At 53.3% G+C, this 214083-nt stretch overlaps 7 protein-coding genes and 2 long non-coding RNA genes across 16 annotated transcripts; 6 read left to right on the plus strand and 3 right to left on the minus strand.

Moving 5' to 3' along the window:
* The first annotated feature begins 1813 nt into the window (after window positions 1-1813).
* LGI3 (leucine rich repeat LGI family member 3) lies at window positions 1814-11441 on the plus strand. 2 transcript variants are annotated; one of them, XM_030552104.1, is made up of 8 exons: window positions 1814-2346; window positions 5035-5106; window positions 5688-5786; window positions 6030-6101; window positions 6558-6629; window positions 7153-7322; window positions 7541-7705; window positions 8888-11441. In XM_030552104.1, exons 1-8 carry the CDS (start codon window positions 2135-2137, stop codon window positions 9703-9705), a joined length of 1680 nt encoding a protein of 559 aa, XP_030407964.1. In that variant the 5' UTR covers window positions 1814-2134; the 3' UTR covers window positions 9706-11441. The 2 variants fall into 2 exon arrangements, with proteins under 2 accessions (XP_030407964.1, XP_030407966.1); XM_030552106.1 differs by having other exon boundaries at window positions 1816-2346; window positions 5688-5759.
* A 14401-nt stretch (window positions 11442-25842) lies between these two features.
* On the plus strand, window positions 25843-45548 carry REEP4 (receptor accessory protein 4). The gene is made up of 8 exons (XM_030552108.1): window positions 25843-26419; window positions 32420-32492; window positions 33162-33238; window positions 33946-34066; window positions 40927-41040; window positions 42036-42168; window positions 43544-43728; window positions 44030-45548. Exons 1-8 carry the CDS (start codon window positions 26388-26390, stop codon window positions 44093-44095), a joined length of 801 nt encoding a protein of 266 aa, XP_030407968.1. The 5' UTR covers window positions 25843-26387; the 3' UTR covers window positions 44096-45548.
* Window positions 45549-58058: 12510 nt separating this feature from the next.
* HR (HR lysine demethylase and nuclear receptor corepressor) lies at window positions 58059-111439 on the plus strand. The gene is given in 21 exon segments (XM_030552107.1): window positions 58059-58509; window positions 59985-60170; window positions 79267-80298; window positions 83110-84193; window positions 86674-86869; window positions 89364-89593; window positions 91314-91463; window positions 92199-92294; window positions 92745-92866; window positions 93388-93469; window positions 94002-94162; window positions 94553-94768; window positions 95134-95172; window positions 95174-95357; window positions 96104-96179; window positions 97490-97620; window positions 98169-98288; window positions 98368-98507; window positions 98823-98999; window positions 99513-99641; window positions 106225-111439. Coding segments are annotated over 20 exon segments (4503 nt in total). The 5' UTR covers window positions 58059-58509; window positions 59985-60095; the 3' UTR covers window positions 106288-111439.
* Window positions 111440-112307: 868 nt separating this feature from the next.
* On the plus strand, window positions 112308-120848 carry NUDT18 (nudix hydrolase 18). Its single transcript, XM_030552118.1, has 5 exons — window positions 112308-112386; window positions 113100-113260; window positions 116245-116458; window positions 117248-117860; window positions 118402-120848. The coding sequence occupies exons 2-4, from the start codon at window positions 113102-113104 to the stop codon at window positions 117853-117855; spliced, it is 981 nt and encodes a 326-aa protein (XP_030407978.1). The 5' UTR covers window positions 112308-112386; window positions 113100-113101; the 3' UTR covers window positions 117856-117860; window positions 118402-120848.
* A 454-nt stretch (window positions 120849-121302) lies between these two features.
* FAM160B2 (family with sequence similarity 160 member B2) lies at window positions 121303-146660 on the minus strand. 3 transcript variants are annotated; one of them, XM_030552111.1, is made up of 17 exons: window positions 146549-146660; window positions 145552-145630; window positions 142525-142694; window positions 139509-139613; window positions 137936-138058; window positions 136741-136974; window positions 136359-136555; window positions 135572-135680; window positions 134332-134408; window positions 132721-132916; window positions 131736-131905; window positions 131516-131653; window positions 126303-126393; window positions 125748-125891; window positions 124796-124936; window positions 124441-124541; window positions 121303-124088 (listed from the first exon to the last, which is right to left on the minus strand). In XM_030552111.1, the coding sequence occupies exons 1-17, from the start codon at window positions 146591-146593 to the stop codon at window positions 123983-123985; spliced, it is 2226 nt and encodes a 741-aa protein (XP_030407971.1). In that variant the 5' UTR covers window positions 146594-146660; the 3' UTR covers window positions 121303-123982. The 3 variants fall into 3 exon arrangements, with proteins under 3 accessions (XP_030407971.1, XP_030407972.1, XP_030407970.1); XM_030552112.1 differs by having other exon boundaries at window positions 145552-145627; window positions 146549-146650; XM_030552110.1 differs by having other exon boundaries at window positions 146510-146644.
* Window positions 146661-147517: 857 nt separating this feature from the next.
* LOC115646368 (actin filament-associated protein 1-like 2) lies at window positions 147518-174869 on the minus strand. The gene is made up of 18 exons (XM_030552109.1): window positions 174800-174869; window positions 166736-166947; window positions 164179-164307; window positions 163250-163342; window positions 162305-162384; window positions 159894-159993; window positions 159197-159414; window positions 157344-157523; window positions 156270-156365; window positions 155542-155629; window positions 154864-155219; window positions 154352-154473; window positions 153631-153751; window positions 153377-153482; window positions 152813-152962; window positions 150869-151029; window positions 150211-150321; window positions 147518-150082 (listed from the first exon to the last, which is right to left on the minus strand). Exons 2-18 carry the CDS (start codon window positions 166911-166913, stop codon window positions 150056-150058), a joined length of 2316 nt encoding a protein of 771 aa, XP_030407969.1. The 5' UTR covers window positions 166914-166947; window positions 174800-174869; the 3' UTR covers window positions 147518-150055.
* Window positions 174870-176187: 1318 nt separating this feature from the next.
* DMTN (dematin actin binding protein) lies at window positions 176188-213190 on the minus strand. 5 transcript variants are annotated; one of them, XM_030552113.1, is made up of 17 exons: window positions 212674-213189; window positions 191047-191110; window positions 190190-190246; window positions 187693-187767; window positions 187047-187202; window positions 186767-186811; window positions 185630-185738; window positions 185158-185214; window positions 184887-185039; window positions 184400-184509; window positions 184035-184140; window positions 183587-183651; window positions 182809-182857; window positions 181611-181618; window positions 180937-180996; window positions 180574-180654; window positions 176188-179137 (listed from the first exon to the last, which is right to left on the minus strand). In XM_030552113.1, exons 3-17 carry the CDS (start codon window positions 190205-190207, stop codon window positions 179024-179026), a joined length of 1206 nt encoding a protein of 401 aa, XP_030407973.1. In that variant the 5' UTR covers window positions 190208-190246; window positions 191047-191110; window positions 212674-213189; the 3' UTR covers window positions 176188-179023. The 5 variants fall into 5 exon arrangements, with proteins under 5 accessions (XP_030407973.1, XP_030407974.1, XP_030407976.1 ...); XM_030552114.1 differs by lacking the exon at window positions 212674-213189 and adding an exon at window positions 198052-198205; XM_030552116.1 differs by lacking the exon at window positions 212674-213189 and adding an exon at window positions 192943-193265.
* Window positions 176830-190279, plus strand: LOC115646373. The gene is made up of 3 exons (XR_003999003.1): window positions 176830-176908; window positions 184002-184012; window positions 190269-190279. It is a non-coding gene; the product is annotated as an uncharacterized LOC115646373 (long non-coding RNA).
* LOC115646374 lies at window positions 208482-212665 on the plus strand. The gene is made up of 2 exons (XR_003999004.1): window positions 208482-211729; window positions 212526-212665. It is a non-coding gene; the product is annotated as an uncharacterized LOC115646374 (long non-coding RNA).
* Window positions 213191-214083: the final 893 nt, after the last annotated feature.

Genomic DNA, 214083 nt, shown 5'->3' on the forward strand with positions numbered 1-214083 from the left:
GCCGGCTCCAGGCACCAGCCGACCAAGCATATGCTTGGGGCGGCACCTTGGGGAGGGGGCGCTCGGGTTTTTTTTTTTTTGGTTCGGTGGGGAGGCGCTGGAGGGTGTTTTTTGTTTGTTTGTTTTTGTTTCAGCGGCGCGGTGCATGGGGGGCGGGGGCTTTGGAGGCATGGCGCTCGGGGGCGGGGGCTTCAGCGGCGGTCGGGGGCGGCGGCTTCGGCAGCACGGCACTTGAGGGGGCGGGGGGTTACGCAGCCCGGCACTTGGGGGGGGGGATTGCGCGGCCCGGCGCTTAGGGGGCCGGGGGTTTCGGCAGCGCGGCACTCAGGGAGGCGGGGACTTTGGCGGTGCGGCGCTCAGGGGGGCGGGGGTTTCGGTGGTGCGGCACTCAAGATGGGCGGGGGTTTTGGCAGTGTGGCGCTCAGGGGGGTTGGGAGCTTTGGCGGCATGGCACTAGGGGGGCGGGGGCTTCGGCGGCGCTCACGGGGGGGTGTTAAGGTGGGGCAGAGCTTTTTTTTTGTGCTTGGGGCTGCAAAAAAGTTAGAGCTGGCCCTGCCCCCAGCTTCCTGCCCTGCTCCCCGGAGAAAGTCCAGATGAAACAATGATGTACCCTGTGCGCTGAGGCCCCTTCCAGTGAAGGGGAGCTGGGCTACCATAATGTGTCCTGCCCCACCACCCATCCCCTCACTCCATAGCTTCTGGCCATGTCCCTCCCTTTGCTGTCTCCCCTCTCCTGACCCCTGGGAACTCAGTGACAACCCAATGACTTGCCAATCACTTCTCCCCCTGCCCTGCCTCCGCTGGGCCCTGGGACCCTTGTTTGTTTGTTGTCAGTGTCCTGGTCTCAGGCCCAGCTGTGGAGAGTAAGAATGCCCTCCATAGAGCCATCCCCTCTCATTGTTAGCCAGGAGAAGGCTGTGCCTGGGACGGGAGCCACTGTTCAGCTTGTGCCTCCTGAGTCACTCAGCTCATCATAAATTATCCAAGAGCAGCTCAGTAAGGATGGGTCAGATGGGAGGGGGTTGGGGAGGGTACAAGGTGGTGGTGGTGGTGGTGGCAGAGATTGATGGGGAAGGGAATCGGGGGCATAGGTAGAATGCTGCAAACCCAGGGGCACAGGGCAGAGAGATTGGAAGGAAATGAGCTGGCAGGGAGGGCAAAGTCCTGAGAGGATCCTGCTGCAGATGAAGGCCTCTGTACGACTGGTGAATGGGAATGAGTGTGATGGGGAGGGTGAGTCAGCAAGGGCCAGAAGCCAGTGGAAGAGTCTGTGCTTTAATTGCCCTAACAGTGCTCTCGGGATACACACAAGAGCACTCAGGTGCACACACTTCCATGTGCACACCTGTTCATCCACCCAAGTGCACCGACCCACTTGTACATAGTCACACACTCATGCATGCATGTGCACCCATGTTCACACACACATAAACACACAAGCGCACATAGAACATACACAACCCAGGCGCACACAGGCTCATACTGTCACACAAGCACACACAGACTCTCAGGCACATAAGAGCCCAGTCAGAGCCGTTCACAACCCATACATGCTCCATCGGTCACAGCCCTGCACATACAAAGTACACACACAGTTATATATTTGTATACACATTGCATTTGCATGCACACTACAAACATTCACAGTTACATTCTTGCACATGTATTTTCACATTCACGTGCACACACAGAGACACACACATGTATTCAAACACACATGCAGAATTCATACCTGGAGAGAGAGACACACATACACAGTTACATGCAGTACATACACACACTCGCATCTGCAAACATACTAGTGCATGCAGTGTGCACAGGCACACATGCTATTGCATGCGGCACGCTCACACACTTCCCATGCACCAGAGATCCTCAGCCATGATATCACTTAGACAAATCAATCAGCAGCAAAGCACTCCTGCTTCCCCCACCCTAGCAGTTGAGTGTGGTGCTCTGCAGAGAAGCATGATGGACTGTGGCATCCTCACTCCCAGGTTTGCTTCAGCTCTTCACTGCAGCTCTTGGGCTTGACAGCAAAGCCAGGAGAGGAGGGAGGATTACAGAGCAGAGCTGAAGCAACCGTCCACAGGGGGATTCTTCTCCTGCAGGGGACGGAGGCCAGGCCAGGGTGATGGCTGAGCTGCAGCCAGGGAAAGTGATACGGATGGGGCAAGTCCTTGCCTTCCTCTTGATCAGCCTGGCCTACCTCTGGCTGCCTGCAAGCTCCAAGCGAGCCCCCAAGCTGCCCCCGTGTCCCCAGAGCTGCTCCTGCACCAGAGACACTGCCTTCTGCATCGACTCCAAAGCGGTCCCCAGGAACCTGCCCCCAGAGGTCATTTCCCTGTGAGTATCATCAGAGCAGGAGGGAGTGGGTGGAGGGGGGATCACTGGGATGAAGAATGGGGTATGGTGGGGGAGGTAAGTGGGCAACGGAAAACTCTGCGGTTGGGGTTGAGGGAGATGGAGGTGGGGAATCCATGGGGTTGACTGAGCTTTAGACTAAAAGGCTGAGGGCCCTTGATGCTATCGGAGGGTTCCCAGAAGTCAGCATATTCCTTGGGGTTACATCAGAACAGGGTTGTAGTGGGTTTGAGATGGTGTATGTGTGAATCAGTGGGGTATATGTGTGCACAAATGTATGATTTGTGTTCAATAATAGCCCTCTGTGTGCATGCAGGTTCTTGTGTATGTATACTGTAGCTGCTTATTGGTATGAGACAATTGTGTGTGTGCATGTAAACACGTCGTCATGACCATGCTGGGTGTCTATACCTCTTGGGTGTATTTTTCTTTCTGCTCATGTTATGTGTCTGGATGTGCATCAGTGAAAGCATGTGCATGGCTGGGTGAGCATGTTGTTCCTCAGGTGTGGGGAGGTGCGCATACGTGCAGTGCATGTGTGTGTTGTGCAAATGCATTATGTTTATAAATGAGCAGGTTTGTGTCTGGAAGTGTGTGTCTCTGTGTGTGTGAATGAAAGCGAGGTGTATGAAAAGTAGTGTGTGTTGGTGCAAGTGCAGGAAGTGTGTGTGTGTGGGGGAGAGGGCTACACGAACACTCTCATCTGTGTGTTGCCACCTCCTTGGTAGCTCCTCAGCACAGAAATAGGCAGGCCTTTCCTTTCACTGTTTTAGTCACAGCTGATCCAGACCTAGCAATAGGTCCTGATTGCCCCCTTCGGCATGGCACCATCACCTCTCACTGACCTCAAAGAGCTCCTAACTGCCTGCGGGTCCCTCCTGGCCTGGCTGGGGTGAGAACAGGGAAGGAAAAGGAATGGTTTAATAGAATCTCATGCTCCTGTCACTGCTGTATCTCTGCAGTGACATACTGAAATTGACCCTTTGTAGATTGCCGGGGTGGTGTGGGGGAAGTGTGTGCATGTGCTTGGTAGGTGTGTGCGTCTAGTGCCCCTGTATTTTTTGTCTGGGGTTTGCATCTACTGTGTGGCATTTGTGTGTGTGTGTATGTGTCTGATGCTGGAGTGCGTGCATGTGAGAGAGAGTCCCTTTTTGTTTGCTGTGTGGTGCACCGCATGCTCCCCCTGGCTACGTCCCTGGTGGGGCCTGAGAAATTCCATAGGAACACAGGAGCTGCCAGACTGGATCAGACCCGAGGGCCATCTAGCCCAGTGTCCTGTCTCTGAGAGCGGCCAGCACCAGCACAATAGCAGATGGGAGATAATCTGCCTCCCACCCCCTGCATAACTCCAATCCTGATCTCTAATACAGATTGTCTGAAGCCCTGAAGCATACCCAACTTCTGCCCATCCTAGGCCCCTTGTCCTTGGCCTGTCCCCCTCAAACCCTAGAGCCCAGGCTGGGATGCCTGCTGACCTCATTCTTTCATTGTCTGCAGGAGCACTCTTCCTTCCTGCACACGCTGGCTCTGCTGCAGTCCATCCCCCTCGCCAGGGTGCTGGGGAGTGGGAGAATCAGATGATGCAAATGAGGAGCACCTGCTCCATGCTGTGGGTCCTGCATTGCATTAGCAATTCTGCCCCCTCTCCTGCCCCCCACACACACTGAGCATCACTGCCTCCATTGGTTTATTTCCAATCAGACTGCACTGGCTGGACCTGTCCCAGGCAGACCAGCTCTCTGCAGCGGGAGGCAGACAGGCTCCCTTTGAACACGCATGGCCCTGTCGACTGGACCTGCTGGACCTCCCTGGACCTACAGGCTGTAATTACAGCAAAAAAGAGAGAGAGGGCTCTTTAAATATACCTCCTCTACCTGAGGAGCAGAGGGCAGGTATAAACCTCCCCCTGGAAAGGCCGTACCTGGATCCAAGAGCAATAACTGGAACACGCCAAGCTAGGACTAGGATAACAGGAGACTGCAGATCAGGATTGAGGGGTGTCGGCAGAGCTGTGGCAGGCCCTGGGGCTGGGAGAGTAGGGGGGCTGTGGGCCAGCATTGAGGGGTGTTGGCAGAGCAACACGCGAGGCAGAGATGCTTACAGAGCACATGCCAGTTGAACCGGGCAGGAAATGCTTGTCCTCACCTGCAAGGATTTTCAAGATTTCTACATTTTCCCCATCCTGAATCAGGACCAAAAGTTGAAATCTTGAAAACGTTTGTAAACCAAAGATCGGTAGAAAATTTCAAATTGATTCCGGGGAAATGCATCATTTCAATTTCAACCTTTTAAAAAAAAACTTTTCCTTTACCATGCACTAAAATTTGGAAACTAAAAAACATTTTGACCTGAAAAACAAACCTTTTTTTCCTTCATTTGGAAAATGTCCAAAAAGGGGAGCCCTCGGCAATTTAAAATGTGTTTTCAAGTTTGTTCGGAAACGGGAAACCTGTAGAAACCAACCATCCTTCCCTGAGGGCAGCTTTGGTTTCTGTGAACGGGCATTTCCCCACAGAATCAAACTTTGCTGAAAAGTCCCTGACGGGCTCTGCACACTGCTGTCTGCCTAACTCCAGCCCACACTATCCTGCTGTCACTTCTCTGAGTGCTGAACACCCCATCCTCCTGGAATGGTCCTGAGCTTTTCTCTCCCCCTTTCCTTCTCCGCAGGACCATGGTGAATGCAGCCTTTACTGAAATCAAAGCAGCAGCCTTCGCTCACATCCCCCTCCTGCAGTTCCTGTACGTCTCTGGGTCTCTCCTTGGGATGGGGGCTTGTTATTGCCATGGCAGTCCCCAGGGATGGGGACACAGGCCTTCCCATACCCTGTGAGGCAGCAGGGGTAAAGGCAGCTGGTAAAGGCTCGGCAGAGTCTCCTTCAGGAGGCCTTGGAGCTGTAAGGTTTGATCTCCCTGAAAGCTGGGCCTGCCTGATCTAGGTGGCTGAATGGTGAGGTCATGGGAAATACAGATGGGCAGAGAAAACCTCCCCTCTATCTCCTCTCACCAGGACAAACCACAGGCATGAGGGACTACTCTGCTCCCCCACTATCCTACACGGAGGCACTCAGCCCTGTGCAATGGGAAGGCCTCCTCCACTCCATGGAACCCTCCCCTGCCTGGGCGTCGGGGGTTAACCCCTGGCCACGGCTGAGCTGCAGCAGGTAGCATTTGCACTCACACCCTGCATCCAGATTTCTGTCTCCTCAGTGCACCCCCAGCAGTGGGAAGGGATTCCCATCTCTGTTATTCTCAGCCTAGTACCCCTAATGCAGCCCAGCTGGAGAGCCCCCGGAGCTGATGTCTTACCCTTCTCTTTGCAGCTTACTGAACTCCAACAAGTTTACACTGATTGGGGACAATGCCTTCACTGGCCTCTCCCACCTGCAGTACCTGTACGTTCGCCTCTCCTTCGCACCAGGGTCAGCTGGAGGGAGGGGATGGTGGGAATTGGGAAGAGAAGGTCTTTCGGGGGGCAGGGGTTCCAGGGAGGGTGCCACCTCTGGTTAGGGTTGGGGGGTCATGGTATCCCACCTCATGGATGCTCTCCTCCCATCTGAAGGGGCCACCCCAGGAGAGAGGGGAGCTCAGTCCCTGGGGCTGCTTGGCAGCACCACCTCTCAGGGAGCAGAGGGCCTGACCTGTGTCCTCATTTTTCCCTGCAGGTTCATTGAGAACAATGACATCCGCTCTCTGTCAAAATTTACCTTCCGAGGACTGAAGTCCCTGACACACTTGTGAGTATGGCCCATGCCGATGGGCATGGCACGCTTGGCGTGGGCCTGTGTGTGCACCTAGCACGTCCTGTGGATATGGCATTCCCATGGTCATGCCACACCTCACAGCACTTGTGAGTTTAGCGCACCTCACCATGTCTGTGGGTATAATGTGCACCACAGAGCTTGTGGGTATAATATGCCTGGCATGCTGGGCACGTGCCTGTGGGGATGGCATGCCTGACGCAGTACAATGGGTCCATCTATTTGTGAGTTTCGCAGCAAGCAGACAACCTTGCCTCTCTGACTTTTAGGGTGGTACCTCCGCCTATCAAAGAAAGCTGGAGCTGTGGGTTGGGGGTTGCCACTGTGGACACAGTACTGGCTTCTGGGACAGGCCTTCTGCCCAGGGTCCGTTCGAAAGGAGGTGCCACTTTTCCTGGTAATATGTCTCTCTCTCTCTCTCCTCTCTTTTAGATCCTTGGCCAACAACAACCTGCAGACACTACCCAGAGATATCTTCATACCCCTGGACATCCTCAGTGACCTGTAAGGCCCCGCCCAGGTCTCCCACCACCACTAAGAGCCTGTTATTGAGGGAGCTGCTGTCCCATGCTCTGTAGAGCCAATGAGCAGGATATCAGAGCCCAGGAACCTTGGTCCTCTGAGCAGCCCAACCTGCTTCTCCATTCTCCTGCCTACCCCAGTGCCTTCACCCCACCCCTCCTGGCCTGCAGATCCAGCACCCAGCTCCCTAGCCATCTCTTCGGGAAAGGAAGATGTCAATATCCACATGCACCTTAGGGCTCTGTGGGCTCAGAGCACAGGAGGGAGAACAGAGGGGTGGGTCTCTTTAACGCGGCACGAGGGACTAAATGTGCTCCCCACCCACACACCAGGGTTGAGACTAGCTTCCCCCAGACCTGAATCCATTTCCTTCTCCAGGCCCAGACCATAAGCACATGCTTTGGGGTTCCCGGCCTTGTCTGTAGCTGCGGGGTGAGGGACGGGCGGTAGTGGGGTTTCATTGCTCATGTGACCAATGCTCCATTGTAAACCCTCCCCTCCGCAGGGACCTCCGGGGCAACGCTTTCATCTGCGACTGCAAAATCAAGTGGCTGGTGGAATGGATGGAGAGGACCAATGCCACAGTGCCTGCCATCTTCTGCAGCAGCCCCATCCGCTACCAGGGGCAGAAGATCTGGGACCTGGCCCTGAAGGACTTCAGCTGCATCACGACAGGTAGGAGTGGCTGCTGCTCTCACTGCTTCACAAGGCATGACTTGTGCTTGTTTAGCAGGCTGGGGCTGGAGGCAGGGGAGAGTGGATATGGGGCCACTTTCCATGGGCATGGTTGAAAAGTAAAGCCGTTGGTGATGCTGCCATGGCCAGGGAGCAGAGGGCTGGGTGCTATGACGGGGGTCCCCACTGCTGCCTCATCTTCATCCCTTCCCTCCCAGACTTTGTGGTGCACCAGGTCCTGCCATTCCAGTCGGTGTCAGCTGAGCCCTTTGTCTACAGCAGCGACCTCTATATAGCACTGGCACAGCCCAGTGCCAGCATCTGCACCATCCTCAAGTGGGACTATGTGGAGCGCAAGCTACGGGATTTTGACCACATCACTGGTAAGGACCAGCCATGCAGACAGACATCCTGCCATGGCCCTGTACTTCCCTGTAGGAGTGGGGCCTGAGATGGGAGACAGCAAGTCTCATAATAGTGAGCACTAGGAGAAACAGCAAGATCCTATCATCACCAAACAGCAAGATCCTATCACTTGTAATCAGTCTCTTATTGCATGAGCCATGAAGATGTACATGGCAGGGGGTAGGAAGAGGGGACATTAGCCTCCCTGGCGTGGTTCAGGGCATGGTTCCTGGGAAGCTGTGAGCTACCCTTGGGGTTTACAATGCAGAGCTTAGGGGCAGAAACACCTGGCAGTGCCGGGTGGTTCTTCCCACTCCCTTTGGGCAGAGGCAGGGAGTGCAGATTGCAGGAGCTGCATCCTCGCTGTCACAGCAAAGCAACCTGGAGCCCCCTTCAGATTCAAGGCCAACAGCAGAGTGCGTGCATGCGTATATGGGAAAGTCTCCAAGTGTTTGTGTGCATATGTGAAAGTGCTGCTGTGTATGTATATGTGAGTGGTTATAGAATCATAGAAATGTAGGATTGAAAGGGACCTCCATAGGTCATCTAGTTCATGTCCTTGCACTGAGACAGGACCAAGTAAACCTAGATCATCCCTGACAGGAGTTTGTCCAACCTGTTCTTAAAATCCTCCAGTGACGGGGATTCCACCTCCTTCCTGGGAAGCCTAGCCTAAGAGAGGGTTTGGATTTTCCATCACTATGCAGGTGTGTGCACAAGTGTGTGGTATGTGTCTCTGCAAGCAGGTATGCTAACGCTGCTCACCTGGGACACTCTCCTCCACTAGCTACTGGAAACTGCTCCAGAGCTATTCCACATGGACATCATCCTTCCAGATGGGCACCAAAATCCAGTCCAGGTTCTTCTCCTCTCCCCGCACACCAGGAAGTGCATGTGTCTGTGACAGACACAGGTGAAAAAGATCTTCAGTCCTGATAGGGAGAGGGAACCCTCAGCCTAATTCATTTTGAGTATGAAGAGCCGGAACTGGATTTCTCTGCCCACCTGGCATGGGCTCTGGGTGCATCACCGAGAGGACAAGAATCTGGGCTGAATCTCTGTGGCTCTGGGTGCAGACTATGTCTGATGCGTGCACACTGTGCACTGGAGCAGGGGGCCAGGGGCCTGCCCTGCTGACTCTGCCTCTTGCCCCCTTGCAGCTCATTCGGCCGTGTACTGCAAGCCCATCGTGGCCCAGTCACAGCTCTACGTGGTGGTGGCACAGCTCTTTGGCGGTTCCTACATCTACCGCTGGGATACCAACGTGGACAAGTTCATCAAGATCCAGGACATGGACAGCAGGAAGATCCGCAAGCCCAATGACATCGAGGCCTTCCAGATTGACGGTGACTGGTACTTTGTCATCGCCGACAGCTCCAAGGCCGGCTCCACCAGCCTCTACCGCTGGAACCAGAATGGCTTCTACTCCCACCAGGCCCTGCACCCCTGGCACCGCGACATCGACGTGGAATACGTGGAGAACGAAGGCAAGCCCCGGCTCATCATCTCCAGCAGCTCCCAGGCCCCCGTCATCTACCAGTGGAGCCGCACCCAGAAGCAGTTTCTGCAGCAGGGGGAGGTGGCCGAGGTGATGGATGTGCAGATGGTCAAGCACTTCAAGTTCAAGAAAGACAATTACCTGTGCCTCAGCCGCTACATCGGGGACTCCAAGGTGGTCAAGTGGGAGGGGCAGCGCTTCACCGAGCTGCAGACCCTGCCCTCGCGGGGCTCCATGGTCATGCAGCCCTTCCTGGTGTCCCAGCGCCAGTACATGGCACTGGGCAGCGACTTCTCCTTCACCCACGTTTACCTCTGGGATGAGGAGAAGCAGAAGTTTGTCAAGTTCCAGGAACTCTCTGTCCAAGCCCCCCGGGCCTTCCACTACGTCCCCTTGGAGGACATGGACCTTCTGCTGTCCCCCAGCTTCAAGAGCAGCACGCTGGTCTACAGGCATGTTGTGGTGGACCTCAGCTTGTAGGGGAGTTCCTGCCACCTGTCCAGCTCCCTGCCTCACGCCTAGACACTGTGCAGAGAAAATGTTCTTCCACTTGCAACATCCTGGAGCCGGGGACTCCAGCACACTGCCTCGCCTCAGGCTAAGGCTTCCTGTCTGTGCCCAGGCGCTGCCCCATTGCCATATCCATGGACAGGTCCAGAACATACACATACTCACATAGGCCCATGAGTCCCTGCATACCCAGCACACATTCCATCCATGCACTCGTATTCAGGAGTGTATACTCACCACAGCCATCCCTCCATAGATAAACTCATACGCATACGCATACGCTCTCCAGCATCTCATACACATTACATTCCTGCCCATAGCCTCCAGTGAGCGTACACTCCAACACCCCCATGGACATCCCTTCACAGTCTCCTAGCCATACCATATGCATCTACACTCACACTTTACATGTCCATGCAATCCCTGTGCACCCCATTAACAAACACACATTCTTGCACCCCTTAGCCTCGCGTCCATCTCCCCACTTATATTCATGCCCATATACTGCTGTGCATGGACAGCCACGTCCATGTACACCCTCAGATCCATGCCTGTTCACATCCACTGTGACTACTGCACCTTCTGCGCACACCCAGCTACTCCCGTGTGCACATTCTTATCAGCAAACCCAGATATGGTGCACTGGCGGTGCACCACGCCTTGCTGCGTCTCCCATCCACCGAGTCACATGCATACATCCCTGTATCTGTAACCCCAAACCCTCCCTGCAGCTCCCTCTGCACACATGCTCCTGTCCCCATACACAGCGCAGGGGAGCAGGCCTGGAAGAAGAAAGTCCCTTGTTGTCACTTTTCCCGGACTCTTCCTGAAGCTTCTGCCGCACTTCCTGTAGCCATCACCCATGTTCACACTGTAGAGACACTACTCTGTGTGGCTCTACCACTCCTGAGACCACTTGACCCCCTTTGGCTCCCGCAGCCACCTGGCAAGAGGGCTCTCTGGAAGTGTGCCCAGTGGCAACCTCAGCCGAGATCATCCCAGTGACCTCTGTGAGCTGCCTTCCACAGCCTTCTGGGAGCTAATGGAAGTATAAAGGCGCCCTTTGTACCTCCCGCACTTTACTGCAGTGAATTGTTTTGCTTCCCTCCAAGCATCTTCTCTCTGTCAAGCTGCAGGGGGCAACATTGTCTGGTGGTTAGTGTAAGGGACTGGGGCTCAGGAGTCCAAGCTTGGCTTTTCCACTGACCTGCTGTGTGACCTTGGATAAATTGCTGTGCCTTAGTTTCCCCTTCTATAAAAGGGAGATATTGTTTCTCACCCTCCTTTGTGATCTGCAAACAGGAAGAGCTATCAGCATGTTAGCTACCAAGTCTAGCGCGTGAGCCCGGTGTCTTGGGCGCATATATCCCCATGCACAAATCCAGGGTCAGTGGAGAGGGTCAGAGAGCACACACTAGTGCACAAATTTAGTGCACGTGCCCAATACACCATCCTCATGCATATGCACCGGTGCACAGTCCCAGAGCAGAAATCTAGTGCATCTGCTCCAGTGCACTATCCCACTGCACAAGCACCAGTGAGTCTTTCAGGCCAGACCGAATGGCAGCTAAAGGGAAATGTGCCTGTGCTACTTTGTCTAGTGTTTGGATTTCTATCCTGCCTTTCGCTTTCCATGTGCTTACATGCAGGGGCGGCTCTAGACATTTTGCCGCCCCAAGCACGGAGGGTCCGCTGGTCCCGCGGCTTCGGCACGCCTGTGGGAGGTCCACCGAAGCCACAGGAGCAGTGGACCCTCCGCAGGCAAGCCACTGAAGGCACCGTGCCTGCCACCCTAGCGGCGACCGGCAGAGCACCCCCCGCAGCTTGGTGTCCCAGGCACACACTTGGAGCGCTGGTGCCTGGAGCCGCCCCTGCTTACATGGCTCAAGTTAAACAGAAATGCTGACAGCCACAGCAACAGGGAGTGAAAAGAGAGACTCCTCCACAGAGTCACATGTCTCATACAAGAGGGACTGGAGAGAAGGAAGCCAGGGGTTTCTTGAACTACCAAGGTTCAGCCCCCTCAGCTCCTAGCGTGATCCCAGCACTGGCTCTGCCTGGCCTTTGATGTTTACGGATGACATCAACCAATGGCCAGAGGGCCCAAATCGTCTCTCGGTCTCACTATTATGTTCCCCACTAGGGTGACCAGACAGCAACTGTGAAAAATCGGGACAGGGGTCGGGGGGTAATAGGAGTCTATATAAGAAAAAGACTCAAAAATCGGGACTGTCCCTATAAAATTGGGACATCTGGTCACCCTATTCCCCACCGACAGGGTGGAGTCGCGTCAGTGTCAGTGATAAGAGCAATTGTCCCCTGAGCTCCTGTATTCTACTCAGGGAGACAGAACTCCATCTTCCAGGCTGATTCTCATTCACCCCGAGCCCCTTTACCACCACATGCCTTAAAGAGCATGTAACTAATCGACCCACATGTGGAGGCCAGGTTGGTGCAAAGAGGCTGTAGTGTCCACAAGAATCAGACCCGTAGTGTTTTGATGTCCCCTTTGTCTCTAGTGCATCACCAGGGATTGGAGCAAAGGTCCCAGCTTGCTCTGTGATTCTGTGCATTCCAGGCACTGGTGGGAGGCACAAAGCAGGTCAGTGGGTGATCGTTTCCCAGCTGTGGGAAAAGCCTGCACATCTATAAGACATGCAGCAAGGATCTCTCCCTTCATATTGTGCTTATTTCGTTTGATCATTAGAGAGGGAGTGGGGACTGGTTCCCTGTATCCAGTTTGCTGATATCCTACTTGTGTTGGGGAAATGAGACCCTGCCCCTCCTCACTTCCTCGCAGGGTGCCTACAGATGGGGAACATCAGAAAACTCTGCTTCAAACCCCCTCTATTCTGGGGTCTCCGGACCTCTTGCAGCTGCAGATCTCAAAGGCAGGGGGCTTTCTGGTGGGTTGGAAACACCAGGGCAAAGGAACGTTGGTAGCTAGTTTTGGTGCTTTATCTCCTGGCAGGCTAACCAGGCAAAGGCACCTGTTTCCCATTACGTCTCTCTGTTTATATGTCCATATTCCGATCCACAGACTAGCCTCATCTCTATCCATTTGTCTCTATGGCTCATGTCCTTAAAAGTCTTTAGGTGCCTAATTCCCACTGAAATCAATAGGAAGTAGGCACCTAAATACCCTTGAGGATCTGGACCTCTGTTCCTGCTTATCCCTCCTTTCCCCCAGCAGCATAGAAGAGCTGGGGATGGGCTATGTGTCGCCTCCTCCTGCCTGTGGGTGTGGTTTCATACAGGAGATAAAAACTTACTATTGCTGCTCACTGCAGGAATTATCCCTTTAGCTCATGTGCTTTTAGCATTGATGGTTCCGGATTCGAACTCTGCTGGTTGTTACTGGTGGAGGACAGGTTGTTATATTGCAGTAGGGGTACCTGGAAAGAAGGGAAAGGCTGATCAGCAGGTGAGGGCTTCAGGAGGGTTCCCCTGTCCCTAACAGAGAATGAGCCTGAGCTCTTCAGACATAAGGGCATCTCGCCTGTCCTCACCATCTTACTCCTGAGCTGCAGTGCCCCAGTCTCTAACCTACATTCCCCTGCAGCTCCCACAGGCCCTGACCCTCCTCCCATTGAAGCGAGTGGCACAGCTCCCACAGACTCCAGTGGGAACAGGATCAGGGTCGGGGGAGCCTGCTGTCAATGTGCAGTGACCCCATCAGGAGCCTTCTGTTCCCCTCGCTTCCCAGCTGGAGAGAGAAGCAGCCCTGAGGTTCTTTCGCCATCTGCTGGGGAGTGGTGACAGGGACGACCTGGCCCTGCTGTGCAGAGGCCAGGGAGGAGGGGAAGGTCCACATGCTGTTCTCTCATCAGCTGCCTCCTCTTGCCTGTAACTCCCTTCTTGGCCACACTGCCCCTCTCCCCAGCCCCAAAGCAGGACGCTTTCTGCATACAATTTATAACCAAGGTGTACGAGTGCTACAGAAATGCTTAAAAAAATAAATGCACTGTGACAGTCATGCCATTCTTTGTTCTGAACCATGAGCTCTGTGCTATGGAACGTGCCAGCCCCAGGGAGGGAGGGTATGTGTGTGTGTGTGTAGTATGTGTGTGTGAATGCATAACCTAATGAGGGTGTTACAAACCTGATAAAACTCTCACCTCCCTGAGCATCCTCTCCCTTTCATCCCAAAATAGCCTCTTCCTAATCCCACAGTTACTCTCCCAATCCCAGCACACACACACCCTCCCCTAATCTCATAATATTTCCTCTTCTTAATCCCAGAATTTCCTTCCCACTAATCCCTGACCCTCCATCCTGGCAACACACAGCCCCTCCAGTTCCAGGACACCACACTTTCCCTTGAACCCCCTTTCCATTTTATCCCCAATTGAGGGAGAAGGTTCAGGGATTGGCAGTTGCCTGTGGCCATTGCTTTCTTTCCCATTGCCCCCAGAGGACCTCTTGACAGCATCTCTTGGCCACCCCCCAGCCTGAAATGTCCCCACTGGTCACCCAGGAGCAGTTATAAAAGAATGGCCAGGCAATTGTGGCTGGACTCCTGCCACCCCCTCTTGCCCCCCCGAAGCCCCCATTAATATCTGGCACATTACAAGTGAGAACTCAGCTGCGTATAGACAGCTTTTGAGCCCTGTGTCAGCCTCATTTCCAACCCGATGGGGCAGAAATCCTCCTGATATACTTTATGACTCATACTGTGTCCATTCATCCATCCATCTAATATTATACATGCCCATCTATCTAGCCATCTTTCTGTTTCTGTGACTATATGTGCTGACTCTCTCTCACCAGAGAGATTCATTCACTCTATCTGTTTTACACAGTGCTAGTCCCAATAGTAGCCAGGGTGCCATCAATAATATTATCAGGAGGCAATATTTAAGCAATAATGACTAAGGCCTGGTCTACACTATGCGTTTATATTGTCTACACTATGGTCTACACTATGCGTTAAACCGATTTAACCCTGCACCTGTCCACACAACGAGGCCCTTTATATCTATATAAAGGGCTCTTTAAATAGGTTTCTGTACTCCTCCCCAACGAGAGGAGTGGCGCTGAAATCGGTATTACCATATCGGATTAGGGTTAGTATGGCCGCAAATCAACGGTATTGGCTTCCGGGTGGTATCCCACAGTGCACCACTGTGACCACTCTGGAAAGCAATCTGAACTCGGATGCACTGGCCAGGTAGACAGGAAAAGCCCCGCGAACTTTTGAATTGCATTTCCTGTTTGCCCAGCGTGGAGCTCTGATCAGCACAGGTGGCGATGCAGCCCCAAATCCAAAAAGAGCTCCAGCATGGATCATACAGGAGATACTGGATCTGATCACTGTATGGGGAGACAAATCTGTTCTATGAGAGCTCCGTTACAGAAGACATAATGCCAAAGCATTTGAAAAAAATCTCCAGGCTACGATACAGAGTCCACAGCACAGTGCTGTGTGACAAGCGTAATGGAAAGCCAAAGAATCAAATGGACGCTCATGGAGGAAGGGAGGGGGGACTGAGGACTCCAGCTATCCCACAGTCTCCGCAGTCTCTGAAAAGCATTTGCATTCTTGGCTGAGCTCCCAATGCCTGTAGGGTCAAACACGTTGTCTGGGGTGGTTCAGGGTATATCTCGTCAATTTACTCCCCCTCCCCCTCCTTGAAAGAAAAGGGAAAAAAATCATTTCTTGACTTTTTTCAATGTCACCATATGTCTACTGCTTGCTGCTGGTAGACGCGGTGCTGCGGCACTGAATAGCAGCATCCTCTCCCCTCCCTTCCCTGGTGGCAGATGGTACAGTGCAGTAGGACTGATAATTGTCCTCATCATCAGCCCGTGAGTGCTCCTGGCTGGCCTCAGGTGAGGTCGGCCGGGGGCACCTGGGTAAAAATAGGAATGACTCCCGGTTATTCCCGGCAGATGGTACAGAACGGCTGGTAACCATCCTCATCACAGCAACTGGGGGCTGAACTCCATCAACAGCCCCCTTTCATGTCTAAAGAAAAAATTCTGTACTGCCTGGACTATCATAGCAGCGGGATGCTGGGGTCCTCTCCCCCCCCCACCATTTAATGTCCTGCCTGGACTATCATAGCAGCTGAAGGCTGCTCCCCCTCATTTTATCTCACAAAAAAGTCAGTGTTGCTTATTCCTGCATTCTTTATTACTTCATCACACAAATGGGGGGACCCTGCAATGGTAGCCCAGAAGGGTTGGGGGAGGAGGGAAGCAACAGGTGGAGTTGTTGCACGGACACCCCCTAGAATGGCATGCAGCTCATCATTTCTGTGGGATCTGACATGGAGCGGCTGTGCTCTCTGGTTCTCTGATACACTGGTTCTCTAGTACACTTGCACCATGTTCTAGGCAGGACTGACTCTATTTTTAGATACAACATAAAGGAGGAAATGACCCGGGAGATCATTCTCATTTTTGTCTTTTTGCCCCTGGCCAACCTCAGCGAAGGTCAGCTAGGAGCACCCATGACAGCAGTAGATGGTACAGAATGACTGATAACCGTCATCTCATCACCAATTTACAATGGCACAGCAGACAATACAGAAGAACTGGTAACCGTCTCTGCTACCTTGCAAAGGCAAATGAATGCTGCTGTGTAGCACTGCAGTACTGCCTCTGTCAGCGGCATCCAGTACACATACGGTGAGAGTGACAAAAGGCAAAACGGGCTCCACGGTTGCCATGCTATGGCATCTGCCAGGGCAATCCAGGGAAAAAGGGCGCGAAATGATTGTCTGCCGTTGCTTTCACAGAGGAAGGAATGAGTGATGACATTTACTCAGAATCACCCGCGACACTGTTTTTGCACCATCATGCACTGGGATCTCAACCCAGAATTCCAATGGGCAGGGGCGACTGCGGGAACTATGGGATAGCTACGGGATAGCTACCCACGGTGAAACGCTCCAGAAATCGACACTAGCCTTAGTACATGGACGCACACCACCGAATTATTGTGCTTTGTGTGGCCGCGTGCATTCAACTTTATACAATCTGTTTTACAAAACCGGTTTATGTAAAATCAGAATAATTCTGTAGTGTAGACGTACCCTAAGAGAGCATGGCCTGACCTCTTAGTAAACAGATGAAGGAGCTGTAGGCCCAAGAGACAACCTGGTCATTAGTTGATAGGGAATGGCCCACCCATTGGTCATTTTTATTTTTATAAGGCCTGACCCAAAGCCCACTGAAATCAATGGGACGTTTTCTGTTGAATTCAGTGAGTTTTGGATCAGGTCCATACAACATGACACAGTGATTGCCTTTCTGTGCTTTAAGGATTAGCAGTTGAATGCCTTGTACAATGGCCAGGGTTCTCACTGACTGTGACTCTCACTGCTGGTCCATTCATTCCCAATTGGCTGTGCTCAGCAGGGACAGTCCCTGTTTATTTTTCCCAGCTGACTCTCACTTTCTCCTCTGTGATTCAACCCCAACAGCCCGCAGCGTTTCTCAGTACTGGCCACCGTGGCTGCAAGCAGCCATCGGGGGGTTTTCTGAGGCCACCACAGCCTCCTGGACAGAGATGAGGAGAGCAAGGGGGCAAAGCAGCAGCCCCTCCCTGCAATGCCTAGGGGTTCAGGAGACAGGCTTGGCCCCCCCCCCTCGTCCCCCCATCTGGCTCCAGCCATGGGGCTCTGGCTCTGGGCTTGAGCAGGGCCAGCCTTATGAGGCGTCATAGTCAAGAGGCAAGAAGTGAGATGAACCTGATATGCAAGGCCACGAAAGGGAGCTCAGGGCAATGGGGGCAGGGGAGGAGCAGGGCCCCAGGGGACAATGGAAAACCTGGGGGGCAGTGGAGATGCATCAGGGGCTAGAGGTGATGAGTGGAGAGCCAGGGGAGTCAGTGGGGACCTGGGGCACCAAAACATAACTGCATATTATTTTTATTATTGAGTCTGCAAAACACAAAAACAAACAAAAGCCCTACATAAATTAATTACACTGATTTGGACATGTATATGTGCATATTTATTTGTTTTTCCTAAAGTTAATTAAGTGTTTTAGGAAAATTTATCAGAGTGCCCACTAGGAAGAGTTGATGGCCACTCTCTGAGGCCACCAAAAATTTTGTTATGAGAACCTCTGCATTTGTCGAATAGGGATCAATAGAAATCAAAGGAGCCCCCAAATGCCTCTGTTTATAGATTCTAGAGGCTGGCAAAGGTCCTTCCCTAGTGGTGAAAGCTCAGCAGTCTGGTCAATGGGAAAGCAGGGCTTGCTCCCAGCCTTCCATTAACTTTATAACCTTCAGCAGCCTTCACAACATTTTATTCAATACTGAATTAAACTAAGTGGTGTGTGGCATCTCTGGCATCCCAGCCTCCAGGGACAGGAACCGCTCTGGTTTCTTATATAATCAAACTCTACCTTGAAATAACATCTGCTGCATGATCCCAGTGATGAACTAGGAATGTTCTTAATGTTTTCTCTGAATACTGTGTTGGTGCCTCAGTGTCCCCATGGCACTTCTTAAGTATCTGGCAGAGCAAAGGGCCAGTGCACCTAAATGCCCGACACTCTGTCTCCTAGCAACTGATGGCCTGAGCCCCTCCTCTGCAAAGGTGCCAGCTGAAGGTGTTGGAGACAAAGAGGTCAGGTGACCTCCTGGCCTGGGAAAGGGGCTGAGCAGAGAGGAGGGGCTGGGAGGGGTTGTTAGTCTGGAGCTGGCTGGGGACGAGGAGTGAAGTGCAGATGTGGGGGGTCTGGCTCACTGCCCCCCAGAATGGACCTGGCCGAGGGGTCTGGTTCGCTGTATCTACAAGCCCTGTTTTAAACCCTGTTCCTGTCATCAAATAAACCTCTGTTTCACTGGCTGGCTGAGAGTCACATCTGACTGTGAAGTGGGGGTGCAGGACCCTGTGGCTTCCCCAGGACCCCGCTGGGGTGGGCTCGCTGTGGGAAGCGCACGGAGGGGAAGAGGATGCTGAATGCTCCAAGGAGAGACCCAGGAGGTGAAGACGTGTGAGCTTCTTGCCCTGAACAAGTCTGCTCCAAGGGAGAGGAGGCTCCCCGAATTCCTGACTGGCTTTGTGGGGAGCAGTTCCAGAGCATCGTCCGGTGACTCCGTGACACCTCTGTTTATAGATTCTAGAGGCTGGCAAAGGTCCTTCCCTAGTGGTGAAAGCTCAGCAGACTGGTCAATGGGAAAGCAGGGCTTGCTCCCAGCCTTCCATTAACTTTATAACCCTCAGCAGAATTCACAACATTTTATTCAATACTGAATTAAACTAAGTGGTGTGTGGCATCTCTGGCATCCCAGCCACCAGGGACAGGAACAGCTCTGGTTTCTTATATAATCAAACTCTACCTTGAAATAACATCTGCTGTGTGATCCCCAGATAAAGAATCCTATTTAAATATCCTTGGTGGAAGGCTCAGCACACCAGAACCTAGTATACAACAGCTGCTGACACTGTGACAACAAAGAATTACACCAGGAGCTGGATGGTCCCACCTAATTTGACCAAGGGCTGATTTTTCATAAGGGCTGAGTCTATTTTGCACAGTAGTGAATTTGCACAGATGGGCTACATCTAGGCTGGTATTTCCACATGGGGCTAAGGGAGCCGCTGTCCAACTTTCAGTGGGAGTCACTTGGGAAATCCCAGCCTTCATTTGCACAACGAGTGGGTTTGCAAATGAGGGCTGTCTCCAATTTGCACCAGGGATTAACTTTCACCAGGGTTGCATCTCTTCCTATCCCCACCCCCAAGGTGCACATCTACCATCAATTGCCTGTGAAATGATGTAGGTTTACAACTCAAAACCGCACACAAGAATAGCACCATTCAGCTGTGCTCACAGCTTCCCTGAAAGCAGAAAGGGAATTGCTTGCTCTGGAAGCTTCTGACATAAAGCTCACAGGTCAAATTCACTCCTGGTATAACTCCATTATCTTTATTGTTACATCCGGGAGGAATCTCAGTCCCTCTGCAATTAAGGAAGTTGCCACCTGCATAGCACACAGATAACCACAGTCAGTGTTTGGCTGGGCCTTGAATTTAAGAAAAAGACTTGTGGCCTCGCTTATTGAAAAATAATGTACTGCAGGATCCTTCAGGCATGAGCCAATGCAACATTATTTGCAGTGTTGACACTGCAGGGAACGGGGCTGTTAATGCAGGATGCTGTCCTATTATTTTGATAAGGCAGGTTTCCAAACATAGCAGGGTGCAGGGAAATTGGCTACCAATTCATCTCAGAGACTGAATGACAGGCACTTCATTCTCACAATCAGTCTTTCCTATCATTGAGGTGTCTAGGCACCAAAGTTTCATCGGAGCCTCGGATCATGTGAGAGATTCATCAGAGCATGTAATCGTCCTTTGTTCTTTTTTTGGAGGATCTCAGTGCATTTTATATGTGTCATTATTTTTCACAATGTCCCTGTGTTGTAGGGATTATCATCTGATTTTACATAGGGGGAAACTGAGGCACAGATTGCTTTCCCCATTTCAGCAAAGCATTTAACCATGTGCTTAACTTTAATCCTGTACTTAAATCCCAAGCACTTAAAAGTTAAGCACATGCTTTGCTGAACTGGGGGCATTGATTTTAATAGACTTTGAAAGACTGTCTGGCCTTAAGGTCAGACAGCAAAATCAGTGGTAGATCTAGGAGCACAACTCAGATCTACAGAATCTCCATCTCCAAGCCTTCAAAAATCATGAGATTTCAAAAAATAACAATACACTTTAGGCTCTTTTTCTTTGTGTAATGGTTTCTAAGCATTCAGGGTTCACTTAGGTCATGTTTTCAGGCTTTTTTCTGCAAGCAATAGAGCTAGAAACTTGCTTTTATTTATAATGGAAAATGTGATTCTCACCTAATCATATGACTCCAGGAGCTGGGGCTTTAAGGAAAACATCAAATATAGTGAGACTTGACAACAGTGGATCTACTGAGTCCCAGGTCTGGGTTTTAACCAGAAGACCATCCTTCCTCCTGCTTGTGTAGCTCACAAGTACCTGTGCTTCTCTCAACGGACAAAAAGCATTGTACGAACACTACAAAAAGCGTATATGTTGGGTGCCCTTTTGACTTTTTCACAGCCCAATGGCAGCATCTCCCACTGCCCATTGCAAAAGCAGCCCTGATAAACCTCAGGCACCTTCTTTTCTCTTCTGTGCCCTCTGTGTCTTGTGTCATTTTCACATTGCACTGGGGAAAGCCGTTGCCAAAATGCAATTTTCATTTACCCGTCAGAGCCCGCATGGTTTGTTTCTTTCTTTTGGGCGCTGGACTATGCACACTGATTATTTGTGTGCATGCGTCAAGCACCTTCCTTTCGGGATACACACAGCCTCATGATGCTGTTGTTTCCGGCCCTTTGTGGTTCACAGGAGCAGTTAGCAAAGAACTCATATGTCTACATCTACAATTTTGCAGCGCTGGTTGTTACAGCTGTATTAGTACAGCTGTATAGGGCCAGCGCTGCAGAGTGGTCACACTTACAGCAACCAGCGCTGCAAGTGGTGTTAGATGTGGCCACACTGCAGCGCTGTTGGGCGGCTTCAAGGGGGGTTAGGGGAACACGAGACCAAACCGCGGGGAAGCAGGTCTCCTTCCCCACGGTTTGCTCCAGTGTTCCCCGAACACCCCCCCCCCCAAGCAGGTCTCCTTCCCCGCGGTTTGTTCTCGTGTTCCCCGAACCCCCGTGCAAGCAGGTCTCCTTCCCAGCGGTTTTCTCCGGTGTTCCCCGTACCCCCCTGCAAGCAGGTCTCCTTCCCAGCGGTGTGCTGTCGCGTTCCCCGAACCTCCGTGCAAGCAGGTCTCCTTCCCAGTGGTTTGCTCCAGTGTTCCCCGAACCCCCCTGCAAGCAGGTCTCCTTCCCAGCGGTTTGCTCCGGTGTTTTTTGAACCCCTGTGCAAGCAGATCTCCTTCCCCGCGGTGTGCTGTCGTGTTCCCCGAACCCCCCTGCAAACCGCAGGGAAGGAGATCTGCTTGCACAGGGGTTAGGGGAACGCGAGAGCAAACCGCGGGGAAGGAGACCTGCTTCCCCGCGATTTGCTCTTGCGTTCCCCGAACCCCCCTGCAAACCGCGGGGAAGGAGATTTGCTTGCACGGGGGTTAGGGGAACGCAAGAGCAAACCGCAGGGAAGGAGACCTGCTTCCCCGCGGTTTGCTCTCGCGTTCCCCGAACCCCCCTGCAAACCGCGGGGAAGGAGACCTGCTTGATTACCAGAGAGGCTTCCTCTGGTATGCTGTGATACCTGTTTATTCCACGGAGGTCAAGAAAAACGCTGGTGAGTGTTTACACCTGATGACCAGCGCTGGATTACCAGCGCTGGATCCTCTACACCCGAGTTTCAACGGGTGTACGGCTAGCGCTGCAAACAGGGAGTTGCAGCGCTGGTGATGCCCTGCAGATGTGTACACCTCCTAAGTTGCAGCTCTATAACGCCCTCACCAGCGCTGCAACTTTGTGGTGTAGACAAGGCCTAGAGTGAAATAGGCAAACAAACATTACAGAGGCACCATGGCAACAAAACTGTCCAGTGACCGTGCCCTCGTCCTCAAAGGGCTCCCAGTCTTAGAGGGAAAAGTTCTAGCCGAGGGGGCTGCGTAACTTGGAGCTTTTTACAATGATCAGTACTGATTTTCTGTTCTGAGAAGTGGTGAACAGGCCAATTTCCCTTCCTTGTTTTTTTGTGTCAAAGACTTGTGACCTCTGAGACTTGTTTGGGTCCTGACTACCACAGCAAATAACAATGGGGAAAGCACTGTGCAGTCCAGCTCTAGCCCACTGGACTTAGCTGAGGGCCAATTGCTGAGTCTTCAGTGAGTTTTTTTCACTTTGATTTCATGAGGGCTCCAATCTACAACGGGAGGCTGAAATCATTTGTTAGGAAAGCACCTATGCAAATTTCTGTTGGAGCTATATTAACCCCTCCCTGACAATTTGCAAACCCAAATCTCCCCTTTGTGTGCACTCATGCCCCAATCCCAACACTGAGGAAGGAAGGCCTGGGAAATCACATTGGCTTAGCAGCCCGTCTGGAAGCATAATTTGCTATGAAGACTACTATGGACAATTCTTTGGGGGTCCCTTTTTCAGATCTTGGATACCATGGTCATAGGCACTGGAGACACAGAGAGAGAAGTTCAATAGATCAGCAAATTCAGGCTCTTGTTTGAGCAGGAGGGAGGGAATTCCATAGCTGAGGGCTAACAATACTCTAGCTCTAGTTCTTTTCTGTTGAAACCAAGGGGGCATTGGCACTTCATAGGGTTGTAACTGTCCTGTTATTACATACAGAGATAGCCAGAGCCAGACCCGCAGCTGGTGGAAACCAGAGTAGCTCTGTTGACTGTAGTAGAGCCATGGTCGTTTATGCCAGCTGAGCATCTGACTTACTAGGTCTATAGAGGAAATTAAAGGGGACTCTTCTGAAATAAAGGTCAAAGGTCAAATTCACCCCTTGTGTAACTCCATTGACTTTACCATTACACCAGGGATGAATCTGAGTCCCTAATATTATGTATTGTTTTTAGAGCCCAGGGCTTGCATGTGCTTTGCAGGTGTGTCCTCATTCCTAACTTTCTAGCACTAATATGACATCATGAGTGCACTTCTGATAGAACAGAGACATTGCAGGACAGATCCTCAGCTGGTATGACCTCAGGTTGCTCCATTCAAGCCAGCTGAGGATCTTGGCTTCACAAAAGGAATGGGTTGGAAGAAGGGATTTGAAGGAGCAGAGGGAGGGTTGCTTAGTTCTATGCACATGAAGTGGGAGGCTAATAACATAGGATCATAGCAACACGATTAGAGCATTAAACCCAAAGCATTGTACATGTCACGGCTCAGGTACATACACTACAGCTGTCAGTTTCATTTTTCTATCTCATCAGTTTCACCTATGTATGTAGTACCACAGGAGCTTGAATAGGACCTAAAATCCAGTTAAGACTCCTTCACAAAGACATCTTTGTTGCAGGGATACTATTCGCAGAGCAGCAGGAGGTTGGCGCATGCAGTACCTGCCAACTTTGGGAAACTATGAATAGAGACCTTTGGAGAAAGATACAATGGAGCTGGAACACTATTTGGAGGGACAGAGTGGAAAAATTGTAGATGTTTTGCTCAAAAGATAGAAACTGTGCTCCAAAATGGGGACATTTGGGAAGTCTGGACAGGGCTGCAACTGTATCCTTTTGTCCTAGCCTGTGGGGAAAGTAGAATCCTATGTGTTTTGCCATCTCTGGTGGTTTCCATGGAAATGATATTTACATCATGAATGTATCATAAATTTCTGGCACAATAAATAAATTAAAGCACTGTGTCAAAGCCAACTATTGCTCTTCAGGCAAGCAGCAGTTTGATCCTCAGAGCTCACAGCAGAAAGCTGAGATTTGGGACACCTGGGTTCTGTTCCCAGCATTTCCATTGACTCACTGTGTAATGTTGGACAAGTCAGTTCTCTGCTCCATGTCCCTTTTTCCCTCTCTAAAATGGACAGAGTAGATTTTGAGGTCAGAAGGGACCATTACGATCATGTAGTCTGAGGGTCGGCGTAGCAGAAGCTGGAAAATTTCACCCAGTAATTCCTGCATATAGCCCAAAAACTTGTTGCTGAACAAGAGTGTGTCTTTTAGAGTGATTTACTAGTTGTTTTGACAAAGAAGAATATGTGGCGAAGAGAATTGCAAATAAAGGGCAAATGCACGGTGTTTCACTGATCCATTTTCATCATGTACACAGTAGTGATTAGAACAGGAGTACTTGTGGCACCTTAGAGACCAACAAATTTATTTGAGCATAAGCTTTTGTAGGCTACAGCCCACTTCTTCAGATGCATAGAATGGAACATATAGGGAGGATATATATATACACACAGTAGTGATTAGTGATTCATGAATAACTCTTTGTTCCTTTATTTGGCACTGTTCATGTGAGGACTTCCCGAGAGCTCCCAGATCTGAATGCATTAAGCCACACAACAGAGGAAGATAGGTAAATAGCTACAGCATTTTATCAGTGAGGAAACTGAGGCACAGAGGGGTGAAATGAGGTATCCTAGGGAGTAGGTGCCAGAACTTGGATTTCAACCCAGATTATCTGATTCTCACTGCCCTGCTCTGGCTACTTGACAAAGCTGCCTCTGCTTTTTAAAAATTGGCAGTTGTTGCCTAGCAACAACCCACACTATTCTTAAAGCCACAAGGCATTGAAATCTCAGCAAAACCTTTAAGCCAATGCTTAACTTTAAGCACATGCTTAAGTCCCAATGAAGTCCACTTAAGCTACTTGACCTCACTGGGACTTAAGCATGTGGTTGCAGTTGTTAAGCATTTGCTTAAGTGCTTTAGTGAATCAGGGCCTCAGTGAGTTGGGGTCCTGGTTACATCTGTTGTTATCTGGAGTAAATTCTCTGTCACTGGGAGGTGATTTTAATTCTAGTCTTGTGATATTTGCTGTTTTCTTAAAGCCTCAGCTCCAGGATTCATGTGGTTACCTGAAAATTTTAGCTTTCTTTTTTTAAAGGGAAGTTTTTAGCCCTTATGGTTTCTGAGAAATACTTGCATATGTGACCCAAGTGCACCCTTAATGCTCACAAGCCAGAAGATAACAAAAGAGAACCCCCAATGTATTCTTGTTTTAAAATCTCATGATTTGGGGGGTGAAGGCTAACCCTGGGTTTTTGAAGGCTCAGTGTTAGCACTGCTAGGTCGCAAAGGGTCCTAGTGCTGCTTCCTTTCACCCCATGAGATTGGATTGGCAAAAAGGCCAAAGTTTTCAAAAGCAGCTGGAGGCAAATCAGTTTTCAGACCCCTGGGTCTGAAGTGCAGAGCCACGGAGCACCCGCAGCTCCTAGGGACAGCTGGGGGTCTGGTGGTTTATATGTTTTGTGTTCCTATTTTTTATTTATTTATTTTTATTTAAAAAGCATTGGACCCCGCTCGCCGCCACATGAACAATTAATTCAGCGTGAGGTGCACCGAGTTCTCTATCTATTGCTGACTTTGATCAGAAGGGGGAGCAGCAGCTGCGGCAAGCAAAGGGCCCCAGCAGTCAGAGGGAGCCGTCCCTGGCCCTTTTAAGAGCAAGGCCCCTTTAAGGAGCGCTTTCTGCTCCGTCACAGCCTATGCACCGCCCGGCTCGGTTCTGGGGTTGGGCGGCCGGCTGCAGCCTGCGACATTCAACTGGCTGCAAACTCCGCCTCGGCGCACCAGGAAGGAGCCTGCAGCCCCTAGCTTGGGCCAGCGCAGGGAGCAGCAGCCGGGGCGTGCAGAACCTCCCCCTGCACCACCAGGGCTTGGCAGCCGCAGCCAGGGGCAGGCAGAGCATCCTCTTCCCCGCCCAGGGTGAGCAGCGGGCAGAGCCCGGGGCAAGGGGCAGCCCGTCAGGGGATGCCAGGGCCAGTTCAGAGCTAGCCAGGGCCATAGGGGCCAGTGGGAACCAGTCAGCGGCAGGCCCTGCCTTGCACCCCCCGCAGGGAAACTGGCAGCAGCCTCCAGAAACCAGCCGAGCAGGGCCCCGCTCTGCCCGAGAGACACCCAGCGCAAGGCATTCCTGCGGCATTAGCTAATCCGGAGCCCCGCCGAGCAGCATCTACCAGGCTCCGCCGCCGAGATCTCTCCCCTCTCCAGCGCCCCGTGGCCACCCAGCCTGCTGCTCTCCGCCCGCAAGCCCGGGGCCCCTTTGCTGATGCGCCATGGTCTCCTGGATAATCTGCCGCGTGGTCGTGTGAGTATGGTGCAGAGCTGGTTGGCTTGTGGGGAGGGGAGGGTAGATTCGCCCTTTGACCAAACCTGGCATCTCTTGTGCCACCTGACTGCTTTTGGGGGGATCGCTGTCGGGGGCATGTAAAGTCACACTGTGCTTCGGTGGCCTTGACAAAGCCATACCCCACCAGCGCTGCTGGAGTGCGGCCACCTCTGCGGTGGGAAGGGGTACTGTGGGAAGGGGGTGCTGCCTAGGGTGGAGGTGGAATTCTAGCAGATACAGGAGCAACCTCCCAATGTATTGGTCACAGAAGTGGGGGGGGGGGGTGTCTTAACCTCCCTAGGCGGGGCTCATGTCATTCAGCGTCTCCTCTAGAACAAGTATCAGACGGGTAGCCCTGTTAGTCTGTATCCACAAAAACAACGAGGAGTCTGGTGGCACCTTAAAAACTTTAAGGTGCCACTGGACTCCTCATTGTTTTCCTCCCGATCAGCGTACCTCGAATATTTTGATACCTGGGACCAGCTTGCTGCCTTCCTAAACTGTGTCAGGGAGATCTCAGAGACCGGTCCTGGTCTGTGGACCGGTCATTGAAAAACACTGCTCTAGGAGACCCACCTGGAGTAGATCGTATGTACGGGTGCCTTGGAAGGAATATATGCTGTGTTGAAACTGCTGGGACTTAAATCTGTGACCTCAGGCTAACTCAGTGTTTCAGACCTGAGGGTCAGACCAGCACGAGAGAATCCTAGAAATGTAGCGCTAGAAGGCATCTCCAAAGGTCCCCTAGTCTAGTCCATCCCCCTGTGCTGAGGCTGGGCCAAGAAAATGTAGACGGTCCCTGACAGGTGTGATCCTATCCTGCTTGTCATCTTTGACTTTTGTCTGACCCAATTTGAGATGTCTCACTTACCTTTCCTCTACCTCTGGGGTTGGCTTGAAATAAACTGTATCACATGGAAAGCATTTTGGTTTGAGGGCTACCCACAGAGTATCCTGTGCGCTTTAGCCAATATGTAGGAAAGCCAAACATCAGCTTTCTGGCATTCCCAATAGCCTCCATCTCTCTCTGTCACTCTGCTGGTGGACATCTATGCCCATTGGGTTCCCGAGACCCCCCCCCCGAAATGGCTTCTGAGTTGTCAGTTCTTGGGACTCAGATCTGGGTTCTGTTCATGCCTCTGCTATTGAGCTGCTGGGTGACCGTGTGCAAGTCACTTTGCTTATCTGTGCCTCAGTTTCCCCTCCCACCCTGTGTCCTGTCTATGTAGATGGTACACTGTCACTGTATGTGTGCACACCCCCTTGTCCAGTGGGGTTCCAGTCTCTGCTGGGGCCTGTGCAGGCTATGAGCATACAAATAACCACTGCAAAGTGGAACCTGGAAGCACAGACTCTGCTGTTGGAAGTTCATTTCAAGGCTGGTGCAAAGGGAGTTCTAGAATTGTTTGTTGAAAAGAATACTTGTTTAACAGCTGGTGTAACAGTCAAAACACCTGTTCAACACCATGTCTGTTTGGGTGGCAGAGGCGGAACCTAACTTGTCTCAAATTCTAATAGCAAATCCAATTCTTTCATATGTAGCACCCCAAGGAAAGGGTCAGATGATGAAACAGGGACAAAGTATTTCCAAAAACTGACCTTTTTTATTTGTGGTGTCTGTTCTGACTTACTAAATATTTAGCCAGTTGATGCAGTCTGCCTTCAGTTTGGCACCTTTCACCTCTACCCAGTCCTTGGAATATGTGCTCTCCCTCCCCTACCCCAGTCAGACAGCAGCCACACAAAAGCAATGGCTATTTCAGATAGGCCCTGCTTTCTAAAATAAGGGAAAGTATCCTTCTTTGCTGTGGCATTCCACATAGCGCCCATCAGAAGCTCCTGGCATATGGGCAGATGTGCCAGCTAATCTGGTGGGAATCTCGTTAGTAAGAGAGTGTTCTTTAGCAGACACTCATTATGTAGCATTACTAGTGAAAGCCCTACATGCTTATGTCTGTGTGTGGCAGGATGTCCCAGACAAGTCAGTTAACTTCCCATCTGGTAAGTGATCTCGTGTCACAGACTGCATAAGCTGGATCACGTGCCAGCTTCCTGTCAGGGCTCCAAAGGCCACAGGTTAGGGCTTCGGTGTGCTAGGGATGCACCCACGTGCCAGAGGTGAGACCGGGGGAGCTTGGGGAGCTGCTAAAACACAAATTGTTGAGTCGCTCACTATGGTAGGAGTTGAAAAGTGCAGCTGGGCCCTTGTCTGTCCTGGGGATTTTAACCTCCAGTGTAGCTCCACACCAGTGGAGACATGCCATGCAGGGGCCCGGGGGGCACTGGTGCAGCTGCATCTGTGGCTGTGAACTCCTGTGTAGGAGACAGCAGGGTGGATTTGATTTAAATCATGACTTAAATCACTGGTCAGGAAGACTCGATTTAATCATGGATTGCTACATAAGAGTGCGTTCTTGTTGGCTGTTCAGACATGTTCCTTTCATCATTTTCAACGCAGCTTCCTCCTGAGAAGGAGCGCTTCTCATGATGTTGTTTCCTTGGAGCAGGCAGGCCTTGCATTACTTTGTTGCACTGTTTGTATTTTGTGCGCATACCTGCCTTACCCGCAGGTGGAAGACCTTCATTAAAATATTTTCAAACTGGGTCTCTTTTACAGCCTGCTGCCATTATAGGTTTTCCCTTCTAGTGAGAGGATGGATGGTATGGTAGATCTCAAATCAATGAAGTCTACACTCAGAAAGACCTCAAGACTTCTGGAATATGCTGTTCAAACAGTTTCACTTTTGTTTCTACTGCCTGTCCCTCCCTTCTCCTGTTTATCTCCAGACTTCTCCTTGTCCAGATCTGTTCCGCCCCCAACAATCTTCTCTTCATTGAACTTTTTGAAACTTTGCACTTTTAGAGAGAGGTAAGGGATTGACTCTGTGCACAAATTTGCAGAGGGACAATAGGTTTGAGGTCTGTTATTTCTCGCCTCTATATATTTATTTAAAAACATTTTTGCTGTAAACAAGCATGTTATCTCTGGAGACACAAATCTACAGTTGGAGAACTGCAAAACTAAGCATCTCTGGTATCTTCTAGACTGAGCACTGAGTCCAATTGGGTCAGTAGAAAGATTAATCTAAATCTATACAGAAGCTGTTGGAACTTGTTTAAGAAAAGTTTTGTAAATATTATCTGAATATATTGTCCCATACTATACTGCGGTTTCCTGAGCGTGGGGGAAGCTGCTTGAGTACTGCCACTTGGCCTGGTTTTGCTCTCTGGCTCACAGCCTTGTGACAGTTGCATGTTAATGTGTAACCCGGACACTGTGGGCTGGGGACCCTGCAAGGACAGACAGCACAGGGCTGGTAGCTCTGAGTTTGCCTTTAAGGTGAGGGAGGCTGTAGAGTTTGCAGAATAAGGGGATAGAGGAGAGAGTCACCTCCCTGAAGAGCCATTGCTGGTGGGGCCCTCTCTGTTAATGACCTGCCTCATGGTGCATCACAGCTGGGGTTGACTCTGGGTGGGGAGTGCTGGGCCCGGCTGTATACGCATGGCTTGCCCCCAGTGGGAGGTAGCCTGTGCAGTGACTTCCCAAAGCGGGGCTGGGGGATGGTTTTACTGTGGTCTTTCCTATCTCTCTGCCATAGGTGATGTGGTGGCAGTCAGCTCCAGAGCGCAGGCATGCATAGACTGGCTGGTCTGCAGCTCTAGATAGGCTGCAGGAGTAAACATGTTTAAATAGGGCTGTGGCCAACCTGTGTAGCAATGTGTGTTTTTTTTTGTTTGTTTGTTTTCTTGCCAGTGTGGGTTACCTCCTGGCCTCCACCTCTAGCCGAGCTAAAGCCAGGTTCTCAAACGTGGTTATGTGGGGCCAGCGTAGGAAAGGAAAGCTGGGATACAGCCTGTATTTATATTTGGTTACCTGGGTGTAGGCAAGGGGCCCTCTCTGGCTGGGAGCTAGAAGAGGCTGGTAGCTGAGCTTTCAGAGCTAAGCATATCTGACCTGGTGGGCTGGCATGGAGAAGCCTGTGCATTCTGGCTGGGCTAGCAAAATGGAGTGCGTGCTATGGGCTGAGTCTAGCAAAGTGCTTTGGGCTGGGGCTCTTATGCCTTTACACTAGCGGACAGAGCTCTGGACTATGACTCAGGAGACTTGGGCTCTGTTCTCAGCTCTGCCACTGGCCTGCTGGATGACCCAGGGCAAATTGCTTCACCTCCCTGTGCCTCACTTTCCCCATTTATAAAACTAGGGGGTCGGGCTCAATGTTACTGACCTGTTTTTTTAAAGTACTGGGAGATCTGCAGATGAATGGCTGGTACCTGCCCAATAAGGCAGCATTGGCAAGGTACTGCAGACCAGACTCCCCATCGCTCATTACACCTGGAATCCCAGTCATCCTGACAATCCTAACAATCTGCGTTTATGGCCCTTTAAATCTTCGGAGCCCCATGGTAACCCAGCACGCTTCCAGCCCTTCAGTTGCTATCTCTGGCTCTGGTGCCATCTGGGTAAAGCAGCAGAGGCCAGACATGCATGTGCCTGGACTCGGAGAGGTACCTGCTGATCGTATGGGGGAATCTCAGGCTTTGGTGTAGGCTCAGAAGGGTGCAGGGGATTCAGCTGGTGGTGGCAGGAATGCAATGCAGCGGGGGCTGGGTTCGGGATGAGATCTATGTGTTTGGATTTTTTTAAAATAAATTTCATCTGAACGAGACACATGGGAATAACTGGGAGAAGTGCAGCTACTGCTGTGGGGGCACTGGCTGGTGCTGTTCTCTCAGGCTGATTCATGCTGCCCACGTGGTCTGCAGCCTCGCGCAGACTTTACTGTTGCTCACTGCTGCCACATTACAGGAGCTCTCCATCTCCTTGCTCCCTATCTCTCCCTGTGCCCTGCTCCCATCTGTCTCTCTCCACTTGAGAACTTCTGGCAGCAGGGCCAAGTTCCCGGAGGCCAGGTCCTGCCCCACGGGCCGGCTCTAGCAGTGTCCCTCCCCTCCCCCACAGTGTGTTGGAACCTGTTGGTAACCAGTTCCGGTGAGGCAGTGCAGCCTGATGCTATCCTGTGATTTAGCAACAGCCCGTTGGACTGGCTTGGCTTGTGTAACCAGGAGCCGGTGTGGCAGCCCAGGCACGTTAACTAGCCATGCTTCAGGTGTGTGCTCACAGGTGCCGTCACACTGATAACAGGGAGGGGAATGCAGTCCAGAGGGACGATGCTATGGATGAGACTGATACACTTCCTGCTCCAGCCTCCAAACTCTTGGGTGTGTCAGGGAAATAGGACCTGAAATCAGACTCCTCATTAAAGGGTGCTTAGAGGGGGGCAGGACATGACCCAGGTTGAAGGGTGGCAGAGGTAGAACCATGCTACAGAACAACCTGCCACCAGCTCAGAAAAAGGGCTTAAATCCTGAACACACCGCAGCCCCGGTCAGGGCAGTTGCCTGACATGCTGGATTTACCTGAGTCTCCTGTCGGCTTGGTGCTTTGTCTCCACTGCTGTGATGTCTGTGAAATGGGGTGACCTGGGGAGGGCTGGTGCACGTGGGCCAGGTGAGCGTGGGCAGGATGTGGAGTATCCTGACCTGTCAGTGCTAATAGCTGTTCCCTGCTGGGAAGTGGGTGTAGCCGTCAGGATCGCCTGCAGGCTCTGAGGAAGTTGTGCTGCTCTGGCTAATTACTGGCTTGGCTGGTATCTGTCACAGGGTTCAGGCGATCTGACTGCCTGGGGTGCTTGGGAGGTGGCCCTGTGTCACAGGGAGCTGGCCTGGATACAGGCTCTACTTTCCCTCCTGGTACCACCCCTGAGTCCATCCCCCTGCATCTTTCTTGCTGCCATCTCATCTCACTGCCGCTCCAGAGGGAGAGGAGTGAATGTTCCCTGGGCAGAGGCACTGGGGCAGCATGGTGCTGGAGGCCGTGAAGGCAAAGCTGCGGAGCAGAGCCAGGCAATGCTGCTTCTCTCTGCTGGCCCTGCTCTACTTATGGTGGCCAGCCTTCCTCACCCCCTCTCTCTGTTACAGGCTGGTGTTCGGAATGCTCTATCCGGCCTATGCCTCCTACAAGGCAGTGAAAACCAAGAACATCCGGGAATACGTGAGTATGAGGAGCATGAAGTGTGCTGGGGAGGCTTCTGTGAGTTATTTTGTGTTCAGGCACAGGGACCTGGTGGGGAGCTGACCCTAGGGAAGAGACCAGGGAGGCAGATTACCTGGGGGGCTGTTGCACCAAACATGGAAGCAGCAGGGCTGATTTCCCTGCCTCCCTGTGGTAGGGGTGCATGACTGGTTTGCTGGAACCTGGGTTGAGTGTGGAGAGGCTGAGTGCCTGGGCTCTGATCCCCATGCTGTGTGCCTGTCTCCCACTCTGCTGTGGGGATGGTGACCCAGGCTGACCCTGTGGGGTGGTGAGGATGAACTCGTGTGTGAGGCACCAGGCATGTTTTTTCCAAAGGGATTAAATTCCCATGGTCCTAAACTCGAGGGCTGGTATATGATTCTGTTATAAAAGCCGTGCCCCCCCAGCAGCAGACTGGCACTCTGACCACTGCAGGGGTGAAGAAATGTGTCTGGGGGCTTGGACCTGAGGGCTAATAGCAGGTGAAGGGCCCTACTCCCTTTGTGGGTAGGGCTACCCGAGGGCTTGCATGGCAGCCTGTCCCTCACCTCCTCTGCTGGCTCTGAGCTCTGCAGGCTGGCATGGGTATATGCAAGGGGAAGGCTCTCACGGTCCGTGCTGGATAACCTGCTCCCCCTGTTCCTGCAGGTCCGCTGGATGATGTACTGGATTGTGTTTGCGCTCTTCATGGCTACAGAGACCCTCACAGATACATTCGTTTCCTGGTGAGGCACCAGCCTTGAGGGCCCTCTCCTGGTGGGCATGGGTGACTTTCCTGCAGGAGGCCCTCTGGACCGTACAGAGCCCACTGCAGGGCCATACTCTATACAAGGGACTGATACTTCAGAGTGATGTCACTTGGAGCATGCCTGAGCCTAGCCATCTGCTGTAGGGAGGTGGGATAGGTTTATGGCTTCTCTTACCCACAGCTGCTTGTCTGTCCACTCATATCCTAATTTCTGTCCTGGGACTTGGCCTCGGAGGGTAGGCAAGTGCCCTTTGATCCACTGCCCCATGCCAAGGGGAGGGGAAAGGAAGGAACAACCCCCTCCACACCATCCCAGTTGTCTGTCTATCCATCTGAATCTTCTGCACGTTTGCCACCACCCTGTGGGCTTCCAAGCTCCTGTCTGCCCTGCTTTAGCAAGGGTGGAATTGATTGACCCTCTCCCTTCATGCCCATTCCATGTGATGCCCGCTGGGGACTCGCTGGGCCTGATTGGAGGCTGAGGCTGGGGAGCAGCTGTCCTTTCAGTCCAGAACCAGAATGCTCCTGTCCACCAAGAGGGGGAGTGGGGAATTTCAGGGAGCTATCGGGGTTGCAGCTGCCAAGTTGCTCGGCATTGAGCTATCTCGCCATTAGGGTAAATGGTAGAGGTATGAGGTGTTCGGCTCTGGGTACCTTCTCACTGCTGCATTCTCAATCTGGCAGGTTTCCCTTCTACTATGAGATCAAGATGGCATTTGTCGTGTGGCTGCTTTCCCCCTACACCAAGGGAGCCAGCCTGCTCTACCGGAAGTTTGTGCACCCCACGCTGTCCCACAGAGAGAAGGTAATGGGTCACTTGTCCCCACGCTCTTGCCTTGTTTCTGGGGTTCAGCAAAGCTGCCATCCCTCTCTCAGGTAGCTGCATTGTTAGCACTTAAAGTGAGGGGCTGGCTGGCCGTGCTGCTCAGAATGGAGGCAGGTGCTGTGCAGCCTTTCTGCACCCTGTTCTCTCAAAATCCCTCAATCCTGACGCACGTCCCCCTCTCTATTACAGTTCAGAGCCCCAGCCATAGTTTTGTTTTTAAAAGCCAGCAGAGGTCATTCTGACCATCTACTCTGACTTCCTTCATAGTACAGGATAGTACAGGCTAGTGAACCTCCCACAGGACTTCCTGCATCCAGCACATACCTTGTGGTTGAGCTAGAACTTTTTCTTTATTTAAAAAAAAAAACACACAAAAAAAAACAGTCGTCTGGTCTTGATCTTAAAACCTCTGCTGTTGTCCCTGTCATGGAGTATGGGGGAGTCCGGCCCTGCACCCCTCTTCCTGGGACTCTCAGTGACTCTCAGCCAGTAAAACAGAAGGTTTATTGGACAACAGGAATGCAGGTTACAGCAGAGCTTGGAGGCACAGCCAGGACCCCTCAATCAAGTCCTTCTGGAGGTTCAGGAAGTGTAGTTCCCAGTTTGAGATTCCCTGAATTCCAACCACCCAGCCCAAAACCGAAACTGAACTAACTCCCTCCAGCTGGCCCCTTCCTTTGGTCCAGCTTCCCGGGCAAAGGTGTTGACCCCCTCCCCCCCCCTACCTGGCTCAGGTTACAGGTTTAAGTTCTGTCCCTCACCTAAAGTCCTCCCCGGCTCTCCCATCCCCCACACAGACAGTCCCTACTCCATCACGTCTCACTCTGCTTTGAGACTGAGACTGAACTGAGCGGGGTCACTCTGCCCAGTGACCTGGGGAAGTTCAGGGCCCCCTCTCCGGGACAACGTGTCCGCTATCAGGTTGGCACTTCCCTTCACATGGACCACGTGCATGTCATAGACCTGCAGGAGCAGGCTCCACTTCAGGAGCTTTGCGTTGGCTCCTTTCATCTGGTGCAGCCAGGTCAGGGGAGAGTGGTCCGTGTACACGGTGAAGTGTCGCCCAAAGAGAGATGGCTTCAGTTTCTTAAGGGCCCACACCATGGCCAGGCATTCCTTCTCGATAGCCGTGTAGTTCTGCTCCCGGGGTAGCAACTTCTTGCTCAGGTACACAGTGGGGTGTCTCTCCCCCTTTTCATCTTCCTGCATTAACAACGCCCCCAGTCCCATGTCTGAGGCGTCGGTTAACACCATAAAGGGCTTGTCGAAGTCTGGGTTTGCCAGAACTGAGCCACTAACCAGAGCCTCCTTCAGCACCCGGAGAGCATCCTGGCACTGCTCAGTCCAGACCACCTTGTTTGGCTTCCCCTTCTTGCTCAGCTCAGTGACGGGGGCAGCTATGGCGCTAAAGTGGGGCACGAACCTTCGATAGTACCCTGCCATCCCAATAAAGGCTTGGACCTGCTTTTTGGTTTGAGGGGCAGGCCAGTCTCTGATCACCTCCACCTTGGCTGGTTCCAGCTTTAGGCAGCCGCTCCCCACCCAATGGCCCAGGTAAGATATTTCAGCCATCCCCACCTTGCACTTCTCAGCCTTTACAGTTAACCCAGCCTCCTGGAGTCGGTCCAGCACTTGTTTAACCTGGGACACGTGGTCCTCCCAGGTCCGGCTAAAGACACAGATGTCGCTAATATACACCATGGTAAAACTCTCCATCCCCCTCAGCAGCTGATCCACCAGGCGCTGGAAGGTGGCCGGCGCTCCTTTGAGGCCAAAGGGCAGGGTTAGAAATTCGTACAGCCCCGGATGGGTGATAAAGGCCGATTTCAGCCTGGCATCTGCGACCAGCAGCACTTGCCAGTAGCCCTTTGTAAGATCCATGGTGGTGAGGTACCGAGCGCCTCCCAGCTTGTCTAGGAGCTCGTCAGGCCTGGGCATAGGGTAGGCATCAGATACGGTGATGGCACTGAGCTTTTGATAGTCCACACAGAACCGGATTGACCCATCCCTTTTGGGAACCAGCACCCCAGGTGAGGCCCAAGGGCTGGAAGACGGCTGGATCACCCCCAAAGCCAGCATGTCCCTGAACTCTTTCTAGATCCTGGGCAGTTTTCCCGGTGATCTGAAAAGGGGAGCATCTTATAGGGGGATGTGACCTGGTCTCCACCCGGTGGACAGTCAAATTAGTGCATCCAGGCTGGTTGGAAAACAGCTGTCGGTATAGATGCAGCACCCCTCTGATCTCAGTGTGCTGGGCCAGGGTCAGCTGATCAGAGAGGGGAATTGCCTCCAGGGGGGAACCAGCTTTTGTCCCAGGGAATAGATCCACTAAAGGGTCATCTCTCTGCTCCTCCCAATGTCCACACATGGCCAACACCACATTCCTCCGTCATAGTATGGCTTCATCATATTCACACGGTACACCTGGCGGTGATGTGCCCGGTTCGACAGCTCCACCACATTATTTACCTCATTTAGTTGCTTGATAACCTTGAAAGGCCCTTCCCATGCAGCCTGGAGTTTGTTTTTCCTCATGGGGATGAGAACCATCACCTGATCCCCGGTGGCGAAGGCGCAAGCCCGCGCCGTGCGGTCATACCAGACCTTCTGCTTCCTCTGGGCTTGGGCTAGATTCTCCCTGGCCAGGCCCATGAGCTCGGCAAGTCTTTCCCGGAAGGTCAGGACATACTCCACCACCGATTCTCCATTGGGAGTGGCCTTCCCCTCCCATTCGTCTCTCAGCAGGTCTAGGGGCCCTCTTACCCACCTTCCATACAACAGTTCGAAAGGTGAAAACCCAGTAGATTCCTGGGGTACTTCCCTGTACGCAAACAGCAGGTGAGGTAAGTACTTGTCCCAGTCCTGCAGGTGCTGGTTCATAAATGTTTTTAGCATCATCTTTAGCGTCCCGTTGAACCTTTCCACCAGCTCGTTGGACTGGGGGTGATACACTGAGGCCCAGTTGTGCTGGACCCCACATTTCTGCCACAAGGACCGGAGCAGAGTCGATATGAAGTTGGACCCCTGGTCCGTTAAGACTTCCTTGGGGAACCCCACCCGGCTGAAAATGGTCAGCAGTGCATCTGCCACGGTGTCTGCTTCAATAGAGTACAAGGCCACCACCTCGGGGTAGCGAGTGGCGAAATCAACCACCACTAGAATGTATTTCTTCCCCGACCGGGTTGTCTTGCTGAGAGGTCTCTCTATGTCCATGGCCACCTTCTGGAAAGGTTCTTCTATGATGGGTAAAGGCCTCAAAGCCGCTTTCCCCTTGTCCTGGGCCTTCCCCACCCTCTGGCAGGGGTCACAGGATTGGCAGTACTGTTGGACATGGGTAAAGACCCCAGGCCAGTAAAAGTTCTGTAGCAGCCTCTGCCTGGTGCGCCGGATCCCTTGGTGCCCTGCGAGAGGGATGTCATGGGCCAGGTACAGTAGCTTGTGGCAAAACTTTTGGGGAACCACCAGCTGCCTCCTGATCCCCCATGCCTCTACTTCCCCTGGGGGAGCCCATTCATGGTACAGGAACCCCTTCTCCCACAGGAACCTCTCCTCATGGTCTGTACCGCACTGAGGTCAGCCCGTTCCCTGGGCTTCCGCAAGGAGAGATCTTTCTGCAACTCGGCCTGGAAATCAGCAGCTGGGACAGGGAAGGGGACCTGCTTTCTCTCGCTGGCCGGGTCTGAGGCCACAGCCTCTCTGAGCTGTGTCCCTGGGCGTTCCCTCCCCACCAGGTTAGGGTCCTGCGCCTCGGCAGAGTACCTTCCTTGTTGTTGGGGCGCAGTGCCCCTCGCTGACTCTGACTACAGGTCATGACCAGGGCACCCCGGGCATCACTTGGCCAGTCCTCAAGGTCCCCCCCATTAACACCTCTGTGGGCAAATGTGGGTATACCCCCACGTCCTTGGGGGCCCTCCTTGGCCCTCCACTTCAAGTGTACCCTCGCCACGGGCACCTTGAATGGGGTCCCACCCACGCCCATCAGGGTCAGGTAGGTGTCGGGCACCATCCAATCTGAGGCCACCACATCAGGCTGTGCCAGTGTCACGTCTGCGCCCGTGTCCCAGTACCCAGTGACCTCCCTCCCATCTACCTCCAGGGGAACAAGGCACTCTCTCCGGAGGGGCAGCCCCGCGCCCACCCTGTAAAGCAAAAACCCGGAGTCTGGAGCATCCAGCCCCCCAGAGGAGCTGACCTGGGAACCTCCTCCTTCCTTTGCAGGTGGTACGCTGCCAGCCCCCCTTTCCTGGGAATGTTGCCCCTCATCCGACTGGGTCTTTACCCAGTCAACCCTCTGCGGGTTGGGTCTGCTTGGTCTGTCCCTGAGCTTGGGGCACTGGGCCCATATGTGGCCTCGCTGGCCACAGTGATAGCAGCCCATGTCTTGTGGGTCCCCTCGAGTGGGTCTGATGGACCTGACGCTGGATGTTCCCCTTTGGTGGGGGTTCTCCATAGGCCCCCCGCTGGGAGGTCCCATGGTGACTTTCTCTCTGTGTTGAGGCAGGCCTGGCTCCTTCGAGACTCCTCCCTGTTATCCCCTGCCCGACTGTCCACAGATTGGTCAGCCTGCGTGCGGCGGGTTCTCCGGCTTCTGGTTCATCATTCACAGCCTCAGGTTGGACGGGCACTGCTCGTACAGGTGCTCTAGTATGAATAGGTCAAGCAGGTCCTCTTTAGTTTGGGCCCCACCTATCCACTTGCAAGCATGCCCCTGCGCCCGGTTGACCTGTTGTAGGTATGTGATCTCACGGGTTTTATGCTGACTCCAGAACCTTTTCCGGTACATCTCAGGAGTCAGCCCAAACTCATGGAGCAGGGCCTTTTTGAACTGTTCGTAGTCCCCTGCCTCCGCCCCTTTGATTCGGCTGTACACCTCCACAGCTGTGGAGTCCAGTAAGGGGGTGAGAATCGGGTTCCTGTCTGCAGGGTCAACCCTGTGCAGCTCACAGGCATTCTCAGAGGCCATCAGGAAGGTATCTATGTCCTCCCCCTCCTTACGCCAGGCCAGGAAGTACTTATCAAAGCTCTTTGTAGGCTTGGGTCCACCCCCACTCACCGCAGCCAGGGCCCCACTGCTTCTCAGCCAGGCCAGTTCAAGCTCATGCTGGCGCTGGTTCTCCTCGTGTTTACGCTGGTTCTCCCGCTCCTTCAGTTCTTGTCCCCTTAACTCAAGCTCTTCCCGTCTCAGCTCCCTGTCATGTTCCATCCGCATCCGTTCCAGGGACAGGGAGCTCCGCCGGGATGATCCCCTGCTGGCCACCGGGTCAGGGTGCCCTCGGTATTCACTGGGCTTCCCCCAACCCCTCCCCTAGGTATAGGTACGCAGGGTCTCGGGGTGTCCTCGGCAGCAGTCTGGCCCCTCCCAGCTATATCAGGCCCCGGGGCCCACACTGCGTCCACTGGGTGGCTTCCCTCAGGAACCGAGCTCGGTTCACCCAAGCGGTCCTTCTCCTCCAGCTGGGCAATTAGTTGTTCTTCGGTGGACCTCCCAATGCGCAGCCCCCTCTGCCTGCACAGCTCCACCAGGTCTTTCTTAAGGCACTTAGCATACATCTTCCTGCTGGCCACTTGCCGGCCTGTGCTCTCAGCTTCCTACCAGTTCCAGGGAGACCCCCGTGCATCTGCCCTTTTTCAGGTCACCCCCTCTCTGCCAGGGTTGACCTGCAGACTCCTCCGCCCCTGGGACTGCTCCTGCAATCCCCCTGGGGGACCCTGTTACTGCAAAGTCCTTTGCTCTGGTCACACACTCCCAGGGGTTAACTGCCTTCTGAAACAGTCGCTCTCTGTCTCTTCAGCCCACCTGGTCCCCATCAATCCCCCTTCGTTTTGCTGCTCCTCTGTCACTTACTGCAGGAAGCACTGTTCACAGGGTGCAGTAGGTCCCGCTACTGCCACCAGTTGTTACGGCTTATGGGGGACTCCGGCCCTGCACCTGTCTTCCTGTGACTCTCAGCCAGCCAGTAAAACAGAAAGTTTATTGGACAACGGGAATGCAGGTTACAGCAGAGCTTGGAGGCACAACCAGGACCTCTCAATCAAGTCCTTCTAGGGGTTCAGGAAGCATCGTTCCCAGTTTGAGATTCCCTGAATTCCAACCACCCAGCCCAAAATCGAAACGGAACTAACTCCCCCCACCTGGCTCAGGTTACAGGCTTAGGTCCTGTCCCTCACTTAAAGTCCTCCCCAGCTCAGCCATCCCCCAAGCAGACAGTCCCTACTGCATCACAGTCCCTCAGTCCTGCCCTGTAGCACTGCGTGTTGTTACACTCCTGGGCTTCCCCCACACAGCTCTGCCAGTGCTCCTCTGCCTGACCTGCTAAACTCCCTTTAAATCTATTTAAAGGTCCAGTTCCTTGTTGGGGGGGGGGCTTTTATTCAACTTCCTAGGACCCTGAACTTCCCAGCCCTAGCGAGGTGGGGCATGTGTTAGGGGGAAGCAATAACAGGGCTGTGTGCAGGATTCCTGCATGGTTCTTGGTGTACGGGTATAGTTGCATGGACTCTGTATCTCTGTCACCTGCATCGGAAGGAGCCAGTTTCGCATAAGCGGAAGACATGGCCCCGTGGGGCTCATAGCTCAATAACTCCTCCCAAACAAAGCAGTGTGCAGGGTAGGATGGCAGGGCGAGACCCTGGCTGGAACAAGGTAGCGCTGCAGTTGAATTTAAGGGGTACAGAGCTCCCAAGGCCAGGCAGGCATTGGCTCAGGCCTCTCCGCTGGCACAGCTGTGTAGGGTTCCTGGTGCCCTTGTGTCTTGGAGCAGGTGGATTCCTTTTCTTCCTTCCCAAAGTGAGATTTGGGCCTGGCCTTTGGGAATGCTCACTGTTCTGTGTCTCTGCAGGAAATCGACCTGTACATTGCCCAGGCCAAGGAGCGTGGGTACGAGACTATGGTGAACTTTGGCAAGAAGAGCCTCAACATCGCAGCCACAGCTGCCGTCCAAGCTGCGGCCAAGGTACCTGATCTCACTGGGTGATTTGGGAGGCTGTTATGGCCATGGAACATCCCAGTAAAAAATCAGCAGAGCTGGCAGATGCCAGTGAGATTGTGCCAGGGTGTGGACTGGGTGCTTGGGGCTGCTGTGTGGCACCTACACATCATGGCAGCTCGCAGCCCTAGTGTCCCAGATGTATGCCCAAGTTATTGTTAGTTTACTGTGGCTTTGAGGTTAGGTTTAACCCCACAGTCTAGCCAGAAACTCACTGCTCCTGGCCCTCCAGAGGTAATGCTGCCGCTCTCCTTGGACCAGCATGCCCCCGCCTCTCTGCACCTCTCTCACAGATGCAGCTTTGCCTGTTTTTCCTGTTTACCAGGTGCTTATTAAGCTGGATTCCACTGAGCTCTCCCATAACCTTCCCCACCCCCAGTGTCAGAGGCAAGTAACATCCTGCTAAGAGGCCTCCTACCAAGTGGAAAAATCAGAGGAAATAATCAGGCTTGGCTGCCCAGGAGCCGGGTGTTTCAAGGCAAGCCCATGCTGCCAAGGGGCTAGCACCCAGGACTGGGTTCTGTTCCTGACTTGCTGCAAATTCCCTCTCTTCTGTGCCTGGGTCCCTGTCTACCCAGCGGGCACCCGTCTGGTAAAGCATTTTGAGATCTCTAGGTGAGATGTCACTTAAGTGCCTGTGTTTATGTGGTAAATGCCAACCTGACCTCTGTTCAGCGGGGTGAACCACCCCCACCCAACAACCCAGTGGAGTTATGGGCTGTCCAGCTGTGTTAGCCCCCATGGGGCAGTACTTTGCATGAAGCTTCCCCCGAGGCTCCGTTCTCTGCAGGAGTCACCTAGCCGTGGTGTGACCAACCCTTTGCCCCTCCTCACCTGGGTGTTTGAGTTGCGGCAGCAGATCTAGGTGGTCTGAGCTGCCACTGCAGCTCAGTGTGTGACTTTGACTCAGGGTGTCCCTGACCTGGTCTCTCTCCATCTCCCCCATCCCGTTTGCTTGGCAGAGCCAGGGAGCCCTGGCTGGGCGTCTGCGCAGCTTCAGCATGCAGGACCTGCGTGCCATCCCTGACGACGCCCCCGTGCACTACGAAGACCCCTTGTACCTGGAGGAGCAGGAGATGAGGAGGCGGCCAATAGGTGAGAGGCGAGAGCGGGGAGGGGAGAGGACTAAGTTCTGGGGATCTAGGGTTTGTAAAATCTCTAACTTTCCTGGCCACTGAGATGGAGATATGTGGGAGAGAGGGGCTGGGGCCAGGACTCTGCTGAGGAACTGAGCCCAAGGAGTGTCTGAGGCTTCACCTCCAAAGGGGCAGTGGGATCAGGCTGGCAAGGGGAGGGCTGCATGTTTGGGCAGGAGGGGAGCTGCTCCACACTTGGAGGAGGAGGCAGGGTGGATTTGTGGCCAAACTCCCCTCCGGCAGCAATGCTGCTAATGTCGGGGGTCAGGCTGGCCTCCAGCATCTCCTAAACTGGAAAGAGGGAAGGTGCGATTTAGAAAGCCTTGTGGGAGATGGACGCTGTGTACAGGATTTGGGGTGAGTGAGATTCCAGAGCTGGTCCGAATGGTGCGGCACTGGCGCTGGCTGGAAGGAGGCAGACCAGCTCCTGTGTAGAACGTGCTTGCTGCACATACTGGATGTGGGAGCACCTCTGCAGGGCTGGCGGGTAGATGAAGGGTGGATGGCTCAGGGCGAGGCCTGGGACTGAGTTGGGAAAACTGGGTTTTATTCCTGGCATCGTGGTACTGGGTGAGTCGCTCCTGGTGTCTGCCGGTTTCCCCACCTGGAGGATGGCTCCCTATGTTAATTGGTGTCATAAAGCACTCTGCAGTGCTCTGACAGAAGGTCTAGAGAAGAGCAAAAACTGAAGCCCATAAGGGAGACAGCATTGCCTCATTGCTGGAAGGCAGTATGGCTTAGTGGATAAAGCACCACACTGGGACTCCAGAGACCTGGGTTCTGCTGGCCTGCTGTGTGACCTGGGGCAATTCACTGCATCTCTGTACCTCAGTTTCCCATCTGTAAAATGGGGGATAATGGTAATGTCCTCCTTTTGTAAAGTGCTTTGAGATTTAGGGATGAGAAGTGCTAATAAGAGCTGAGAGTTAAAAATATCACATTGGCACAAACTGAAGTGTTAAGGGAGAAAAGGAGGAATCTCTCTGAAAGGCTCCTCCTGCCCAGTGCTCAGCATAGCAACCAGAGGGCTCTGCTTGTCTCCCTGACTTTGGTTTTCCAAAGCCCCAATTACACATCTGTGCTCATGGCAGGCAGAGGGACTTGGAGCTATCCTGGTTCAGAAACAGCCTCTGCTAATTAGCAGCTGTGGCAAGAGAACATTGCAAAAGGCAGTGGAGGGTTCAAAGCCTGCCCTCTTGCCAGCGTGGCACTTGGCTTCTAAAGAGATGGGCATGTACCAAGGGCCACAGCAGGGATCTAGTCCCACCCCTGTGCCATACACTGATCCAGCATTGGGCTTTCTTTCCACCCACCCACCCCCCCGCACCCAAAAGGTTACAGAATCGCCTCGGCTGGCCGGCAGCCTGGGCACAAGAGTGACACGGAGGAAGAGGAGTGCTGGTCGGACTCCCAGATCTCTCCCAAGGCTCTTCCCCGCAGCCGGGACTTCGCGCTGTCCAAAACAATCTCCAGGAGCCAGAGCCTGCGCATCGTGAAGAAGAGACCCCAAGTCAAAGAGGTGACTATTCAGGCAGGCTCTGTCCTGCCTTGATGCACCAGCCCTGCTGTCCTGGGAGACCCATGGGCTGGGAGCTGTGCCAGTGTCTGCCCCTGGGCTTCGGTGCTGGGGAGGGCTGTGCCCTTGGGTGGAGGGGAAGGTGGAAGCCTCTGTTTCTACCATCATTGCTTCTAAAGAGCACCCTGGCTCCTTGGGGGGCAGCTCAGCACATGGAGCCGCCTTGGGAGAAGGGAGTTAATGGAGCGACGTTGGTGGGGCAGGTGCATCGAAGGAGGCCTGACTTGCTTCTCCTCCCTTGCAGGGCTCTTCCAGGCTGGTGCGGGGCCGGGCGAGGAAGAAGACGGTGCAGCCGGATCAGGACAGTTAGTCAGCCTGCAAGAGCTGGGCTTCACCGGGAATCTTAACCTGACGTGATTTGGTTGCCACGCCAGGGGTGGCACCTGTCTCCATGGGGCCATGTGCCACTTCCTACTACATGCCTGGCAGAGGAGATAGCTATTTCTAATGGGGCAGGAGGTCCCCATACACCCCACTGTAAATATCTTGTCCCTCTCCTGTCCTGATAGGTCCCTGTACCTTCCTGTCAACTTCCTGCTGCTCTCTGCCCTAGGAGCTGCCTCTACGCACAATGGTTCCCTGGGTGTAAATAGCCCAGCGCCAGGTCTGCTGCACTCTGCACATGGGGTTCAATCTCGACTCCCCTGCTGTTCTGCTGGGCCCCAGCATGACTCCTCCATAGCTGGGTTAGCGGCACTTTAGACCATGGAGCTATTCTCCTGAGCTACTTCACATGCCCTGTTGCTGTCCCAAGGTGAAAGGCCCCCCTGTGCCTCCTTCGATCTGCTGCAGGTCAGCTCTAGTGCCTCTGACCCCTCCTGCTGCCATCCTCCCTCTGACCCAGGCAGTTCTGCCCGCCCAGAGGGGTGTCTTACATCCCTGCAACTAGTTCCATAGGGCGACGACTCTTGTTTCACTCAGGTTTCTCTGCTGTCTGTCACTGCCCAGCTTGGGAGTGCTCTGCACCACCCAGTGTGCCTGAGCACCCTGGGTGGGTGCAATGAACTGCTTTCCCTCCTGCTTGTGGGTCAGGAGTTGTGGTGAGTAGCAGCTTGGACCAGGCCCAGGAAGGTCACAGGCATGCTGTGTCCTGGATATTACATCCTCCTGCTCTGCAGTCTTTAATGCACAGGTTTGCGGGGATATTTATTTGTAGAGTAACTAGCAGTTGCTGTATGGAATCTGAGTGAACCTCTCCAGTCCCTCTGTTGGCGGGGGTCCACCATGGAACGTTTGTGGCTGAAATGACTGATGCTTTAAGCCAAGCAGAGCGCTTCTGTGAGCCGTCAACTCTCCAGAGATCTGTGTCTTCGATCAAATGATCCATGTCTGAATGGAATGTACACATCAGCCCAGAGGCTCCCTTAGTTACTGTCCTGGTGAACTCTTCTAAACATCCCAGCCTTATCGAAAGGCAGAGGTGTGATGCGGTGAGAACTTCCCCTTCTGTCTCAGTTACACGAAACCAAAGACCTCAAGTGCCAAAAATCTATGCGCTCCTTTGTCTTTAGACGCAGAACACAGCCCTGGGAGCTGGTCACCTCTCTGCCCCATGTGGATTTCTGTAGCCACCCCCATCTCCCTGACTGCAGCTCAAAGATCAGACCCTCCACCGTCTTGCCTCAAATTCTTGTTACTTGAAAACAGACTGACTGACTTGCTCTCTAGCCCCACTTCTGTGTCCTTCACCCTCAGTTGGTTTTTATGTTAGACCCTCATGTATAGAGCTTTTGTATATTTAAATACATGAACTTGTGAAATGAGCTGGTCTGGGAGTTTCTTTTGAGTCAAAAATTGTCCCCCCTCAAGAACAAAGCATGGAAGTGTGGCCTGCAGGCTTAGGGTCCTGGAGTTCAGGTCCTTTAGCAACCCCAGTTGCCATGTCTGTGCAGGGCACAGGGACTCCAGAGTGAAGTACTGTTACTGCAGCTGTACTCTTCCCACACACCTTCTAGTAGAGGGTCTGAAATGCTTCAAAGACACCTGCTTTCTCCCCTACTCTGACTCTCTAAGGTGGGTATTCCCCTTTTGTAGATGGGGAAACTGAGGCACAGAAAACCAATGATAAAGTCGTACAAGGAGTGCCACTTTCTCATCACAAATGAGCACTCTTTGCATGGGATTGAGATGCTGCTGGCTGTTTAGACATGGTGTTGTGCTGGGAATGAAACGTTAGTCTAAAAAATCATCAACGCAAATCCACTGTCGTGGGTAGAGGTGGGATGGGTGGAGTTTGTAGGTAGGGCAGCAAATGCTCCTGTGTCGGCTGAGATGAATCTCATACCACTGCCTTGTCCTTGGGGTAGAACCAGCTACACCCCAAGGACAACTGTTGTTGCTCTCTTTAAAGAGTTGAGGCCAATGCTGGGAATTGCACTGGTGAGCCTTACTGCAGCTGGGATGAGATGACTATAAAGCTCCTCAATGGAAGTGACTTCTACAAAACAGCACAACTAGATAGGAAAATGTGCTACAGGTACTCTATAGTATGTCCACAAAATAGTGGATAAAGGAGTACCAGATGAAATTGCTTCTTTGGACTTCCAAAGGGCCTTTGGCAAAGTCCTTTGAAAGAGCTGACTAAGGAAGTGAAGTAGACCTGGAGTTGAGACAAAGTACTGTCTGCGCTAGAAAGAGGCTAATAATAGAAAAGAGTACACGTAAGTGCTTAATTGTTGGTATAGTACAGGGGTCTGCAACCTTTCAGAAGCAGTGGGCTGAGTCTTCATTTATTTACTCTAATTTAAGGTTTTGCGTGCCAGTCATACATTTTAACATTTTTAGAAGGTCTCTTTCTATAAGTCTACAATATATAAGTAAACTGTTGTATGTAAAGTAAATAGGGGTTTTTAAAATGTTTAAGAAGCTTCATTTAAAATAAAATGCAGAGCCTCACTGGACCAGTGGCCAAGACTCGGGCAGTGAGAGTGCTACTGAAAATCAGCTTGCGTGCTGCAGGTTGCCTACCTTGGTATAGTAGAAGGCAATGGTGGAGGAGTCACAGCGTTCCTCTCTAGCACTGGTGTCGAAAGCATTCGTAAGATCTTTTGGATGAGAACTATTGCTTTGTTCTGTTTGTACAGCGCCTGGCACATGGGGCTCTGGTTCGTAACTGAGGCTCTTAGGTGCTACTACACAACAAGTACTAATGATGATCTGGAAAAGAGGATGAACCAGGAGATGGCAAAATGTGCAAATGACAAATTTAGGTAAGTCGAGAGTGAGCAACTTCAGAGCCTCCTCCGAGTTAGGTGAATGGTAACAGAAATAAACAAAAACTTCCCTGCTTGAGGGCACAAACGGACCACTGACTTTCTTCCTGACCAGAGTCATTTTCTGGGCAATTGATTTTATAATGGTCCCATAGAGGGTTTCTTACACCTTCCCTTGAAGGCTGGAAGCGAGAGACTTGATTGAGGGAGCACAGGGTTGATCAGGTCTGGAGAATCTCCTTCCTGAGCCATGCAAGTGCCTGGCTTTGTGAGCTTTATAGTTCCTAAACCTGTGGCAGACCATGGATAGGGGCAAGGGAGGGAGCAACCACGGCCCCTGGGCTGAGGCCTAATCTTGGTGGCTACTGGGGCCTGCGCAGGGAGGAGAGGAAAGAGCGTTCAGCTGTTGTGTGTGTGATTTTCAGTTCAAGTGCGGCAAATCAGATGCTCTGGGTGCAGCCTCAGAATGGCAGCTCTGCCGTGAGGAGGGTGGGGAATGGCAGGCTGTTCACCATTTGCCTCTGCCAGGAGCCATGCCAGGGGGACGGAGGAGTATTGCTGGGGAGATACAGTTGGGCTCCTCAGCGCTGATGGCATTTGGTGATGATGAGTCTGTGCCTGGCTGCCAGGCACAGGAGGGTTTCAGATCTGGAGTATATCAAGGTAGCAACTGGGCTGCTCCGTGTGATGCCAGTCCTGGCTGGGCAGAAGTTGCTTTGCCCGGAAGTGGCAGGAGGTGGTTGGAAAGCCAGGCGGTGCAGCTGGAGCAGAAGGTAGGGGCTGGGCTCTGCCTTGTCCTTACTCATCTCTTGGACATAAACACACACTTAACTTTTCCAAATCCCTGCAAAGACCCCTTGGAGTGTTGCTCCTGGGAGGAATCTGATCAGGAGGTCAAGGAGGAAGAGCATCCCTTGCTGCAGTAGGTGTGAGATCCCACAGTGGGGCAGTAGCAGTTTCCTCACAGTGCAGCCAGCTGGCTTGTCTCCCTTCAAAGAGCTCCCGCTTTGCATGTTTGAAGGCCAGCTGGGGGAAAGGGGAGGCGGGAAGGTTTGGAGGAGGAGCAGGGAGCCTAGGTGCTTTGGGCCTCAGGCTGGCTGTGCAGAGGTCAGGGTTGTGGCGGCCAGCTTCCCCCTGCAGCTCTTGGCTGTGTCGACCTGGGGCAATGTCTGGCTGGGGGAGGCTGGGGCTGCCTAGCAATGGCTAAGTGTGCCTGGTGCCTCTGCCTGGGGCTTGGCATGGTGGGTGCCGCTGGAAAGGCTGCCAGGGAGGGTTTGGTAAGTACAAGGGTTTGTTGGTCTGGGTGGGGGCCAGCTCCTGACCCCACAGGCAAGTCCTGGAGCTGCCGCAGGAACTCTGCCCATCCCATACGAATGGGCATGAGTGGGGCCATAGAAAACAGTGTGTGAGCACTTCCAGATGCGCCTACAATGTGGAGTTGAGGCTGGGTATGGTAGAGATTGTGAGATGCTGTATGTGAGGCTGGCCAGGACCCTATGGATTCTGGGTAACACAAAGTGGTGCTGAGGTTGGGTGGGGGTCTAGGGGACTTCTGGATAATAGCAGGGCTGGGCACTGGGCCCCTGAGCTCCCAGAGTTTGCTATCCTCGGTACATACATTAGTGCAGATGTGGGGTCTGTGGTGCTGCTTCTCTTGGGTGGGTAACCCAGTGGGTGCCTTTCCTCCTGGGGGGCTAGATTTGCTGGGCCCTCTGGCTCTGAGATGCCTATGCCTCCATCCTGGGCTCTCGGCACTGCTACCTTATGCTTCATGCATCTCCATGAGGCCTGGATGCTGGGTACATATGCTCAGCCCTGTCTAAGCCCCCTGCTTCCCCCTTGCATTAACCCCACCCACACCTCTGAGGCAGCTGGTGCAGCCCTTGGATCTGCAGCTGAACACAGAGCCAGGGCTATTCCAGGAATGGCTGTGAGCTCCCTCTCTGGGCTGGCGGTGCTGCCTTGGCCCTTTAGCAAGCAGAGAGTGAGAGGGCCATCTCCCCTTCCTTCTCTGCCCCACCCCAATGCAGGATTGTTCCCTTCATTCTGGGGCTTTGTCCAGAGTCTCTGAATGCTGCACTGACAGGGTTCTCACCATTCCCTGGGCAAGGTGCTTCCACAGGCAGAAGAGCTCACTGTGGGGCATCCTATTCAGCCTCTGCTCTGCTCAGTTTCATACCTTTGCTCATTGGACTCTCTCTCCTCCTTTCTTGGTTTTTGCCTCCTTCTGGGCCTTCCAGTCTGTTACATCCACCCATCCCCTTCTATGCCAAGCCCTGCAGCCAAGGGGCCAGGCCCTACCCCACATGTAGCTGCTTACACCAGTGCTCGTGGGTGTGAAACACTCATGACTGGCTTAGTGCTGGGGAGGGGCAGGGCGCTGGACAGCCAGGTCCCTGCCCTGAGGAGCCAACAGTCTCATGAGAGGAACGCTAGGCTGCAAACTAACCATGCAGTGACTCTATGCTTTGTGAGTCACAGCAGCCACGAGGAGCCCGGTGGGCAGCTGCAGAAGGGAGCTAACGGGGGAGAGGGTTGGAACCGGCCCCGCTATCTCCCAGAGGAGGGTGCGGACATGAAGGTGTGGGTGGGAAGAGGAGGCCTCTCGTGGCTGGTACTTTTTCCCCCATCCATGGTTGAGGGTTGGTGCTGGCAGAGTGAGGGGGGAGTGGGGCTGTGCAGACCCCCAAAGGGCAGGTTCAGGGGGGTGGAGACGGGGCCAGCAGGAGGGGAATGGGTGGCAGGGAGATGATGCTGGTTTTCTCCCTGTCAGCGACTCTCCTCCCAAATCCCCCTGTGCCCTGGTGAGCCTTCTGTGCTGCTTTCTCCCCTAAGTGGTGCCCTGAAGAGCCCTCTCTGGCTCAGCCTCAGCAGCGTCCTCGCTTGCACGAACTGCATGTCCTAACCTTCCAGGCAGAGAGCCCAATCCTTCCTCACGAAGAGCTTTGGCCAATCTTATTTTTAAACTGTGGCTCCTCACTGCCTGTCCAGCTGCGATGTCTGCATGAGCTCTGCCCCTGGAGGTGAGGGGGGGCTTGCATGCAGGCTAAGCAGTGGAGCCCAGTGGAAAGGGGGTGACCCTGCTGGCTGCATGGAGGGAAGGCACAGCCAGGCCCCTGTTATGTGGGGCAGGACTTTGAGTGTGCTGCAGGGGGCCATGCAGCAGCCAGTGGGCGTTGGAGCAGATTAGATGGAGGTGGCTGGATTAGCTGTGTAAAACTGTCTTGGAGATTATTACTTAAAGCAGCGGAGGAGGAAGGCTGGGGGGCAGGGAGGAAAGAGGCCAGAAGTGGCCCGTAATCCTGCTCAATCCGCTTAGGCAGAGCGGTTCCTCCAAGGATCTGGCTTGGCGAGGAGGATGCTGAAACAGGACTCTGTGATCTCCATGGTCGTTTCATCATCCCAGTGTGCTTGTAAGCCTCTGGCTCCTAAAGAGTTAAGGTCACTCTAGGGGCGACAGTGTTTCTCGCTGCTGGGAAACTCCACTCCCTTTGCTTGTGTAACCTTGCTGTTGGCAAGGACTTGATCCTGAGAGGTGCTGAGCATCCCTGTGCCACTGCTGTTAGGACTCAGCCCCCTTCCTGATGGTGGGCCTGATTCTGAGCATATCTTGTTCCCATTTCTGCAGGAGAAACCAGTATAACCACAGACTCCCTGGGCTGGGGGAAAGCCACAGCCAGTGGGCTTTAGTGAACAGAGCGATGGGACCAAGGGGTGTGTGAAGCTGTTTAAACAACATAAGTCTCAGGAAGAAAAGTGGCATCATTATCCCTATTTTACAGGTGGGGAAACTCAGGCAGAGAGCGGTTAGGACTCCAGGGTCACAGAAAAATTTAATGGCAGAGCTGGGAATAGATTTCACGGGTCCTGACTCCCACTCCCTGCTGCTCTAGGTGCTCAAGAACATCTGGCTCCCATCTTGACAGGAGAGATCTCCTTGCAGAGTCCTGCCTAGGATGTGGACACCAAGGAGGGGCATGGAGAAGGTTCCTTTCCCAGGAAGATCTGGCCAAAGTCTGCCCATTGCTCCTCACATCCCCTACCGGAGAACCTGCTTGTGGGGTGTGTCTCACCAGCAGGTGCTGCTGAGGACAGAGACAGTGGGACCCTTCTCCCCCACCTCGTCCAGTGCCAGACACTGATACCAGCTGTGTTAGCTCACTGGCTTGTGCCAGTTTGCAGTCAGCAAAGCCATAATCTCCCTTTTGGCACGAGACCAGCAGAGCAATTATCGGGCTGACCTGAGCTCGCCTAGCCGTGGAGAAGTTTCTTTCCAGTCACCAAACCTGCTGCCAGGGACCCATCTGTCTTGGGCTAACTGGGTGGGGTCAACACGCCACATAAATGCAGAGGCAATAGCAGAAGGGAGAAGTGACCACTCCCCTCCTCGCCTGCTCAGAAGAGCCAGGTTTCCCCTCCTTTTAAAGTTTCTCTGAGAATTTTGATGGGGGCTGGTTAGACCTAAGCATTGTAGGGGCAGATGATGTGCAAAGTTCCCTCTGTGTGCTGCCAACACCTCTCTGTCCTAACCCACAGCTCTCTGACCTCTCAGTTGTGACCTGCAGCCGTGCTCTGATCTGTCTGAGCGGATGCTGCCGCTTCCCCAAGCCAAGCAGTGGTAGTGCCCAAACAGCCATTTTGGATTAGACTGAAAACCACTGTCATAAACAGATAAAAAAAGTTAATAGCGCAGAAGTACTTTATATCTCTTTTTGACTGTAAAGGGTTAATAAGTTCAGTAAGCCTGGCTGTCACCTGATCATAGGACCAATCAGAGGACAGGATACTTTCAAATCTTGAGGGAGGAAAGTTTTTGTGCTGTGCTGTGCTGTTAGTTTTGGTGGTGGTTCACTCTGGCGGCTCAGAGGGACCAGATGTGCAACCAGGTTTCTCTCCAATCTCTCCGATACAGGCTCTTATAAGTTCAGACTAGTGAGTACTAGGTAGATAAAGCGAGTTAGGCTTATGGTTGTTTTCTTTATTTGCAAATGTGCATTTGGCTGAAAGGAGTTCAAATTTGTATTTTTGCTGAAAAGATTTTAATTTGTACTTGTGTACTTAGGCTGGGAGAGTATTCCCAGTGCCTATAGCTAAAAACCCTGTACCTATTCCATCTTAAATTTACAAGATAACTTTTACTGTTTTTTCTTTCTTTAATTAAAAGCTTTTCTTGTTTAAGAACCTAATTGTTTTTTTTATTCTGGTGTGAGACCCCAGGGGATGGGGTCTGGATTCACTAAGGAATTGGTGGGGAGAAAGGAGGGAAGAGGGGGGGAGAGAGGCTGATTTCTCTCTGTGCCAGGATTACTTTCTCTCAGGAAGAGTCTGGGAGGGGGAAAGAGAAGGAGGGAGGAAGGTGAATTGTCCTCTCAGTTTTGTGATTCAAGGAGTTTGAATCACACAGTGAACTTCCAGGGTAACCCAGGGAGGGGAAGCCTGGGAGAGGCAACGGTGGGGGAAAGGGTTTACTTTCCTTGTGTTAAGATCCAGAGGGTCTGGGTCTTGGGGGTCCCCGGGCAAGGTTTTGTGGGGACCAGAGTGTACCAGGCACTGGAATTCCTGGTTGGTGGCAGCACTACACGTTCTAAGCTGGTAATTGAGCTTAGAGGAATTCATGCTGGTACCCCATCTTTTGGACGCTAAGGTTCAGAGTGGGGAATTATACCATGACAACCACCAACCTCATTTCACTCATTCGTCTCAGATTCCCAGACCAGACATCAGCTAACCTGCTCTGCTGCATAGCCCCAGCCGTTAGTCAGATCTGAACTCAGGGGCTCTGCTGCATCCACTCTCCTTTTGCTATCTCACCAGGAGCCAGCCCCCCTGTTCTCTTGTAAGAAGCCCCTGCTCAGGCAAGGCTATGAACAGCTGAGCACTTGATGCTCCCTGTGCGGAGGTTACAAGAGGCCACTAATCTTTGAGCCCAGGGCAGCTCACGTCTCTCTAATCAGCTTCCCCAGTGCTCGGTCCCTGAGTGAATGTACTAGAAAGAGGTTGAAAACCCCTGCTTTTTCATTTGCAGACCACTAAAAAATTTCAAATGGAGCTGCAAACTCCTTTGGAAATCTTAGACATTGTCCGCAGGGGTCTGCGGACCACAGGTCAAAAACCATTGTATTGCAGACAGCAGTGGGGCCAGGTTGCTGACCTGCCTCATCAGCTTCCTGCTAATCCCCGTCTCTCACTGGCCAGGCTTCCCTGCCAGCATCTGCACACAGCATGGGCAGAGTGGCAAAGCCAGGAATAGAACCCAAGAGTTCTAGCTAGCAGGGATGTGTGGACCCCCTGCACTGGGTTGGGTTCCATCCACACACAGTGCCTGGCCTTTGGCACCAAAAGATTTTAGGCCAGATTTCTCAATCATTCCCTCATCCCCTGTGACCTTTCCAGAAGAGGTATTTGGCTGGGTTTCCCTTGTCCTGTTAATACTTCATGGATGGAAATACAGGGACAATGTCTGTGCAGTGCTCTGGGACGCAGGGAGTATATTCCAGAGGCAGGAGACTCCAGCCAGGATTCCTCTGTGCCCTGTGACCATGCCAGATGAAAAGTGATCGCTAATAAAGCCTGTGCTAGTGTCAGACAGGGAGGGGTCTCCCTCAGCCTGGGTGGGGGGGCAAATAGTGGGGTCTGTGCCAATGTCAGATAGGGAGAAGCCCACTTGGGCTGGGGTGGTAATTGAATCTGTGCTGGGGTCTCCCCTAGCCCCTTTGTTAAGGTGCACAGGGTCTCTGGGGCAGGGGTGTCTGTCTTGATGAACCGCGGAGCAGGAATGTTGTTAGTGGCCTTCGGTGATTCTGTTTGGATTGCAAGGGCTGTCTGGGCTCTCTGAATTATCTACCAAGCAGGGCAGGAGGGTTGTTACTCTTAGTGGTTGGGCTTTCTAAACAAGATAAAATCTAATTGACCTTCCTTTGAGGGGCGAGGGTTCTTTCATCCCCTCCTGCCTGCCCATTTGCCTGCTGTGACTCAGAGGGAATCACTCTGTTTTTCAGAAGAGCTTGTGACTCTGGATTTATGTTGGGCATGGGGCTCTGTTGAAAATCTGGCTCCCATGGTGGGTGCGGAGCACTTGGCAGCCTTGCCCCAACAGCCCTAGGATGAAAAGAGAAAGTCCAGCTGCCTAAGTACACTGGTTATTAGAGGTATTCCAGGAGCAGCTGGAGGCCTCAAACACTAGATGCTGGAGTGACACTTGGTGTGAGAGACAGTCCCTGCCTCAAAGAGCTCACAGTCTGAATAGACAAAGCCAAAGGGTGAGGGAAAGGAGGGGTTATTCTCCCCACGTTACATGTGGAAAACTGAGGCACAGACAGATGGTGTGACTTGCCCAAGGTCACCCAGGGAATCTCTGGCAGAGTCAAGAATAGAACCCAGATCTCCTGATTCCTAGTGTAGTGTATCACTCAGAAGATCAGCAAAGAGTCCTGTGGCACTTTATAGACTAACAGACATTTTGCAGCATGAGCTTTCGTGGATGAATACCCACTTCGTCAGATGCAATACCCACCTCATGTATCTGACGAAGTGGGTATTCACCCACGAAAGCTCATGCTCCAAAACATCTGTTAGTCTATAAGATGCCACAGGACTCTTTGCTGCTTTTACAGATCCAGACTAACTCGGCTACCCCTCTGATACTCAGAAGATCATGCATCTTTCCTTGCTCATTGAATGGACGTCCCTTTTTCCACCACCAGTGCTTTGGAAACCCTCTCCACGCCTGTTTTCCCCACAACAATGGGTCTTGGGACCATGTAAAGCAGCCCTTGGGCTGCCTACGCCTCATTCTTGCTCCTGCTCCTCACTCAGCTTGGTCAGATATGTCCTACAACCCTCCTTGTGGTGCTTCCTAAAAGGATGGAGACAGGGCAGCTTCTGGTATACCAGGAGGACGTGGCTAAGCATGAGCTGGTGTCCAGAGTCCCCCATGTGGGATCCCTCCCACACATAGAGATCCTGGATAACCTCAGTCAGCCTTCTTGGGTTGGATGTAGGGGAAGATGGGGGCAGAGTCAGTGGCCCACAGGCTGATGACTGCTGCATCATGCTGACCAAGTCGGGCAAATACTTCTGAGCAGGAGGAGTGCACTGTTCTCTGGGGAGCGGGAACACAGTGCTCGTCTAGGGTCAGCCCCCCGTTGCCCTGGCTGGTTACTGACCGTCCTTGGCTGTTATGCCAGTTAAGCGTGTGTGCAGGTGGCGGGGGAGCGCAGCTGGGAATGAGAAGAGCCAGAGGAACGGAACACTCTGTATTCTTGGCCTTGCTAAAGTTAAATGGGTTTAGCTGGGTGTGACTTGGTGGGCAAGGTTCTGGGGCCTGCCAGGTGCAGGAGGTCAGCAATGGTCCCGTCTCACCTTATGGTCTATGATGGGTGAATAGGGAGGGGACGTGCTGAATAGGTCCCTCACCTGCCCTGCTAGGCACTGTCAAAAGGGCTACTCAAAAGATGGAAAGAGGAGTGGTTGTGCCAGGAACAGGGCCTTTACTAAAAGCCACTAGCTAGCACCCAAGTTCTCACCTGGCAGAGAATGGCCAGCCTGGTCCTGCCTTCCCTACATCTCAGCAAAGTCACTCTTTATAAAGACCATGGCATCTCCCAACAGGTGAGGCCAGGCCATGCTCATGCCTGCCTCCCTGGATACAGGGGCCTTGCCAGCCACTAACAGACAAAGACCCTGCTTCCCAAGGGGGTCTCTGAACAGGTGATTGATTCTCTTAAACTGGGCTAAACTAGCCCTAAGTGGAGCCGGCCATTGCTCAGATTGGACTCCACGTGAACCCGCTTTCCTGGGCATGAACATTCACCTCCAGCTTGCCAGGCAGCCACATTCCAGGTCAGCCAATCTCAATGCACTCGGGCTGGCACCAGCCCCTACTTGACGCTAGAGGTCAATAACTGGAGGAGGGAGATAAGATAGGTTGTTTATTCATTAACAGGCTGCAAAGACCAAATCTCTGTTGGACTCTTAGTCCTTGGGGAGGTCCTGGCCATGGGTCCAAAGGAAGTTACCAGCCAGGACTGTCTGGTGCCTTTCCCAGCCAGCATTTGGCATACATCTCCCTTAACACTGTTGCTGCTGGTACCTCTGAGCTGCTGTCAGTCGAGCTGCTGGAGCTTACTCCAGGCAGCAGGTGACTATTCATACCTGTATCTTTGTGCTTTTAACCATGCACAGAGTGAGAGGTGGGCCCTGCCCCTGACAGCCGCCGTCTACTGTTCTGCCAGCCTGCCCCTGGCACAGTAGAGGTGCTCTCCCAAGTTATACCTGGTGTGCTCTAAGTGTAGAAACTGGGAATGGCTGGCAACATTCAAGGAGTTAAGCTGGCAGCCCTGCTACTTGCACTGCCAGCCTGTGGATAGGAACGGAGGGAACAGGCCTTGAACCCCTGAGGGAGAGATGGGTCTGTATATGGCTGTAAATGGCTGCTGCATTTGGCCCCCCAGCTCCCTATAAGGGTCCAGACAGACCCTTCCTTGCTAACCACTCGGTGGGCTCAGCAAAGGGTGTAGCCAGCTCCCTTCCTGTCCAAGCTGTCAGCTTGGGCCAGCCCAGGTGGGACCCCACTTGCTCTGGCTGGCTGATACCTGGACACTCTGTCTGCATTAACCTTTCCGATGCTGCACACAGCCCCTTTCCTCACCCCTCCAGGTCTTTACCATTAAATCGGGGCCCAACCCAGAATCATCTAGCAGGGGTTGGGTGATGGGGGCTATTAGGTCTATTAAAAGATGATTTGTGCCTGACCCAGCCCCATTTTGGATAGAACAGAACCCACACCTGACCCAGGATGTGTGGCAAACCCACTAGCTTGCCTGTGTGCTTGCTTGTGGGGACAGGGTGCAATGGGAGAGAATGACTTGAGGGAGGTCTAACAGTGTAGCCTGCCCCTTTAAGGGCCAGGGGCAAACTAGTCCTGTTCAATTATCAGACTCAGCTAGGAATGGGTCAAGTGATTGCAAATCAGCAGTCAGGTGTGCTCAGAGGAGAGTGATGGGTTTTGAAGTAGGGGAGTTAAAGAGGTGTTGGGTTTTTTTTGCCAACATTGAGGCAAGGGAAGATTTTTGGAGGGATGTAGCCCCATGTGGGCAGAGGAACTGCTTTATGTTTGAGTTAAGAGGAGGAACGAGGCAACAGGTGTACTGGAGGCTGCCTCTTCCTCTCCCCATGTACGAGTGAAACCTCAGACAAAGGGGCAGTTTCAGTCCAGTGATCGGTTTCCTTCCTGCCTCAGGTGTTAGGAATTTTCTGCCTCTGAATGGCTGTGCTCTGTCAGTTAGGTCCCTGGGTTAGGGACAGGACTGGAATCCAGTGCTAGGAGCAGGGAAGTGGGAGATGGATGGAGGCTGGGGAGCTCCTTGGAGCTGTACTCTGGAGCTCTTGTTCCCCAGAGAACTGCAAACAGCTGTATACTTAGCAATCCCCAACATCCCATCTCTCCCCCTTTTCCCCACTCCTCTTTCTGATCCCTGACTGTTCCCCTTCCTCCCACTGATAGAACCCTCCTCCAATCTGCCTCCTAGGACCCTACATAAGTGACCCCCATCCCTAATCCATCTCCTCCCTCTCTCTTTCTGGATGCCCAGAGCAGGAGTTGAGAGAGAGCTGCTGAATACTCACTCCTGTTGGGAAGGGGAATTATGGAGGCTGGTTTCCTGTTGCCTGCACGGCTCTCTCCGATCCTGCTGGGGCTGGCAGCTCCAGCACCTTGCCCATCCCTTGGCTCTCACCATGCAGCCTAGGAGTGCACTGGTCCTTAGCAGCGGCCCCAGATCTCTGCACCCTGCTGGGGGCATTTGCAGGAAGGTCTAAGTCTCTTGTGATGCCCAAAAGGGTAGAGCGGGGGTGGAGAGGGGAGGGATGCAAGCCAAATGCCTTTGTGATTCCTCTCACCAGCCCAGATGGATGGGGCACTGCTTGATACGAGCCCATATACTGAGGGAGCCCCTGCCTCCCTGTGACTGGCCCTGATTCAGCCTGAGGGAGCCCCCCGCACCACCACCCGAGACTGGCACACGCTCCACAAGCCCTAGCCGACGGGAGCCCTGTCCCCATCTGACACTGGCACTGAAGCCTGGCTTGGATTCCCTCACTCTGTGTGTGTCCAACTATGCCTGCTGTCTCTCCCTTTCTCTCCCTCCCTCACCTCCGTCTGCCTTTCCCTCCTCCTTTCTCCACAGGCCCCCCTTCCCCCTGCCTGAGTCAGCTGCTGCCATTCAGAGGCCATGTGAGCCTGCACACACATGGCTCACAGCGCTGCACAGGGCTGTATTTTTAGCAGACAGTATCAAAAGCATAATTATGTCTGTTGTTTAAATGCAGCCTCTTTGTTGGCAGCTCGCAGAGCCTTCAGCTGGCTCCCAGGCTATGCTACCAACAAGGAGGGCAAGGAGACACAATGAGAAACCCAATCTCCAGCTGCTCTGAGATTTCCTGAGCCCAGAGGGGTCCAGGTGGCAGGGGATAGAAGTCCCCTCTCCAGGATCTGGGAATACCTTCCATTCAGGTAGGTGTAAGAACTTAGCTCCTTTCACTGTTCCCTCTGCTCTGGCTGGACCAACTGGGGGTGTAGGGGGTAGGGAAGAAGGGCGAGAGAGCTACAACTCCCATTCCCCAAAAAACTTACTTCTGGCCCGCTAACAAGTCCAAGCTCCCAGGCCAGATGCATGCCAGGTGCTGGTTTCTCAGAAGGACATGGCCCAGAGCCTGCCAGTTGCTTACCTAGGGTGACGAGACAGCAAGTGTGGAAAATCTGGATGGGGGTGGGGGGTAATTGGAGCCCATATAAGAAAAAGACTCAAATCGAGACTGTCCCTATAAAATCAGGACATCTGGTCACCCTAGATGTGGGAGATGATTAGGCTGAGGGGGCAGAGAGGAGGCTGGCTGGGGTTTGTCAGAGGTGAGGTCAGGTAGGTTTTTTTTTGGGGGGGGGGGATTTTAGAACTGGGAAAAGGATGTGCTTGGAACAGTGGAGTGACAGGTGGCAAGGGGATGTTGGAAGATGTGGGGGTTGTTAAAGGAGTCCTTATTCCACATTTTAAGGGGAACCTACATTCCTTTTCTATTTCCTAGCCCCTTTTCTCCCGTCTCTGGGGACTCACATCCCCAAACACCACCTTTTTTTTAACCAGAAACATGCCCTCCAGAATGTGCCAGCCAGGGCAGCATCAGGACTGTACCAATAAGTACTAAAAGTAATAGTCTTCAGGGATTGTAATGGGGTTCCCCTTAGGTTCATGAGGTATAGGAGATGGATGGGGGTAGCCAGCTGTCTGTGTTCTGAAGGGTACATGGATCCTGCTGGGTCCCAGACAGACTGGGATTGGAGCAAACTGAAGGGTTTAGTTTATTAAAAACAAAAAAGTCCATCTATAAAAAGCTCACCTGGTATAGAAGTGGGGAGGGATCTGTCTCTGCTGGCAGCATTAATTCATAATAATATTGAATCCTTTGAATTTCAACAGCATTCACTCCACTGCATATGTCTAAGCACTTTGCAAACGTTAAGCCTCCAAACTCCCCATGCAGTGGGTCCTCGTGATGAAAAGGAGAAACTGAGGCACTGACAGGGGAAGTAACTTGCCCTAGTGCCTGAGTGACAGAGCCGAAAATAGAACTCAGGCCATGTGATCTAACCTCTAGACACCACTCCAGTAGTAGGACTGGGAACAGAAGCCAGTACCCCTGCTCTAACCACTGAAGTCGTGATTCTCAACCTTTGGCTCCAGGACCTTACTTCCATCTAGCAATATGGCAGGGGTAATCATGGTGGTCCCAAACCCTTGACACCTATTTACCATCCCTCCCTCTCCAGAGTCATGGCCCTCCTGGCTGAGGATCCATGCCCTAGAACACGCTTCTCCTAGAGCCAGGAATGGAACCCAGGAGTCCCAACTCCCAATCCCCTGCTCTAACCACTGCTTTCCAGCACACCTGGGTGCAGGCAGCTCATTTGCCCTTTTTCCTAATGCTCTCTAGGTGACAACGTCTAGACTGGGTGTCACGGGGAAAAGTGAGGAGGGGTGACTGGCTGAGGGCAGATGGGACCCAAGGCTCCCTGGCAGCACCCATCTCCCTCAACATGCTCCTATGGCAGAGAGGCTCGGAGTGAGTGCAGGAAGCCTCAGCTGCTGCAGTGAAAGCCCTGGCTGTTCCCCTTTGGACGTGAGTTTTGGCACTGTTTGTCATTCTGACCTCGGCTAGACATGGGGCCTGGGGGTGTTGTTTCTGTTTCTGACAGGGTTTTTCTATTGCCTACGAGGGGCCTCTGGGTCTGGTCTGATCGGGCTGCTCCAGCCTGTGGGGGTGGGGGGGACTCTGGAAGAAATCCAGAACTTGTGTTAATTGGCTGCTAGAGGGAAAATAGCCCCAAGAGAGAACCTAGAGATAAACCCCAAACAACAGCTAGCCCTGAGCACCCCCATGCTCTGGGGGAGCTTCTTGAATCCAAGGGTGGAGCTGACCTGTGTCCCACTGCTACGGGAAATATAAATGCAGAGGGAGTTGGGCACCTTGGAGTTTTGGTTGATTATTGGTGTTTAACCCTCTCCCCACCTGGAGAACTAGGTACAGCAGAGACTAGGGCACATGGATCTGAATGGGCTCCATGGGCAGCAGGAGGGGTTCCACACAGCACAGGGTAATAATGAATCCTTGGGGAGAAAAGATTTCTGAACCATTTGCCTGTGTCTGTCTGTCTAATCATCCTACACGCTCTCTTTTGCTATAGGTGCTCCTCCTTCTGTCCGTCTCTCTTTCTATTTTAGGTTTTTCTGTGGTGCTCCTTACTGTACTCCCTAAGCGTAGTATCTAAGTCTAACTGCTGAGATTCCTGGGTTGTTCTTGCAAACATGGATCTGAGATAGTTCATACGCTTATTGTCAGTGTGCCCAACTCAAAACTGTACACAGCAAAACCAGGCTGATTAAACAATTGCATGAAATAGAACAAAGAAACCAGACACCTGCAGAAAATCATTTCAGAAATTAGCCAGACAGGCAATAGCTGGGAAATTCTTCTGCCTGTAGATACCCCTTGATGCTTTCAAACAGTCCAAGTGTGCCAGATCAGGAGTCCTGGGGTCCCTCTCCCAGTTTCTATTAACCCTTTTCGGTGGGATGCAGGTGTATGTGGGTGGATCCGCAGGCCTCCATGGTAGGGTATTTCAATCCACAGGTGTCTGACCCCAGCTCCTTCTGCTTTCTTGCCTGTTGAGTTTTTGTTTGAGATTCCGCTGCTCCAGAGGGACAGCGCTGAGTTCTTATCTGTCCCTTTAGCTCCACTAGCTCAGCCCATCAAGGCTTGGAACCCAGCCCATTCCCCACGGGATGCCTCCTGTGCTCTGAATTTCTCTCTCTAATACTGGAAGCTGGCCTCATGCTCGCTACAAGGCATCATAGTGCAGAGACCAGTGGCATGTTGGCATGAGACTGTGACGTTGCCATTCGCCTGCATTGGAACCTGGGTACAAAACAGCTGATAATTGGTTTCAGCTGATGCCAAAGGGTGGGGAGGTGGGAGTGACAACCTTAGAGTCTGAACACACGCAACAGGCAGGCAATTAGTACAAGCTCAGAGCTTGCCTGTGCTAGAAGCTGTTCTGATCTACTTCCCAGCCATCCTTTCACTACAAACGGGCGCTAATTGGTCCCCTTGTTGACTGTCTAAACTAAGAGGCCAAGGAAGGAATAAGCCATGGTGTGGGTTCTCTCCCCTGCACCCCCAATGGGAGTCCCTTAGGGCAGGGTGCAGCACATGGGAGAAGCTTGTCTTGCTGCTGCCACTCCAATAAATACAGGATGTTGCTTCCCAGGGGTGTCCCATCCCCCTGGGACATGAATTGAGACCCAGCAACTCATTACACAGAGGGGCTGCCAAAATCATATTTTGCCCTGGGCTGGATTTGAACCTGTAACCTGGTGCTCTAAGCAGGGCGGGAACTGGCTTTTTCCGTTTTTCTTTTTCATTTTGAAATGGAATGAAAATTAAAAAAAAAAATATCCTGCAAAACCAAAATCCGCCCGCCCCCTCCACCCCATTTGTTTTGGGTGAATCAAAATGTCATTCCAATGTTGACTTTTTAAAAGTTTGCTGTTATATTTAGATAATGAACTTCCGTCAAAAATAGAAGCAAAAAACCATTCTGAAATGACCCTGGTCGACTTCCATGGGAATGCTCGGTTGCATTTTCCTTGTACGAAATGTTGAGACAAGGCCACCCGTGGGGGGGGGGGGGGAATGGGGCAATTTGCCCCAGGCCCCAAAAGGTCCCCCACAAGAATATAGTATTCTATAGTATTGCAACTTTTTTTTTTATGGAAGGGGCCTCCGAAATTGCTTTGCCCCAGGCCCCCTGAATCCTCTGGGTGGCCCTGTGTTGACATTGACGCCCTTTCCTGTGAAATGCTTCATTTTCCACAAATCCACATTTCCCAGTGGGAAAACATCCCCACGGGAAACTCCTGACTGGTCCTACTCGCTGTGATCAACCCCATTGGAGATGAGAGGATGCCCTGCTGCCTGGTTCTGGGAACCTCTTCTGCATTCAAACCGGTGAGACCTGCCCTGTTGTTGGGTGATTGGTCTCAGTGCCCTTCAGAGCCCAGGTTGCTTCTGGGCCATATGATAGGATCAGGGTTTGTGGGGCGAATCCCCAGAGCAGAGAGCTTCACTCCCACAGCAGGGAGATGAAGCCAGAGAAAACAGCAGCTGTTCTCTGCTCTCTAGCAATTGGGCCCATGCAGCCTTGGATGCTGGCAGTTGTTTTTTTCATGGAGAAAGGCAGGAACTGGCTGGGATACTGAATTTTCCCACATTTATGCCCTGAGGATTTGTAATTGCAACCTAGATGGTCACTGGAGTGAGGCAGGATAGGATCTTGGCTGGAGGACAGTGCCTCTAGAAAGCCTTGGTCTACACTAGAGAGATGCGCCGTGCTAAGCACCATGGTGCCTGCCTGTGTACCACACCCTGCATCCACACACACACACGTGCCCCATGGTGTATGGTTAGTCACCCCAACATAAGGATTAGGTTAGCTTCAAGTAAGGCTCATTATGCTGTCACTAAGCTCGTCTCTGGTGCACTGTCTGCATGCATGGGGATTGCTGGCATGAGAGCCCCACTGGGGCGAATGCTGCTTGGTCCAGTGCCCCACGATGCACCAGTTGCTGCTATCCTGTATGCCTTCAGCATCTTTCTCTAGCCTGGGCAGGGTGTGGGGCTGACTGGCAAGCCTGGAGATGAAGGAATGGGGAAGTGCTTGGTGGAGGAAGGCTGTAGCTGGGAGGGAGCAAGATGTTGTCATGGAGGGTGGGGGAGTCCGGCCCTGCACCCCTCTTCCTGGGACCCACAGTGACTCTCGGCCAGCCAGTAAAACAGAAGGTTTATTGGACAACAGGAACACAGGTTACAGCAGAGCTTGCAGGCACAGTCAGGACCCCTCCACCGAGTCCTTCTGGGCTTTCAGGGTGCTTGGATCCCAGCTAGGATACCCTGAATTCCACCCACACAGCCCCAAACCCAAACTCCAACTGCTTCCCTCCTGCCACTCCCTTCCTTTGTTCCCTTCCCGGGCAAAGGTGTTGACCTTTCCCCTCCCTTACCTAGCTCAGGTTACAGGCCCTGGCATCGTCCATCCCCTAAAGTCCTCCCCTGCTCTCCCACTCCCCACACAGACAGTCCCTACTGCATCACAGATGTGTCTCCCGACTCCCTTTCCCAGTTAGTGGGATCAGGGCAAGGCAGACAACAGCCATTGGATAGCTGCCATTGATTTCCCAGTGGACTGGCAACCTCCAGCAAGGGAAACAGCGCAGAACTCGTGGTTGATAGAGCTATACCCATGGCCTGGGCTGGCTTTCTAAGCCCTCAGTCCCCAGGGGGAGCTTTTAATTGCATCAAGGTATTTGAACCCAGTTAATGCCACTTATCTCCATAAGTAGGAGTCCACACTGGGCAGGGGGCGTACACGCACACAGGGAGAGCACAAAATTTCAGGAGAAGCAGGATAGGGCCTTTCTTTGCCACTCACTTTCTCACCTCGCTGTCCTGGGGCTTGGTTGAAGGGTGCCTGGAATCTCACCTGCGTGGCACCTTTCAGAGCATCCTGGGTGCATCACAATGCTGATGAGATGCTGCAGGTCATATTCCACCCCCCAACCCCTCCCTCCGTTCTTGGTGTCTCCTTTTCCTCTCTGACAGGACTCTCGGCTGGCGCTCTCCACCACAGGCTTGGGGTTCTATGGCTCAGTTCCATGCCACCCACGACTTACTTTAAGAAACCCCTGAAGAGTAGGATGTGCCAGAGAATGCTCCCGGAGACACCTAATAGGGTGACTCAGAGTGGGGGTGGGTATCTGCCTGGTGGTAGGGAACCAGGGAAAGGAAGGAGATAGAGGATCCTGTGTGTCCCTAGCATATGTCCTGCAGTAGGCACTCGCCCTGCCCTATAGGGCCCCGTGCCCGCCACACGCAGCTTGAGGTTGCAGTCCCTGTGGATGCACATGAAGGGAGCCTGTGCTTTGGAATCTCACCCAGATACCACGGTGACGAACACACTGCAGAGGAGCAGGTGGGGTAGTAGAGCTCGGGGTGGGGGGGGGTAGATTCTCCTTGCCGTTTTGCATGGGGAAGAAAGAGAGAAGCAGGGAGAGATTTAATCACAAGATAATCAGCTGCTGAGGTGTCGTTTGTTAGGTCCAGTCCCAGGGAGCTGCTTTGGGTTGCGATGCAGGGGGACATGCATGCGCACCTCCTTTGCAGAGCCAAGTCTGGAATGTGAAGGGTGCAAGTCTGCCCCATCCCCAAGTGCCCAGCCAATGCTCAGCGCCTGCTTTTGGGAACCCAAGGTCTAACAAGAAACTGACGATGGAGGGACGCTGTTGCTGAGGCAGCAGAGGGTGTTAAAGGCAGCCTTGATGCAGGCAGAGTCTTCTGGCACATGTGCCTGCTGCAGTGAGGCTGTCTGCTCATCCTGTAGGCCTCTCTACCTTTTGTCTTATTTTAAGGGGTTCTCTGCTTTTTCCCAGGCTCATCCCTTTAAGAGATACAAGGTCTCTGATTGGACTCATCCCTTTAAGAGGCATTATGCCTTTAAGCAGGCTCATCCCTTTAAGAGGCTACTGAACACCTGATTCTAGCAGGGTTCTTGTGACTTCTTAGTACTATGAAAAAAAATTACACTTACTATACCCCCAAACTGCCCCTCTCTTCTCAGACCCATTCACTATATGTTTTCTCAGTTCTTGCACTGATCAGTGACTGAATGTCTCTTGAAACTTGCATGCTCTTGGCCAGCCTTATAGGGAAAGGGCAGAGAAGAGGAGTAAAAAAAATAGATATCTCCCTACAGAGAGGTAGCATGGTCATGAGGCATGAACAGGGGACTGGGAGCCCCTTCTTGGCTCTTGGAGGGGAGCATGAACTATTGGTTAGAGCGGGGAAGGGTGGGCACTGGGCACAGGCCTTCTGGTTTCTATTCTCAGCTGTGAGAGGCAGTGCGATGCCTTAGTTAGCATAGTGGCACTGGGTAACAGGACTCCCTGATTATCTTCAGTTTTGCAAGGGAATGAAGCCTCTTGCTTAAGGTAGGGGAGGTGGGGAGTCAGGACCCCTGGGTTCTTTCTATTCCTACTTCTGCCACAGATTTGCTGTGTGACCTTTGGCTTGTCCCTTCATCTCCCCCATGCCGATTTCCCCATCTGTAAAAGGGGGATCATTGCTGGGAAGACTAATGCAATAAAGCTGGCAGTGCACTGCTTTGATGCTAGATATCAGCCTTGCCCATTTGCCCCCATGCCATCCTCCTTTCACCACCCTACATTTCCCGCCGCGCCGCCCACCCCCGCCAGCCCCAGCAGTGGGAGTTCGCGCGTGTGTAACTCCCATTCAGCAGCTGTCCAGGACGAGTGAGCCGTACTGCCAGCCAGAACTGAAGGGGAGTGAAGCTGCCAGAGCAGTTGGGCTGTGTCCCTAATTCCCAGAAAGCTACTCGTGTGGGAGTGGATGTCCTCTCATGCCCTCCGCTCCGCTGCAGCTTTCAGACTCCTGAAGGTTTGACGTTTTCAAGCACCGGGTGCAGATTAGCAATAGCTTTCTTGTCCATCTCAGCTGGTGCTCAGAGGGAGAAGGGGAAGGAAGGTCTCTTTTCCTCTTCCCCCTACCCTTCCTCTCCATCACCTTCATAGCCTCAGGTAGGTTCATGCTGGGCTGATTTTCAATTTGTGTGTGTGTGTGTGTGTGTGTGTGTGTTTGGCTTTCCAGCAGGGATCCACTTACAGGGCTTGGGTGTTCAGAGAAATTAATGAAAAGGAAGGGAAAGGGGTGGGGGAATCATATAGAGGGAGAAAATAAAGGAGCTGTGAGCGAGAGTGCCCCAGACAAGGGGCTGCTGTGATAAGTGATCTGGACATGCTTGCAGTGAGGGGGGCAGAATCTTGTTGCCATTTTGCATGGGGAGGAAATAGAGAGGCAGGGAGAGATTTAATCTGCTGCTGGGATATAGTTTGTTAGGTCTGTCTCGAAAGAGCTGGCCTGTGTTGCACTGTAGGGGGACAGGCGTGCGCCTCTCCTCTGCAGAGCCAAGTCTGGGATGTGAGGGGAGTGAATCCATCCCGGAGGAGGGAGAAGGAAAAGGGGTGATGCTGCTCTGCCAGTGCTTTCAGGAGGGGGGATGTGGTGGGTCGGTTCAGGTCGGGCCAGGCTCAGTGGCTACTTCATCCTTCCCAGCCATCTCTAATGAGCATGTTGTAATAAGGAACAAGCCTTTTGCATTAGAAACTTCAGGGCCCCTCCTGCCATAGATAGGCACTGGGGCTAGGGCTGGATCTTCCCTTTCCCTCTCTGGCACCTCGTCCCTCTTCTCTCCCTACTGTCTGCTCCCCTGTCAGCTGCAAAGCTCCATCTGAGCCCGAGCTGGTTAGCTGCCCTGGAGTCCCTCAGCCATGCCAGGAGGGTGTTTCCTGCTGGGCAATGCCAGCCTGTACTTCTAGCTCATCCCTCACCATTGTAGTGAAGCATGCGAGGCCCAACTCTGCACAGGGCACCCATGCTTTGGTGCCAAGGGGGTTAAGCAGGGGAAGTCACCGAGGTTTCTAATTCAAGAGTTGCTGTCTTGGGACTGGGGGGAGTGTTACATTTCTTTGGCTTTTGTTTATACAGTTTGGTATTAAAGGTCCTTAGCTCACCTTTTAAAAAAACAACAACAATGCACCAAAGCAGGCAGAACCCACACCTGGGCAGCTGCCATCGCTCTGTTCGGACCCTGTCCCAAAGTAGCTAAAATAGCTGTCGCTGGGGGGCTGCCAGTCGGATTGCCTCTGACCCACTCACTGCACTCTCTCTCCACTCTTTTGTATTGGCCAAATTCAGCCCTGGAGCAAGAGGCACAGCACCCCGTGACTGCTGTAGAGGCTGGACCTGCTTAGCCCAGGGAGGGATTTGAGTTGACCTATCTCTACCTCTTAAAAGCTGTCCAACCTATAAGGGCAAAAGCTTTCCGCTGGCTCCCTGATATTCAGTAACTGCCAGCGGCCTGGCAGAACTCAGGCCTAGTGCAAGGCTGTTCACAACAAATCCCCGCCCAGGCAGGGCCCAGCTCTTTAGTTCCTGATCAGATCCAGCGTTGTTCTGAATCGGCTCCTCCAGCTTGGGGGTGGAGGCATCTTTGGGCCGGTGGAAGCAGGGGCAGCTCCAGGCACCAGCGCAGCAAGTGCATGCCTGGAGCGGCAAGCCGCGGGGGGCGGCCTGCTGGTCGTCATGAGGGCGGCATCTCTGCAGGAGGTCCGCCGGTCCCATGGCTTCGGCGGTAATTCCGTGGTGGGTATACCGAAGGTGCAGGACTGGTAGATCACCTGCAGAGCTGCCGCCGAATCCACGTTAGGTGCAGGAGGTGGAAGGGACAGAGCTGGGGCTTGACTATCTGTCATTCAGAAGTAGTTGCCGCTGATTGGTTCAGAGTAGCGGGTTGGCTTTTCTCTGCTTACCCCAGGCCCTTGGCCCCATTATGCTGAGACAGACCCCAGTGCCCAGTGAGTGAATGGGGAATCTAGGACCCAAAGGGGCCTCTTCCACCTCAGCTATGTTTCTTGGTAAGAAAACTGCAGAGAGGAGCCAGCGAAAGGCTCCAGCTGCTAGGAGTGGAGCAGAAGCAGCCCAGGCTGGGACCTCTAGACATTCAGAGAACTTGCTGCAGTTTTAGCTTTGTGCATACAGGCTGTTTGCAGCAACCCTCTCCATTTCAGCCTCACTCCATGTCTGCTCCCCATCCTGCCTTCTCCCCTCTCCTCCCCTGTCCCCCCTTCCTTTCCCTTTCCATTTAGCTGATCTCCTCCTAACTCACTCCCACCATCCCCTGGAATTGTGGTCATTTGCTGCCATCACATTGTTCGCTCTGCATGTGTGTCCTTCCCCCACCCTGTGTCCGTCCTGTCCGTTGGTTTGTAAGCTCTTCAGGGCAGGGACTGTCTGCTGGTCCGTGTTTGCACAGTGCCTGGCACAGTGGGGCCCCATTCTTGGCTGGTTCTTAGGCAGTACTGTAATAAACTCGATTTATTAACCAGGCTCCTGATGCTCTTTTGGCTTCACCAGGGTAATCATTTTACAGCTATCTAGACCTAATTTCCCTTCCCCTCCTGGTTTTGTCACAGCTGCAAACCCAGCAGAGCCCTGGGAATTGGCCCTGGCTGTTCTGAGCCCTGTACCAACCCCACCCTCACCCCACCTTTCTGGGAGAACCAAACTTCCTGGAGTTATGTGACTGCCAACAAGCTGCAGCTGCCCTGGGGAGAGCTGAGGGGGAGAAAGCCTTCCCCTCACCATCTCGCATGCCAAAGAAGGAAGCATTGATGCCTCAAGCCAATGCCTGATCCTCTCCCTGGTCTCTGGCCCTACCTTTTGCTGGGGCTCCATCTGTGCAGAAGAATGATCCTTGCGGCAGCTCAACAAGGGCCACACCATGGGGCTGAAAGGGCAGCCTGTCTGCATATAGTTGTTGAGCTGTGGCTTGTCCTCACCAAATGTGTGGATGTGGCAAACTGGGAATGTTCTTAATGTTTTCTCTGAATACTGTGTTGGTGCCTCAGTGTCCCCTATGCAGTTCTTAAGTATCTAGGTGGTAGAATAACGGTGTGTGATTGCTACAGAGCAAAGGGTCAGTGCACCTAAATGCCTGGCACTCTGTCTCCTAGCAGCTTATGGCCTGGGCCCCTCCTCTGCAAAGGTGCCAACTGAAGGTGTTGGAGACAAAGGGATCTGGTGACCTCCTGGCCCAGGAAAGGGGCTGAGCAGAGAGGAGGGGCTGGGGGGCGTTTGAGTCTGGGGCTGGCTGGGGATGAGGAGTGAAGTGCAGACGTGGGGGTCTGGCTCACTGCTCCCCAGAATGGACCTGGCCGAAGGGTCCGGTTTGTGGTACCTACAAGCTCTGTTTTAGAGCCTGTTCCTGTCATCGAATAAACCTTTGTTTTACTGGCTGGCTGAGAGTCACGTCTGACTGCAAAGTGGGGGTGCAGGACCCTGTGGCTTCCCCAGGACCTCATTGGGGCGGGCTCGCTGTGGGAAGTGCACGGAGGGGCAGAGCATGCTGAATGCTCCAAGGAGAGACCCAGGAGGTGAAGACATGTGAGCATCTTGCCCTGAACAAGTCTGCTCCAAGGGAGAGGAGGCTCCCCAAAGTCCTGACTGGCTTTGTGGGGAACTGTTCCAGAGCATTGCCCGGGGATTCCGTGACAGTGCCCAAGTGCCTGAGAGTCTGATTGCCTTCCCCATCATTGAGTGGTCAGAGACCAGGAGCTCCTCCTGCAATGTGTTCTCCAGCATCTCCGAGTGCGTGGGTTGATGGGGGGCTGTTGATGATCTGGTGAGTGCAGGCTTGGGGGAGAGTGTGGGGTGGCAGGAAAGTTGGTGAGGGAAGGAATCAAAGATTATCTGGCTCCAACGCTTTGCTCAGTCATGAAAGGTCTAGGCAGAGGGGCCATGACCATCAGAGTCTTGTCTTTGTTTTCTTGGCATGGGGCTGGTGATTTTTTCCTTCCTTTTCTGTTGGGATTGAGTCACTGTATTTGTTTAACCCTTCTCCAGGGAGGTTCTGGGGCAGCTCAGCATGCTGGGAGGTAGGGCAGCCAGGCTGCGATGGGCCCAAGTCCAAATGTAGGCGCTAGCTGTCTCTGTTTTGACTTTTTATTGGATTTGTTGAGTTCCCAACTTCAAGCAGTCTCCGACATAGCCCCTGGGCATGCACGCTACCCAACCAGCAAACACCCACCCACACATGCATGCCAGGGCATGCCCTTCCTGGCACCCACACTGACACCGACGCAGACACACACAGGTGCCCACATGCATGGATAGATACATCTGGACATATACTCTGACATGTCCACAGAAGGTGACCCACAGACGAAGACTTGCACAGTTTGGTACATACGCTTCCATCATATGGGCACGCAGCACTCTGCCATAGTCCTGCATGCAAATGTCGGGCACATGCATGAACTCTCCCATATTATTTATTTACGTACTTAGCGCTCGTGAGGCTCTAGGACGCTCTGTGGCCACAAAAGAAGACGGGTCTCTGTCCCCGAGAATTTACAGTCTCAATGGGTAGTATGTGGCCAAGGAAAAGGGGAAGTCCAGTCTGACATATTTATAAAGATCCCAGTCATTGCCCTGGTGTCTGACGGACGCGTACACACATGCATGGACCTGTGAAGAGCTATGAAGGTTATTTCATACCATGACGTCTTTTTCCACTCTCCTGTGTCTCCTCTTTCCCAAAGATATAATGAAGTGTTGAGGCTGTACCTAGGGAATGTGTGTTCTCCTGTTTAAGGGGCATGGTTTATGCATGCTTTGCTAGAGGGCCTGTACCCCGCTGTTGGGCATGCTGGTAGGGTGTGTGTGTGTGTGTGTGTCCCTGTTGGGTATGTCGCTATGGGGTACATGTTCATTTGGGACATCACTACTGGATCCCTATGTCCTTTGGGTGCATTGCTAGGGAACGTGTGTCCATTTTGAGGAAATTGCTAAGGGGGTGGCTCTGGCACTGGTGGTTGCTATGGTACTGGAGTTAGTTCCCCTCTTGCTCTCTCCCCTCTTGCTCTCTCCCCCTTTCATATAGACCAGGTTTATATGCTCCATGGCCCCATGCTAGGCCCAGAACCCACCTTCCTCCTCTTCTTCCCCACAGAGCTTCGCCAGTGCTCTGGCACCTAGCTCAGCCCGGCTAGATTCAGGAAGGGTTAATAATAATGCTGCTCCTCACACACAAGGCCAGACCACACAGCAGCTGCTGAGCTTTAAGGAGGCAGCCTGTGGCCTGATGTTAATCACGCCGCTTAGCCCACGGCCATGTCTTCCCCTCACCCTCTTCCCGCTTCCCCCCCCCCCGCACCAGAGTGCCATCCGCCAAAGGCCTCCCCTGCACCTCAAGACAAGCACCCACTGCTGCAATTACCTCCAGAGGTGACTGCACATAGAGGAGGTGGAAAGGAGCTGTGTGAGGCGAGTGGATGGGTGGCAGGTGTAACTGTTTGGCTGTCGTGTTTATATAACACGTATGTGTGTGTTTGGGGGAGAGGTAAGGAAACACCTAGGCTCTACATAAGGCTAACAGTAACTCTCCCAGCAAGTCCAGCATCATTTCCTTGCAAATACACTGAGTTCCGGGCACTTTCGTGTGTGTGGATCAGACAACTATGGCTTTGTCTGCTCGGCCTGGATATTCAAGTCCCCACGATACTTTCCTTAAGCGTTGAGGTTTGAGCCGGTGTCCCAGATTCCCAGCGGTTAGAGAAGATGCTGTTGCTGCTGCCCTCCAACCCAGAAGTGGCTGCATTTCCTTGGCGCCCTCTGTATAGAGTACCAAAGGACTATGGCTTCCTGTGGGGAGAAAGGGCCTCGAGAAACGCAAGATATTTATCATTATTACCTATTATAATTAGCCACAAATATGAGCATATGTTCATGGTGCCTGTATGAATATTTGTCAAAGTTCATGTATATGTCAGTGCTTATGAGTATAAACTGTATCTGAGAGAAAGTGAGAAAATATGTGTTTATGAAATATGGGGCTTGTATATGTTATGTGCACGTGTCTCTGCCTGCATCAATCTCTTCCTGTGTGAGTGGACATGTGTATTTGTATATATGTATGCCTGAGTGAGTATGTATGCATGTTTGTGTGTACATAATGTCTCTGTGTGTGCAGGTATGCATATGTTGTTGTTTGTTTGTTTCATGGTAGCACATACAGGACAGGACTGTGGTAGGCGCTTTACAAAGACAGCATAAAAAGACAGGCTCTTGCTGTGTATTTATAGAGGCATGTCCGTTTGAGTGTGCCTGGATACATAGTGTGTATGGGGTGTACTGTGTGTATGTGTGAATGTACCCCCCCCCCAGGCAAAAAAGTCCAAGAAAACATTTCATGCATTAGACTGGCTACAATGTTTCCTCTTCTTTACTCCCACGCGTCCGTCAGTCCTCACCACACTCTCCTTGGCACTGGGGGAGATAATGCTTCCCTAAGACACACTTCATAACTGCCTCATGCTCTTGATTAAAAATCCCAAGCTGCCAGAGTCTCCTTTAAAATCGCAAGCTTTCTTTCCATCCCAATTGTTTGGTGAGATGCTAAGTTTCTGCAAACTCCAGGTCTTTTCTTGTAAGGAAGAGGCACTCTACCCAACTTAAAAGATAGGTAGGGTGTGTGTATGTGTGTTTTGCAGGAAAGGAACTGCATGGAAAGATGGGAGCAAGGGGCAGGATCTTGGTTTAGTGGGATACAGATAAAGATCAGGCTAAACCAAGGGTAGGTATGGGGTTTGAAAGCCCTACTGGTTGGGTTTTGAGGTTGCAAAATGAAATGTAGCATGGGGGTTCCTTTCCAGGTCCCATTTAACTTCACCCTAGTTCTTCAGGATAGTGGGTTAAATCATCCCAGGTTTTGCCCAGCTTTCTAGAGATTGGGATGGGGGGGGTTGGAATGGGGGGCCATACCACAGCATGTTTGGGCACACCCCATTTGCTGGAGTTTCAGTTAGGGGAAGATTCTTTATTAGTGGAGAATGAGCTCCTTCTGAATTCCACACCATATCCCCTTCCCCGCTCTGCCCCCCCCCCCCAAATCTAAACCCAGGTGTGCAGTTTGTAAATTTGCTCTATCTTTATAATAGGACAGCTCCAAATTCTGGATTCCCCCTCACCCTAAACTGTGCAGGGAGGGAGGAATGGGGTGGCAGGGATGCTGCTGAGATCCAGAGCTGGAGGTTTCTAAGAACAGGTTGTTACACACCTGTCAGGGATGGGCTGGGTTTACTTGGTCCAGCCTCAGCACAAAGGACTGGGCTACTTCGTCTCTGGAGGTCCTTTCCAGCCCCATGATTGTATGAACGTTGTGGGTGGGGCCTGTCTCTTGGTCATGCAAAGTAATCAAAGATCTTGAAAGGAACAATTGATTGCAAACCATTTGGGGAATCTGGGAGCAAATCAGCATGAATGTGCTTGGAAGTTCTAACCTCAGGCAGCTCCAAAAAGCTGCTGTGGGAAAAGAGCAAGAGAAATTGAGAAATTCTGGGGCATTTGAATTCAGCTGGCAGAGAAGTAGCTGGGGGTAGGGTAATGAACTCAAGTTCTAACCCATCCCCACCAACAGATTTCTAGGGAAGGGAGTTTTAGAAATAAATCCTGTGGTTGTGATTACAAGATCCAGTCTCCTGTCTGTTTCCTATATATTGAAGGAGAGGGGGGGCATAAGCATTGAAAAGGAAGAATTTTTGTGCTGATGAAAGTGAGGGTCTTACAAGTGCGGTGAAAGCTTCCCTATCCCCTGGTTCCCATTGTTGTTTGCCCATCCCATTCTGCCAGTGCCCTTTAGTCCTACCTTTCAACTCCCCCAGTCATTCTAGTCCTGGCCTCCCCGACCATTCTGCCAGTGCCCCTCCGTTCTAACCTGCAGTGACCCCTGTATTCCAGTCCTTCCCTCTTCCCTTCGGGGCCCTATAGCTCCTGGGCCATATGGTGCCCTTTCCCCCAGTTCTGAGGCTTCTGGAGCTGGACATTGCTGATTGCTAGGCTCTTTGGTTCTGCTTTCCCCACACCAGGGTGTGGCATCCGAAAGGTTGAGATCTGGCCCAGCCTGACTCTCTCGTCAGGAGCCTACACCTCGACACTAAGCTGGGAGGCCAGTGCTGGGAACAAAAGGAGCTTTCTTGGAGCAGAGGAGAATGAGTAACTGGGGATACCTGCCTCAGGTTGGCAAAGAGGCCAGACACACACAGTGCAGACGCTACCTTGGCTGGAGCCCACAGAGGCAGGGAGGAGCTCAGAGTAATTTGCTCATGCGTCCCCTCATTATTTCAGATGAGTAACTGGAAGAGTTCTCTTCTGGTACGGAGCCCTCGGAGGCTGCAGTCTCCCTTCTTCTCTGCTGGTGGCTGGAGTTTGGGGAGCAGAGCTCCCCAAATTCCTCCTCTCCTGTCTCTGCCAGAAGATATCTGAGGCTGGATGGCCCTTAGGTATGAGGGAGTCCCCTCTCTCTTTCTCCTCTGCCTTCTCGTAGCTTTCCCTGTAACAGCTCTTTCCCCATAGCTCACCACCACAGAGCACACTTGGAGAGAGACTTAATCAAAGGACTTTTGGAAGGAACAATACAGAGACTCCCAAACCAATGGATCAAGAAATCCAGCTCCAGAATTCAGAGAAGAACATCCAAGGAGCCCTTCGGGTTGCTTTCTGCCTGCTTCAAATTCCAGAGCCAGATCCCTTTAGTCAATGGATCTAGGGTCTCTCAATCTGTCTCGCTTCTTGAAGACCCTGTCCTTGGCTTAGGTCCATATTGTGGAGCCACTGAGCTCTGAGCTCTGCTCCATAATCCTTCGAAACTGCGGCCTATTTGTTACGGAGTGCCACGTCCCACCAGCTGGGATATGATGGAGGTGGAAACTGAATAAGGGTCATGCATGGAGCTCCCTAAATGGATCAGCCCAGCACCACCACAGGTGATTACTGGAGATGTTAATAGCATTGCAACTTAAAAGGAGGTAGGACTATGTGGGCTGGAAGATTGGGGGTGGGCTAAAGAGCCTTTTGCTTTTAGGCTGATGGTTCAGATCCAGCCCAGAGGAAAACTGCTACCATCTGCTGGCTCTTTGGTGGTCTATCTGCTCTCCCAGCAGGCTGTCTCCGGTCTCTGGGCATTTCTATGTAATAAACTGGCTGGATTTCCCAGGGGATAAGTGCCCCCAATACAAAGACACTCCTGCAGCTGTCAACATTGGGCAGTTTGAGCAGAGTGAGAGTTAAGGCTGGCCTGGGCCATGGTGACCAAACTCCGCTTTTGCCCCCAGAGGTGTGGGGGAAGGATGCTCGGCACCGGCCTGGTATAGACCTGTCCTGCCAATAAACGGGGCTCAGCCTCCAGGATTACAGCCAGTGTAAACACCGTGCACTGGGCAAGCAATGGGAAAGGAGAGACACCCTCAGCCCCATGGTAATGGAATCAGGGGCTGAGTGAGAGCCCAGCAAGCAGGATAGGATGGACAGCAGGGTGTTTTGAACCAAGAGCCAGGCAGGGACAGTGCTGGGTGGGGCAAGCAAGAGAAGGCCAGGAGTCTACTCACAGATTCTGGGCAGCTCTGCAAGCTCCCCCCCCCCCACCCCATCCCCAACAGCTCAGTCCAGAGAACTGTCCTCCTTACTCTGGCTTCTGCTGAGACCCTGGGGTTACTGCAGTATGCTCCTGTTTAGGCAGCCACAGGGGTCCCGCTAACCCATTCTCCCCCAAACCCATTCCACCCATGGCACAGGGGATCCAGCCCAGCTTTGCCCTGCCTAGTTCCCCCAGAAGAGCCCCCCACACGCTCATGTGAGATTCCTCCCTTCCACCCCCCACCGCCTCCTTTTAACTCTATTGGACAAGGGGGCTCTGTGGAGGCCAAGAATAGGAGGCAATGCTACGGGCTGTCCCTGCTGAATGGGGCTGGCTGATGCTTATGCCAGTGCGATCGCCTCCCAGGCTCTGGCACTGTGCAGAGACGGTTGAGCACAGGCTGCAGGTCTGTGCCAAGCCGGCTAGGCGCCAGCTGCGTAAGCGCTCGCTGCAGACGACAAGCAGGTCAGAGATATACAGTGCTTTCCTCCCCTGGCAGAGGCGGCCTCCCCCCCCCCCCCCCGTGTGACAAAAGCAACTGGAACAGAACTTTGATCGCCTTGTGATTGCAGGGCATGGCAGGAATCTCACCAGGGCAGAATGTCCCAGACTGAATGTGAGTGAAGGGACGGACCTGCGGGTATTGCTGTCAGCCTCTCTCACTCGGTTCCCCAGCTTGGGGGACCACCTTTTGCCCATGTGAGCGGTTAGACAACTGCTACCTCACGCCCTAGGGGTGGCTGCATTTCACTAGCTGCTGCAGACATGGAGTTACATTTGCCGCTCTGTTTCTCTGGCTTCTGTCACGTGGTTTCTGAAGCTTCACCCATGTCCACACTGGGCCTGGGGGAGCAAGGCAGCTTGGGGGCTGTGGGGTTGTGGCAGGCCCAGGTGCTGCAGCCCCTCCTCTGCCAGAGGGTGCCACTGGCAGCTGGTACAGTCCCAGAACAGGTAGCTCTGGAGGTGGGGGGGAGTGTGGCAGGGCCCCTCAGTGAAGTACATCTCCTGGGGAGTTTCTGTCGGCAGGGCCCTTCTGGCGCTCACAGCACACTCTGGAGCTGCTCTTCCCTAGTGTAACCACCCACCTCTGGGAAACGCCAGCAGCCTTCGCCCGTGAGTGAATACCTGGGTGGGGCATACGGACTCGCTGGCACAGGGAGTTGGAATCTGCCTCTCTCCGTGCCAGTGGGGGTGAATCCAGTCACTGTGGAGCTGCTCAGTGCCAGTAGGGTCCTTTGGGACCAGAGATGCTACAGAAGTGAACCAGTGGTATCAATGCTGCGTCTGTGCACAGAGAGCTGGCCTAGGATAATGGGGGCCTGGGTGAATCATGTGTACAACTTCCTGCTTCAACAAAATGCTTTCTCCAGCTCCTTTCCTCCAATCCCCCCAGCCCCATGGCTCCTGGCCAGCTGACTGACGCCTCATGCTCTCAGGACTTGGGTTATTCATGCATGTCAGCTCTCTGGCAGTTCATGCTGTGGGGCTGAGCTCTGGGAGCCCAGGAGGGGGTCTTCTGAGCTCAGTTGGTCCTTCTTTCTCTGCCTATGCTCCGGGGACAATCTCGCATGGAGCATCACCAGTTAATAGATGCAACAACATACTTAAAGCATTGTAAAGCATAAGTTGGTCAGCAAAGAGCAAGGGGTTGGGAGCCAGGACTCCTGGGTTCTGTTCCCACCTTTGAGAGAGTGTGTTGTCTAGTGGTTAGAGCAGGGGTGGGGCTACGAGTCAGGATTTATGGTTTCTGTTCCCAGGTCTACCAAATCACATCGCTCAGTTTCCCCATTCCCAGGTAATGATACTGACCTCACAGGGGTGCAGTAAATGAATGTTTGTAAAGCCTTTTTAGATGCTATTGAAGTGCAGAGGTTTGTCTTCTCTAAGAGGCGTGTAGGGAGGATTAATTAGATAATGGCTACAGAGTGCTCTATAAATGCTACATTAGTATTGCAACGCATATCAGCAGCTCATGCTGCAATGTTTGTATGGCTCTCTGCAGCTCGACACAATACTTCCTCTTCTCCCCATGCAGCCTGTTGCTGGGACCAGTGGAAGGGCTAAGGAGGGTCGTGGGGAGACTTCTGTGTCCTCTCTAACCTTCCTTGTCCTCCCACTTTCCTCCCTAGCTGCTGGGCTGAATCCCAGAGGTGGCATCATGGTCTTGTGGTTAGAACTTGAAACTGTGAGTCAGGAGAAATGGGCTTTATTCCCAGCTCAGGGAGGGAGCTGGGTCTAGTAGTGGGAGCAGGGTGCTTTGAATTAGGACTGCTGGCGTCTCTTTCCAACTCGGGCCAGGGGGTGTGGTGTCATTGTTGGAGCAGGGCGGCGAGAGCTAAGATTCCTGGGTTCAGTTCCCAGCTCAGGGAGGAGAGTGTTAGCTGATTGGAGCTGGGTCCTGTGACTCAGGAGTCCTGGGTTCTGCTTCTAACTCTGCTACTGATTTGTGGTGTGCAAGCTACTGACTCTCTCTGCCTCAGTTTCCTCATCTCTGAATGTTGCTCTAGTTTAGCTGCATGTGTAAGTAAAGTGCACTGAGATCTGGAGGGGGGAACAAATGCATGCTATTTATTCCTGCCAGTGTGGCTCATGGCTCCCCGTCCTGCTTCCCATGGGGAACCCGTCAGTGATGGGGATGGTGCTCCATTCACATGGACCCCAGCAGAGCTCTTTTCAGCCTCGTTTGCTGTCCTACAGTTTAAGGCTACATCCCACTGTTCTCAAAGGGCAGAGGTAAAGAACCTGCTATCTAGGTGAGGTGGTGCATGGTCCTTGAGGTCATGAGCTCCACAGGGTACTGCACTGCTTGCTTCTGTGGGTGTGGGCAGTGCATGGGACGCTTTGTGCTCTGTGCAGAGGACACTCCCTGGTGCCGTGTGGATGGTGTTTGTGCTGCAGAGGGTGGTGTGTACACATGCCCTGAGGTGGTAGGGTGGGGCCGTGTGTGTGTGTGTGTGTGTCTCCATGGAGAGCTGCCTGGCATGTTATACAATCTGCTGTCAAGGGAGCTTCAGTTTCAGCATGGGGAGGTTACAAAACATTTCACCCTGGCATAGCATAGCAATTCAAATGCATTCCCTACACAAGGCAGGAAAGAGGACAGATGGACCCTCCTCCCCACCCCCCCATGGAGATGACGGGTCCCTGGGAGGGAGCAGGTCAGAGAGGAAGTTGGGAGGTTGACCAGAAGAGCCACTAGAAATCAGACATGGGCCAGAGTTGCACAGTTTGGTTCTGGATCTGAACTTCACCAGGCTTTGGGGTTGTTGGATCTGGGGGTCGGGATCAGACCCATCACTGCTAGAAAGCTGAGGGATTTATAGTCACAGAGCCATTGTCAAAGGGGTGAAAGGAGGAAGAAATTAGCATGAAGCCTGTGGTTTTGAGAGACCGTTATCAAAACTGCAATGTGACGTGCTCCCGCAGGTGAGGGGAGAAGCTCCCTGCAGATCCTGAGTGGATCTAGAATATAAGCCAACCCCCTATCCCAAACCCACATTCTCTTCTATATCATTGGTAGCTGTGGAAACCTTCGGTGTCTGCCGCATGCCGAGTCCTGAACCTAGCCCAACACCACTCCCTGCCATCCTCATGCTGAGTTTTGTTTGCCAACAGGGTACGGTGCACCTGGGAGGACAGTCAGCACCATATGCCGGGGAACAAACCATGGAAAGTGACATCAAGAACGGGGAGGCTGCACCGAGCTGGAGGAGACCTCAGGGAGTAGCCCAAGAAACCCAGGTGCTAGAGACTGTGGTCGGAGCCATATGCAGGAGCGGAAGTGTGGCACTGGGGATCCCTTCCAAGAGCTGTCGGGATGGGGTGGACCTGAGCTGTGGACCTGGGCCTGACTCAGCGCTGTGCCCCGGGGAGAAGGCCTCTTTGTGGAAGCATGCTGAGAGGGCGAAGGAGTTCTCTCCGTGTCTGAGATGGGGCCAAGAGACCCTAGGGGGGCTGGAGACAGCACTGGACTCTCCATACCATCCTGCCATTGAAGCAGCTTTCTCAAAGCGCATGGAGGCCAGGCACCAGCTCCCCAGGAGGATGCAACTGAAGGAGACACCCGAGTTCCAGCTCCACTCCAAGCCCAAGAATGGGGAGGTAAATATGAGCTGGGCGGAGCAGAATAAAGACAGGCCTGGCCCTATGTGGACAGAGGCCATGCTGGCCAGCCAGCTGGCTCTGTACAGCCATGCTTACCACAATTACCCCCTGCCGTTATCTGGGCTGGAAAACCAAAGCCCAGCTGCCACTGGCAAACCATACCGGCTATCTGAGCAAGACTCCCTCCACTCTGCCAGTCCCTCTGGGGACAGTGTGGGCGATCCCCCTTCCTTCCACCGCCTGAACACCCACTGCCCCTTCTTGGTGGAGGCCAAGCTGGCGGAGAGGAACCCCTTCTTGGCTTCCTCCATTGGATCAGCAAGCACTCCAGCTGAGTCTGCCTATGGCAATAGCTTGGCCAGCCTAGCCCTGGCTGGCCAACCCCAGGACTGCCCCTCTGCCTTGGAAGAGGCCAAGTACACTGACCCAGATTGGCATCAGGTACCTTACCCGTGCGCATGGAGCCAGCCGGTGTACCTGGCACCCCATCTGATAACAAAGACCCCGTCTGCTTTTGAAACCTGCTCAAGCTCAGGTAGCAAGGTAAGTGCTTGGAGTCTATACAGCTATTGCTCTTTGTGTTACAGTGGCACCGGGAGAGAGGCCCCAGCTGAGAGCAGTGTGCTTGGTGCTGTACGAACACACACTAGTGGCCAGCAGCATCACGGAGTACAATACTGTTGGGCACTGAGCTCTTTTGAACATCTGGCAACAAGAAATAGTCCCTGCCCCAGAAACCTTCCAGTCTAACTAGACAAGACAGGAAAGGAAAGTATGGTTATTCCCATTTCACAGATGGGAAAACTGAGGTGCAGAGCGATTATGACTCACCCAAGGTGCCTCAGAGAGTCTGTGGCAGAGTCAGGAATTGGTTTCTGGCCCTTTAAATCCCAGCCCAGTTCCTTAACCTTGAGTCTATCCTACTAAGCACCCTCAGTTCCACAATCTATTGCATGCTCTTTGGGAGGGGTATTGGAGATGTCTCATGTCCTGGGGCTGGAGGTCAGCAGTGGACAAGGTCCCAGCGGGGATGTCCAAGCTCAGGAGTGAATTGCAGACCTGCTCTTTGACCTGCCCTTGGACTGATCTCTTGCTAGAAATGAGCCCAACCACTCATGCAAAAGCACATGCAGAAAGGGGAGTGTGGAGCCAGGTGACATGGCTGAGGAAGAGAGAGACCTATGCGTGGGCGTTAGACCTCTGCTGCAGCTGAACTCTGGATGCTTTTGTATTCAGAGGATGAATCAGGAAGGTCCTTGCAGGCACCGTTAGGTAGGAGGCAACCAGGGATACGTGTCTGAGATCAAATGGACAACATACCCCATTAACTAGGACCCAGAACCTGGGTTCTCCATCAGGAATAGTCTCCTCTGTGCTAGCCCAACTGGCTCTGGACTCTCTTGGTGGGGAGCTGCATAGGGAGCAGCCCGGGGCTTAATTCAACCAGCCACTCTAGCACCCAGGATCAGCCAAGCAGCAGTTGTGCTGAGCAAGGAACAAAACTAGAGAGGGTTAAACGCCGTTGCCTAGGATGTCTCCCCAAGAGTAGCAGCCATCCACTCACTTTTAAATATGAATGAAGCTGTTAGTTTGCAGGGTATTCCCGGGGAATATCTGCCTAGTGTCACTGGATCTCCCCCCAGTTGTGACGAGGCCAGGCCTTGAACAGATGGTGAGTAGAGGTGCCTGTTAGAGAGAGTGATTCAGGCTCATGCCCAGCTGCTGGGCCTGGCTGAAATTTCATTTATGGGGAAATGCTATTGCTGGAGGCTGCAGACCAGTGATGTCCCACCACACCCCAGTGCTAGTGCTTCTGCTTTTCTGGCTGGTGCTCTTGGCCCCCCTCTCTAGTATGGGGAGTTGGGTCCTTAGCCAGGTGCAGGTGCTTGAAAAGTCTGGGACCCAGTGTCCCAGAACACTTATCTTGATGCTGACCCCTCTACACCGCACACGCCGGTCTGTGGGATCCAGGTTTGTGGACTTGGTGTTTCCAATGCATGAGCATCCACTGTGCATTGTAAACCTGGACTTCCAGTTGCTGGACCCGGGTCTCACAGCCATGCTAATGCATCCATACTGCACTACACAGACCTTCAGATTTGGGTCTGCAGCTTGAGCTGCATCCACACTGCAAAATGACAGGCCTCGGTCCCCAGTCCCAGCAGGTCCTAGGACCCTGGTCCAGAGTCCTTGTTGCCCTAAGTCAGACTCATCTGTGTGTGGCTAGAAATGGGGCTTGGGCTCAAGCTTGAGTCAGAGCCTGGGCTTGGTATGCAGTGGAAACAGACCCTCCGACGCCGGAGTGCTAGAGGCGTCCCAGACAAGCTGCGAGCATTTTGAGGAAGTGAGTGTGCATAGTCTCCAGGGTTCCCAGTCTGACTGCGGGGAGCCCAGGGGAGATCCCTAAAAAGTGATGCTGTCGGTAGATCAGGAGTGAGAGACGGACGGTGTGTAGTGGTGATAGGCCACATCCCTTCAACCTGCTGGCTTGATGCAGACCGAGGGTGAATTTGTGGTGCTTGTCTGAGTCGTGCTAACGGGGGCAGAGGTGAGGGCGCTCAAGGCTCCTCCTGCAGTGCTGCTGTGGCAGTTGTGAGAGGCTGTGTCTGGCATTGGGACAGGACACAGACGCCATCCAAGAATGGCAGCTCCTGGGTTCGGATTCCCCTCTGCTGCCTCGAGTGAGTCCTGGGTTAATGATGTCACTGACCTGTCTCGCTGGGGGGCTGCGAGGATTAGTCAGTCAAGGATGGCAAAGCACTGGGGAAATGAAAAGCTCTGCTTACGTGCCAGGGAAAGCCTGAAGCTCTGTCTCATTCTTTTCTCAGTCAGTGAAGGTTTAACCTGAGCAGGGGTTTAGTGTTATTTATTCATATTCCAGTAGCCCCCCCTGTTGTGCTGGGTGGTGTACAGACATGGGGTAGGAGACAGTGCCTGCCCTAGAGAATTTATAATCCAAACAGTCCAGACACACAGGGAGGGAGAAAGGAAGGAGTATTATCCCCATTTTACCAGTGGGGAAACTGAGACACAGAGCGACTGGGGCCAGATTTCCTAAAGAGCTCAGAACCCAGCCGCTCCCATTTAAGAACCTAAAATAAGTTATGGGAGCAAAGCGCGTCTGCAAGGCCTGACTTGTGAGACTTGCCCAGGCTCACACGGAGTCTGGGGCATAGCTGCATATCCTGATTCCCGGCCCAGTGCTCTAAGCACAAGTCCGGGTGTTAGTATGGCAGGTGTGCCCTCTGGGCCTGCGCTTCTTCCCCCAAACACACTTTCTCCCCTCACTCTTCTCCCCCTAAAATTCCCCCCTCCCCACTGACTCCACTCAGTGCTTTGCTGTTTCACCTCTAGGAGTTTTACCAGAAGAAGGATCCTGGCTTTCCCTATGCAGGAAAGGACCTGGCCCCTGTGCCCGACCGGGCGCAGCCTCGGCTGCTCGGCCAGTACGAGGTGGGGAAGGTGAAGCGAGATGGAAAGAGCGAGATGGAGGTGACCTATGTGGAGCCCACGCGGAAGGGAGCTGAGCAGAGGGGGTGCATGACACTGGCCCCTCCCAGTGACCAAACCCTTCCTAACAACCATGGCCAAATGGGTCAGCCGCTGTTCCACCTAAAGCACAAGGTGGCAGAGAGTTCGTGGTCCAGCCGACCCCTGATTCTGGATTATCCTCTCAGCAAAGCACCGGCCAGGCCCTCTGAGTCCAAAGATGAAAGCCTCATGTACCAAAGCCTGAAACCTGGCTCCCCTGTGGTGCTGCAGGAATCCTCTGGCTCTTCGCTCATAGACAGAGCCCAGCCCCCTGACCTTTCCAAAGTAGAGCTCCCGTCCGGGATGGAGGTGCTTCCAGCTCATGCTCTCTCCTGCAAATGCTCTCCTTGGGACTGCCCCCTGAGATGCTGCAAGAGGTGCCAGAGGGCAGGCTGCGACGCTGTCAACTCCTTTGGCACCAGAAATGAGATGCCCGGGCCATACCGAGATGTAGATGGAGCCTTGGGAGGACATGGCATCCAACGGGGCAAGGTTTCCACCCTGCTGCCCTGCCCTCCCAGGAATCACCACACCAAGCTAAAGAAGACATGGCTGACCAGGCACTCGGAGCAGTTCAGATGCCCTGCCAGCTGCCTCGGGGACAAAGGGGCTCCTGGTCAGATCAAAGAGGGTTTGCCTCTGAGGTTCAAAGCTTTAAAGAGGGAAGGCCAGGAGAGTGCCGAAGAAGCGGACCAATCTGGCAAACGGACAGCTAAGCGTCCTCGCATCCATGTCTCTGGGGAGGATCTCTGGAGCCCATGCCTGGGCAGGGGTAGCTATTCAGCAAAGCGGAGCTCAAAGGTAGCAGAGGAGGAGGCGCTAAATCCCATGAGGAAGGATTGTGAGGCCCCGGAGCAGAGGGAGGTGCTCCCAGCAATGGGAAGGAAAGCAGATGCAGGAGAGGGAGGTAAGAAGCATGGAACCTGTGTAGCCCAGCAGATAAATGGGGATGTTAGGCCAGAGTCTTGGTGGTGTGGGGCTAATTCTTGCTCTGCAGCTGCCCCATCCTTGCATAAGACACCCCTGCAGAGCAGCACCTTGAACAGCCTTTGCTAGCTGGCCTGGTCCGCGGGCCAGACCAATGACTCCAGCACAGAGCATTGGCATAGGCTAGGTATGTTCTGCGGTAACTTTCATTGGGCCAGAGACATTCAGATTTGACGGTGACAGTGTGGGCGGAGGGATGAAAGATACAGTTCAATTCCCATTCTTTGGTCCCTGAGAAACACCGTGCAAATGCAGACATGCAAACACGCACACACAAGCAGGTACACAAGAATGCAATGACACACCCCAGCAAGATAGACGTCCATGAAAAATATGCATGCATACTTGTAAATATACACGTTTGTGCGCTCAGGCACAGAAAGACAAGAGCGAAGCCCATGATGTGCAATTGCTTTGACTTTACTCTTCGGTTATGGAGGGAGCCAGGAGAGAAGGAGATGTGACTTTGTCCCTAAATCCTTGCTCATAGTACCTGGTGGGGGGTGCTAAGAAGTCTCCCCAGGTCTCCTTCCTTTTCACAGCAGCTCAAATGCTTTAGAAAACGGCTGGGCTTGGAGCGTGCAGGACTGGGGAACTCTTCTCTAGTGTTTCCTGCTGTCAGAGTCCCATGGCTCCCTCCATGGCCCTCTCCTCTCCTCCTTCTCTGCATGGGAGACAGCATTCCAAACCCATTCAGATGGGATCCCTGCCCCGTAGAGCATGCAAGGCCAATTAAAATGATGCAATACCAGCATGGCATTAAAAGGCTAGGCTGTGAGGGAAGGTGAGGGGGACAATAAGCACAAGTTCTTTGGGGCAAGGGGCTACGTTTTTCTCGGTGTTTGTGCAGCACCCAGCACATGGGGGCACCAATCATGAGTGGCAACGCAGGTATTAAATAAGAGTAAACATGTGGTTACTCAGTAAGGGACGGACACAGTCTAGTGGTTCTTGGAGGGACTTGAATATGGCATGGGGACTGGGGTGGGGTGGGGTGGGGTGACATGGACAGCATTCCAAATGCAACTCCCAGCATGTTGCCAACTCCAAGCATTCAGCAATCATGAATAGGGTCCCCCAAAATCATGAGATGATTTACAGATAATTATTTTGGGGTGCTTTTTCTTTGCTTTCTGATTCTGGAGCCTTTAGGGTCATGCTCAGGTCATGTTCTCAAGCTTTTCTCCCCCACCACAAGGGCTAGAAAGCTACTGTGTGTTTTTGTTTGAAATGCAAGCTGAGATTCTCCTGTAATCACTTGACTTCTGGAGCTGGCGGGGGGGGAACCAAATATTGCAAAACTCACTGTCAAATGAGAACCCTGCTTAAGAGGCAGCATAAAAGAAGGGGGGAAGATGCCTGTGTGAAGAGGACAGAGAAGAGGCATTAAGGTTGGCTTATCAGTGAAGGTCGAGGGAGCAGGGAAGTGAATGTGAAAGGAGACCAAGTGAGAGATAGCAGCAGATATGAATGAAGTAGGGCCAGCAAAGATGGCCAGTTTGAATCTGACGCTTAATGTATGGGAGCCAGTGAGATGCCTCAAGCAACGGTGGATCCAGGCACCAGCGCTCCAACCGCCTGCCTGGGGCAGCACTCTGCGGGGTCACCCTGCTGGTCCCTGCAAGGGCGGCAGTCAGGCAGCCTTCAGCGGCTTGCCTGTGGGAGGTCCACCAGTCCCGTGGATTCGGCGGCAATTCAGCAGCAGGTATGCCAAAGCCGTGGAACCGGCGGACCTCCCGCATGCACGCCGCTGAATCCGCGGGACCGGGGACCTTCCACAGGTGCGTCGCCAAAGGCAGCCTGCCTGCCGTGCTTGGGGTGGCAAAAAAGCTTGAGCTGCCCCTGGCCTCAAAGATATGGAAGAGGACAGAGCTGCAGAAGCCAACGGGAGGCAGGGGGAGGGAGCTAGTGCCAGAGGCCACAGGATCTTGTTTGGTCCCCTGGATTCATCCATTGCCTTGAGTGACCTACCTCTCCACCCAACCTTCCACCCTCTGTGCAGCCACACCTATCTCTCTGTCTCTCTGACACCTCCAGGGGATCTCAGCCTCGCTGGGCCAAGCTCATCTCTTGTGAGGCCTGTTCATTTTGCCTTGTCATCTTTCCTGATTTACCCACTCTCCTCAGTGGCAGGAAATGAGGGGAGCTTGGCCGGAGAGCAGGAGAGGGTCTGGTGGGAGATGAGGCGGAATTAGGCTTGGGTGTTGCTGGGAAATGACTCAGATGTGATCAGACATTCTGCTGCCTTCTAGGGTTCCATAAGTTCACGTGGTGACACTGCACTAGTCTGCTAGGCTGTCTTTCTGGTGCATCCCCCAAGACGAGGTGTGCAAGGACCTTGGTGAGGAATCTTGGCTGGTGTCTTCATAGCAGGTGCTCAACCTCACGTTGTTTCCCCAGGGCTTCTGAGTTGCAATGGAGAGGATGCTGGAGAGCAGAAGGAGAAGCGATACCTACAGAGTGTTCCATGTGTGGCCCTCCCTGACTGCATTGAGAGGTGTTGTGCTTGTGCCTCCAAGGATGGGACAGGCGCTGTGCTCCAGCAGGAGGAGGAAGAACCTGTGGAAACCTTCTGTAGGCTCCTGCATTTCCGAAGGTGAGCACACGTGCAGCTGTCCTCTTCAGTTCTCCTGTTGCACTGAGAAGTGGCATCCCTGGGGCCTGCAAGATAACGAGTCTGCAGGGGGAGTCTGTGCTGTGAATTAGGGGAGCCTGGGCTGCTATTGGCAGCGGCTCTCCCACACAGGGCATTGGGTCGTTCCTGCAGCCCCTAGGAAGCAGAGGACAGAAGCCAGTCTTAAATTACAAAAGGAGACATTAGGTTGGGATATCAGGAAGAGCTTGCGAACAGTGAGATCAGCTGGGCAGCGGAGTCTGCTCTCCAGGGACAGGGTGGGAGTCACGTTGCTTGGACATTTAAAACAAGAATGTGAGATGACCTGGAGGATCTGATGTAGGGCACCATCCTGCCTTTAGATTGCAAAGTCTTTGGGTCAGGGACAGCTTTTTGTTCTGTGTTTGCACAGCACCACCCACCATGGGGTCTCGGTCCATGCCTGGGGCTCCTAAGTACCATGGTAACACAAATAATGCCTATCTCATCCCAGCTCCTCTCCACTTCCATTCCATGCTGCTGCATTCCTGTCCGTCACCTCCTGTCCCTGCAGGCTGGCCTGGCTCTGCTTTTGAGAAACTGACATAAAATGCAATGACAAGTAATAAAAGGTTGTGCTGGACTGACACGCTGCACGTGCAGACCGCTAGAGTTGGCTGCAATCACAGACACTGTCAAACCACCGCAGAAGGCAGGGAAAAGGGGGCAGTACCCTGTTGTACCTCATAGACGGCAACAACCTTCCCTTCTGTGTAGCCTTATGCACCTGCCACCACAGGAGATCTCACAGCCTAATGGAGCTGAGCTTAACTGGTGTTTAAATGGGAGCCCTCCAGCCAAAACCAGGAGGGGTGCGGTTGACACAGTAAGGTCTGCTGATCTGTTTTGAAGAGGGTCCTTTGCCAGTGGGTGTATTAAAGATTGGATGGTGCTGTTTGTTAGTCAGTGTGTTCACCCCAATGCTGTAAACGGATGCCAGTTCTGTTGGAGGACTGTTTGGGGGAAGAGGTGACTCTGAAAAATCCGTGGGGGTCATGGTAGATAATAGCTGAATGTGAGCTCTCGGTGTGACCCTGTGGCCAAAAGGACTAATGCAACCCTTGGGATGTATAATCAGGAGAATGTCCAGTAGGTGGAAGGAGGTTATTTTATCAGACTCTATTTGATATTTGTGTGACTGCTGCTGGAATCCTGTGTCCTGTTCTGGTGCCCACAATTCAAGAAGAATGTTGATAAATTGGAGAGGATTCAGAAAAGAGCCATGGGAACAATTAGCAGGGGTGCCCAACCTACAGCCCGTGGGCCGTATGTGGCCCACCAGAGCATTGCATAAGGCTGAGTAATTAGCGTTTTGTCATCATGTTTACAACAGTTTAGTTTACATAAGTGTGTAAATAGACAATACTGGACATAGGTTGTTTCTAAATACCTAGGAAACAAGCTGAACTTAAAATATAAATCAATACAGGTGACTTCAAATCTTATCAAAATATGTAGAATCTGTTTGGCCCACACAAGGTTTTGGTGGCACCACTGAACGAAAGGATTGGGAAACGCCTTATTGTGATAGACGCCAGGAGCCGAATCAGTTTAGCTTAGCAAAGAGATGGCTAAGAGTTGACTTGATCATAGTTTATAACAGGGGTAGGCAACCTATGGCACACGTGCCGAAGGAGGCACACGAGCTGATTTTCAGTGGCACTCGCACTGCCCGGATCCTGGCCACTGGTCTGGGGGGTTCTGCATTTTAATTTAATTTTAAATGAAGCTTTTTAAACATTTTAAAAACCTTTTTACTTTACATACAACAATAGTTTAGTTATGTATTATAGACTTATAGAAAGAGGCCTTCTAGAAACGTTAAAATGTATTACTGGCACGCGAAACCTTAAATTAGAGTGAATAAATGAAGACTCGGCACACCAATTCTGAAAGGTTGCTGACCCCTGGTTTATAAGTACTTGTCTGGGGAACACATATTTGGTAAGAGAGGGCCCTTCTGTCACGCAGAAAAAGGTATAACCGGAGCCTATGCCTGGGAACTGAAGTGAGACAAATTGAGACTAGAGATAAGGCTCACATTTTTAATAGTGAGGGTAATAAACCATTGGAACAAGTTACCGAGAGCTGTGGCAGATTCTCCATTCTGGCAGTTTTAGAATCAAGACTGGATGTTTTCTTGATAGATTTGTTCACGTTCAATGAGGAGTTAATTCAGGGAAATTCTCGGGCCTGTGTTCTGCAGCTCAGGCTAGATGATCACAGTGGTCCCTTCTGGCTTTCTAATCTGGGAAGTTTGGTTTGAGATTATGGGCTCTGGAGCTTTATCCCTTCAGGAAACCTGGCCCTGGAACTCTAAGGCCCTGCTGCCTGCCTGCTGGCCACAGGTAGCTGGCCTGGCAGCTTCTGGATTCTCTGACTTCGTAATATTCTCCTTGCTGTGACCATAGCTGAGTCCCCTCTGTGCTGCTTTTAGGCTGGCGTTCTGTAATAGTGGAGAGCTGAGCGTGGACGGATTTTCCACGCTGGACGAAGCTGAAGACGAGAGCTTATGCCTGAGGATCTCCAGCAGGGAGAGAAGGGCCCAGGACATCAGCACCAGCCTCAGCCTCGCCAAGTATCTCCTCTCCGTCCTGGGGGACCAGTTCTGTGAGGCCATCAGGAGAGACAGAGAGGCTTGGCTGTGGGCGCAAGGGGAAAATGAAAGTAAGTCGGAAACAACAGTGCTGGGGACCACTTTGGGTCATGGAGATGCTCACCTACTGCAGCGTGTGACACCCTGGGTTTGAATTCCATGGAGGCTAGACACTCCCGTGCCTGGGGTCACTGCTTACCCCCAGGCAAAGAAGGTGTGAAATGTGAGCCGGGAATAGTGATTCTGGGATTGATCATTCTGTCTCTGGCCCTGGTGAGAGTCAGGAGAAGTTCTGTGCGAATGGTGAACTAAGCCTGGTGTGAAGCTGGGGGCCAGAGAAGAGAGAGGCAGGCCAGGCTAGCTCGCAGGTGACTGTGTGTCTGCACTGCAGCTGGGAGGTGTGATTACAGCATGTGTAGATGTGCCTCAGATGGTTTTAATCTTGCTAGTTAGAAAACGAGCAGAGAAACCGCAGTAGCATGGGCCGTGACTCCTTGAGTCTGCACTTGGGGTCCTGGGCACACAGCAGTAGCCTGCAGACCCACCCGAGCAGCCACAACTTCACTGCTATTGTTCCTTGGGGCAGTTTGGATCAAGCTAGATCAAAGGCAGTTCCGGTGCATTACTCAGGCAGCAGTCACTCCTCCTGATAGCCATGCAGATGTGCTCAGTGACCCCACAAGTGGCAATGCAGTGCTCAGTGGGGCCCCATGAGTCCGATGGAGCGAGATTTCTCAGCTCAGTCCATTTCCCAAAGGGTTGTGCTGACAAGGGGGTTTCTCTGCCCTGGGTCTCGCGTCACGGTCACTCACAGCCCACGTGGCTCAGGTTGGTTTGTGCCGGCAGAAGGGAGCCACAGCTACCCCGTCCCCTCTGCTGGCTGTCTCCCGCGCATCCGATCAGATTCTGCATTGGAGCCACTGCGGGGGGTGCCTCTGGATTTACACCACTGTCTGTGAGAGCAGAATCTGGCCCATAGGCTTTAGGTGATTTTCCCCTTCATTGGCTTGGCGGCAGTGTTGCAGGGCTCACCCGAGCTATCCACATTTATCCAGCAACAACCCCCACCCCCAGTCCTGAATCCAGAGGGTCGGTGCTCTGCAGTCACAGGGGAGAAGACAGAATGGACTCAGCCCACTATGCAGGAGGTGGAGAGAAACCTTGGGGCACCGTGTGTGGGAGCCCAGGACTGCGTGACCATGGAGACTCCACTCCACTCTGATGTAGAACAGAGGTGCTGCCTCTGTGCCGTGGAGCCGTGGAGAGCATGCCATGTGGAAAGCAGATTCCCTGCTCACCCAGGGGAGGGTGCTGTGCCATGCCAGGGTCAGGGTGGGGCCGCATGGGGAAGGCAGGAATGCTGTAGAGCAGTTTTGCGGACCCTGGGGGAGCTGTGTGGGAAGAGGGGGGAGCGTAGCCCTAGTGCAGTGGGGTCACAAAGGGCTTGGAAGAGCTGTGTCCCGGTTATGCTCTTCCATGCGGGCAGAAGTTTTGTGATGAAGGGGAGGCAAAGCAGTAACATGGTTGGAGCCGTAAAGCCGGGGAGGGGGGAGAGGGGAGGGAGGAAACCTCCATAATTTGTTCCCAGCAGCTCGGTGGTGGTGAATGAGAGCAACTGTGCTGCTTTCCAATCCAAACAGAAGGGCCTTTGGCAGGAAACAGAGGTGCCCCTGTGCACCAGACTTTACACCTCAAATATTTGGAGTCCATAGTGCCTGAGACCCATGCGAGATAAGGGCCTTTGTCCTGGAGCAGAGGGGCCAGCTGCTGAAGGCATTTGTTTGCTTGCAGAGGTGACCGCCTGGCGGCGAGGGAAAGGCACCCTGCAGGCCTGCGATGCCTGCCAGCATGGCCTCTTCAACACTCACTGGAGCTGCTCCAGCTGTGGGTTCCAGCTGTGCTTGGAGTGCTACCGGACCAGGAGAGAGCGAGCCAGCCCAGGTAGCGCACCGGGTTCCCCAAGCACTTCAGGAGTGCATTGGGGGGCGGGCCTAGGGCGGTTATAACCATCCAGGAGGTCAGCTGAGAGCACGTATGGCATTGTACGATAGCTTACAACTGAACCAGAAATGCCCTCAGTCCAAACAGCCCTGATTGCTGGAGTAGGGGGAGGGGTTGTATCTGGTCCTCAACCTGAATTTTGTAAACGGTCCCTCTATTGAGCCAAAGCTCCAGATCTGAACATGCAGCCCCTCAACTTGGGGTGTGCAGAATCCACAGTCAAACTTGCAGCTTAAGCCTGTTTCCTCCATGACACTAGTATGGTTCTGTAGCTAAGTCAGTGCATGACTGCACCAGTGCTGCACGAGAAAGAGCAAGCCTCAGTTTGCACTGGCGCAGTGTGTCTGTGCTGGGGCTTTGCACTAGGGTAATTACACCAATATCCCTGCCCAGACAAGTCCCTGGGCTAAGTGGAGGGTAGGTGGGTGAGAAGGGAATGGATAGAATCCTTGGTGCAGTTGTTTTGTCTCTGTTGACATTGGTAGAAGGCTCAAGCAGTACAATTTGCAACTGGATTTCAGCCTCCCCCTGCATCTCGTGTCTGACTTTGGAGCCATCTCAAAAGTCAGAGTTTGAAGAGTTTTTGAGGGTGGGTGGAGGTAGCAGCTGTGGTCCCTGTGAGTTTGCCAGCTCTCAGCAGTGACTGGTGCCCATGTTCTCTCTCTCTCTCTCTAGCCCGGGCAGAGGAGTCTGTGCAGTCAGCCAAGTGTGTCCAAGGGCAGGGCCATGACGTTCTGTCCCTCATCCCTGCGCAGTTCATCCCCATCCACGGTGAGCTACCCCCTGATGCTTCCCCAGGCAATTGGGCAAACAGCAGGAGAAGCTGGTGTCCAACCACAGCAAATGGGCTGTGCAGGGCTCCCCACTCCCGTGCTTTATGCTTAGGGGAAATGAACCCTACTTGGCACCTGGAATCGAAAAGGAAGCATCTAATCCAATGCTCCTTTAGCTGTTCCCTGCAGCACTTCCCTCTGGGAGCTTCTCAATAGCCAGCATTCCCACCCTTCTCCCTGCAGGCCTCCTGCCTGGAGAGGCAGGGGCTGCAGTCACAACGATCTCTGCATACCGGGCTCCCGCTCCTTCCTTCACCCCAGTTCCTACCTGCTGAGCTCCTGCAGTGCTTTGAGCGCTGGACAGAGCTATGTGGAGCTCTATTGCTCAGCAGGGCTGTCACCTCTCATACCTGCCACCTGCTCTAACCCGTCTCCATCCTTCTCCTAGTCCTGTCTGAGCTCTGGAAGCTGATGCACGAAGTGCAGGTGAAGTTTGACATTGAGTCGCGCTGCCCCTGCAGACTGAGCATCCTGAGCAAGAGCCTCACCGGCAACATGGGGGGCGGGCAGGTACGATTGGGGGCAGCCCGAGTGGGGTCTGTTAGGACAGGATGGGAGGGGGCAGGGAGAACACGGGTGGGGGACATTGTGTGGATGTAAAAGGAACTGTGTGTATGAGTAGGAGACACCCCGCTTGGCATTCAGAGGGGGCGATGGGGAGCTCAGGTTGCAGAGCAAACACTGGCAGCAACAGGGGTGTAGTCATAGTAACTCCGAGCACCCGGCATGCACAGGGAAGCGCCGTGGGGGAGCGGCAGTGCTGGGCTTGCTATGGCTGGGGGCCTGAATCTCACTCCTGGCCATGTACCCCCTGGCGGGGCTGCTCTTTTCTCTAATAGATGGGGTATCCCACAATAGCAGGTCCCAGCCTGCCGGGCTCCATGGGGCATGGGGTGTCAGTGCCTTTAGTCTCGGCTTGACGTCTGGAGGAATAGTTAGGGAGCCCCGCTGAGAGGGAGCCTCGGGGAGCAGGGCTGGGAGATGGTCCTACATGGAGCGCCCTCATGGACCCCTCACTTTGGATGTTTCAGAAGGAGGAGATGGGGAACATGACACCTTTGCTACAACCTGTCAGCAACGGAGAGACAGATGGCTCGAGAGTAATCAAGGAAGGTAGGTCTTGCTGCCTCTGTCTCTGCTGTGTGCACAGAAGGATCGGACGCTCTCTGTGCATGCCTCCAAACTGATGCAGCAGGGAGCACACCAGCCTTCCTTCTCTGCAGTCCCTGGGAGACAGAGGGGGTGGGTGAGGAGGGCTGGGTGCATGTGCTGTACCACCTCTGTGGGAATAGAAGACACCATGGGAGAGATGTGATTTCCCAATGTACATGGGAAAGTAGGGTAGCCTGGGACAGGACCAGGAAAGACCCAGGGCTTGGGTAGTTGTGCGGGGATGGGGGAACTGTAGGGCAGGACTGAGGTGCAATGGGGAGCCCAGGGGGCTGTAGGGCAGATTACAGAGATGAGAGAGAGAAGCTTGCACAGCTCCTAATGGTACCTGCTCTGTGCCTTAGGGAGCAGGGTCTCCTGCAGGCACTTGTGGACTCGTTATTCTGCCCTTGTGGGACACCCAGCTCAGAGTCCCCTGGGGGAAGGGCATCAGTGATGTCTCTCTCCCTTCCCCTTTCTCCCCCCCCATCTCTAGAAAGCCCAGACTCCGTCCACCCGCTGAGCAAGCAAGGCCCCACGGGCACAGTGCAGACGTCCACCCTCTGTGAGCTCCTGACCTCTACGGCCATCAAGCTGTGCCTGGGGCAGAACGGCGTCCGCATGGCGTTCGCACCTGTCTCCTCAGCCTTGCCCAGCGTGAGTACAGGCCGCTATTGGGGCCCTGTGGGTTCTTTTGTTGGTTCTGCCGCTGGGGGGCTCCTCTCAGACACGGGCTGGGCCTCCCACTTCCAAGGCCCGGATCTGAGCTCTGCAATTCAGGCCTCCCAGTATGGGGAGGGGGGTTGGATTCGTATCTGATCCGATCCCAGATCTGACCTCTGTGCCCCAGGCCCGTCTCCAGGGTGAATGGTCCTGGGTCCCTGAGGTTGGATCTCATGGGGAGATTGGCTCTGACAGGGCTGTGCTCACTCCATGGGAGGGATTATCAGTCAGGTCCCTGGGGAGAGGGGGCCTGGGAAGGGGAGAGGGTGATAAGGATGCTGTGGAGACACTGGGATTTCATCCTTGGTCCTTTTGCCCTCACAGGACAACCGGATCACCAACATCCTGGACAGCATCATCGCCCAGGTGGTGGAGCGGAAGATCCAGGAGAAGCACTCAGAGTGTGAACTGCAGAGCCCCAGCCCCCACGAGCCACAGGTCTCCCATTGCATCCTGGCCCCGGGGGGACTCCTGTGGCTTCACGATCCAAACCACTCCTGCAACTACAAGCTCTTCCAGGAGCACTGGAGGCAGAGCCAGGTAGGGATGGTAACGCCAGGATCTCTCTGGGCTGTCTCCTCAGTCCCACCCTATCCCAGTCATCTGTGTGCTTTGTTGCATCAGTGCCGGACCAGGGTCCCACAGTCCTTAGTGATGTGCTGGCAGGGGGGCTGTCCAGGCTGTTCCCTCAGTTCAGTGCCACACAGAGAGGAGGGCTTGTCCCAGGACTGCTTTGTAGGGAAGGGGCTGGTTCTCCTGCCCCACTGGGGTTGCTGTTTGAGGGTCCCTGTAATAGTGTTGTGAGCAGCCTGGTCTGCCCCTCTGTGCCCCCCCCAAGGTTATAGCATTCCATTCTGCCCCCCATGCCCTTCTCCCAGGGATGACATCTCCTGCACACTCTCTAGGCATGCTCCAGCCCGGTAACCTCCGCCTCCCCTGTGCTGCCCCCCCCCGCAGCCTGTCTTGGTTTCAGGGCTGCAGAAGACACTGAAGAGAAACCTGTGGGAGCCCGAGTCATTCTGCCACAAACAGTGGGGTCAGGAGGTGCAGGCAGTGAACCTGCGAAGCCAGCCCGGCTGGACAAGGATCAGCAGCAAGGACTTCTGGAACGGTTTTGCCTCCAGTGCCAGTAAGCGGTTGAGAGCTTGCCGGAGGGTTAGCATGGAGGAGGGGTTGGCTCCGTTGGGCGCCCACAGGTGGGGCAGGGATTTGTGAGAAAGGAGGGTGCTGGGTCTCAGTGCAGTGCCTAGTAGACAGATGCCCACGTCACAAACCCAGCACTAGCTGGTCCCCTCTGTGGCAGCCACAGCAGAGAGCCCAAGGACTGACTGGGCCCCTCCCTCCTCGCCCCTAGAAAGGGTCCCTCTGGAGCTGGGCTGAGGCCTGTTGGCAGGACACTGTAGAGAGGAAGCATCTGTCCTGCAGGCACAGAAGCTACCAGTCTTTAGGGTGTCGGGGGAGAGATCTGGCTCCTTTCTGCTGCAATAAAGTCAGTTTGAATTTAAAAAGGCACAAGGGAACCAGGATTATTTATCATTCCTTCCCCCTAGTGCGGACAGGACAGACACAGCCAAAACAAAGGGCTTGGGCATAGCACAGGCAACTGCAGGGACCTAGCATCCACTTCTCTAACAGTGACTGTGGGCACCGGCTTCTGTGCTCTAGCTGCATGTGGAAGGGGAATTCACTTGACACTTGCGCCGTCCTGCTCCAAGGAAGGTCTGATGCTTTGAGTTACAGCGGGAGTAAAGCTGGGGGAGCAAGACAGGCTTAGGGTGCTCAGGGGCTCTGCCGGGCAAGACACCCTGCTCCCCGCAGCCTGCATAAGTGGGAGACCTGGTTATTTGTAAGACTCTGCTCTTCCCTTCCTTCCAGAATGCCTGGAGACAGAGAACAGTGAGGGGAACCTGCTCAAGCTGGAGAGCGGCTTTGGGGACATGCCAGTGTGCAGGTATGTGGATACTAGGGGCAGAGAAAAAGCTCCCCACTCGCCTGCCCTGGCTCCCCTGCCTCTTTGCTGGCTCGCCCCATCCTTATCCACCTGTCTCCCCGCTCACCTGATCCCATCCTTGCCTCTACATCCATTCCCTCACATCATCTCCTCCCCACTTGGTAGGGCTAGGACCCTTCCAGGTTCACCTCAGTGTCAGAGTTGGGACTGGACCCCAGGGCTGTGTGCAGGCCACTAACCATTAGCATGGAGGTACGTGGAACCAGGCCTCCACTGCACATGGCTGGTCACTATGGAAGTGCATCTCTCAGTGAACCTGCCATGATCGGCAGCCACTACATGGGTAGCATCTTCTACTTCCCAGGTGAGTGCCCAGGCCTGGCTTTTCCAAATCCCCTGAGCTACTTCCCTGCATGGGGAGCCCTGGAGCCAGCTGGGGAAGGAGGCTTGGCTTAGAGTGGCTTTAGCTCCCAGGGCTGAACCCGCCCCTTGTGTGAGTGCTGGGCTGAGCCAACCTGTCGTGGCTCCCTCTGCCTGCCACTTTCCCAGTAGCTCCTAAGCCCGCCGCTGCCGTGGGATACGGAGTGGAAAAAACAAGCCTTGTTTTTCACATCCATGTGTTTTTATTTTGGAAGGAGGTGGTGAGGAGCTGGCGAGCAGCTGGGGCAGCGGCAGCCACTGCCAGGACCTGGCTTTTCCACTTGGGCACACAGAGTATTCTCAGTCTGCTGGCTTTGTGTGGCAGCCTGGCTGTAAGCGATAGTCTTCTTGCAGCCTCCATGCCACCACCATTACAGGAGTGCACTCTGGGTCCCAAGGGAGGGAAACCACAGCACAATACACGGGGCCTCTTTAGACTTAGCTTTTATGCAGCAGGGCAGCCCCAACTGCAGATCCCTATAAGGGGGTCCTGTAGGGCAGCACCCCACATGGGACAGAGACTCCAGCTCAGACTGAGTCCTGCACCTTATTGCTCTGCACCATGTCTCATGGGGTGGGGTTCACACTCATTTTACACAGAGGATCAAGCTCCCAATCTAACCTGAGTTGAGAATTTTTTTGCAGTATAGACATACTCAGTATGGCTGTGTGTGATTTCCTGCAGGCTGGCTGCAAGCTGTGGGAAGGCATCACCTTTTCTGCACCTGTCCTTCCTTCCTAATGTCAGTTCCTCAGAACATGCTCCTGTATGACAGAGACTGAATTCCCAGGGCTGGCCCTCAGCTAGGAGAATCACAGCAAAACAAGCTGCGGGGTGAGAGTGTGACATGCTCTAGTTTTGGGATTTATGAGACTTCTCTCTCCCACAGGGCTGAAAACCTCTGTGCCAGTTTGCCACTGCTGGAGTACTGTGGGCATGATGGAAAGATGAACTTAGCCTCGTACCTGCCGGGTAGCCAAGCCAGGCAGTGGCTGACTCCCCAGATCTGTGCTGCCTATGGTTAGTCCTGCTCTCCACTTGCATTTTAAATAGTTCTTGTACTGCCTGTATGTCTCAAAGTGCTTCGCAAAGCAGGGCGAGCCTATTATCTTCCACTGACAGGTGGAGAAACTGAGGCAGAGACTTGGCCAAGGCCACATGGACTCTGTGAAAGAAAGAACCCAGGAGTCATGACTGTCAGTCCTGTGCCTTATCCTCACTGCCCTGCTTTGATGCCTCTGTATTTACAAGAGGCTGATCTGTTTCTCCACTAGTCTCCAACAGTAGAGTCAATAGATCTGCTTGGATTCCTTAGTGGGGAATTATCATTTATTATTCACGTTATGGTAGTGTCTAGAGACCCCGACTGAGATCAGGACCCCATTGTCTAGGCTCTGTATGCACACAGGCCTGTTGGTTCTTCACTAAAACTCTAAAAGCCACAGTGTCCTCTTTTTGGAAACAGCAGAGGCTGGGAAGCAGCCTCTTCCCAGCTCAGATGATGGAACCGGTGGGCCAGTGCATGAACTGAGCTGAAGTCTCACGGGACATTTGCTCCTGATTCCCAGGTGTGGCCCCTGAGGACAGGACCATTGGGACCAAAAACCTGACAGTGGAGGCGACAGATTCCATCAGCGTCTTGGTGTACGTTGGGGCGTACCCGCTGGACGGGCACAGTGCCCAGAAAGGTAGGGCTCCAGGAACTGATTGGGCTCCAGGTTGTTGGCAAACCACCTCAGCCTAAATACCCCTCCCTTTGTGCCACAGAGATTCTCCGGAGGGTGGAAGACGATGGAGTTGATGATGTCCTTAAAGAGCGGCTCTGGAACACGAGGAACTGGGCAGGAGCCCTGTGGCACGTTTTCCGAGTGGAGGATGCTGACTGCATCGAGGGGTTCTTACAGAAAGTGAGTGATTCTTGCAGGGGGCTGTGCCCAGAGTCCATTCCAGATGGGCCCAGGAATCCAGTTCTGGTTCTCCTTCTCACCCAGGGACTGCTCCAGGAGTCCATTTCTGGAAGGCTCAGAAATCTACTTACAGTATTTCTCTTCCTAGGACTGCCCCCAGGATCTAGTCTGCATGTGTCCCACTCAGCCCTAGGCTTCTCTGCTGAGCCTTCTCACAAAGGAACCCCGGGGAAGGCAGCAGATTTTTGCAAGGCAAGCTGTCGACTGAGACCTGCCAAACTCATCTCATGTCAGCTCCACCTTTTCCACTGGCAGGTGTGCAAAGCTCAAGGCCATGATGGGGCGGCGCAGCTGGATCTGAATGGCCACAGGAGCTGCTACTTGGATGCGTCTCTGCGGAAGAGGCTGCGGGAGGAATGTGGCGTGAGCGGCTGGACCCTGCTCCAGTTCCTGGGGGATGCAGTGCTGGTGCCAACAGGGGCTCCACACCAGGTCAGCAGCCCAGCTCTGATTCACCTTAGCCTTCTCCCCATAGCAATTGCCCCTGGGTAGGGGTAGGGTGCCCCTAATAACTGCTACCACCTTTTACCCTAGCCAAAGCTGAGAGTCTTCTCCTTAATAATAATGTCTAGCTCTTATCTAGCACTTCTCATCAGGAGCGCTCCAAGCGCTGTACAAAGGGGGCCTGTGTGATTATTCCCACTTTACAGATGGGGACACTGAGGCACGGAGAGGGGAAGTGATTGCCCAAGGTCACCCAGCAACAGTGCTGGGAATGGAACCCTGGTCTCCTAAGTCCCAGTGCCCTATCCACTAGGTCACGCTACCTCCTTGAAGGCTTTTTATCCGTGCATTGATCAGCAAGTGCAGGCAGCGTATCCCCATGTCTGGATGCCTGGTTCCAAGGTAATGCTCTCTCCTCTGGCAAGATGCTGCCTTCCCACCCTTCTTATGCTGCCTGGGCACCCCTGGGCTCCCTCACATGCTCTCCTTCCCCCATGACAGGTGCAGAGCCTTAGCAGTACCATCAGCATCACACAGAGATTCCTCTCGCCAGAGAACGCTGTCCGCTCGGCCCGGCTCGCAGCCCAGACCGCAGACCCTGCTGGCATGGTACAGAGACTTCGTGCACAGGTCAGGAGCTAGCCTCCCCACCACAACCACCATCCCTCCTGTCATGGTATAATTCCCCACTCTGAACCTTAGCGTCCAAAAGATGGGGTACCAGCATGAATTCCTCTAAGCTCAATTACCAGCTTAGAACCTGTAGCGCTGCCACCAACCAGGAATTCCAGTGCCTGGTACACTCTGGTCCCCCCAAAACCTTGCCCAGGGACCCCCAAGACCCAGACCCTCTGGATCTTAACACAAGGAAAGTAAACCCTTTCCCTCACCGTTGCCTCTCCCAGGCTTCCCTCCCTGGGTTACTCTGGAAGATCACTGTGATTCAAACTCCTTGAATCACAAAACAGAGAGGAAAATGCACCTGTCCCCCTCCTTCTCTCTCTCCCTCCCAGATTCTCCCTGAGAGAGAAAGTAATCCTGACACAGAGAGAAATTAACCTCTCTCTCCCCCTTCCCTCCTTTCTCCCCACCAATTCCCTGGTGGATCCAGACCCAGGCTCCTGGGGTCTCACCAGAATAAAAAAACAATCAGGTTCTTAAACAAGAAAAGCTTTTAATTAAAGAAAGAAAAAACAGTAAAAATTATCTTTGTAAATTTAAGATGGAATATGTTACAGGGTCTTTCAGCTATAGACACTGGGAATACCCTCCCAGCCTCAGTATACAAGTACAAAGTAAAATCCTTTCAGCAAAGTACAAATTTGAACTCCTTCCAGCCAAATACACATTTGCAAATAAAGACAACAAACATAAGCCTAACTCGCCTCATCTACCTAGCACTCACTATTCTGGACATATAAGAGCCTGTATCAGAGAGATCGGAGAGAAACCTGGTTGCACGTCTGGTCCCTCTGAGCCCCCAGAATGAACAGCAACCAAATTCTAACAGCACAGCACAAAAACTTCCCTCCCTCAAATTTGAAAGTATCCTGTCCTCTGATTGGTCCTCTGGTCAGGTGACAGCCAGGCTCACTGTTCCTGTTAACCCTTTCCAGGCAAAGAGATGTGAAGCACTTCTGTTCTATTAACTCTTACTTATCTGTTTATGACACGCCCCCTAAATCGCTGACAGTGTGGAACCACACTGGCAGTGATTTCTCCCTAGAACTCTAGAATAAACAGATTAATAAACACATACACCTTTACCTATACTAGTAATTATGTAAAACTACAAAATTCTTCACATTGCAAGGACAATTTTTAACCAGTTGATTCTGGGAAACTTTCACGGGAGAGTGCATCAACTCCTTGATCTGTTGCCGCTGCAGACATTCCTGGATTGTGGAGAGGTTTACCTCTTCCACGCTACCGTCACTTTTCTCTTTGTAGTGGACACCGTCAGGCCACTCAGCGTCATCTCCTCCCTGGGCTATAAACTGACAAACCTGTAAGTCTCTGTAATAAAAGGGCTTGAGAGAATTAACGTGGTACACTTCGGGGCTTTAGGGAGGAATTGGGAAATGCTATGAGGTAGTTAACAGCTCCTAGGCGCTCTTGGACCGTGAATGGCCCTTCCCATGATGCTTCCATTTTATGGGCCTGTTGCGCCTTCAAGACCATAACCTGGTCTCCTACCTTGAAGGAACGCTCTCTGGTATGTCTATCATACCAGGCCTTTTGCTCTTCCTGAGCATCCGTTAGGTTCTCTTTAGCAAGGGCTAAAGAGTGTCGGAGGGTGCTTTGTAGGTTGCTTACAAAGTCCAGAATATTAGTCCCTGGAGAAGGTGTAAACTCCTCCCATTGCTGCTTCACCAACTGTAATGGCCCCTTAACCTCGTGGCCATACACAAGCTCAAACGGTGAGAACCCTAAACTGGGATGTGGTACAGCCCTGTAAGCAAAGAGCAACTGCTGCAACACTAGATCCCAGTCATTGGAGTGTTCATTCACGAATTTACGTATCATGGCCCCCAAAGTTCCATTAAACCTTTCCACCAGGCCATTGGTTTGATGGTGGTACGGGGTGGCAACTAAGTGATTCACCCCATGAGTTTCCCACAGTTCTTTCATGGTCCCTGCCAGGAAATTAGTTCCTGAATCCGTAAGAATATCAGAGGGCCAACCTATCCTGGCAAAAATGTCTGTTAGGGCCTGGCACACAGTTTTAGCCCTAGTGTTGCCTAGAGCTACTGCTTCTGGCCATCGGGTAGCAAAGTCTACTAAAGTCAATATGTACTGCTTTCCTCTGGGTGTCTTTTTTGGGAAAGGACCCAGAATATCCACAGCTACTTGCTGAAATGGGACCTCAATTATGGGGAGTGGCTGTAGAGGGGCCTTGACCTGGTCTTGGGGCTTTCCCACTCATTGGTACACCTCACAAGACCGGACATACTTGGCAACATCCTTGCCCATCCCCTCCCAGTGGAAGGACTTCCCCAACCTGTCTTTGGTTCTGTTCATCCCAGCATGGCCACTGGGATAATCATGGCTAAGCTTAAGAGCTTCCCCTGGTACCTAGTTGGAACCACCAACTGTTTTTTTGGATGCCAGTCTTTCCGGTGTCCACCAGAAAGAGTCTCCTTATATAAAAGCCCTTGTTTTATAACAAACCAAGATCTGTTAGAAGAAGAACTGAGAGGCGGTGAGGTGCTCCGTGCCACCGCCCAAGCTTTCTGAAGGCTGTCATCTGTTTCCTGCTCAGTCTGGAACTGTTTCCTGGAGGTTGGAGACACCAGTTCCTCCTCAGACTGTGGACTTGGGCTTGGTCCCTCTGGAAGCGATGTAGGTGATGGGATTGTTTTCGTGGCTGGTGAACCGCTCTCCGCTGGCGCACCAGGTGGTATTTCAGGCTCTGGCTGAGCCTCTTGGGTCTGGTTGTTTGCTGCTTCTGCCAGTTCAGGCCCGCTGGTGCCCTCTGGCGTTGGGGTTGAAGATGTGTTTGCAAGCGCTGGCGTCAGTGCTGGCAATGGTTCTGGTGCTGGTTGCGTTTCCAGGTTCGGGTCTGGGACTGGAAGTACTGTGGCTGTTGCAGTCGTTGGCAGGGAATCCAGGTCCACTACCTCTGTCTGGGTCTTTGCTAACACAGACGGGGCCTCTGTGGATGGCTCAGGAACAGGAATGGGTCTGGAAGCTTGCCTGGTTTGGCTGCGTGTAACCATTCCCACCCTCTTGGCCCACTTTACCTGGCTGGCCAAGTCTTCCCCCAGTAGCATGAGGATGTGATAATTGTTATAGACTGCAAAAGTCCACATTCCTGACCAGCCTTTGTACTGGACAGGCAGTTCAGCTGTAGGGAAGTCTACAGCTTGTGACATGAAAGGGTAAATTGTTATTTGGACCTTTGGGCTGATGAATTTGGGGTCCACTAAGGATTGGTGGATAGCTGACACTTGTGCCCCTGTGTCTCTCCACGCGATAACCTTCTTTCCGCCCACTCTCAAAATTTCCCTTCGCTCTGAGGGTATTTGAGAGGCATCTGGGCCTGGGGATCTTTGGTGTGATGGTGGTGTAATGAACTGCACTCGGTTGGGGTTCTTGGGGCAGTTGGCCTTGATATGTCCCAGTTCATTACACTTAAAGCATAGCCCAGCTGACTGGTCACTGGGCCGAGGTGGGTTACTGGAGATTGGTGAGGTGAGAGGATAGGGTGTCGGTGGCTTTCCTGGGGTTGCAGGTGGGGTCTTGGGTTGCCCTTGGGTATAGGGTTTATTGTCAGCGTGCCCCCTGTGATATTCGCTCCCCTTGATAGTAGCTTTTTTCTTTTCTGACACTTCCATCCATTTGGCTCCAATCTCCCCCGCCTCAGTTACAGTTTTGGGCTTCCCATCTAGGATGTACCTTTCGATTTCCTCCGGAACACCCTCTAAGAACTGCTCCAATTGTATTAGGAGGTGCATGTCGTCTAGAGATTTAACATTGGCTCCTGATATCCAGGCTTCATAATTCTTTGCAATGTGGTAGGCGTGTCGGGGAAATGACAGATCTGGTTTCCATTTTAGGGCTCTGAACCGCCAACGGGCCTGTTCAGGTGTTATCCTCATTCTGTATCTGGCCTTGGTTTGAAAAAGTTTATAATCGTTCATGTTCTCCTTAGGCATTTCAGCCGCCACCTCTACTAAGGATCCACTGAGCTGTGGCCTCAGCTCTACCATGTACTGGTCTGTAGAGATGCTGTACCCAAGGCAGGCTCTTTCAAAATTCTCTAAGAAGGCCTCAGTATCATCACCTGCCTTGTAGGTGGGAAATCTCTTTGGATGTGGAACAATAGCTGGCAAAGGGTTGTTAGGGTTGGCTGGAACATGCTGCCTAGCCTGCGCTAATTCCAGGGCCTGCCGGTGGGCCTCCCTCTGGAGTTCTATCTGTCTTCTGTGGGCTGCATCTTCTTCTTCTTGTTTCCTTCTGTGAGCTGCCTCTTCTTCTTGTTGTTTTCTTTTGTGGGCTGCCTCTTCCTTGGCTAGTTCTGCATTAATTAGTTCCATCCGTCTCCTGTGTTCATTTTCTTTGTCCATGGCTTGTTGCCGTGCTCATTCCTGTCTCAGGCTTTCCTTGGAACTCATGGTTCCTGCTTTCTTGTGCTGAGGCGCCCTCTGGTGTTTACTGCCTGAAATGCAGGTTCTCTGTTGGCTTCCTGGGGTTGCTTAGCAACAGAGTCTTTTTTAACTCCTTCTACCTAGCTATTCCCGACAGAATTAGAAAGAAAAAAAACCACTCATTTGCAAATGTGTTTTGCTGGTGTATGGTGACTCACAACTGGAGTCCCTTTGTTTAACAAAGATCCTTGTTAAACCCTAATGCCTTTGCCTTCAGAGTACTCAGAAGGGAGAGACCAAAAAAACCTTGCAGACCTTTGCTTTTAAAACAATCTCCTCTAGCCTGCTTTACACACAGCTAGCAAGAAAAGAGAGAGAAAAAATCCTACTGGCTTTTGCTTCTAAACCCAAACCTCTCAGTCTGCCTGCTGATAGCTAGCAGGGAGAGAAATAAAAACCTCACTGGCTTTTGGATTCTGTCTTATCTATCTATCTATTCATCCATCTGTCTATCTATCCCACACGCTGCACACCATGTCATGGTACAATTCCCCACTCTGAACCTTAGCGTCCAAAAGATGGGGTACCAGCATGAATTCCTCTAAGCTCAATTACCAGCTTAGAACCTGTAGCGCTGCCACCAGCCAGGAATTCCAGTGCCTGGTACACTCTGGTCCCCCCAAAACCTTGCCCAGGGACCCCCAAGACCCAGACCCTCTGGATCTTAACACAAGGAAAGTAAACCCTTTCCCTCACCGTTGCCTCTCCCAGGCTTCCCCTCCCTGGGTTACCCTGGAAGATTACTGTGATTCAAACTCCTTGAATCACAAAACAGAGAGGAAAATGCACCTGTCCCCCTCCTTCTCTCTCTCCCTCCCAGATTCTCCCTGAGAGAGAAAGTAATCCTGACACAGAGAGAAATTAACCTCTCTCTCCCCCTTCCCTCCTTTCTCCCCACCAATTCCCTGGTGGATCCAGACCAGTCCCCTGGGGTCTCACCAGAATAAAAAAACAATCAGGTTCTTAAACAAGAAAAGCTTTTAATTAAAGAAAGAAAAAACAGTAAAAATTGTCTTTGTAAATTTAAGATGGAATATGTTACAGGGTCTTTCAGCTATAGACACTGGGAATACCCTCCCAGCCTCAGTATACAAGTACAAAGTAAAATCCTTTCAGCAAAGTACAAATTTGAACTTCTTCCAGCCAAATACACATTTGCAAATAAAGACAACAAACATAAGCCTAACTCGCCTCATCTACCTAGTACTCACTATTCTGGACATATAAGAGCCTGTATCAGAGAGATTGGAGAGAAACCTGGTTGCACATCTGGTCCCTCTGAGCCCCCAGAGTGAACAGCAACCAAATTCTAACAGCACAGCACAAAAACTTCCCTCCCTCAAGATTTGAAAGTATCCTGTCCTCTGATTGGTCCTCTGGTCAGGTGACAGCCAGCCTCACTGTTCCTGTTAACCCTTTCCAGGCAAAGAGATATGAAGCACTTCTATTCTATTAACTCTTACTTATCTGTTTATGACACCTCTCCAAAAGTCCACCTCTCCCCAAAAGTCCGGCTGTTGGGGATTCACTCCTGAATTCAGGGGTGCTGGGGGCCCCCCACAGTGCTGAAAGCAGAGACTATTTGTGGCCATTAGATACCCGAGTAATTTTTGCAAGAGTCCGAGTGTTAACCCTGGCATCCTGCATGCCCAGATTTTAATGTGGGTAACTGTGCTCTGCCTCTTTAAAATCCTCCTGCAGTTTCAAGTGAATACATGATTGCTCTATACTTCCGGGATTGCTTTTGCAGTGTTGATGTCCACCAGTGGTGTTCTACCCTAGAGCTGGCTGCATTTTGGTCTGAGGCGAAGTGGCTTCTCTGTATAAAGGGCCTAATCTCGCCTTCCTTAGGCTGGCTCGGCTCTGGCGTTATTCCAATGATTTCAGTGGAGTTCTTCCTGCTTTACACGTATGTGAGTGAGAGGAGAATCAGACCCATTGATGCAAAGTGTCGTGAGGTCCTTTGAGCTGAGATGCTCTATAGAGGTGTACGGAGTTATGGTGATGCCTTAACGATCTTGTAAGTCGTTGTCTGAACCCTGCTTCTTTCCCTTGCCTTGCAGATGGACAGCATGGTGTATGGTGCTGTGAGGGAGGCAGTGGGGACCCTGCAGGGCTACATTTAAGGCACTGGCAGGCATGCAGCATGGAGACAGGGGGCTGGCTTCAGACCGAGGCCTCCAGGAGTCCAGGAAGCAGAATTGAAACAAAGGGGGCAGCAGCGCAGGATTCCTGGGGAGCCCCACATCCGCCTGTCTGGATGGATGGACAGGCCAGGGTTGCCAGGCTGAAGTGACTAGAGCGCAGGGCCTGTGACGAGGAAGAGGCTGCTGGACAAAATGGGACCAAAACATGCTCAGGCCCAGCCACTCCCCTGCTCCGGGAAGGGCAGAAGCTGTGACGTGGACAGGTAGGAGGGGATGAGCCATCTGAGAGACCATCCGCCCAAGTGATGTGACCCCCACCATGTTCCATACAGCCCCTGCCAGGAGCCAGCGGATTGCATGGGATTCAAGCTTCCAGCGACACACCGGACTCCTTGGGTTTCTATTGCAACCGTTCTGCACTGAGCACTTGTCCAATATGCTGCTGCCAGCTGTGCCAGCCACGCCTACCCTGCAGAGCCCTCGCCATGCCCACATGACGTCACAGCCGGTGCTCATTCCGAAGGCGTCTTCCCACCGCTTGCCCTGATGATGTCACGCTTGGTGCTTACTTCGGCAATGTCACGCCACGGTGCTTGCTCCCGGGGGCGGCGTGCTCTGCCAGGTCTCCGTCCCCACAGATCCTTTCAGAGTTGAGGCGAGGAATGGGGGAGCCTGGGGTGGGGGAGCCATGGAAAATAAATGTCTGAGACGAGTCTTTGAGGAGACATGGCCGACGTCGCATGCAGAATTGATGTCCATTTAATTCTCACGCACTCCCCTTGGCAGGTGTCTCAGGGCTTGGGGCAGGCTGGGGGAGGAGGGGAGCTAACCAAGGGCCCTGGGACCTCTCACCCCAAGACCCATCAGCCAACAAGGCCATTGCACTGGTTTGAGACCCAGATTTCCACCTGGCCTTCCCTGCTTTCTCCACCTCCTTGTCCATCTCTCCCCTGTGGCCACTGCTGGCTCCCTGTGGACTGAGAATTCGCATCATTGAGGGCCCAACCCAGTGAGTCTCCCTGGACCCTACAGGAGCGTGTGGCCTGGTTAGGGGGTGGCAGTGGTGTGTGTGGGAGGGGGGCATTTCTGAGGTATTTGTGTAGTGACAATATTGGCCAACCCCAGTGTCTCCGAGTCAGGGCCCTTTATTCTCTCTCCCCAGCCCCTGGGAGCAGGCTGGCATGACTTGTCTCCCTAGCCAGGGAATGGAGTGGGAGGGCAGGTCCCACCAACCAGCTGGGGTGAGGAAGGCAGACAGTCTGCTACTCCCAAATCCCCTTTCTCTTGCCCTTGCTGTCCTCCTCTCCCTGGCAGCAGACACCATCTTAATTGGTGCATCAAACAGGCCCTCTGGTTTATTCCACTCTCCTGTCTGCCTGCATCTCTCCAGGCCATACTCTCATTGCTGTGCACGTTGGCTGAGCGAGAAAAGTGGGTGAGATCATGCAGCAGTTGTAACAGCCCATCCTGCTGGGCTGGCGATCCCTCCCAGCGGGAGTAACAAAGGCAGGAGGAAGTGGCTCATGCACTTGTGAGGTCACCTCCCAAAGAGAGCAAGCATCTGGGCTCTCCCTGGAGCCCTGGGGACCAATGCGGGGAGGCCTGGAGCACACAGGAGGTTGTGGCTTAGGTGTAGGGTTGCCAGTGGTCCCTTATTACAAGGGACATCCCTTATTTTGTCATCTCTGGGCAACAAGATTGGGAGTTGCTGAGTGCTGCAAAGAGCAGCAAGAAATCCCCCTGGCAAGTGTAGGCGAGTACTGCTGATTATTATTAATAAGGATAATATCAGGAGGCAGGGGTACCAAGAAAACAGTCCCTTATTGTTGGCAACCCTACTTAGGGGGTGGTCACGACAGCTCTCTGCTCTTTTGCACCGGGGAGGGTGGGAGGCTGCTGCTGCACTATCAGGCTCTGCCTCAGTTTCTCCCTCTGATGTGGTCCCAGGCAGCACAAGGGTGGCCCCAGCTTGTGCAAAGGAGTGGAGCCTCTCTCCTCCTCCAGCGCCTGCGAATCGCTGGAGGCCCTGTTCCCATCTGTTCTCTGCTACACCAGTTGGCAGTGTGTGCAGAGAGTACGCCAAGGGATTAAAAGCCTCTCTGGTTTAGCAGTTCCCTCTGTAATTAAACCGTAGGGCTCGGGCTGCTACTTAACTCTTTCCAAAGTGTGTGGCAGACCAGAGGCTGCTCTGCCGGTGCAGGAGAGGGAAGGGAATGGCCGGCTTAGAAACCCCCTCCCCAATACACAATGGCAGGGAAGCTGCATGTAACTCACTGCCAGGGGACTCCAGCAGCGCAGCCATGTCTGGCCTGAGCAGGGTGGGGGCGTTCTGGGACATGGAGAGGTACTGTGCTCTCAGTGCAGGGCTGTGGTGGTGGTAATGTGAATGGGGGACTCTGCACAGGCAGCCAAGGGCCATTCTCATACACAGCAGGTGAGTGGCATGTTTCCTTGCAAGCTCTGCTGCCCTCCCACCTGTTGGCATCGGGTGGGATGCCTATGGGGATGCTCCATAGTGACATCAGTGGAGGTGCTGGTGGTGATGGCCATCGTGTTTGTTGCACCTTGTGATGAAGTCATAACGGAGGCTCAGCCGAGTTGTAACGCTGTGCACTGGCTAATGCCATACTTAGTGCATCATAGCCTTGCCTTGGTCTGCTGGCCTCACACCAGGAACTTATTCTGATGATGTCACTGTGTGTAGTGACTTCGGATTTGTGCTTCCTTTGATGACGTTGGGCCAGGGTTCATTCTGTGCCCTTTGGTTCAGGGCTTGTTTTGATTTCATCACACAGAAGGTTCACCCTGATGATGTCACCACGCTGGTCATGATCTCCCTAGGGGTGTCCATTGGGATTATGGCATTTGATGCTCGGCATATCGGCAGCAATGCTCTAAAGAGTGCCAGTGGGGCAGTTCTCTCCCCAAAAGCGCCAGGCCCTTTGAGCGTCCAGTTCCCACAGCAATGGGCCCATCTCATGGATGGGGCTCTCGGTGTGGCTATCCTGGGAAGAAATAGTGTAATATGGATAAAGCAATGGGCTTGGCAGTCAGGGCTCTATTCCCAGCCATGAGAGGGGAGTGATGTCTAGTGGTTAGAGCAGGGGAGACAGCGTGGGAGTAGGGGCTCTGAGGTTCTATTTCTGCCTCTTGGGATGAGTGCAGTGTAGTGGTCAGAGCAGGGGCTGGGAGTCTGAAGACCTGTGTCCTGTTCCCATCTCTCCCTGACCTGATGGTGTCAATAATGCTGAGTGACCTCCCAGGGGACTTGAGCGCACTGATGTTCCTAAAGCACTTTGAGATCCTGGGGCAGGAAGGGCTGGCAAGGAGAAGTGTCAGATTTCCATGTTTGTTGCTCCCGATAGGGGCCCAGTCGACAGCCCTGTACATTGGCTCGCCTGTCAATGTTCTTGTTTCCCTTCTGTCAAGCCGCAGCCCTAGCCTGGTTGGATGACTCACTACCCTTTGGGAGCTCAGGGAGGAAGGGGGAATCCCGTCTCCCACTCCTGTTTCCTTTTTAGGACAGTTCCTCCAGGCCACTCCAGACTTGGGGCTCCTTCCAGCACTAGAATCCTCCAGCAAGACAGGCGCTGTGTCTCGTCAGCACCCTCTGGACAGCAACCGTGCAGCAGCCCGCCAGCTAAAATAAATGCCATCCTCCCGGGCCCCTGCTCCGCCCTGCAGATGTGGAAGAGCTGAGAGCTTAGCCTGCAATGACGGGATCAGCTGGGGTCAGGGAGGGATAAAGCAGCCAATCCTATCAGATTAAGAGCCGGTCATTTCAGGCTGCTGTGAATTAGACACTGTCAAGTGAAGCACTTGGGTAAGTTTAGACCAGATGCTCCTGTTGGCTGCTGGCCAGGTGAACGCTGCCGTGCTTAGGCCAGTGCTGCTACGCTTGGCAGGGCCTCACGCTCTTCCCCTCCGCCCTCAACTCCACTTTCCACAGGCATCTCCAGCTGCTTGCAACTCTGGAGTGGGAGGTCAGGGCTTGATTCCGCCCGCTAGCTGGGATTTCCCTTTTTCCAGGAGACAAAGATGCCCTGTGACTGAGGCGAGCAAAAAGCCTCAGAAATGCCACCCCTGGCTCCTGGTGTTGGAGGCGAAGGAAGCAGCGGGGTGTTTCAGGGAATGATGGTGGTAGAGAGAACTTCCACTATGTGGATACTTCAAAACCAGCCCTGCATGGAAGCCCTTCCCATCCTGCAGCTAGTCAGTGAAATGAGTTTGGTGGAGCTCAGGCCAGTTCCCACTCCTTCTTCTTCGTATTACCCAGTGCCTAGGAGCCCCCATCATGGATCAGGACCCCACTGGGCTATGTGCTGCAAAAACAGACCAAAAAGCCAGTCCCTGCCCCAAGGAGTTCACAGTCAAAGCAGGCCTTGTCCTCCCCCGTTGTCAGTCTCATCAGAGCAAGTGCCACTCTGGGAATCAGACATGCCTTGCATGTCCGTTTTCGTCCCAGGATCTCAAGGACCTTACAGGCAGTAGGCTCAGCCACCCAGTCCCTTTGACGAGGTAGCACATATTGCTGTCCTCTAGCTCTCACAGCAAGTTCCTGACTGAGTTGGGAATGGGACCCTGGTGTCCTAACTCCTAGACTGGTCTCCTTCTCTTCCCCCTCAAGCCTCCTTGCTTGAGATGAGTACACTGCCTTGGTGGGGGGCCTCACACACTTTCCAAGACCACTGTGCTTCTGGAAAACAGAAACAGTTGCTGTTCTATCTCCAGCACAGCCTACATACCCCATCTCCCTCCTAATCTCTGTCCCTGGTGCACTCAGCACTGGCTTCACGCCTCTCCTCTGCCCCATGCTTTCTCTCCATGTCTTTCCTTCCCCCCATCTTTCCTTCTCACACACCTTGGTCTTCCTGCCTTGTGTCCCTCCCTTTCCTGCTCCCCCTTTCCTGCCCAGAACAAAGCCATCCTCATTCTTTCTCTTTGGGCCAGGATTCCTGCTCACAGGTGTCCCTGGGCTCTGGGTGTAAGGCAGTGGCGTTCCCCTTCCAAGCCAGGTAGAGTGTGAACATATGGGGGTGAGGGCAGCCTTGTGCTCTGTGGCTGGTTGGATGCAGGGGAGACAGAGTGCATTTCATCTGGAGTCCCTACATCAGTGTTCAAAGGAGGAGTCCTCAATAAACTGTTGGCAAGACATGACTGAGTGTGTTGATTTATGGGGGGATAGAGTGGGGGGTTGGGGGAGGCAGACCTTGTTGGGGGCTAGGCAGTGCTGATACCCTCACCTGCCATTTATCGAGTACAGAGGTCAGTGGCAAGGGCCTAAGCGGGAAAGCAGGGTGCTGGTGCCCTTTCCCTACCTCTGAGCTCCTTGACTTCACCAAGGAAGCTCTGGCCTGGCTGTTGTGAGATGGCAGGCGTGAGGGTTTGGGGGACGCTGCTAGGCCCTGATTCTCTCACTTTCCGAGGGGAAGTGATGCCATTTTGTCCCTGGCATGATGGCTGCTGCAAGGGGGACATGGTGGTGGGCTGGGGGAACCCATGGGTTTTCAGACCCACTCCCAGCCCCCAAGGGGCCTAGCTGGGGAGCCCCAGGGAAAGGAGGGCAGGTCTAGAAGGGTGAGGAAAAGCTCTCAGATTTGAGTGTGGAGTGACTGATGCTCCTGCAGGCCCTGCCTGAGGCTGACGCTACCCCCTGTAACCTCGCTATCCCCACCCCATGGAGCAATGCCCCAGGGGCGGCTGGCACTGCCCTGCCCCCTGCCAATGCCCCAGGGGCGGCTGGCACTGCCCTGCCCCCCTACCAATGCCCCAGGGGCGGCTGTCACTGCCCTATTATCCCCTCTCCATGGAGGGGGTCCGAGGTCACTGGGGTGACCATGCGCCTCGGGGTCAGCGAGCCCAGTGGGGACACGCATCCCTATGGAGGCCCTGGGAACACTGCAACTCTTTTGGGCACGCGGCCACTTTAAGGAGTAGCTCCTCCTCCCGGCCGTGGGCAGCCTGAATGAAAGCGATTCCGCCCAATGGAAGATGAGCGTCGTATCTCGGCTGGCCAATGGGAGCTGAAAACTGCCAGCCTCTTCCGGGGTGGGAGCTGAAACTGCCGGGGAAAGACGAGTAAGTTTGGGGGGTCCTGACCCCGCCCCCACCGCTCCTGGGCCCCTCCCTCTGCCCCCAGGCTCTAGTCCCCCCACGTCCCCAGGTCCTAGCCTCTCCCCCCTCCCCCAGCTCCTGGGGGCCCCCAGCCTCTGCCCTCCCAGCCCCCCAGCTCCTAGGGGGCTTCTCCCTCTGCCCCCAGGTCCCAGTGCCCCCTCCATGCCCACCCAGCTCCCAGGGGGGCCATCCTCTGCCCCCCCCCAGTGCTCAGGGTGTCCTCCTCCCCATGCCCACCCAGCTCCCATGGGGGCCATCCTCTGCCCCCCCCCCAGTGCTCAGGGTGTCCTCCTCCCCCATGCCCCCCTGCTCTCAGGGACTCCCTGTTCCTTGCCCATCCCAAGGAGAGGTGTCAGTGCAGAGAGTCGGGGATATTTTGGGAGCAAACTGTCCACTCTCACCACCCACCCCAGCTACCCCCAGTGTGCTGGAGAGTTTGCATTTTAACCTCACTGCTGCCCTCCCCCAATAAGCCGCCTTCTCTGGCACAGAGGAGGGTGTGGGAAGAAACCTGCCGTTCTGGAGCCCCCCATCCTGCTATCTGTACCCCTCTGGTCCCCCAGCCCCCTTTCCGGGGCTCTCCGGTCACCATGCTCCCCTGCCACCACAGCCCTCCGATGCCCTCCCGGCGCTGCGCCTGGTGCCGCTGACCGGTGGTGGGGTTTGGTGTCTTGCAGCCATGGCCTGTGGCGCTCTGGCGGAGGAGCTGGATGCTGTGCTGAGCGGGAGGGGTTGGGAGGTGCAGGAGAGGTACGACTCTGCCCCTGTGTCCGCGCACCCTGTCAGAGTGCGGAAGACCGCCTGCTACATCGTTTTGGCTGTCCTGCTCAACGACCAGGTGAGGGGTCCCCTGTAGCACTGGCTGGGGGAAGCAGAGTAACTGCTGAGGGGTTTCCTTCGGTGCCCATCACCATGGTATCCAGTCACTGCAGGGTGAGCATCCACAGTCCAGAAAGCGCTAAGCACTCTTGTTCTCAACATCGGGCTCCTTCAAGCCATCTTAGTTTGGGTCCCCAGAATGACTGGCCACTCTTGTAAATCTTAACCTCTGTTTTAACATTAATTAGCACGTGTATGAGCCTCTTAACAGCTTTGTTTCAAAGCACTTTTACAAAGGTAGGGGAAAGTATTCTCAAACTGAATCACGCGGAGATGAGGGGTGACTTGCAGAATGTCACAGTGGGTCAGTAGCAGACTGTGGAATGAGATCCAGCTTCCTTACATGTGTTATTAATAACACAGTTAGCTTATTAAAACAAAACCTCCTTTAACAACCAAAGCAGGTCTACACTAAAAACTTTTGCTGGCATAGCAACATCAACTAGAGGTGTAATTTATTTATTTATTTATTTATTTGCCCAGGGTGGATTGATTTAAATCAGTCAGCAGGAAACCTCAGTTTAAAGGATAGATTTTAATCTGGTTTTGCATATGTATGTTTTCATTATCATCCTTTTGTTAGGAAAGTTCTCATTGGTTGGTAATGATGAAAACGCTGATTTGCAACTAAATGCAATATTTAAGTAAACTTGCTTCTTCCTGCTAACCAGGAGAATAACATATTTAAACAGTTTTATAGATTAACACATATGTATTTAAATTGTTAGTTTTTACATTTTTTTTTTATTTAGAAAACAGTGAATAATCAGGCATTTTTATACAGTAGAACCTCCGAGTTACAAACACCTCAGGAATGGAGGTTGTTTATAACTCTGAACAAACTGTTATGTTTGTTCTTTCAAAAGTTTACAACTGAACATTGACTTAATACAGCTTCGAAACCTTACTATGATGAAGAAGAAAAAGCTGCTTTTAACCGTCTTAATTTAAGGAAACTGTTTCTGTGCTTGTTTCATTTACTTTGTCAAATCCTTTTTTAAAATTTTTCTTTATTTTTTAGTAATTTATGTTTAACACCATACTGTACTGTATTTGCCTTTTTTTCCCCTTCTGCTGCTGATTGTGTACTTCAAGTTCCAAATGAGGTGTGTAGTTGACCAATCAGTTCATAACTCTGAGGTTCTACTGTACTAGAAAGTGTTTCTCAAAAACAGGTCCATGAACCGGTGCTGGTCCCTGAGATCTCCCTGACACAGTTTAGAGAGACAGAAAGCTGGTCCCTGGCATCAAAAAGGTTGAGAAACACTGTCCTAGATGATTTAATTGTGTTGCTTGTGATTTGTGTCAAGCTCTATTTGGCTGGAAATTGGAATTTACGTAACAATGTACAAAAAAGCATTTTATAATTTTGTTTTTTGTTAGTTAAATAAAACTTCCTTAGATGAGTTGAGAGCAGGAACCAGAAAAAAAAAGTTTATCAAAACGTGTTTTGTATTTCAAAAACCAACTGGTTTACGAAACAAAGGAGCTGTCTGTTGTTAGTAAACTGAAGTGATTTTTTTCTGGTCCCATATCCTTCAAAACGTTAGAACTTGTAGCTCTCATCGTTACACCTAGTTTTTATTTGCAGATTAGAAGGGGAAAGACAAGCATTCATACTTTTACCACTTCTGGTTGGTTTCTTAGCTTTGAACTGAACTAATTGAAATGAAGTAAATATTCTCTCTGTACCTGCTGTAGTGAGTGATTTATTTTAAATAAAATAAAAGACTATACTGCAAAAGGCTGTCAAAAGATGGGTTAGCACTTCAGCAACCTCTGGCGGCAGGTGCTTAGCCAGTGATTTCCACTGTTTCAGTGGTTTGACTTTATTTTAAACCATGGCAGTGTACTTGTAATACCTAATATAGTTTGTCAGTTAATTTAAATGATTTTAGTAGAGCATAGTAAAATTAGGCCTCTATCAGAGGCTATCATCATTTCAAATTTTTCTTTTTAATTATAAACCTAATTTTAAAATTTAATATATTTAAATTAAAATGTCATTTAAATAAAACTTATTTTATTTTTCTAATACATTTTTATTCACCTTAGTTTTTGCAGCATTTCTCTGGTGGCAAAAGCACTAGTGTAAATGCAGTTATATTGGCAAAAAAAAAAGTACTTTTTTTGCCAGTAGAGCTTCTTTTGCTGACAGCAAAAGCATAAACTATACCAGCAAAAACACTTTTGCCAGTATAATCTGCATCTCCACTAGGTGTATTTTTTCTGGCATAGCTCTACTGACAAAACCTAATGCCCTCTTCTCTGCTTCTAAGTCCCTGAAGTGCATACCATTGGTGCTATGCAAACAATACAGAATGATGATGTTGCCCCTGATTTGAAGTCTGTTTCTAGCCATTCTAGTTGTCATGAGGTAGTCCAAAGGATTTAGTGACAGATGTTCTGTAAGGGAAAGTATCTGTGTGTTTAAAAACTGTTTTCGTTGTCATTTTGAAAAACAAAAACCTAAAGAATGTTTTGGTTGGGTTTATCTTTTTCCAAAGCCTAAGGGCTGGGTTGGCCAATGTCCTTTTGAGCACAGAAAAGGGTAGGTGGAAGAGCAGAAACAGCTGGATGGTGGGATCTCTCTGGCTGTGGAGTACTCTGTCAAAGGAAGGGGTAGCAGTCCTATTGCCTGGGCCATTTTAAATACACAGTAGCGAATGGGGTGGATGAATTCGGTGGGTCCTAACTGATCTCACTTTAGGGTGGACACCTCTTAAGTTCCCACAGAAACTGGTGGGACCCACATCTCTTGGGACACTGAAAACTGGACTGGAGAATTGGCCTGTAGGGAAGAGTCTTGCGGGAGGCCCTACGTTTTGTTATAGCTGTGATTTTGTGGCCCTCATGCAGTGGGGTGATCTGAATGGGGCTGGTCCTTGCCCATTGGGATGGCTCCATGTTGTGTGACCTGGAATTTTTTTCCTTCTCTCCCAGAACGAGGTGCTGATGATGCAGGAGGCCAAGCACGAGTGCTATGGGATGTGGTATCTGCCTGCCGGAAGGATGGAGCCCAATGAGACCATCCTGGAGGCCATGAAGAGGGAGGTGAAGGAGGAGACAGGGCTGGAGTGCGAGCCCCTCACTCTGCTGGCGGTGGAAGAGAGAGGCCCCATCTGGATTCGCTTTGTCTTCCTTGCTCGGCCAAGTGGTGCTTCCCCCTTCCTCCTACTTCCTGTCCAGTGGGACTAAAATGTGTGGGGATTGCAGGGGACACTGCAGGCAGCAAGCGCAACCCTGGGCATGGGGCAGAAGGCAGAGAAGCCTCCTGGGTTTCCCTCTAAGAGCTAGCCAAAGGAGGCGTGTCCGTGTGGGGCTTGTCCAGCTCGGTGGCTCCAGTTCTGAACAGAAAGAAAAGGGAAGGTGCCCAGAGGACCTGCTCTTCCTACTGCACATGCACATGTACACACGGCATCTTGTGCTGGGCTTGCACCATGACTTCCCACTGAACCCAAGCTGCTTTCGGTGCAGGAGGGGTTAAACTGGGCAGGGGGAGCTGCAGGTCAGAAGGGTGCTGTGTTTGGGGAGCCGCAGCTCATGCGGCTGCACTGGCAGAGCTATGGTGGTAGCGTGCATGACAGGGTCCTTGCCCCTAGCCTGTGCATCCACTCCATCCTTTCACAAGCACTTCCAGCCGTGTTAGCTGAAGACGGGGAGGTGTCCATGTTTCCCAGCTCTGGCCATGGTGCTTCTGCCTATTGTAGGGATTATGAAGGGAAAACCAAGGATGTTTTATACCCCCAAATCCTCATTCCTCCCCTGGAAAAGAGCCCCAGCTGCCTCCTTAATTCCTCCCTCCCTCTTCTCTAGCACCCAGTGATCTGCAGAAATGTACCATCCCTGCCATCCCCTTCCGTGCCCCAAGCACTGCTGCCCAGGCTGCTCTGAGAGCAAGGGGCTCAGCCCATTGCAACACAGACACACTCTGTTTTCTGCCTAGGTGGGACCTTGAAGGCGCCCCAGCATGCGGATGCTGAATCCCTCCAAGCCAGGTGGTGGGACAGAGAATCTCCTGCCCTTCCTCTGCGAGCCCGGGACATCCTGCCCCTTATGGACCTTGCTGTGCGATATCGAGACAGCCCGTCCCACCCAATGACCTTGCCAGAGGAGATGCCCTGTGCCTTGATCTGCCAGAGGCTCCTGGCTACGTTCACCAATGGTGCCGGTGACTTGTGGGTGCTGCTGAGTGCTGTAGGGGCCCCGCACCTGCCGGTGTCTGCCCGCACCACCTCCCCCTGCAAAATCCAAAACAGCATCCAGGTGGCAGCATGCAGGCTGCTGAAGGAATGCTGCCTGCTACCCCAAGTGACTGTCCGGGTCCACGGGGTCCTGGGGCTGCAGCACCTGGGCAAGAATGCAGGGAAATCTGACGGCGTTTGCTTCAACGTGCTGCTGACGGTTACGCAGGGTGGCCAGAGCACCCAGGAGACGCCACCAGAGCTGCATGGTGAGAGCTTTCAGTGGTGGAAGATCGAGGAGAGCAGCTTGAGAAGCAGAATCCTCCAGCGGCTCAGCTCATCATCTGTTGTTCCAATTCATAGCTACTGACACAGGTAAGCAGTTCTGGCTAAGCCCCATTCCTAAGGCATATCTGGTCCCTCCTTCGCTGATGGGGAAACTGAGACTGGCTGGCCTAAGTCCACAAAGCAAATTGGTGGCAAACCTTAGAGTAGAACCCAGGAGTCCTGCTCCCAGTCCTGGGTTCATTTACTGGGACCTATTGGTGGCCTCTTTCACTAATTTACTAGGGTGATGGGTGTCAGTAGCAAACCCTATAACAGTGGTTCTCAAACTTTTGTACTGGTGACCCCTTTCACATAGCAAGCCTCTGAGTGCGACCCCCCCCCCCTCATAAAACACTTGTTTATATATTTAACACCATTATAAATGCTGGAGGCAAAGTGGGGTTTAGGGTGGAGGCTGACAGCTCATGACCCCCCCATGTAATAACCTCCCAACTCCCCGTTTGAGAACCCCTGCCCTATAATAATTCCAGGTGAGCCCTTGCCAAAGCCTGTTGGATGGATGGAGAGGGTGTCACAGTGCCAGGTGAGCTGATGCTTAAATATTGCCCTCTCACTCTTCTCCCACAAGGTCCCATTGAAGCTTGGATTCAGAGACCTCTCCCTAGGCATGGGACATGCTCCACCCCGTTACATCCATTGGCTGTCCCCACGCAGCCATCCTGAGGATGATGCATGGCTTCCCCGCAGGGCATGTCCTACCCAGCCGCTGCCACCCACAGACCTATTTCCCCTGCACGGTTATGGAAGGGTGAGTGGAACCCCCTCACTACATCAAGCTGAGGTGGGCATGCAGCACCACGATGGGGGGGTGACTTTTCGGGATTTGACCAGACGTGACCTTTGGGCAGACTGCAGCTCCTAAAGCTGACGTTCCAGCATGCGGGGCTCTTCCCTTCCTTGGTACCGCATGTCCCCGATGCGGGATGCAGAGAGCTGGCCAAGGCAGCTTGTTTACAGCTGGAACCTGGAAATAAAAAGGGCCATTTCTCTGTAGTGTTGAATGTTGTTCCTTGCCGGGATTAAAGTAGGGCTCTGTTTGGAAGCATAATGCAAAGTTTATTAGACCTGGCAAATGTGATGTGGAGAATGAGTCAGTCAGGCCTGCTGGGCTCGGCTGGAAGGCAGCAGCGCGTTCCTGTTTCTTTTGTTCCCTGCTGTGGGGATGGGGCTAAGAACACAGTGCCCTCCCATGCAAAGTACTTTCCATACAGCCAAGCCTCATACCCCAGGAAGGCTGATAGCAATTCCCATGTTTTGGTTGGGGAAACTAAGGCACAAAGAAGGAAGTGACTTGCTTAAACTCTTACAGCTGGTCAGTGGCAGAGCTGGGAATACAACTCAGGAGTTCTACCTCTTGGTTCTGGGTGTGGATCTGCTCTGACCTGCTGGACTCTGTAGAGCTTTTAGCTTCACAGCTGGGCAAGCTGCTCTCATTTTTTAAAGGGAACTAGGGCCTCCCTCTGCTGCTGGCCTGCAAGGGGTTGGACTGTCACGTTTCATGTGAAACAAGCTATTGGCAGTGGGAGCAACCCTATGCAGGAGCAAATGGTCCAGAAGCTCTATGGTCAGCTTGAGGTTTTGCTCAGAAACATAAGAGTGTAAGTCTTTGTAAAGCTCTAGAGGAGCCCTCATGTGGCAGGGGACAGTAGGTTCTGCTGGTCTCCAAGACATGTCTTGAAAGCCACAGCCCTGGTTCCACCTCCTGCCTGAGCCCTGCTGCGACACTGAGAACCGCACTCTGCCTAGCAACATAGGAGTGGTTAGCTTTCTCACCCCAAACTTCCGTTCAGCTGCAGAAAGCACAGGGTCTTTCAGCTGCCTTGGCAGTTCCACAGGGGAGGGAAAGACATACTGACTAATCATGCGCCAGTCAGCGCCTGTGATCCATGTGCTTCTAGACCACGTTTTTCTCTGCCATTGCAGCAGGGATGCTTCCTTCTTTTCCAGAGCAGGCTCCACAATAGAGCTGGGCAAATCGATTGGTTCAGTTCACTCTGACAAATTGTTTCAGGTTGAACCAAAAATGAATTTTTTGACAAATTGAAAATGAAACCAATGCAGGGTCAGATGAAAATTTTTATTTTTGAGTCTTTATCATTTTAATTGTTAAATTATAAAAATTAATGGAAATTTCAAAATGAAAAGTTATCTCAAATCAAAATGTTTTAGAATACCCCCGAAAGTTTGTTTTTTCAACTGAAGCAATTTGGTGAAATCAGCACAAATTCGCTGAATCTGCATTCCCTCCCCCCCCCCCCCCCAATCTAAAGTCCTGATTGAAAGATTTTGCCCAGCTCTCCAGAGCACAGGCTAAAGTCCTGAGGGTCATTGCTGGCCAGGCTCCTGCATTTCTCCTCCTCCTCCAGTGCTGTCTTGACAACCTTGCAGTGTTGTTTACTGTGAAATTTCTGAGCAAGTGGTTTCACTGACCCAGAGTTTTGTGCCTGGTGCCAAATCTTATATTAAGCCTGCAAGCTAAACAATGTGCTGGCATGTTGTGAGAATGCTAGGCACGACGCATGAGCATCAGAGGACTCTGGAACGGATAACTGGGTAGGATGGCAGGAGAGAAAGGAGACTGCTTTTTAAAGGGAAATCACTGTTCCTGGAGCTGCTGGCTCAGTCTGCACCCTGGAAAACCACGCCACATAGGTAGGTGTCTGAACATGGAGGTAGGTCCCGTTTCCAAAAATCTTAGTTGCTGTGTTCCAGATACAGCTCCAATGGGACGACATGTAAAGTGTGCAGGCCAAGACACCCAGTGATGTGTGGATGGCCAGTCTGAGCCACATCAGAGGGCAGCTGCTTGGCCCTTCCTGAAGGTCAGGGTTCTTCTTTAAGGGGTGTGGGCACCCAAGTCACTGGTCCACTCTGCAAATCTTAGCAGTAGGCCCTTCCAGGTTGGAAACTGTCTGTAGCTTGTAGGGGGTGGAATGTGCATCTGCTGTGCTCTTTGTAATACATGTACCTCTCATTAAAATCAGGCAAAGCCTCACCTATACTGAGGAAACAGTACAGGGTCTGCATGTGTTGTTGGTACTGCATCAGGAATCTGTCTCCTGCGACAGCTCACATTCTCCCCTGCCTTTTTTTAGAGCAGTTGTTTAAACCTGTCCAGCCTCAGTTCCAGTGTTAGTCTCGCCTAAAGTGGGGAGGCTGCTTTGGAGTTCAGTCAGCAACAATAGCGTGTAGTGGCAGTATCCCCTAGGAGTGCATCTGCCCCATGCTTATGTGTTTGTATTTCAGCTCTGCTACAGGCCAGGAAGCATTTTAGTGTAAGGACCATAATACTTACCCACCCTTGGAAGTGTACTAGCACCGTTTTACAGAGAGGGAAACTGAGGACAGAGGCAGAACTGCGAGTAGAAGCCAGCTCCCTCTAATTGAGATGCTAGCTCATTAAAAATATATGGCACAACTGAAAAACATACTGTAGGAGAGGTTCGTAAAGGGAAAAGGAGCCAACTGATTCAAATTTATCAAGACATCACTTTATTGCCACAGGAAGAGTTAAGTTACTTGTACCTGGTACATATGTACAGACAAACTGCACAAATTTTACAGCTGGTTTAGTTACACACCATACATTTAAAAGTGCATAGTTCTGAAAAGAGGTGGTGCTGTAACATTTGCTAGCTCGTTGTACCCACTTACCACATGCAGTTGCCATATATACAACACCAACACCCAGATTTACCAAGCAACCACATGTACGCACCTTTTGTGCATGGTTGATAAGAGGCAACACAAGACCGAAAGCCCCTCTGTAGATAATGCAGTATAGCTAAATATGCTATAAAGAATCACTTAATGTAACATTAAATAGTGCATTGCCAAGCCAATGGTGCCCCTAAGCATCCACCCTGCACTTAATACCAATGTCAAGAATCCAGTTGTGCTGATTTGTCAGGCTTACAAGCTGCCCTGACAGTTGATCTCTAGGCACTACCATAACACCACCAAGATTGGGGCCCCACTGTGCTAGGCACTGCCCAAATTTGTATCTACTCTTGTTGGCTGACAGCTCTAGTTACCAGATACCTTTCACTGCATTGTGATGAAGTGTTTGTTACATTCTAAAGTGCACATTGGGAACAGAGTGAGATGCTGGGATTCTGCAGGGTGTGTGAATATCTATCAATAGACACACAGCCCTGTTGAATGGGTTAGTATTGCTAGTATAAAGACTATTGCTAACTTACTTCATTCCCAGAGCACTTTACAAATTCATCCTTGCTACCCAGGAAAGCAGTGGGTGAGAGCCTCAGCTGGTGTAGGTCACTAATTTCAATGATACTATGAAGCCAGACATCAGGTAAGAATCTGGCCCATTATAGGGAAACAGTGGGGAAGAGCGAGAACTCAGCTGATGCTGGCCTCCAGCCCTTCTGGCTTCTCAAGGGGCTGTTCTCCAGGATATGTGAGGGAAGCATCCTGCTCTCTAGCGGTAGCTCTGAGTTTCCTTTCACAATGGGGCAGGTTGCTTGGGAGGGTGCTCTGCAAGACTTTGCTTCACTCTGTCTAGCTAAACTAAAGCAAAACGCCCTCCCATCTCCAGGAAGACAGGGTAGAGCTGCACCTGCCTGAGGGCTGCTGTCCCATTTTCTGATCAGCCAGAGCCGAGGCACTGCGAGCGTGATGGAAGGCAGTACTGTCTCTAAAGGTTTGCTGAGGACATGGAGCAACCTTACATGTCTCTGCTGCCTGGCAGAGCCACGGTTGCTCTACTCATACCATATGGAAAGCATCAACTGGAGCCAGTTCAAAGTCAGAATGAACTCTTCCTCCAATAAAAGACTCCATGTACCTTCTGTTCCTCCTTGCCCCAGGACCCCCATCGCTAGCGAGCAAGAGCATCGGACTAAATGAAAACTTGTTTAACAGAAAGCCCCCTGACAGCAGCGCATAGGGCCCAGTGGGACTTGTCTGTCACACAGCCACATCAATCATGCCTGCCCTGCTTTGCTCAGGAACCCCAAAACCAATGGAGTAAGCCTCAGGATCTGTCTGGGAGGTAGGTCCAGTCACTTCTCTATGCCTCTCTTACAGCTTAGGGGGTGGAGGAACATGACTTACCTCAAGGCTACCCACCATCCCTACTCCTTCCCTTTTGGACTGCAGGGGAAGAGGGAAGGTTTGGGCAGTGAAGCACTAGGAGTGAGGCTGGCCACCTGCACAGCAAGGCATCATAAGTGCCATGGCTGGAGTCTGACTGCAGGCTTCTAGGTCCATATTTTATATTCAGGGTATTTTAATAGATGCTGCTGGGCCAGGTGCAGCAAAGCAACAGCTGGAGATGTTGCACTTTGATTAAAGGCCAGAAGAAGAGTGTCTTATGGCCACCCAGCTGGGGCTGGCTGGATTCCACCTGGGAATCTACCTGTCCAGAAATGAGATCTGTAGGGGGGTGGTGGTTTTGATTTAGCACCCACTTTTGCAATGTGCTGTATCCTACCTTCACCTACAGTTACCTAGAAGTCTTATTCTGGGCTCACTGCCAGGACACCAGAACAGTGCACTCCCACAGGTCCTATGTAGCAAGAGTGCAATGCAGATCTCTATTCCACAGGGCTTCAGACACTGCCCTGATCATGTATGTATCCATTCCTTTCCCTCCCCCTAGCCATAGGCACTTGGAAGAGGAGCTATAAAAATCTTGCAGAATGGATTGTGGGCGATGATTTTCTGCAAACGCTCCTGCCCACTCTGATCCTAAGAGGCAGCAGATAGAAATTGTGGAGGGCTCTCAATGCATCTAGTCTTGCTTTCTGAAGGTTGGGGGCTGTGGCAGCTAGTGCTTTCCTAGCCAGCTTTGGGAGCTGAACACTGAGCAGACCATTGGTTCTGTAATGTAGGAAGTATCAAACCTGAGTTAGATGTTGAGACTGTCTCGTGCCGTCACCCTCTGTGATGTTGCAGAGTCCTGGTTCCCTGCTGCTCGATAGGGGGGGAGTCTGGTTATCAGAACCAGGCATTCTCTGGAGGCCAGCGATACAGGAAGGTCTCAGCTAAGGTGGATGGCTGAGTGAGGAGTGGTGCTCCCTTGCCCTGAGCCATGGAGCACTAATCTTCCCATTCCAGCAGTGCATGCTGGCACTGCACTCAGATCTTCTCTCCAGGAAGCAGGTGAGGAGAGCCAGAGGCTGGACTCATGCAGGGCCCTCAGGGGTGAACTTCACAAAGGCGATGGCTGCCAGTTCCTTACAAAATTCCTCCAGCACCACCACTCCTTGGAAGAGGGTCATGTGATCGATCCTGCAAGGGAACCAAAGCAAATGCTGAGGGAGTGCTCTGCACAGGAGGGAGAAGCTGGCTCCCTTGCCTGGAGAGCAGGATGTCCCACCACCTCATCTCATGTCTATCCTAGAAAGTTTAGCACAGCATGGAGCACAAGCACTGGGCAGGCGTGTTACCAAACAACCCTGAGGCTGCTCCTGCTTAATTCCCTGCCACCCCATGTATCAAGCACACTAGAGTGGGGCCCTGTGCTGAGATGAGGGGAGTTTCCCTGGCGATTAATGTCTGCTGAGACAGATACTGTGTTCCCCTTGTTACACCTGCTGCAGGGCACCAGTTGATCTAGCCCAAGACAAGTACAAGCACTTACTGTTCTTCAGGGACCAGCCCCATTAACTGTCTCCGGACCAGCAGCAGCTTGGCTGGGAACTGAGACACCCGCTGGATTCTCTGCATCAGATCTCCAATCACCTAGGGAGGAGGTGAGAATTAGCTCCCTGCAGGTGGAGAGGTGCCCCCCACCCAGCTTTTGGGTTCAGAGCACTTCCTACATACAGCCTTGCCCTGAGTCCAGGACTCTACTCTGGACCCACTCAGCCTAGAGGTGCTGGCAGCTTCGTGCAAGGCTTTTTTGCAGTTTTCTGATCTCCCTCCCCTCAAATTGCACACTAACATCAACATGAACCCCTGTGCCCCACCAAGGACTTGGCATGGGGAGAAGTTACCCTGATGAGTACAGAGAAGAGCGTCCTGCAACCAGGAGCCAGATTCAGGTAGGGGTCCAGGAGGTATTCGTGGAGGTGCGGGTGCGGGAAGAGGGCTAGGCGGGACAACACTGATGTCATTTGTAGGTTCAGTCCATAGGGCTGCGGAATATAGACAAAATATGAGATCGCTTCCTTGAAGCGCCTTCCCAGAGGCAGTAGTTCTCAAACTTTTGGCCCCTTTCACATAGGAAGCCTATAAAAGTATGACCCCACCCCCCCTTAAATATATACAAAAAGTGGTTTTAATTTATAACACTATTATAAATGCTGGAGGCGAAGCGGGGTTTGGGGTGGAGGCTGTCAGCTCACAAACCTCCCCCCCCCCCCAAGTAATTACCTTGTGACCCTCAGTTTGAGAACCCCTGCAGTAGGGGCAGCCTGGCTTGGACTCTGCCTTTGGTTTATGTCCCCCTCATTCATTTACAAATAGGAAAATGAGACCTGAAAGGCCTGAAACTACCTTCCAGGGAGGTGGATCTCTAGTATTACAGGAGCACCCACGAACCCTAATCAGGATCAGGGCCTACGCCAAAGAGCTTACAGTCTAATTTGATGCTGATTTTTGTTCCTGTTGGCAGCTATCTGCTTTTGTAGGCCACCTGCAAGGTTACAGAAGTCACAGTAACGAAGCTCTTACAGCCAGACAGCTCTACAAAGCTGGACACAGGTATTTCCCTGTTGAGGCTCAGTTTCAATTCAATAGTTGCTTTTCCCCACACACTTGGCTGAAGCCTGAGGGTGGAATGGGGATCTAGGAGGATCAAGGATCACAGTCCTGTGTTGTGGTCACTAGCCAATACCTTTGTATCCTACAAAAGGGCTAGGTGCTCATTGGTTACGCCAAAGACAAAGCCCTGTCTCCAGCTACAGCTCCCCAATCCCCCAAACAAGGCTGCAGTTTTCAGCCTACCTGATCCAGGATCCGTGTCATACGGTCAAACAGCACCTTGAGGAAGTGGCCCTCATAAAATGCTGCTTGTGGGTCACAGGGCTCCAGAGGTTTTGGTTCCTGGGGCCAATTCCATGAGGATATGTTAGCAGAGCATTCCTGAAACTGACAGAAGAAGCATGAGGGTGATGGAGGAGGACAAAGTGCTCTCAACCCTAAAACTAGGGTGAACATGGCCACAAGCCCAAACTGCTGGGTGTGGGAGGCAGACAGGTACACTGGCAAAGAAATTGGCAATACAGTTGGCACTGTTAAAGATCAAAGATGTTTTATATCTCCACTTGGAATGGGACAGGGAAGCCCCAGGCTGAGGGGGGTGGAGGGAGAAAGACTTTGAAACCCTACTGGCCACCTTGTCTGAGCAGTGGGTACGTCCAATCTCAGCCAGGTCTGGCACAGACGGGTGGAGTGAGTTGTGTATGTCAGGTAGGATAGTCCTGATGGGAAGGGAGCTGTGACAAGGGAGTGCGGGCAGCAGAGAATTCAAAGGGTATGGGGACCCCATCCATGACCTACCAGCCTTAAGGCATCGTGCACATAGGTATCATATCCTGCCTCCTCCAGATAGGAGGAGGTCTTTGCCTCATCAGGAACCAGGCCCAGGAAACTGAAAGAGAGAAACCAACAGGAGCTGGTACTCTATGCAAATTTCCCCCTATGCTGGTGTTGCCCAGACCCAGGGGGAAGAGACAGGAGTGAGTGCAGCAGATGCAGAATGTACCTGGCCTATTGGCACTGATATTCCAACTCCTAATGTGGTCTCCTCAATACAGCACTTAGCCTGTGCGATGGCTGGAAAGTTCCTTCCTGACCCTTACTTCAGGCACCACCTTACCCCATGAAACCTACCATCAGATTACCCTTCTGTCATTCCTTGGGTTACTGCTGGTTGTGAAGCTACCCAGTGTGACGAACTGGGAATGTTCTTAATGTTTTTTCTGAATACTGTGTTGGTGCCTCAGTGTCCCCATGGCAGTTCTTAAGTATCTGGCAGAGCAAAGGGCCAGTGCACCTAAATGCCTGACACTCTGTCTCCTAGCAACTAATGGCCTGGGCCTCTCCCCTGCAAAGTTGCCAGCTGAAGGTGTTGGAGACAAAGGGATCAGGTAACCTCCTGGCCCAGGAAAAGAGCTGAGCAGAGAGGAGGGGCTGGTGGGGGTTGTTAGTCTGGAGCTGGCTGAGGGCAGACGTGGGGGTCTGGCTCACTGACCCCCAGAATGGACCCGGCCAAGGGGTCCGGTTCTCTGTACCTACAAGCTCTGTTTTAGACCCTGTTCCTGTCATCAAATAAAACCTGTTTTACTGGCTGGCTAAGAGTCATGTCTGACTGCGAAGTGGGGGTGCAGGACCCGGTGGCTTCCCCAGGACCCCACTGAGGCGGGCTCGCTGTGGGAAGCGCACGGAGGGGCAGAGGATGCTAAATGCTCCAAGGAGAGACCCAAAAGGTGAAAACGTGTAAGCTGCGTGCCCTGAACAAGTCTGCTCCATGGAAGAGGAGGCTCCCTAAAGTCCTGCCTGGCTTGGTGGGGAGCAGTTCCAGAGCATCGCCCGGTGACTCCGTGACAACTGGTAGCAGCGGCAGGACGTACTGCACCCCGTGAATGGCGCTGCTTGCAGTAAGTGACTGGGGAGCAGTAAAACAGAGGAGGGATAATGAGGACCAGGCATGCTGAAGGCTCAGAGAGGGACGGTTTCAGGGGGCAGTTAACCTCTGGGAGTGTGTGACCAGCGAGAAGGACTATTGGAGTAACAGGGTCCCCCTGAGGACTGCAGCGAGCAGTCTCGGGGGCGGAGGAGCTTGCCGCTCGACCCTGGGAGAAGGATTTTTGCAGTAACAGGGTTCCCCTGGGGATTGCAGGAGCAGTCCCGGGGCGGAGGAGTCTGCAGCTCGACCCTGGCAAAGAGGTGATCACGAGAAGGGCTGGCACATCAGGGATTCTTCCTGGAAACCATGGGGGAGCCAAGAGCACACAGGCCTGTGAGTCCAGAGCCACTTGGGAACGGTGAAGTGATGGCCTATCACCATCTCCTTAAGAAGGACATTGTGATCCTGTGCACAAAGAGAGGGTTACGCATGGGGAAATTCACCAAGGCACAGTTAATCGTGCAGTTGAAGGAGAAGCACCGCTCTGAGGAGCAGATTCCTGGCCCAGATGGGGCTACAAGAGGATCTGAGAGCAGCTGGAGCATCAACCAGGCATCCCCGGGAGTCTGGTCCCAAATCAGACGAGGGTCTTCACGATTGGGTTCCCCATCAGGAGATTGGAGACGGATGGGATGGGAGCAGAGCCCGAGAGAGCGAGAGGACCGTGAGAGAGAGCAAGAGCCCAAGGAAAAGCTGCAGGAGAAGCAGCAGCAGCATGGACTGGCGATGGTGGAGTAGAGAGACATAGGGGGCTGCCCAGGGGTCAGTGGGCAAACATGCCTGGGGTGGCAAGACCCTGGGACAGAGAGAACTGTGGTGGTGCAGCCGCAAATGCTGAGGGGCTGTGGGACCTGGTGAAGGTCCCTGGGGTGAAGCCCCTCGCCCTGCCTATGGCCCAGATCCCTGTGCAGACGCAGGAGGGGTCGGGCTGGCTGGTAGTTGGGGTTCTCCAGGATATCGGCTGGGAGGCCCTGTTGGGAGGTGACTGTCTCCCCTTGGGACAGGATCCAGGCCCCGCTCCTGTAACAGCCGAGGGTTTGAATTCAAATCCAGGGAACCAATTGGCTAGAATGGAAATGGTCAGTGAAAATGCAAATGACCTGGCTGGCAGGTGGGAGGGGCTGCTGGGCTCAGGACACCTGCCTACCTGTAACCAGCCCCTGGGGCTGAGTGGGAAGGAGAGATGCTCCCCGCCCCCCTGCACACCAGAGAGGGGGCTCACGCTGGCTCTGATGCTGTGACCAGAGCAGAGAGCTCGCTGCCTGTCCCCACTGGGACAGCAAGGGCAGCGCTGAGCACGGGGGAGAGCTGAGACCCTAACTGAGTGGGAGGACACCCAGGCAGGGCAGGTCAGCTGCCAAACAGGTTTGCCTGGTCCAGGTGTGCTGCTGGGAAGTGATTACACAGCAGGGAGGGAGCTACCAGGGACAGGGCTCAGGGGGGCTGTGACCCCAGGCCCAGCCAGCGAGAGGGAACAGGTCCCACTCCCTGCCCCAGCTGCTGAATCCCAGACCGAGCTGCAGAAGGATCCCTCCTTGGAGAAGCTGAGGGAACTTGCTGGCCACAGTGCTGCAAACTCCCTTGGGGAAGGCTGCAGGGACAGAGTCCTGCAGGAGGAGGGATTCCTGTACCGGAAATGGGCTCCCCAAGGGGAAGCAGAACTGGGGGGAATCGGGAGACAGCTGGTGGTGCCCCAGGAATCCACAGGGTTCTTCCCTTTCGAGCTGCTGGATGGGAGGAGAGTGAGGGGACCCCTGAACCTGAAGAGGGAGGATTAGATGAAGAAGGGGGAAGACCCCCGGGGGGATCTCTTCCCTGAGGTAGGAGATAATCTCCCCATCAGGTGTTCCCCGTTCAAAGTCACTGGAAAAGCAGCCCAAAACCTGAAAAAAGAGGTCAGGAACACGCTGGCTTTAAATGGGATCCAGCTGTTTTACAGCCCATGGGCCTCATCCGTGGGGCTGATCCCCAAGGGAGAAGGATAAGCTGGTTTTATGGGGGCTATCAGAAGTTTAAAGCCATCACAGTGTCCGATGCCGACCCCATGCCTAGGCCTGGGGAGATTCTAGACAAGCTCAGGGGGATGGAGAACTTGGCCCTGGCAGACACTGATAACATGTGCATCTTTAGCCAGACCTGGGAGGAACAGGTGTCCCAGGTGAAGAGGGGGCTGGGCTGCCTCAAGGAGGTGGGACTGACGGTAAAAGCTGGGAAGTGTAAGGTGGGAACAGCAAAGGTGTTGTGTCTGGGCCACAAAGTGGGAAGTGGCTGCCCAAGCCCAGAGCTGGCAAAGGCCAAGATGGGGGCTCTTAACCAAGAGAGCCCGAATCACAGACCAGAGGGCTGGAAAAAGACCCAATCCCAGCTTAAACCCCAGGGGTATTGGGGTGGCAAAGGGTGTGGGCTGCATAAACCTTCCCACATGCGGCCTGCAAGGGCCATCAAGCACACCCGACCTAAGGGAGGGCGTAAGACTGGACTGTCCTGGTGTAACTCAGACCAAGGAATGGGAGAGATGCTGGGGCATCCATGGGAAAGTTGGTGGGTTCGAACTTCCCCAGGTCACTGGCTGAAGTGACCTGGCTCAGTTCGGTCTCGAAAGGGGGAGAGATGTGACGAACTGGGAATGTTCTTAATCTTTTTTCTGAATACTGTGTTGGTGCCTCAGTGTCCCCATGGCAGTTCTTAAGTATCTGGCAGAGCAAAGGGCCAGTGCACCTAAATGCCTGACACTCTGTCTCCTAGCAACTAATGGCCTGGGCCTCTCCCCTGCAAAGTTGCCAGCTGAAGGTGTTGGAGACAAAGGGATCAGGTAACCTCCTGGCCCGGGAAAGGAGCTGAGCAGAGAGGAGGGGCTGGTGGGGGTTGTTAGTCTGGAGCTGGCTGAGGGCAGACGTGGGGGTCTGGCTCACTGCCCCCCAGAATGGACCCGGCCAAGGGGTCCGGTTCTCTGTACCTACAAGCTCTGTTTTAGACCCTGTTCCTGTCATCAAATAAAACCTGTTTTACTGGCTGGCTAAGAGTCATGTCTGACTGCGAAGTGGGGATGCAGGACCCGGTGGCTTCCCCAGGACCCCACTGAGGCGGGCTCGCTGTGGGAAGCGCACGGAGGGGCAGAGGATGCTAAATGCTCCAAGGAGAGACCCAAAAGGTGAAAACGTGTAAGCTGCTTGCCCTGAACAAGTCTGCTCCATGGAAGAGGAGGCTCCCTAAAGTCCTGCCTGGCTTGGTGGGGAGCAGTTCCAGAGCATCGCCCGGTGACTCCGTGACACCCAGCCACGGGCTTTGAAGCTATGATGAACTGCGCAGGCTAGGTAAGATGTTCCAGGCTTACTAGTGGGGCTGGATAGCCAATGCCCATTAGCTTTAGGCTAGTGAAAGCTGGAGGGCTGGGCTCCTGGTAAAAATGTACCAGAAAAACACTGTCTGGAGATGGGATGCCCAGCAATGAGCAAGTGTGGGGTCTTCCTTTGCAGTTCAAAGTTATAGCCCAATTTATGTGAGCCAGAGGCTTAGATGGGCCCCTGGAATGGCTACCAATATGGGAAAGGACCTAGGAGACAGAGCTCTAGCCTGTTATGGAACGCTTCTGGGTAGGGCAGGATGCAAGCTGACCCAAACTCAGGGAGTTGGGTTTGCCAGAAGTTTTGGTATTTTTGAACTTGCTTTCATTCTAAACAGCAAAATTGGGTGTTCCTGAAATGAACTATGAAATTGGCATTCAGAGGCTAGCATTTTCACTGAGCTGCTGTGTGGCAGGGATTCTACCGGATCTCAGCCCAGGCATGTTCCCTGGAGCAGGGAGCCTACCAGTCCACAGAGCCCTTGCTGGAGCAGGGGCTCCCAGAGTGGGGAGTCACCTGGTTCTCACAGCCTGCGCTGCCAGGGCTGCTCTCTGGAATTGCACTGGGTTCTTCTCTACCTTGCCCTTTATGCATCTGAGTTCCCCAAAGCCACCCCACCCTTCTGGCTGGCTCGAAGCCATGAGCTAGCCTGCAGAGGGGAGGCAAAGATGTGCTGGACATTGGGTGCATGGTCTATCATTCGTGATTCTTTGCCCCCACAGCCCAAGGGAAAACCCTACCTGAGAACAATCTCATTCACGTCTGTCTTCTCATTAGGCCTGGCAGGCCCCCGGGGGGAGGATGGCATTGGCTTTTTACATGCCCGGAATCCTGTATTTGGAAATTCATCAGTGAAATAGGGATCTTCCTCCAGCTCCCTGCAAGGCCAGGAACAGGCATTACATTGCAGCCCCAGCTTGTGCCCACCAGGTTCTGCGCTTCCCATTTCTGTCCACTTACAGTGTGTCCTCGTAATGCTCCTGCTCGTGGGTGCTCCGCTCCTCCTGCCCCGGCTGGCTGCGCAGGATGTAGCTCCGTTCCTCCAGGTTTCTCAGCACTAGACTGTATACAATGTGCTCATGGGGTTTCCGGAGCAGCTCCTCAAATAGCCTCAGGGTAGCAAGACTGATCTACAGGGGCAGAATCGTGGGTCAGTTGTGGGACAAGTCTTTAAAACTCCCCTGAAAAGCATTCACCACTAAAACACAGCAAGGAAGCCCAGCATTCCCCCAGGGCCATCTCAGACCATAATCCCTTCCAGGGTTGATGCATGGAGTTCCCAACCAGTTAGCTGTGGGAAGGTCTTGCAGAGGAGACCTTAAAAACAAGGGATCCTGTCTGCATAGTGAGGACATTAAAGATTTCATAGCATGGCTGACAGGAGCAGGGGTTTGACCCAGCATTCTGCTGTTGTACAGCATGCAATATGCAGGGGGGCTGAACCCCCAGAGGTGGCTGCATTCCAGTGGTGCTGTAAATCCAGAGTGTTTGAAGTGGTTTGGGATCCTTCTAGATGAGTGATACTGCATCTGTTATTAATATCCCAAAGCACTTTATAAATTCTGCAGGGATCACTTCATCCAGCACTGAGATGGAGCCACCACACAGCAACACTGCCTGACTGCTGAGGGCCGAGACTGAAAAATCCTGTATCTGACAAACTGCCTGGGGAATTTAAGGAGACTGAATACAATGACCTGGCCTGGAACTACGGCAGGACCCCTAAACTCCTACCAGGGTGCCAGAGCATCACTAGTGATCTCAAGGGAGCAGGGCCTTAGGTCTGGATATGGTCCAAAAGGAAGAGCAGCTTCCCCCCTTGAAATTCCAAGATGGAGGTTAGCCAGTAAAAGCTGAGTCTGGGGTCCCACCGGAGAGGGAAGAGGAGGGAGGCAGAACCATGGGAGGCTGCAGGTGGCAGTTCTGCATGCAGACAGAGCCTCACCTCATCAGACAGGTGGTTGCAGTGCTCTATCAGTTGAAAGCGCAGGAGGTGCTGCTGTGGGGAGTTAGTGATGGCTTCTGGCTGCCTCTCTGTGCCCAGCAGGAATGTCACCAGTTCCCGGAGCAGGGCAGGAGCACTGATCTGCCTCACCACAGCCGTCAGCATTGCCGTAGAGGTGAGGATGCCAAGTTCAGACCTGCCAAATAATGGCGGAGGGAAAGTAATTACTGTTGCTCATCTCCATGCAGCTGTTCAGAGGACACATGCAGCTCAGTGAGCTGTGCGCTCTAAAGGAAACATCTCCACCCAAGGACCTCTAGGGACTTTACAAATAAAGCTTTATACCCACCCACCCTCCCTCCCCCTGTGGTGGGCCAGTGGCATCGTCCCCTTTGATGGATGGGAAAACCAAGGCACGGAGACAGGAAATGACAGAGCCAGGAACAGAACCCAGGACTCGGCCCGCGCTCCTCATTTTTTGCTCTGACCCTAAGATGTCACTGCCTTTGGGACACTAAGAGCAATGTGAAAATAATGCAGAGTGATATCTGGAAAGCCACCTATTCCAGCTCATGAAGAGAAAGTCTCTCTCTAGAGATGCGTATGGGCCACTGCAGTGGATGGAGGGTGCATGAAAAAGGTCAAGGCAATACCAAAGCCAGAGGCTAGACTGGGCAGTTCAGGTGTAATGAGTTTGGAAGTTTACTATGCAGGGACAAGAGTCCAAAATAATACTGAAGGCCTGGAAATGCACAGCCAAACATGAAACACCATCTTGTCAGGGGACAGCTCTGGTCCTCCCTTTGGAGGGGCCCTGAGCAGCGGCACTGGCTCTGTGAGCTACAGGAGAAGGTTCAGAACTGACCACTGGCCTCAGCACTACCCTATCTTAGGGTGGATAAAAAGGCACATCGCTTTGAATGACAGCTAAAGGCATTAGAAAACTGTGCCAAAACCACTCCCTGCATCAGAGGAGATCTGATTCTGCCCTTAGTCCATTTTATTTTACACCCCTGCCTCGTCTCCAGGATGCTCAGATGTTCCCGCCTTTTCCCCTATTGAACTTTCTCTGCTTCCCAGACTCAAATTCCCCAGCTTGGCAGACCAGGTTAGAATCCTTCTGGTGGAATGTTCCATTCTGCCAGCAGGGGTTTCACTTTTACACTGAAGTGTAGGAAGAGGATTTTAAGACAGATTAACTTCCATAAAAGTTTGGAAGGGACGCATGTGGCTGGGGAGCTGCCTCCTTGCGGGAGTGCTATGCATCCCTCTTATCTACATACCTGCCATCCCAGGATTGCAAAGCACTTTTCCAATGGGAATTATTTGAGCCTCACCAGCCTGAATGTAGCATTAACTCCATTCTACAGATGGGGAAACTGAGGACCAAAGCAGTGACTCATTTAACACCAGCTGCTGCCATAGCCAGAAACAGAACTGCAGTCCTGAGTCCCAAATCCCTACTTTCACCACAGAACTAACCCACTTCCCTCCCTCTCATGCCTGGTGTGGGTGCCAGACCAGCTCAGTCCCCCCGCCCCACACACAGTTTACACAGGAAGCTAGTGAACAGCTGGTTGGCCCCTCAACCTGTGTGACACATGTACTCACATCTGCAAGAGCTGTGGCTGCAAAATCCCCTGGAAGAGCTTTTCACCAATGGTCTCTGTTACAGCATCTGCAACTACCTGATGGTCACAAATAGAGAGTCACTAACGAGCTACCAGCTGCCTGATATTCCTACGACTCCCCTAGTTCCTTCCTGCATGACAAGATCAGAGACTCTGCTGCTCCTTAAAGTTTCTACCGGTGTGGTGGGGTCACTGACATATATGGGGAGTGACTGTCACGTCACTGTTCCTTGGCCAGGGCTGAAAACATGCTATGTGGTTCTTGCACACAGAGACTCTGGAACCAAGTGACCCAAGCACTCCTATTAAAGGAAAGCATTTCCTGGTAGCTAGAAGATGGAGCCAGAACATGCTGGAGTCTTCTTAAATGTGCTCAACACAAACCACTAGACTGGGGTCATCCAGGATGGCTCCTACCCTTTAACACAAAATAATCCTGTTGTGACCTTAGCAAGTGCATGTTGTCATCTTGCAGCTGTGTGTGGCAATGATGCATCATGGTGATCTTCACAATATCACACAAGGATTGCAATTTCATCATATTCTGATGCAGTTTCACAGAGATCTTCAGCTGTCTGGCAAGCTGGACTCACAGACAGGCCTGATGAAATTGAAGCTGTCCTAACACACTTCAGGACACATGGCAAACCCAAAATCCAAGCCACAAAAGTCAGGATGTAATAGTCCAGGAGCCACTGGAGTTGGTGGATCTCAAAAAGGCACCATAGGTTATCTTCTCCAAGGAGAATTTTAGCCATAAGACAAGACACAGTTTGGTTCCCAGTGGCCTATCTACCATCACATCAGTGGCTCATAAGTCCATCAGTAGTGGCCTAATGAGGTTGTCTACTAAGTACAGGAGGAAAACAGGTGGTCTGGCCTGAGTTCTAGCAGAGATATGAGCAAGGCTGGCTTACGCTGCAGCAGTCTAACTCCACTGCCAGCAGCTCATCAGGTAAAAGGTACAAGATGTTTAGCTGTAGGTGGGATGAGTAACTCAGCCAGTTTCCAATCCACTCTTGTAAATCAGTGGCTCTTTGGCTGTGCCTGAAACAGCATCTATGGTTGGGCTAAGATGACGTGATTCCTTAAATATCAGGCTCCCCGCATGTTTAAATGTATATTTGTCTTGCTCTAGAGACTTGCACCCTCTGGGGCAGAGGAGATAGGAATGCACATCTAAGACAATAAACAGTGGGGAGGAGTCACTTGTTTCTTACCGGGTGGGCCCCTCTCACGAGGTGATCACAGTAATCTAACCAGCTAAAGAAAGCATCCAGGCTCCCCTTTCCTGGGAAGGAGGCCTCATCAGCAGAGTTATTCTGCAACCTGCAAAGAGATCAATGCGGGTGAAGGACACTGTAGGAATCAACTCCAAAACATCATCCAAGGCTATGGCACATTTTGGGGAGAGGAGGGGAGAGAGAGAAGAGTCTCCTCTCTGGAGTGACAGGAGCAAAGAAAGCTGCTAGTTCTCTCAACGTCCTCACTTGGCCCATACGGCATAGAACACCAGAGACGGAAAAGACCCGAGAGAGCAACAAGGCCAGCAGTTCTCATCCGGGGTCATGACCCACCAGGGGTGGTGGTGGTGACCACCCTGCTCTTCCCATATTGCTAAGTGGGAAGGGGGCCCCTGTAGGGAAGAGGTTGAGGACCTCTGCTAGGCTGTATCCCCTGAGCCAGGGCAGATACCACACTGTCGCTATTCTCCAGGGACTTACCCACTCCCAGCTTGAGCCATCCCATAGTCCCCCTTGGAGAGGATACCACAGCCTAGCAGGCCTCACTATGTACCCACACCTGCAAGGTGCTCAATCCTGCCAAGGTCCATGGGAGCTGGGGTACAGCTCCTGCAGAACAGATCTCACTAGTCTTCTCTGGGCCCAATACTTCCAGGGAGAAGGCCAAGAGTGAAAGCTGGTAGGGTCGTTTCCTTGCAGTGAGGCTGGGAATGGATTTACCCCAGGCTCTCATTATCTTCCTACTGACCCATCAACTTCCTACCTCCAGCTGACTCTCTCTAGGGAGAGGATATCTGCAGGATCGGCTGAAGTAGGGACGGCATTGTACAGGTCACACAGGTGATCAGTCACCAGACAGCAAAGGGCGCTGTTCTGTACCAGGTATGTGGCAGCTGCCTGCTGAGCGACACTTATGAGCAGCAGCAAGTTTTCCTGAGCTTTTAGTGCAACCCTGCTCTTCTGCCAGAGAGAGAGAGAGAGACACACACGTTACCACAGCACCAAGCCTGTTTATTCCCCTCCCCAGCTCAAGGGTTAATGGAACACCAAGGTTGATGCTAACCTGCTCCATCCCACTGATAGGCAAGATCATTCCCTACTCGCCGCCTGGCACCCTTCTGCTTTTCCCCACCCCATGTCAGTACCTGGCTCTTGCACAAGTTGATTAAGGAAGTGATCAGATTGTTTTCCTTTCTTAGAGGAGAGGAGCTGGAGACAGAATTCTTTGGTTTTCCAGCCAGGCTAGCACAGGGGGCGTCACCCATGGAACACTCTCTGTCGTGCTCAGGAGATGCAGTCAGGGCTCCGTTGGTAGCCAAGCTCTCTCTCTGGCTGCTGCCAGCATCTCCCTGTGGGCTCACAGTTAGAAGATTCTTTCCCTTGAGAATAAAGAGACAGGAGAGAGAGCAGTTAGCGTCACAGCAATAGCGCTTCCAGCATTGACACAAACGGGACTGATCCCAGGTACAGACAGCGAATACTCAGAAAGCTAGATAGGTGCAATATATATCTGAACATACCTAGATATCTATATACTGCAAAAACACCTAGAAATGCTCAGCTAAGCAGATAAAACAACACAGCACATTTCAACAGAGGATCTCATAACCCTTTGCAAACATTAATTCTCACAACTCCCCGATGCGCTGTACGGAAGTAACTATTATCCCCATTTCACAGATGGGGGAGTACAAAGAGGTGAAGAGCTATGTTTAAAGGTCACACAAGTCCAGAGTGATGCTAAGAAGAGAGCTCAGGAATCCCAGATCCTAGTCCTCCGCTCTAAACTGCCTGATCAATGACTATGTGACCTTGTAGTCACAGAACAGGTACAGCAGTGACAAAGCAAGCTTCACACGTCCCACCAAGCCATCTGGGAGAGATGCATTATTCCCCTACGGGGAAAGGGGTGCTGAGCATCCATGACCCATGGTCTCTTCGTTAATACTACCAATCCAGGGGCCAATTAGTGCCAACCTATGGCTATTTTCATGGCACAAACACCAGTTCCCTGGGAACTGGACTGAGATTGACCAAATTCGCTTCACCCAGGGGCCCCCAAAACAGCTGTCAGATGGGAACAATCTATGTCACCACCAGCACTGGATTAGACACTTTGCATAATTTTAAAGAAGCCAGCAGGATTTCAGGTGCAGAAGAGCTCAGCGTCATCCCTGAGCATGCAGCACTGAGGCAATGTCTGTGATATATGGAGGTGAGATTCGACAGCTTGCTATGCTGTGGAAATTGCCTGTTATTCAGACCACCGTGCAATCATACCCTAGAAAATCAGCCCTGTAAGGAAGGGATGGCATACAGGTGCCAGTGGAGGCTCCTTACCTCCAGGATGTATGTGAGCAGAGCTGGATCCTGCTTGATCTTTGCACACAGAACAGCAGCAAACTGTACCTCTTCCTTCTCAGTCGCAGAGCCTAGCACATTGCTGCCGAACTGAAGGAGCTTCTGTGGAAGGACAAAGGGCAGTCAGCCTTCACAGTGATAAAAGAGGAGTTAGGACTGAGCTTATACAGTGCTGAAAGGGGTTTGCTCGCATCAGGGACGGGCATTCTGGTAGAACTGATAAATGAAATTGTTTTTAATTGTTCACTTTATTAATGTAACTTCTGTTCACCATTCACTACACTTGCCTACACTGTAACTTCTGTTCCATATTGTAATTCAAACCCCATTTTAAAACGCTCACTTCATTTTGTAAAAACTTCCTCCAACCTTCATTTTTGCAAACCCTGCTGTAATCTTATTAGTTTAGTTTAGATGTGTGAATGAGGTATGTATGAATGACGGAATCAATCTCCAGCCCCAGCCCCAGCCTGTCCTGATGAGATAAAGTTCAAATACCAACGGCTGAAGACCTAGACAACAGCCCTAAACAAAGTAAGAAGCATCCACTCTAAAAAGAAAAGGAAGATCAAAGCCAGGTTCAAGGCTGAAAGTCACGCCTGCAATTGATGGGTGATCAGTCTAAACCCAGAGGCAGCGTGACACAGCAAGACCTATAGACTTTGAATCCAAACTAAAAGCCTATAAAAAAGAAGGGTAAGATGAGAGACTCTGGGTAACATTCTGCTGCCAACATGGAAGAACATCGGTGCCTGCCCAACAGAGATCCAGCTCGGCCTTGTGCCCGGCTTTCCTGGCCAGTTAGCTGCCACAAGCTACGAACCCAAGCTGCAAAATCAAGCCATGAACTTAAGCTATCTTCAGGACTGGTAACTATGCAGCAGCTGCAGAACACCTGATGAATGTGTGTGTGTGTGTGTGTATAGGTATTATTAGGTATAATGTGAATGTGTGTGTGTGTGTGTATAGGTATTAGGTATAATATGTGTGTGTGTGTAAGAATTAAGATATTAGTTATTAGTCATAAATCAAATTATCATAATAAATGTGGCATCTTTGTCTTGTCCCCTTTAATAAGATCCTGCTTGTTTTTACTGGTCTAATATAATTGGTATAACATTCTTCCTTCCTTACTAGAAGCTGCTGGACACACTTTCCAGGAATATGTACCCATATCAGTCATACAGCCACCGATGTACAAAAGAGCAGGCAATAGCCCCCATTGAGGCAAAGTAACATTAGAGCAAAGTATTCAGCATTGCCCTGAACCCTGTATAGTGATTTACAACACTATCAATTGGGCATCAGAACAGTCATATTTTATACCTACTCTGCACTGGTGTAACATAGCACCAGGTACATAGCACTGGGGAACGGGGCTCCCCATGGGGTCTATGTTAACATCACCGCTCATCAGAAACTTAGGCCGTCAGAGCACTAAGTGAGGAAAGGTACGACGAGCGCTGCAAGGAGCACACTTTACATTGCCTGCAGTAAGACAGCTCAGAAAGTGGCTTTGACAAGCCAAAGAGAAAGCAGAAACAGCGCTCACCTGAACAGGTCTGTGCACATTCAGATAGTGCAACAGTGGATGCTGCACCTGTCCCAGGACTCTGCTGAAGAAGAGGAACACCTGCTGCCTCATGCCTGGAGGATACTGAGAGCAAAGGAGAGAGAGCGAAGTAAATGGGCAGTTAAGTAATATTCCCCTTCAGTGCCACAGGAAACATGACACGAAGTGTCTGAGCCAATCATTATGCCACAGATAGATAGTGAATGTATGTAACATGGCAGAGGTAAGAGCTGCAAACATCTAGCCATACACACCCTATATACTGCAGCTAGTGCAGAAGGCTAAAACACTACAAGGGTTTTCAAGTTTACATGGACTGGGAAATTCCAAGAACAGAGGGTTTTGAAGCTCTTGGAAAACACGATCCAGTTTATTATTGATTTTATCTCCTTTCTATCATCAGATAATCTGGTAAGGCTACACTGTCCTTGCTTCACGCAGCCATCAAGAAAGCGTGAAAGATATAAACTGGAGCCCAGCTGAACTGTGAGAAAATTAAAGGGAATGCTCTGGGATAATGTTAAGACAAACACTGAGGTTTAGTTACAAATAGCTTTTCCCAAATGCAGTGTGAATATACCTTTTCACAACCCAAATGTAAGCGAGAACTGGTTTGGTTTAGGAAGTAAATATTTCCCTGCAGCACTGGTAAAACAACCATTTGAGCATGGAACAACTGACTGGAAACAGCAGTGAAATTGACCAGACTTATATCACTATCCCAGCTCCACACGATGCATAACAATACCCTAACGGCAGAAATAAATAATGGTTTGCCCTTCTAATGTGCCTTTTAAGACTCTCACAGTGCTTCAAAAACATTAATTAATTCTCTTGGTAAGTATTTATATTGCTTAATGAACTTCACTTTAATAAATTAAGCTTCTCAGCTGCCCTGTGGTGAAAAAAATCAATTAGATTATATTTCCATTTTCAAAAGGTTTGTTATTCGTAAGTCCTATAACATGATGAAATGGAAAGAAACAAGCAAGGATGAATCATAGCAGAGATAAAGGGTAGATGGTACTGAATGCAACTGATTTTTATAAACACACAATAAAGACTAATATTTCCAGTTACTGTTTCCTTGTTTTTGTGTTAGGGGGAAAAAGACTATTTACAGCACAATAAGCCAAGGTATTATTAGTAACACAGGCTAGTATGGTTATAATTTTTAGCTTTTGAGATTTACTCTGATAAAGTTCTTTTAAAAACACTTCTTTCCTGCAAATCAAAGGATTGATCCTGCAACCCTCAATCATGGAGTCAATGAGACTACTCACCTGAGTAAACACTGCTCACATCAGCAAAGGTTGTAGCATATGGGGAAAAGATTCAAAAGTGCTTAAGTGGTTTAGGAGCCCAAGTCCCATTTCCAAGTGATTCAGGTGCTTAGGAGCCTATAGATATCATGTCTACACGACAAGTGCCACAGTGCGGCAGCTATGCCACTGTTGTGCTGTAGTGTAAACACCTGCTACAATGACAGAAGCACAGTAGTAAATCCAACTCCTCAAGAGGCAGTAGCTAGATCAGAAAAATTCTTCAACCTAGTGGTGTCTTACCTACATCTTACCTGGGGTGTGAATTTTTCACACTGCTGAGCGACGTAGCAAGGTTGACTTAAGTTTTAGATGTAGACCAAGCCTTAGGTTAGATCTTCACTAGAATCACTGCAGCTGAACTGCAGCAGCACTTCAGTGTGGACACTGACTACAGCAATGAGAGGGGTTCTCCCATCCCTGTAGTTAGTCCACCTCCCTGAGAGGCAGTAGCTAGGTCAATGGAAAAATTCTTCCATCAACCTAGTGCTGTACACTCCAGGGGTTAACTACATCACTCGAGGGTGTAGATTTTTCACACCCCTGAGCGACGTCGCAGGGTCAACCTAACTTTTTAGTGTAGACCTGGCCTTAGTCTCGCTAAGTCAATGGGATGTAGGCTCCTAAGGCGCTGTCTAGCCTAGAATTTGAAAGGCGTTATCTGACATGTATTAACCGTGCAGTGTAGACAAGGCCATGGGCCTAATAGGCTGCTTACAACTTCCAAGTCCTAGTCTAGCCTAAGTGGCTTCTGAAACTGGGACTTCAGACTCCTAAATCATGAATATGCTTTGAAAAATTTTACCCTGATCTCTGTTCCATAAAATTATACTTCTTTGCTGTGAACAAGTCAGACTTTATAGTCACTGAAATCAACAGTTCCACGACTAGGACAATGAATGGTGTTTGTCTTGGGCAGGGGTGGGCAAACTTTTTGATCCGAGGGCTGTATCGGGTTTTGTAAATGGTATGGTTAGGGGAGGGGGTCATGGCCTGGCCCCCACCTCCTATCTGCCCCCCCACCGGACTCCTGCCCCATCCAACCCCCTATTCCCTGACAGCCCCTCTGGGACCCCTGCCCCATCCACATACCTCCAATCCCTGTCCCCTGACTGCCCCCACCACCCCATCCAATTCCTCCTCTCATTTCTGACTGCCCTCTCGGGACCCCTGCCCCATCCAACCACCCCTTCTCCCTGCTCCCTGACTGCCCCCTGCCACCCCATCCAATCCCCCCTCCTTCCTAACTGCCCCCGAGACCCTTGCCCCCATTCAACCCTGTTTCCCCCTGACCACCACCCCGAACTTCCCTGCCCTCTATCCACCCCTCTTGCTCCCTCCCCCCTTACCGCACTGCCTGGAGCACCGGTGGCTGGCGGCGCTACAGCTGGGCCACCCTGCTGCCACCACCACCACACAGCACAGAGCATCGGGTTAGGCCAGACCCGCTCTGCAGCTGCGCTGCCCCAGGAGCTCACTGCCCAGAGCACTGCTCCAGCGGTGGGGAAAGCTGAGGCTGCGGGGAAGGGGGAACAGCAGGGGAGGGACCAGGGGCTTGTCTCCCAGGTCAGGAGCTCGGGGGCCGCGCAGGATGCTCCCATGGGCCATAGTTTGTCCATCCCCGGTCTTGGGCTTGTGCATGGCTGACTTGGTGAGTAACACAGTGTACACACCTCTGCTTTCCCCAGAGTGCTAAGGGTCTCCAAGATTTTGTGCTGCAGCAGATATTCCAGACAAGGCCCTGTCTCCCCTGCTGGATGCTGCTTCTCCTCATACACCAGAATGTCCAGCATCTGTTTCAGGCGCCAGGGGATATCGGTCTCCTTAACTGGGGTGTTTTCATCTAAAGAGAAGGAATATATAAATCCCAATCAAAACACGTTACATGCTGGGTAAAACAGGCATTAAGGCTTTAGCTCCGTTTGACTATCAAATTTATACCAAAGCATCTTCATATCCGCCCCCCCGCCTCCTCCCCCCATAACTCTGAGATGGAACATGGCAGCTCTTTTAATACTGCACAGCATATCTTGGGACTGACATGGTTACAACAACACAGCAATGCTATATAGTTTGGGACAGGAAATGAATAGCAAGCATATCCAACAGAAGCTGTAAGGGAAGTCAGGGCCGCCCGGGGGGGGGCAAGAGGGGCAATTTGCCCCAGGCTCCGCAGGGGCCCCCACGAGAGTTTTTCGGGGCCCCTGGAACGGGGTCCTTCACTTGCTCGGGGGCCCCAGAAAACTCTTGTGGGGCCGGACCCCGGAGCTTCTTCAGCTCCCGGTCTTCGCTGGCAGGGGAGTCCTTCCGCTCCGGGGCGGAAGGACCCCCCACCATCGCATTACCGCCGAAGCGGGACCTGCCGCCGAAGTGCAACCCAGTCTTCGGCGGTAATTCGGTGGCGGGGGGCCCTTCCGTTCAGGGACCTGCCGCTGAAGTGCCCCGAAGACCCGTGGCGGGGGCCCCCTGCCACCGAATTACCGCCGAAGAGTGGGCTGCACTTCGGCGGCGGGTCCCGCTTCGGCGGTAATTCGCCGGCGGGGGGCCCCCACCGCAGGTCTTCGGGGCACTTCAGCGGCGGGTCCCAGAATGGAAGGGCCCCCCGCCACCAAACAGGGCCGGCTCTAGACATTTCGTCGCGTGGGGGGCCCCCTGCCACTTGCCGGTCCCACGGCTCCGGTAGACCTCCCGCAGGCATGGCTGCGGAGGGTCCGCTGGTCCCGCAGCTCCAGTGGACCTCCTGCAGGCGTGCCTGCGGATGCTCCACCGGAGCCACGGGACCAGCGGACCCTCCACAGGCACGCCTGCGGGAGGTCCACCAGAGCCGCCTGCCACCGATGGCCCCAGGAATCCTCTGGGCAGCGCTGAGGGAAGTAGTCAGAATGTAATTACCCACAAAGCAATTTAGTCAAGACCCTGGAGCCAACATCCTTACACTTGTAAAAACATCATGGGATTGTCACAAGTGGCCAGGACTTCAGTTTTACGTCTCAGCTGGAAACCAGCACCTCTGTGCTGGGGAACGGGTTTGGTACTGTGTCAATGTGAAGTCAATGGAGCTTCACGTTAGCGCAGGGATATGCCCAAGCAGCTCAGCTTGCAGGATTAAGGCCACAGCTCATGAGAGCCTGGGCAGCACAGTCACAGGCCTTACACTAACCAAGACCCAAATGAAACAAACCCTGAGAAAAAAATCAGGCAAAGCCAATCCTTTATTCATAATTTCTACTGCAGGCATCAGGACACTGTTCCATGCCACACAGGAGTGATCTTTTAGAAAGATTTTCTCTACATTCTAAGACACAGTGAAAGACTCCAAAATGGTGAATTTAAAACCTTCCCCTCCCTGCAACAGAAAAACAAGTGGGTGTTTTCTTTTCGGGGACTGGTAGAACCCAGAGGAAGTTAACAAAAACAAAATTTAAAAAATTCATCATGCCTCTCAATCAGAGATTTTTTAAACTAAGTTTGAGCTTCGGGGGAACATTATTAATAGGTATAAAACCACAAAAAAAAACAAACCCAAAAACAACCAGTTCCTTTAATCCTAGACCTAGGTATTTAAAAAAAAAAAATCTGAAAATTCTATTTTCCAGAGGTAATTTTAAAACATATATCCTACCAACCTCTCCTCTTTGGCTTCCAAGTTGTAATTTTCATTTTGATATTTATTTCTGCAGCACCCCAAGCAACTAGGATGCTGATTTAAAAATTATCATCTCTATAACAGAACTCTTGATGGACCATTAGCAATAGTGACACTAAGCAGCAATGTTATAATAGAACAACAACACTGACCTAGGCAAGAGCAAAGGTCAACGTTTCTCAAACTTGCGAGTCTAAGGTTAAGCTCATAAATCTATACTTCGATATTTAAATAAAGTTAGGGGCTTAAGGCCTTCTTAACACACCACAACTGTACCAGTATAACCGTGCCTCTAACTGTAAAGCAATACAACTCCCTCTAGTGTGGATGCAGTTACACTGGTAGGGACTAAGCTATACTGGGATAAGCACTTTATACCAGTATAACTGTATGCACACTTAAGGCTGCAGCAGTTACAAAACACACCTAGTACAAAAACTCTGTGTAGATCAGACCTAATTTAGCATCAAGGATAAGAAATGTTGGCCATAGCATTTAGTGCAGGAGCAGGCCAGCCATTCTCAGAATGTTGAGAGAGGATCTCTGAGCAACAGAGACTGGTTATTATAAGGCTCTGGCCCGGAGTATCAGATATCTACAAATGTCCGGGGACATGACCACCCCGTGGTTCTTCTGGTGGGAAGAAGTAATGCCTGTATGCCATACACAGAGCAGCGTGTAGACATTTTAATGGTTGCAGGCAACATTTCTCCTGGCAGAGTTTTTATTCGCAGGCCTTTCATTATCACTCACAGGAAGAGGATAATAGAGTTATTAACATTTTGCTCTACTCTTTTGCCAAGGCTCTCAAAGCATTTTGACCACGTTAATGAATTAACCCCAACAAATGGCCAACTATGTCTGGTTCTCTCCCTTTTACAGCGAGGGAAACTGAGGCACTGCACAGTTAAAGGATTTCTCCAAAGTCTCATGGCGCATCAGCTGGCAGAGCTGAGAAGACAACCCAGAAGTTCTAACTTGCAAAGTCCCCACCCTCCCCAGAGCTGGGAATAGAACCCAGGAGCCTGAACTCCCAGCCTCGCCCACCACCTACCTGTGGTCTCTAGGTAGTAGTGAGTGAGCCCTTTCCAGTGGTCGGTGAATGCCTCCAGCAGGTCAATGCTGGGCTCCTGCTGCAGAGAGGAGGGCACGGGCATTAGTAGATAGATAGAGCCCTTTGGGAAGGGCACTGTTCATATCCACCCACAGGCCCTACTCACAGGAAGGTCTCCCCCCTTCTGACCCCCCATTCCCATAGCATCCTGCTCCCTGGGAACCCCTGTCCCAATAGGCATGGGGTTAGGAGAGGAGCCCCCAAAGCAGAGTGCCCTAGGACCCTCTCCTGACCCCAACCCCATATCTCCTGGGACACCTCTCTGTCCCCCCTCCTCTCCCCAAGCCCTCAATTCTCCCCTTCCCAAGAGCACCAATTTCCTGAACCCAATAGCACCCTGGGGCCCATCCTGGGTACCCTGTAGGATGCCCCCGCCTCCCCAGCCTTAGTCCCCCATGGGCCTCATCTCCTGACACCCAATGACACCCTTGGGGGCCCAATCCAGATCCTATGTCTAGGTTCTTGGAAGACCCCTCAGTTCCCTGGGCTGCCCCATCTCAGGACCCAATGACACCCCAGGGGGTGGGGGTCCATCCTGGGTGCTCACCCCAGTACCCTGGCCCCAGGAGTTGCCCTCCAACCCCAATTCTCTAGGCTCCCCTCATCCCCTGACCCCAACAACACCTGGGGGGGGTCAATTCTGGGCACCTCCCAACCCTGGAGGGACCCCTCCCCCAGCCCCTGGGACCCCCTGATCCCGAAGACATCTGTGGGTCAATTCTGGACGCCCCCCAACCCTGACCCCTGGAGGCACCCCCAGCCCCCTGGGAGTCCCCAGCCCCCGACCACAACGACACCTGGAGGTCAATCCCGGGCGCCCCCCCAGCCCTAACCCGGGAGACGCCCCCCGCAGCCCCTCCCCGTGCCCTGCTCTCCCCCGGGCCCCACCCCCGAGCACCTCGCTCCCTGGCGGAGCCGCCCCCGGCCGGGCCCTCACCGTCTCCACCGCCTGCTGCAGGAAGGCGCCCAGGCGGCTGAACATGGCGGCGCCGGCCCGGCCCGGCCCGCCGGGGGATCCCGGCCACCGACGGGGGCACCCGGCCCGAGCAGACGGAAGCCCGGGCTCCACCCGGCGGCCTGTGCGAGAGGGCGGGGCGGGCTCCAGGCGCAGGGAGAGGAGGGCGGGGCAGACCAAAACGGCAGGAGCTGGGGGCGGGGAAAGGGCCTATGGGGAAGCTTGGGGAAGGGGCCGGGGTGTATGGGGACCTGGGGGTGCTGGAGTCAGAAGGGCATGGGGAATCTGGGGGTGGGGGTCAGGGGGCATAGGGGAGCTGGGCTGGGGATCAGGGGCCTATGGAGGAGCTGGGGATGGGGATCTTGGGAAAGGGGTCTGGGGGTTATGGGGGAGCTGGGGATGGGAATCGGGGGCATGGGGGAGCTTGGGAAACGGGTCAGGAGGCTATGGGATCTGGGGGTGGGGATCAGGGTGCTGGGGTCAGGAGGGCATGGGGGAGCTGGGGGTGGGATCAAGGGGCTATGGGGGATCTGGGGTCGGGCATATGGAGGAGGTTGGGAAAGGGGTCAGGGGGCTCTGGGGGTAGGGATCTGGGGTCAGGAGGGCATGGGGGATCAGGGCTGGGGGTCGGGGGTATTGGGGAGCTGGGGGAGGGAATCAGGGGTAGGAGGATATGTGGGAGCTGGGGGAAGGAGTCAGGAGGACATAGGAAGACCCCCCACCCCTTATTTTAAGATGTATTGAAAATGCATTAAAACTGATAAGTACCATTTTAAACATTCAACGTCTGCTTGTGCCAATTGCATTGTATGCCAGAGGGTGGCAGAACTGTGCCTTTGAGAGACAAAATCCACTGCTATGCTACGAGAAGTGGTGTTTCCCTAAAACATCCTTTAAAGTAAAGCACTCTCTCTTGTTCTCCATGTGGTTTCCCCTTATTTCCATCCAGCAGGGGATGCCTTATTTTTAAACTTGAAGAGATGGTGGGGTGGGTTAGGAGAACTGGGAATCCAGCCGTTTCATGCACCAGCTTTTTTCACTTCACCTAGATTTTAATATCACCCTGAGTCAGAACCAAAATGTCTATTGAACCTCAGCCATGTTCCTAATCAATATTTCCCTATCACAAAATCACTGCACAAACCAGACTAAAGGAAACCCGTCCAAGCATCATGCATTTTACAAGATAAAAGGTGGGGTTTGAAACATTTATTTGACATGATAATTTGTTTAAAAACAACCCCAAACTCCAGCAAAAAAACAAAGACTCCCCCCATCTAACCCTCACATCTTTCTGAATTAACGAGTTACACATAGGACCTTTAAAGGCACACTGTCAATATAACATTTCCTCTCCCCCCCCGCCCCATTTCAATGTGGTAAAAGAATGTTTTAAAAAAACTCAAGAACATTAGAAAAAATATGTCTACAATTACAAAACAAAATCCAATGCAAACAGTTGCTTTTAAACAAATAACAGTTCCCCTGCAGTGTTTGCAACCCAAACATTGCAGCACCATGCAATGGAAATCAACAAAGGCTGTTTTGGTTTAGATTACGGTCAGGTTCTTATACCCGGATCCTTTAAGTTACTGATTCTGCATGAGCAAGCCCTTATGAGACCCATTGGGCACTGTGTGGTGTGAGTTCCTCTCTGTGCTCCACTGAGGATGGGAATCTCTTACAGCTGAGGTGCAGTGACTCAGGCTTCTAGCTCTGGAGGTGTCTATATCAATCCCAGGTTTGTTGGGGTGGCTGTCACACTGGGACAGCTGCAGCCCTGTTGACTTAAAAATGGCTCTGGGCAGACCCAGGGGAAAGCAGCTCTGATTGCAGATCAGAACCAGAAAGTGAAGCGAAATTGATTTCCGTTGTCCAAGTCTTGGCCGAAGAACATAAATAACAGTATGTTCTCTATATTTTGAAAAATTCTTTTCATCATCTACTGTGTTATTTGTGACACAAGGCACTAGTTTATTCGCAACATTTTACCTTGAAGCTGACTGAGTCCCTATAAAGATAAATACAATCAATGCTCCTGTGTTTACACTATTCTCAAAGCAGTTACTCTCATGCCACTTGCTGTAATGAAAGTTGTGTCCATGCCTCACCCTTAAATATTCACTGGATATTTCAGGTTTGGGAGAGAGTTACTAACCAGACTTTGCCCTTTCTCTGGTGCTGATGGCAGCAGATCTCAAATGTTTTATGAAGGTGGGTCAGTGTCATTAGGCCTGTTTGACAGAGGGAGAAGCTGATGGACACAGAGGGGAAGAGACTTGCCCAAGGTTGTGGAGTGGCAGAGCCGAGGACAAAAGCCAGCCATCTTGACTCCCTGCCCTGTGCTCGATCCACTAAACCGCAGTGGGCACCTACAGTCGTTCCACAGGGTGTTAGCTCATTGGACTCTGATGTTTCAAAAAGAAGTGAATTGCCCGTCTCTAAATGGCTCCAGAAGTTATTGTCTCCTCTTAGCAGAGCCTGTGACCACTTTAAAAGCAGCTGCCACACTTCTTGGTCCTTACTCATGTTCCTTCCCTTTCAGTCCCAGCATGTGGGCTGCCAAGAAAAGCTGGCCAGAGGCAGCGCAGCAAGGTAGCATGCACACCTCCTGGCAGCCTCCTTCTCCCCTTTAGACTCCTGGTTGTATGGCCAGCGTACCCAGTTAAAAGCACTCTTCTTCTGATTTCAGATATGCCCAGCTGCACAATGCATGTAATGTTATCAAAGAGCTGCATCATTCCATCCCTGCATGGTAAAATATCTGTGTCTATCTGGAAACCAAAAGGAGGGCTGTTATCTCTATGGAGAAAGGTGTCTGCTAGAAAGAGGAGTGGAGGAGATCCATGAAAGACTTCAAAGGACTCAAGAACACATGGCTAGGTAGTCCAGAGCATCCTCTTTGTATCTCCACTTTCTTTAGGGTCTAACAGCATGGGAAGCTGTTGTTCACGTTTGTTCTCATCTTTCATCCCCGAGTGTCAGGAGGCATTCAAAAGAACTGTCTTCTAAAGCACCAGCCTATGCAACTTGAAGCTGCAGGAAGGTTCCGTAAATGCAGACAAAGAAGCCATCTCAGCTCCACCTCTGTCACATCAACCGCAAGGAGGAGAGTGCTGGTGGCTAATGAGCTCACAAGCCACTGTGGAGTCGCTCCCTGGAAAATGGTACCAGATGGATATGCTGCTGTGAAGAGTCCAGACCTGGTAATGCTGGGGTGAGCCCTCCCCCACCCAGCCTGGTCCCCTGGTCTCCATTTCAGTGCCACTGCAGACAACCTATAAAAATCCAGTCAGTTTAAAACCAAAAAAAGAGTTATTGTAACATTGATAACTATGGTAAAAAAAAAAAAAGAGAGAGATTCAGAGTTTATTGTGCATGATCCACATGCAGCGTTAATGGTATATATATAGACGCACGGTCTGATATGTATATGTACAGTGCAATGTCTCCTGCCTTTGGGAACACTCAGCAGGTGAAAGGGGCCGATTACATGGCAGATTTCATCTCCCATTCCTGAAAGAGACAGATGGAGAAAGGACAATTATTCCCATGTCCTAGGGGGAACGGGGTGCTAGGCGAGCCAGGTCTTTCCCCCTACACCCAGCATGACTCTCCCTAGCAGAGGAGATCCCCCTCAGTACCTTTCTCTTCTGCAGAACCTTTCCCTTTTCAATGATGACCACAGAGGGCGCTCGCCTCAGGGCGCTCTTGGTGGAGGTGGTGCGTTTCAGCAGAGGTGTTAAGAAGGAACCCTGTGTACAAGAGTAGAGAGAACAGGGGTGGGGGTGGGAGCCCCCTTTTGCCCTTCTTTCCAACCTGTCTGGGGGCTTAGCTGCCTACCCTGCACGGCCTGTGAACAGAAGCTCTAGGAGAGTGGTTCTCAACCTGTGGCCCAATCAGGACAAAGCTGCAGCCCATGTGACATCCTCAGGGCCATATAGGTATTGGATGCAGCCCACAACGGTAAATAGGTTGAGAACCACTGCTCAAGGGCCATTCCAGCCTCTGGTCAGACCTCTCCCTCTGTCTAGGGGCTCCCCTCTATATGGAATCACCTCCCCACCTTGTCTAAAGCGAAGAAAGAAGGACTAAGCTAGATCTGACTTTCTCAAGGAACAGGAGAGAAGCAGCAGAATAAGGAGAGGGAAAGAGGGAGAAGATAAGATGTTGGGGAAGGGATGGGAAAAGAGAAAAGCAGGAAGCCCTAGGACAATCCCTGCTGGTTTCTAGCCCCCAACTGTTCTGTCTCATGGCTGCCCAGTGTCTGGCTCTCACCCTTCCTGCTTCATCCTCCCTTACCTCGGAGCATGCTGAGCTGGTGGCAGTGGCTATGTGGCCCTTCAGAGACTTGCCAATGGCTAGCAGGTTCATCTCCGAGCCAGCCTTCAGCCTGGTTTTCATCCGGCACGCCCTTTCCAGCTGCCCTACCTTCTCTTCCAGCTTGGGGAAGGCCCTTTTACCTGCAAGAAGGCAGATTGTGGGGCCATGTGAACCCATGTGGCAAGCTGAAGGCCCAGTCCTGCCACCCTGACTCACTCTGGTTTACAGCTATGCCCCGAGAGTCACTGGACACCTGTCATAACCTTACAGATAAGGTAGCATAAAATCCCTCCTTTACCTGTAAAGGGTTAAGAAGCTCAAATAACCTGGTTGGCACCTGACCAAAAGGACCAATAAGAAAATAAGAAACTTTCAAATCTGAAGGGGAGGTGGAAGGTTTTGTTGGTGCTCTCTTTGTTGTGCTCTCTCGGGACAGAGAGAGGGACCAGGCAGGAAAAAAAACATCTCCTAAAACCCTACCTGAAATAAGCATCTAAGATTACAAAAATTGTAAGTAATACGAAGGAAATGCATTAGATTATCTTTTGTTTTAGCTTGTGAATTTTCCCTATGCGAAGAGGGAGGTTTATTCCTGGTTTTGGAACTTTGAAGTTGAGCCTAGTGGGGAATCCTCTGTGTTTTAAATCTTTTTATTACCCTGTAAAATTACCTTCCATCCTGATTTTACAGAGGTGCTTCTTTTACCTTTTTCTTTATTATAAAGGTTTTTTTAAAGAACCTGATTGATTTTAGTATCCTAAAGATAAAGGGTCTGGTCTGTACTTTTATTAAAGGCAATTGGTTAGTATATTATTCTCAGGCCTCCCCAGGAAAGGGGATGAAGGGGCTTGGGGGAATATTTTGAGGAAACAGACTCCAGGTGGCCCTTTTCCCTGGATGCTTGTCTAAAGAGCTTGGCTTGTTTAGCCTAACCAAAAGAAGGCTGAGGGGGGATATAATTGATCTTTATAAATATATCAGAGGGATAAATATTAGGGAGGGTGAGGAATTATTTAAACTCATAACAAATGTGGACACAAGAACAAATGGATATAAACTGGACACTAGGAAGTTTAGACTTGAAATTAGACGGAGGTTTCTAACCATTAGAGGAGTGAAGTTCTGGAACAGCCTTCCAAGGGGAGTAGTGGGGGCAAAAGACATATCTGGCTTTAAGACTAAGCTTGAAAAGTTTATGGAGGGGATGGTATGATGGGATAGCCTAATCTTGGCAATTAATTTGGCAACTGATCTTTGATTATCAGCAGGTAAGTATGCGCAGTGGTCTTAGATGGGATGGGATCTGAGTTACTACAGAGAATTCTTTCCTGGGTGCTGGATGGTGAGTCTTGCCACATGCTCAGGGTTTAACTGATCGCCATATTTGGGGTAGGGAAGGAATTTTCCTCCAGGGCAGATTGGCAGAGGCTGTGGAGGTTTTTCGCCTTCCTCTGCAGCATGGGGCACAGGTCATTTGCTGGAGGATTCTCTGTAGCGTGAGGTCTTCAAACCACAATTTGAGGACTTCAATAACTCAGACATAGGTTAGGGGTTTGTTACAGGAGTGGGTGGGTGAGATTCTGTGGCCTGCACTGTGCAGGAGGTCAGACTAGATGATCAAAATGGTCCCTTCTGACCTTGAAGTCTATGAGTTTATAAATCCCTTGGTGGTGGCAGCAATACAGTCCAAGGACAAAGAAAGGATTTGTGCCTTGGGGAAGTTTAACCTACGCTGGTAGAAATATGCTTAGGGAGTCTTTCAGATGGGTCCCCACATCTGTACCCCAGAGTTCAGAGTGGGGAGGGAAACTTGACAACACCCATGGCTCAACCCTCCCAGCCCTCTCCTGCACTAAGTCTTGCTGATCCCTGGCACAGGGGCAGGGGGTCAGCAACCTGCCTGAGGCTGTGCAGCAATCATACCAATTAAGAAATCCAAGCTGTCCGGGGCGCCCTTTCTCGCAGGCTGCATCAGCGTCCGCTGAGACTGGAAAAAATCCCGGCTTTTCAGCTCCGGGGCCACCTCTACCCACTGCTTGTTCAGAGATTTGCCCGGGCTGGCTGGAGGAGCAGCTGGAAGAGCATAGGAAAGAAAGGAGTCAAAGGCTGTGTGACTGTGAGCACTCAGAAAGGGATTCCCCCTCCGGGCATGCTGAACCAACCTAGAGACAGAGCTGTTCTGTGCCTGGGGCCCAGGGGAATCCTGGACATGCCCAGGACCAAAGGGGAGGAGCTGTTCTGTAGCAGGCAATGAGAAAAAGAGGGGCACTCCTTTATGCATGTGCCACCCGGAGACCCACTGGAGTCAGCCCATCCCAGGGAAGCAGCGATACCCTCTCAGCACATGCTGTGGCAGACGTGGGAGCCAACCAGTGCTGGGACGCTGCCTCTTACCGAGATGAGGCCATGCTCAGCTGCTGTCGGACACAGAGTCTGCCCCCTGGTGCAGTCACATCCTGCTGCGCTGGGAGAGGGAGCCTCACTCACCTGTCTCCTCCGGAGCCCTGCTCTGGGGGTTGCTGAAGGCACTGTCGGGAAGGGCACAAGGGAGTCTCTGCGTCTGGTCTTGGGTGGCTCTGTCCAAGCTCTGCTGCTGCAAAGAGAAGCCAGTGAGGAGCCTGTGGACAAGCTGGCCAGATGCGCCTACCCAAATCCCCATGGAGTTTCACCAAGCTATGCTGGCCAAGGGGTTGGCCCACTCGCTAGAAATGCCTACAGATGCCGGACTACATGGAGGTTACCAGCTGGTGCAGTATATCCGCATTGGAGTAGACAGGGCTGGGGTGTGTCACCGGTGTGAGCTGCCCAAAGGGGTCGTCCATGTAGGTGTTGGGGGTTGGGAATCTCCGCAACAGCAGGCCCCTGCAGGCAGAGCAGAGAGGAAGCCCTGTGATGCTGGGCACCCATCAGGGGTGGGGATTTTCCTTGCTTAGCACCTGAGGCCCATGAGTGCTTCGAATTGGACACAGCAGGGCCTAATGAGTGCTGCCTGGATGCCCTGTGCGTCTGAATGGTAACACCAGGGGTCTGGACACAACATGGGTTGACCCCAACATGGCTAGCACATGCTTCGGTCATGCATTAGTTCTGTAACTGGGTTCCCACGGCAGTGCCAGATGCAGAAGCAGGCAGGATTCTGTGCCCTGGGGCCCTGTCCCAGGAAAGAAGAAAGAGAGATCGCTTGATCGTTACCTGTTAGGTTCGCTCCCTCTGGGGCACCTGGCATTCGCTACTGTCAGCAGACAAGATACTGGGCTGGATGAACCTTTGGGCTGACCCAGTATGGCCGTTCTTATGTTCTTAAGGCACCCATGGGCAGCCAGGTCCCCTGCCTTAGCCGAGGAGGAACGATAACGGAAAGAAGGCTGAAGCAGGGAGGAAGCTGGGACCATGTGAAGATAGGAAATAGGGGGAGCTGCTCTGAAGAGACACTGTGTCTCGGGGGTGCTGCATGCTCCTTACCCCACAGGGATAGAGCTGGGTCCATCTCCAGGGACTGAGGTTTCATATACAGAGGCTGGTTCCGCTTCCTTCTCCACCTGCAGGATCTTCAGCCAGATGTCCCTCTCTTTGTCCGAGTGGGTCTGCGCCAAAGAAGGGGACAGGTTGAACCAGGACCATTAGGGAGGGGCCATGGAGATGCCCTCCTCTGGGGAATGGCATCAGCTCCACAGCCACAAGGGCAGGAAAAGGACCAAGCGTGACCGGGCAGAGCAGAAGGCTGGGGAACCAGGCCGGTTCCTTGCTGCGTCTCCCCATGCACAGCACAATCGGCGCGGAGTGCGGCTCCCAGGTCTGCCTGACCACAGCACCATCTGGAGCTCCAGAAAGGGAGGGGCAGATCCAGTTCCTACCATCTGTGGGATGCTGCCAGTGAGAGCTGCCCCCCTACCACCAGGCTAATGGTCTCTCTGCTACAGTTTGGCTGCAGGCCATGCCAGCACCATACGGGTTAGCACAGCTGCACCACGCACCTGCAGGACAGCGACCTCTCTGCCTTGCTGGCTGATGTGGATGTGATGCTGTCGGCCCGTGTCGGCCCCTGGGGTCACATTGCTGCCCGCCAGCGGCACAGCGTACTCAGGGCTCTCAGTGCAGCTGGGGTCTCTGAACATCCATAGGGCGCCCTGCTCCACCCTGCACCACAGCTTCTGCCACTGGCCGTTCAGCAGCACGTCCAGAGAACCTGCAGAGCGCCCCCAAAGCCTCTCGTTAGGCGATGTGCCTCCACTGCCTCCTTCGCCATCGGGGAGAGGGCTCAGCACTGACCCACTCCGCACAAACTGCAGCTGATGCCTCCGTGGGCTGTGGGAAAGGAGCTCAGGAAAGCCTGGGGTGAGAGCATAGACTCTGCATGCAGTTACCCCCACAGCTCTGCCAATGCACCCAGCACCCCGGCTGTTCCACTCCTGGGTCACCTCCCCACCACCAGCCCTTCTGCGAATGCACCCAGCACCCTGGCTGTTCCAGCCCTGGGTCACCTCCCCATCTCCACCAATGCACCCAGTATCCTGGCTGTTCCAGCCCTGGGTCTCTTCCCCATCTCCACCAATGCACCCAGCACCCTGGACTGTTCTAGCCCTGGGTCCCACAGACAGGATGACTGTGGTAACTGATGCTGCACAGACTGATCAGGCTGGTCCATACCGCACCTCCCTTCCTTGAGATGCAGCCGGCTGCAGCTAGGCTGATCTGGGAGTTCTCCTCATCTGAGTCAGAGCCAAGCTGGGAATCTCTCACCTAAGAGAGACACAGGTGCCACAGACAATGATCACTGAGGTGAGGAGAGTGGATAAGCAGAGGGAATTTCAGGCTGAACATCAGAGATTTCCCCATGGGCAGACCGAGGAGATGGGGAGGCAGCTCCCCAGGGAGGAGGAAGCCCCATCACATGGCACCATTCAAATGGCACAACATGCCATAGGGAACAACCCAGTGCTGTCTGGTCTCACAAGAGCATCTCCCTCCCTCAGATTTCATGGGTCAGGCTGTGCCCTCGGGCACATCCCCAGAGCTATGAGCATGTCCCAGGGCAGAGTCCCTCCTCAGGGTTCACAACATTCCTGTGGGCAGCAGCAAGCAGGGCTCGTTGTGGAAGGAGCTGCTCAGGACCGGATGGGATAGCAGGGACTAGGGGTCAGGGCTCCTTGGTTCTAGTCTCGCCTTCCAGTTATCGCAATGGAGACTGTCAGGATTCCTAGGTTCTATTCCCTTCTCTGCCACTGACTCACCGTGACACCTTGGTTAAGTCACTCCTCTGTGCCTCAGTTTCCCTGCTGGAACACAGGAACAACGACTCTAACTTGGGTGGGGGAGGGGTGTGAGAGCACTCCAGGATCCCTGGTAGCAGGGGCTAGAGATGGCTAAGGAACCTACTCACCTGGTGTGAGTTCCTGCCCTGCTCTGAGCTGGGCAATACTGGGGAGCTGTGGGCTGAAGGCCTGCTGAGAGGAGAGCTGCTCACCTCCTCAATCACCTGCAAGAAAGGGACAGCATTACAGCCATTGAAGGGGCAGCTGGGGATCCCAGCCCCCCAGGCACAGCAGAACCCAGCCCCCTCAAAGCAGAGTCATATCCAAGGCAAGGAATGCACTGCTGGGAGGGTCAGAGCCCCCATGGCTCCTGCAAACGCCTTTCTAATGCAAACTCCTTGTGGAGCCCTGTGTGGGGACGTACTGCAGCTTGGCAAGAAAGGGCACTGGCTTGCCCCACAGCACACTCCCTCCCCACGGCTCTGTGAGATTCCTGGGAACAACTGTCAGCATCCAGCTTGGCCTGCAGGGGGAGCCAGGCCATAACTTATCTGCCAAGCCCCAGGTGACAGGATGGTGCTGGTCCCAGCCCGCAGAGGGCAGGGCAGCGCAGGGCTCTGATTGGACGATGTCCATCCCCACTTGCAGAGGGGCGTGGGCAGCACATGGCTCTGACAGGATGGTGCGAGTCCCAGCCCACAGAGGGCAGTGGGCAGCGCAGGGCTCTGATAGGACAGTACCCGGCCCAGCCTGCAGAGGGGAGTGGGCAGCACATGGCTCTGACTGGACGATGCCTGTCCCCACCCACAGAGGGGAGTGGGCAGCGCAGGGCTCTGATAGGACAGTGCCCAGCCCAGCCTGCAGAGGGGAGTGGGCAGCACATGGCTCTGACTGGACGATGCCTGTCCCCACCCACAGAGGGGAGTGGGCAGCGCAGGGCTCTGATAGGACAGTGCCCGGCCCAGCCTGCAGAGGGGAGTGGGCAGCACATGGCTCTGACTGGACGATGCCCGTCCCCACCCACAGAGGGGAGTGGGCAGTGCAGACTCATCTGACATGTAGTCTCACCCCGACAGGAGCTGTTTCCCCGCCCATAGTCCCCCTCGGGGGCTCCCAGACGGTGGCAGAGGCCACTCTTGACCCTCCCCACTCCCATGGCCCCCCTCCATGCACAGCTCTGCCAGGGTGTAACACCTCCAAACCTTCCTCCAGTCCTCGGCCTGCTGGTGGCTCTGGAAGCCCATTACCAGCGTCTCTGCCGCCGCCCCCGTGATCTTCAGCACGTGCTGCATCTTCTTGCTGTGCTTGGCCTTGTAGGCAACGCGGCAGCCGCGCAAGTCCAGCTCCAGCACTGGCTGCAGGTCCTTGGCACACTTGTAGCACTATGGCAGCATAGGGCAAAGGGCACGGCTCAGCCAGGGGTCGGGGGGAGCGCAAGGGTCCGAGACTGGGGATAGCAGGGCTTGGAACTGGAACTCACAACCCTGACCCTCCCTGTGGGAGTGGGGGCTGGAATTCAGGATATAGGAGTGGGGGTCTTCATGGTTAGGGACTGGGGGGTCGGGGTCTGGAGGGTTGTGGGTTTAGGGGTTAGGCTTGGCAGGATGCGGGTTAGGGGTTCAGGATGGGGGTTTATGGGGTCAGGGTGCAGGGTCTGCAGGTCTGTGGGTTTAGGTGCTCAGGGTTGGGGGGATGGGGGTTCAGGATTGGGGTTTAGGGGAGTCAGGTTTAGGGGGATGGGGGTTAGGGGTGCAGGGTCTGCAGATCTGTGGGTTTAGGGGGTCAGGGTTGGGGGGATGGGGGTTAGGGGTTCAGGGTACAGGGTCTGCAGGTCTGTGGGTTTAGGGGTCAGGGTTGGGGGATGGGGGTTAGGGGTTTGGGGTGCAGGGCCTGCAGGTCTGTGGGTTTAGGTGGTCAGGGTTGGGGGGATGGGTTTAGCGGTTTGGGGTGCAGGGTCTGCAGGTCTGTGGGTTTAGGTGGTCAGGGTTGGGGGGGATGGGGGCTAGCGGTTTGGGGTGCAGGGTCTGCAGGTCTGTGGGTTCAGGGGGTCAGGGTTGGGGGATGGGGGTTAGGGGTTCAGGGTGCAGGGTCTGCAGGTCGGAGTGTTCAGGGGGGATGGGGGTTCAGGACTGGGGTTTAGGGGAGTCAGGTTTAGGGGATGGGGGTCAGGGGTGCAGGGTCTGCAGATCTGTGGGTTTAGGGGGTCAGGGTTGGGGGGATGGGGGTTAGGGGTTCAGGGTACAGGGTCTGCAGGTCTGTGGGTTTAGGGGTCAGGGTTGGGGGATGGGGGTTAGGGGTTTGGGGTGCAGGGCCTGCAGGTCTGTGGGTTTAGGTGGTCAGGGTTGGGGGGATGGGTTTAGCGGTTTGGGGTGCAGGGTCTGCAGGTCTGTGGGTTTAGGTGGTCAGGGTTGGGGGGGATGGGGGCTAGCGGTTTGGGGTGCAGGGTCTGCAGGTCTGTGGGTTCAGGGGGTCAGGGTTGGGGGATGGGGGTTAGGGGTTCAGGGTGCAGGGTCTGCAGGTCGGAGTGTTCAGGGGGGATGGGGGTTCAGGACTGGGGTTTAGGGGAGTCAGGTTTAGGGGATGGGGGTCAGGGGTGCAGGGTCTGCAGATCTGTGGGTTTAGGGGGTCCGGTTGGGGGATGGGGGTTAGGGGTTCAGGGTCTGCAGGTCTGTGGATTTAGGGGGTCAGGGTTGGGGGTTATGGGTTCAGGGTGCAGGGTCTGCAGGTCTGTGCGTTTAGGGGGTCAGGGTTGGGGGGGGATGGGGGTTAGGGGTTCAGGGTGCAGGGTCTGCAGGTCTGTGGGTTTAGGTGGCTGGCAGGTTCAGGGCACCGAATGCACTTCAGTTCACCTACCCTTTTACTCTGCAGCTCTTCCCTGCACTCTTTGCCCCTTGGGTGCCTGTTGCCAAGCCCCCTCTCCCCTCCCTCCCCCCGGCACTGTCCTGCACACACACCCCAGCCCACGTGGCCTTCACACCAGGGGCAAGGCCAAGCCCAGGGAAGCCATCTCCACCTGTGAGTGCTCCCACCCCTCTTGGCCCCACCCAATGCTCACCAGCAGGGCGTGTTCCCGAACAATGAAGAGCTGCTTGGCCCACTGCCCAAGCCAGCGTTTCCTCCAGAGGAAGCCGCAGAGCTGAGCCTCAGGGCGAGCAGGAGCCTCAGCGGTGCCGGCGGCAGGTGGCCACTGGATGTAGTGCGCACGGTCCTTCACGCAGTCCTCATCCTCACCATATGACTCGTAGTGGCTGCTGTCCGTGTCCCCGCCGCCCGCTGCCCAGAGCATAAGGGTGGCGCTGAGCAAGCGCCTGGCGAGAGTGGAGCTGCTTGTCGGCAAGGGGCCACCCCAACAGTGCCAGGGGCCGCTGGGCTTGCAATGGGAAGCACGCCACGCCGCAGGAGCTGGGAGCCATGCAGGGAGCCGAGCGGGGCTTGGAGAGCTTACAGTCAATGCCCAAGCGGCCTAGATGAAAGAGGTGGCACAGCATGCAGGAGGCGTGCCACAAGCAAGGAGGGTGCTGTAAAAGGGAAGCAGCAAGACGCAGGGGTGCCCTGTGCAGATGTGCAGAAGGCATGGCACAGATGTTGGAGGCGGGGGGGGCAGGTGCATACATTGCAGCTGATGGGTCCTGGGTGACAGGCATGGCACGGACACATGAGGGGCAGCTTGTGTACACACACTGCAGCTGATATGTCCTGCCAGCTGCTCCCATCTCGTTTCGGAGAGCAAGGGGTGTAATGGGGCTGGTTACCTGGGCTCATATGTCCCTCGGGGCTGATGGGCTCTGCCTCCTCGTAGGAGTCCTCAGCTGGCAGGCTAGGGAGATGGGACATGACGCCCAACGGGTTTGTCTAGAAAGAGCAGGGAGAACTCAGCGCAACAGAGCCAGGGGAGGCAGTATCAGGGCATGGGGTGTCAGTGGGACTCTGTCTGCCAGTCCCCTGGGGGTCCAGGAGAGGTCTCAGGAGCTGTGCCCTCCCTTTGCACACTGCAGGGCAGGCTCAAGATACCCCCTTCCCCGGGCAGTTGCTCAATCTCCACCTCAAGAGCTCCCTCTCTCCCTGTTCCAGGCTGACGTGGGCTTGGAGCAAGCACGGATCCCCGCCAGCATGCAATCACCCTGCTCCTTGGCAGCACGTCTGCCGACTCAGAGCCCTGCATCTGGACAAGACTGAGAAGAAAGAGTCTTTGATGCCCGTGGCTTGGATTTCTGCTTCCTTCACAACTTAACTGCCCCTAAAGTGGCCTCTACGGTTAATCGGCCTCTGCTGCCTTCATGCTGTTTAGCTACCAAATTAACTGCTTCTGAAATCTGTCAGCGGCATCTCGCATTCTGGCACAGGACACCGCTCTTGTTCCTGCCAATTGCATCCCGGGGGGTGGTCCTCTCCCCCCTGCCACGGCTCTTGTTACCTCATCTGGAGCCCACATTTGCCTGCTTCCATCCACATCTGGAAGAGCAGTAGAACTCCACTGGAGCTGCACATCTGCTCAGAGCACGGGGAAATGCCATCTTGTCAACCAATCCCCTCGCCATGCAAGCAAGACAATGTCCCACGGTATGGGAACGCACAATATCTCTGCTGCATGCAATGCATCCTCAGCCGCAAGCAGCGGACAGCTTCCCCTGCTGCATCCAATGAAATGTACCTCTCTTCATGCAATGCAGTGCATCCCATGCAGCATGTGATGGAACACACTCCTGCTACATGCCATGCAATGTACCATTCTCCATAAGAATTACACTTTGGCTCTGTTGCATGCAATGCAACACCTGCTGTTGGATGTAATGCAACACATTCTCTTGCGCATGCAACAGATGGTGCTCCACTTCATGTAATGTGTCCCTCCCCTGCAATGCAGCACACCCACTTCTGCTACTTCATACAACGTGTCTCTTGCTCTCTGCAGTACAACAAATCCAATACTGCAGGCACTGCAACACATCTCCATGTGCAGGAAAATGTGCCCATGAGGTCCTGCCACAGCCAGTCCCATGTATGGCTGTTTGTCAGGCACTGGACACCTGATCGGGTGGGAGTGACGGAGGGAGTGGAGCCCTCTGCACATCCCTCTCTGGAAACTCCCAGTTTATGCTGCAGACGCTCCTGTTCCTTTCCGGTTCCCCAATGATCTCATGGCCAAACCATCTGCTCTTGTTTGCAGAGGGGCCTGACAGCCCAGCAGCCGGGAAACCCAGCTCCCGCTGCCACAGGCTGGGAGCCAAGGAGGGCCCTTCCCTAGGCCTCAGGCTGGGGCTGTGGGATAGGGAGGCCTCACTATGACCCCTATATCCTGAGCTGCCGAAGGGATGGCAAGGGGTAGCTGGGAGCAAAGGGGCAAGAGAGAAAAAAAGACAGACCCCTGCCCCTACCCTCGGACACAGTCCCCTGAGCCCTTTCCAACCCCAGTCCCTGACCCATGGCCCCGTTGCTGCCTCTAATTCCCCTCCCTCAGCCTGTTTCCCCCACACTCGGCCAGTCACCCCAATCCCCAGCCACTGCCCCACATTCAGCCCCTAGAGACCCTGGGCTGGATTCTGAGCACAGCCTGGAGTCCAAGAGCAGCAGGAGCAGAATCCGGCCACCCTCATGTGTATCAAGAGGGTGCAATCGCAACCCACACCCCTGCTTGCAGCCAACACTGATGCAGCCATGGGGCAAATGGGGGGTCACATGTGCCTCCCCGCAGCCTGTTTCTGCCTGTCTGGATTCCCCACCAGGGCTGGGGACCCTGCTCAGCCCCGGGGAGGCTCAGAGGAATGACACACACACGCATCCCAGGCTCTGCTGGACATGCAGAGCTGGCAGGCTGCATGGGAACATTCCTCCCCACTCTCCCTGCTCCGCTCTTTCTGCGCTGAGCGGGCAGCAGGGCCATAGCCCAGGGACGTGAAGTGTTGCTTGGATTATGTGCTGGGTCTCCCTCTCCCACGCCCTGTCACAGCAACAGCCAAGGGCTGGGATGCTCCTGTGCCTGGGGCTGGCCTCCTAGGAGTGGGCACAGCAGGACAGCCACAGTGTGACAGGCTCTCTTGCTGCCCCATGCACTTAGCAGGTGTTGGGACTCTGAAAAGCGCCCACCCGCTGACTCCACCCTGGGCATCAGAGGTAACAGAGATCTCTGTCTTCCTTCCTGACCTGGAGTGATCCAGAGACTTACCCTGCCTGGGGAGCACTGGCCATTCATAGCAGGCGAGTCACACTCTCCCCTTCCCATAGGGTCTGGAGACAAGATTGCTGCTGAGAAAGTAACGATTAAAATCATTTCAACTAGCCACTGGCACCAGAAGCAGCCGGGAGGCCCCGCTCAAATGCCGCAGGATGCAGAGCGTGCTGCAGCTGCTCTGCTCAGCCCTGCTCCAAACCTTCCAGGCCCAAGAGTAGGCTGAAGATCCTCGAGAGAGAGCGTGAGTCCCGGTGTCGAGCTAGAGAAGCCGGATCCAGGCCCATGGGAGCCGATGCAAGCTGGATCCGGCCTCAAAGCATTTGGGATCATTCAGCCTGCGTCACTAATAGAGCCCAGTTTGCAAATGTGGACCCCTGAGCTGGGCACCCAAATCCTTCAGCCTGGCAGCAGAGTGGGCCTGGCCAGTAGCTGAGTACCCACAACGGCAGCTTGGGCCCACACTCAGTGCAGTTGCCGCCGTGGGGCACAGAGCTCCAGGCTCTCTATAGCAATGGGTAGCACTGAGACTCCCCTCAGAAGGAGTGAGTGTCCTTGCAGGCTGGGGCACCGGGCTACAGTGTTAGCATCTTCTAAGCCAAAGCGGAGAGTCCTGGCCACCATCCCATAGACTGATGTTTCAAACATGCCCAGTATCTCTGGGTGCCAAGCTTTGGGTACCTGCATGTGTCTCAAACAAGGGCAACTGAAATCACTGGCCACTTTTGCATATTTGGCAGAAAATCTGAACCCGTTATTGGCCTCAACCCACCTGGCCTGATTCTGATCTCATGCATACGGTGCTCATGCCTGCACTGCAATCCCTCTGGCTCCACAGCTGTGTCATTGAGAGCAGGAGCTGGCCCGACATATATAAGTAGGAACTCCCGCCCCATGCAACTCCTCTCGCATCCCCCACATGGTACCAATTCCACTGCTCACCTTGGCGTGGGCTCAGGTCAGGTGGCGTTTGGAAAGTGCTGCTCCCAGAGGAGGGCGAGATGCAGCGCATGATCATGTACTCTGCGTCCTCTGCTGTGGGGAAAGAGGCGGATCAGGATCACAGGAGGTGACAGGACTAACACCACAAACAAGTAGGGGATAAAAGCTCTGAGATCAGGCTGCTGTTTAGGATGGGGTTGGGTGACTTGGCGGGCAGGTGCTGGGAGATTCCAGACAATCCCGAATGAACCTCAAATTCTAGGGACTTGGACGGGGATTGGCCTGGAGACTGAGTCCAGCAATGGCTTGTTCATGTTCACTATGCATCATTCTCCTTTGCCGAAAGCAGCTCCAGTCCGGGAGCTGGAGTGAACAGTTTGCAGACACCCCATCATCGGCTGATATGAAACTAGTGGGCAAACCCGTAGGAATAACAGGGATGCTGAAAGAAGATCGGGTTCAGGCACAGGTAGGAAAAAGGGCTAAATGGAACAAGCTCTGGGCAGGCCCAGGGGGACAATCTCATTGGTAAGCAAAGTTACAGAAAGTGACAAACTGGATAACCAAAGATCCAGAGAGCTGGACTATGGTGAGCACCAAAGAAGCCATTTGACTGTTTGGCCCAGTTTCCAGGGATCATGGAGAGCCTGTGGTAGGGTGACCAGATAGCAAGTTGAAAAGTCAGGACAGGGTGTGAGGGGTAATAGGAGTTCATATTTAAAAAATCCCCAAATATTGGGACTGTCCCTATAAAATGGGGACATCTGGTCACCTTAGCCTGTGGAAATGGACAGGGCTGCAGGAACAAATCTGATCTGCTAGAGAAAGGTTCCTTCTTTTGGAGTTATTCGAATACAGCCGCCCCCATGGGTCATTAGCACATCATCACCTGTCTCTGGATACCTATGCCCCAGCAGCAGGATACATACATGGAGGGCTCTGGAACCTGGAAAGTAGCTCAGCAATGGATTTCTTCTTGGCCTGAGCAATGTAGCTGAGATTCTCCCGGTCCAGGATCAGCAGGAAGGACTCCAGGTCCAAAAGGAGCTTGTCTAGATCTGCAGGCAACACAGAAGGAACAGGGCAGTTACTAGGGGAATCCCATTCTGTCACATCACCTGCCCCTGGGAATGCCTTAGAGCCAACCAGCCGAGTGCATGGAGCTCTGGGGGTCCAGGATAGGTCAATGCACAATAAGCAAGGCCCAGGGCTGGAGTTTCTGAGACTGGGGCAACCTCAACAAGGAGCAGAGAAAATATCCCTTTGCCCTCCCCTGCTTTCTATATCTGGCCTGGCCCAGAACCCGCTCCCTGCACCCACAGGCCATCTGGGGACTCATTGCTCCCATCTCCTGCACCTGACCCCAGCTCGCAGCACAATCCTGCCATTCAGAGGAGGACACAAGAGGTACCCAGAGCTGCTAGGGAAGGGGGGAGGGTGACCGAAGGGGGCGACAAGGAGAGAATAAGCAGCAGTGGGAGACTGAAGGCCCTTTATGTCCACACTAAAAGAGCAGGCTTGTTTGGGGGACTGGACTTCCAGGTTCTTTGAGAGGAGAGATGAATATGGGGTTTGACTGGCAGAAGGGTGAGTTTAACTCAGTGTTTCCTGCCAGAGAGCGATTGACCCATAGGCTCCCCAGTGCATCGGGGAGGGGGGTGGCAGCGCTAGGGATGGAACCGGGGCACCCCCCCTTGCGGAAGGCTGGCCAGGGCACATCAAAGATGCAGAGGCGGCTGGAAAGTTCTCTGGTGACATCTCTCCTTTCAGTCCACTTCCCTGTTCTCCCTCGCCGGGCTAGTGATGCTGGGGAATGTCTCTGCATTGTCTCCTAGGGCTGCTGCCTGAACAAGGCTTCTTCACCCCTCCATCACCCGTGACCCCCTCTGTCAGACAGTGGGGCAATTGTGCCCTGCCACCAACAAGCGCTCAAAAGCCGCTGTGCCTTCATTGACATCCCACGCACCGAAGGGGGGGGGGAAGGAGGGGGCGTTAATATTGCACCAAACAGCACAGCTGATGAAGGCTGGTGTGTTCCCAGTGCAATGCAGAGCATTTGCCCACCGCCCCCTCGCATGGCTTGGCAAGAGGAATAAAAGCCCCCAATCAGCCCAGAACAAAGGCAAAGCCCAGGGAGAGCCTGCCTGTCCTGCGCCACAGCAGCATCCTGGGTTACAGGCCTGGATTCACTTCCCATCCTTGGCTTCCTCTCTGTCAGCCTCTGGAATTAATGATATTTGGCATTTCCAAGGCACCTGGCACCACAAGAGGGATTCTTAATGGATCATTGCCCCCCATGCTATGAGAGGGAAACCAAGGCACAGAGCATGGCAGTGACTTGCTCAGTGCTGGGCAGCAAGTAAGTGACAGAGCTGGGAATGGAGCCTATGCTCTCTGCCCTAGTCACTCCAACTGAGCACAGAATGAACCCAGGAATCCTGCCTCCCAGGCTCATGACCTCCAGACCATCTTTCCTCTCCAGAGGCCCTCCTTCCTCCCTTTACAGGCTTAGCCCAAGACATTTACACTTGGGGGCTCACAGATTGACACCAAAAGAAGCAGCCTGGTTTGCAGAGGGACTGAGCACCTGCAGCTACCACTGACGCCAGCCGAATTTGTGGGCACTCAGCACTCCTGAAAATCTAGAACTTTGGGGATTCCGATCAAACAGAACCTAGACGCAAACCACCCCTTATGTTGGGTTTGCTAATCCCTGTCTGGCTTTGCCCTGTGTCCAAAAGCAATCCCTTGTTCCAGACAGCCTGGCACTGGGATAGCAGACCCAGAAAGGAGCTGTGGGTTTGACCCAAACCTTTGGAATCTGCCCCTGGCCCGGTGATGGCTCCGTGGATTCCTACACCTTGGCAAAGCCATGTTCGAATCCCGGCTCGGGTCACAAGCACAGCGAGTTGGGCAAGCCTGGTCCTCACCACGGGTTCGGCATTCTCACCACAGCCATTTAAGAGATGCAAAGCGTCACCTGAGCCATAAATGGTGGAAGGGGCCCTCCAGATTGTAACCCCAAACAGGAGCTGTGTCTGCTCTATGTCCCAGCAGCAATTTCCTGCACTCAAGGAACATATGGTGGAGGAGGGGCTTCTTCCCCCTTCCCCAGTCAATTTACAACCTCACCCCCACCATCCCCATCAGTTTTCCCAGGAATGACACAGAGCAGAGGACACAGCATGGGGAGACATGCAGGAAACACCCAGGTCACTGCTTGCCCACCGCCTGAACTCTACTGCAGAGGCCTGAAATCGGCAGTGGAACCCCAGAGCCTGGCCTTGCTCCACTTCTCGCCCAGCCAAATTTCCTTCCTGGGTGGAGACCTGGGTGGTGCTGCCAGCTTTCCTCATGCTCCCTTCCAGCCCCCAGCAGCTCCCCCATCCTCAGAGAGGGGGCAACACAGACTCCCCCCACTTCTGCTTCCCCACTGCCAGGCCGCTCCTCACCCGCCCTGCCAGACTGCTCTTCTCCCCTCCTCACCATGCATCTGGAAATGTTTTGCGTCTCCCTTCTCGGCACCACTCCGGACGGCTCCAGGCTCCACTTCCTGCTCCCAGCTGTGATAAAATGTTGCAGGCCCGCTGACGAAACCCACTGATTCTTGGCCTGAGGCCCAGGTGGCCTTTTCCTCGTCCCCCCAGCACCGATGTTCCCTCATTGGTTCCCCCGAACGCAAAGCTGCAATTTGCTGCCTGGAACAGTTGCAATGTTGGGAATGCTCCACTAAGCCCATTCTGCCCAGCCACGGCAAGCCTGCCCTAAAGGCCACACCCCAAGCCGCCTCAACCCCCCTCCCTGACCCTACCCAAAGAGGGCATCCTTCACCTCCCAGGGAACCTCCCTGCCCCTCAGGGGGGTGGGACAGGGCTGAGACCAGGTCTATCACTTCATTCCTTGGAACCCCCTAACAGAGGTGACGAGCCACAAGGCAGCCCAAGGGCCCTGCTCCCCATGGCGGTGATGGTGCCCACTGCTCTCAGGGGACCTCACCACCATAGGGAACTGCCGCGTCATAGGACCTGTTGGGAGGGCAGTGCAGGCAGAGCTGTTCTAACCTCAGCTCGCTGTCTCCAGGCCCAGGGGGAGCGGGGGCAGGGTTTAAGATGGCTCCCCATGGCACTTCCCTGATAAGTCTCTGGACAGATCACGGTCAACAGCTTCCCCAGATTCTCCACACACACACCCTGGCTGGCATTCTCAGAACCATGAGAGGGGTCCCATCCCCTGAGGAGCAACGAGACCCTGCCAGGCCCCTGTGTGGAGGGCAGAGAGCCCCACAAAGCTCCTGGTATGTGAGTATGCAGGGGCAGCTCCATCTCTCTTCCCCAGATCCTTACGCAGATAGTCATTTATCTGATTAATGAGGAAACATATGTCCCAGGCACACAGCACAGCACCCCCAGCACAACATCCCCCCAGGGCACACTGCCCCCCCCCCAGTACCCTACACCCCCAGACACACAGCACAGTGCCCCCAGACACACCACGCCCTTCCCGGGCACACAGCCCAATGTACCCCTTTCTGCCCACACAAGTTCCCAAATGCATATACCTGTTCTCTCAATGCATCTCCCAAAACACATAACCTAGCCCTCCTCCCAGCACACACACACACACACCTCAAACACATCTCACTCCTACCCCTCAGCACCTCTGCCACACCCTCTCTTCAAAGCATGCAGCCCAGCCTTCCCCCAGCAGCACCGTGTTGCCCAGCCCAACGGGCCCACGTCCCCCTCTCCTGATCTCAGTGCAACTGGCAGTGGCTGCGATCCCAGCCCACTTGCGAGGGAAGGCCTGCAACCACCCGCCTTGGGGCAGATGCTCAGCCCCGCAGTTTGCCCCTTGCTCCTCTACACGTTTGAACACACGAACAGGCTCCTAATGGCTCTATGTGCCTGGTCCCTAGGAGGTCACACCGTGGGAGCCAGACACAAGGGCTAGTGAGGGGAGAGAATCCATCGCATTCCTCCTTTGCCCTGGCCTGGCACAGTGGGAGGGGGGGGAGGAAGTTTCTCATCAGCTGTAAGACTATCTGATGTAAGCGGCCTGCCCCACTGCCTGGGACAGGGCTACAGATGAAGCAACATCCTTACCCTCCAGCTGGGGAGGGTCAGGTCGGCGACTTCTCAAGTCATATTGACAGACCCGTGTTGTTTTCCAATGACACTCCCCTTTCACCTCCATTCTAGCATGCCAGCACATTTCCATCCATGGACACGTGGCTCTCTCCTCCATCTTTCTCACTTACTCGGCTAGGGAATTGCTCATGTCTCTTTGCCCTCAGTCTGTCCAGCCTCTCCTGCTACACCCGCCCTGGTAGGACAGCGCCGACTCACACCCAGTACCTCATTTCACAATGGACGGAATCTACCGAGACTCGCAGTTCATCCCAGCAGGAAACAGGGAAGGGTTGTTCCGCATGGGCCGTTCTTCAGCCATTCCCAATGGGGCTCCCACCACTTCCTTTGGGGGCTATTCTACAGCCTTGCAGGGAAAGGCTGCACTGCAGCTGATGGTGTGATTCCCAGCATGGGCAGACATACACGGCAGTAGCTGTGAGCTAGTTCACTACAAACAGCCGTGCGGCCATGGCAGCACGGACAGTGGGATCGGCTAGGCGCCCTAATACTCTAACTACAATCTTGCATGGGACTGGACTCAGGCGGCTAGCTTGTGCCACTGCAGCTGCACTGCTTCTCGTAGTGCGCTGGCCCAATCAACGCTATTATGTGCCCGGGTACACGAGCTGGAAAATGACGACTCCGGCTGCAGTGTGGATGTACCCAGAAATCTCGCTCTCAGGCAACATCTCCTGCTCTTTCCTTTGCCTTTTTCCAATTTCCCTCAGCTTTAACATTCTCCAGCGGCAGATCGGGTTGCGGTGTTGGGTGGGGAGCAGCCACTGCCCCCAAACATTTCCATGGGGGCAGCTAAACAAACATGAATGTGCCCAGCCCTGCCCTGATGCACTCACACATTGGCTAGCAGCTGGAGCTATATTGGTTAGGGTCTAATGCATAATCCAGCCAGTGGGCACACCAGACCTGGTGGTCTGAGAAGGGGGCCATGATCAGTGAACACAGTGTGCACCATCAGACCCATGACAAGTCGGGTGGTAAGTACATGGAGCGAAGAAACATCCTGGCTTCTTCACAGGATGGTCTAGCAGAGGAGAGTGCTGGGAAAGGTGCCCAAACTCCGTGTGTTGCAAGGATGTTGGAAAGACTGATACGAAGCTGCCAAGTGCGCAGAAGCGAGACAGCCCCCGCTCCCCTCCCACCTCCCCAGTCCTGGCTCATAGAACAGAAGGGTTTACTGTGCTTTATACCCACACCTCGCACCCTGTAGTTCTGAAGGCTGCAGACTTGCTGTCCCATATTCCCCTGGGGCAAGAAAAGCCGAGGTCATATTTCATCATGGGATTCCAGTTTCAGATTCGGCCATGCCAGTCAAGAACACAGAACTGTGTCTGTCCCTCCCACATTCCTCTTTCCCACCACCCTGCTCCCTTATCCACAGATTGGACCACAAATCCATTTGTGCTGGAATCCTTCCTCGCTGCTGAACTGGCCCCTCTGTCTAGGATGATAGTCTCACCTCCCTGCCCGGCCCATCTAGCTCAGTATCGCCATCCCCCTGCTACTCCTGATCAGACCAGTGAGTCCAGCCTGGTCTCCACAGCTCTCTGCTGCGCTGGGTCAGACCAATAGGCCCACCAAGCCCCAGTCTCTGCAGTTCAGACCAGTGGGCCCATCTAGTCCCATGACCTGCCTGTTGCAGAGGCCAATAGCTGATGATTCAGAAGAAGGTGAAATTCTCCCCACACACAGACCAGAGTCATGGCTTGCGACTCCTCAGGAAGGCCTGGCTGCATCCAGGAGAGAGAGCACATGTTGAAGTCCCTTGTAAACGGCTGGGGATGCAGCAGAGCGGTAGACGGCCCAGGTCCTTGGAGAGGCATCAGAGAGGTTTGAGGGGGAGCAAGCACCTGGCTGAGGTAAGCCTGGTTCTCAGCACTGCAAGGAATCCTGTGCTGGCAGAGGTGGGGATTCCAGCTCCTTGCTCGTCCTTCGCAGAAACCCACTGGCAGGGGTGGGTGGAGAACAACCAACGAGCGGCTCAGAGACTGGGTGAAGAGAAGAGGAGAGCGAAGCGGCCGGCGACATGGCAAAGAAGGGTAGGTGGGTGGATGTGGGAAATGAAACAGAGGAAGAGAGAGAGGTGGGCAGTCAGCCAGCACAGGGGCTGCTGGGCTTCCATAGGGGGTGGCTGAGTGATGCATGATTCCTCTTCTCCGGCCCACTCTCTATGCAGCTTGGGCTCACTTCTCTTCGTATATCATCCTCTCCTTTGGTGCCACTTCCTTGCATTCCCAGAGCCCCAGTGTCCTACCTGGACCCCATCTGCAGCTCAAGGGAGCAAAACGCTCTGACATTGCTCAGCAATCCTGCAGCCTGGGTCAGTCTGGGATTCAACAGGAGCTTGGCCTCATCCATCCTGTTCCCAGCTGCTGCTCCTGCACCTCCCTCCCAGCCTGCCTGACCCCTAGATCCTCCCCAGGCTTGGGCCCCTGCACCATCAGTGGTCAGTGCATGCACCTGCCACAGGGGGTGCTGCAGAGTCGTGCAGGGCCCTGGGACAAAGAGTGAGATGCTCAGATGAGAGGAAGGGATTCGGGACAGGGGCGCAAGGGCAGGCAGGGAGCATGGGCAAACTGTCACGGCCTGCAGGAGAGAAAACATCTGGGAGGGGGATGGATTTAGCAAAGCAGGAGGGGATCCAAACATCTGGACTTCCCAAGAAATAGGGCAAGGCGGGAGGGGCAGGGGGACGACGACTAATTCCCTGCACCTTGTTTAGGGGCAGCAGGACGGGGGGCACTGGGAAGGGGGCGGGTTTCTGGAAATAAAGGAGAGAGAACTTGGGCGAGGGAGACATCTCTGTGCACAGCACAAGCAGAGCCAGCATGCTCCTCCAGGGCAAATCCAGGGAGCCCCTGGGAAGGGAATCCATCCTCGCTCTGCCAGGCCAGGCAGGGGGCCCTGTGCCCTGAGCACTCCCTGCTGCTCCCCTCTGGTCTCCCCACCATCTCACTTCCCTCCTTCCTCCCCCGACCCCAGCAGAGTCTGAATTCCTCTGTGATGACATCCCTTCCACTCCCAGCACCGCTCCTCTTCCCCCACCCCCAGCCTGGGGGCCACATTTCCCCTCAAGTCTCACCTTGTGCCTGCTCGTGCCTTATCCCTCGCAACCCCAGCACCCCGCACCCAGTCCGCTGGCACCCACAGCTACGAGCAAGAAGCCCAGCTCTGACAGGACCTGCCCTGCCATTAACTCTCTTCCCCCGCTCCCCACGTCAATGATGGTCTGTCACAAGCTCATTCAGGGGCTCACCTGCCGCCTGGCACCCGGAGAGCAACGCGCTGCAGGAACACATGACATGGGGGTTGGGGGAGGAAGCCACCCAATGTGCAAGGGATGAGTCAGAGCATTTAGCACCCACGGGCCTGTGGGAAGCAGCGCTCCGCCTCCCTGTCAGCAACCGGAGAGCTCTGTGCTTGCATGCACTGCTTTTCACGTGGGTTTAGTAAGATGGACTTGTGTATGTGTGCACGAGAGCATGTGCATCCTTTGCTTCGTCACACCTGTATGCGTGCACAAAGGTGTGTGTGCGCCCATGTGAGCTCACCCGCTTTGTCACAGGTTTGTGTGCTTGTGTGAGCCCAGGTGGCTGTCTAAATGACAGGGTGTGCATATGGTTGTGTCTACACGCCTACGAGCGTGTGTGCCTGCAGATATGTGCTCACGCCTGTGTGTCAGCGTGCCTGCACTGGTGTGAGCATCATTCCCTGGCGCTGAAAGCCTGGCTGCTGCAATCCAAGGGGTCTCCGACTCGTCCCTGACTACGCACCATCCACAAACATCCCGGGCCAAGTAAATGCTACAGAGATTGAAAACAGCTGCCTTTGTTTCCATGGCAAGAAAGAGCAGTTGAAGGTAAACGCATCTGCCCCTATTCCCGTCTCCTCCCACAATAGCTGCTGCCTGCAGCAACGTGCCCTGTCCGGGTCCCCATGCCCCAATCCCACATCTAGTAGGCCCCTTACTGGGAACCGCAGGAGCACCTTTTACAGCAACTCAAAGAACAGGAACTGCTGTGGAGCTGGGGAAGTCTAGACAGTGCAGGGAAAGGCACATGGAAAATCCAGCTCCTCCACCAGCCCATTCCTAACACCTCATTCCCCCGCTGCTGTCAGTGATGGCTGGGCCAATGTCCATTCAGACGCTCCAGGTGATGTGCCCTGAAGGTGTGCGCCCACGTTCAGGGGAGGTGGGTGCTGAGCTCCCCAGGGAAAGGGTCATGCCATAGACCCCAGTGTCCTGCCTGAGGCTTCCATCACCCAGCCCCAGAGTGCCACGGACCAGCCCCAAGTGCCTTCTCTTTAAAGTAGTGCAAAAGCCAGAGTCACCAGACTCAGTCAGCTGTTGGCGGAAGGATACAGCCTTCCAGCAGTGCTAGCAGGAGAAGGAACAAAGCCCACTCATTTATGCAAAGGCTTCACTGTCATCTTGTCGTAGTCCCTACTCCTCCCCTCCCCCTACACAGGTCTGTTCATCTGTATGTCACCATCTCAGATTGGGAATTCCCTGGAGCAGATGCTGGTTTTATATAACACGTTTGTGCAGCACCTGGCACACTAGGGCCTGATCCTTGACTGAGACCTTTATTATTATTTACATGACAGTACCACCCAGAGGCCGCAAGTGAAATCAAGGCCCCGCCCTGCTAAGCACATAATAAGAGACAGCCCCTGCTTTAAAGAGCTCACAATCTAAGACGGACAATGGGTGGGAGGGGAAACAGGCAGAGGAAGCAACTTGCTCAAGGTCATCCAGCAGATGACTGGCAGAGTCAGAGATAGAATCCAGGAGTCCTGGCTCCCAGTCTGATGACCCATCTGCTCGACCGCACTGCCAAATAATAATAGCCTGAGTTTCAGAGGAAGACAAAACTTGGTTAAACCGGGATGGGACAGGAGATGGCTTTCAGGTGAGCCCCAAGGGCACGTATAAAATCAGGATGCTAAACACTCGCTAAAAGTGTGCACTGCTGCAAGGAAACACACAAACACTCTGCACGCTACAGATCTCAAAGTCCCAGGTCTGTTGTCACCAACAGATTGGCCAGCTCCCTGTGCAGAGCTCTCGTTTAGCCAGATCCCACCATGGGCACAGGGGTATATCAGAGCCTCTTGGGACAGAGCCAGCAGGGTCATGGCAACCTTTGTACAGCCCAGAGATGTCGGAATGCAGCAATCCCACATCTGCAGTGCATTCCCAGCAACAGCAGAGGGGTGGAGAAAAGGTGAAGAAAGACTGGGATGTGTCTGAGATGCCAGTGTTTTAAGGCCATTCAGCAGCTAGTGCTTGATCTAAATACCTTTTCCCCAGGTCACCTTTAGTGACTGGAAAAGCTGCCAGGAATTCAGACGCAAGGCTCAGAGCTGGGTGATAAAGCAGACAGAACCACCTCCAGCAGGGGCCTCTGTCAGTCCTTTAAAGGGAGATCAGCCGGGATCGGGATGTGACTCCCACTTCCCCTCAGATAAAGTCTCCTCCTGTACTATCACTCCCTCTGCAGCAGAAGCCAGGGATGGGGAAACGACCAGTTCTACAGGGATCTCATCTCAGCCCCAACATCCCACTCTGACGCCCAGCGCTGCTGTGGGGAGCTCAGCACATGGATGTGAGACTATGAGGCCCTCTGTATCCCACACCAGAATGACCCCATTCCCAGGGAAGTCGCTTCCCTCCAATCTCAGGTTCTCCTAATTTGATCTCTGCTTCCTGAGCCATCTCAGCGGCTCAGGGCCTGGACTCCAGCTTTCTGAGCTGTGTTGGCCATCTGCAAGATGACTCATACCACGAAAGGATAAGGGAGGACGACTGCAGAGAAGACATGGCAGTTCTGGAATTCCCTTTCTGGGCAGCCTGTTCCCAAGCCGCAGAGAGAAGGGCTCCTCCAGGCATGGGTCACAGCCCTCTCCCCTGGAGATTCCCAGCCTCCCAACCAAATACCCCAGAGCAGAGAACTGCCCAGGAGTGCTTGCGAATGAGCCCACATTGCAAGAGAGAGGCAGCACCAATGGCATGTTGGCACCGCTACACGTATGTCAACGCCTCGCTCCCAGGCAACACGCAACGCGCACTCAACCACCTGGAAAAGGCACAAGCGAGCTGCTGTCTAACCACACCGGCGGCGGCGGGCACGGGCCAGTCGTGGGGCTGGAGCAATTTGTCAAGCGAGGGGTGCTGACAGCCACTGAGCCAAACCCTGGGTACGATGGGAACCGCTTCAAGCCAGGGAGTGTGGCAGTCCCCACCCCAGCGCCCCTCGTTCCAGCACCTCTGGGTGCCAGAGAGCACAGGCAGAGGTGCTGAGTTCAAATCTCACCCCCTGGCAGCCCCCCACGGCGGTTACCGCCAGCCCCGCTCCACGGAGGGGTTCCCAGCCCCGGGGGCTGGCAAGGGGAGCGGTACCTTTCTGCTTCTCCATGGCGCCGGCTGCAGGGGGGGCGCTGGGGCAGGCTCCTGCGCTGCTGCTCACATAGCGCCGGGCGCCCTCTCCTCCGCGGGCGCCGGAGCCGGGGAAGCCGGGCGCACAGGAGCGGCGGAGCCCCGGCCCCAGCGCAGCCCATGCCGGGAGGGGAGGGGGCTGGGCCCAGGATTCCAGGAGGAAGGGCCGGCGCCAGCCGCCGACTTCCCGGGGCAGCACCGCCACCTGCAGGGCGTAGCGTCCGGCTGCAGGCTCGGGCTCAGGTTTGGGTCCAAGCTCTCCACAACACATAAGCTCTCGAGACCCGGGTCCTAGGAGCTGCTTGGCAGGTGGGTCTCTGAGCCAGAGTTCCACTGTGACTCGTGTGCCAGCCCTGCTATTTTGCAGTGTGGACGCAGCTCACGCCCCAGTCCCGAGTCAGAAGGGCTGTGGCATGCAGAATGCGTTAGCATGGGCCTGGGAAAACCGGGTCCAAAAGGAATGAGAGGCAGGGCACCTGGGTTCATTTTTCTGGCTCTGCCGTTGACTTGCTCTGTGATCTTGGGCAAGTCACTTCCCAGGGCTGTGCCTGTGACATGGAAATGGTGGTACTCACAGGGACCCCCGCCAGGTTTCACAGCTTGAGCAGGACCATCTACACAGCTCCTTTTAACCCCATAGTCACATAGTGTGAGCCTCACTAGCTTGAGTCAGTTCAGTTGACCCCGGGGCTCTGAGAGTGTCTGCCACGGGTTTTGTGCAGTGCAGATGTACCCTGCATGTGTGTAGGGGTGGAGGAGGGAAACAGGTTGTGAGACTTAACTCGGTAACAGCTGGGAAGTGCATCCAGATGGGAAACAGTGAAAAGGGCAAGAGATCAATATTAATAACTGGACACTTCTGGTGCATCTACATTGCAGCTGGGAGTCAGCCTTCCAGCCCAGGTAGACTAGTGGGGCTTGAGCTAGCATGCTAAAAATAGCAGTTATGGCTTGGACAGCAATTCTGGCTCTCAAGCCTGGGGGGTCGGTGGCCTAAAAGGAAGTGTTTCCTAGTGCTTAGAGCAGTAAATTAGGAATCAGGGACTCCTGGGGTTTTACTCCTAGCTCTTGGCGCTAAATAAAGTTTAGTGGCCAGAACAGAGAAAATGAGTAGCTCAGACTCCTGGGTGCAATTCCTGACTCTGACACACTGCATTATCTTGGGCAAGTCCCTCCTCTTAGGACCTCGCTTTCCCAACCTGTAACATTGAATTACAAATATCCCCTCCTGGGGGGTGAGGCTGAATTCCTTAAGGCCTGTGAACCACTCTGCAGCCCTTGTCTGGAAGATGCAAAATGCTATTTAACACCACTCTAAAGCAAACAGGAATAAAAATCAGCAGAGGTGGGTGTTGAATAAAGCCATTTCACCTTTAATTATAAGCAAAAAATCACTCTCACGTGGAATCTCCGACACCAGCAAAAAATAAACAGAGAAAAGGGAATCACTGTATTCAAATCAGAAAAAAATCCATATTTATATATATATATTTATAGATATGTCGTATAAGTAGCAGTGAAAGGCAAGTATGGGCCAGGGATTTCCCAATAAATTACATTCTTTACATCCCGACAGAGTGTAGTGGTGGGGCAGTGGTTGGAAAGGGAAAGCGCAGGAGGATGGGTCTCAGGCCAGCGCTGCAAAGCAGACATGGGGCACAGTAGAAAAAGGACCCAGAAGGGGGTCTGAAAGGAGCAGCAGACCAGGAAATCGTTTGGCTAATGGGCCAGTTCCCTATTCGACCGCTGGTTATTTTGACTTTTAAAAAGACTCCCAAAGCAAAGGAAATTGTTAGCTCCTTGGGTTTGTTCCTGGAGGCATGTAAAGTGCTGTAGCCCAGATGGGATGGGTGATCAGACCACTAGACTGTCCTGCATGTGCCCCACATAGGGAGCTCCCACAGACATCCATGTGCAGGGGCGGGCTGTCAAGCCAATATCCTGCCAACACCTGATGTTTCAGAGAAAAGCATGGCTCACCCCTCTAGAATGCTCCTGCCCTGCTGGGTAAGAGTCTGCCCGAGACAGGCCAGCTGATCCAAACATAGGCTCATTGGATCCCCTTTGATCAAGGTTGGTTGAGAGATCTCAGAGGTGGCTCTGAGGTGGGGAGGGAGTGCAGCTGGGCTGGAAGCTGAGCTCGCCCTCTGGCAAACAAGAAGCATGGCGTGGAACAACCCCCCAGGATACTGGTACATTTCCTGCCATTTCCAGGACACACTGCTCTCTGAAGTGTGCGGAGGACGGGGCTTGGGCAGGGTTGTGTGCAGGATGTAGGTCAATCTTGGGTGATTATTTCCAAACTCCAGGGCCTGGCAATGAGGCCGAGGTCCACAAGGGATCGGCACCACATCAGTCTCTGCTTGTCACTTCCTAGCTACTGAGGCAGCTGCACAGAGCCCCCTGCCTTGGCATCCTCTCTGCTCCTTCACCTAGCATTGACACAGGCATCCCCTCACCCGCACTGGCTCTAAAATATTGTCACTACCTGATGAAATTCCATCCTTGGGCATAGAGAGAGCTGGCTTGTCTGAGCCCTGGTTGGTTATACACTGCGGCTGGGAAGCCAGAGTCGGACCTCACCTGGCATGTCACCAAGGGACAGCCTGCAGTTTGTTGCAGTGTACTGATGGTGTGGTTTTCACAGCAGAGGGTTATTGCCCCACGAGGTACACAGGGAGGCGGAAATCCTAGCTGGGAGGCCTGAGGGGGACAGAGTGGGATGGCTGCCAGAGATTGCATGCCAGACTGGAGAGAATGTGATGGGCTGCCTCTAGGCTCCAGCCTCAAGCCCTGAGTCTCTCACTGCTCAGGCAAACTCCTCTGTTAAACCTGGAAAAGGCCTTGGGCTTGGCGGGGCAGCTGCTGGGCTTCGACTAAGGCTCCACAAAGGGGCAGGAGCAAAATCATCAAATACTAAGGCCTGAAACAATCGAGCTAAAAGCAACTCTCCCCCAGAGGCAGCTTCAAGGGGTGGAGAGTGGGGGCTGTAGCCTTAGTGGGGAGCTCTGTGGTTTAAGAGCCTGGGCCATTGGGTTGAGAACTTGGAGGTGCTCGGTCAAGTCCACCTAGGGATTGAATTTAGGGGGAGGGATGGTGGGAGTGGGGAGGGGGAGGCCAGGAGTGAGCAAGAGCGAGACAGAGATGACCTCAGAAGGGTTCGTTCTGATTCTCCAGTTTCTCTCCAACGAGAGGCTCTTGTGCCCCCTCCCAGCTCCACTGAAGGGCGTTTGATTATGTGGATGGGGCCCCGACTGTGGGTGGATCCATGGGGAGTGGCTGCTAATGAAGATCATGGTTCTTTGGAGCCTACTCTAGGCAAATGGCAACCCCATTGCTGACAGGACACTCAGAAACGCAGCCATAGACTCATAGACTCTAGGACTGGAAGGGACCTCGAGAGGTCATCGAGTCCAGTCCCCTGCCCTCATGGCAGGAACTCGGCAGGAACTCATGGCAACACTCGGCAGCCCCCATGGCCCACGTCAGGCTTACAGCTAATCAGATGTATACATGCGCCCTGCCCAGTGTTGACAGGGAGGGAGGCTGGCCCGGAGATAAGCAGTAAGGCTGGGTGCAGGGTTCTGAAGTGGGGGAGCCAGTCAGGGCCCAGCAGCAAGGTAGAAGCAGCCCCGACTTCCCTTACACCTAAACCAGCATGCGTCCAGCAACCGAGCATTATGGTGTGTCCCTGTCCTGTCCACTGCCCAAGCTGAGTCAGGGCCCTTGCCAGAGCCCCCGCCAGTAGCTATGGCTCCCATCCTGGCTGAACCAGCTGCGACCCCAACAGGCAAAGAGGGACACTGATGCCCTGCCCCTGATAAGCCCCTACACATCACCCAGCCCAGGGACCTTGGCTGACAAGGGTTTGCTTGCTCCTTCTTCCACTTGTTCAACTCTCCCTCCCCTGGCTCCATTAAAGAGGTTTGACCCAGACTGAGTAGCCCACCAGCATTGCCAGCGGCCCCCCTGGGCGTGTGAGGGGGAAGGTTTGGGCAGGGTGAGGCTCTCTGATATCCCTCAGTGAGAGGCAAAACTGGGAATGAGGGATCAACGTGCCTGAGGGGCTTTGGGGAGGGGAGGCAGGTGTTAAAACTGGCTCAGTAGCCCTAAAGCAGCTGTGATGCGAGATTGTGTTTGACACTAACTGAGATCACGGCTAGGGTTGGCTCAGGCCGGGCACTCGGCTCAGAACAGGAAAGCTTTTTTCTTCAGCTCATTCCGCTTCCACAGGGCCAGCTTGCTGAACTCCTCCAGGGACATCTCGAAGACACGCAGGAAATCCTCTGGGGACAGGTGCCTCTGGAGAGATAGAAACAGTGGGTGTTATACACCAGTCACTCTGCTTGTGTGTGTGTGCATGTGCGAGATCAGAGTGTGTGTGTGTCGGGGTGCGTGCATGTGTGTGTGCCAGATCAGAGTGTGTGTGAGTGTCTGTGAGTATATGTGTGTACACAAAAAATCTGTGTGTATGTGTATGTGCGTGCACCAGATCAGTGCCTGTGTGTAAATGCCAGATCAGTGTGTATGCACATGTGTGAGGTCAGTTTGTGTGTATATGTTTCTGTGCCAGATCAGTGTGCACATGAGAGCACACATGTGCGTGTACTACTGCATTTTGCAGGGAGGGGGAATTCAATTTTCCATTTTGAAACAACTTTTCCTTTCAAATATTGTTTATTTATACAATATTTTAAAAAATCAAAATCAGAATGAAACCATTTTATTGAAACAAAACATTTTGATCAACGCAAAACAAACAAACAAAAAACTGGTATTTCATTTCTCAAGAAATTTCTAATGTTTTGTTTTCATTGTGTTTTGGTATAGAATTTTTTTTGTGAAATGGTGGAATTTTCCCTAAGATGGAAAATCAGTTTCCCATCCAGTCCTAATACAAACCCTCACACTAGACATGTCTACACGCAGAAGTTGCATCAGTTTAACATAAATCAGTTTAAAAATGATTTAATTAAACCAATGATACGCCCAGTATAGACTCTCTTATTATTACCTTTAAACTGGTTACAGCTGTTTAGCTTGCCCCATGAGGGCTTGTACAGCCTGTGCTGCCACAGATTCACTACTGTTGGTACCTAGATCAAAGCTAGTTCAGAGAGATCTATGCCTGCTGCAGTCACGCTTCTGATTGCAGCACAGACAGGCCCAGAGTCGCCTTGGTTTAACATCATGCCTTCAGTTATCCCACTGCCACGTGGTGTGGAGAACAGGCCTGAATGCCAGAGCTTCCCTCTGGGCTCCAGCAGATGCTGCCCACTCCCTGCTGGCTGAGCCCTGACCTCACACTGCATGTGCCCACTCTAGGTGCGGGCCATGGAGTCTGCTGTGCCTGGGGCCCTCTGGCCGGTGCCACCCCATGTAGCCATGGGGCAAGAGCTTGGCTCCCTCCTTTTCTAATCGAATTAACTTCCACTTTTAGCATTGGTACAAGAGAATGAAATACCCAGGGCTGTTTGTGGAAGCGCAGGAGAGGGGCAGCAGGGGAGGGCAGCTTGGGGATGGGGTGGCAGCAGGTGGTGCTCTAAGTCCAGGGGTCATAAAGCATTAACTCTCTCTTCCCTCTCCCCTTCTCCTTTATGTATTTCTCCAGCTGTTTTACCCTGAACTGCCCCCCACCCTGCCCTAGGATCTGTCAACAGTCATTTCCTTGGCCCCTCTCCCTCCCCTGGGCCCAGACACTGCAGGGGCCAGCGAGATGCCCCATCCCCTGTCCGTACCTCTAGTCTTGTTCTGTCCACTCCTGGAGGCAGTTTCACACGACCCCTGTTCGTCACCATCAGCACCTCATAGGGGTAAATCTGAGAGCCAGGGACAACACAGTTAAACAACGGGGTTCATTAAAATGCCTGTCCCTTTCCCCATTGCATCCCATCCCCACCCCACACCCGCAGCTCCGCCTGCAATGAGGCATGTTCCACAACCCACAGAAAGCCTGCAGTGGGGCATGTCTGCTACTTCACGCCCCCCAGCCAGCCAACCGGAAGCATGTAACAAGGCAAATATGTGAGCATCCCAGGCTATGGCTGGGACATCCTGCATCCTGGCCCTGGGCCTGCAGAGCCCCCAGCCACGGCTCTTACCTTCTGCTCCAGCATGCTGGGCAGGGAGTTCCCTCTGTCCATCCTCCCCCGCTGGCCATTCTGCAGACAGCAAACCCCCCCCGTCAGTCTTGGGCAGGCATACAGGGCTTCCCACACCCGAATCCCCACCACCTCCCCCGAAGAACCTGAACAAACAGCAGGGTGATGGGCTTCAGCCTAGGCACTGGAGAGAGTGGCACTCTGCCCCCACTCAATCTCCTAAACCCTCACATCTCTGCTGTCTCTCTCTTCCCCACCTGGAGCTCCTAAACCCCTGTGTCTCTACTGTCTCTCTGCCCCCACCCAAGATCCTAAATCTCTTTTCCCACACCTCTCTTCCACTCTCCATCCCACATCCTTTCCCACAATCCCTCCCCATCCTGCCTCTTTGGGTTCCTCTGTCTCCTCAGCCTGCCCTTCTCTCCTTCTCTGGTGCTGCCACCCCACTCCCTTCCCTGCTGCCCTGCTCCAGTCCCTGTCCTTCTCACTGGTCCTGTCTGAGTCTCAGCACCAGCCCTGCACCACTGAGCTCTATCTGTCTGGCAGCTGGTGCCAGCCACTTGAGGTTGGGAGAGGCTGAGCATGCAATGGAAGGGAGGGGCACTTCCCCCGCCTCCCCCAAGATACATCACCGCTCCCAGTGTCTCCCCTCCAGCGGCAGGGCGACCGCTTACCTGCAGGTCTGCAAAATACAAAGAAAAGGGGGTTAGAGAACCCCAGCTCCAGCCATTCCTCTAGGACTCCCTCCTCCCCCGACTCCCCAGCTGCATGCAGGGGCTGCATGTCCCAACTCATTTAGAACAAGGGGCCGGATCCTCATCTGGTGGAAATCGGCAGGAGGTCAATGGAAGTATTGTGGGTTTTACAACAGCTGGGAATCTGGCCCACAGATGCAATGGAACTTACGCCAGCTGAGGATTTTGCCTGCTTTCTCTGTCTACACGGAGTGGAGAGGTATCAATTTTGGCCTTTGTGGGCTGCACAAAGCTTTGGAATTCCTAATATCAAAAGATAATGGACAACGGCCACTCAAGGCCTGGCTGCAAAGCCCTCGCTGCCGTGGCTAAGCATTGACCCCATTGGCGTGAGTAACGGCCCATCCCAGCAGCACGGGGGTCACATCTGGTCTGCAGCGCACCCTACATGAAGCTAGTGTGGGACAGGCGGGGGAGCAAAGCCCCTCAAACAGGCACAGAATGGCAGCAGCTGGGCAGGCTTCCCCCACACCCTGCCCAGCTACTGCGTCGTGCCCCGATGTCTAGGGGTGAGGGGGGAAGATGCTCCCACCAGCCAGCCAGTCCTTGGCCGCTCTGCTGGAGCTGCCAGGTGGACACTGCAGCTGAGAAGTGGAGCCAGACCTGGCAATTCACTAAGGGCCTCTCGACAGCTGTCAGATACTGGCTCATGCACGCTACCATCCCAGGCCTAATTTAAACTGGTGCCCTGGAGGGGCAGGACTCTGTCTCCAGCCCTCTCTGATGCCGTGAGGCCACCCAGAACAAATCCACCTGTCCCTCCCAAGGATCATAAGTGGGGGCAGCTATTGTCAGCATCCTGTGGGGCTGGGTGAGAGATGAAGAGAGGGCACTGGACACAGAGCTCATCAGCAGTGGGATGAGGGGTACGGATGAGCCGGAATCCCTTAGCTAGTGTAAACTCGTGTGTCTCCACCGATGCCGGGGTGCTGCACTGATTCACGCCAGCTGCCCCCACAGTGCCCCCATCACAGTGCCCCCAACAGGCCCAGCTAAGCTGAGCAAGAGTTTGATGCTGATGACTCTGAATGGCCTCTCTGGGTTGAGTGACCAGACCAGACCAGACCAGACACACATCTCCCCTGTGTCTGTCCCTTGTGCCATGTGCTCCTCTTACCTGGGCTCCCCTTCTCGCTGCTGGCTGGGCTGAACTCTGCTGACTGCAGCTGCAAAAGGAAATCAGATAGCATCAGCTACCAGGGCAGCAGTGCCTCTCAGTGGGGCAGGGAGCTTGGATAGAAACTGCCTCCTAGACTGACACAAGAAGCAGCTGGAAGCTGGTGAGAAGGGCCAGACAGACAGCCCCAAGAACAAGAGGCCCTCTGTACCCACAGAGTAGCTGCATCCCAGGGGGCAACCCAGCAAGATTCCCCCTGCATTGCCCTCCACCTTGCCCTAGAGGACATCTCCAAGGAGAAAAGTGGAGTCTGAGTGGTTTTGGTGCCAAGGAGATCTGTCCCACTGGGGCTGGACTGAGACCCAACAAACTTATTTCACACTCCGAACAGCCACAAACTGGTAATGACTCTCAATCATTGCTGACACAGGCCAGATTTGAACCAGTGGCCCAAAGGCATAAGGCCCTGGTCCCCTCACCAGCAGGGCAGTGAGCCAGCTGCTCTCACTGGCTGATTTGCTTTGGCTCTCAGTTCTGGGTAACCCCTCTTCCTGACTGTCCCAGCCCAGGACATTACCCCCAGGGGTACACAGCCCAGCCCGGTGCATTATCAGCAGCCACGGCTATTCTCGGGCACTGTCAGCTGGATCCCAACCCAGGTGGAGTGGTTCAGTTTGGCACCATTTGGACCTGAACCGATAAGAACAATATGTGGAAAACACCAAACTCCCAAGGACACAACAGGCAAGGGGAGGGTGAAGTGGGGAACTGCACTTACCCTGGTGAGGGTACTTCTCCCATAGGCAGGAAGGGTGGAGGATCTGGAATTCCCCAGGTGCAGAGCTGAAAAAGAGCAAGAGTCAGCATCAGCTCTGGGCTGACTGTTCCTGCAGCAATCCTCATATAAAGCAGTGCAGGGAATGGTCTGGGGTGGGGGGTGTCCCATGGCTCCTGCCCCGGCCTCTCCCAGCAGGGAGTGCTGCATGGAGCAGGACAGGAGAGCTGGCTAGAGGGAGTTCTTGGCTACTCCAGTCCCAGCCACTAACAATATTTAAATAAAACCAACACCTGGAACGATACCAAAACAATGTCACTTGTCAGGGTATCGACTTAAAATGGATGCTGCTCCTGTGGATGCCAGGAAAGGCCTAGGGGGAGGATCTCAGCATCAGAGAAGGGGAAAAAGAGAGGAGGGCATGTCTGGGTCACTGCCTGGCCCCACGCACCGGTGTGGAAGGGCGTTCGGTCTGGGAGCGAGCGGGTTTTCCTCCGGATGGGAAGAGATTTCTCCATCTCCTCCTTCAGGATCAGCTTCCCGAGGTTTGAGGTGACCTAGGAGAAGGAGCACTTATGGTCAGGTAGGACTCAGTGCTGGGACACAGCCCCCTCCAGCGCCAGCATGCTCCAGAGCACAGCCCCCGTCCGCCAGCCCCAGTATCCACCAGGGCACAGAACCCTCTCCAATCCTGGCATCCTCCAGGGAGCAGCCCCCATCAAAACCCAGCATCCTCCAAGCTGGAGCCCCCTCCAGTCCCAGCCTGGTCCAGGACTCAGCACTCCTAGAGCCCCTGCAACTCCAAGGTCATCCTACCTTACTCAGCTCCTGTTTCTGTAGCTCACGCAGGTTAGTCATTTCCTCCGTGAGATCCTCCTCTTCTTCCATGCCTTTCTTGGAGGCCATCCGCTGCCTCCACTCCTTCTCTGGGGACCCAAAGAGGGCGTCAGGGTACAGGGCAAGAGCAAGACTCCGAATCAAGGGGGCAGAGAGATAGAGGGTGGCTGAATCCTTTCCCCGCTGGGGAAATTCAGGGAGGCAGAAGGAATCACACCAGCGGCAGGGCTAGCAAAACGTGCCAGGGGATCTTTCATGACCACAAGCGGTCAGGGCCCTGGCTGTATGTCCCATCTGCCCAGCCCCCTCAGTCACCATAATGGGGTGTCGATGCTGACTCAGAAGCAACACTTCAGCTTTCCTTGGTGGTTTCCCATCTCAGTACTGACCCCGCTCAGCTTGTGTGTGGGGGGGGGGGCTGATAGGAGTTGCCCAGCTGCAGGTAAAACACCTTGCCATCACCTACCTACGACTGCCAGGGAGGGAGGGCAGGGCCAATAATCTGTCTCGATCTTGGCTGGCTGGTTGGGGTCCGGAGCCTGGGCTGCTGGGAACTTGGAGCACTCAATGATCTGGTCTTCTATCATGTGCTTGCTCTGTGGGGCTCCCGTCGAGGGCTCTGTAATAGACAGAGGGACAGAAAATTGAGGTCTGGCTTCCCCGTCTCCTTGCGCCCACTCCCCCAAATATCCCAACTCAACACCCAAAGGCCGGGGTGGGGAAGCAGCCGCGCTCACCTCTCTGCTTGTAGATCGGTGGCTTCTTGTATATGTTCAACTCCATGGTGTTGGTCTCTGGAGGAGGGGAGAGGAACAGGAGGGTGAGAAATGCCACTGAAGGAGCAGGCAACCCAGTGAGCCAGCCCCACCACCGCCACTGCCACAGCTGAGCTTCTGTCTCACTCCTAGAGGAGGTGGGGCCTGCTGGTGGGGGAGGCTCGCCCTCCTGCTGTCCCTGCTCTGTGGGTATACGGAACAGCACTCACCCTGCTCCTGGTGGGGTCCTGGAGGAAGGACAAGTGGGTCCCAGTCCCCCAGTTGGGTTCAGGTGCTGGCTCCAGCAGGGAGGGTGGGGGTGCAGGGAGCAGGGTCTGGTCTTAGGTCTCTGGTTAGGGTTTCAGTGTGGTGTGTGGCCCTGAAGTTGGGGTCCTGTTCCCCTCGCACCCATGCAGGGAGCCCTGGAGAGCCCCAGACAGCATGTGAGCCGTACCAGGTCGGTGGAAGTGATGCACTCCGCTCCGGGCTGTGCTGCTGGTCCGGCGACTAGCTGCCTGGGAGGCACTTCCTAGGGACTTGTTTTCAATCCAGTCCCGGATGACCTGTGAACAGAGCCAGTGTCAGACCAGCTGCTACCCCGGGACAGACCAGCACCCCATGCACCTGTCTCTGACAGTGGCCCAGGCTGCCTGCTCAGACAGAGACCTAACTGCCAAGCCCAGACTGCATCTCAAAGTTCAATCCCACCCCTTGGGAGGGAAAACTCTCCCGGATCTCTCAGGAAAGGCTGACACTGCTTGGAATGGTAAGACATGGTGAAGCTGGCCCCAAGGCATACTGGAAGTCCAGCTGTACATCTCCCTCATCTTTCACAGGGCTGGTTAGTTTAATCCAGCCTCTAAAACTCTCTTGTTCAATTCAATCAGGGTCCAAGTGCAACCTAAGCCCCTGGATTCTGACTCCACTGAGCTCCTGGGCTAGCTGATCTCATCTCAGCCAGTAGTACGGATGCTCAAGACACAGCCACGGTGTGTGGACAGTGGAGGAGCCATTTGATGAGCCAGTGAGGAAGTAGCCTTTGGAAAAGATGGATCCACTCATCCATTGATCTGTCAGCCAGGCAGCGGCAGGCTCCAATCCTGGCATCTGTCCCAGTAACACCTTCCCCCTGCAGAGGCTCTCCCAGGGTATGTCTACACCAGCCACTAAGCCCAGGTTTGAGCCAAGCCCCCTTCCATTTGCACACAAATTGTCTGCACTCCTGGGACCCTAGTGGGGGGTGGATCCGAGCCCGAGTCTCAGTCCAAGCTCTGTCATTGAGCAGTGTGGACGCAGCTCAAGCAGCAGACCCAAGGCAGAAGGTCTGCCCAGTGCAGTATGGATGTGTTAGCATGGCTGGGGTTGGAAACCCAGGTCACTTAGCCTCAGGTTTCAATGCAGTGTAGACCCCCCTAGAGCCCAACCCCCAGTCTCCCGAGTGCTCGTGATAGGAGTGAGAGCACAATTGTTAAAATACAGGGCACATTGTGGGGGAAGCTGGTAGGACCTCAGGCTCTGTGGGTTTCTGTTGCCTGTGAGCAAGAGACGCCTGCAGAGAACTAAACAGGAGGCAAGGTGTGGCAATACTCACTTCTGGAGAAGGAGGAGGAGAGATGGATTTGGGGGATAGGGACCGCTGTGGAAGGAAGCACAGAGAGACAGATGCCATTTACTTGACTCATCCTGCAACCACTGGGATATGCAGTAAAGATTTCTGGTACATCCCTGTCCTGCAGCCCAGCAAGGTGCAAGCATCTCCCCTTAGCTGGATGGGAGCTGCCCGCAGAGCTTACATTGGCTCAGCCATTGATGGGGGGCTGGCAGAGAGGGTACGAACACAGAGGACCATGCCCCACCCAAGACACCCTCACCTCTCGGCTCCTCGGCAACTCCACATGCTCCATGAGGGAGTAGGTGAAATGGGGCTCATAGATCATTAAGTCAGGGCGCTCGATGTCCAAGATCGCCTTGTCCTTGGGAATGGCCGCCAAGTCCTTATAGCCCAGAACCTCATTGTCCATTCTGGCCTGCGAAGAAGGAAAAGCTCCTTCTCAACCAGAAGAGCCTCAGGCAGACGTCTGAGCTTCTCCCAGTGCAGGGCAGGGCCCACGACTCTTTCCCACATGGAGCTGAGGCCTCCCAGCCCATCTGGGAATTAGGAAGGGATTGTTCTTCTCATTTTTAGAGATGGAGAAACACAGGCACAGAAAAGGGGAAGGGACTTGCCCAAGGTCACACAGCAGGTCAGAGCCTGGATTAGAAACCAGGACACCTGACTCCTATTCTCTTACTTTAAGCAGTAGACCAGACTCCTCCCCAGAGTGAGGAAGAGAACTCAGGAGTCCTAAGTTCCCTTGCTCTAAACACTAAACGATGCACCCCTCCCAGAGCCAGGAACAGGACCCAGGAGTCCTGACTCCCATTACCTTGCTCTGATTGCTATGTTACACTGTCCACATGGAGTTTGGGTGCTTTTGAGACCCCCCAAAAGGGAGATGTGACATGAACTGCACTCACCACAATGCTGGAGGGCGATCCAGGGATGCTGGACCCGCGGGAGGAACAGACGCTCCCAGGGGAGGTCAAAGATTGCTGAAAAGGAGATAGAGACCTCTGTGAGTTTCCTTTTCTGCCGCTGGCTTCATCAATGCAGCCGATAGGGCAAGGCAAGAGAAAATGCAGCTAAGCTCCCCCCGAGAGGCACACAGAGAGGCAGCCATGCCAAGGAAGCAGTCATCTGATGAACCTCACTCCCTTGCAGGTGGGAATTACAGCATCAAAGCCAACAGCCCCTCCCTGCCTAGCTGGATATTATATGGGTGTGCCTTTTGGATATGTCAGTTTAGCACCATTTAGCTAGATATGGCTTTGGAGGGGGAAGTCCATGATGCTGAGAATAGTGTGTGTGTGGGCGCACCTGCACCCGGATTTTGTGTGTGTATGTGTCTTCACGCATGTATGTATGCACGTGCAACTGTATGTGTGCGTGCATGTGCAAGTGTGCTTGTGTACCTGTGTGATGTGTGTGTGTGTTCCCACCGCTGCACCTGTATAAAGGGCTGGAGATCAGTTGAATTGACTCCCAGAGACGAGGGCCTTGATCTTCAGAGCAGGACCTAGGAAATCCAGAAGGACATCAGCCCTCTGAGATCCCCATTCCTTGGCATTCTCTTGCCTACACGTGCTCTCAGGTTTGACTGAGGATATGGGGGGGGCTATAAACCTTTGGAACTCACTGCCACTAGATACTATCAAGGCCAAGAGCACAACAGCATTCAAAAAGGCTTGGAGCTGTATATGAGTCACAAGAACACACACGGCTACATTAGACAGGAGGAAATAGGGGGAATACAAACACCCTCCTGCTTCAGGGCACAAAACAACCTCTAATTGTTGAGGGTCAGGGAGAATCTTCCCTCTTCATAGATTCATAGACTCTAGGACTGGAAGGGACCTCGAGAGGCCATCGAGTCCAGTCCCCTGCCCTCATGGCAGGACCAAATACTGTCTAGACCATTCCTGATAGACATTTATCTAACCTACTCTTAAATATCTCCAGAGGTGGAGATTCCACAACCTCCCTAGGCAATTTATTCCAGTGTTTAACTACCTTGACAGTTAGGAACTTTCTCCTAATGTCCAACCTAAATCTCCCTTGCTGCAGTTTAAGCCCATTGCTTCTTGTTCTATCATTGGAGGCTAAGGTGAACAAGTTTTCTCCCTCCTCCTGATGACACCCTTTTAGATACCTGAAAACTGCTATCATGTCTCCTCTCAGTTTTCTCTTTTCCAAACTAAATAAACCCAATTGTTTCAGCCTTCCTTCATAGGTCATGTTCTCAAGACCTTTAATCATTCTTGTTGCTCTTCTCTGGACCCTCTCCATGTAAGGAGGTTATTCCATAATTGTCCCCTGGGGTTTCTTTCCCCTTCCTCTGAAGCAGCTGGTGCTTGTCACTGTCAGAGCCAGATACTGGGCTAAATGGAGCACAGGTCTGATCCAGTCTGGCAGTCCCTGTGTTCCTAAGACTCATGGGGTGTGTGGGGAAGGTTGAGACTCAGGGAACAATTCATCTTTAATGTGGAGAATGGCTATGAACTGCAGCTCCTCCCAAAACACAAAACACATTCAACTAGAAATTAAAACTCAACTGGTCCAGGTCAGGAGTTGCCACGCAAGTTGAGGGAAATCTACAGCTCCTGCCCCATACAGCACAGCTAGGTCTCCAACTTCTGCAGCCCAAATGGGAGTCATGTTGTTGGGGCAGGGGGCAATGCTGTGCCCAGGTAGGCACTGCCAGCAGCTTCAGCAGATGTGTCCATGACAGCTGGAGTAAGCACTAGGTGGTGCTGTCTGTCCAAACTCCAGTGAGCAAGGGGCGGAGCCCCTAGGACAGAGCATGGAGATGGGTGAAGAATAGACCCTGCTCCTTTGCTCTCCCGTACAGCAACTGCATACCCCAGCTCCTCAGAAGCATCCAGTGATTGCAATTAACAGCATGCAATTGCGTGGCCCTTGCAGTGCTGAGTGCAGAAGGGCCCAGCACGGCCTTTGCCAGCTCACCGCTTGTCCTGCTCAGAAACTGACACCTGCCTGTCACCTGGTATGGCAGCGGGCAGGGGATGCTCCCAGGTTCTCTTCTGCCACAGCACCCCCTCAGAGCAGGTATAGTGTGGGCTCCTTTGCCCTTTGCCAATGCATCTGGGCATTCCCTGCAGCAGCAGGTGGGGCCCTTGATCTATCTGCAGAGATTGCCAACTATGGGGCCTGCTGGTGCCAGCGACTCTGTGCTGTGGACACCTGTCTGCTAGTGAGCAAACTGAAACCCACCAGTTAGTGGCACAAGGCCCACAAACAGAGATGGGGTGGGCTTGAAGTGGCCCCCGGAGGCGAAAGCCTCCTGCATTCCAATATATTCCACATCGCACCCCCCTCCCCCCCACCATGCCTTGACCAGGGTGCCTGGGGTGGTTGCAAAGCAAAGGCCTAAAGAGTTTAACCCAGTTCATTTACCTTCTGTAACCTTTCCATTCCGTCGCCTGTGGGAAGGGCTGGGTCATGCACAGAGTCCTGTGGGGATGGGGGGATGAAGAAGGAAGATTCGTTAGCAGCAATCAGCCTGGGCAAAGGCATCCTGCTGCTAGGATTCCAAAGGGTGAGCTGCCAGCCCCCCTGGGTCCTGGCAGCAGCTGGGGGGGCCACCCAGCCTGCCGCCCTTCTGCCCAGTTGTAACACAAAGCTGATGCCAGGGCTTTGCCTGGTAGATCTGTTTGAGTGAAGCTGCCACTTAGACCTTTGCTCCTGTCTCAAGTGGGGACAGGAGTCTGCAATGATCCCCGAGGGCTGGTCCATCCAGCACACTGCCATAGTGAGTTGGGGATGGAGGAATAAAGGAGGGAGAGCCCGGAAAGCACGTACATGGGGAGGAATCAAGGCTCTAAGAGGTTTAGATCAAACCCATCAGGGAGGGGGAGGGGGCCTCTGTATGCAGCCACTGAGCAATGTCCAGTTCTCAGCTCCTTGGATCTGCAGCCCCCCACCCCAGCTCCCCTGGGCTTCTCATCTTGTCCCATTACTGGGCCAAGCTGGCCGCCTTCAGGCATCTGATGCTAATGCAAAGTGAGGTGCACATGGCAGGGCTCTGAAATATTCATCAGCAGGCTCAGCAGGGGGCTGCCCAGTGGAGAGGGGAAAAGCTGGGAAGGGGAATGGGGTGGGGGGATGAGGCTTGTGGAGCCAGAACCAGGGCGGTTCTGATCTAGGCCCCACTGTCTCCTGAGTCAGAGGGCTTGGGAGAGCTGCATACACAACTCTAGGTTTGGCCCATTTCTCCTGGCAGGTGGGGAGATGCTGATGAGCGGTTTACGTACCAGTGATCCTGTGTTTCCACATCCCTTTGGGCTCCTAGGCTGGGCTGTGGGTCAGATGGTCCCTCTGCAATGAGGGATAGAGATGGGGAGAGGTGAGATCCTTCCACACACCAGACACGGCGTGCTGATTCCCCCTTCACACCCACCCACACACCGCCTCTCCCACAGTCCGGTCTCTGCAGCCAGAGCAGCTTGGACGCAGACACCCAGGGAGACCACATGTCAGATGAGGGGAAACTGAAACCTCTGCCACCCTCAGACCCCTGCTTCCCCCACCAGCTGACCAGCACCCTCCCTGTATGGGGTGCCCTTGGGAGCTAGTGTAGCTTCTTCAATGGCCAGAGCAGGCGCTATTAAGCAGGGACAAGCTTCCCCTTCCCTAAAGCAGTGCAGCGCTCCCCACCCAGGGAGCAAGAGACCTGAACTGGGGAGCTAGCCAGCGTCCTGCGTGGCCCAGGGTGGGAACCCCTTCCTGCAGGAATTTCGCCCGAGTCTCCCACCTGGCATGGCGGAGTGGCACACTGTTCCCAGATGTATACAGTTCCATTTTTGAAACGTGTATTATTTGCTTGCCCCCAGCTTACCAAGCAATATAGATTGTCCCGTATGAGTGACCCATCCTCTTCATTATTTACCACTCTCCCAATCTTTGTGTCATATGCAAACTTTATCAGGGATGATTTTATGTTTTCTTCCAGGCCATGGATAATGATGTTAAATAGTGCAGAGCCAAGAACAGATCAATCCCTGCAGGACCCCACTGGAAACAGACCTGCTCAATAATGAGTTCCCATTTACAGTTACTTTTGTTAGTTAGCCCCGGTTTTGAGCTAACATGTGCAGCCTGCCCAGGGGAGATGGCATGGCTTGGAGCACACACAGCCTGCTCAGAGCCCAGGACACCGAGTGATGGCTCTACCGCTTCAGGGTGTGGCCAGGGAGGAGCTGGCAGCGCCGGTGAGCCTGCAGTAATCTCAGCCAGTTGGGCTCCCAGACACTGCTGAGTCTTTCCATGCAACGAGCGGTGGGATCATTGCACTTGTTTTGAGCCATTGTTCTTGGGACAATGGTAAGTGACAGAGAGTGCATTTGGACGCCTCCCAAGCTCCCAGCAGTGACACAGACGGGCTCGATCTGCCTACTCGGCCCTGCCCAGATCTCCCCACCTCCGACTATAAAGTCCGGTCAACAAGGGCTTTCCAGGAAGTCCCTGGGGCAGCGGACAGACAGCTGGGGAGCAGATCAGCCCATTCCACAACCATGGTGCAGCCGGCACTTCTGTGGGGCAGGGCCCTTCGGGGCAGTGCTTAATTTGTGCCAGAGCTTGCCAGGGCTGAGCCCGGCACCTCTGGGCCTGGCAGTTCATTGCCCCGGCAACTCTGGGCCTGCTACATCAGTTATGAAAGTAAAAAAATTGCTTGAGCCCTGGCACCTCTTTCATTACAAATTAATCACTGCTGCAGGGGATACATGCAGGGCCAGATTGCTGACCCCACTCCTGCAAAAGGGAGTCCCTTCCTGCTGCCCCTCCTTTGGGAAATCCTCTCTGCTCTCTATGAGTCAGTCCCTTCTCTCTCTGGACAAGTCCCCATCACACCGAGCACCCGGGCGAGGGAGATGGGGTGAGGCAGGTGTTAAGCTCTACTGTGCCACCCTGGTGCCTACTGATGTCTCCAGTCCCCGCTTGGTGGGGCTCTGATACCCCCAGCCTCTGGATTCTGCCCCCCTTACAGCATCATCCCCCTCAGGGGCTACCGCCAACCTCTCAATACCCCCAGGTTAATAGCCAGGCAGAGATGGGGAAAACCAGGGCTGTTCGGGAGAGTGCAAAGCCTTATCAATAGGTTTGGATCTTGCACAACCAGAGGTGCAGTTCTGATGTGGATCCCATTTTACCTGAGCCATGGAGTTTGGGAGTGGATCAGACAACCGGCTCTGGTTTTGATCCATCTCTGAGTGCCGGTGTATCCTCTCCACCATCTGGGCACCTCTCACACGGGGAGGCAGGGCATGACAGAGCTATGCGGCAAGCCCGCTCCCAGCCAGAACCTTATCAGCCCCACAAGTGGCGTCTCCAAATACCAGACCTCTGCAGCCCCCATCTCCCCGGTCTGCTCTCTGTCCTGAGAGCTGAAACCCAAGCCTCGCCCTCCAGATGCACTTGCCAGCTGGAGACATCTCTGATCAATAACCCCCACAACCCACTGCTTGGAAAACGCATTCTTGCAGTCAGGGCCTGGTCTCACCAGGCCAGGCGAGCGGGGAACAGAGTAATCCAACTCCGGAGCAGTCTCTAGTCTCCCTGTGTTGCAGGCTGTGGCGGGGGGTGATTTGCCCAGTTATTACACACACCTCCATCTCCCCCACTCCTTGCCCCCCAGTCTGCAAAAGGCTGCCAGTCTGTCAGTGCTCAAGCAGGGGAGAGGGCGCATGTGCCACCTCTAAGGGAGAGACTCGATATGCTCCATCTTTCCTGGGTTCCATCTGCTCTGGTCTTCAGAGCAGCCACCAGCTGCTGAGGCTCCGGGAGGGAGGGATCAGTGGGACCTGCTAGGGACCAAAATGAGGAGCCTTTATCCAGTACCATCCTTCTCCAAACTCTGGGAACCGGCATCCAAACGAAGCACAATTCTACAGCTGTCAGAGGACACATGAAAACAGCCGTGTGGCCTCAGCAAAGGGACCAGGATCCCCCAGGGGCCTTTGACACAGGCTTGTGGGGTGACCCAGAGCAGGTCAACCTTTTTGGCAGTAGCCCCGGAAGCTGTTTAGTGAAACCCCGACGCACTCAAAATCAGTGGCCTCTTTCCTTCCATTCCTCCATTTCTCCATGATACCACAGACCTAGTGCAGGGGCTTGTGAGGGTTCATTCTGGTTACATGGAGCTCTGGACGCCTGGCCCCAGATTATCCAAAAAAGCGCAGGGCTCGATGCTGAGAGCTCGTGAGAATGAAGCACTTTCCATGCTCTGAGCCACTCAGCACAAGCACAGGCCTTGCCTCAATCTACCTAACAACAGGTCAGAGGACCTTTGCCTTTCCTTCATGCTGGGAGTTTATAACAGGCGTGGAGCAGATTAGACATGCCAAGACCCCTCAGGGGTTGGTCTTCCTCCCAGCCATGGCTTGGGACAGGCTGGCGTTTGTCTGACAGTCTGGACGGGACTCCCCCAGCAATGCCACCTGAAGCATGCTGCCCAGGAGGCCTGTTCACCTGCCATCCCCAGCTGCCGATGCGGTAGCTAAGCCCTGTAGCTAAGTCCTGTCCTCCAGTTGGGGGAACAATGGGTTTGTTGTTCTGAGGCCTCAGCCTCCCTCAGCCCAGAGGAGTTGAACAGGCTCTGCTCCGTCTGGCTTTTCCTCAGCAGGAGTTTGTCTCCCCCACTGCCCTGCCTCGGGCAGGTGGTCCTGTGTCGGGGCCCAGCTCCGAGGCCTGTTATCGCAGGCGATTGTTGACCTGGCACTGACAATCAGAGCAGAGTTAATTAAGCCTTTTGTCAGAGCCAGCATGCTGGGTTGAGAAGGTCCCAGTGGGGAGTAAGGGCAGCAGTCTGGCTGCACTTAACCTATGGCCCTGGAGTGCTAACAAGCAGCCATGCAGTTCTGGGAAGGAAAATAACCCAGTACAGAAGGGGCTGGGCTGGGATGGGATGTGGGGAGGGATTGTATTCCCCTCTTTTACAGGTTTCTTGCTTTTCTCTGAAATTCTCCTTTAGGGCAGGAGTAGGGAGAGAGCAAACAATCCTCATACTCCGAATGGGGAGTGTCTACACTGTCTTGCGCTGAGTCCATCTCTTTTGTTTCCATAGCAGCTTTCACCCTGATGGGACTCTGAGATGCGGCCACCTCTGGGGTGGCAGTCGGGTGGGCCGGAGGGGTGACATGCAGCTCACGGCACAGCAGTGCTATCTGGGACCAAGGTGCATTACACCCCTGTATAATGAGAATCTTGAAAACCTGCACAGGAGCTCATTGTTCCAGGAGAAGCTCACATGCAACAAGTTCATGGGGCTCATCGGGTTTTTTTTACCATGGAATTCTGAAAAGCTAAAGTGGCTCTGCAGGGCATTTAGCCTTTAATTCTGAGGAGCCCTGGGGCTTCAAACCTGAGGCTTAAAGCACTAAACCATTACTTCTAGAAATGGAAGAAGGGAGGGACTAAGGTCCCCCCAAAGGCTGAGCCTCCTCCAGCCCCAGGAAATCAAGCTGGCATGATATGTCACCCTGATCTCTCTTCCAGGAGACATAGTCACCATCCGGGCTCATCAATCTCATTGGGAATCTCTCTGCCTCTGGGCCACAAACACACTCCAAATAACCCTTTGGTTTGGTGCTGTGTTGCCAGAATCCAGGCTAGCAGAGGTAGAAATGCAGCTCTGGCTCTCCTCTGGCCAGGCAGCCACACCCAGAGCCCATTCCAGGTGGGCACAGAAATCCAGCCCCACTTCTTCTCCCCTTCCCAGGTGCTGCTCCCAGACCTTCTCTGTGTCTGGGATTCCCCATCTATAAAATGGGGATGGATGTTTCCCAGGGATGGGGCTGTGAGCCTTAATTCATGAGTGCCTGTAAAGTGCATCGAAATCCTCAATGGATGGCGCCAGGAAGGGCAAAGGACTATTTCGTCTGCTTGTGAAAGCCTCTGTCTCTCTGTGCGGCAGCCCTGCACAGCAGGGAGCGTGAGGGACACTAGATAACGATGTATTGTAGGGACCAGGCCGGCTGAGTAGCTGACTAGCACAGGATACATGAGCTCAGACTTTCCACAGGCAGCGCTGCAGGCAAAGCCAGGAGTGGAGTCCCTGACTCTCTGGGAATGGCTTCAGCAGAGGCCCTGCTCCTCCTGACACTGGGATTTGCTGTTAGCAGATAAGAAGAGCCCTTGGAAATCTCAGGCTGCCCGTTGTAAAGGGGATTAGGGATCAGGTGGAAGCTGACAGCCAGTTGCAAGGGGACACACTGTGCACTGGAATCTCAGGAACCACAAATGTCCTGGTCATAGCCTTGTTGAGTGCAAGTCTCATGCAGGGCTGGCTCCAGGCACCAGCACATCAAGCGCGTACCTGGGGCGGCAAGCCACGGGTGGCACTCTGCCAGTTGCTGCGAGGGCGGCAGGCAGGTTGCCTTTGGCAGCATGCCTGTAGAGGGTCTGCTGGTCTCGCGGCTTCGGCAGACCTCCCGCAGGCGTGCCAACAAATCCCCAGGATCAGGGACCTTCCGCAGGCAAGCCGCCAAAGGCAGCCTGCCTGCCGTGCTTAGGGTGGCAAATACCTAGAGCTGCCCCTGGTCTCATGGATTTCCCAGTCCGTTGTACCACCCCCATGGATGAGCCTAAGTTCTCCTGATGCTTGGCAGCAAGTAGTATACTTGGAAATCCACAGGATGGGAGCAGGTGATGTAAGCACATTTCACACCCTGTTTAGCTAAACCATACCCAACCTAACTATCAGCTAGGTCCTATGTAGCGTATGAAGCAGATTCACATAAAGCCACATTCACCTGGGAAGATCCACGTGAAGCCACATCCCATGTATTCGATGGGAATGATCTCCATGTGAAGCCACCTCCCATGTACCTACTGGGGAAAATCCATACGAAGCAACTACCCATGTGTTCAACGAGAACAATCCACTTGAAGCCAAGTCCCACATATTCACTAAGGATAATCCACGTGAAGCCATATCTCATGTTTTTACTGGGGATGACCCACAGGAAACCATGTCCTGCATATCCACCGGGGATGATCCACGTAAAGCCACATCCCATGTATTCAATAAGAACAAACCATGTGAAGCCACATCCCATGTAGCCACTCGGAACAATCCACATAAAGCCACATCCTGTGTATTCAATGGTAAAGATCTATGTGAAGCCACATCCCAGGTATCCACTGGGGAGAATCTCTGGAAAGCCACATATCAACTGGAGATGATCCACATTAAGCCATGTCCCACACACACACTGGGGTGATCCGTGCAAGTCAATGGTACATCACACACTTCAATGTAACACCATATCTATTTCCATGTGAGGTGCAGAATGCTCAGCTCCTCCATGGATGTTCCAAGTGAGTGCAGGCACTGCCTTTGGGGTAACATGTCCCAGGTGGTCCATGTCTGGCACAAAAATTGGGGATGAGCCACTATCCCAGAGTGTGATGACAGGTATTCTTATGTGCTAGGGAGCATAGCAGGAAGGAAATCAGGGTGAGGAAAGGAGGCCATGGAAGGAGGAGCAAGTCTTGGGCAGTTATATGGAGCCCAGGGGAACATCAGCATGCTGGAAGCAGTGAGCAATGCTCGGGTGCATCGGAGGAGGCTGCATGCAGGCTGGAATCACCTCACCCCTATTCACAGCTCAGCCAGGCAACGATCTATGCTGAGTCACGGAAGTCACATCTGGTTGAGTTGGAACATTTTGACAAAACTGTCAAAAGCAGCTGCTTGGCCCTCACCAACAGGCAGACCCGTGGGTATTTTTACATGATAATCACATTATCCAAAATAATCACCAAAAACATTGCTCTCCATCCCTGGCTGCCTCCCATGTGCCTGCCAGCTCCCATCAGACCCATTCCCCATGCCCTTACCCAGTGGTTCACTCCCTCCCTGGGTCCCCTGGGACCCTTAACTAGGTCCTGGCTAGAAGCAGCCAATAGCCGCTTCCCATCAAGGGAAAGGTGGGCTCCTTCGGAGACATGGCAACTGCTTAGGAACATTTCAGACTCTCCCTTGTGCAACAACAGCGTCTGGGCTGCACGCCTTTCAAACCACCCACTTGCTAGCCTGCCAGCAACAGATCAATACAAGGCGGACCTGGGCTCTGCGTGCACCCTGAGTCACCCGCCAATTCACTGTGCCCATGCCCTGAATGGACATGTATATACGGCCAGACAGATGGAGAGAGGAAGAACTGGACTACAGACATACAGACAGGCAGATGGACCAAGGAAGGGACACGCAGCTAGATTAGAGAGAGACGAAAAGAGAGAATAAGCCAAAAGGATACCTGGGGAGAAGGATGTGCATGGTGATGATTAGACAGACAGGAGAATCTGACACACTGTAGATGAAGAGAAGGAGGCAGGCAGACAGAAACGAGAGGCCCAGCGGAGGAGGCAGGCAGAGCTGTAGCTGTCCCAAGAATCTGTCCCTTTCACCTACTGCCTTCAGCTCCCGTGGCCTAGACCCCACCCTTTCAGGGCACTTCACCAGAACATGCTTATCTGGAGCAGACAGCAGTGCCAACGCCCAAATCAGCAGCCTTTCTCTCCATAGCAACTACCAATCTCCCTGGGCCAGTGATCCCAGCCACTCAGGCTCTCCTTGGCAGGCAGTCTGAGTACACACGTGCTGGCTGCTTGTGGGTGCCATCAGAGATAAGGCTGGATCCTACCCATGTTTGGGATTCTCACACCGGCCAGCTGTGAGCCACCAGGGGCTGGGATCCAGATCTCTCTGCACCAGGGAGCAAACTGATTCCATCCTTCCCCCAGCACCATAGGGACTGGGCACTGAGACTGGTTGCCGAAAAGGAACAGCTGAAAGCCAAGCAAAGCTGGGTGGAGCAGCACGGGGTTGTGAACGTTGGGGCTGGCTGGCCCATGCTCAGCCCCGAGTTATGGTGCTGATGGGGTTGACCAAGTGCCAGCCAAATCCACGGGAGGTGAGAGTGTGAATCGAAAGTTAAAGCAATGCCCAATTCTCTCCAGAGCCCATGCCTGCGTGAAGCCATCCGGGAAGCTGGTGAACCAGTGCAGGTTGCAGTGCCAGCATTACCCAGCCCTGTGGCTCCTTACCTCCAAGGTACACAACCCCGTCGCCCGCTCTCCCAGCAGTGGGCTGAGATCAGCATTGGGCGGGACCCAGAGCGCGTGGCTAAAGCTGAGCCCAGGCAAGATGGAGGTGATGCTGGTGGGAAGGGGAAACACCTGGAAGAACATGCCTTCTCCTCAAGCAACCCCCATTACTGAGCCTTCAGCTCTCAGATTCAGCCAATCTGCAGCCTTGGGACCCCTTTGGGCTCCTCAGTGCTGTTGGTGCCCCATTACCCTTTGCAATTGACCAGAGGCTTATTGCCCTGTCCTCTGAGACAGAGACGACTGGTGACCTCCAGGCTTTATTCTATGTAAGTATGAGACCACATGCCCTGAGAAAACTACAGCAGCCTGTCTGCTTAGCCACATGGCCCAGGAGCGCCAGGAGCTGCACCGGCTGCCTAACAAACATAGAGCTCAGCCCAAGAGCTCTCCCCTGACATTCAAAGCCTGCCACTGGCTACCTGAGAGATGCCTCTTCCTCCATGACCACAGCCTCCCACAAAGAGTAACACCCAGCTCTTTTCAGCAGATCTCCAAGCACTCCTCACTCTGAAAGGTGTTTACCTTCACACAACCCTGGGAGGCAAGGGAGTACTAATATCCCCACTATACAGGGGGGGAACTGAGGCACAGAAAAACTAAGCAATTTGTCCAAGGTCATGCAGGAAACCTGTGGCAGAGCAGGGAATTAAACCGGTATCCCGCCCAAATCCTAGACTAGTGACCAAACCACTGGAACATCCTTCCACAGCCGCCCCAGTCTAGTGGAGCTGTGATACTGTCAACCGGTGGGGGAGACTCATGTGCGGGAAACAGAACCTTGACAGGTGCTGGATCCAGACTACGGAACTCACTGCCACAAGATACAAGAGCCCCCGGCTTCATCATGCTCAGAAATAAATGCAAAACTCTGCTAGCCTGCTTTTACTCAGATTGTGGGCTCTTTGGGGCACGGACCATCCCTTTCCTCTGTGTTTGTGCAGCACCTAGCACAATTGGAGTCCTGGATACAAATAACAATAATAATAACCAATAATCATCATTAATAATAGTAATAATAATCAAATAATAAAAATCCCTGAACTTTAGTTTACCTCCAATAAGCTCTTCTCACTCATGCAGTCAACCCAGAATGCAAAGATGATAGAGAGCTAGCTCACTGCATTTGGCCACTTTAACCTACTGACCCCTAGAAAGGTTTTGGGGAGGGGAAAGTGCACCAGATTTCCAGCTCCTCTAGCACAGCAGGGTGGTGCCCAGGCAGGGGCTGGCAAGTAGGATGTCCCAGGCTCTCCCCAGCCTGTGGGACAGACACAGAAGAGGATTAGAGAACAGAGCGGCGTTGAGCACTGCCAGCACAGTAACCTTTCAGAGCACAATGTTGGGCGGGGGGGAGCTGGGGACAGGAGGTTCTCAGTGCACAAAGCAGAGCTGACATGGGTGATTTAGGAGGCCGGCTCCCCCCACTCCAGGAAATCCGGGGTTTGACTTTTCACAGCAGCCAAGCATGTTAGTTTGCAGAGGCCTGTGGGCAAGGGGCCAGGGCAGGAGCAGCCCCTCCTGCTCCTCCAGAAGCTACAGCCTGAGAGAGATGGGGGAGGGGTATCAGGCATGGCTCATGCACTCCTCTTCCTTCCTTCTCCCACTCTCACCTTCTCACTCGCTTCTCCTCCCTCCCAGCATTTCAACTCTCCTTTCTCCCTCGCCCTTCCTCATCACGTCTCTTTCTCTATTTCTTTCTCTCCATCTCTCATTGTTTCTCTCCCCTGGCATTTCCCCCTCCCTCGCTCTGAGGCGTCATGTGAGGGTTGCTATGGAAAAGACTCACAGCCATAAATAAGCGAGGGATATGCTAGGTCACAAGTTCCTGAAACAGACGGGGAGTTGGGCCCATGAGCCAAGAACGCACATGGCCGCATGGGGAAGGGGGCTGGGGAAACACACCCAGCCCTGCTGGACGCCTCTTTGCGCTACCACTAGGACAGCAGAGAGAAAGATGGCCAGCGATCTGGTGCCCCACGCAGCCATAGGGAACATCCTGGACAGTGGCTTAGGACCTGCAGTTCTGCACCCCCTGACTCCTCACTCATAGCCACCTCCTCCCACTAAAACACCAATAATCCCCCTCCCTAACAACCCTCATCCCATCCCAGTGCCCCAACCTGCTGCACAGGAATGCTGGGGGCCAGCCCTGTCGACCCCAAGGGCAATTGCTTCCTTCTCCATCCTGCTCTCTCCCTAGGACAAAGAAGAGACAGGGGCTTTCGAATAAAGATTCTGCTATCTCAGCATCTAGGCTGCCCCGCTCTCCAGTCGCCATCCTTCAACAGGAGCTCTATCCACAGCCCAGGCTCCCTGCCTCCTCCACTCTGCCCCAGGGGGATCTAGAGCCAATATCCTGTAGCGTGGGAGAGAAATCTGATAATATCCTCTGTGAGTCAGCGTCTGCAAACTGGCCTCTATAGCGCCTTCCAACCAAGGAGCTCAAAGCCCTGCCCATGTCAGCGAATTAAGCCTCGTGTTCCCGCAGGAGGAGGTAAAGGTGGGAAAGTGAGGCACAGAGTAAGCCAATGGCAGAACACGCAGGGGTCCAATTATCACATCAGCCATGTGCATGCAACTCCTGAAGACAGTAGGACCGGAGGCCATACAATTTACAGCATGATCAGAACCCAGGAGTCCTGACACACATTGAAATCCAGGCCTCTCCTTTGCCCAATAGGCCACACTCCCACCCTGTCCCCATTTGCCCCCGTCTCTCAAACAAGTACCTGGTCATTCAATAAATACATGGGAATGCTCCACACAATGTGTCATCTCCACCCCATAGGTTCATCCTAGCTCAAGTATCTACCAAGGCACCTGCATGCCCCTCATCCAAGTACCTTCCCTCCCAGTACCTGGGACCCCACAAACACTGACAGGTTTATCCTCACAACCTGCCTAAGAAGTAGGACAGTGCCACTATCCCCATTTTACAGATGGGAAACTGATGCACAGAGCAACTAACTGACTTGCCCCCAGATCACACAGTGAGTCTGTAACAGAACCAGGACCTGAACCCAGGTCTCCTGAAGTCAGTCTAGTGCCTTAATCACAAAACATCCTGTTTCCTCCTGGCAAGAGAAGAACCTGGGCCGGATTTCTGTGCCCATATGGAGGAGACTAAGGGGGGATATGATAGAGGTATATAAAATCATGAGTGATGTGGAGAAAGTGGGATAAGGAAAAGTTATTTACTTATTCCCATAATACAAGAACTAGGGGTCACCAAATGAAATTAATAGGTAGCAGGTTTAAAACAAATAAAAGGAAGTATTTTTTCACACAGCGCACAGTCAACTTGTGGAACTCCTTACCTGAGAAGGTTGTGAAGGCTGGGACTATAACAATGTTTAAAAGAGAACTGGATAAATTCATGGTGGTTAAGTCCATAAATGGCTATTAGCCAGGAAGGGTGAAGAATGGTGTCCCTAGCCTCTGTTCATCACAGGATGGAGATGGATGGCAGGAGAGAGATCACTTGATCATTGCCTGTTAGCTTCACTCCCTCTGGGGCACCTGGCATTGGCCACTGTTGGTAGACAGACACTGAGCTAGATGGACCTTTGTTCTGACCCGGTACGGCCGTTCTTATGTTCTTATGTTCTTAACTGGCTCTGGGTGTGGTCCCACAGAGGAAAAGAACAGAAAGTGGACACTAGTGGGAGTGAAGGAACTCAAGTTCTTGCCTTCTCTCTGCAGTAGCTAGTCCCCACTGCGATCTCTTTCCTCCTGGTGTGTTTCTCTCCTGGAGGGAGTTTGCACATGTGCTGTTCACATCTTCCTTGACAAAAATGGGAGCCCTAAGTCACCTGGATGGCTGCGAGTGCCACAGGGGAAGCTGTAGCAGAGACAAGGCACAGGAATTTTCCCCACTTTGTCTTCAACTGAGACAGTCTACGCTACAGCTCCCACCAGTCTCTCGGCTTCCTGCTGAAAGGCTGTTCTGTGTGCACAGACCCACCCACCCCAGCCCCCAACCAACACCAGCCAAGTCCATTAGAGACGCAGCCCCAGCAATGAACTCTTAATGCTGTGAGTGAGCGGTGATAATGGCACATCAATTACCATCCGGGAGGCAGTCGGCTCTCAATTGCAGCAGGGATAGTGAACGCACACAGGCTCTCTGCCTCAATAGCCGCTTGCACAGCACCATCCATTACACCAGCCAGCCGGCTTCCGCTAGGAGAGGTCAGCCCAGCCTAATTAGGCCCATTAGAATGAAAGATCTGGCTGTCAGAACATGGCCCCCCAGCTCCAGGCAGCATGAGCACATGTCCTCCTAGGCACCTGTGTCTTTGGTTTCTGCACCTGCCCCCCGACCCCATGCCCATGCATCCCAGGCAAGCAACTAGCCCCCAGAGGGAAAGAGCAGCTACAGGCATGGGACAGTTAAGCAAAGAGCAGCCGGAGCCCCCAGAGCAGCAAGGAACGGCTGCATAGGGTACAGCATGCTGGACCATCACATACCTGACTGCTGTCTGTTGGGTGAGGTTGGGCAAAGCTACATGGGAAGTCTCTGCCCAGCTACAGCTCTGCCTGCCTCCTCCGCCCACGATTGGGTGCCCCATGCAGGGACTTGGCATGGGGTCACCACAGAATGGCCCAGGTGCCCAGGCAGTGGTTTGGATGCCCTGTGTGATGGTTTGGGCTTGGCCTCCCTGTTCAGTGACAGCTTGAGTGGCTGGGCCACATGCATGACTTGGGTGAGCTAGGGTCTGGCTTAGGTGCCCACGTTCCTGACAGTGATTTGGATGCCCCGTGGGACTGTATGGACTTGGCTATCCCATTAAGCGGCTCCTGGGATCTATATGGCGGCTTGATCCTGGGTGCCTGGGGCAACTGCTTTGCTAGAAGAAGAGCAGCGAGGTAGCAGTAGCACCAGGGGAGACATGGAAATGAGATCCACAACTCTGGCCGAGTTTATTGGCATCTATCTCCTCCTTTGTCCAGCTTCTCTTCCCCGGTCCCTCCCAAATGTGTTGGAATAACGCCTCTGGGGAGGCTGGCAACGCTAACCCGGTGCTATTGACAATCTATTCCTTCCACACTGTTTAGCATCACCCAACAGAGGTGCCAGCTGGAAAAAGGATGACTCATTAACATTAAAATATGGGCTGCACAAGCAGAAAACTTTGCAGCTGGTAGGATATTTTTCCCCTAGCAGAGTGGGTCAAAGGGGAGGTCTCTCGCTCACTGTGAGGCGAGCAGTGGAACGGGGTAGGGGAGAGCAGAGGCAGACAGCTCCCTTCAAGCTGGCTCAGCAAAGCAGCTGCTGCAAAGCACATGAGCAACAGGGAGTGTTTCTAGGCAAGTGCTGTGTGGGCCTCACAGGGTCCCTGCCCTCAGTCATCAAACAGGCTCTGGCCCACAGCCTCCCAGGCAGAAGGAGTGGCTCCAGTCAACATGCCCACACCCCACAGGCTTCTTGGTACTAAATGAAGTTTGTGTCAATTACTGCTCCCAGGTCAGGCTCTGCAGGATAAGAGCCTGTGTTTATTGCTCATTCTGGCTGCCTCCTTGTCTCTTCACTTCTTTGCTAAAGGAGCAGAGAGGAGGAGAAGAGAGAGACAGGCTGGGAAGGGGTGAAGGCTAGGGTGCATTGTGCTTTCTCAGCAGGTGACACTTGCATAACTGAGGGCTTGTCTACATCAGAAAGTTGCAGCGCTGGTGAGGGAGTTACAGCGCTGCAACTTTGAAGGTGTACACATCTGCAGGGCATCACCAGCGCTGCAACTCCCTGTTTGCAGCGCTGGCCGTACTCCCGTTTTGTCTCGGGTGTAGAGGATCCAGCGCTGGTGATCCAGCGCTGGTAATCCAATGTAGACACTTACCAGCGCTTTTCTTGACCTCCGTGGAAGGAGGAAGCCTCTGGTAATCAAGCTGGTCTCCTTTCCCGGTTTGCTCTCTCGTTCCCGGAACCCCGAGCAAGCAGGTCTCCTTCCCTGCGGTTTGCAGGGTGGCTCCGGGAACGCGAGAGCAAACCGCGGCGAAGCTGGTCTCCTTCCCCGGCTTGCTCTCTCGTTCCCGGAACCCCGAGCAAGCAGGTCTCCTTCCCTGCGGTTTGCAGGGTGGCTCCGGGAACGCGAGAGCAAACCGCGGCGAAGCTGGTCTCCTTTCCCGGTTTGCTCTCTCGTTCCCGGAACCCCGAGCAAGCAGGTCTCCTTCCCTGCGGTTTGCAGGGTGGCTCCGGGAACGCGAGAGCAAACCGCGGCGAAGCTGGTCTCCTTTCCCGGTTTGCTCTCTCGTTCCCCGAACCGCCGAGCAAGCGGTTCTCCTTCCCTGCGGTTTGCAGGGTGGCTCCAGGAACGCGAGAGCAAACCGCGGCGAAGCTGGTCTCCTTTCCCGGTTTGCTCTCTCGTTCCCCGAACTGCCGAGCAAGCGGTTCTCCTTCCCTGCGGTTTGCAGGGTGGTTCGGGGAACGCGAGAGCAAACCGCAGCGAAGCTGGTCTCCTTTCCCGGTTTGCTCTCGCGTTCCCGGAACCCCCCTTGAAGCCGCCCAACAGCGCTGCAGTGTGGCCACATCTAACACCACTTGCAGCGCTGGTTGCTGTAAGTGTGGCCACTCTGCAGCGCTGGCCCTATACAGCTGTACTAATACAGCTGTAACAACCAGCGCTGCAAAATTTTAGATGTAGACATGGCCTGAGATCATGGGTGGCACTGTCCCGTGATCAGCCATCAGGCTAGAAGGGTGAGACCTGGGCTCTATTCCCAGCTCTCCCACTCACCTGGGGCAAATCAGTTCCCCCTTCTCTGTGCCTCAGTTTCTCCAGCTGCAAAATGGGGAACATGATATTGCCCTTTCTTTGCACTGCACTATGTTATCTGACCTCCATTGGCAATGCACTTTGAGATCTACAGGTGAGCAGGGAGATGAGAGGGGCCATTTTCACCATCAGTGTTCAGGAGACCTGAGACTCGGGTGGATATCTGTGACACTGCTGTAATCTCCTGGTTTCTGAGCTCTAGCAGGAACTAGCAGCCATTGCTCCTGAAGCCAAGGAAGTGCTATGCTAGTTTGCAGCGGCTCTGGGTGGCTCTTGGCCAGAAGAACCAGGGCCATGTTTCTCAGGCAGCGCAGGAGGGGTATCCTTGCATTTAAACAGTGCCTTTCACCCCAGGATCTCAAAGTACTGTGGCATGCACTGAGCATCGCTGTTGCATCTGAGGATCCCTGCATGGGGAGGTTAGCTCCCACAGATCCAGTGCTGTCATTCTCACCAGGGATGGGAAACAGAGCATGTCATCTGGATGCAGTGGGCCAAGGTCTGCTCCACTCTGCTGTGACCCTGCTGACTCCAACGCCACTGCTCCGCTGTGCCTGAGTGCACAGCTTGCCAATGGCCACCCAGCCTTGCAAAGGGAGATGATGTCCTTTTAGCAGCCCCTGGGTGCTGGAGAGACTGCAGCTGTGATGCAGCGGGGTGAGGAAAAGGCTCCTGTGACGTGTAAAATGGGATTAGAATGGGATTAGCCATTTTATCCTGTATGCGAGGGGGGTGGGAGATCTCCCACGACAGCATCTCTTAGGGGCAGCAGGAAACAGTCTAAGGGATAATGTAAAGGGGATGGGAGGGGAGATGGTGAAGGCTGCACCCAGAAAGGCATAGACACAGGTGTGGAGGTGAATGCACCAGCGTGCATGTGTCCAGAATGGCCATGATGGCAGCCTGGCAGGGAGCAGCCAAACCCCAGCAGACTCAGACTCCAGGACCCCCTTCACTTCCTGACAGTCTGTTCCCTGTGTCATCGCCCTCCCTGCGGGCAACTCCCTCCCTGGGCAATCCTGCAGGGAGCCCTCGTACCCTATGGGGACCCTGACAGCCCATAAGGATGGTACACCTTCTGCGCATGTCCTCACTGAGGCCCTGCCCCATTCCCAGCTACACTCAGGGGACATCCCCAATCCAATTCCCAGCTCAGGAAAAGTGATCTCAAGGCCCCTACACATCCTGCCCTGCTTTCTGCCAGCGTCCCAGAGACCTGAGGGCAGGTCCGGCTCCAGGCACCAGCATTCCAAGCTGGTGCTTGGGGCAGCAATCTGCAAGGGGCGGCAGTCTCTGTTGTTTTGCCCCCAAGCAGCGCGCCGAATTGCCGCCGTGGACAGCGGGAGCAGTCCGTGTGCCCTTAGGGCAGCAGGCACGTTTCCGCAGTGGCTTCTATGTTTAGCTGTCTGCGGCGGCTTCAGCTAAACATAGAAGCTGCCACCGAATTGCCACTGCCGCGGAAACGCGCCTGCCGCTCTAAGGGCACACGGACTGCCCCACCATCCACAGCGGCAATTTGGTGCATTGCTTGGGGCAGTGAAAACTGTAGAGCCAGTCCTGCCTGAGGGCACTGCAGGCATCCTTGTTCCCAGCTCAGCCAGGGATAACTGGGCCGTGACTCCCTGGCCACCTGCCCGCACACACCTCCTGGAGAGGCAGCCCCTTTGCAGGCCGCAGACTCAAAGAAGCTTAGAACTCTCTCCACATCCCCAGCCATAGCAACAGCCCTGCCTGCTGCTGTGGAGACGCAAAGCCAAGGCTGGAAATAGGCAGCCGCGCTAAAGGCACTCAACAAACTGGGCACACTGTGGCGGTGGATGGGGTGGAAGGAGACAGGCCAGCTGTTCTTTGAGGGGCTTCAAGAAAACCTGGCTCCCTCTGCCCCTAGCTTCACAACCTATTGGCAAAGCTGCTCTATCAGCTGACCCCAGTGGATTCAGGCAGTGCTTGGCTCCTTACCACACGGCACCCTCAGGAGTCACCCTGGGGCTGTGGAAAATGGGGCGGGGAATCATTCTTCAGGAGGGCGAGTTTCCTTGGCAGGTCCCTTCCTGCTCCAAGCAAAGAAGCAAGCTACAAAGGAGAGCTCTGTCCCCTTGCTCCTGTGTTATCCTTACAAAGCATTCATACAGAGCTGGAAACACACATGGGTAGCCAAGATCAGGTCTATGTCATCCTGGCTGGGCACTCTCAGCACGGCACTAAGCCAGGGGATTTCTCTGGGATATCATGGTGAACAGTAAATAAAATGATAGAAGCATAGAACTGAAAGGGATCTCGAGAGGTCGTTTAGTCCAGGCCCCTGCACTCACAGCAGGACTAAGTATTATCTAGACCAATCCTGACAGGTGTTTGTCCAACCTGCTCTTAAAAATCTCCAATGATGGAGATTCCACAACCTCCCTAGGCAATTTATTCTGGTGCTTAACCCTCCTGACAGGAAGTTTTTCCTAATGTCCAACCTAAACCTCCCTTGCTGCAATTTAAGCCCACTGATTCTTGTCCTATTCTCAGAGGTTAAGAAAAACAATTTTTCTCCATCCTTCTTGTAACAATCTTTTATATACTTGAAAACTGCTCTCATGTCCCCTCTCAGTCTTCTCTTCTCGAAACTAAAGAAATTCAATTTTTAAAATTTTCCCTCAAAGGTCATGTTTTTTAGACCTTTAATCATTTTTGTTGCTCTTCTCTGGACTTTCTCCAATTTGTCCACATCTTTCCTGAAGTGTGGTGCCCAGAACAGGACACACTACTTTTTGCAACAGCATTACGCTGTTGACTCATATTTAGCTTTTGATCCACTATGACCCACAGCTCCCTTTCTCCTTCCCAGGCAGTCATAGATAGATAGATGTACACACACACACATCCACGAGGCCCTGCCTTCCCTGCATATGATGGCGGGATCAAAAACTGCTCCCCTCTCCCTTCAGCTGGGGTTGGATAGAGCTGTCCCCACCCTCCCCGGGCCAGACAGGGTTAGCGGAGTTTAACACCCACCACAATAAAGCACACTTGAGCCTTGGCTCTCTCCTAGGCCAGTGGCTGTTTCTGAGCTCAGCTGATCCTGCCCACACCCAGCGGGATGGTTTGATTTCTGCCCTGGCTGAGCAGGGCGAGGGTGTGGTGTTTGACACCCACCAACGGCCAAACAAGGTAGGCGTTCCTCTTAGAGACAAGTCAGAGCAAACCATGTGCAAGTTCCTTCGCCAGGAGGGAGTCATGGAGTCCCCTGCATTTCCCCAGGCCTCTCTCACTCTGTGGCAGCTTGGCAGCCATAGCCAGTTCCACCTTCTCAGCTGCTATTGCTCTGGGAACAAATGGCTTCTCAAGCCAGTTCTGTACATTAGCAGCATGTGCTTCACTGAGAGGCCAGAGCCGGTCTCAGCAGCTGAGGATGTAGAAGGGGCATAGGGAGGCCAGGGGGCAAAAGAACTGAGCCTTCCTACCAGCTGAGAATGTCCAGCTCAACACACCCAGCTTGCGAGGAGCAACAGAAACAAACCCTCATTAAAGCCCCTAATAACAAAGATACTGGTGATTCCTAACTGCACCATTATGGGACGGTTCCATTGACCTCTCTCTGCACTGTATCATCTGATGTAGGGTCGGTCCTGCTCATACAGCACATCTGTTGGCTTTGATGGCAGCCCCCACATGCTTTGGCCCCCAGACTCTGAGCTCTATGGGGCAGAGACTCGAGTTGTGTACAGAGAGGGCCAAGCACACCGATGGCACACAAAATAACGGCTGGAATTTCAATACAAGGATGGGCGCTGGTGAATGAGAAGCTATGGAGACTGGGGAGCTTGGATCCCCAGGAGAGAAATGGAGCTGTGTTTGCTGTGGGCCAAGAGTCAGCAGCACCAGGCTTTACACACGAGAGCAGCGAAAGGAGGAGAGACATAGACTGAGCAAGAGGCCAAGTTCCTTCCAGATTTGAGTCCTGTCCATTCCAGCCTGATGAGCCCCTACATTCTCCTTCCTGGACATCAAGCACCTCTGGAAACCTGCGCTACATATTGGCACACCCTGGGGGAATCATGGAGGGAAGGGCTCTTTCCTTTCTGTCCCAGCAACCCACTGGGCGGCAGTGCCCAGGTCCTGGGGGTAGCTAGACACAGCACTTCCAACATTCCCTCTCAGTTTCCTGTCAATGGGACTGTACCAAACCCCTGGATTGGAATCCCCAGCAGGAACATGGAGGACTCTGAAATCCCATCCCAGACCTGGGTCAGAAGTTTGCTAAAGGCTTTGATCATGACTCAAAACATGAGTCAAAACAAAGCTCTGGAGCCAAGAGACTTTGGAGGTTGTGGCTGGAGCTCAGATCTCTCAACTGTGGAAGGTGCATTTCTCTTTGGTGTCCCTAACACACATGGGAGAATCTAAGAGCCATTCCGACAATGCTTGAAACCCTAAGGCGGGCATATGAGTGGGCTGGCCCCATGGCTGCTCTATAGTCTGTCTTTCGAACCTGATGAGAATCACCCCATCCAGGCAGCGATCCCAGTACCCCTCTCCCCACTGTGCAAGCGGGTAGTTTTCCCACTCTTCTAGCATAGGAGGCGCTGGTATCTGTCTGTGTGTCCCCTCAGCAGCCATAGGATGGGTGATGGGAGGGGCAGATGGGCCTATGGGACCTTGATCCCATCCCCTCCAAAACCTGCAATACCCACAATGTTCTCATGTCCCCAGTGTATGGGCTGCAACCTCCCATGCCTCTCAGTCCTGCCCTGGAGGGAACCCTCTCTAGTATGAGAGTGGCCCGTTAAGCTGTGGCTGTTTGCTCCCTCTGACTGCCCATAAGGGTGGAGCCAAATTAAGGCCAACTGCAGTGGGGATTTTGGGGATATAGATGCTTGTCCTGCTAGAAACTGAACTAAGACATGTAAACTCACCACCCATGGGGGCTATCAGATGGGAATGGCTTCAGGTCACTGCTGATCTGGGCTGCTTTCAAACCAGTGCCCTTGGGAGCAAATGTCTACTTTTCTTCAGAGATGTTTCCCTCTTGACCGCATACTATACATCCTAGACCTGCCCATTGCCTAGGTCCACCTCCACAGCCATTCCCTGCTTTCCACCTAGCACGGCCTTGGCTCTTCCACCTCTACCTCTGCACAGAGAAGTTCTCCCTAAGTTGCAAACAGTGCAAGCCCTTGTCTCGTTCCTGTTTTGGCCTGGGAATCAGCTGGTCCCAGCTGAGGCTTCTGAACTCCCTTATGATACAAGGGCCTCTGGAAGCATCCCCAGAAGCCCAAAACTGCATGGAATTTGAAACTGCAGAGAGTCGGTTGCTAAGAGGGAGTCTACGGCTGTGCAGCTGTGGAGGCTGCCTGCCTGCCTGCCTGCCTTGTAGTTTTCCTGTTAGTCACAAAAATGTTTCTCTGTAGGAAATGGACATTAAAGGCCTGGACCTGCTGCATTTCTGCACCCACCTGGAATGGGCTCTGGATGCAGCCCTGAGAGGAGGAGAAGAACTGGACTGGATTTCTGAGCCCATGGGGAATGGGCTCATGAGAGCTGGGGAACTCATTTGTCAAACACAGGCCCACAGGACAACCAAATTCCTCAGGGCGGCAAGTTATATGGGCCCGTGGTGCCCATGCTACAGGAATATTCAGGACCCGGAGGCCCAGCTCCACCAATGTTCAGGGATGGGTCTCTCCCCTGGCCCCACCTGCTTCCCCCACGTGCCTCCCCCAGTGCATCTCCCGACCCTGCCTGCCGCCCCCAGGCATTTAAAAGGGCCCAGGTGACCCCAGCCACCACTAGCAGCGTAGTGGGGCTAAGGTGGCTTCCTGCCCGCCCTCATTCCGCAACACTCCTGGAAGCAGCCGACACATCTCTGTAGCCCTGGGGGGATGTGTATGTTCACGCACTGCCCCCGCCCTGAGTGCCAACTCCTCAGTCCCTTTGGCTGGGAACCATGGTCAATGGGAGCTGTGGGGGTGGTGCCTGTGAGCAGCGGTGCACGGAGACTCCCTGACCTCCCCCACCTAGGAGACGCTGCAAGAGGGGTGTGTGGGTTGCTTTTGGGGAGCTGTCTGAGGTAAGCGCCGCACCCCTCCCCCTCTCCTGCACCCCAACCTTAGCCCAGAGCCCGCACCCCAACTCCCTCACAGAGCCGCACCCCTGCACACACTCCTGCACCTCAATCCACTGTCCCAGCCCAGAGACCACACCCCCTCCTGCACCCAAATTCCCTCCCAGAGCCTACACCCCCTCCCACACACAAACTCCCTCCCAGAGCCTTAGACAGGTCTGGGAGGGCAGGACTTGGACCCATTCTGGGGACCACCAAAAATTATACAAACCTGCCACCCCATCACCTGGATGATTGGTCCAGAACCTCAAAGACAAATGCTCATTATATGTCCTAGGCTTCAACCACAGGGCCAAAGCTGGGGTGCTAATGCCTTGTTTAGTTGCCTATACATGAAAATTTGGCCCTGAGCATTAAAATGCTAAAACCAAAACATTTTAAGCAGCCTCTCAAACCAGTAATAGGCCAATGCAGCCCAGCAAGACCCCCTTAGCAGAGCTCAGCCAGACAGCTCTTATTAACCAGTGCCCGGCTGGCACCAGAATCCTGATTCCTACTACCAGCACCAGCTCCTGCCAACCAAGTACCAGCTTAGAATGCCTTAACTCCACCCTAGCAGCACAATACCCCTGCTGCCCCACATCACCAGCCGCACTCCAGGGGCAGCACATCCCAAGGCTATGTGTGGGGCCTTCCTTTTGGAAGCCACTTATGAAAACTATACATTTTGTCGTAGCCGGCGGTCATGCTTCTGGCAGTGGAGGGTGAGCATCCTCACTTAGCAAGCTGGTCCCCTTTCCAGGTGCCTGGGAGGAGGAAGATGCTGGACAGAAGGAAAGAAAGAGCAAAGAACAAACAGCCAGGGAGGGAAGGGAGGGAGAAAGCAAAGCAAGAAGAGGACGAGGAAGGGAAGGCAAGAGGAGGTAGAGTTGATGCTATTAACAACATACCAGCTGAACTCCAGTCCCTGCCGGTTCTGCACACTCGCTTGCTGCAGGTTGGGTTAGTCCTGGGCACAGGCACCAGAGTGGAACAGCATCTGCCTGGAATGTGCCCTCACGCCTGCCAAGCCATGGCAGGGTCAAGTACGAGCTCAGTAAGATCACACGGCAGCCTATGGAAGCCTCTTCCAGGAATCCCGCATGGTTTCCCAGCTCAAAAAACAAGCCGAGAACGATAACAACAACAAGCCCCAGGAGCTCCCCTGCCCTCTCTCGCAGCAAAACGCCTCTCCTAACCCTCCTTCTGCCTCTTGCTTGGAAGTAACACAGCGAATCCTCAGCCGGCTGCCCTTGCTGGGTTCAGCTGCTGTGCTGTTGGCGTGTATCTGACAGCATGACAGTCCTCTGTGTGTGTGTATCTCCCAGCCCCAGAGGCAGTGCCTGCAAAGGATCCAGTGGTGATAGCAATGTGGATTTAGAGAGCCAGTCAGAGCGTGTGTGCGCGTGTGTGCAGCTCCCCACCTCTGCTGCTGGCTCAGTCCATTTCTAAACAAGAGGAGAATTAACCAGCATCATGACGAAGCAGTATTTGTGAGAGGTGGTGGTTCTCCATCTTGCTCTCTCTCCCTCCTTCCGTTAATTTTTGTTGTTGCAAAATAAAATTAAATAAATCAATACATGTCACCACGCTATGTGCCAGTGCCAAAAATAACATGGCAGAATGAAAGGGAGAGGAGTGGGTGGGGGAGCAGTGGGTAGAATTTCCCCCTAGAAAATTCAGGCAATGCAATATAAAGGAACCAGGCTGACAAACAACATGTCATCCTGCAGAAATGGCTTTGCTCCAGCTGGCTATAGCTCATGGATAGTATACGTCTAGACCCACCTTTCCTCCCACATCATCCCACCTTGCCAACTGTTAGAGTGCAGCTGCCTCTGGGGTGGAACGTGGCAGCTGTCTGGGACGCAGCACTATAACGCTCTCGGATGATAATCGTATCTGTGTGGACATTTGAGACCAAGTTTCTGACTTCGGACTTGGATCAGAACTCCCGCAAAGTTCCAGGGGGGTTGGGGCTGGGAGGGTGAGTCATAGTCCTCTCTAAGGAAGCAGAGTGCAGAGCCCATGGTGGAATTTGGCATGGACACTGTGGCTGACACCCCATCTCATGGAAAAGATGCAGAATCTGTAAAAGCCATAAACAAGCTGGGCTTGGTGACACAGCTGATCCAAGAGGGAGCACCTCCAGCACCCCTTTGCACGAGGCTGGGGAAGCCATTCACTGATGACCCTGAAGTAAGAGCATCCTCTACTGAATCATCAGCACCAACTTTGGCAGCCGATTAGGTTTTCCTGGGAGGTCTCCCATCCATGTGCCATCCAAATCCACTGTGCTTAGCACAGTGATCTGGGTTCAT

The sequence above is a fragment of the Gopherus evgoodei genome, chromosome 2 (genome assembly GCF_007399415.2).
Source record: "Gopherus evgoodei ecotype Sinaloan lineage chromosome 2, rGopEvg1_v1.p, whole genome shotgun sequence".
Classification (NCBI taxonomy): Eukaryota; Metazoa; Chordata; order Testudines; family Testudinidae; genus Gopherus; species Gopherus evgoodei.

Coding starts and splice junctions, on each gene's coding strand:
- REEP4 (XM_030552108.1), top strand. CDS start 26,388: ATGGTCTCCTGGATAATCTGCCGCGTGGTCGT. Junction 33,239..33,945: donor ACAGATACATTCGTTTCCTG/GTGAGGCACCAG, acceptor TCAATCTGGCAG/GTTTCCCTTCTACTATGAGA. Junction 41,041..42,035: donor CCGTCCAAGCTGCGGCCAAG/GTACCTGATCTC, acceptor TTTGCTTGGCAG/AGCCAGGGAGCCCTGGCTGG.
- NUDT18 (XM_030552118.1), top strand. CDS start 113,102: ATGGCCTGTGGCGCTCTGGCGGAGGAGCTGGATGCTGTGCTGAGCGGG. Junction 113,261..116,244: donor CTGTCCTGCTCAACGACCAG/GTGAGGGGTCCC, acceptor CTTCTCTCCCAG/AACGAGGTGCTGATGATGCA. Junction 116,459..117,247: donor CTTCCTTGCTCGGCCAAGTG/GTGCTTCCCCCT, acceptor TTTTCTGCCTAG/GTGGGACCTTGAAGGCGCCC.
- LGI3 (XM_030552104.1), top strand. CDS start 2,135: ATGGCTGAGCTGCAGCCAGGGAAAGTGATACGGATGGGGCAAGTCCTT. Junction 5,107..5,687: donor ATCCCCCTCCTGCAGTTCCT/GTACGTCTCTGG, acceptor TTCTCTTTGCAG/CTTACTGAACTCCAACAAGT. Junction 6,102..6,557: donor CTGAAGTCCCTGACACACTT/GTGAGTATGGCC, acceptor CCTCTCTTTTAG/ATCCTTGGCCAACAACAACC.
- FAM160B2 (XM_030552110.1), bottom strand. CDS start 146,593: ATGTTCAGCCGCCTGGGCGCCTTCCTGCAGCAGGCGGTGGAGACGGTG. Junction 135,681..136,358: donor CTAGAGAGAGTCAGCTGGAG/GTAGGAAGTTGA, acceptor ATCTCTTTGCAG/GTTGCAGAATAACTCTGCTG. Junction 131,906..132,720: donor GCAACCACCTGTCTGATGAG/GTGAGGCTCTGT, acceptor CTGCCCCTGTAG/ATCAGTCTTGCTACCCTGAG.
- DMTN (XM_030552113.1), bottom strand. Junction 185,215..185,629: donor GCATCACTTCCACCGACCTG/GTACGGCTCACA, acceptor CCCCTCCTCCAG/AGACCAACACCATGGAGTTG. Junction 184,510..184,886: donor TCCCTCCCTGGCAGTCGTAG/GTAGGTGATGGC, acceptor TTGGGTCCCCAG/AGAAGGAGTGGAGGCAGCGG.
- LOC115646368 (XM_030552109.1), bottom strand. CDS start 166,913: ATGAGGGAACATCGGTGCTGGGGGGACGAGGAAAAGGCCACCTGGGCC. Junction 164,308..166,735: donor AAAACATTTCCAGATGCATG/GTGAGGAGGGGA, acceptor TGTTGCCTGCAG/ATCTAGACAAGCTCCTTTTG. Junction 150,322..150,868: donor CCAGCTCAGCATGCTCCGAG/GTAAGGGAGGAT, acceptor TCTTGTACACAG/GGTTCCTTCTTAACACCTCT.